We start from the raw sequence: 262,252 nt of genomic DNA, 5'->3' as shown, positions 1-262,252 counted from the left end.
TGATAAAATTGCATTTTGGTGAAAGTACTGGCGAATGAATTATGTCACTGCAGTGTTTTCACTACAGCGCGAGAATCTCGCTTATTTTTTTCTTTTCTCGCATTCAAAAATTATCAACCCGAGAAGATCGTACATTCTATTAATCAATTTCAAAATGCTCGAATTTTTAAAAAAAAATTCGTCTTCTGCCATTTTGAATAAAATCCGTTTAACTTTTCTTCCTTGATCTTTCATTATTTTCTACATAGATCCCTGTTATCTAGCTTCCCTATTTACCAGTATTGTTCAGAGCGGGTGCCAACAGCAGAACACAATGCCCCCCCCCCCCCCGAATGACAGAACACATTTTTCTGCAACCACGTGTTCACGGAAGGTAAGATTTCTTCATGTAAGACGTTTAAATTTTTTTCAATGCTACAAATTTACTTAGAGATGCCGAATTGTTCAGCATCTGTTGTAAGGTCATTTAGCACTCAAAACCGAATTAGGACAAAATATCTTATACAAATGACTGATAAACATTCGAGCAAACTAATGAGAATAGCTGATGAAAAAGTAGATATAGAACGTTTTTCATATGATGATGCAGCAGAAATATTCAATGCTTTAAAAATTAGATGTTAAAAATGTATTATAATTAAAGAAATATTTTTTTCCAAGTCTATTCTAGTTATTTTAATTTTTAGAAATCTCACTTAACTTTTTGAGATCTCACCCTGTTTTTGAGAAAGGGTGAGAAATTCTCTCTCATTTTTTTTTCTGTAATGAAAACACTGCACTGGAAAGAAATTAAAACTATGTCAAAATTAATTTAGCAAATCAGTATTTTTTATTTGATTATATATCTACCATAATTTTCCATAGATGCGCTGCATAACCAATTAAAATTGGAACCAAATAATAAAAGCCCAAAACAAACTACCTTAAAATAGTTTATCTTTGGGGGGGGAAAATTCATTCTAAAAAATTGTTAAGATTGTTAATTTACAAATTAATTTGAAATAATATTTAATAATTTGAAATCTTTAGCACATATAATCCTTGACTGAATACGATTTTATTTTTTGTGTTAAGTTAGTTCAATTTGAACTTTCCTATTGTCTCTTTGTTCTTCAAACAGGACTAGTAGCCCAGCTTTGCATATCTTAATTTGTAAAAATTTCATGTATTTACTGATCGAATAATCATTCTAGCTTCCATTTTTTTCCAGAATGTTAAACAAATTTGTTCAACTAAGGATTCACTAAGCTAGAAATTTTATAAATCACAAAAATATTGCTTACTAAAACTTGGGTCTACTAGATTTCAACGCTATACCAAACAAGTATTTTCGATTTGTATAATTAAATCCAGGTTCTTGTTTAATCAGGATTCATTATGAGCAAGTTTAACGGTACTAAAACAGGGTTGTCACTCAAATCTGGAAAAAGAATTCCCTGTACATATATTACGCAATATATTAAGAGGAAACAATTACTGTGCTCCTGTGTGAGCTATATTGGACTAACTATATTTATGATACTGAAAAAACAACTGAACATACTTAAATAGTGCTAGAGGAAATGAATTACTTAGTATAGCTGAAATATCATGGTTAAATATCCTATAGATTATGCTTTGACTGGTTACCATTTTTTAAAAAACAAAAATAAGAACCAAAATTCTTTGTATTTTCCCAGTTTGTAAAGAAAAAATCAAAATTCACTGCATTTTCCCTGTTATTTTAGGGGATTTTTAAATTTCCTGTATTTTCCAGGTTTTCCCCGTGGAGTGGCAACCCTGTAAAATACCAGAGAACGACTCAATTAAAAAAAAAAGTAATAAATTTGAAATTTTATTTCGTTTGCAATAAATACAAATGGAAAGCAAAAAATATGAATAATTACAAACATTAAATGAAATATTGTATTTACATAGGCAGATCTACAATCAGCTCAAGTAAATTCTACATCTGACCATACTGGTTCAAGTTCACTCTCTTCAAAATCACCCTTAAGTTTAAAAAAAAAAAAAAATCAAAATTAAATTTACATTATATACCATTTCCAATTTTAATCAGCACAATTCACTTAATACCAGTTATAAAATCGAAATTAATCCAAATCTTTCAACAAAAAATAAGTACTTATTAAGAACTAAAATATTTTCAAGCATTTCAAAATATTTTCAAAATAATTTTCAAAGACGTAACAGGATCATGATAAAATAATTAGTTTTCGACAAAGAACTATTTTCTTAATCATATTAGCCACCAGAAAAACATCTGTAGATTTTTCAGTTTGATTTCTGAGAGCGGAAAATGAAGCCTGAAATTGAAAATGCAGCAGAGTTGCATTTTGCAAGAATCTCACCGAACTCGACTCAATATAAGCACACAAGTATTACATCAACCATGTATAAAGATTGATGTGCGCTGAAATGCATTGTGTTTGAATGAATGTGAAAACGTTGAATAGAACAATGTGAAAACCACGCTTTTATGTAATGCAGGGTGACAATCTAATTCTTGAAACGGGAAAATTAAGATGATAAAGTAAACACTTTTTAAAAACTCTATGCACCATGTAATAGATCAAATAACAATTATGAATTTTTTTTTCAAAAATTTTAGTAAATACAATTATTAAAGCAATTTTACGTCCTTTTCATTTAATCCATAACAAGTGAGTTATAGTTTATTTCTACACAAACACGCTCTAAATTTTGTAATCACACAAAGTTCACCTGATTTTAGCATTGAAGCTCAAGATAATTTAACTTTTTTTGGTGTAAGATTTTCCAAAATAACCATTATTATAGTGTGTATGATTCTTTACTGTCTATCAATCATGGTATAGACTTGAAACTGTAGACATGTTGTCTGGCTGTCATTTCGGAAACACGTTATTCCACTCAATAGTAAATGTGGTGGTAGATTTAAGCAGTCAGTGTTCTACTTTTCCCAAATTAACCACATCTTCAAATAAATTGAGCAATTTCTTTCACAGTAACCAACACAGAGAAGTAATTAAGAGTTTCTACTTGGCTTAAGAACACATGACAAAATGGCAATTTTATTTAACCTAGAAAATGGTAATGCTTTTCCCCATAAGCATAGAGCACAACTTTCGAACAGCAAATTTAACTGCCGGCTATTTAATGTGATGAAATTATTGTTTAACCATTAATTTATTTCTCACAAGCCGGCAGTGCTTGCTGCAATCTAGATTACTAATTTGAGTTTATCCTCTCATTCGAGGTAAATTGGAATTGTTGAAATGCTTTAAATTTAAAATTTGATTTATCAAAATAACCATTATTATAGTGTGTACACTGATTCTTTACTGTCTATCAATCTTAGGATAGACTTGAAATGTTGTCTGGCTGTCATTCCAGAAACACATGTTCTACTTTTGTGTTCTACATAGTGTTCTACTTTTCCCAAATTAACCACATCTCCAAATAAATTGAACAATTTCTTGCACAGTAACCACCAAAGACAAGTAATTAAAGAGTTTTTACTTAGTTTAAGAACACATGAAAAAATGTAAATGCTTTTTCCCCACAAGCATACAGCACAACTTTTGGGCAGCAAATTTAACTGCGTGTTATGGGATGAATTAATTGTTTAACCATTAGTAGGATTCATTAAAACATACTTAGTTTTTATAATTATAAAATTAGCTTAGGTATTTTTCTCTCCTTTTTGTTTAAAAAAGAACTCAACAAATTTTATCTATGATTGATTTCTGTATTAATATTTAAGAATTTTTACAACAGCTGTAATATGATGAAAGTTTAGAGATGTAAGTTTGGTTTATTTTAGTTTATAATCTGCTTTGAACAACTGACCCAAATTTGGGTTTACAACTATTAATGTTAAACGCAGTAGCCTTGTAATTTTAAGCCCAACCCATAAGATGAGGGAACTTTTGGTTTAAGCATCTGTACAAATTAGTGTTCATGGAGGATTTTTTTTGATTAAATTAATGTGATATTGTGTTACATTAAGAGGAAAACCTTCAATGTTTAGCTTGAAGGAGTGATCAATTAAAAAAATATTGCTAACTAAGAAAGAAAAAAAAAATAATAAGTTGACTGAGATATTTAAAATCAGGTATTGAATATATCAGTAGTATTTGAGTTGACTGAAACAAAATTCATGCTAGCAACAGATGGCTATTATTCAGAAATCAATGTGCAGAGGTTCCTTTTAACGTAAAATCCTATGAAAGATGTTTTGTTCCATTAAGATATGACGTTCTTCGGAGTTGCCATTGTTAAGAGGTCATTAAAGTTGATTTTACTGTAATGCACGTTTATATCTACCATTAATGTTTTTAATTAATTGAAGACTAAAATATAAGTTAATCTTATATCTTTTAATAAATATATAAATGGGTTTCAATAAATTATCAATCTTTCTGTGTTTATAGCAGATTATCATATATTATTAATGTCTGGTGAAAAATAACCTAAATTCTGACTCGTACATTCCCCCCCCCTGAATTTCTGACTAAGCTACAAAAAGTAGGTACAAAAAAAATGGAGAAATTTTAACCCCCTCCTCCTTTCGTACAATACTGTACATAAGGTCTTACCCCCCCCTAGAGTACGTAAATTTTATTAGTCTACCCCCCTTTTTCATTAAAATTAAATATTTTTTTAAGGAGTGTGTAGGAAAAAGTCAAATTTAAATTTAGTGTATGCTTATAATGTACGTCATTTGCATAATACTAAATACTAATACTTTTTGAACGGCCCCTAAACTAAAAAGAGATTTTTCACAAAATTTTAATTACTAAAATTACTTACTTTTCTATTTTAAAATATGCAATTAAATATTTCATCAGGGTCTGTAGCCAAATTATTCAACAAAAAATAAGAGAATGCGGAGCGAAAATCAATATAATGAAGGAAAAATCTCATTTTAAAGACACCCAATGAAAAAAGCACCTTTAAGCACTTTTTAAAAATTCTATGCACCCTGTTTCGTTTATTTGTGCTTTGTCAACTCAAAAAGTAATTTTGATACCAGTGCAAAAACATGCAATGTTATGTGAAATTGCCAAAAATTCAGATGTATACTTTATACATAAACATAAAATACGAAAAGCTTTTGTATAATGTGAATTATACAATGTCAAATTATACATGTATAATGTGAGTTTTTAAATTAGAGCTGCAGTTTTAATTTTTAGACTAGTGCCAATTTTGTAATAATAAAGCTTTATTACCTCATTATCAGACTCTGGCATATCTTCCACCTCAAAGCTTTCAGAAGATTCAGGATTTTGCTCTACTCGTTGGCTTCCTTCAGCAGCCTTATGATTGGATGGATCCATGCTGCAATTACATATTTTTTAAGATTATTTCCATTGTATGTAGACACATAAAACATCTGTTTATGATGGGCAGTCCAATACAGTTCAGAAACACAAAACTATCAATATTACATACAATAATTTTTAATCAATAACAATATTGGGCGTTATTCATTGTATATTGATGGTGTTCACGTTCAAGGTTAACATAAGACAAAAATAAATAAATGAAACCAACCAAGAAAAATTTTAAAATTTTTTTTTAAAGACAAGCATAAACTAAAAATTTAGTAAAGTAATTTACTTTAAGGCTATACTAAAATGGTGCAAAGCTTTTTCATGTTCATTTGTTCTTGCTAGAAAGTCACCCAACATTTGATGAAGTCTACAGGTTGTTGAATGTTCAGTATGCTTCCTCAGTCTGTAAACAATCATGAAGATTAAGTAACAACCCAGTATATTATAAAAGTTATCATAAAACAAATACACAATTAAAAATAAATGGAAGAATACGATGCATTTGTCATAAAAACACTTTTCAGTGTAACTAATCATAAGAAGTAACTGTTAGACATTTTAAAGGGAAATTTTAAGTTTTTTTTAATTTGTTAATAGAAAATTATCCATAACTTAGTTTAATTATTTTTAAAAGAAATTGTAGCTTTACTATCTGTCTTCCAAATGAACTCTAACTAACCTAACTAGTTGTTTAGAGCACTGTTGATGACCACAGTTAATAGATTAAATGATTTCTCAGAGGTGCCAATTTTTTTAACTAGTTATCGGTAATCAGAAATATAACAACACAGAATTTACGAAATTCAAATTAACCCAACTTACTTAATTATTAATTCTATATAGGTATTTATTAATGTAGTTACACATGAATTTACTATTTAATAAAAAAAAAAACTTAGATAAAGGAACTAAATTAAAAATTATATTACATTAAAATTAAATTACTAACTTGGAATAAATGTTCTAGATTTTTGACTCTCCCACAATGAAACAATTACTTTTAGATTTAAATAATATAATTTAGAAAATAACCTTTGAACTGCTTAAAAAATTATATAAATATTTCAAATTTTTCATCTAAAATTACTTTAAGATAGACATTACACAGACCTAAATTCAAAGTATATTAATTTTTAGTATTATACACTTCTAAGAAGGCCTTGTACATCAGTTGTACAAGAATGACAGGTGTAAGCATGCTAAGTGCTTCATACAAAATGTAAATTTAAAGTTCATTAATTCCTTTAAATAAAACAAAGCAATGACTAAAATTGTTTCAAATGTTTAAGAGAAAAAAAATTTGCAAAGGCTTACAATCTGGTAAGTTCATAATTTTTTTACAAATAGCAAGAAATGTTTGATCGATTTTTAATTTTATTAACTATTATAAAAATAAAGTTCTTAGACTTATGCATTTCAATGAAAAAAGAAAAATCGACATACAATTCTATTCCCTTTTCATAGAGTCTTTCTTGTTCATATATAGTTGCCAGCATATAAACAGCATTGAGATATGTAGGATCCTGTTTCAGAGCTTTTTCCAATATGGATTTTGCCTTAATACAGAAAGAAAATTGTTGCTAAATACATTAGATATTTTCACTAAAAATGAATTAAAGTTCATAAGCATGTGCAGTGTATGCTTTGGAAAAATATTGCATATTTCATATCTTATGCTTAAATAAGCAAATTTTAAAAATAAAATGTATAAACCTTACTTTGTCAGCAGACAAAGGATCTTTTAAGACCACAGATGCACACAGCTAGAATTAAAATGAGAAGCATTAAATGAAAATGTAAAATAAATGTATACAAAAATTTTAAAATAACACCACAAAAAGGGTAGCAAATGTTTATTTTACCACAATATCGACCATAAACATTATCAATGATAAATGAAGACCAGAACATTATTTATTGCTATATATAACAGAAAAAATAAGTGCACACAAGATGTAAGAACACACAATTTAAAGTAAAGAATAATTCAATTAATCACTCGAAGAAAAAAATTCTCTCCATGGAAAATTTACACTGTAAATTGAATTATACAGCATGGGTGCCACTCTTCAGTCCTGGGGACTGAAATCAGTCTTGAGAGAAAATCAGTAGATTAAGTTTCATAAATTAATATTTTTCCATTTGTTTTTAATATTAAAAGTTTGTTTTTCCTTAAAAAAGTAACAAATATTTTCTGTTAAATAAAAATTACATTTTAATGTTAACATTTTTAATTGCAAAATGATCAAGTAATGATGTAGCTCAGTAATGAAAATCAGATAGAAATTCAATACCTGCTTCCTTAAATAGTATTTGTATTATTGTTGTGTCTAAAATTCTCTTGTTTTCATTCCCCCCCCCCCAACGTTTTTAAATGCTGGCCAAAGTCAAATTGAGATTATTTAAAAAGAAATTTATGGAGATAGGACAAAAAATAAATGATGATGTGTGAGAAATAAGTAGAGATATGTAAAGAAAAAATTAGTGGTTTATTATTCAGTGATTGATATAAAAAATGTACATAGTTAGATGTTATTTCTATCTTGTTTGCTGTAAAAAATTAATCAATAAAATAAAGGAGGGAAAACTAGATAATGAAATATACGAGTCCTTATACACCATTGCCAGATTTTTCAGCCAAAAAAAAAAAAAAAAAAAAAAATAAGCACCTTTTAAGCACTCAAAAATATTTTTAAAATTTATTCCAAAAAATAAATCCTAATTAGGATCTGTACAGTAGTAAATTTTTTTTCTATCATTAAAATTTCTTAATTTAAAAATATAAAATTAAAAAAAGACTACATAATCATGATAAAATAACTAGTTTCTGATAAATATTGCAGAGAAAATTCTGAAAATCATGTGTTTTTTGTTATTTAGAACAAGAATAGACACAGCAAAGAAAAAAATCTGATTTTAAAAGATAAAAAAATTAAGCACTTTTCACAAACTATGAATAAAAAAAGCACCTTTAAGAGCTTTTAAAAACGTAAATCTAAAATAAGTACTTTTTAAAAACACTACGCACCCTGTTATAGACAGTACATTTTCGAGTCGATGAACAATAAATTCCGAATTAAAATTTATTTAGAGAGGCACTCATGTTATATGGTGATTATAAAAAAAAAACATCTGTCTAAACATATAAACTAAATAGTAAAAGTATAATTATTATCTTAAAAAAAAACCCATTTAAAAGTAGCTCAAAAAGAGAGCTCAACTAAACAAAATTCAAAGGAAATTTACATCTTTTTCTTTCTATCTTTATTGAACTTCCATGCAATACATTCTCCATATTTAAACAAACATTCTATACATTCGACGTATTTAAACAAACTATACTTACAGTTAAAGCTCTTGCAGTTTGGCCAAGATATTTACAAGCAGTATTTGCAACTGCAACAGCTTCTCTAGTTCTATGAAGTGCTAATAGGCAATCAACCATACCTGGAATTATGAGAGCAAAAATTTAATTGTAAAATACCTATTTTACAACTTGATTGATAAAAAATAAAAATAAAACACATGCTTATCAGAACATAAAATCTGTGTTAAGAATATAAAAGATAACTTCTGCATTATAAGAGTCTCTGTTAAAGCAGTAAATTTGGCAAGATGATAACATAGACTGTGTACTGCAAGGGTTAATCTAAATCTTTTGTTAAAAGGTCTAGTTTTTGTGAAAAAATCTGCTCATAATTTTCCAAATCAAAAGTAAACGAAGAATAGGGTTCTCTTTGGCAGGTTCTTGTTAACATGAAAATTTCAAACTAAAGCCATTTTGAAGATAAATAAATAAAATACAAAAAGTTTTTCAAAGAGTAAAATTATAAATAAAATATGTCATTTACACCAATTTTCATAGAACCATTCATTGCAAGCAATAGATTAGATAGAACAATTTTAAAAACCTTGAATGTGGGTCAACATAAAATATGAAATAATGATTTCAAACGTTCTCATTGTAGAAAAGTAAAGAATATGAAAATTAATAAATTAACAAGCGATTCAAAGTTTGGACCCCTTAATGTTAATTTCGTTTTTTGCGTTTTCAGTCATATTTTAAAAACTAATGAAGCAATTCAAAAAAAATTTCACCCACTCATAAAACTCATTTACCCAAAGATAATTTCATGAAAAAAAGAATTTTTAATAATTATTTATTATTATTTAATTAATGCGAGGATGAAAAAATTTTGAATTATAAGGTAGGTTTTTTTTTATATCATTTTAATCCACATATTTTTTAATTGAAAAATCTAAAGTTTCTATTGTTTTTATTTATTAGAAGATGAGAAAAATTAAAATTAATTATTTAAAAAAAATTATTTGGCGACAATGAAGAAATGATTTAATGGGGCGATTAATATTAAAATGTGATAAACTTATGAGGAACTTTACTTAGCGCGAGTGGCGTAAAATTCCATTCATATTTTTTTCGCTAATAATGGCTTCCTAATCTTTTTATTTTTTTTAAAACTATGAAATACGATATTTCTTTTTTAGTCGTCTAAAATTCTATTCGCAATTTTGTAAAGAAATTTGAATAAAACATTCAAATCAACGAGTGTCGAATTTTATAAAAGCATTCTTGTGATAGAATATGACTATACACCAGATTTTGCCTATTTAATGTGATTATTTTTTAGTTTTTTTCCTCAATAACTGATACATTTTCTATAATATACATAAGTATGAATAGATTTGGAATAAATAATTTCTATCAATTATTCATATTTATCAATTTCTTGAATACATTTTTTATAAATATTAATAAAAATACGTAGTCAACATTTTTAAGCATCTCTCACATCATTGCAAATTTCTCAACATCTTATATATCGTCTTAATCTTAAAAGTAATTTTTTAATCACCTGTCCGGAAGTGTTTCGCAGAACTATTTTACCAACTATTTAATTAAATTTTAACATTTTTAAAAATCTTATTCTTTACCCTACTACGTTTATTATTTCATCATTATTATTTCATCAAGAAACATCATTGTAGGGTATACTGGGCACATTTGCCCGGTATATCCTACACCAATGTTTTGTTAAGGTTCAGTGCCATTGCCCGATATATATTAGCCTGATACTCCAAACACTGATGTTTCTTCTAATCTACCATCAGTAAGTATTACAATATCGAATAAATGTAATTATATCCACGAATAAATTAATATCAAATCAGATGTAGCAAATATTTCGGACATTCACCAAAGCGACTATGTGATTGTCAACATTCACCGGTGAAAGTCAAGAACCACCGATTTTGGTCATTCACAGTAACATGCACATCATTAATATAACATAATGACCTCATCAGTATGTTTTTTTTTCATATTTTGCCTAAATAACATTTGTCATTCTATAGCATGCCTAGGGAAAGTATGTAATACCTCTCATATTTCATACTTTGCCTAAAAACATCCGGCATTGTATAGAATGCTTAGGCATTCTATTCAATACCGACGTTTCATACTTTGCCGTTAACATATATAAGAAAACAAAAATAATCATAGTAGCAGTATTTGGTGGTAAATGTAGCTGTAATCGTATTTGAAGAATTATGCTGCGCGACATTTTATGGTGAATTTGCGAACGTAAGTTTTAGAATGTAACAAAAGATGAGGATGGTATTTGCTAATCATCTTTATTCAAAGAAAGCCTTGTAACCTAAATATCTAGCAGAATGAAGCGATTTTTTAAACAATGAATCTTACAATATGCAACATATTATTTCAATATCTTATTCTTAAACATAACATATTTCAGTGTTTTTAAAATACCACTAAACATTCAGCAATTCCTTGAGTTATAGAAAAAAGAAATATCGTAAATTATAGAAAACCTTGTGAATGCGCATTAGAATTACTATACAATATACATTTTATTTTTCAGGCACTTTTTTTTTCTTTAAACTTTCTTGCCTAGAACACTCGATTAAAGCTGTAAAAATGATTATCCCTAAAATTTTGTATATAGCCATAATAAGTAATGTTAATTTGATTTTAGTATGAAATCATCGAATTTTTATAGCAAAAATAACATAATCTAAATAATATCAGATAGAAAGTTCATGTATTTAAATTCTAAAAACTTATAAAATCATAAATAATTTATAAATCGATTCAAATTTTCTTTCCAAAAGAGATTAAAATAAAAAAAAATTGCTTTTTGGACAGAAATTAGCTTAAAAATTGTCTATATGCTAGAAACTTTGAGATATTTTCTATTAACTTTGAGATATTTCAATTAAATTAAATTTTTTGTTACAGTCAGAAAATGGTTGCTTAGCAACCTAGAGAAATTAAGTCTTCTTCTTTTGAATTAGACAATGGGTTACCTTAAAATATTAATTTGCGCTGGCGACTTTTATTGGCGGTTTTCTGGACTATCGCCAAATATATAAACCTTTATTGTGACCCAATTTAAGACCCAATTTTTTCAAAATTTTGTCTACCCCCCCTAATTCAAGTGTCTGGATTCCAAATATGCAAAAAAAATTACATGTTTATTCAGAGAAAGTACGTTTTTGTGTCTGATTTCGTAACTTAATTAATAGTTAGCACTAATTAATTAGCATATTTGAGGTCATCCCCAGGAACCATTAAGATTGACACTTAGTTCGTGAAAATCCGATCATTAGGACAAAAGTTATTCAGGGTGATATCTTTTTTTTTTGTGGACTGTACATAAAGTTTAGTTTTAACACACTCGGTGGTAATATGCAATGCAAAAATAAATTTGTCATTAGTGACAGATTGCTGTTTTCTTTTCCTTTATAAGAGTGAATATATAGGACATTACATTATAAATATATATAGAACATATGGTTTGTCTAAAGTAAGAACTCCCCCAGCCATTTGTCTGGACCCATGGCAGTGACTATGGTAATGAGGTATAACTATTTCAAGTAAGGGTGTGGGGTCTAAGAGAAGTAACCCTCCCTGAAATGCGCTATTCTTGTTTCCATAGCAGACGGCCTAAGACTTTGTGGCGGGGGAGTTCTTACCGTAGACAAACTGCATATTATTAGCACCAACTCACCTTTATTAGCCTCATAACGATGTGGGGCTATTTTGAATGCATCGCAAAATTCATCCATTGCATCTTGATATTTTTTTAGTTCATACAACACCATTCCTTTTAATAGGAGACCTTCTACATAAAGAGGGTTGATTGTGCAAGCCTTAAAAAAATTATTTTCAAATATTACAAGAAGATATGAATGGTTATAAAACTATTTATAATCATGTAATATGTTTTTTGTCTTTTAAACTTCAAATAATTTTAAATTATAATGAAGTAGTTTTTTTACAAAAGAAAAAAAAAATCATCAATAATTTAAATAATTTCAATTCACCAAATATTTAAACAGGGTGCATAGCTAGATTTTTCAGCCAAAAATAAGCACCTTTTAAGTACTCAAAAAGTATTTTTAAGTACTTTCCAAAAAATAAATCTTAATTAGGATCTGTAAAGCAATAAAAAAAAAATTTATATTGTTAAAATTTCTTAATTTAAAAACATAAAATCAATAAAATTCAAAAACATTACATAATCATGATAAAATAACTAGTTTCTGAAAAATACTGCAGAGAAGATTGTGAAAAACATGCATTTTTTGTTATTCAGAATAGCAAATAACACACCAAAGAAAAAAATCTGTTTTTAAAAGATAGACTTGGATAACTCCGAATAAAAAAAAAACACCTTTAAGGGCTTTTAAAAAATGTAAATCAAAAATAAGCACCTTTAAGCACTTTTCAAACATGCTACGCACCCTGTTAAATAAATAAAACTGTCAGAAAACCTTGCACACATAAAATAATAGAAGAATCGTAACTAGGGCATTATTGTGTTAAGCCTTTATATAAAATATTTAATCAATATTTGATAATGGAGAAGAGGATTCAACAACGTGAGAAACATAATTAAATTATTGTTGGGCATGTTATTACAGAATCAAATATTTCAATGCTGATCCTTTACATAAGTAAATTGTAATTGGAGCTATGAGTTAGCTTCATGAAGGATTTTAATTCAAAATTTTTTAAAAATACATTGTTTTGATTGTTTTCCTCTTTCTTGTTAAGTTCAAAACTTATTTCTAGCAAGATTTTAAGATCACAGGGTTGCCACTCAAATCTGGAAAAAAAATTCCCTGTGTTTTCCCTGTACTATTATACACAATATATTAAAAGGAAACAACAATTACTGTGCTCTTTTGTGAGCTATATAGGGCTAACTATATTTATTAGTTTTAATTAGAGGGAAAACAGCTGAACATATTTAAATAATGTTATAGTAAGTGAAATAGTTTAGTATAGCTGAAATATCATGGCTAAATATCCCATAGATTACGCTTTGAGTGGGTACCATTTTTCAAAAGACAAAAATAAGAAACAAAATTCCCTGTATTTTCCCAGTTTGCAAGGAAAAAATCAAAATTCCCTGCATTTTCCCTGTTATTTTAGGTGATTTTTAAATTCCCAGTAGTTTCCAGGTTTTCCCTGTTCTCCATGTAGAGTGGCAACCCTGGATCAGTGAAATAAAAAAAGGTGAAAAAATGCTTTTTCTAAAAATAAATATTGCAGGTGAAAAATGTTATGTAGAGGAGGAAGATAGCGCAGAATATGTAAAAATTGTAGAAATTAGCAAAGAAAATATGCTACGTTTATCTGCAAAGTCACACAAAAGCTAAAAATTACTTGTACTCTGCAACTACCACACAAGACAAATATGTGTATGGATAATTAAATTTTTAAACATAAACTTTCAAAGGGACTATAATAAGAATTTCTAAAAAATGTACACGATAAAGAAAAAAAGAAAATGTGAAATTAACCTTTTGAGCAAAATTAACAGCTTTTGTACCCTTCTTTGAGACAAAACAAAAATATCCCATGGCAATCCAGGGTTCAGGAACAGTATCATTAATGGATATTAACCGAGCTGTCAGGCTAAAATATAAGTTAGAAATGCGAATCAGAAATAACTTTTTTAATGTTTTTTAGATGCTAAATATAAACTTGCTAACAAATACCTTTCTAATTCTTTGACTTTCTTTTCTTTTGCTAGCAGAGCAGCATAAATATCCATGCCTTTAATCAAAAGTTGATCAACTGAATGAGCCTAAGGAAAATGCAATAAAATAAACAAATAATGGTGATTATATGAAATATTAATTCTAAATTATACAGGCATTATTAGTAAATGACATTATCTCTGAATGAAATTACTTTTCCTCATAGGGAAATTATTGGATTTAAAAAGTAAAAAAAAAATCATTTTCAATGGATCGACAGCCCATGATGGGCCTTTGCCTTCTCAGAAGTTTTCCAGGCTAACCTTTTCCCTGCTAGTGTTTTTTAGTTTTTAAGAACGAAAGGTCTTTTTCTAGGCCATCTATCTATCTCAAATTCAGACTGCCTCCTTTTAGTGTGCCAACTGCTCTGGCATTGAAAACTCTTTCTGTGGTATGGTCTTCATCCATTCTGATAATGTGGCCTGCCCATTTTATTCTTTGTTATTTAACACAGTTAATGATGTCAGGTTTTTATATGAGTGATAAGCTCTAGATTTGATCTTAACCACACACCATTTTTTTTAAAATTCTTGAAAAAATACTTCTCAAGACCTTTCTCTCAAAGGTCGACCTCATCGTACAAGATATGGTACAGGTTCCACAAGCCAGTGTTTTCCCTACAGCGCGAGAATCTCGCATATTTTTTTCTTTTCTTACATTAAAAAATGATTACCGCGAGAAATTCGCGCATTCTATAAATTAATTTCAAAATTTGCGAATTTCTCGCATTTTGGAAAAAGCTTCGAATTTAGAATAAAATCCGTTTCAATTTTCTTCCTGGATCTTTCATTATTTTCAACATCTGCCCCATTATCTAGCTTCCCTATATACCAGTATTGTTCAGAACCTTTTCGAACAACAGAACACAACCACGGAATCCCTTTCAAAACACATTTCTCTGCAACCATAGGTAAGGTGAAGAAACCTTACCATAAGTAAGGTTTCTTCATGTAAGACGTTCAAATTTTTTATGCACTTATGTAAGATGGACAAATACCTTGCAAAGGCAAAATCTTCTATGATGATGCACCAAAAATATTCAATGCTTTAAAAAATTAAGACGTTAAAAATGTATTATAATTAAAGAAACGATTTTTTTTCAAGAGTTTTTGTGTTTTTTTAGTTTTTAGAAATTTCACTTAACTTTTTGAAATCTCAGCCAGTTTTTAAGAAAGGGTGAGAAATTCTCACCCATTTTTTTTCTATGATAAAAACACTGCAAGCATATGTTAAAAGTCAAAGGAAATAAGAATGTTAATTTATAACTCTGAATTCCATAATTGTTAAAAGTGCTTATTTAATGTCTGCATGTGAAACCATAAATTATCTACAAATATAAATTGAGACAGAAAAGAATTTCATTATTTTTAGTCACTGTTAAAAAAAAAAACTACGAAATAAACAGATATGTTGAAAAGAAATATGCAATTTTATTTAATGTTGTTGTTGTCTTATGCCATTGTCATATTGACAAGCCTATTTAAAGGCCAATTAAGGTGCCAGCTAACGACCTTTTTGACAAGATCCCAATGCCCTACCAACCAGGTTATCCTAGCAAATATTATTTAATAAAACTCATTCATTAAATTTTTCATGAGAGAAAAGATTTCTACATTATTTTTAAAATCTTAATGTTTTAATACGACTTTATAACGGGATTTGAATTTCTAATCATGCATTTGATATTCCCTATTGATTTGCTTGATTAGCGACTATTACACCATAAAGCCATGTGGTTTGTTAAACAATATTTCTGTAGTCATTGCTACAGATTTGCATATCGTGTTTAAAATTTCAATGTTCTAACACAGTGATTCTCAACCACTGTGCCGCGGCACTTTTGTGTGCCACCAAATTCTTAAAATGTGCCTCCAAATATTAGAAGAGATGCAATAAAAATTATATAATTTTTTATTACGAGCAAAGTTTAAATTAAAGAAAAGTGTACATATATATAATATTACATATATATAATATATATATATAATAAGAAGGAAGTGTTTGAATTGTCTTTGACGTGCAATTTTAAAAAATGTTAAAATATGTAGGAAATTTAATGACTATTAAAATAATTAACAAAGGGTAAAACAAGCTAAATATTAACTTTCCAACGGAAATAAAAGCTAATCATTAAAGTAAGCTATGCAGTTAATCGTTATAAAAGCAAATTAACAAAGGATAACTAACAAAAAAGTAAGCTAACAATTAATAATTAGCAAAAAAAACAAATGAACAAGAAATCACAAAAAATAATAATTAATGTAAAAAAAAACTAACAAATAACAATTATAGAAAACAAGCTAACACTTAACAACTAGCACGAAAAAAATAAATAACTGTTACTAACTAATAAAAAATTAATCGAAAGAAATAATTAATCCCTTAATAAACATGCTTTTGTAGTACATATTACTTAATTTCACATTCAAAATTATTATCACAGACTATTTAACACAGTGTATAGGTAAATAAACAACTTTTAAACTATTTTTTTTTTCATTGTGTGCCGCCAAATTTCGAAATCGTTAACACATCACTAAAACATACAGAAAAGCAAGGATCATAGATTTGAGTAATCACTTTTTGACCCACTCGATGAAGAATTCCACAGTGAATCTGCATTTTTTTTCGTTTTTTGGTCTTGCTTTTTTATTAGTTATTGCTTCGGATTTTTACATGGTTTATTAAACCTTGACTTTTCAAATGTTACATAGCGTTAAACAGGGAATTTGAACTGTGCATTTAAAGAAGCACATTTTGATGCAATTGCTTAGCAACAATTTTATTGCTAATGACGCTTTCTCATTCACATTTTCAACAGTTACTGTTATGGATTTCTAATTAATTTCTTTTGTAAGATAATACTATTATGATCCTTAAATTTGAATCACGCAGTTAAATAATCATTTTAGGACAAGCTATAGTAGTGACAATTTCAGCTGAAATATGAAGTCAAAATGTGAGAATTTTCAGTTTTTGAAACCAAATGCAAGAATTTTTGGCGATAGTAACCTTTTTACACGAGAAAAGAATAAAAACACATATTTTTTTGAGCATTGTAAATGCAAAACTTCAAATTTCGCTTACGTGATATGCATTTTCTATATCATATAATAGCTGAAATTAGATACGGAAACTGATAGTTTCCTATTCCTAGTATTAAGATCTATTACTTAAAATGCAATTTCTTTATTGTTGTACAATTTCTTAGAGGTTAAAAGAACAATGTTAAACTTCGAGAAATACAATAACTCTATCGTTAGGGTATTAGATAAGGTTTGAAATATTTTTATAAATTTAAAAGCAAAATATAATTTTGTACTTGATCAAATACTTGAAAATTCTATGATAAGCTATTTTTGAAAAAATTATTTATTCACAAAGAAAAAACATTCAAAAGAATTTATTATAGTCTTATTTAACAATGAAATATAAATCAATCTTCATATGCATTATCACTTTTCAATTGTATTAATTTAATATCATTTATTTTATACCTAATTGAAATTAGCTAATAGCCATGATAAATATTAACATAATTATAAAATAATGAGTACTCACTCGCTCAAGCACAATCATAGCATTAGCATAATCTCCATTAATGTAATAAGCTTCACCAACAGATACAAGAACATCGACATTATCTCTTAAAGGAGTCTAAAATTACATATACATTTTTCTCTTAAAAATTATAAACAGCTAATTCGTTAATTTTAAAAATGAAGGGTTTGGGGCAATATAATGATATGTCACATTTTTAAACAGTTCAGGAGAGTGTTTTTTCTTTTCTCTCCCTTTCAAACAGTTCAAGAGAACAACACAATTTCAATGTACACAATAAATGTTTCATTATTATGAGCTGTCATTTAGTGGAAGTGCTGTAAAACACCTAGTGAGAACAATACTAAGGAACATTTTGAAAATATGCTGCTAATCATTACATTGCCCTAAGTATTCAAAATAATAATTATCACAATTTAATTCACCATAATTAATCAACATTTGACTTTATACCAGTCTTCCATACATTGTCTTTATGCTTTTATTTTGCATATTAAAAGCTAAAGTCAAGATGATCCAAAAGTAGTAGGTTTCCAAATGATTGTTGTCAAATAACTATTGTATGAAATTTTCCAATAAAATATATGATGTAAAAAAGATTTAGGTTGGTTGAATACAAAGTTTAAAGGTTCAAAAAAAAATTGAAGTGACAAATGAAGAGGAAAAATTTATACTTTGGGACTTATATTAACAGGAAGAAGTTAAACATATTATGATGGGATGAAGAAACTGCTGAAACATCAAAACCCTTAGACAATTTTTTTAAAAATGGTTTTCAAAAGGATTGAATTATAAATTAAATAAAATATATAATTATATATTAAATGAAGATAAAATGATGTTTAGTACAATGTAACAAAATACTTTTTTCAGTAATAAGTCTCCTAATACTACCTCAGGGTTGTCACTCAACTCTGGAAAAAAAATTTCCTGTGTTTTCTCTATACATATTATACACAATGTATTAAGAGGAAACAACAATTACTGTGCTCTTGTGTGACCTATATTGGGATAACTATATTTATATAAGTTTTAATTGCTTGAAAAACAGCTGAACATACTTAAATAATGCTATAGTAAATGAAAGAGTTTAGTATAGCTGAAATATCATGGCTAAATATTCCAAACTTTACACTTTGAGTGGTCACCCTTTTTTAAAAAACAAAAATATGAAACAAAATTCCCTGTATTTTCAGTGTTTGTAAAGAAAAAATCAAAATTCCCTGCATTTTCCAGGTTTTCTCTGTGGAGTGCTAATCCTGTACCTGCTATTTTTGGAAGCTCCTGCTTAAAAAATTACAACATTCAATAATATGTTAAATAATTTCACTGTTTACATAAAAAAAAGCTTGATGTATTTGTACAGAAATATTATATATACAAATTATACATAGATAAATAAAGCTTTTATTTTTATAAAATAAATATGCCTACCTTAATTTCCAATTGTTTGAAAGCTGCGATTCCTTGAGAAAGCTCACGTGCATACAGATGAGAATGAACTTTGATCCATGTAGACAACCTTAAAAACGTATTGCAAGAAATTAATCTCAAATAAACAAGCTTTAACAATTGCACACAAAATTACTACAATTAATTGAATTGTAAATTAATTACTAAACCACAAATCTCATAATTCTATAAATAATAAGATTTTAATTCCTTAAAGGTTTTTTTTTAAAAAAAAAAATTTAATTAGACTTTTTCGTATTTTTGTAATAAAGGATAAGAACACAGTTAAAAAAATTCTTTAACAAATTATGTTTTTATAACTATAATCAGTGTTCCCTTCGAAAAAAAAAATAAAACTTCTAAAAACACAACATAAACATTCCAGTGGTTTGAGGGTATGGCAATCAGCAAGGAAAGGTAACACAGGCATTCCCTCAGAATTTGTTAGTTTCAAATCATTTATAGCCTTTTAACATATATATGCCTAAGTTAACAAAAAATTGACAGAAGTCAACATACAAATTCCACTTCATTCCAAATTGAAGCATAGGGCTTCGATCATAGCTTTACATCTCACTCAATTTGTGGTCAGATATTTTGCCTCTGTACATATTTTTCCTATTGTTTTCAATTTGTTTACAATCATTCCTCGCCAAGTATTTTTTAGGTCTTTTTCTTTTCTACTGCCCTGTAGGTTCCAATCAAAAACTAGGTTTTTACAGGTTTATGTAGAACATGACCAATCCATTTCCATTTACACTTTTTAATTTCCAGATAAATCGGATTCCGTTTTGCTTTTCTAAGGATTTCTGCATTACAAGGCTTATAGAACCACTTTATATGCAAGATTCTTCTTTAACAGTTGTTAATAAATACTTGAAGTTTTTTCATGTTATTTTTATTGCAGTGCCGTGTCTGAGATCCATATAGCAGGACAGATTTAACAATAGTCATGGAAAATACATATATTGTAATTTTTATATATATTTCTGATAATGTTTACAAAATATCCAGGAATTCCATAGTATTTCAACAGCTTCCAGAATATTTCTGTGTAAGCCTTTTTCAAATCTGTAACATTTTGAGCATAATGTTGATTGCCATTCAACAGATTGTTCAACTATAATCCTTAATGTTGCAGTGTGGTCAGCACATGACCTGCTTGCTCTGGCAAATGTCAAAGTAACATTTATGTTATTTATTTAGTGAATTCATTTGAGTAAGTAAAGTAGACACTTAAATAAATAATTTTTTATAAAGGGCGAAAAAAAAGGAAATTGAAAAGCCAAATAACTGCTGAACTAGTTAACTTTTTTTTTTCCTCAAAAAATACTTTTTTAACTACTTATATGCTTTTTCTAATTTAATTTTAAGGTCAAATACTTCAATTAGAAAAAGAAAAAACTTGGGATTCTTTTGGAATAAATGTCATCATCATAGTTGGCCAGACAGCCCAATGTGAGCCAATGCCTTCCTCTGAAGATTTCTCCACGACGACTTCCAATTTATCTTTGATCTCCAATTTTTTTCATTAATTGCGAGAAAATCAGACTCTGAGTCAGCCCATCTCAACCGCAGCCTTCCCCGCTTTCTTTTTCCAGTGGGTCTAAAAAGCAGTATCTTTTTAATTGTGTTGTCGTCACTCATTCGAATCACGTGGGCGATCCAATTCTTGTTACGAAATCCTTAGAAGAAAAATCCCGGATGACTTCATGGAAACAATTTGGAATAAATGTTTCCCCTTCAAAAATAATTTTTAAACAAATTTTTTTTACTTAATTCATAAAAATTAATATGTAATTGAACTAATCTAATAAATCAAAATAAAATTTCATATTTAAAATAAGTCAATGCTTGTTATAAAAATAAAAAAAAACTTAATTTGTGAAAAGATAAATTTTTTGAATAACATAATTTGTGAAAGGCCAATTAGTACAGTAAAATAATTTGTGAAGGTTTTATTCGTGGATCCAAATATTTCTTAAATAGACCCATGATAATTGACTTCAACATTTATAAAATTTTGAAGCATAAAAAAAAGAAGAAAAAAAAGCTAAATATGAGCTAAGAAGAACATGAAATGAAAAACGAAAATTTATCATTTGATCTGAAACCATTGTGAATTTGTTACAAAAACAAACATAAAAACTAATATATGTGACTAGGTTAATTTAAAATGTCTGAACAGTACCCACCAGTCTATATTAGCAGCACTCACAGAGCCGCTTAACATTAAAGAGACAACTTCTGCACCTTTACCACCTAAAGACAACAAACCCAGCGCAGCTTCGATTGCAAAAGGGCACTCTCTAAAAATGAAAGAAAAAAATTAATCAGTAAGCAAAACACTACATTAAAAATAGTTTTTTCTTTAATAAATAGAACAGTAAAGAACTAATTTCTCAGAATCCACAAAAACAGATATTATTCATAATATATACATAGTGTAATAAATAAATACAAAATGAAAATTAAGAAAAACAATAAGTTTTATTTACTGCGCATAAGCTGAAAGTAAATAGAACTCATAAAATAAGTTCAAAATGTAGAGAAAACATGGAGAAAGTTACAGAACAATGAAAACAGGGTGCATAGCCAAATCTTTGAATCAAATATAAGCACTTTTTAAAAACTTTTCAAGCACTTTACAAAAATTTTCAAGGACTCAAAAAATTCATATTCAATCAATAATATTATTGAAAAACAAAAACTTTTTATAAACAGTTTTAGCGTTAAAAAAAACCCAAAAAGAAACAGAGGTAAATCGAAACAATCAGTACTTCCCCACATCACCGAGTGAATTCAACTTGACTCTGAAATCAGAACAAAAGTACCCTTACCCCCTACGTCAAAAAAGTGTTAGAAGTAAAACAAAATAAACAAGAATAAAATTAAAATAAATAAAAAAGAAAATCATTTCATAAGGATCTGATATTCTCTATCTGAATTGGAGCACTCGGGTTTTAAGTGTGTGCGCATGCGCAAGTCATAACGTGGGTACAACATGAAGCCCGCGTGAATGATTACGTTGCATACTCCCCATTTTTCGTGAAATGCATGGGATCCACCAGATATCACTGAAGGGGAAAAAAAATTATTCGGAAAAAAAGCACTTTTTAAAAACGCCAGCTGAAAAAAGCACCTTTAAAAACGAAATCCCCCAAAAAGCACCTTTAAGTATTTTTTACAAACGCTACGCACCCTGATGGAGAAAGTTACAGAACAATGGAAAAAAAATCCCTAAAACAAAAGATATTAGCTCATACAATTATATTTTATTTGTTGTAAAATTTTTTTTAGTACTCCTCACACTATTGTATTGATATATTTTGCTTTGGCTATATTGATGCAATATTAGAAAGCGCTCCCTTTTGTGGATATAATCCTGTGATCTAACGAAAAGATTATATCTTTTTTTTTTCACGGATTCTCCTCCCCCCTATTTTTTTTCATTGTTCTGTAATTTTTTCCATGTTTTCTCTACATTTTGAACTTATATATATAAAAAATTTGATTTACCTATAGAATAGTATTACTGATCTTTTATTCCAGACAATATCTTTGAAAATAATCAGGAAAATAGTAATGAATTGAATTTTTTATGAATAAGCTGATGCATTACATTAAAATAACTTATTTCTAACGCTAAAACCCAACTTTAGATGGCTTGTCAGAGCTTAAATTATTGTACATACTCCTAATTATTTCAGGCTTGAAATAACGTTTATGATAAGCATTTAAGTACTCTAGAGAGTGATTTTATCAGTGCACGATATGTGTGTACATTAACTGTGCATGAAGTTTAATATCGCATAACAATGGGATGCAAGTAGAAAATTAAACTATTTGATAAATTTCATTATTTAGAAAGATTAGGCAAAATATGCTAGCATTGCACCTTTTGATCTTACAGCTTTTACAATAAAATTGAATGTGAAAATTTCCTAAACGTAATACACTCACGAAATCACGAATACCAAGAATTTTAGAGTAGGTTATTTATTGTTTCAACATTTTTTTGATTTCTAGATAAAAAAATTCCGTACTGTATTTAAAAGAGGAAGAAAAAAAACATTACTTTAAAACCTCTTTATAACTTGTGATTGCAGATCGCTCTGTACCATTTTGGTGATGTAGTTTAGCTAATGCCATATTAACACATGGAGTTCTCTGTTTGGCTGATATGCTTTCTAACTATATAAAAAACATTAAAGTTAACAAAATCAATTAGAATAATTCGTTACAAAATTAATGTATACCATATACCAAGTAAACAAAATATCATACTATTCCTATGGCTTGAGAAAACTGTTTCTGATTAACAAGACACAGGTGAGCTTTATATTTCACATCAACCTCTGATGTCACCTCCTAAAAGTTTTAACATAGATGATAATTTTTCAAAAATTATACAAAATTTAATTATTTATCAACTACGGAAGATTGCAAAATAATAAAATTTAATAGTAGCTAATCTTAATACAATAGACTAACACCAGAAATTAACAGTTATATTAGTCTATTAGGTGTTAATTTATAGCATTATAACAGCTTTCAACACATTTAATTTTGGAAGTTAAAGCATAGTAAATAACTTAATATGTACAATGATTTTCTAAAAAAGATAATAGAATCATTTAAATTACATTGTACTATCACTTACAATCAAATATCAGTTGATATTAATTTTTTTAAAGCTAATTTTTGAAAAACAGGTTTTGGACACTTTAATTTTGTAAATGAACTCAAATGTCTGGTCTGAAAACAGTTCAGAATATTCCAAACTTTAATAAAAATATACACAGGGTGCGTAACCAAATCTTTGAATCAAAAATAAGCACTTTTTAAAAACTTTTCAAGCACTTTACAAAAATTTTTAAGCACTCAAAAAATTCATATTGAATCAATGATATTATTGAAAAACAAAAACTTTTTATGAACAGTTTTAGCATTAAAAAAAAAACCCAAAAAGAAACGGACGTAAATCGAAACAATCAGTACTTTCCCGCATCACCGAGTGAATTCTCTGAACTCAGAACAAAAGTACCCTTACCCCCTACATCAAAAAAGTGTTAGAAGTAAAATAAAATAAACAAGAATAAAATTAAAATAAATTAAAAAGAAAAACATTTAATAAGGATCTGACTCAATCCGAAATGGAGTACTCGCGTTTCAGTTTCGAGTGTGCGCGTATGCGCAAGTCATAACGTGGGGACGACATGAAGTCCATGTGAATGATTACGTAGCAAACACCCCATTTTTCGTGAACACAATCCGCCAGATATCACTGAAGGAAAAAAAAGTTCATGAAAAAAAAGCACTTTTTAAAAACGCCAGCTGAAAAAAGTACCTTTAAAAGCTTTTAAAAACGAAATCCCCCAAAAAGCACCTTTAAGTACTTTTTACAAACGCTACGCACCCTGTATACAGTTCTTTAATTTCTTTTAGAATATTTTAGTATAATTTTAGAATTTTTTTTCATTAAATTGAAATATTTTTTTGTTATAAAGAGTAGTCTTTACAGTTCTTACAGCTACGCACCCTGTATACAGTTCTTTAATTTCTTTTAGAATATTTTAGTAAAATTTTAGAAATTTTTTTCTTTAAATTGAAATATTTTTTAATTATAAAGAGTAGTCTTAAAATAATTAAGTCTAAAAGGTTTAGTAATTAAACATATTACATTTATTAAAAAGCCTTTTTGCAACAGCCAGTTATGATTCAGGAGAAGCATGGAAGCTAAGGCTCCACAAGTTAATGACAAATGGCATTATTGTGGCAATTCGGTCAAACATACTTCCCACACCAGCTGGTATGTACCAATTTTATTTTATAACCTGAATTGAAGTACAAACTCAACTCCAAGTGTCTAACTATCAATATTCAACTCCGTAGCCTTATAATTTTGAACTCAAACCAAAAGACAAGACAGTTCCTAGATCAAGGACTGGGACAAACTAGCCTTCATGGAGGCTTTTTCGACAGAACTAACCCACATTTGTGTTACGTGGATAGAAAAAAAAAAAAACAAAACACGGTAAGCTCGACGATAAGAAGATTCTAACCTATGGGGTGGCAACCATGATTATGGTTGGTGAGATATGGGAGCAGAATTCGTATCAACCAGCTACCCCAAGGATTTGAAACTGAGTCACTGAACGAACGATTCGAAACAGAGCATTTTATCAACTGAGCCACTGCGGCTCAAGCTGGACCTCTTGATCTAAAGTTTGGTGCGCTTGAAGACGCCACTAGGGATAGAAGCTCAGTTCTCCACAAAGACTAAACCACTGAGCTATTACGACTACATTTCATTTTTTAGCATTTTACTATCTTACTAATACTGCATATTATATCATTATGAAAAATAATAAATTAAGAATAAGGAAACTCAAATTCAGAAAGGTTTAGAGATAAAAAGTAATAATTAAAATAGTTTCATTTACACTTACTCCTTGCGGAAAAACTTGGGTCTTCCCTTTAGTTTTAGCCAGTGATTTTTTTAGCTGAAGAGCTTTTTTAAACATGACCTAGCATCAAATAAAAACAAGCATACATGTTAGGTGATTGTAAAATATTTATAAATAATAAAAATTAGGTATAAGACAAGGCAATAAAAAGATTTAACTAGCACTTTTAAAACAATAATAAGTTAGAAATATGAACAATTTCTATTTAATTTGACAGAAAAAAGGGAATAATTAAAATTTCTAAACAGTTAGCTTATATATTTATGGTAAAACAGATAACCAGTAACAAAGAAAGCTGTGATTTTCATTAGTAAAGTTATCTTTTAAAAAACATTCTTTTCAAATAATAACTTTTGTTTTTTTTCCATTAACTTCGCTTTATATCAGCATTTTTGTTATGACACGGCATTTTTTGTTTGACACGGCATTTCTAATGAACATTATTCTCTTCCTGTCACTTTCTGCTAAATACGACAATGTGAAAAGAATACTGATTTTATTGTTAGATGAATTTTGCATTTTCAAATTAAGAGCGACTTTTGTTTTGGTTTCTCTCAAGCCTTTTATTTAAAAAAAAAAAAACATATGTTTTCATAGACATTTTTAATATGACCCAGCAATTAAAAGGGTTTCTATTTCTTCTATTTAGGTTATTTTTCTATTCATTCCATAAAAGGTTTCTACATATTCTTTTCTTTCTCTCAGTTTTTCTTTAAAATACAGTAATTGGAAAATTGAGATAAGTTTTAAAGATGTTTTTTTTCTTTCTAATTCTTTTTTCAGACTTGGCAATTTCAGGTTTTTTGTTTATTTATCTTTTTAGTTAGTTTTTTTTATTTATCTTGAATATTGCTAATGGATAACTATTATAGTTTTTTTTCCCTCATCTCATACCAATAATATGTAATAATGTTTTGTTTAATTTTCAATAATGACTATTATATATAAATATATATTATTTTTATATTTAAATAATTATTTATATGAAAAAAATAATATTTATTATTAATTTTTAAAAAAATTAAATGTTGCTATTCAGCTGAATATTCAGTATTCGGTTAAATCATTATTCGTTACATTTTTAGTATAAAGTATCTACTAATATTTACTTAATTAAGCAACACTATAAATTTTTTTACAGACCCTGTAAATGGTTACGTACTAAAACTTCCTGAAATTGAAAACAATGACACCAAATTATAGAAACAAATAACACCAAATTATAAAATTAAATATTACCTCTGCTTTTTTATATTCCTTCATGTTAAGAAGAGAATCCCCATAATAAACATAAGTTTGATACTTGGTTGAAAAAGTTAGCATGTCTGTACTACTTTCTGCAACAGTAAGCAGCATACTTGCCTGAAAAAATATTATAATTTAAAAAAAACACTGCTATTACTGTAAATTAAAGCCCTGAATCAAAATAAAGGGTATAGTAGAAAAACAATTGAAGCGAAATTTTTAAAGTTTTTTCTTATTTATTTGAAGTTAAACTGGGAAATTTGTAGTCTATATTTCTATACTTAAAAACAAGCTACAATCAAATCAGAGTTCATATTTGATATCTGAAGACAAATAAGATTTCTATTATTAAACCAAAAAATCTGCAATGAAATCTTATAAGTAAAACATTATAAGTTCATTCAGATTAATATCGATACAAAATCACGGTCATGCCTATATATAGTTGGTTGCATTTTAAAGTGTTATGATATACTCATACCCTGATGCATTTATAAGTCAAACTCTTGAGCTTAAATAATTCTCAGCATTTTAAACAGGAGTCTTTTTATATAATGAAGATTTCCATATTGGTACCTGCACCAAAATATCTGCAAAGTTTTGGAAAGCCAGCTAAACACTTAAAAAAATAAAAAATTACAAAAGATCAACTAAGGATATAACTCATAGTCAACTAAATTACCTCGTGGTACTTCACAAAGGAAAACTAACAAATTTTATGAAATCAAAATATTAGAGCACTTTTTCAACTTTTAAGCAAAAATTTACTATTTCCCCGGGGACATTTCGGCATCGTAATCTGTGGTCCCAATAAACTTGCACGTTTTTTTTTTTTTTAAAATAAAATAAAGACGTTTTTTTGGAGGTGGCTACAGAGTTTTCCGTAGTCTGATCTGTAGCAGAATAATCGCCAAATCTTGGCAGCTTCTGGGTAGTGACCTTTGATAAACTAAAGAACAATATAACAGAAAGGGACTAACTCGTAGTCAACCCTGGGCAAACATCTACATGTTTTTTTAAAAAAAATTTGCAAGTTTAAAATCTATTTGGCATCTTGGCAATTGTAGTTGGCAAGACAGAGTTATCCCCGGGGAAATATCCCCCGGAATACTCATGAAAATTATAAACACAAAAATATTTAAGATAGACTTGTATTTTAATTTCATATATTTACAAAATAATTATTTATAATGCTATTGTTTTAATCCTCCACATATATTCGGTTTTGAACAAACTAGCAAAATTTACCAAAGCTGTCACGTTACTGTACAGTCCTTGATCGTACAAGATTTTTAACTGTTCAAACATAGCCATTTTAAAACAAATGAAAAAATTATACTAATATATGAGCTTTATATTTTATTCTGAAGTAACAGTTGAAAGCTAATTTAAAATATGAAGAGAAGGTTCCTCAAATCGTTAACGTCAAAAATTCCCTTTCAACTATTTGTTTGTATTTTGAATAGATTTGACGGTTATGATTGATAAATAGTAATTTTATAAAATTACTGAACACTTTTTATTAACTCTTTTAAATAATTTTCAACACTAAACTAATATTTTATATCAAGTGAAAACCACACATATTTCAACAAATGTATTTATAGATTAAAAAAATAATTTCTTTATCAAGTGTAATTAAAGCGTATAAACAAGAGCTTTAGTAAGTTTTATTTAACATTACAGTCCCGCGATTGTTGAGCGTTTTGTCTATCGATGTACGCTACTTTTTCAACAAGTGAAATTACTTTTGATTTTATTATTGTGAAGATTTAATTGTATTTATAAAATAATAACATGTCTGACGTAGATTCATCAGATGATGTTAGTCGTAAACGGATCAAATTATCCACTGAAGAGGAGCTTCAATCACCTGACGCTGTTGCTGAAGATTTGAGCGCACACACTAGAATAAACTCTTTCAGTGACTTTAAAATGCGTGAAGTTTTATTCGACAACAAAGAATCTAAATCTATATTTGTAGAGGGCTCATTCGATCCTGTTAGTGATAAAGCTGTTTTGCTACTTGAGAAGTCTTCTTTTGAAAAAGAAAATGTTGAAAGATTTCTGAAGTCTGCCGATCTAGCTTTAAATTTAAAGCCAAGTGTTGCCTCTGAACCGAATGAAGTAAATTATGCCTGCTATCCTAATGTTGAAAGAGGAGGTAAGATATGCTGTGCTCATTTTTTCATGTTGCCATTTAGCGACCTATATTATACAACTTTAAACAGTTTATCCTAATTTCAAATATTACCTAAGCATACTTTATTTTATAATTTATATCCGTCGTTGAACAGCCGACCCAATTTCCGTAGCCCTGTAATTTTGAACCCAATCCAGAAGACAAGGGAACTCCTGGATCGAGTATTGGGAGAAATTTGCCCTTGTGGAGTACTTTTTGATGGAGCTAACCTGCATTTGCGTTACATGGAGTGGAAGACCACGAGAACCTTCCACGGTTAGCCTGACGGCAAGGGGACTCTAAACCATGATCCATCTACCACTGAGGATATTTCACGTCAGCACTGTGGTCGGTGCAAGCCAGATGCGGAATTCATATCGACTGAGATTGGAACCCGGTTCGCCCCATTGGACGGTGATTGCTCTATCCCTTGAGCCATCGAGCCTCACATAAGCAAACTTATGAAAATTTTAGACTCCTTTATTGTCAGCCAAGATGAAGAAAATCTGAAACTCCCGAGATATTTCCGTATCGTGATCTGTTGCGCCAACTACAATAGCCAAGGTGCCAAATCGATTTTAAACTTGCAAATTTTTTAAAATAAATATGTAGATGTTTGCCTGAGGGTGACTACAAGTTATACCTTTCGAGTTAGTCCCTTTCTGTGATGTTTTTGTTTTTAGTTTCTCGCGGGCCACTGCCTGGAAGTTTCTAAGACTTGGGGATTATTCTGCCGCAGCTCATGTTACGGAAATCTCCCCTAACTCCCTCCATGCTTAAAAATAATTACAATACCCCATTGAGTTTTACTTTAACAATTGTTAGAGTACTCTAATTTTAGAATTAAATTCAAATGAAAGATGTAAAATTGCACACAAAAAAATTGTAATTTCTTTCTTTTTTTCAAAATTTTAAGTCGAATATTTGGGAAGACTTCTGTATTGTGAGAAGATTTCTGTATTCTGTATTGCAGCAGAATGATCGGCAAGTCTTGCAACTTTCAGACAGCTGTCTGCGAGAAATTAAAAGAGAAAAAAAAAAGTCACAGAAGAGGACCAACTCAAGTTGTATAACTCATAGACACCCCCAATCAAATAACTATGTGTTTTTTTTTTTTTTTTTAATATAATTTGCAAGTTTAAACTCCATTTAGCACCTTTGCATTTATAATTGATACAGCAGATGACAATATAGAAATAACCCCGAATTTTCTTTAGAAATCTTTTGTGTTTTCCTTTTTTGGTCAAGATTCTGAAATTCATCATAGAAATTTTTTGCAGCTTTTTCTTTTCCTGAATGTAATTCCAGATTTGCAATTTTTCCAATTATAGTTTTTTGTTACAATTTATAAATATATATATATATATTTTTTTTTTACATTTTAAAAAGCTATTGAAAATTTGGGAATTTTAATCTGTTATGTAAGCATTGCTAATACTGCACCTTTCTCCTTGTCAGTAAAAATAAACATATTACAGTCGCTCTGTTAGGTGCTTTGATATGGCAATAGTGTAAGCTTTTGTTTAATTGTTTCACATCTACTGTAAAAATTATAATTGATTATAGGAAACTATATCAAATGTTGCCCCCTACAGATGGATTAATTATTGATCACTGGGGTAATTCTTGATCATTGTCATCTCTTTTTATAAATAGTATTAAAAATAACTAATAAATAGCTAACTGCCTTTTCTTAAATAGCAGTTCATATTTATTAAGTGGAACAACTATGAAATATTATTTTAACTGTAATCACAAAATTTGTTTTTAACTGTATACAAGACAAATGTGTTCTGGTTTGCATCATTTCTGGTTTGTCTTACCTTGCTTTTATCTTAATTTTATGTGTGTACATTGTTAGAATAATTTTTAAGTTTATAAATTAGCCTAATATAAATATGGTGAAAAATTATAAGCCTAAAAAGGATACTAAGCTTTTAGAAAGCAAAATTAGTGAATTTCTTTTAATTATTGAAAATGAAAATTTCAGTCTGAGAGCTGCTGCCAGAGCTGTTGACATACCTTACTTAACTTTACACTCTCACTTTATGAAGTTGCAAAATCCAGCAAAAGTAACCCATGCGGGAACTTATATTCTTATATTCCAGCAGAACATGAGAATGAGTTGGCTGCTTGACAAAATATCTTTTCATAGAAACGGACCTTTCACAAAATATTTTAACTTAAAAACGGACCCTTCACAAAATAATATATCTTTTAATCGGACCCTTCACAAATTTGTTTATCTTCATTATTGTTTTGTTAATCGAATAAATCCTTCCCGCGGGGAAAAAAAGGTAAGACGATTCGAAACGAAATAAGTTTTCCAAGTTTCCCTAAGTAATTTTTTCACAATTTTACAAAAACAGGACCTTTCACAAAATGTCTGGACAGACCCCTGATGTATTTCATCTAACAAGAGTCTTCGTAGATAAGAAATCATTCAATATATTCAGATACTTATTATTTTGAATGACCTTTTTCTGAATAAGATAATTATTTTGTTATATTTTTTTAGACATCATAGCTACAGTTATTTGTCCTGCGACTAACAAGCATATTGAAAAATATACTGAGCAACATATGTTTGTCGTCCATGAAACTCCAGATGCATACAAAACTGTTGTTCTGCCCTATATTGAATCTCAAAAATTTTCAATTCAAGTAAGTTTTAGGGTAATTGTTAAGTAAGTAAACTTTACTTTTCTTTGTTATTTGTCTTTACATCTCAGCAGATCTTATCATATCGTAAGTTTTAATAAATGTATAAAAACATTACTTATACCATATTTATTTAACAATATAATAAAATAATACTTTTATTCCTTTTCCGCTATAAGATTATGCTATTAGATGGCTTAAAAGTAATTAGTTTTGCTGAGCTTATGGTCCTTCAAATAAAACTTTTTTTTTTGTTTTTTGTTTTGTTAAATGAAAACCATGAAATTTAAAAATAACAGTGTGTGTGTATGTAAAAATTAGTTGCATTGTTAAAAAGAAAACTTAATTAAATATGTATATAGTAAATGTATAACATTTTATTAAAGTTTCAGGATTGCATAATGTATTGATGTAAATATTGGAATATTTACTGTCCACATTTAATGACTTCTGAATCATTATTAGTTATTCATATTTTAAAGGTAATCAATACTCATTTATGAAGTTTTGATGATTTTTCTCACTACGGGGATAGAAATTTAAGAATTAGAATGAATGGTAACCTGGCACAGTAAATAAAAAATATTTCTAGTCCATTCCAAACTCATTTTCACTGGTCCGTTTATTTGTTTTGATTAGATTTTATTTTTATGAAGTTAAATTAATTATTTAAAAAAATTACAATACAAAGAATGTATAATGCTCATAGTTATGAAGAAATATTATATTCTATAATCAAAACAGCTTAATGTTTTTTTACATCGATTGCTAGAATCGGACCACTGACAATTTGTTTTTTGGTAGCTCAATAAATTTTAGCAATTCCGACCAACAAATCAACATTAAATTTAATTGCATTCTTTATTTCTACATTCTTAAACAATTTTGCAAACGAAAATTTTTTGTTTCTCAAATGAAGCCTTTCTATAAGAGCTCTGTAACATTCAGCGACCATCACCATCGTTTTGCCCTTGAGCCATGGTATTTATATCATATTTTTATCATGGTATCATATATATATATTTTTTTTGTTGCAATTATTATTACGGATTTCGTGATATTTAAGAATTTTTTTATTGTGATGATTATTTACAAAATGCGAAAAAGTAAATAATATTTTTCGTTTACCCCCCAACAAAATGCGAGAATATCACCCCAGGGCTCTGCCCAGGCCAAATTTACTACCTTTTAGCGGTACCTTCACAAATTCAACTTAAGGAAAATTTCACAAAATACTTTTTCTTAAAATTTTATTTTTGTATCCCGTAAGAAACGATAAATCCATATTTTTACCACATTTTTGTGTTGATATAATTTTTAATTTTCACAAATTATGTTAAATTTTCACAAAATAGGTACCTTACAGAAGAACCTAGACAGACCCCTGCACCCATAATATTAAAATAAAAACTTTTACATGTTCAATTAAGAAAATAATTTATTTTTTTTGTTAACACAGCATATTTGTTATTTTAAATTAGTAACATATACGTTTGTTAGTATTAAAAGTATCTTGCTGAAAGATATAAGTGCTAGAGAGTGTAGTCGCAGGTAGCTCAAAAAAATACATGCCACAGGGTATGTAACATGATTGTCTAATTTTTCATCAAAGAATTTTAGCTGTATTTATTTAGTCGTTAATACTTTGATTGTTAATGTTTATTTTTTCTTTTCAGTGGGTTTATAATATTTTAGAGCATAAAAGTGAATCTGAGAGGATAACGTTTGAAGATTCTGACAAAGATCTGGGATTTATATTGATTCCAGACTTAAAATGGAACGATGTCAAGAAGGGTTCTATTTATCTCCTTGCTATGTGTCATACAAAAAACATTAAGTCTCTAAGAGATCTCACTGTATCTCATCTTCCATTGTTGAACAACATTAAGACTAAAGGATTAGTAAGTGTAATTTCGTGTCATAATAAATTTTGTTTTGTGAAATCAACTACATAGTGCGTAGCGTTTTTAAAAAGTGCTTAAATGTGCTTATTTTCGTTTTTTTAAAGCCCTTAAAAGTGCTTTTTTCATTGGATGTTTTTAAAAAGTGCTTAATTTTCCCTTTTCAAAAATAAGATTTTCGAATAGTTAATGTCGATTTTCGCCATGTATTATTAAAAACCGTGTTTCTCACATTGTTCTATTCAAATTTTTCACAATTCATTCAACTACAATCTATTTCGGTGTGCCGGTGGTCATTCGCTTGTGAAAGCGCCAATCATTTTACATGCTTTATGAAATACTTGTGAGTCCGCATGTGTGTCTACTGAGCTGGGTTCGGTGAGATTATTGAAGCCAAGCTCGCCAGCCATAGGCGTTTTGCGAATTAAGTCAAGTAGGTGCTTCTTCTGTTTGACTAGAGAGCACCGCAAGAGTGAAGTATGTTTTAACTCGGGACCTCACTAATAGATGGCACCACTATTTATTCATAAGGCCAATTTCTCAATTTAGTCTTCGTTATAAGGATCTGATCCCTATATCCATGGTACTGCTCAGCGACCGAACACAAGACTTTTGATTCTACAGATTTTACGAAAATGTTTATCACATCTTCTTGATGTTAGCAGTGTCAAGAATTGAACCCTGGTCCCTCCAGAGAGGATAATTATATTGAATATCAAATGTTATGTTAATTTCATTATATTTGATCACTTAGGTAAAACATATACATTTATTTTTTAGAACAGTTGCTGAAATGACTTTTAAAAGAAAACCTTTTTATTATTATTATAAAAAATGTCAGTGTTAATATATATATATATATATATATATATATATATATATATATATATATATATATATATATATATATATATATATATATATATATATATATATATATATATATATATATATATATATATATATAAGTTCAAAATGAAGAATAAAACAAAGAAAAATTATAGACATATGAAAAAAAGGGGGTGGGAAATAATAAGTAAAAAAAAAATAACAAACAACATTTTATTTAAAAAAAAAAAAAGTGAAATGTTAATTAAAAAACCGGAAAAAAAAGATATAATCTTTTCTTCAGCCCACACGATTATATCCACAAAACAGAGTGCTTTCTGATATTGTATCAATAAAGCCAAATTTATTTTATTTTTTCTTTTTATTTTATTTTATTATCTGTTTTTACATGTTATATTTACTTTTTATGATCTATTTTTATGTAGTTATTTTATAAAAAAAAATTTTTGAGTGCTCCTCACACTATTGTATTAATATATTTTGCTTTGGCTTTATTGATACAATATCAGAAAGCACTCTGTTTTGCGGATATAATCGTGTGGGCTGAAGAAAAGATTATATCTTTTTTTTCTGGCTTTTTTTCCGGTTTTTTAATTAACATTTCACTTTTTTTTCTTCTTTTTTTTTTTTTTAAATAAAATGTTGTTTGTTATTTTATTTATTTTTTTTACTTATTATTTCCCACCCCCTTTTTTTCATATGTCTATAATTTTTCTTTGTTTTATTCTTCATTTTGAACTTATTTAATGAGTGCTGTTTACCTGCAGCTTAAGCGCAATAAATGATACTTATTGTTTTTCTTAACTTTCTTAGTGTTTTCTTGTATTTATTTATATATATATATATATATATATATATATATATATATATATATATATATATATATATATATATATATATATATATATATATATTGAAAGTTAACATTCAGTTTCTATAAGTGGATCTATTATTTTCTAAAATTCTAAGTAGATAATCTAAGTGTAAATAATGTCAAATATTTTGCATGATGTTACAAGTCTTTTTTTTATTACAGGCGGCAATTTCAAAGAAATACAGCATTGTTCCTGAAAAACTTAGAATATACCTACATTATCAGCCATCCTATTATCATCTGCATGTTCATTTCACAAGTGCTGACACAGATGTGCCTGGAAATCAGTTCAATAGGGCTCATTTGTTAGACACTGTCATTAACAATATAGAACTAAGTGCCTCCTATTATCAAGATGTGACATTAACTTATTTGCTGAGAGAAAATGATCCTTTGCTTCAGAAAATGAAAGAAGCTGGTTTTGTTGATAAATAAAATGTCATATTTTGTCAAATTAAAATGTCGTATCGTATATCTTTATAGAACTGGGTGATATATCGATATTTTTTGTCTATAATTTTTGTTTATATTCTCACGATCTATGAACGACTATAGACGTTCAAGGCCATAATGTTGTGAGTATTAACAATAATTATAAATTCACTGATGTAAAGATCATTATCGACAATGAAAAATATGAAATTTCATAATGTCACAATCATTATTGATAAATAGAAAATTAGATAATATCTCACAAATTATTGATAATGATAATTATCAAATTGATACATTTCATTTGGGTACAAATGTAAAAATATTGTAAATTATATGAATAGTAAAAATAGAACACTGGATTATAAATTTTCGAGAATATATTGCAACATTATAATTCCAGTATCACCCAGCATTAATCTCTTATTTTGTTTTTGATGCATATAACTATACAAGTGAACATGAGCTTCTGTATCTGTGCAAGGAAACAACATTGCGAAGAATAATTTCTTTTAGTAAATCGGTTTGATCGAGAAAAATTTATATGAGATTCTATTAATTAGTTTTACTCAATTGAGCTGATTAATTTGAGATCTACTATTTTCTTGGTTAATCTGAACATTAAAGCTTTTGTTTGTAGAAAGCTTGACTATTGATGTATATTTTTTACGTTCCATTTTCTCTTAGAATGAATATCATAAAAACCACTTTAGAAATTTTTTTTATATTTAGTTCTTAATCATGTAGTACAATTACTTATGAATCACAAAGTTTAAAGGAGCTTTTATTTATTAGAGATCTGATTTGTTGATTTCAAATGTGTGTTCATTTTAATTTTCTGAGTATTTGAATACCAACTTTTCTCCATTTAATTTTGGTAAAAAAAATCATAGAAAAGAAAATAATTTTAAAAAGTTTTTTGTTTTAGTTATTTTTTCAGGTCCTTTGCTTAGTTAAAAATTGCTGCATCCCCATCGCATAATTTTAAAAATATTTCCACATAGTATAGGGCTCTATTTATCCAAAATAAATAGTGTACAAATAATATATGATAGTAGAAATCTTCCCAATTTGTTGATTTAGTGTTTAATGCATCCTTTTAGCCTATCAATCAACTTACAATCTCCGTGGCGACATTGTCGCAGAACGTTCACGAGTTCTTGCAGAAAGATTTTTCATTGGGAAGTAAAAAACTTTTGTGCAGAAATTTTTGAAAGATATTATCTTTTCTTCAGAATTATATTCAAAAGATGCTTTTCTCGCATAGCGGAGTGAAGAAAAAAAATGCCTGTGATTTTTATGTTTTCATTTGAGAATAATCTAAAACAAAGAGTAATGAAGTAAAAAAAAATTTTGTTTTCTTTTCTGCAAAAATTTTCGTTCTAATTTTTTTATGCAATTATTACTATTGATTTCCACATATTTTTTAAAATTCAATATTTTTAATACGATATTATTTATTGCAACTAAATCTCGAAATGAAAGCACCCATTTCGTACCCTTTTTTGAAGAGTCCGATTCGCGTGCTTTCTTCATTGATAAATTTTTTTTTTTTTTTGGTAGTTACTGCTACTGCTTTCAGGATTTTTTAATTATTTTTTTTAATGTGATGATGATTTACAAAACGCGTAAAAGGAAATAATTAGTGTGTTTTCCTCCTACAAAATGCGAGAATATCGTCCATAATATTAGAATAAAAAAATATCACATATTTAATTAAAAAATAATTTTTTTTGATCGAAAAGTTTTTTTTTTTTTTTTTAATTTTTTTTTTCTTTCTTTTTTTTTTGAAGTTGATGCTTCTGTTACTTTAATTTAGTAACATGTATATTTACTGTTTTTAAAAGTATCTTGTATAAAGATATTAGTATTAGAGAGGTGTGTCGTAGAAAGCTCGAAAAAATTCTGCCACAGTACTTACAATACGTTTTACTTATGCATAATATTACACTGTATCATTTTGTAATTCATGAAATCTGTTCTAATTATAATTATTTTTAAACTCATACTAGTAATCAGGAAAAATATTAGAAATGATATGTTTTTCTTTCTAAATTGATGAAAAAACATTGTTGTCTGGCTATATTTATGATCTTTCTGGAATATATCATGTTGTATTTTTAAAAAAAAAATTTTATGTATAAATTGAAATGTCATCAATGTTTATTTTAAATGTTATGTTTGTTTTGGAAACTCTTACCAGTATGCATTTGTATATATATTCTCATTTCAATAAATTTTCTCTGTATTTTGCTTGTGATTTCATGAATGTCAACGTTATATAATTTGTTATTTATGTGGCTCAAACTATGCTGATTATCTGAATCTATCTCTGATAATTATGTTGTTATCATGACTCACAGTTAATAGAAATAATTGTGTTGAAAACGTTAAGCATTCTGGCGCATATGCTACTACTAATCTAGGTATGAAATTTTAAATGGGTTTTTTTCATAAGGAATCAATTCTGTACTATATTATACATTTGTACTTTACATCTGTTAAAATATATGATTGTCTCGTGAACGTGAACTGTTTAGTTTAATATATTTAATCTTTAAAATTGTGGTATAATTTAATTTTCTTGGGAAATTGCTCATTGTAAACAACATTAAAGTTTTTGTAATTAGACATTGTTATTATTTTCTATTCTTTTTTATTATTTACAAATATTTAAAAAATGATTTATTTATAATAACTAAAATTTAATCCGAAGATTTATATGTTAAATGCCTCTTTTAGTACAACAATGTCCTATTTTCAATGCTTTTATTATAAACGGACTTGCAAAAAAATAACAGTAATAATAAGTAAAGGAATATTTCATTTATGTGACAATTTTGTAGAATAAATAAAAAAAGATTATTCTTAAACATTATTTTAAAAAATTGGTCGACGGCCGGTTTCGTACCTGCAATTTTCGGGACGCGCAATTTGTTGCTTCCTACCACTTTACCCTACTTTTTTTACCTGCTACTAGATTTATAACAAGCTTTAAAAGTAATTTCTAATAGTTTGTCAAGGGAACCACATTATGTCCCATTGTCCTTCCCCCTAATCTGTCTGTAATTTTCTGATTATTAATAAATTTGTTAATTTATTAACAATCAGAAAATTACATAATAATCAGATTATTCTGAAGCAGAGCAATCTGCTATTGATGAAGGTCTAGGAAATATTCTTGAGAATGATCTGGAGATAACATACATTTGTCACATCCCGTTTTACAGGGAGAAGACATTCACACACCATCCATCCACAGATCATAATTTTGACCTGAACCAGAACGCGATCAATCTGCGATACATTATCTTCAGAAGTATTAATTTGTTAAGGGAACTTGGAGGACTTTGTGACCCCGACAGATTTAGCATGCACCAGTCACCATTTTGAACACAGAGTCTCCGGTCGGCGTGGATTGTGCCGGTATATGCCTATCAATTATAAGCATGATTTCGTAGTGTTTCTCAGTACTAATTTATTGTTTATTTTCGTCTTTTATATCCTCCGTGTGTAAAATGGGTATTTAGCTAGTATAGAGTTAAAAATTGTTGCTTAAATAACAAAAGTTATATGTATTTTTGTTGTTTGGGGGATTTAGGGATATTAAGTGTGTGAAATTTAGAGATATCCGCATCAGCCTTGAGGGCACCTCGGATGAAGATGTCTTAAACTTAGCCTCTATTAAGTGGCATTTTTGTGGCCTTTGAAGTTTTAGAAATGCAAAATATTTAATACCAATATTAAATTTATACCAAGCTGAGGCTTGGTATTAAATGAGCACAATCACCAGTAAAATCCAAATATTTATAAATAAAAGTATCAGAAGAGTTTTGAACTTAAAATTATTTTATAAAGTATAAAAATAAGCACTGTATAGTAGATTCAGATAAAAGCCAGTTGCTTGAATAAAGATTGTTCGATTGGTCATGAATATAGGAGTTATTGCTTCCTACATACATGACCAATCTACTACTATTCATGTACTTTAGAGATAGATTGGCATGGAAAAGCCTAAATATTTAAAATGAGAAAGGTTTTGAATTATATTCCCTAAACCAAAGTGAGCAGGGTGAGGATAAGATAATTAAAATATAAATCAAAGGTATTGTTGAAATGGAATAAATAGCTTTGCCGAAATGTGGGTGAGGAGCAAAACTTTTATGGATAGAAAGGTATTAAGAAGAAATTTAAATTTGATCTCTTATATTTGTAATTTTAATGCAACAAGCTTTTCTGTTGGAGATTTCATTGTGTATACCATATTATAATAGATATTTTACTCTTTGGGTGTGGAGATGCGTATGTCCCACGCAGCTCCATCATCTCTTTTCCGATATCCGCTCTGCTTGGGACCATTTCTAGGTTTGTCTTATTTGCATGTCAATGTAAGCTAAAAGCAACTTATGATCTTTAGACATTAAAGGTAAATGAAGTATTATTTGTTTTGATTTCGAATGTTCCCTCGTTTTCCGTTTATCGCAATACAATTTATTTGCTTAATTATAGAAAAAAATGGTTGAAGTTCAAAAGAAATGTGTGGACTTTAAATTCAAGGTTGGTGATAGTGCTATTGAGAGAACATTATTCATCAAACAACATGATGGATCTGATAGTGTTAAGCCAAATGATAGAACTTTGTTCATCGTAAACATACCCCAATTTTTGACTAAAAAGTGCTTAAAATCTCTATTTAATAGTTATGGACCGATCGAAAATGTATATATTCAATCAAAGCCATCAAGTGGTGTTGTAGTTCTAGGCTCTAAATACTTTTCTCAACAAGAAAGAACAGTTGGGCCAAAAGTTGGATACATTGTTTTCAAGCGTGGTGTTAGTCTAAAAAAAGCCTTAAAAGTAAAAGGTGATGTTATAGTTATTCCAAAAGCATTTACAGCTGGGAAAAGTAAATGGATTAAAGAATACAATTCTCACTTTGTTGATGCTAAAGAATTGCAGGAGGAAGTCGAGAGTTTCATGGGCGAATTCGATGAAAAGATTGAGGAAGAAAAAGAGAAAGACAAAGAAATAGAAGGTGTTGCGGACGAAGAAGGATGGGTTACTGTCACGAAACAGAGTAAAAAACCTAAAATCAAGCGAAATGAAGTTACAAGTCAAAAATTATTAGAGAAGCAAAAACGAGCTCAAACCAAACAGACTCTAGTAAATTTCTATAAATGTCAAATCCGAAATGCGAAGATGGATGAAATCTTGGAATTAAGGAAAAAGTTTGATGCCGATAAGAAACGTTTAGCTTTAATGAAAGCTGGCAGAAAATTTAAACCTATGTAATATCCTATATATGAGATTACATGTAAAAAGAAATTTTTTTATGTTGTAATAAATTTCTTTGTTCAGGGATTTCAAAATATTTTATTATTTACTCTTTAATATTAATACCCAGGGCCGGATTAACCTATAGGCACACTAGGCCTACGAAAAACTTGGGAGAAAAAAATTTGTTGACAAAAATAATTTAGCTTTAAAAACAACAAGTGCATTTTGCACAAAATTATGAAGATACATATAAAAATATAATATTTTTTGGTAATAAATTATTTTGCAGAATCTTATGATCTAATATATTACTTTTTCGGGATTTTTGGATTCAACGAAATCGATATCAACTGCCAATATCGGCAGTATGTCGGTATTGCAGATAAAGTTCGATAAACAAATTTGTGAATTAAAATCCATATTAATAAAAATGTAAAAAAAAATATGCAAGAAAATTTTAGCATATATTTTGAAAAGAGGGGAGGAGTGAGGGAAGGGCCCAAAAACGGCTATGCCTAGGGCCCACGAAAGGTATAATCTGGCTCTGTGCCTAGGGCCTTAGAAAGGTATAATCAGGCTCTGTTAATACCCAATAATATCTTGACACATTTTCGAATTTTGTGTTAGCTATGTACAACCAATTTCAGCTTTTTTTTTTAAAGAAATGAATGTCCCACCCACCCTGAAAAAAAAGTTTTTATGCCAGGCTAATAGAAAATATCATTTTTGTTTTTTAATTCATATTAAAATTTAAGTAAATGCAGTGAATGTCGCAGTTTTCATTTCATTGATCTAAATCACGATGTAAAAATAAATATTTGTTTTTAGAAATTAATTTTTTTGTTAACTACATAGAATTATTTATGTGTTTTTCAACATCTATATGTTACCTTAACACTTTAATAACTTCAAAGATTGCAAATATTGAATTTTAGCTTCTATATTTTTATTAATACTTCAAAGACGGCTAAAAATAGAAATGTAAAATTTTTTCTATTATCTCCTAGAATTGTCTAAGATTTAAATTTTTTTCCCCATAAGCCATTTTTAGGGTTGTCCTAAATAGAGAAATCATAAAAATAATTTATTTCTTAGTCTAATGAGAATTTGCTGTATAACAGTTATGTTTACAATAATTTTTATTTTATATCTGTCGATGAACAGCTGACCCAATTTTGGGTTTATGACTAGGTACTAGGTTCAACTCCTGAATTAGTATCCCCCAGAGTTATTGATTTGTTATGGGAACATTAGGGGCTTTGCGACTCGACAGATTTTCAATGTGCATGAGTCACAATTTACTACATGGGGAATCTTCGGCCGGTGGGGATTGAACCCACGAACTCTTGGACATGGGCCCAGTGCCCTACAAACCAGGCTATCCCGGCCTTATGTTTACAATGTTGAAAATTATTGGTGGTCCAGCACCACGAAATCCTCTTTTAGACTAATATGAAATACCAATCACTTGTCCGTGGGATCATCAATGTGCCTGCTGTTAATTGATAATACAATGGCAGCAAGATCATTCTATTAATATAGTATGTTATGTTATATTATGTCTATAAGTTAGGTTGTAAACTTTATAGTCTTATGTTATTATGCAAGTTAAGTTGTAATGGAATAATTTGACGTAGCATTTCTGCAATATATCTTATTTGAATTTTTTTTTTTCATTTTTAAGATTTATGAGAATTTTTTTCCTTTCCTTCTAACTCAGTGATACATTGATTAAAGAAAAGGATATAGGTGAACTTCTATATATGAATTAGCGGCTGACGAAATATGAATAGCTAGAGTATTTGAGGAAGAAAATAACAAAATATGTTATATAGTAGGCAGTATTATTTAGAGTTTTCACTACAGCGCGAGAATCTCGCATATTTTTTTTCTTTTCTCGCATTAAAAAATTATTAACGCGAGAAGTTCGCGCACTGTATTAATCAATTTTAAAATGCACGAATCTCCCAAATTTTGGAAAAAATTTAGTCTTCCGCCATTTTGAAAAAGACATGGAAACAGCTACGGCAAGTGTTGAGAAAAAAAGTGAGTTCTTTATAATAAGTTGTTAAAAGTTATCTCTATTTTTCGCTGTTAATGAATTACCAAACTCCCTCATCGACAATTTAGATTAATTTGTAAAAGTTTAAGTCTGTGAAAACTAATCTGGAAGACCTAACAAAGAGTATGAACATGGAAATAACTTCAATGAACTTCACTATTCCATAACAGAAATAATTGAAGAGCCTATGCTGGCAGATGTAGAGGATAGGAAAGTGTGTGCACAATGCTACACATTTAATTAGTGATTCCAAATAGTTCAGCATCTGTTGCAAGGTCATTTAGCAGCCTCAAAACCGAATTAAAACAAAATATCATAACAGATTGACTGATAAGCATTTGAGCAAATTTAATGAGAATAGCTGATGAAAAAGTAGATACAGAACATTTTCCATATGATAATGCAGCAAAAATATTCAATGGTTTAGAAATTAAAAATTTATTATAATTAAAGAAATATTTTTTTCCAAGTTTATTCGTGTTTTTTTAATTTTTAGAAATCTAACTTAACTTTTTGAAATCTCACCCTGTTTTTGAGAAAGAGTGAGAAATTCTCCCCCTTTTTTTTTTTTCTGTAATGAATACACTGATTATTTAATATTTATGTTTATTTTTCTGAATTTTATTTAGATAATAGTTACAATATTAAACATTTATTTATTTAGTTCCCAAGTCCAGTTTAATATTTTATTCAGTTGTTAAATCTATCCTATGCTTAGTAGTTTTATTCAAAGTAAACTAATAAATGTTTAAAGCAAAAAAATGATTTTATGTGATGTTTCATTGTCATATTTAACATTTTTTTTTGAGTGGACCACTGATATTGTTAGTGGATGAGTACATAATGATACTTACTGGTCCAAGGAACAGCATCTTTTTTTTTAAAAATAATTTCTAACACTGGATTAGCTATCTTCTGTGGTTATAGAAAAAATATTGTTTTAAATCATATTGTTAAAAATGAAGATCAGTGCTTTTATAGTGAAATTTTAAGCATGAAACAAAAGAAATGAAATAAAACAGTCATAAATGTTTAAGGGCCCAGGATAGCACAGTTGGTAGGACGTTAAGTTTGTGCTCGTAAGATCAGGAGTTCGAATCCTGTCGGCCAAAGAATCCCTGTGCATTAAATGGTGACTGGTGCACGTTAAATCTGTCATGGACACAAAGTCCTCTAAGTGGGGATATTGAATTGGAGATTAATCATTCAGGTCAAAATTACGATCTGTGGATGTATGAATGGGTCCTCCCTGTAAAATAGGTTGTGATGTGTGCGTAGTTTAAGGTCATAGATTGCCGCAATTAAAAATAAGAAACGAACCCTCTGCCTAAAATCTTCTTGGTTCTCCACAGCAGTCTTGCTGGTATTGGCAAGTGGCATAAGTATATAACAATTTTATTAAAGACGCATGTACAAAAACATATTTTTTTAACATTTCAAAGATAAATTACTAAAATATGCTAACAAAACAAACATAATCTTTTTGGCTCAGCCCAGAGGTCGACCAAAGCTGAGATGGGCCGACTGCGTGGAAAGAGACTTTTCAGTCTTAAAAGTCTCAAACTGGAAGACAACTGCCAGGCCTGGAGGAAGTTGATTGAGAAGGCCAGGGCCCACCCGGGGCTGTCGTGCCATTGAGGAAGGAAGGAAAGACACCTTCTATCATCTATTAGAATGTGTTAAGAATTTTACTTTTAACAATATATAATGTAATTAACAGTATTTAATTGAATCAATATTGAAGGATTCAAGTATATATCTTATTCAAATTTTTCTACCTACATCAAGTCAATTAAATTAAATTTATGAATATACATTATGCTTCTTAAAAATTTTCTATTATTAAAGGATTAATAACTTAAAAAATCTTTTAATACTTAGCTATCATATAAAACAATTATAAAGATATTGTATTTTGATTACAATGTTAGAATTAATATGGCTATGTTTAATACTTATGAATAATAATTTAAAAACATCTAATATTCTATATTTCATATTTTTTAATGCTACCAACTACAAGAGGGAGGAGGAGAGTAAAACTTAAAATTCTCAGTAAAATTATTCGCCAAGAATAGATATACAAAAATAAAGATTGTACTAGAAATGAATTGGTGCAACTAAACTATCCAGAAATAGATTTTTTGTTTTAAAAAAATTAACATTTATTTAAATAAATATTGTATACATTTATGCCACAAATCAATATCTATATAAGACTGTTCTGAGTCTGATCTAGATTTCTACAAATCATTTCTATTTTATTAATTTAGTTGAGCTTTTTAATATTTTATACTTTCTAAATGTTTAGAAATCTATTTTCCAATTTCTTTGTTTTGGGTTTTTACCCTTTTTCTTATCCTCCAAGTTTTGTTCCATTATCTTGTTCCTTATCCCTATTGGTCAATACATTTTCCTTGTTTGTTATTTGTTTTGTATCTCTGTGTTTCAAAACTGGAGAAACTGTTTCATTATATTACCAGGGGTGATTGTGAGCCCAACTAAAAAATCCTGAAAATTTCTCCAATAAAATCATTAATTACATATTGCAAAAAATTAACGTCTTTATAAATTTAAATCATTGATAACTTCAAAACATGAAATTCTAAATAAATTATATGCAGCATAATTTAAATGAATAATTATGCATAAGTTTACTTTTATCTCTAATCACATTTATTATTCTACTAGAAAAAATATTTACAAATGAAAGAGATTCCAAGTATAAATTCGAGTTCTAAATAAAACATAAAATTTTTTTTAATACATAAATGTGATCAATAATTTCTTGAAATTTTTGGACCTCGGATTTCCGGAAACTTCCGGATCACGTTTACCGAAAAATCCGGACTTTTTCCAGAGCACAATCATCTCTGTATTACTGAAGTGATTGCAGATTTATTTGACATTATTTGTGCTCTTTTTGAACTATTTCACAAATGCTCAATTTGTATGTAAAACAAGATATAGTTAAAATTATCTATAATTTTTTCGGCATCTCAACAAAACTATTATAAATTAAGTGTATTTGTAACATTTAAATAATTTTTTATACATCTTGTTTTATGATGCAGAATGAAAATTTTGTAGAATACATTTTAATATTCTAGATCTTTTTTTAAAAACTAGAAGAAAAATAATTGCTAACTTTTATTTTAAAATTTCAGAATTATAGCCAACAAGTCTTTTAACACTCAGATGGCACATAATTTCAAGTCTCAAGAAAATAAAAAAATTACAATAGTTACTCAATAATCATGCAATCCCTGAAATTTAAGTGTTGCTGTCCTTGTATTTATCTATCCAGCAGGGACGTATTATCGAGATTCTTTTATAGTCAAGTTTCTTATCAATCATAAAATGCTACTTAAAAACACCATCAATCATCAATGTCTAGACACATAACCAAACTTTTTTATCCAATCGAACTAGGGAATATTTGCAAAATTTAGTGGTTTACTGAAAAATCCAGTAACATTAGCAGCTATGATATTTTATGTTGCAATTTTTTATTTATTTGTAGTGGATTTAAATTACTTAAGTTTACAAATCAATTCAACTTTTAATAGAAGAATGTTAGTTAAAAATGAAGGATAAAAATAGCATAACTACAAATATTATGAGTAAGGCCCGGATTTTGATGACATTTGCACTTTTTGGTCTTCTGGAGCATTTTTTTTAGATTTATAGGGCATTTTTCTTTAAATTCTGGGGCGTATTTTGCATTTTAATGCATTTTTTAAAGTTTTTTGTTAATTTTTTCCAATTTTTACTATTTTTTATCAATTTTCATTATTACACTGGCTTCAAAACAATGAAGAAAATCTATGGAATATTAACAGGTGAAGCAAAATCTTTTCAAATTGAAGAAGAATTGTAAGTAAGTGAGACCGTCTTTCTCAAGTACGCACCTATAACATCAGTGGATGTTGAACGGAGCTTCTGCAGGAATGAAAATTTACTTTCAGACAAGAGACGCTCGTTTGCATTTCAAATTATCAAAAAACATTTAATAATCCAATGTAATTCTGATATTTAGTAATATTATGAGATGGAGGTTGTTATATCCATTAAAGTTTCTATACAAAATAAAAATATTTTGGTGTCAATATATTTTCCTTTTTTTGTTATTTTAGGATATAAAACATATTTTTCAAACTTTAATGAACGTAGAACAAGTATTGCATTGCTTTATATTTTTTAAATGACTCATAATAATTTTAAAGACCAAAATATTTTTTTAATTCAATATTTTTGCTCTATTTAACGCATTTTTGAGCAATTTTTGCATTTTTAAGGGCATTTTTGGCCCTTTTTAAGGGCATTTTTTGCACTTTTTAAGAACATTAGTAGAGATTTTTTAGGTCATCAAAATCCGGGCTCTAATTATGAGTTTACAACTTTTATTTTTGCAGGTGTTCAAAATTTAGGATAATGTCTAACATAGATTATCAGGTATACCGAATTTTTTTTTGCAGATACAGGACATCCCAGCAAGAATAAAGTCAGAAATCAAAAATTTTAATAAATTTAAATTTTGAAAATATAAAATAAGAGAGCGAAAGTTATGCAGTAACTCAATTGACTAACAAAGGTACATGTTATACTAACAGTTCTTTCTTAACTATTTTGATCTTGATTTCCATATGTGCAATTTATAATTGTTTTCTAAAAAAATTAGGAGTTTTAGTTGTGACATTATTCTAATCGGATTGCCATATTATGCATTATTTACTTTCTTTATTTGTATCCATATTATAAAATTAATTTAATCCACATCATTACCTTAAATTAAACCTGGTTTTAATAAGTGCCATAATATATTCATTTATTCACATAAATCAAATCATTTTAATAATGCAACAAACATGTTTTGCTTTTAGCAATTTAGTAAAAATTTGTTTATTTATTTTTCACAAAGATTATTAACTTTACTATTATTGAAAATTAACTAAGAACTTGTCATGATCTTTATATATATATAAAAAAAACACATACATTATTTACAAAGCACATGAAAGCAAAAACATATAAAATAAATAACTTAATTCTGAATTAATAAAGTTGTTATCATTCTCTTAAATAATTGGACTTTGATTTCATAAAGTGAGTGAACTTTGTTTATGCTGTATTATAAAACTAGTTTTTTTAATTATTATTTTTGCTTTAAAATTCTTACTGGGAAACAATATTTTTTTAATTGATATTAATATTTTAAAGTATAGTACTTATTATCTGAACTCAAAATAACCTCAGTCCTTATGATTGGAATAAAATATTCACAGACGACAAAATAAAAATGCAATATAGTGTTTTTTTTAAAAACTATTGTTAAAATTTATGAATTTTAACTAACGTTGATAACATTATTATCATTAAGAAGCAACTGAGAACTTGACATGTATAAAAAACATAAAAATATTTACAACACATACAACAAACAAACAAAAACGTATACAGATGAATGATGATTGGTTCAGGTGATATTGCCTTTATGGGTATTCTAACTTGCTAATAATTTCACGGGCTCTGGCAAGCATAGGTTCATTTTCACCAGGATTTTCAAGCAAGCCATGTAAATGACCAATGTAAATGTCGAGTGTTTCAGGTGTCGGAAGTTCATTTGTATCTGGAATAAAATGAGAAAAAAAATGAAATTATAAATAAAATTTTATAAAGATTATTATTAGAATGTGAACTATAATATTGATAGGTCGAATAATGATCTAAACTTTTTTTTGTATAAAAATAAATTTTTGTAACTCTTTGTAAAAGTAAATATTTGATATAAAAAACTTTTTTGTACATATCAAATAAAAGCTTTTTAAATAAAAATTAAAGTACAGTCGAACTCGTTTATAATGAGCTCGGATTTAACAAGAACTCGGATTTACCGAGGGAAACAAGAATATTTGGTTGGATCAATGTTAAGTCTATGGAACAGAAGTCGCTTTTAACGAGAAAGACCCGGCTTTAGCGAGCAATATTTTTCTGTCTTGCAATCTTTTTTTTCATCTTTCTATTCTTTCTGTCTCATCCTTTTATCAAAATTATAAGAAATGCGCGCGAAATAAAAAAAAAACAACGAACTGAAACTTAATTGCCCTTATCGCTCTAATCTAAAGCATGGGAAAAGTCACGTGAGAGTAGGCGGTGACGAACCGATTTCGTGCCTTATCGTTCATGACGTATGGTCGTGACGTCATTAGTAAGTAAGAATTAATTTAGTAAGCAAGAAAAGTATTTAATTAAATTAATTAATGTAAATAAAGTAAGTAAGTATTAATTAAATTTTAAGTAAACTCAATCATTTGACCTCCAAAGCCCCCCCCCTCTTCTGGTTGTACGCCTGCCTTAAGGACCCGTTTATTACGAGCACTCGGATTTAACGAGTGCAATGTTACGGTCCCTTTGTGCTCGTTATAAACGAGTTCGACTGTATAGCTATTATAACAAAACATACTCATACCTGCTAAAAATTGGAGAAATGAAATAACGTAGATTTTACTAGCGACATTTTTTAGGCTATGAGTAAAGTTTTGATTCATCATGCCTAATCATAAGTTAGAAAGAAAAATTCAAAATTGGAAATAATATAAGCACTTACATTTAGTGTTTAGTGAAGTAAAAAATATGTATATAAATCTTAACCTAACAGAGATTTTTTAAAGCCATTATTTATAATTACTCAAACTATAAACACTCAACATATTGCAGTACTGGCAATAGCACAATCTGTTGCGGAATAAGAGAGTATCTTTGCCATCAGCAAATATTTCCTCACCAACATTTTTTTAAAAAATTTCTTGAACAAATACGGAGAAATTTGAGAATATACGAGTAAACAGGAGATAGTTGTAAAATACAGGGGTCTTTGTTAAAAAACAGGAGACTTGGCAGGTATGCATACTTACATCAAGAAAAGAGCTCAATAAACATATTTTATATTACTAATAAATGAAATAAAATAATGAAATTGGAATTTTATCTATAAATGGGAAAGTCAATCTGCAACAATTAAAAACTTTTTATTTAAAAAAAAAGCAGCTGTTAAAAACACAATATTTCAATACAAAATTAAATTTTAATCACCAACTTTCCTTTTCTTACCGAAATGATATATTTATTCAAGATTTTTCTTTCTATATTACATTTAATCAACACATATATAATTTTTTTTAAATCAGAAAAGCATGGTTTTTCGTATTGTTAATGTCAAACATTAGATTTTGAGAGCAACAAAATATCTCTAAATTAGAATATAATAAAAAAATTTTGCTGAATTTAGGAATTTTTGCAGGAAAAATTATAATGGATAAAACTTTTTAACTTTAATCTCAATAAATGAATGTTGTGACCGACAATATTCCTACCATTTAAAAAAAGTACTTTCTGTTTTTAAAATAGATAGTATCAGAATAGAAATAAGCAAACTTCAGTAATTTCACCAAACTTATTGGAAAAAGTCCTCTGACAAGTTCACTTTTTTATTATTACTATTTTTTTAAAGTTAAGATTTGTATAATTTTGTACACTAGAATACTTAAAAATCGAAAGAAGGAATTAGTCAAGGGGAACTAACAATTTTCATCCCTCCCAATCAGCAATCCTTATGAAAGAAATAGGGCTCTCACTAACAACTATATTTTAAACACTCTCTAGTTTATCATTGATGGTTGGTAGTAATAAATAATAATTAATTGAAAGGATAGGGATAATCTACTGATTAAGTCACATTTCACCCCTAATTGACGTTTATACACAAAATTTTTCCTTAGTATTGTTTACAGATAGGTAGTTTAATAATTTCCAGAATTTTCACTACAAAACAGCACTAAGTCTAACTCTACTAACTAAACTCTACTAAAAGCACTCTCCTGATTGATTTGAAAACATGGCTCCCTATCATATTGCTCCATGCCTTAAATTGTAGCCTTCAGAGATTTGTCAGTTTTAGAGAAAGACAATTTTGACTTTTTCATCTTTCAAGAGATAAAAAAAGAGATTTCTTACTTGGCAGAGGAAAGTCAGCAAAGCTGTTTAGTAGCATGTTGCGCAAACTATCCAAGTGCTGTTTCAGCCCTATATTATTACTGTGTTGTTGAGCATTTTCAACCTCAAGTTTATCGATTGCAGACTTCATATTCTCAATATGTTTGGTCAGAATAGCGTTTTGTTCTTCATATTCAGTGTTTGATTTACGCAGCTGTCGTAATTCAGCTTCTCTGGCTGTAAAGAATTTAAAAAAATATTAATATGAGCTATATAAAAATAGCAAAATAAATAAATTTGAAAACATTCACATGTTTTTGATAAATTAAAAATAAAAAAAAACTATAATCTTGAAATACTTTGAATAAGATTTAAATTAAAATTCTTGATACTGATTTCAAAATGGTATAGTTTGTACATTTCATAAAATACTTAAAAATATAGTTTATTTTTGCTTTAAATATTTATCGTAATTTTTTGTTAATGTTTTTAAAGTTTTATTCTACTATTAACATACGAAGTTTTAGTTTCAATTATAGTATAGTTATTTTTCATATAAGATCATTTTAAATAACATTGAAGTTATTTAAATTAACATCCAGACGTGCCAACCTAGCAAAATTAACATTCAGGAGTTTCCCTAACAAGAATTCAGGAGATTTCAGGAGGGGTAAAAAAAGGTGCATGGTATGCAACATTTGGCACTTCTAAGGAATTTTAAGTAAAAAATTTATTAAATATAAGAATGCAAGAAATTTTGCACACTAATAGAGCAATAATTGTTTAAAAATATTAAATGGAAATAAAATAATTAAACACAGATTTAGCAACACAAAACTATATTAGGTAGATACTCTTTAAATAAATACCATTTCCTTAATAAAACATTATTCAAAAACCCGACACTGTAATAAAAATACACAAAAACTTTTAAAAAATAAACAAATTGAATAAGTATTTTATTTTAAAAAACCAATTCAATACTAATGTCTGTACAATAAAGAACCAATTATCCGGGATGCTCGGGACCATCGCTATCCCGGATGTCTTAATTTCCCGGTTTCCTGGATCGACAAAAAAGTGTCGTTAATCGATGTTTTATCAAACCCAAATTACAAGGAAAAAATGTAAACACATTTTAAAGTAAGAGAAAAAAGAAAAGCACTCCTAAATCTAAAAAGGAAAAAAATTGTAGAAAAATAAAATTTAAAAGAATAAAAAAATTTGCAAGTTTAGATAAGAAAAACAAGTTTAAAAAATAATTACGATTCCTAAATCAACTAATAAACAAAACCAATGATTAAATAACGCAATATATTTCATGGGGGGGGGGGGGGCGAAAATAAAAGGAAAACCTATTAATCTAAATAAAAACAACACTTGAAAATTATCGAACCGAAACGATAGTTAAAAAACGGCACTAGCATAAATATTAAAACCTAGAACAAGGCAAGATCAACGGACTTTAAAAAAAAAAAACTAATGAAAAAATTTGGTAATACAAATTATTTTATTGAGTGCAAAATTTATCATGAAAAAGAAAAAAAAAACGTAGTGGAATCAGAAAAACAAAACTGCAATCTGCTTCATAAAATAATTGTATGCTTAAATTAATAAACAATTCTCCCTTTTTTTTTTTTTATAAAAACGCGATTTTTAATTAAAGCAGGTGTGATTCCACATCAAGAAAAACTTGTGAATGATACCGCACTTCCAAAGAATCAGAATTTATTCAAAAGAAAAACATTTTATTTTTATTAATCGATGTCAAATAGATAAATATATTTTTCTCTTTCATCTTCTGTTCACTGATAAGCATGTGCAATGCATTTTCCCAACCCCCTCGTAAATCAAACTAGCAAACGAAATCATCATGCCACTCCTTTGAGTTTAACGACCTAAAAGAGAATGAAGATCTAAAATCTTCAAGGTCGCGGAAGAAATGACGTTTCTCTGGGTAAACGGGGAAAAAAATTCTTCCCTTCCGCACATTTTCCTCTACTCAACTTCAAGGATTAGTCCAGTTTCCGCTTTTTTTTTCATATCGTTTTAGTTCAAAATGGCGGGAGAACCGAGCAAATTTTTTTTCCGGATTATCTGGATACCAGATAAATGGTTCTCTACTGTATGCATGAAAAAAAGAGTTGCAGACTTAGCTCTCCGCAATTAAGTCTTGCTAAAGTCATTGGTACATGATTTGTTGAAATTGATCCATACTTCCATTTCGACTTAAGACATCCTTGAATTTTTTTTTAAATATACGAAGACTAAACGAATAATTGATATCACGTTGCTAGTTTACGAGCTTGTTGCCAACCGTGGAAAAATACGCATTTAAAACTATAAAAACAGCAAGATACAATATCAATTCCAACTATCGAGACTACGAGTTTCCCCACTCCTGAACGGACGTCACTCGATAACGACATGTGACGTCATTGCATTCAACTCCACACGAAAGAAGAGGAAGATTTCACCCGCCCCCAGTGTAAGGGGGCGGGTGAAATAGGAGTGTTTTTAGAGGTAACGTTGAAGAGGGGGAAAAATAAAGCATGTTCAGCTACGCTTCAGGCAGATGGTAGTTTGATAAGAGGGGATGGAATTCAAGCTGAAAGAAAAACTTACCTTCGCACTCGCGGAAAAATTAGGTAATTTTGAGTTTGGCCGTCGATCGCAGTAAAATTCGGGAGTTTTTCAAATCAATTCCGGAGGGCGGGAGAATAACTCAAAATTCGGGAGACTCCCGCAAAATGCGGGAGAGTTGGCACGTCTGAACATCATAAAAGCAATAAAGCATGAACAACTAAAATTTCTAGTTTTAAACACATACAATCAAACCATAAAAAAAATTAAATAAATACATAAAAGGGCAAGAATTAAAAAAAACAAAACAAAAAATAAATATAAGTTTCAAGTTACCAATAAGTCTTACAAACCCTAATGAGATATAATTTCCTACAAGTTTAATAATTACACAGTGTCTACTAGCTCAAAAAGATAATGTATTGCAGTAAAACCAAAAATGAAAAAAAAAAAATTACATAACACACACATTGAGTTCTAATGTGTTATGCCGAGGATTATAAACAAACACATTTAATTTTATAAGCTACTCATTTTCAACAATTCAAATAACAAAATTCTCTTCTGTATTATTAAAATTAGCAATTTAATATAATAAGACAAATTTTTCATCACAATTCTCTGCATATATGAATCGTTTTTAGGTATTTTATTTCTAAAATTAGTATAGTAATATAAATTGTAAAATCAGTTGACATAAAATTATATAGTTTTAATATAAATAATATTTGTTTAAACTATCACATAATAATTTTCCATATAATAAAATTATTTATGTTATATTAACATCATAATTATCAAGTGATTTCAAGAATTCTTAATAATATACCCTCCACACATTAAAGAACACTTTAGTTAAATATTTATCAGTATTATTATTTTAAATCAGAAAGTTAAAAAATAAGTGAAACATACTTCAAAGGATACACAGTTAAATAATTGATATAGAACATGAAAAACAATATTTAGAAATTTAATTCTCATTGAAACAGCCTTTGTATTAATCAATGATCCTCCTATGGTTTCAAATTTTTAAAATTCATTGCATGAGGTAATCACACATCAAATTGAAATTGGTAATTTTTCAACTATTATAGAAACTCGTGCAAGTTTTTTATACTAGCTTTTAGTACATATGAACTAAGTCAAGCATACAAAAAGCACATGATTTTTATTTTACTGAGAGGAATTAACAGTCCACTCATTTAGTAGTTTCAAATTATGAAAAGTTCTTTTCCTAACTTATTTAATTTTCTTTACAGCGGGATGGTTTTCAGCACTTGAGATTACCGTCTCACAAACAAATGACCTCAATTTGAATGAAATTGGTAGACATCAAATTTTAAATGCAAAACTTTTTAAATCTGGATAACTTAGAAATCGATTCGATTTAAATTATACATTTTTTCATTTAAAATTACTTACTTTAAAACAATGCAAAAACTAGTTTATCTCACAATTCAAAAGTTTTTAATTATTATTAAATAAAATAAAATAACAAATAATTATTAAAAAATAATTTTCACATGAATTTATATTTAGATTTAACAAATTTCACAATTGTCTAGAATTTTTTTTAAATTCCATTTAAAGATTCTTAAGATATAAAGAAATAGGCAATTTCAACTCATACACTGAACAAATTATTGGGGCTCTAATTTTTCCACATTGTAGGCCAACTACTATTTTGAGAGTCAAAATCCATCATGAAACAGGCTGTTTTACTGAAAGAAAGTTCATTTTTGAGGCTGATTTCATAACTACAAAAATTGATCTACTCTTTTTAATTAGAAAATTACGCCTAGTTAATTAGGTTAGTTATTATTATTTAGTAAATTAGTTCTAGATAGGCTTTTAAGCTATTAAGATTGAGTCGTAGCATGTAAAAATCTGATCATAAGACCAAAAGATATTCAGGGTGTTCACTTTTTCTTGGGCACTGTGCACTTAAATATTATATTTAACCTTTAAATATATCATTTTTAAGAAGGGAAAAAAAATTACCAATTTCAATCTGATGTGTGATTATCTGTTAAAAATTTGAAACAATATCATAGGAGGATCATTGATTAATGCAAAGGCTGTTTTAATGAGAATTAAATTTCTAAATCCTGTTTTTCATGTTCTGTATCGATTATTTAACTGTGTATCCTTTTGATGTATGTTTCACTTATTTTTTAACTTTCTGATTTAAAATACTGCTGATAAATATTTAACTAAAGTGTTTTTTAATGTATTGAGGGTATAATATTAAGAATTGTTGAAATCATTTGATAATTATGATGTTAATGTAACATAAATAATTTTATTATATGGAAAATTGTTATGTATGAATATATGGGAAAGTGGATTAAATGTGATTTATGTCTATGTTAATTCACTCCAATAAAAAAAAAATTTTCTTCATAAAAATGATATATTTAAAGGTTATTATAATATTTAAATGTACAGAGCCCAAGAAAAAGTGAACACCCTGAATATCTCTTGATCTAATGATCAGATTTTTACATGCCCCGACTCAATCTTCATAGCTGAAAAGCCTATCTAGAACTAATTTATTAGATAATAATAACTAACCTATTACCTACTAGACCTATAACCTACTAGATAATAATAACTAAATTTTTGTAGTTGTGAAATCAGCCTCAAAAATCACATTTAATCCACTTTCCCTTATATTCATACATAACATACAATTTTACTTTAAAACTTATGACAATGAAAAAAATGCATTTGCAGAAAAAAGTTTGTATCTGTAGTAAAATTACCTTTGTTATGATCAAGGAATTCTTCAGTGAAAATTGGAATATCAAACCCTGGTGCTTCACTATCATGATGAGCTTCATTCATAGGCTACATGGAAACATTAAAAAAAATAAATAAATAAACAACCTGAATTCAAAAACATTGAAAAAAAGGAAAGAAAAACTTGGGTTGTAAAAGTTTTTGTTTTTTAAAAAGTTACTGGAAGAGCTTAATTTTTAAGACTGCAAATTGATAAAAAACACAAACATTACAGACAGATTTCTAGAGTCATTTTCAAATTAAAATAAATAAAAGAAAATTTTAAACATCTAACAATTTGTTTACTTATTTAATCTAAGCTCTTTCATCTAATTTTCAAAATTTTATTTTTGAATCAAGATAAATATGTTCTGAGACATAAATTATTGTACAGAAAACAGATTGTCAACTATGTAAAATTTTTACACCATATTTTAACATATGCAAGGTTCCCACTTAATTTTAGAAATAACTAACATGTCCAATTATAATCCATAAAGTTATTGTAACTATTTCATTATAAATAGATTAAAATTTCTTAAAGATATTGCTTTGAACCCAGTTGGATACTTATTGTTACAATGAATTTTAAGATTGGTTATTTTGTAGATTTCTTGAAAAATCAAATTAAATTGTGAAATCATATTTTTTCAAAATCAAATCGAATCAGCGCCAAAATCGAATCAAATCGAAGCGAATATTCTAGAAATTGTAAATGCAGCATTTGCCTGTACTTTATTTTTTTTGGAAACCTTTAAGATTAAAATAAAATAAAATATTTGAACATAAAACTTTTATGGGAAATAATGAAAATATACACAAAAACAAAAGACTGGATATAATTTTTCAAAATTTATGCCATTTATAAATTTTTGAAATATTAAAGAAGAATGACAACAAAACTAAAGGGTAAAAATTTTCTCAAAAAAAAAGTCGACAAAATATTAACATTAAAATCATAAACATATAAAAATGAAGTAACATTTGGTGGAGATAATGAGGAATATAAACAGGGCAACAAACACATTTGTTTATTATCAATCAACTTTTGTTTAATTCTTACAGATTGTTGTTCCATATAGGGTAATCCAGGCTTCAGAAATCTAGGATCTTCCATCTGTCAGCATGGAATAAGATTTTTTTACATTAGCACTAATGGCTTTTAAACCATATGTTTCATTTTAATATGACTAAACTTCAATAGAAAACAAATTACATATGAAACTGAAAATAAGAGTATAGTCCTCATAAATTTTAAAAACATTTAACAATGGGACATACAATGGTAAACGAACATAATAGTGAAGAGAAAAAAACTAATAAAATGTTTTATTCCAGCATGTGATTCCACACTGTTAATTTGTTAGCAATGTCAGAAAATTATGAAAAACTAGTTATCCATCCTTCATATTTTGTTTTCTAGCCAGTTTTTCTACCATTTGTTTTCTCATCAGATATAGTTTATAGTACTGTTTAATTTTCCTAATTTAAACGCATAAGATTTTTTTTAATCTGAAGTTTGGCCTAGTACAACCGAGTTGAATCCATGTGTCACTAAATGCAAATTAAAATACAATAATCAAATTTTCATGAAAGCTGTTGTTTAAATGAGTCTAAGAACCTAATTAAAGCAAGCTAAAAGCAGTTTAAGATTTATAAACATTTTATGTGTAAAAGTAACTGCACAAATACAGCTAAATCTTCATAATCGGATTAACAAATAATATTTTAAGCAATTAATATATGGATATAAAAAAAAACTATGATGAAAATATATAACTTTTTACAATATATACAATTTATTTTTATTATTTATTATTATTTTCAATAAATATATTTTTGCATTACTTTAGATAGTCTGATTAAAAAATGAATTAAAACAATTTTTAATGGAAGTAAAGGAAATATGGACATAAAAATACTTATGGACTTATAACTTAAACAGAAAGCTATATTTTGTAGTTACACAATGGTTCATTTGCCATAAATACTTTTTGAAAAATATTACAAGAAATTATTTTATTGTATGAGAAATGGAAATAGGCACTAAAATATAGAAACATTTTTAAAATATGGCAAATTTTTAGTTGGCCTATGCTTACTTTTTGTTGCAAAAAAAAAAAAAAAAAAAAATTGTGTTTTTACTCAAACAACAATATTTAACCACAGACTTTTTTAAAAATTAGTTTTAAAATATTCATCATAAAATATTATAATAGAGGAAAAAATTATAACAAACAAAAAGAGCTATATTATAAATGATTTAAAAGAAAGATAAATTATAAGTTTCCGAATTTCCACAAAATAATGTTTCAGTACACTTAAATGAAATTGTAAATTTTTTTTTCTTCAAAACATTTAATCTCTGGTATAAGAATTTTTTTTAAAAATTATTTTCTTACCTCAACATTTGACGATGTATAATAAGAACCATCTCCATCTTCATATTCTAAAGAAAAAAAAAGAGTATATTTATAAAATTTTTCAGAAATGTATGTTTCTTTGCCTGAATTTATAATTTAATATATTATTTGACAAATTAACATGTTTAAGGTTAATTTGCCTCAAAACATTTAGATTGAATGTACACGAAAATCGATCATTACATAAAAAATAATTAAGATATTCAATGTTGATTTCAAAATTTAATACAATGCTTTTTCTTTTCTTTTACACACTGAAATACACTTTCTTTTGCACAGCAAAAATAAATAAATAAATAAAATAAAAACAGAAAATATATAAAAGCCTAGTAAATAAAGAAATATCTTATGTTAAGTAAACAAAACAGACGTAAAAATTTTACGAATTCTGGTAAAAATAGAAAAATATTATACAAACCTTTTCGCTTTTTCTCTTGCTGTTTCTTGAAAATTTTATAAGCCTCTGTTTGTTGATACTGTTCTAATTCTTTCATATAACGTTCTTTATCTTTTTCTGCTTCTTCAAGATATTTCTAAAAAATAAATTGAAGTCTTCTTCAAGCTTAAATGCCTTAATCTAATTACAATAAGATGATTTACATATAAATATAAAATTATGTAAAAATATTAATCATATAAATTTTTTTTAGTTTATAACATTAGTAAGCTGATGTATACAGAACATTTGCAACTCATTATCTCATAGAGTCGACATTGGTACTTTCGCACGACAAATGTTGGTCTATTCTTGTTCAGTGCATGATTAGCAAGTTTTTTTTCTTTGGTTAATGGCGGGAACTTGGGTCTATTTCCCATTGGCCTCAGAAATACCAAAATTGCTACACTCTTATTGTTACCCAGTGAGCACCTATGGCTAAGCCATGGCGGTGGAGTAGCATTGCCCACATCATACAACCACAAACCCGTAATGATTAACAAGTGATATATGACTTCATCAACAAGTTTTTAAATTAAGTCAAGAAACCATCTAAAGGTTGAAGATAATTTAAAACACTTTTCTTAATACTATTCTTAAAAGAAAAAAACAATCTTAAACTGAACTTTCTCTGTAGAAAAATTTATTAACAAAACCACCAAATGATGGATTTCATGATATATATATTTACAATATTTCCATAACTAAGATACTAAAATGCTCATAATACAGTACAGAACCCGTTATCCGGAAATCAGAAAACCGGAAAACCAAAAAACCGGAACGAAATTCAATAAATTTTCCCGCCATTTTTTTTTAAAAAAAATGTTTCTTTCCTTATAAGATTTCAAGATTTTTCTTTCTTTTTTGAAAGATGTTTACCTTACCATCATTTTGGAAACAATCATTAGTGTATTACTTCATTGTTTTTTCTTCTTTTTAAGATTATTTCCAAATAAATTTTTTTCAGTTGAGTTTGACAATAAAAAAAACGGCTTTTTGTAGCGATTCAGAAAACCGGAAAAATCAGTTATCCGGAATAGTGATGGTCCCGATTGCTCCGGATAATCAGTTCCCTACTGTACTAGGTTTAACAACTTAAACAATATTAGAAATTTAGTTTTCTATTCCAGAGTTGCCACTCTAATCTGGAAAAAAAAAATTTCCCTATAGATATTATACAAAATATATTAAGAGGAAACACACTATCACTGCACTTTTGTGTGACCTATATTGTACTAAGTATGCTAAATTTAAGTGCTGGAGAAACTTAGAAAAAAAAGGTACATCTGAACATATTTAAAACAAATAATGCTAGAGTAAATTAAATAGTTTAGTGCAGCTGAAATATCATCTTTAAATATGCCATAGATTGGGCTTTGAGTGGTCACCATTTTTTAAAAGTTGAAAATAAGAAACAAAATTCCTTGTATTTTTCCAGTTTGTAAAGAAAAACTAAACAATTCCCTGTTATTTTAGGTGATTTTCAAATTCCCTGTGGAGTAGCAATAATTCATATAAGGAAATCGACCCTCAATTTAACTATCTTTGCAGCAGATTTATTTACAAAAGTACTGACGGATGAATTTTTCATGTTATATAAAATGTCTACAAATTTTTAAAAATGTTATTGCCCATAAGCTGCAAGTAAATAGAACTCCTAAAATAAGTTCAAAATGTAGAGATAACATGGAAAAAATAACAGAACAATGAAAAAAGGGAAAAATAATAATCATAAAAATAATAAAAATCTGGAAAATAAAAGATATGATCTTATTAAGAAATATTAAAATTATATCTTTTATTTTCTGGATTTTTATTAATTTCCCCCCCTAATTATTATATTATTTTCTTTTCCCCTTTTTTTCATTGTTCTGTAATTTTCCATGTTTTCTCTATATTTTGAGCACTACTATTGAAAAAAAACTCACAAGAGGTTCAAATAGTTGGGAGTTTTTAAGGAGCCTAAATAATGTTATGTCATGTATTTTTTTAAAGTATCGTGTTGATCATCAAACATACGTTGAGCTTATTGTGAGTGACAGTGAACTTTTTAATTTATATAAAGTTATCATTAGTCTACTATTTACTGTAGCTGTATTACAAACTTTATAACCTTAGGCAAAAAATAAATAAATAAAATACAACAAATTATTTAATTTTAACCTACCTGTTTTTCTGACACTCCTAACTTACTCCAATCACATGCAAGTATTTTAGTGACCTCAGAGAAACTGGCACCTGGATTTTCACCCCTGACCTTTTCTCGATTTTCATTTAAATATCGCACATATCCGGTAAGAGGCTGCTTAGGTGCATTCATATCCCTTGGGCCACGCCTTCGTTTTCTACCTTTTGGCCAGCCACCCCTTCGTTTCTATGAAAAAATAACATTTTTTTTTTAATTAAAAGCATCAAACATTTTTGTTATAACAATTTGATAGCAAGGCAAATCCAATAAAACCAATTTCAAGAGAGGCATTATACAGTAAATTCTAGACGAATAACAAATACTTAGCCAACACTTTGCCATAAGGGCATTCCATAATACAAAGGACAACATAACAAAAAATAAATATTCAATAGCATTAAAGCAAAAAACGTGAATAAAGCCCAAATGGACATGCTATAGTTTCAGTTCCATAAACAAGAACCTTCCTCATTGTTTAAATCCTAAATGAAGGTAGAAAAGTATAAACATGAAAAGTAAAGCAGAAAAGTGAAGAGATGTGTAAAGTGGTTTAACAACTAGGAACAGAATTTACTTTTCTATCTTCATTTCACATTTAGACACTTAGGAAGGTTCTTGTTAATGGAACTGAAACTATAGCATGTCCATTTATGTACTTTCATTTGTGCTTTATTTCCGTTGCATTTTGCTTTAGTCTACATAGAATAAAGTATAACCTATACTTTTTCTGGATATTTAACAGCCTCTCCCCATTTTCAAATTTCTTAGTTTTTTTCATTAACTATTTTATGTATATTTTTTTAAAATATAGTTTGTATTTGAAACATCAGTTTTAAAAAAATAACATCAGCCACAAGAGCTTTTTTTATATGTCATTTCATGTTTACTTTCAATGTTTCCTGTTAATTTGATGTTTTTTTTAAACTAAATTTCAAAACAAATAGATATCAAATAAAATAATTGCATATAGAAGGAGGATAATTTTTTACATAAAAATATGTTTTACTTCATGTCCTTCTTATGTAACAAAAGCCATATTTTATATTTTTATTCTAAATAAAATATTTAGAACTTTCGTCTCTAATATGCATAATAATATTAGGCTACTGAATGCGTAATATTAGGCCGGTGAAATTTTTTAATTAAATATTAATTTTTAAATATCTTGTAAAGAAAATAAAAATAATTAATTTATATTTTAATTTATTTAATATTGTTAATACGCAAAATAATATTAGGCTATTAAAAATCATCCCATATAATTTTAAAAATAAGATATAATATTAAATTTAAAGATAGTCGCATGGAATTGGCCATAAGTGAAGAATTATCTTTGTACAAAGCTAAATATTTCAGTACAAAATATTTCATTCTTGTAAAAGAAAAAAAAAGAAAAAATTTTTTGATTAAATAATTTTTAAAGAATTTGTAAAATAGATTTTAAGTAATTTTGTACCATTTTATATTTATAACATGTGCATTTATTTAAACCAGGATAAAACTTATTCAAATCAATCTTTGGTCTTCTACCAATTGCTCAACAAATAGACTTCATGCTTACTTTTATATTTTCTTAGTTTATGTCAAACAATTTAGTTTAACTTAAGAGGAATAATCTTAAGTTTTTATTAAAATATTGGCACGTGATAAAATTTAACATTTGTAATTTTTGAAGATGTTGATGATTGAAGTGTTAGTGCAATATCTGCACTTCACAAAACTGGCAAAAACTTATGACAAGCATTTTGACTTAAGAATCTAATTTTAATTGCATTAGTATACTAAGTAGTTAAAAATTATAAGGCAATGTTTAATTGCTGTGCAATGCTTTCTCAAGAACAAAAGTTAGCATACACGTCCTGTCCTGTATGAAAAACAATTTCATTATCTACAATTTTGTAAAAACATTATATTTTATAACTTTAAAGATATTTTGACAGGCTATGATTATTGTTCCACCTATATGTGTTATTTAAATGCAAAGTCTTTAAAGCATTGTCCTAAAATCATCACTATGGATGAATCCTCAAGCAGTTGCCAATCACACATAACCTCTTTACAATCAAATTTCATAAAACTGAAATTATCAATCACAGAAATATATTTACTTCAACTAGGTTAGAATCTTGATCAGTATTCATTGACATGTTGCTTTCAGTTGGATTAATATCTAAAAGGAGGGGAAAAAATAGGGAAATAACAATTAAAGGATTATCATATATAATAGTTTCAATACAAAATTAAATTTTTGTTAAAAAAATATGCACAGTGAAAATAAAAACCTGAAAAAGCTGTGAATTATTTTCACATTTCGCATAAAATAATTATTACTGCCAAGAATCACTCATTTAATTTAAGAGTGCGCAAAAATTTCGTATTTTGAAAAAATTACGGATTTGAGATGAAACTCTACCAGCTAAAGCATGTCATTAATTGATTATTCAAAAGTGCAACTTGGAATTTATGGATCATAATACTATTCTATTAAAAATGAGATCAACATTTTAAAATCTATGTGAAAATCCCAAACTGTTGAAATGGTGATCGACAAAACCGCATGAACTATAAAATTGCCACAAATCGAGCAATCAAATAGTAATTCTATAAATGCGCGATTCGAAATTTCCTGTGTATGATAATGAAGCATTAAAAAACTATGAAATCAGTAACCATTCTCGCTGAAAACGCGAGATTGCAGGTAAATCGTGAATAATTGAGTGCAAAATGCATGATTTGAAATTTGTCGATCGAAATAATATTGTATTAAAGCAATCAAATTTTAAAAACGGAGTGGAAATCTGCTTTAATAGCTACCGAAAAAAAAACAATCAGCAAAACCGTGCGGGTTTAGTGTAAAATCTTCGCTAATATAGTAGACTGGAAATGATTACTAATTGAAATGCGTGACTCGGAATTTGCATCGAGATTTTAAAAACCACATGGAAATCTATAACAAAATCTTTCAAATTAGTGCGATTACGTGAATTCATTCGCTGTTTATTGAAATTGGCGTTATTTATTGTCTATTTATCATTTTTTAATAGAATTAAGATGTTTTGATATTTGCTTACCTTAAAGACCAATTATCAGGAAAAATCTATTTTCCGGATTGGATTCAGGATATTGGACTTTCATTTGTATTTTAAATTAACTTAATGGTTCATTTAGTTTTGTTTATGCGGATTTCACTTCATCTTATAACTAAAAAATGCGAGGTAGAGAAAATTAAGATTTTAGAGAAAATTAACTAAAATATAAAAGATATAATGATGCGAGACTTAAAAAAGATATTCAATATTTACAAAATTTAAATAGATTATATCAATTAGCTAAATCTTATTTCAAATAGAAAATTTTAATTTTCTAGCTCTTAGTTTTATTTTCTCAGGACAATTAATTATACTTTAATGCCGGACAAAAAATATCTGAAGTGTCTCATGAGAATTCTTGTAAAAATCAAAATGTGCAGTTTTCTACATATTATTGCAACATGACCTGTCTTTATATAGTGCACTTCAATGATTATATAACTCAGTTCTCGATATAAACATGAATTAACAAAACAAAACAAAAATCTAGATTTCTTTGAGTCACTAAATATGACTAAACATTTCAGATGATATTGTCCTTTATTCAACAGCCAGTTACTGATTGGAAAAAAAGGGGATATTTCCGTATCGCGATCTGTCGCGCCAACTACAATCGCCAAAGTGCCAAATAGATCTTAAACTTGCAAATTTTTTAACAAAAATACTTGTAGATGCTTGCCCGGGGGTGGCTAAGAGTTATACCTTTCAAGTTGGTCTCTTTCTGTGATTTTTTTTTGAAGTTTCTCGCGGGCCACTGCCCGGAAGTTTCCAAGACTTGGTGATAATTCTGCCACAGATCACGATACGCCAATCCCCCGAAAAAATATAAGTAAATAGTTAATATTTCTAAATCTTCAATTTTATACCTTTAAAATACCTTGTTTTCTAAAAATTATTTATTTTGAATTTTTTGTTTAACCCTTTCATGGAATTGCCCACATACTAAACAAGAAATAAATAAATTCACAAGATCAATCCAATTGAATTAATTATAATTAATACAAACCTGATGGTAATGGTGCACTTAAACTGGTATGAGAACTGCCATTATTACTAGGAGGAGCAGTGAGATTTTCTCCCTGCATAATTAAGTGCTGAAAAAGTAAAATTAAAATGAGATATCATTATATTTTGTTTTCACATGCATATTTAATAACTCCAATAATAAAATAGCTGAGCTAAAGTAGATAAAAACTAACAATATTATGAAAACAAATAACACAATTGGAAAACATACACAAACTATATAAAATTTTCTATTTTTCTACACTAAACAGTAAGAAAAATTTTGATAGCAATAAATATACTTTATTTTTTTTAAAGAATTTTCCTAATATGGAAACATAAATGGAATTTAATCCTCAAATATATATATTAAAAAAATGTTAATTTGTATTCATGCAACCAAGCTATTATGAATATTTCCCCTTTAACTATTAAGAAAAAAATTTTGATCGATTGTTTACAAATAAATGACACAAAATTTCTTAAATTTTGCATACTTATAAGATAAGTGCTAATCTCTGAAAATGACATTAATTATAAATGAGTAAAACAATTAACTAAAGAAAAATAAAACAAAAAATCTGTGAACAATGAATAAGAGAAATGAAATTGAAAATCATATTTCTCTTTAGAGAAAACAAAACGAAGTATATAAAAAATATGTTAACAAATGGAAAATAAGTAAGAATAAATGCATTTATCATTGTTTTTTTTTCATTTACAATCTACGTTTGTTGGTTATTAACTAAAGATTTTAATAAATATTAAATAATTCAAAATGAAATCATTTGAACATTCCAACGTTTACCCGCATCTTTAATTTAAACTACTAATAAGCTATGAATTCAATGACAAAGAATTATACAAGCGTCTGCGGTGAGGTTGTTTACTTCAAAAAATCAATAACAATATGGCCGCAATATAATTTAGATTTATGCGCATGAGCAATGCTAATTTTATAAATAAAAGTATTTTGAATGTTAGTTACTTTAAATTAATAAAATGTTTAATCACTCCACCGAATTAATTTGTTTATATTGTTATAATTTTAAAATTTCAAGCGTAAAACAAGAAAACAACAAAACATCAGGTTGAAATTCTTAATTCAACTGATTGCACTGAGAAAAATTTATCACGTTCTTTGTTCGTGTAATAAGACGTTAATATATGTGCTATGTGCATAATAAAACTTTTTCAACTGAAAAAATTCAAACGGTTGACTAAGAACCTAATTAATAATATTACGAATCTATATCCAATGGCTTTGAAGGTGTTGCCATTTCAGTTTTTATTAAAGAAGCTTTCAACTGCATGGGACTCACGCGGTAATAATATCTGTTCACACTATTCACGCATCTCCGATTGCTTTCAAGGAAGAATGAGAATCTGATTGGTGAAAAATATTTGCCATCGAAAAATTCACCAATCAGGTTCCCCATATATCTTCCCAGTGATCGGAGGGGCACAGACCACATTCAACGAGAATAGCTCGCAAAGAATGAAAAATAATTCTTCTATTCTTACTTACTTTTCATTCGTTTTCTTTTTTGAATTTGTAAATGCATTTAAATTAACATAATTTTTTTTGCATACATTTTTCTTACATGTATTCTGTTTTTCTAACTCTCTCTTACACTGCAAATATTTTTTTAATAATAATTTTGTATAATCTATAAAATCTTAGTCAGAACAATTGCAACCATTACTTGTTTGAGATAAATATGTTACTTTGAACAACATTTTTGTAATGAAATGCAAGCAAAGTTTATAATTGTAATTGTTATTTCGAGTAAGACTTCTTTACAGAATTGAAGTATTTATTAACAATATAAACAAGAAGAAGTTCACGCAAGTACACATTTTAAACATGCGAAAAGAAGAAAAAATATTTTACTCTGCATATTAAAGAGAAGAAAAACCTTGAATTTGTTGAAAAAAGCTTGCCATCATTGACGCTCGAGATAAGAATCATTGATCATCATTGCTAGCATAATTATTAAAGCTTTTTTTTAAAAAAATATTGTTTTTCACGTTAAAAAGTAAACAAATGGTAAATCTTGTTTTTGTATTTTTTATTGTTTGCCAAGATAAGGTAAGCACTGTTTACATTTATATGAAATGATTATATGAAATGTGATTTTATTGACCTTGCGCACCACAAAGGTACCCAGAACGAAGACTTTTTCCAAGAAAAATAAAAAAGGCAAATACCAACCTTTTCCAAAATAATGCTAATGAATAAGGCCCGGATTTTGATGACATTTGCATTTTTTTTGCATTTTTTGTCTTTTAGAGCATTTTTTTAGATTTATAGGGCATTTTTCTTTAAATTTCGGGGCGTATTTTGCATTTTAATGCATTTTTTAAAGTTTTTTGTTAATTTTTTCCAATTTTTATTATTTTTTATCAATTTTCATTATTACACTGGCTTCCAAACAATGAAGAAAATCTATTCGCGATCGCAACGAACTATAGGGGGCGTTGTTGTATGAGACGCATACCTGCGATTTCTATATGAACCGTCATTCAGTTACTCTGGAGACGTCGTTAATGTAGCGTGTAGCATTGCAACGTTCCTTCTTTAATGTGGCTTATTAAATTTAAAAAAGAAAAATGCTTGATCCTCTTTCTTGTACAACCGAAAACAAAATGGTATCTCTTTTTATTAGAGAAGGAACATCCAAAACACATCGGAAAAATATTTGTACATTAACAGAAAAAAATATGTATATTCTTATAAGAGTTAAAACCTAATGCCCGAGAAATAGTATTACTAAATTTAATGATATAACATGAAAGGCCCATTTAAACTTTACATTCTATAGTTTTAAGAATCATATTACTTCAAAAATTAAAATGAACAAAAAGTATACATAAGCCTCATAATTTTATGAAATTTAATTTTGTAAACAACGTTTTTTGACAATTTTTATCAAAAAATTTCAAGTTTCAATAAAAATCATTATTTAGAAACTCAGAAACGTAAAATAAAGAATGCTGACGAAACAAAAACAAAAAAACAATTCTTTTTTGTCGCCATTTTTAGTGCTACGAATATTCGTCTTTGGGATTTGCCAAAAACAAAACAAGATGCAATTTTATTTTTTCAGGAGGGAAATATTTTACCGAAAAAACGAAAATGTACCAATTCCCACAACATAAAACTTTATCTTGGTAAACGTACGTTTTGGAAATGTTATTTCATTTGGAATCTTATTCATCAGAGTTCATATGGCGATATGATTGTTTTGAATCTATGCTAAACTCTATATCGGCTCATTTTCCACTGAAATCCGATTAACTATTTTGATTTTAAATAAAGTGTTTTATTTTATGAATTGTCGCAAAAATTTTAAGTGTAGATTAGCGGCTCTTAAAAACCGCCAAATCTGTAGCGGCGGTGGCGTTAATACGTTAGTATCGAATTTTTATTCCATACTTTTCTGAATCATATTACTTCAAACATTGGAATATACAAGAAGTATACATAAACACATAATGTTATACCATTTAATTTTTCAAAAGTATTTTGAGAACAATTTTTATCAAAAAATTTAAACTAAAAAACGGAAAATAAAGAATTCTTGGGATAAAAAAAACGATTTTAAGAATTCTTAACATTGAAATAAAAACTTTCATATTGTTTCTTTTTTTATTATTCTTATAGTTCTTAATCAGACGTAAAAAACCATTCTGTAGAGAACCATCATCAAATGAAAAAAAAAATATTTACAAGCAAATTTTTTATTGTAAAAATCATTGCACTTACCTGATTTATGATTCCCGGAGAATTCCAAAATGATAAGTTCCTTGTTTGAAAACTTTATTCTCAAATAATAGATACATAGTTTATACCTTCATTACTTTTAGATAACATACTACACAGCAAAATTTTATAATTGATATGAATTTGAATATGTAGCTAAAAACAGAATAGCTGAATTCTAGTTGAACTTATTCTTTCAAAATTAAAAAAAACTTACCAAGAAAACGATTTAAATTAATTAAGAATCAGCACAAATGGCACTATTTCAAGTAACTTGGATAATTTTTTATTGTTGTTTTCCGAATTATATGGATACAGAAATATATACTATTCTATAACGAAGAAGAATATGCTATAACTATTACAATTCTGTATGTTCTGAATTCATATTTATTCACTGGAATGACGAAAGCAATGTTGACTTCACTTTAATTCGTAATGAATTGAAGACAGAAGAAATGCATTTTACCTTAATACACACATCTGTAACAGTATCCGAAATCGGAAGTCATCAGTTGCAAGTTTGTTGATAATAGAAATTAAAAATTATTGAGGAATTTTTCTTCAAATGTTTGGCGTGTTCTGTTCCTGAAAGATTTACTAATATTCTGGAGATTTTTTTCAAGTTCTTCGGCCTTTTCCTTAGGGAAATTTTGTTTCTTATTTGCTGCTAAAAAATGGCGTCTGATTCAGTCAATGACTTTGATGGAACTAAATGAAAACGTGATAAATTAATGTCCGATATTTACAGGCTCCCGCTAGACGGCGTACTCGAGCGTTGCGATCGCGAATAGAATATTAACAGGTGAAGCAAAATCTTTTCAAATTGAAGAAGAATTATCAGTAAGTGAGACTGTCTTTTTCAAGTACGCACCTGTAACATCAGTAGACGTTGAAAGAAGCTTCTGCAGGAATGAAAATTTACTTTCAGGCAAGAGACGCTCGTTTACATTTCAAATTATTAAAAAACATTTAATAATCCAATGTAATTCTGTGTATATATTATGAGTAATATTATGAGATGGAAATTGTTATATCCATTAAAGTTTCTATACAAAATAAAAATATTTTGGTGTCAATATATTTCCCTTTTTTTGTTATTTTAGGATATAAAACAAATTTTTCAAACTTTAATGAACGCAGAACAAGTATTGCATTGCTTTATATTTTTTAAATGACTCATAATAATTTTAAAGAGCAAAGCATTTTTTTAATTCAATATTTTTACTTTATTTAAGATATTTTTTGCGCAATTTTTGGATTTTTAAGGGCATTTTTTGCCCTTTTTAAGGGCATTTTTTGCACTTTTTAAGGGCATTAGTTGAGATTTTTTAGGTCATCAAAATCCGGGCTCTGGATGGGTGATCTAATGTAAACAATAACAAGCGTCCTGAAACCGGAAGAAATTTAGAAAATTTCCGGTGTATCCCTCCGCTTATGTTATGACTACGAGGCGATGTGTGAACAAGCCTAATATTCCATGCAGTTTTGCTATTGTAATTTGGGTTCAAACCTAAACATAATTGTACCATTCATAAGAGCTTTCTGAAATGTATTGATTCTCAGAGGTCGTAAGGCCGAAAAAATTTTTGGAAAGTTAATATCTCATTGTGAATAATTCTTAAGGTTTGCCATGTTTTGTATTTTATCCCCTATTTGGCTACATTTGAATAAAATGTCGCCAAAAATATCTTTAAAAATATCTTTTTAAGTTAGCCTAATTAGAAAATATTCTAATGATTATAATATTAATATGATAATACTGAAGTTTAAAGGCTGAAAGAAAGAACTCGGTACATGTGAAAGACTGCAAAAGATATGATGCAATAATATGATGGCACGTTTTTTCAATCTGCGGCGTAAAAATATATCGGAAGCAGTAACCCGGAAGTCTGGAAAGAGCAATTTTACCACTAACGCCACCACCCTTAGCTTTACACGATCACCCATCCCTACTAATGAATAATAATTCATCAATAATGCAAACATGAAATTTGTTTTAGGATTGTTTTCTAAGGTCCTACGAAAGTACTACTAGAAAAGCTTCTCTTTAGGTTTTCACTAGTCATAGTCACCGATTAAATTTAAAAATTTCGGAAAATATTTCTGTTGCACCTGAATAATCTGGTCAGCTGCCTTATACCGTGATACTATATGGATTTTCGGGTTTTGCCTTTTTAAGAAAATGTGTTTACAACAAATACGATTATTCATTTTTTATTATAAGTTTTTTATTCCTACAATTTTATATAAAAAATTTGCGAAATTTGTTAAAAAATTCAAGTCGAATCTTCATAAATTTTAGAATTGTTTTACAAATTTTATTTTACGCATTACAGGTATTATATTTACTTTATGCAGTTCCTTCAAAATGCATGGCTATGGCTTTCACCTATTCTTACTCCTTTTACCTTATTACAGTATAGTTATATATAATATTCACAACAAGACATTTTTAATTAAATTACAAAAGGAATAGGGATTTATTTCACTTTTTATTTTCATGAAAATTTCTGAACCCATTATGAGCCAAGAGGGTAGGGGTCATGGAAATTAAAGCTCCACGATCTCGTGACCAACGACATGACGGTGACAATAGGATCTGCATTGGGCACCGATCACCTTTATTTCCCAGACAATCTGATACAAATTGATCTGAAGCTGGGTGGGCTCCAAAATGCAACTCCCATATAGCCTTTTCCTTCATCCCTCTGAAATTAATGGCTCAAACATTTTGTACACAATCATAAAACTAGCTCTACATACTTTCACTGACATTAATATGCATTTTTGGGATTAATTTTCTGTAAGTAATTTACTTTCATGTTATTCTATGGTCGTAAACACAAAAAGTACAGATAGCTAACCAGATTCGTGTATTTCTCATGGTCTGCCCGACCACTAGTAGTGAAGTGAAATGACCCATGCTGCTGATTTATCATGGTATCAGAGATCTCATTGACTTCGATTTAACAAAAGAGATTCCATGTAAGCAAATGTGGGCCATGTAAGCATATTATCGAAACAATCTTTCATGAAATCAAGATTGTTTTGATATTTGACCCATACATTTCATTGCTTTCTAGGTTGGTCTCAAAACTCTAAGGTTGCTGTCAAGCTATCATGTAGAAGTACTTTTTGGAGTATCACCTATTTTGGATATCGTTTATATAAAATATAGATTAAAAGTGTTTTAAAAGTTTTTAATTTTGTATTATCCAATTTTGATGGAGAATTGGAGGCAATTAGAATTGCAACAGAACAAATCGGGGTTAGATCAGTTCAGATTGACAACATAGTTATTTTTTCAGACTCTCTATCAGCCATCCAGGCTATTGCGGCATATAATGTTGCAGAGTCAAATATTATTGACTCCTGCAGAAGAAATATTAATCTCCTAGCTTCTGAGGGAAGTACTGTTGTTCTGCAGTGGATTCCATCTCATGCAGGAATAAATGGTAACGAATGGGCTGATACATTAGCAAAGAAGGGAGCAGAGATTTTGCAGGCAGGTAATGCCAAAGTACCATTTTCATCAATTATAAGAATTATAAAAAATACTGTGAAGAAAAGCTATGATGCTAATTTAGTAGAAGAAATCAAGAATAAGAAATGGAGGTATTCAATTAATAAAATTCCAAACTCCCCTAGATCCACTGCAGTGGCGGCGTTCCGCCTGGAGACTGGACATGACTGCCTTGCTAAACATTTATACAGAATTGGTATATTTGGCAGTCCTATGTGCACTTTGTGCAATAGGATTGCACAAAGTGCAAAGTGCAGCAGATAATGCTTTGAGATGGACAAAGATCATTTGCTCAGTTGTTCTTCATTAAATGAAGAAGATTTATTCAGTCGATATTGGCGAGCTAGGGAGTTGCTGCAATTGGTATCCAGCGACTGATTCTCGTTCATGTTTAAGTGGTTCACGTTTTGCAAGTATTTATTGTTCTAGTTATTATATTGTTCTTGTCTTGTTCAATGGTTCAGTTTTTGTTTTATATGCTCCAATCTCATGCATCTTCGATTCATGGGGGCCAATAATGTAAAGTCAAGTGCTTTTGCAATAAAAAAATGGTATTATTCAATTATAACTAGGTCTCCACACATGTTTGAATTATTTGTACGTCGAGGTTAAAAGATAATCTTAAAACACTCATTCAGTCACCAGTATGAAATTTGTCCTAATGCCTTTTCCGAAGTCTTGTATGCTCAGCTAAAATCCACCTCGTCTTGAAATTTTAATGGACAATGCAATTTGATCCGATCGCTATAGTGTGACGTCATCTAAAACGTCATCACGGACCTAAGCTTTGCTCGCTCATTGGATACGTTCTTAACGTCTAGATTTTGTATACTTTTTTGAACTCTGAAGTTCCGAGAACTTTTCACTGTAGAAAACTCTAAACCTGTGCATTTCAATATTAATTTGAAATTGAAAACAGTTCGCATATTTTTCTTAATCACACTATTCTAAATTTCAGTTATTGAGAAAAGTAACTGTTGTAAGTTTTGTTTTAAATTCTTTCCCACCAGAGGGCTAAAACCATGTGTTGTAAAACAATATGAAATAGTACTGAACGCCGGATGTAAAGCATCGGCTTCGATGAAGATAATTTTGTGAGAACTTTTTTGATAATTCGGTGAGAATTCACCTGATTAGACATATGATATGCACACTACATGCTCTTGCGCTCCGAAGCCTATCAATTAAAACGTATTAGCGTTTTATATAATATAGATTAGCCATATGATGCTCATTACGTGCTCTTGCGAGCCGAATCTTATCAATTAAAAATGAAAACTGTTGCCAACGCGAGAAAAGAAATATCATCGGTTTTATTGATACATACGTACGTATTAGCGTTTTATATAATATAGATTCAATTAGTAAAAAATTCAGCCAAATGCGTCCTTTGTTTCATAACTATTTGGTTATGGCACTTATGGCTTTCAAAACATTTGTAAAAAATTTCATTACTTTGCCATCATTCCTTATATGCCCCTCTCTTACATTCTCACCACTGTGACGTCACCATTGGCGTCATCTGGTGGCTTCCGGTAATCTTCATATTATTCTTGAAGATGTGCGTTCCAATTCTACAAGTAAAATTTTTACTTTAGAGTTCAATTTCCGCGCGATTCTGAACTATCCTCAATATATGGGTACGTAGGTACTTAATTTACGTCTACCTAGAGTTGCATGATGGGCTATTGACGACGACCTGGGAAACACCCTAGGATGATCCGGAGACATGCCATCACAATTTTGTCCTCTGTCTTAATTTATGAATATGAACGTAACTAGGAAAGTACTTCGAGTCACTTATTGTTAATTTTGCTTTTTGCATTCATCCCCATTTTTCTAGAATTATTTTAGCGAATCAGGAAATATTAGTGCAGAATTAAAAAATCATTTGTTTAAAAGTAATTTTCAATTATTATTTGATTTAATAATAATTGGAATATTTTTGACTTGTGAGTTGTTTCTTTAATTTGCAGTTTTTGAACGGTGTATTACATGGCAAGTTGTTTCTTTCTTTGTTTAAATCCTTCTTTAAAAATTCCAGAAAAGTATTTTACCAATTACAAAACGTCTGAAATTTTTACCACCTACAAATTAAGATCTATTCATAATTTATGGGGAAAATGTTATTATTTATGCACCAGCTCTGTTTAAAAGTGCTATTTCAGACACTAATATTGTAGCTAAGTTTTTAACACTTTCTTGTTGTTTATTGATAAAATTTCACACAACCTTTTACTGTTATTTGTAAATTGTTTCGTAATGTTCATTAAATTATACAAAATCAGCGGTCACAGTGTCGCATGAAAAATAAAATAATTGTGCAAGAATTATGATAATAAATTAAGACAAATGTGGAAGAATTATGATTGTGGTAGTTGTAGTTCATTTACGGCGCACTAGAGTTGCACAATGGGCTATTGGTGACTGTCTAGGAAACATCCTTGTGGATGATCCGAAGATATGCCACTACAATTTTGATCCTCTGCAGAGTTTATGGCACCCCCGCTTCGGTAGCCCAACGACCTGCACGCGAAGTCGAGCAATTTACGGTAGAACAGTTTAACGAGGACCAATACCGCACACGCTCTGTCCCTACGCAGACTGATCCAAGTGGTCACCCACCACCACACTGATCACAGCCAGTGATGCTTGACTTCGGTGATGTGCTGGGAACCGTGTCTTAACGATCAGTCCACTGCGGGACGCTCTATAACTCTGTCAGCTTCTCATATAGTTTTGGAAGGCGGCGTAATAGCATCTACTACGTTTAGAAAAAGCTTTCTTTGCAATAGATATTAAGTACACGAAAACAAGTACTGCTTACCTTTTTATAATCAAAGGAGAACGAATTTCAATGCTCTCTGGTATCACTACATAATGTGCAACCACGCTGCATAATATCACATTATTTACAAATCTACCTGATAAGTATCTTTATTGCTAAGTTTCGATGCGATCTCGCAATTACTTCGCAGTACCTAATTTTTATGGCAATGAGTGTATCTCATCGAAATTGTGCTCATAACGAGTTGTGCTTGCGAAGAATTGTGCCCACGCAAGTTGTCGTTGCAACGAGTTTTGCCTGTGACAAAGTACTTTTGCGTCAAATGATGCCCACTACCATTTGTTGTTGCGACGAGTTGTGCTCATGACAAATTCTCGCCTCGACGAATTATGCCTACCACTAATTGTCACTGTGATAAATTGTGCCCTCAACAAATTGTCACCGCAGTGAATTACGTCCACTACGAATTGTCTTTATGTCGAGTTAGTCCTACGATAAATTGTCGCTTTGACGAATCTTGCTCACGACAAATTATGTGCGTTGAATTGTTGCTACATTGAATGGTGAGTGACGAATTAACGCACAACCACGAAATAAAGTGGGGTTAGACCGGGTAGCTAAGATTTGAAAGTCTGTAGGAGTTAAACTGTTCGACCTAGAAATTGTCAGAATTAGTCGAGATAGTCATTGCTTAGTTGTGTACAATATATCATTCCTCAAAGTTCATTATTACTACCTTTTTAATAAATGATGCTTTTCTAGAAAAAGTTGGTGATTTCTAATAGCGACCGGGTGATATCTAATAGTGATAGAAAATATTCGTTATCACTACGAGGAATTTTTTTTTAAAAATAGCACTATAACTGTAACGTTTAGAGATGTGAGAACAAAAAATACTCATGTAGATGTATGGCCTTCAATGTAGTGTTGTCATGTAGTTTTCCTATTCAGTCGATAATTTAAAATGTTGAAGCTTTTTTATTTTTATTTTCGTCCCACATTTGTAAAACCATTGGATTTATTTCAGCAGTGAAAGTTTTAATAATATTCGAGGATCTGTGAAGCCATTTTTTGGTAGTGATCTTTCCGAGTTTAAAAAAAAAATGCTTGACAGTGATTTGCTCTTATCTTGAAACTCAATGAGATAATCAGAAAAATAACATTTGCAATATATCAGTTACTCAAATTTGACGCTCGGGGCTTCTTCCGTAATGAGTGAGTTCAGTGTTTAAAAGAGAGAGAGCAAAATTTCTACTGAAATAGATTAGACTGTTAAAATTTTCTGTTCATTCCTTAACTTCTTTAGCACGTATTTGGAGTTATACAGAAACTAAAAAGCTCACCAAGAATGATATCATTGGTAATGTTATTTCATGGTTGCTGTTGTTGTAGTAGACCATTAAGGCCAGAGGGAGTGATTGTTCTTGTTTTCCAGTGGCGCCATCTAAGATATTCGACTTCTACTACACTCAAACGTCCCACCCGCTTATAGGGCGGATCTATTCACACATCCATTCATTCACAGATCGTAATTTTGACCTGAACCAGAGAACGATCAATCTCGAATTCAGTTCCTCCAGAGGAATAATTTGCTATGGGAATATGGAGGACTTTGCGATAATATAAAACTGAGTGCTACCCCCCTTTCCTTTGATGTATATCTGTGCTGAGTTCATGAAAGTCCAAAAAAAGGAAAAGTCCAAATAACTACATCCGAGGTTTCCTCTTTAAAGCAAAAAAAAAAAAAACTTATTTACATATTTTATGGAATTTTTGAAGACCCATTATACAAAACTATTGTATTCATATAGATATAAAGAAACTCTCAGCAATTAAAAAAAAAAAAAAAAAAAACTAAGGCATTTCTGTCCGGCTTTTAGCAGCCCCTCTTTCCTTACCCTCGAGTGTCCTTGACTACATCACGTGTAAATAACATGCATAATTATTTTAAAAAATTGCCACATAAACCAGAAATTCCTGCTTTTTCATTGAAATTTTAGTATTTGTAAATTTCCCATAAAATTAACATGTGCACCCGGTCTCACTCAACACCTCCTAGATAAGAGCAGGCCTCAGCACGGGTTACCATAAATATCCTTTAGTTGTCCAAACGTAATGACATATTTCGTATTTTCAACCACTGCGCAGCTTAGTACCCTTAACGAAATGACATCTTTCTTATTTTTCATCTACTGCGCAGTTAACTTCGTTAGATCGGACTACTAAATTGATCCGTGCTGAGGCCTTCCTTCCTCTAGGAGGTGTTGTCTCACTCCACATCCACTAATGGATATTAATTTTCTGTCTTTTGACCTCTTTTAGTGAAAAATAATTAATTAAAAAATAGTTAATCTTTGTCTTTTCAGGAATTGTATACAACTAAACAATGAATATCTTGATTAAATCTTACAATTACTTGGTAGAACTGTTAAGCCCAAACAGGTCTTCGAATCTTAGCTACCCGGCCTTACCCGCCACTTTCCCCTATATTTATGGCGCACATTCATCACCAGGCATGAGTAATCGAAATTTTCTTCAACGCTGCCTGTCATTAGATTCACGAAATTTACTATTTAGAAGGTATTTAAAATAAAATAAATAGTCTATGAGCAGAATTGTTGCTAGCTAGATTCAGCGAGACCATTGGTAAACCGTGCTGCCGAGCCTTACACGAAGCCATTTTGCAGGGTCTTTTTAAATATTCTCTTTTTAAATATTTCGTTCTTGGAATAATGAACCTTCCGTGACACCGGAATTTCAACGTAATTGTGAAAATAAACGTAACTTCTTTTCTTTTTTCGAATTTCATTCCTAAAGAATCGAATTTCATTCCTAAGTGAATGAATTACTCAACGTTTTTTCAATTTTTTTTTCTTTTTAAGTTCTACATTCTATTTACACAAAGCTAGTTGTCCTTAGAAATGGCAAAATTATGACTATCAGGACCCCGTTTAAAGAATCATCTAAAATAATTTAAATAAATCCTATTTTCTAATTATAAAATTTTGATTTATTAAACACTTTTTCTGCGAAGGCCAAAAAAATTTTGAGACTAATGCTTCTTTTCTTTTTCATTTATATGCATCATCAAAACAAATCACAAAATTTTCGAATTTTCAATGAAAAAATTATTTTTAAAAATTGAAATTTTTTTAATTATCACTTTTGTTTCGAATATCAATGCGCGAGTTCAAGGATTTGGGCTCTTGGGCAACGGCTCAGCACAGTAAAAAATGTATACTCAAATTTCACGAAGTTTTCTTCGTTTTTGACGAAACCGTTTCCTGGAATATACTCCGAGCGAACATTTGTTCAGAGTGACGAAATAACTGTCGTCTCTTCTTGGGAGGAAACGAATTTCGTCAAAAATAACGGAATAATTCGCATTTCATCATTCTAGCTATGTAAAATTAAGAATTTTTTTTCCTAAATTTGAGATGGTGTGATGGCGCTGAGGTTCCGAGTAGAGAAAACTTTTTCGTCATACAATTGAGAGTTTGCGTTTTGTTCAAATCACGTGCTTTAGTAACAAAATAATTCTCAAAATTAATGAAATACAGCTTATGAAATGCTGAATCGTCAAAAGTGAGATTTTTTATTTCTGAGAGTGTGTCAATGGATTAATTTATAGATAGAAAGCTGAACAATGAAAAGAGACTCATATCTGCTAATTCATTTATTTACCGCTATGAGAGCAAAATTGGTTACTCTGAACATCAAAATACATGAATAAAACTTGGTCAATATCGCTGGAACAAATATATCTCAACATTATTATGAATATACAATATCAAAAAAATTCTATGATACCTGATATTCATACCACTGATATATAAATAATGTCACAAGAGAGAGAACTTATGTATCCGTCATCTTAATCGCAGTACCTTGTTATAAATTCACTCAAATTCATTTTTTTTAAATAGTAATAGTTTAAAGCATCTCTACAAAGGATTTAAGTTTTAGGCGGGGTATTTTTTTTAAAAAGTATTGAGAGATGAAGCTATACGTTTGCTGCTACGTAGTTGAAAATTGAGAAATTTGACAAATTTACAGCTGACTAATTTACATAAACAATTCACCATAATTTCTAAGCACCATGTTTTTCGCACTAGAGAAATTGTTGCTTTAATCAAAATAAAATTGCACGTACCAAGTGCACCCAAACATATTTAGGTTTATGTTTGGCTAATATGTTAATGGAAGCGAATTTACTTTCCTTCTTTTAAATGACTTTCTCCTTACTTAAAAAAGTTCTTTAAAATTAAGGATTAATAAGCAATAACTAAATCCAAGAAAATGAAAAAAAGTTTTTCAGACGATTTTTTATCATCTTTCACGAATTTCAAAAGTGTTACTTCTTCAGAAAACTCACTCGTTTATAAAAGTTCGTTAAAATTAAGGAATAATAATCGATTGCTGAATCCAACATTACGAAATTAAGTTTTTCAGACGATATTTTACATTTCACATATTTCGAAAGTATTATTTCTTTTTATTCATTCAAAAGTTTTTAATTTGAATTTTGAATTGAAAAATAGTATTAGTTGTAAAGGAAATAAATATTTAAACTTCGATTTTTGCCCTTTCCGGTTGACATTTGGCTTATAAAAACATTTCGCAAAATCATCGAACACAAAACAATTGGTTCTATCTAATTAATAATGGCCACTTCTTGATTCGTGACGTCATTATGGCAAATAGTTGATGACATGGTTTTATGTTCGCTAGCGAATTTGATGGTTTTCTGTCATCCTCGAGCACCAATTTATACGCTTTTCAAACATTTGTCATAATTAAATTAGAATAATAGACAGCCGTTTGCAAACGATTTTCGTTGTTTAAGAAAGTTAAGTATTGAAAATCTGTTTAAAAAGAGAACTGAAATTAAAAAAAAGAAAACAAACATGATATGGAAGATGAAAGTTTCCCAACTGGAATGAGCAGATCACTAGCCAAAATTTTTTAGGAGTGCTTTTATTTTTGACAATGTCTTTCCACATTTTTATAATTATCGTAAATACGTCAGCTGCAAATTTAGTCTTAATGAGAGAGAAAATACTAATGATTGATTGGATTTTTAGAAATATTTTATTAAAAAAATACCATCGAATATTCGTAAGGTAATATTTAAATAGTACTTTGAAAACGATATGTATTCTAAATTTGTATTAAGATAAATTTTGTTTGATAATAAGTAGAATTAAAAAAAATTATTAATCAAATCTCACAGTGAAATAGAGCTCCTTATGTGAAGTAGTTTGAAATCTATATTAAACTTGTTATATATGAATATTGTCGTATAAAATGTGTTCAAAGCATTTGGTCTAAAATCTTTTACACTTTCCTTAACACTTTTGCTTTATTTAACTAACGCATTGCTTTTTAATGGTCTTCTAATATGGCTCAAATCATTTCCAAATAAGCAAATTCATTCACTTACGTTTCTAGGGATGAGCGATTATAAGGAAATTATCAACCATATAGTTTATCACCAAACTGTTATGATTCAATTAACTTAAATAAATCTAATAATTGATTGATTATTTTTATTCTAAAAATGATTCACTGATTCATTTAAATTTTTAAAATTGATACAATAATTCATTCATATTTTTAAAGAAGACATTTTGTGATACAGATGAAAAAAAGATTTGTACAAGTAAAATTTTAAAATCATTTAAATTTTTTAGAATTGATTGATATTAAAAAATCTCTTTCTGAAGCAAATTGTTATTATAAGACAAACAATATTTAATTATTTTTTTTTTTTTGTGCAAAATAAAATGTACCGTACATTTATACTAACAATTATTTTGCAAACTTTTAATTGATTACTAAAGATGAATTATTGGATTATAAATTTTGAGACTTAAATGTTTTAAATAAAATATCTTAAAGCAAATATTAAAGTTGAATTCGTATCTAAAGATAATAAGCATTATTTATACTAAGTATTATTGTAAGACTTATTTTTTTATTAATATAACACGTAAAATTAAATATTAAAATTTTATTTGCATCTAAAATGCATTGTTTATACGTATTATAATTGATGCATATTTATGAAAATTAAGTAATACATCAAATAATCTCAAAATTTATATTAGCATAAAAATAATATGTCCTATTAAGCGATCAATTAATGGATTTAACAGATATTTTATCTCTCATCCCTACTACTTACTTCTCTAAGAATCTAACATAAAACACACTTGCTTGATAGATTTGAGTCGGGTTAATTACTATTGTTTCAAAGAATTAATCTATTTACTATAGGGAAAATTTAAATGGAAAGCTCATAATTTCGGTTTCGAATAAAGTTGCAATATCACTTTTCTTTTTTTTTTGGTTTTTACACATATTACAGCATATAAAAGGAATTCTTATTTTTTAGTTTGCATTATTTAAGAAATAGTCAGCTACAATAACTAAGCGAATTTTCTTGCGAAAAGGAAATAAGCTCAAATGGTCTAGCTTAACTCTCACGATGGTGTTACGGAAACGTTATTGGCAACAAGATTTCTTATTTAAGAGATGCGATTCAGAATCAAAAAAAGTTTTGTTTTACTAAGCATAACTTTATCTACACGACATACCTTTTAGTTAAAATGTTTTTAAAATGATGAAAATGTGCTGATTAAATACTAATTTTTATAAAGTCTAAAATTACTATGGCTGAAGCATGAATGAAAAATAAACCTAGATTTAACCAGATAAAGTAGAGATTATCAATTCTTGTATGTTAAAGCTCGTAGATACATGATTATTACTCGGTAACTATTAGGTTATTATTAGGTAACGCTCACAAAGCATCATTAATAGGTAATATAACTTTTTACCTATATAGTACCATTAAGGATTCACACAAACGTTTTATTTTATTTTTTTAACGTTAATTTGTTGAGCACCATGTGTATTTTTAAAGAAATTTCCGTCAGGCTATGTGTATTGCTTAGAAGCTCTCGTATTGTAATATAACAATACGAAGTGCACGACTAATGGTCTGAAATAAATAAAAATATGATTTGTATTAAAAAAATACTAAGCAAATTTTCAGCAATTACTTATAAAAAAGTAAATTTTTTATTTTTATATTATGTTTTACACTGTTTGCTACCGATGATTAACGAAGCCAAAACGAAAAGTTCAATGTCAGTCGCCGATGATTAACGAAGCCTAAACGAGAAGTTCAATGTCAGTCGCCGATGATTAGTGAGGCCTAAACTGAAAGTTCAGTGTCAGTCACCGAAGATTAACGAAGTCTAAACGGAAAATTCAGTGTCAGTAACCAATGACAGACGTAGCACTCAACGTGTAACGGTTATAAACCATAGAGTTGATATAAACGTGTCTGAAATTCCATACAGTGGTTTTTTAAGGTTAAGTGCTATTGTTTGGATAATAATAGCGTTGTATAGGCTTTGAGCGTTAATGATTGGTTAGACACAGATTTAGTTGGTTAAATGTTTGACGGGTAAAATGGTTAAATGGGTATTCTCGGAGCTTTAAGTTCAGTTTCAGTCACTGATGATTAACGAAAGGAATTCAATAGAATTCATTGCAGATTCTCCGAACTTTAACCTATTAAAATCAGCAATTTTAATCGGTTATACCTTAGGTTTATCTTTTATTATAGCTTTTTCCATAACATATTAATTTGACTTTTTGTTTCATCTAACAATTTAATGAATTAATTCTTACAACTCAACTCTCGTACTAAAGGATAAGTTTCATCTGAAGGAAATAAGCGAGAATGAACTTCAGACGATTGGATAGTCTTTTAAGTTCGTGACGTCATTCTTACTCAATTCCGACAAGTGAAATCTACCGATGGGTACGAGTATTGGGTCTTTAGCAAGCGTATAGCAACGGTTCGTAAAATGCATAATTTTTTTTGTAATGATTCATTTATATTAGCAATTCAAAGTTTTAAGCACTAAACATCAAATTTCATCATCATATTGAATTTCATCATCACATCTTTACACATTATTTTCACATAAATATATAACTGTTATTACAATAAAATAATCAATTTCCTAATACAATTTCAGTTTTAAACAATAAACACATACATAATAACATAAGTACATAGTAACATAAACAAACATTAAATATTAAAAGCAATAATTAAATATTTGTTTTGCCCCTAGTACAATTTTGGGAAATGAAAACGTTTTCAAGGATTGAAAATTTTTTCAAAAATAGAAGATACTTTTTGTAAAAATATTTGATTTTTACTTTTTTATTGAAAGGAGTAAACTATTCGCAACTACCACAGTTTATTTCGAAACATTTTCTGTATACTTTCACGGGAAACTGACCATATATGTTTCAGCAATTAATAAATAGTGGTATTTACAGACTATTTACTTTTCTTAAAAAAAAAGGTAAAATTGAAATGCTTTCAGTAGCTTATATTTCCTGAATCCTAAACAGTTCAAAAACGATTCTTGCTTAGTGAGCATTTAAATTTTCAAAACAATAATTTAAATAAATCAAAAACTTTTTCATTTAACCGAAATTAGTGTGAAATGAAGGAAAAATTTAAGAACTATATTTCTTTTTTAAAGAAAATGTTTAATTGTTGCTCAAAACAGCTTTCACATTTATAACAATTAATAAATTTTGTTAATATAATTCATTTTTTAATTTCACTTTAAAAACATATAATATTAAATATGTACATATTTTTAAAATATTATTCATTTTTCAACAATTTTAAAATTTTTATAAAAATTATCGGCAGCTACTCAAATGCGTTATAATTTTCTCTGCCATTCTTATAACTTTTGATCTTTAAAGATCAAATTTAACAAAAATTAAATTCACTATGTTAATTAAAAATTTAATTAGTTTAAATTATAAAAACTCTTATTATGTATTTTAGTTTTATGATTGAATATTTACATTCATTTTTGACAAATGTCAAATTACGGGCAAGAATTTCACGACTTCAAAAAGCTAGTATGCAAATTCCTGTGTAACGTTAATCATTTATAAATTTGTAATTTTAGCCAATTAAGTAAGTTTCATTCTATTGATACCATTTTCTGTGTGTTTGTTCTAATGTTATACAAATCAAACTAAATTGGATAACAGTGATAAATTATAACAATTTAATAATTCAGTATTTTCTCTATTAATACCATTTTCAATGAGTTTGCTTATATGTTATTCAAATAAAATTGAATTGGATATCATTGATAAATTATGTCAATTAACTAATGCAGAATTCGTCTATATTAGTACCATTTTCCGTGTGCTGTTATGTTATGCATATCAAATTAAATTAGATTATATTGATAAATTCTGTCAATTAATTAATGCAAAGTTTGTCCGTGTGTTCTTATGTTATGCAAATCAAATTGAATTGGATAACATTGATAAATTATGTCAATTAACTAATGCAGAATTCGTCTCTATTGATACCATTTTCACTGTGTTTGTTCTTTCGCTATACAAATAAAATTGAATTGGATAACAATGATAAATTATGTCAATTAACTACTGCAGAATTTGTCTCTATTGATACCATTTTCCGTATGTTCTTATGTTATGCAAATCAAATTAAATGACATAATATTGATGAATTATGTCAATTAGTTAATGTATAATTTGTCTCTATTGATACCATTTTTGGTGTGTTGGTTCAATATTGTACAAATCAATGAAAACCGCATATAGATAAGTAAAATCATAAGACATATTGCAAACCTTAATTATACAACTTTAAATGTGTTCATTTAGTTTTGGAAAATTGAATCACATCATTAAAGTTAGGCCATTAATAAATACAGATTTCGACGAAATTAATACAGTGTTCAATGCGTTTGTTCCATATTATACAAATCAAAGAAAATTAAAGAGCATTGATAAATATAGGGATTTCTACGGCAAATTTGTTTCTGCCAATTTTAACAAGTTCATTCTCTTTTATATTAATTTGAAAAAAGTAGGATTCTTTTGTTGAATTTAGCCACTCAACTACTACGGATTTAAACGCCAATTGTACTATTTTCAGTAGGCTTGTTTCAATGTTATACAAGTCAAATTGAATTGGATGACATAATTAAATTTAGTATACTAACTAATGTAGATTTTGACATTGATATTTTCCTTTCAGTGTATTCATTTCGTTGTATTCATTGTATAGCAGTTTATAATTTCTTTTTGTACAAATAATACTGTTAATAGTATAACGACAAATTATACAAGTTTTGTACACGTTTACTAAAAACTTAAATGGATTCTATTCATAAAATGGACTATACTACTAAAATAAGAAAAAATTATAAACACTACTACATATCTGAGCTCCATAATTTTTCTTTGTTGTTCATATCACAATTTGAGTTTGCAGGAGAGTCACGTGGCATTTGAGTAATGCAAGGTGTACTGTACTGACCACCCTTTATGCGTAATTTTAAAATCTTCGTCAAAAGAGAAATAAAAAAAGAGTATACCAATTAGGGATTGCGAATTAACATTGAGAAACAAAAGCACCAAACAATGGGTTGAATCGCTAGAGAAGGAGGTAAGGGGAAAATCATTAAAACCAGTTTGAATATTTAATGACTTTTGGAGACGTTTATATTAATCGTCTTCTAACTCCTCTATACTTCCTGCAGTAGTTAAACAGGCTTTCACACTTTCAGTCTCGCCTTTCTTAGTAATGATTCAACAGATTGCGATGGTGTTAAAAATATATATTAAGAGTGATCATTACAGAACACCGTGTATAATTTCTGTTATTCAGTAACAGTGTATAGTTTTGGCCCCAAATGTTTCTTCCAACAATAAAAAATTACATTAAAACTTTATAGTAACGATGCATCAGTTACCTATGTATATAATTAATAGAATAATTTTGTTACCTGATACACTTCAGAATCTTTGATGAATAAGAATTTATATGAAGTGATAAAATGCAATGACTACACTTTGTTCAAAAATTAAAATGCTAAATAAATATTGATATATTGTGATAGCAATAGCTCCAGCTCAATTTGGATTGGGATTTAAAAAAATATCGACAAAATATATTTTTTTTTGATGCAGATATTTTATAATTACTCTATTTTTAATTATAAGTCTAGAAATGTATTACAAAATAAACAATAAAAGGGAAAAACTTTAAAATAAAAATGTAAACCTATTTTTATCATTAAAAGTGTTACTTTTTACAAAGCTCTTAACTTCAATAATAATAATGATAATAATAATAAAAATAGTTTTCTATGCACTAAAATTTGCACCTGGATGAAGTTGAAACAAAATGGAAATTTAAATAGTATAATTTTGGCTCCATTATTTGTTAAGGATTCAAAAAATTATTGAACTCAGAGCTGTAGAGAGAAAGATTTAACAATAATAATTTCTTTTGAATATATTTGAGCCTCTGTATAAGTAGTATAGTACCAGTTTATTAAATTGATATTCAATATAAACTTGACCCCAAAAACGCGTAACAATATTATGTTAACTTGTCATAGAATCTACTTAATGTAACAATCTATTTGACACATTTTTTTCGTGTTACACAACAATATACTATATCTTCGATTTCAAGAGGCTTTTCATCATCCAGAAGTACCACTAGGTGGCGCAGTGTTGTTGACAACCACTGCGCCCTCTAACGTCGGAGGAGAAGTTGAAGCACCAGCTGTCATGGAACGATAAATTTCTTCGTTTCCTTTACGCACTGAAATAGAGAAAAAAAATATTTTAATTTTTTAATAAAACATTAGTATACATAAGTGGGGAATTTAAAATAAGTTTATAATCCGTAAGTGAGGAATTTTTACAACGGAATTTTGGGGAATTTTGAAACAACGACAAGTCACTAACAGAAAAATAAAAATGTGACGGTAAATATTTGAATAAGCTTAGTAGATAAACCCTCCTGAATGAAAAAAATAATAGGCTAATTTTAAACTAAATTATACATTTTAATACTTTCAAAATATTGTTGCGATTCTGACATAACCACCAAACAGTAAGTTCTAACTTCCAGGAGTGTTTAAAGTGGTAGCTAAGTATCAAATCAAGGTTAACTTATTTTATCTAGTTTTGTAAGCTTGCTAACCTTTTATATATAATTAATAGGTTTTATACACGTATGCTTAAGTTGTGTACAAGTTGTGGTGGACGCAATCATTATAAATTATATTTATTAAATCAGTAATAAAATGTTATAATATAGCCAAATAAATCAAGGTTAACTTATTTTGTCCACTTTCTAAACCTTTTATATATAATTAATAGGATTTACACACATATGCTTGAGTGTTGTACAAGTTGTGGTGGACACAATCATTCTAAATTATAATTATTAAGTCTAATAAAATGTTAAATCATAAAATTTATCACCTCTCTGAATATTTAAACAAGAATGTTCCTATAAATCAGAACAAATGGGCAAGTATCTTCTGATTTTACTATGCGTTTATAACTCTTTCAAGAAGAAATTTAAAGAGTTGCTGAAAATATGGCATGCCGATTTTATTAGTATAAAATTTTTTCGTTCGATATGATCTTTAATCAGATATGATATATAGTCTCATAATTATCAACAGGCACAGAAAAATAACTTCTCTGGTGGATAAATGTTAATTAATAGTTAGAAATATGCGTAATTTCGTAATAGGGTATTTTCATATCTAGTTATTTTCTTTTTTTATTATACGATATAAAAACATATAAAAACAAGTACTCGAATTTTCGAGGCTATATTGGGGTGTTTAAAAACTATATTTTTTACAAGTTAACATTTATTTCCCGCTATCAGTGGTAGCAGCGGGCTGTAAAAGTTAGAAATGGTAGATAATTTGCTTTAAATTTACAATCGCCAATCTTACTGATAAACATATCTGAGCAGCTGATGCCGGTTACTGCCCTCATGTGTCAAAATAAACGACCACACATAAAATATTAGGGTATAACAAACAATAATTATCCAAGCAGAATTTTTGTTAACTTTATTCATGTTCGTCCCACAATGGACTGATTGCAAAGACACGGTTACCAATAGAACACCAAAGTCAAGCATAAGCGGCAACGGTCAGTGAGTGGGTGGGTGACCACTGTGATCAACCTGCGAAGGGAACAAGGGTGTTCGGTATCGGTGCTCGTGAAACCATTCTACCGCAAAGTGCTCGACTTCGCTCGCAGGCAGTCAACTGCCAAATCACCCTTTTGCATCAAAATTGTTAGGGCATGTCTTCGGATCATCCTCAGAGATGTTTGTCAGACCGTCGCCAATAGCCCAATCAGCAGCTCCAGTGGACATAAATAATTATTACTATTGTTCCTTGTTGTTGTTGTAGTTGCAGTTCATTTACGTTGCACTAGAGTTGCACAATGGGCTATTGGCGACGGTCTGGGAAACATCCCTGAGGATGATCCGAAAACATGCCCTAACAATTTTGATCCTTTGCAGGTGAGATGTAACCCCCCGCTTCGGTAGCCCAAAGACCTGCATGCGAAGTCGAGCACTTACGGTAGAACAATTTAACGAGAACCAATACCGCACCCCCTCGGTCCCTACGCAGACTGATCCAAGTGGGTCACCCACCCGCACACTCACTGACCGCAGCCAGTGATGCTTGACTTCGGTGATCTGCTGGGAACCGTGTCTTAACGATCAGTCCACTGCGGGACTTTCGACTTATGAGAACAATTTGTTTGAGTAGTATTTTGTTGGTCATACTCAAACTGTACACTTGTATGTTACTTGTTTGTAAGTTCAGATGTTCTTCAGCTACTTTGAAAACAAGAAATTGTGCCCTTCATTGTAATTGTCCGGAATTATTGAGACTCGTAGACCTGGCCAACCATTTCTGACTAGGCGTTATTTTTTAATTTTTAATGTAACTACGGTGGGTTCTATGCTTCTTATACATTACATGAAAGATTGGATTAGACATAAAGGTTTTGAAAGTTGCTAAATAGGGTTATTGGTTTGTGTCCCCCAAACCACTAGTGAAGTTCAGAGCTTGCAATCAAATGAAATACAATCACTTAAAAATTTAATTAAAATAATGTAAAATAGACCATGAATTAAGGATTGGATGAAAGTTAAAAACGGCCACATGCATGTATAACTCAAAAGATCAAATATTCATGCATCGAAACCTCTAAAAATCACCAATACTTAACAATCGAATGGCATGCAAGTCTTAACACTTGGAGTAAGATTCTCGAAAATTCCGATTAGAAAAAGTTAGTCTAAAATTAAAGAGCATGGTTAATAATACCTGGGATAGGGTACATATTAAGTGCCAGAGATTTTTTTTCTTAATTTCTAACTGTTGAAAAATATTGACCGATATTATATACCTACGTTGGATGGAATTAAGGTTAATAATATTTTCTAGTAGAAAGTGTTGCATTAGAATTTTAGATTCTAAAATTTAGCGAATGCGTGTAAATATTAATATTAATAAGCATTAACCTAAGAATAAAAAATTATTTCTTAAACAGATATGCAGGTCTGCAAATGGAGCAAAAGTTTTATCCACAATGCTTAGAAATTTTTTTGCTGCAACATTTACGCCTATGAAAATTTAATATCTTAATACAGCGGTTCCCAATTTTTTCCGGCTACGGAACCCTAAATAATTTACCTATTTCTGGTTTCGTATCGATAATTTATTTAAAAATTTTAAGGTAATAGTGAACTCTCTATTCTATAAATGACCCTTTTTTAATTATTAAATTTATGGAATAAAATTTGTTTTATTTTATCGTTATTTTAAATTATCTAGTTATGAACTAGGTTTTTGGTGCAATAACATAATACATATAATACATAATAATATTTGGTGTAATAACATATGTACATAAGCTAAAAATATTTAAAATAAAATGAATTATGGTTTATTCGAGATGGAAACTTAAAAGAAATGCTATAAACTTTGGAAATGTTATTAAGGAAACTTATTTTTTATAGCATTTTATTTTGATTTGAAAAGCTTGATAGGAAATACTAGTGCAATATTTTATAAATGCTTGTTTTTAGAATTTATACAAAAATTTATTGTTCTTTGAAATACTATTTTTTCTTCTGAAAAATGAAATTTCTATTTCATTGGTATTTTACTTGAAATAATATAAGGAAGGCAACCGAAAGATTAAATACTACGAATTATGGGTTGTATCTAAATATAATCAGAGGTTTCAAAACTAGTTACTGGCTATAAAGAGTATTGACTAGCGGAATCTCTTTTACAACCAAACTGTAGCACGGAACCCTAGGGTTCCGCGGAAAACAGTTTGGGAACAGCTGTCTTAATACCTCACTAGATGTCTTTAATGATCATTCAGGTTTTATCTGAATGTTATAAGATATATCAACGTTTCGCTATTAACTGTTTATAGAATAAGTAGTGTCAGTATGTGTACCTTGTTCAGTGTAAATGAAAAATACATAAGTTACATAATTCATAAGTTGCATAATTCATAAGTTGCATATTGTTAATTTTATTTGAGTTGAGGCGAGTCTTTGAAATAGAGAATTAAAGAGAACGTTGCCAGACCATGGACACCCATTCGACCTTTGCATTTTGCTACTTGGCATTCGGAAAAGAACACGTTGCCGGATTATTGTCACCAATTTGGATTTCACATTATACTGGATGTTATTGAAAAAGAACCTAGTTCAGATATCGACAACCTTTGGATTCCACATTTCTCAGCGTGACTATTGGCAAAAAGAAAAGTTAATTAGACTACTGGCTTATATTGGGTATGTGTATCTTTTGATCAAATTTTAATTTGAAATGCTTTCAAAGAATGTATGCGTTTAAACGTTCAATTCTTGGTTTAATAGTTTACAGAATATCATGATATCATCAAAATTCTCAAAGGGTTGAAAATAAAGTCACTTTACATGATTACGGAGGAAAGCTCTAAGAATCTTCAGAACTTCTATAAATTTCTTTCAAATAGACATTTCTTCTTAATAAAATTATGCGGCTCGTAGTTTTAAAATGTTATTTAGTACTGACGCTTTACTTAGGGTAAAATTGTCAACTGATTTGGATGATAATGAATTGTCAACGTATATAACTCAAAACTGATTCTTTTTATAAAATTAAATTTAAAACTCTAAAATATCACTATATTTTCCAATTTTAATTGGGTAACGATCTTCTATTTCACAATATTATATAATATATATGAATAATACTACAGAGTAAAGTAAGTGTCAATCATTACTTGTGAGAATTAAAAACACTCCGTTATTAATCCTTTTTAGTTTGATATTGGAATGATCTCTTAAAGGATTCATGCTAAAATATTCGTCTTTATTAAAGATACTTCTATAAAAAGAATTTTTTTTTCTCCTTCTAGATTCGTTAATTTGCTTGGATCGGACACGATCACCTTAAGAAGGAATATTTGGACTTCGCTATTCTACACTTCAATCTTGACTAACCTACTTGAATTAGAAAAATTTCAACAGGTCGTAAAAGAATTTTTAAATTTGCTGCTTTTTTCATTTTTTGTTTAAACTTTCAAATATTTGCCTAAAGTGGTTTTTGAATAATGCTGACTGAAGTTCTCTAATGTTTTGGTCCAAGATGTAATACTGATTTATTCCTAATTGTTCCTAAAATTGGTATCATGCGCCTGTAAGGACCGGGAAATGTTTTCGTTTTTGAAGTGGAGAATTAAATTAAAAGTTTAACATCAAAGTGAGAATTTCGTAATAAAATACTTGAAATAAAAACTTAAGATTTCATCACACAATGTGAAATTAGTTAGAAATTTCAAAGGACAGACTTTAAACAAGATTTTAGTGCATTATGCTGACTGATACATTGCTTTAATTCTCTATTTCTAATGTCTTAAGACCTATTTGTAATTGAGATTTCTAATGTCAATTACAAATAGATCTTAAGACATTAGAAATCTCAACTACTAATAGATCTTATGTCGTAAGATCTATTTGTCTTAAGCACCTGTCTAAGAGTTTGCTTACAACTCACAGGTGCTCAAACTTTGTAAATCTTCTGGGGATAATCGATCAATCATAATTGTCGCGGGAGGCCTAATTTTGAAGACTAAAATAAAACTTTTAAATCAAAATTTAGTAACGGGGAAGAGGTGAGAGTTTTCAGTAGTCTTAATTTGTATTTAATTTTATAACTTACGAAACAGAACTGCAATGAAATCGAAACCTTGAAAATTGTTGGTGGGTAAGATTTTGTCTAGTTTAAGTCAATTTTAAAATTTATTAAATTAATAATTCGGGTATAAAAGTCTCTCTTTACAAAAACAGTCTGTATTCTCCGTTAGACATCAAATAAATTTTTACTGCTATATCTTTTTACTTAAATTTAACTTAACTTACAGAAGTTCCTATTATCAATAAAATTAAAATGTCAGAAATCTGCAAATTTTTAAATTTTAAAAAGTGCTATTTTGTTTAGGCATGTTTTTCAAAGCAGCTTAACTTAAACTTTCTTATTATGTTAGATTGTGAAACTGTATGAAAACCCCAAATTATCTAGATGAGCTCATTTCTGGCAATTTTTTTTTTGGCGGGCGAGAATTGATATAAATTATTGACATGAATTCCTAATGAATTTAATTTTTGGCTAATAGTCTTTTACATTTAAATGTTTTGGAGTTCTGAGTATTTAATAAATGTACCAGCTGATCATCAAAGAACACTAGTACCTTATGTGATAAACGAAATGGTAATAAACAATATATTTAGTTTGCATTTATAATGGTTTTCCGGAGGTTTGAAAAATCTATCGTTACTTCTAAAGGCCTGGTTTCTTAGGACAGGACGCCGTCAGCTGGAAATCAGCGCTAACCTTTGATTGGTCCATTTGTGAGTTTGATAGTATACGTCATCGAACGCTCATCTTGAACTACAATTGCCGTCCAACTCAACTGCAGTTGGATTACAACGTGACGTTAACCACAGAAGCAATGGCGGACAACATCCAACAGCACATTGAAATCAGCCAAGATTTTGATTTTGACATTAAACATAGCTTCTTCATTAAACATAGCACTCTTCATTTAGCTCAGCTACAATGTGTTTTTTCTGGGACAAAGTCATTATTTGCTCTCTAAAACACTGGTCGACAATAACAAAATCAATATAAATTCAAAATAAATATTTGTTTACGTTATTAACGCATGCGCAATGAGAGATAATGTCTGCGTTGGACCAACTGCTCACGCTGAGCTAACAAAAAAGTATTTTTTTGGCGTCAGCTCTACGTCAACTTTCCGCTGACGCCCAGCTAAGGCGCTTGTCCTAAGAAACCAGACCTTAATAAAGTAGTCTTAACAACTTTTTAATTTTTCTTGTATTTAGATTATAAAAATCGATTACATTTTAATTTAATTTTCTTCAGTAAGTCTTAATGAATAGGACCAAATTGACGTTCGTACATAGTTAAGATAAATATAAATTTCTAGCAGAAATGTTTCTAAAATTTGAATTGTGTTTTTAGTTTTTCTACTTGATTGCAATCGGAACTAGTAGGAGTGGAGATAACTAAGATTGCAGAACTAACTTTAATTTTTCTCCGAAAAATATTGGTCATTCTAAACATAAAATTATCTAAATTAAATATCGCATGCTTATTTCGCTCTCTTAAAAATATTTAGCGAATTGAACAGTTAATGAACCATCTCATAGATGCAATGTGATACAGTTAAATGCAAGTTTTAACTACTTCAGTGAAGTACACTTGTGTGTAATGAAATGTTTAAAAATGTGTATCTTGAATCACACGATTGAGCGAAACAATTTTTTTTATAAAACGTTTGTTTTAATTTAACTTTTTTTGTTCGATATAAATTAAATGATTTAAGAGATTTAAAATTTTGAGAAAATTTAATATAAAAGTTTAAACAATATTCAAAGTTTAAGTTTTGATTACTTTCACACTAGCTAGTGTGCTCAAAACTAGATGGCTATTGTTATTGTAGTTCATTTACGTCGCACTAGAGCTGCACAATGGGCTATTGGCAACGGTCTGGGAAACATCCCAAAACTAGATGGCAGTTCGTACCGAAGGATAAATATTTCAATAGTTTTCGGTTTAGAAACCTAAGTTATGCCTAAGTGAAAATTTTCAAACATAAACAAGAATGCAAAACTCAAATGAGAAACTTCTTTTATAACGACGGTATTAGGCTGAAAATTCTTTTAATTTTTAAATTTTTGCAATAAACTTCTGTTGTAGCCCAAATTTCTGTTCTTCAGCGTTAAATTTTATACAGTTTAAAAATGTTCCCTCTTTTAAATATTTAGCTCTGAACCTAGAATCACTGTGATTCTCCGCAATGCTTTTGAAAAATAAATTTTATAATAAACAAATTTTGTAAATTTCACATGTTTTAAAATACTTAGAATTTAATTTTATTGGAGATTACGAGTACAGCAGCGTCTTTTACGTAACCTTTGCTGAAACTTTATTAATTGCGGCTAAAACTTTCATTTTTATCAAACATAAAAATTTAAATCCATGATTAATTTCCATTTTACATAATATTAAAGTATATTTCTAACAAAATTCGTGCTTATTTTGATCAGAAATTCCTAAAGTCTGGCTTCAATATTGGAAAATTACTATTAGACTTTATTCAGTTTCAAAATATTCAAATATTTGTCAAATAGCAAATAGAAAAGAAATCTCAAAGTGTTCTAAGTGTAAAATATATGCAAAAATAAATTTACGCTGATGAGAAACACATCTATATTATATAAAACGCTAATACGTATGTATCAATAAAACCGATGATATTTCTTTTCTCGCGTTGGTAGCAGTTTTCATTTTTAATTGATAGGCTTCGGCGCGCAAGAGCACGTAGTGAGCATCATATGGCTAATCTATATTATATAAAACGCTAATACGTTTTAATTGATTGGCTTCGGCGCGCAAGAGCACGTAGAGAGCATCATATGTCTAATCGGGTGAATTCTCACCGAATTATCAAAAAAATTCTCACAAAATTATCTTCATCGAAGCCGATGCTTTACATCCGGCGTTCAGTACTATTTCATATTGTTTTACAACACATGGTTTTAGCCCTCTGGTGGGAAAGATTTTAAAACAAAACTTACAAAAGTTACTTTTCTCAACAACTGAAACAACTGAGTGTGATTAAGAAAAATATGTGAACTGCTTGCAATTTCAAATTAATATTGAAATGCACAGGTTTAGAATTTTCTACAGTTAAAGTTTTCGGAACTTCAGTGTTCAAAAAAGTATACAAAAGCTAGACGTCAAGAACGTATCCAATGCGCGAGCAAAGCGAGCATCAGATTGCGAAGCAAGCCGAAATGAACTGCGAAAGCAGTTCAGGGGGTTGGCGAGCGACAGCGAGCAGGGGGCGAAGCCTCCTAGTGCTTAATAAAACGATAGTTCTCCAAAGCGAAGATTATTTAATCTTAACTAGTTGAGAAACATATATTTATGAATTTAGATTGTTGCGTGGTATGCATTCACGCGCGCTTGTATTATCTGTATCACATTGCTGTCTTTTATGTCTAAGTTTAAAATTGCAATATGAAGCTATGCAACTTCGAAAATATCTGAGCTGTTATTAAATTGCGTAAAAAGTAATCCAATGGAAATTTAATAAAACTTTTAGCAGTGGAAAGTTGAATTTCATATAATTTTAGTTTTCAAAATTTGATTCCGTTTTGAATTTAAGGAATGTAATTATGAAATTTATCTTTAATAGAAAACCTTCGTTATAGAACAATTGCAGGTTTCCCTTTCAGAGCAGTTATAAAGCGTTTCTGCAGTTCGGAAACAAGTTCTGAAGGGATAGCATTTGAACAATTATATTGCATAAATTCCTATGAATTTAATGTTTGTATAATGGTTGGATGCGTTTTAAACGACATTGCTCCAAATCTGTTTTAAATATCTATTGTCTAATTTTAATTTAAACAGGTTTTTGGTTCTCTATACTGTGAAAATTCTTGACTATCTGAATGTCGTACAACTTTCGACTCGAGTGAATTTATCATACAACCGTTGATAAATTCGTGCGATTAAGAATACTCTTTAAGTCTTTAAACTGTAAATATTCACTTTAACTTTTGTTTTTATTAAAAGTGGCTCAGAAATATACAGAGCACACTGTTTAAGCATTGCCAGATGGAAAAGTTACTAATTTAATAGTTCCTTTGGATGGAGGAAATGCTTTTTGATTTGCTCTTATCAAAGGATTAAATTGTAAGTTAATCCTGTACGTCGACAAATAATTTTTTTTCATTGGTTGAAATTACATCGTTAAAAGCTTTTAAGTAACTTTATTAAAAAGTTTCGTGACTAAGCAACTTATTTTCCCCTTAAATTGGAGTTACCAGTAAGCTTAAGTTCAACGTTTCCAAATTATAACACAAAGTGAATACTTTTATCTTAAGGAATGTTCAGAAATCTTATGAAGATATGAGTTTATATTAAACTTTAAATAATTAATACTTTTACTGCTAAATGTTTGTTAAAATGAAGTTTCTAATTTTAAATTTATTAATAGAGTTTTTTAAATGAACTTTACGATACATTAAGGTGCCGTATTATTGCTACTTTTCTTACTGAACATTATAATGAAAGTATGAAGACTGGCTATGATTTTGATATTAATACAACATAGTCATTTCAAAGTCAAATTAAGCTACTTTTTTTAGAATAAGAACTGAAAAGATATGTTTTTAAATACTAGGAGTTTACTAACTTCATACATTTAGATATTTGCTTTGGGCGGACTTTTAATACCTTACACAGCGGACGAATGCTTCTTAACCTTTTAATAGGCCATTTATTTCCAGTAAATGCAAATTAAAGTATTTTTGGAATTGAAATTGATATAAATCTATGTAATCTATTCATATAAGAAAAAAAACTCATTTTGCTTACAAAAAATTTATCTAAATTTTAAAGTATATTTCCAACCTATTAGGAACTAACTGAATTTTATTTTTCGTTATTTACAAAATGTATTTTAGAAATGATACAAACTTCAAAAGGAATTATGTATTTTATAACTTTTATATGTTTTCTTGAACTAACAAACGGTTACCAATTTTATTCAAACGCACTTCAAGAGAGATGAAGCTATTAACAAATGGAAACCTCTATTAAAAGTGGTCAAAATGTTCACCATGGACTTTAAAAATTGGTGGTAAATATACTTACCACGGCCTTAGAAAGGGTTAAAGTTACAATGATAAATTTTTTGTCAGAATTTTCTAACAGCAATTAAAGTTTTTTTCCCCACTCTATTGTATACTAACACTCACATTGCAAGCTAACACTCACGTGGGTTAACCAGTAGTCTAAATTTGTTGGATAATTGTGAGAACATCTGTTAGGAATTTCCGCCGACAACATAATAGTGCAAGTGCGTCGGACAAATCTTTAACCGTTAAGCAAGTGTGAAGTCCGAATTGGTAGCTGTAGACGGCCGTTCTGCTTCCTCTTCAGGCTTCACGCTCGTCCAGCAGTTTCGGAACTTTTCGATTTACTTGCACACGGTTATAGTTGAAGTCTGCGATAATAGATCGCGTATTCGGGACATGAATTTTCTGAAGATCCTTTGTACTTTCAAGATTTTAAGTCTTTAACTGAAATACCTTTTGCGATATTTCAATCAAATAAATTTATTTCGAAAAAATTAACTTGTTGTGGTAGCTTGGTTAACTTGTTGAGGCTAGACTGAAGCAGAAGTAATCAAAAGTCCACGTTTCGAAGTCTCAGCGCTTGAGCTTTGTGGATTCGATTATGCTACTTTTTAATTGTAGATTGTTCTAAATCTTTCATACCTGAATTCTAAAATTAGACTTCAGTTGGGACTACTTTCCTGTTTGGGAACAGTTTAATACTGGTTGACCCATGTGTAAGAGCTAGTTGCTGTAATATTTTCCAGAAGTGATACGCTCTGAAATTTCGGTCACGCACTTACACACCATGCAGTCTGAGATTTACTGAATGAGCTTTTCAGCTCTTCAACTTTTTTACTCCAGTTAGTGCCATTCATATAACATTAAAGGATCCGCTTATGCTATAAGCTGGTTAAATGAATATGAAAGTTAAATTTTAAATTGCTGAAATTATACCATATTAGCTTTAAATTTATAAATCTTATATCCCCAAATTTCATTCACAAATTCGCTTCTAAGGGTTTGAGATTACGGTAAGATTTATATTAGTTTCTTTTCTATATCAACTGCCATTGGAAAAGCAATCAAATACGAAAATATAAGTATTAAAAATAAACAGGTTTTGTATAATCACAATATATTTAAACCATACTTTCATTAAAGCGTTATGTAGAGTAAGTAAGTTAATGATAAATAATTAAATTGTTTAAATGAGAAGTGCTTGCTTTAAAATACGATAAATTTTGTTTGACAAAGTATGTCTGATCTGAGTTCATGACTGGTTATGGCAGTGTTTCCCAAACTTATGTCTTTTGTGTACCACTTCTAAATTTTTCGTAACACTATGTACCACTGGTTAAAAAAATGAATGTATTTTTTACAATAAAAAAAAACTGCACAAAAGTTAAAAATCACAACTGGCTGTTAACACCACTAAATATTAACTGATAACTCTGCGAAAAATAGCCAATAGAGAAATACGTAATCGTAAATTTTCATGGCTAGCTTTGTTTTTAAATATAAATTTGTGAAATGTTCGTGTTTTGCAAGATATTTCGCATAAAAACGCGTACCCCCTCTAAACTGTTCCCGTACCCCTGGGGTACGCGTACCACACTTTGGGAAATAACGGGTTATGGCAATATTTGGTGCCCAAATAAGGTTATGCAATTACTTTTACAAATGAAAAAAAATCAAGGTGCATTTATTTAAAATTTCATTTCCATGAAAAAGTCAAATTTTTCTTAAACCTAGAGCTTTTAAGCTCTAATCATCATGGAAGAATGTAGTGTTAATTCTGCTACAATTAAAGAAATTTCGCCAGAATATTGATTTCTATATAGTTATATTTTATATCTTACTTGAGACGAAATCTCTAATTCGTAAATTTTAAAACTTTCAAACTAGTTAGAGCACTAATTCTGAAAAAAAAAAAAAACTTTGTGTCGAGATTTTTTTCATTTTCAAATTGCTACATGCAGAAAGTGTTACTATATTATCGTGATGCAAATACATTATCTGTTAAAAGTTTAAAATTTACAGACATAAATTATGACTTGAAACTAAATTAGTCTGATTTTTTTCGAGCGGTCAAAGATGTATCACGTTAAATGGAATTTTAAGTGGTAATAGAAATTTCTTGCTAACATAAAGCGCTACAGGAGTTTAGAAGTCTTTTTACTAAATATGTATCTGCTTACCATTCTTATATAAATATTATTTTTAAGATTAAATTATTACAAACTTTTAATGAAGCACACCATAAAACTTTTATGTCATTATTTAAAGTTTACCGACATCGATTTAAGTATTCCATGTGTCGAAAGAATTTTAGTAAAATTTCAAATTAAAATTTATGCTAAAAATAAGAGTTAATTTAAAATAGTTCAGGTATTCATAAAAGAATTTAAATAAATATAAGTTTACAAGTTGTAATCTAGATTTTATTTTAGTAACTAGCCGCCTTTTGTGGCCAGTTGGCATAATTTAACGGACTAAGTTAAAGTCGATTCTGCTTCCGTTGGCAGCGTTAATAGTTCTTGCTTTCTTAGTTTTGCGTTATTTACTACAAATTGGATACTTGCAAGTGACGTCAATGAATAAGGTTAGATTCGCACGTGCGTCGTTGTTTGTAGCCATCTATTTAAATCTGATCCGAAAATTCTAATCAAAGTGATGTTAAAGCAAAGCTTTATAGTTGTACCGTTAATGTGCAACGTATAACCACGTGGTTTGATACAACCACGCGATTATTCGCCTTCAAATGAAGTAAACCGGTTTCAATTCCCCGCGATGGCTCGTCGTTACCAATTCTACTCTGTCTCACACCGACCACCTTGCTGATCATGGGTTAGTCCCCTTACTGCCAATCTAACCGTGGGAGGTTTTCGTGGTTTTCTCTCCATGTAACGCAAATGCGACTTGGTTCCATCGAAAAATCCTCTACGAAGGCTAATTTCAGCAAATACTTAATCCTGGTGTTCCCTTGTCTTCTGGAATGGATTCAAAACTAAAAGGCTACGGAGTTTAACATTAGTGGTCGTATGCCCCAAAATGGGTCGGCTGTTCAACCACTGTTATAAAGTACACCCTCCCCCAATAACCCATGTTATGGAAAGGCTGTTTGCAGATCAAAATAGCTCAAAGATTAATTTATTTAGTCACAAACCGATTAAAACTGTATGAAAATATATAGCCGAAAACCTAAAGGGCTCCTTAATTTTAGGAGAAAGACTAGGTAATTTGGTGTTAGTTTGCAAAACCGAAAAATAGACAATCATCAGTTTAGAAGCATGAGAATAGATTAATGGTAATCATAAAGAGAAAGATATTAAATTTTCCTAAACTGATTAAACTCCTAATACCGCAACTATATAAACATCTTGCAAAAATTTAATTTGTTTAAATTCTTTAAAATTGCAACAATTCAATGCTTATCCCGATGCAAGGATGCACTAATTTCCAATTTGTAAATTTTTAAGTGCATTAAATTTTGAATATAGTTTAGCCATTTTAGCCATTTTTAAATTAAGTGAAGCATTAGAGAGATTTTTAACTAAACGTTTTAATTTCTGAGAATTAACATCGCTAATGGAAGGGAGATATTTTAGCTAAGTAAATTTGGAGAAATTGAAAGTAATTGAAGTTATTGAAGAAGTTGGCAAAATAAATTTGGATGAGTTCTCACTTTGATACATTGATTGTAAAGTTTGTAACGCAATGTTTCTATTTGAGATTGCAGCATTCTTTTAAAAATTGTTATAAAATTTATAATTAATGTTCATTAGAAAAGTTGTTACCTGTTTAACTTTCATTGTACTGTGCTCCTTTTGATTTTAAGTTATGGTTCATCCAATTTTCGTTAAATTATCTCAATTTGTAAAAATTTGTTATGATTTACTATGCAGTGAAGGTATTCAGATTGTACGAGTGACTCTATTGAAATAAATATGTTCTCAAAATTTAAAAAACAAGGAAGTTTTAATGTCTGAAATTTTCTAAATTCTTTAACATTTAATTCCCAAATATGTTCTGTTTCAACTTTCTTTTTAAAAATTCAAAGTAAGTTCTTCAAATCTAACAAATTCTTGAATGATTTGAATCCTATCATTGGCAACACGTCTTATTTGTAACTGTCTAATGTATTGAATTTTTATCGTTGAACTAGTAATTTTAATAGATTGTTGTGGAAGTTTTTTCGATCATATTTAGTTTAATATTTGGGAAATAATTTACTCAGGTAATTAACACTTATCATTACGAAACTAGATTCCTGTGAAATTTCCAGAACTCTCATGAAAACTTTTTTTAAATTTCTGAAATTGTAAAATTAAGTTTTAAAATTTATTTAAAAATGTAAATTATTTAAAATTTTCATAGCAGAATCATTTTTAGTAAACTAGTTTTGTAGGTTTAGTTCAAATTTTAAAAAGTAATTTTCAATAGTATTTATTTTAAACAGACAACCTTTTTAAATTTTTTTTAAAGCTTCTAAACTAATTTTCAGAATATTTTTTATACATAAATGTTTTATACATATTTTTATACATTTTATACATAAAGTTTTAAGTACAATCAGCGATTTAAAAAAAATTAATTGGATGGAAGTAAAACTTTCAGTTTTAAACGTTCTACCTTTTTGTTATTGGTAATTTTACTGCGTAAGTTAGTAACTTATTTGAATGAAAAAAATCCTTAGAATATTCTTATTTAAACGTTTAATATTCTATTTTAAAAATTTAATAATTAGCCAAATTAAAAGAATTTATAAGCGAATTTAAAGTCTAAGCAAATTTGACAATTTCAAAATTTTGAAAAATGTTTCTCTCTTTAAATCAAATTCGAGTATAAAAAAATTGAACGAAATTCACACTTTATATAAAATAATTTCATGAAGTTATAACCTCGCAATTTCTATATTACGAAGTTATCTTATAATATGAATTGTTAATTATAATAATTAACAATTCATATTATAAGATAAACTCATACTATAAGATAAGATAAGGTTAATTATATGAAATCTTAAAGTAAAATTCTTTAAACATTTTCAGGCTTTTATAAATTGAATCTGGACATTTTGAAAAAAGGTCTCTTAAATTTGGATCCATTTAAGAGAATCCTTTTTCAAATTGATAGATTAAACGAAAAAGGCACTTCATAAATTTAAAGTAATTTGGAAGTATTGAGCTTTTTAAATATTTTTTCATAATGATTTTGAAGATGTACTAGAAAAGTTCATAACTATTTAGATTAAATTAAAACCTCCGTATGTGGAAAAAATTGATCGTGATTAAAATTATGTAAAATTTGTAGATTATTAGAGCAGTAAATATTCAATAAATTATGAATATTAATGTCTAGAAAAAATTTTGCAGCAATAATCCTTTCAAAATATTAGATTTTGAAAATGATTCCACTATAAATAACGACAAAGTTTACCTAGATGTTAAAAGTATTTCGGTATATTTTCCTTTAACACTAGGTTTACGGGACACGTCATTTTGACGGATTTCAACTTTTGTAAGGAAAATTATAAAACCCGTTTGAATTTTCATTTTATCTGTTGTAACGGCTTTTAACCATTGATCGAAGTAAATATATATTAAATGCTATTTACCTCAAAAGCGTTGAAATATTGAAATTCTCTATGTGGTATACCTATTTCTACGGATATGCGTCAATTTGACGCGATCATAATTTAGACAAAAGTTTAAGTAAACAAGCAATTATCACATCAATAATAAATAGGAATGTACCGACAATATTTCGATCCGTTATCTCAAATGAAACAAGTGATAAACAACTGTTGCCGATAAGCAATAATGGAAAGAACAAATGCAGAATGTCAATTGATGTCAGATTTTGAAGGTTTCAGTTACTTAGTTCGAGTACTGAAACATAAAATACTAGAATATTTCATAAATATATATCTCATATCTTCACTTTTTTTCTTATAATATCATACATTGGTTTCTAAGTGAAGAGATGCCAACTGCGCCGGACACGCGAAAATAATTTAAAAAATGGTAAAAAACAAAGTAAATTTTGAAATATGAAGTGGTGAATTATATAGGCCTAGGAATTATTTAGAAATAGTGGTGGATAAAAATCTACTAAATTGAATTTATTAAATTAAGAATCACAATTCTTTCATACGTCAAATTGACGTGAGTCCGTAGGGATAGGTATTTAAACGTCCTTAAACCTAGTGTTAAATATTGTCGTATTTCTAAGTTTTATAAACTGGAATTCAATTGGAGAAAGTTACTCGAGAAAAATTAGTTCATAAGTTACGCAGTAAAATTTGTGTAATAAAATGTGTGTTTGTGTAATAAAATTTTTGTTTGTGTAATAAAGTGTGTGTTTGTGTAATAAAATGTCTTTGTGCAATAAAATGTGATAAACCGCTTTGTAATCGGAATTCTAATTCTAGTAATTTTTTAAAGTCAGTTCAATGACTACTTTATTACCTATAACTTTAAACACAAAGATGAAACATCCAAGAATAAATTATGGGAAGTAAAGCAGACTTCACCTAGAGTGATTTTAACTAAGCAGCAGTATGTCAAACTGCAGTATGTATATCAGCTCAAGAACTTGTTTTTTCACTTTTGGCAAATTTCGATTGAAAATGAACGTAGGATCGAATGCCATCTAAGAATTTCCTATCCGAATATAAGACACGGTATTTAATTTTTATGCAATAATGTAAATTTTATAGCTCGTCGATCCCTAGTATCCTTCAAATTCGCAACCTGAAACATGATACCATACCTTATAAACTTGCTACTTTAACATTTGAACCAAAACTTCGTATTAATTTAACAAACTCATTAAGATCGCTACAAAAGTTTAATTTGAGTATCTTTTTCCATTAATATGATTGAATAGTTAATAGAAAGTAAATAAATAGTTACAAGGTAGGTAACGATAGTAGTTTCATAGGGTTCCTTAAACAGGATGACTTCCTGGTTTCAGAAAAAGAACAGTCTTTTTAATAGTGTTTATGGAGCCGCGATGGCTCAGGGTATACAGCGTTCGCCTTCCAATGAGGTGAACCGGGGTTCGATCCCGGCGATGGCTGGTCGATACGAATCCACATCCGGCTTGCACCGACCACAATGCTGACTTGAAATATCCTCAGTGATGGACGGATCATGGGTTAGAGTCCCCTTGCCGTTAGGCTAACCGTGGGTGGTTCTCGTGGTCTTCCTCTCCATGTAACCTAAATACGGGTTAGCTCCATCAAAAAGTTCACCACGGAGGCAAATTTCTCCCAATACATGATCCACGAGTTCTGGATTGGGTTCAAAATTACAAGGCTACGGAGTTGAACATTAATAGTCCTAAATCCAAAAATTGGGTTGGCTGTTCAACGACTGTTATAAAATAGTGTTTATGTAGCATTTACTTTGAAAAAAAAACAAGATAAATAGCTTTATTTACCATAATAGATTAAAAAACTTACAAATAGATAAACCAAAGGAAGGTAGCTCTTTTAAGTGAAAGTGGTAAATAACAAAATAGCCATTTCGTACGCATATTATTACTGTTTGAAATTGGTATTTTTCATATAGACAGTTTTGATTTAAAATTTTTCTAAGAATGAGGTTTTCAACGCACGAGTAAATATAAACCTTCCTTAACCCTTTAACGGGCCCTTTATTTCTAGTAAGGGTAAATTAAAGTATTTTTGGAATTGAAATTGTTTTAAGAACAGTAATTGATATATAAAAAAGAAAAAACTCATTTAGTTTATAAAAATGCCATTTTTTTGGTGGTAAATATACCTATTAGGAACTTACTGACTTTTATTTTTCTTTATTTATAAAATAAATTCCTTAAATGCTACAAACTTCAAAAGGAATTATGTATTTTATAACTTTTATACGTTTTTTAAAAGTGACAAATGGTTGCCAATTTTAATCAAGCTCACTTCAAGAAAGCTGAAGTTATTGAAGAATGGAAACCTAAATTAAAAGTAGTAAAACGTGGTGGTAAGAATACTTACCACGGCCTTCAAAAGGGTTAATCTTTTCGGAGGATACATATTCGCTTTTCAATCAATTTGAAATTTTTTTTTTGGTGACGTTAAATTTGTCGGGACACGAAGTCCTCTATGTTCCCATAACAAATCATACCTCTGGGAGTACTGAAACACGAGTTTCCTTGTCTTCTGGATTGGTTCAAAACTACAAGGCTACGGAGTTGAACATTAGTAGTCGTAAACCTAAAGATGGGTCTGCTGTTCAACCATGGATATAAAATAAAATAAAAATATGGTACACTGAGTGCGAATGCGTTTATTTTCCTCAGATAATGGTAAAAAAAAAAGAAACTATTTTTAAATATGACTAGGAGGCTCCGCCCCGTACTCGCTAACGCTCGCCAACCCCCGGGAATTGCTACGCAATCCTATGTGGTTCACGCCGTGAACCACATAGATCGCTGCGCTCGCTCGCCAATGAACACAATGTTCTAGCACAAAGACATAATATATTATCATCAAAGACATAGTATTTTATCATCAAAGACATAGTATTGTACTTATGTAGAAGAATTCTACCAATGTTCTTATTGGCTTTTAAAAAAGTATATTAGCTATTTAGATTGTACATGGTGAAAAAATCAAAACATTAGCTAAATAAGAAACATATTAGCAAAATAAATTATCAAATATTGCTTCACTAATATTCTGCATTTTAAAGCGTGAAAATTCAATGCATAAATAAACGCGAAATATAAAAAAAATTCAATGCATTCATTACAAACACTTAGACGTTTTTTAGACGTTTAGGTAGCTCCCAGTAGAAAAATATCAATTCAACAGCGGCCTTTTAAAGCATTCTCACTTCAATTAATTAATTAATTCCTAATTGAGTTTAAATTAAATATTGTCATGTTTTTAGTGCATGAATCTGAATTGAAAAACCTGATAATGCTCACTCTGGTTATTGTTATCTGGATGCTCACTACTTGAGCGCCGAATCCAATCAATTAAAAATGAAAACTGTTGTCAGCGCGAGAAAAGAAATATCATCGGTTTTATTGATACATACATACGTACGTATTAGCGTTTTATATAATATAGATTTGAGCGCTAATTAGTTTAAAGCAGATCACATTTTATGAAGATAAAAAGCGATGATGCAAGCATTTTATTTCATTATTAGAAATTGTTCGGAAAAACGTGATTTGTATATTTAGGAATATATTAATGTCATAAAAAATCTATATTTGGATTTGAAACGACGTTGTCTGTAAAATTTAAAACTGAAGTTTGAACGAAAGTTATACATGCATGAAAATATATTTACTACTTATTTTTAATAAATTTGGTATCTCTAAGAGGCTACAGACGCACGATATTTTAAGAAAAGCTTAAAATTCCTTAAATTATTAATTTTGCTAAATTTTTATTTAAAACATGAAAAAAAATTATATAAAGATTGTAATTTTTAAAGAAACACTTGTTATTAGTAATGGAATATTTTTTTAAAAATATTTTATTTAGCAAATGTTATTTTATATAATAATATTTTTAATGATATTTCATAGTAAATAACATTTAAAACAAAAGAAAAACTATTTTACTTCTTAGTCAAAATTACTCTATTGTTTGGAAAATAAAACGGTTTTCAAGAGAGTATTTTAAACTAATATAAACTTATCAAAACTACATTAAATTTTCATCATTCTTTTATTATTTTGAAATTAAAAGTTGAGATTTCATATCGTATCGAACTTAAGCGGCAAACATGCATTTTGTGTTAAAGTGATATGATAATTTGCATTTCGAAACGTTTAAGTACTAAAAACTCTAAACCGATTACCCAGTGAATATGGATCATTACCCGCAAAATCTCAAAATCAGAATTTGATAAGTTTAATTTATTTTCTTTAAATAATTTGAATAACTGAGTTTTGAGAATAAATGAGTTTAGAAAAGTGTAAGAGACGCATAAATGTTAGTATTTTTCTTAAAATCAACTTTGAAGATAAATAAAACAGGCTGTTATTTTTAGTTTTAAATATCTCTAGGTTGTTCAATTACGCTACTTAGAATAGCTCTGGAATTAATGAAGAGAATCAAAATTTTCTGTTATAAAATTTGATTATTTAAAAATAATTATAAGTAAAGGCATTTTTTTTATAATTATTCGAAAGAGTTCGAATTTTAAGGAAATGTTTTCGAAATCAACATAATTGCAAATCAGATGTCATCTCATCTAATGATTACAGATAAAGAAAATATCTCCGAATAAATTTTAAAAAGAACATTATTCGAATAATAAAAATATCCTAAGCAAATTACATTTTGTAATGACATGAATATTATAAGACGACTGATGGGCAAACGAATTGAATGGCGAATTTAAAAGGTAAAACTGCTTTTGCGTAATTAATTCTCACTCGCTAAGTGCGATATCTCAAAAGTAACGAATGATCCCTCATAATCATAAATGATATTTATGAGATACAGCATGGCTTAAAATGTTTTTGACTAAAGTCTAGATCGATTTCGCATATAGTAAGCAGACAAGACCAATCACGAATTTTGTCAACAGCGCATGCTCTGAAATTTTAAGGGGATTTTAGATTTTGCCACCCACGACTTTCCCCGCGGAAAAGGTTAGGGTTCACTGACTTTCTTTACGAAGAATGTGGGCGGAAATATGTATTTCTTTTCCGGAAGATTCTTTTCTGTACATATTCAGATCGAACAAATCTTTTATCATTCCGAAAGACAAATCTAATCTTCCAAATAAGAATAAAATTCGATGAAGGGATTAGAGGAAATGTTTGGTCATGTGACAAATTTAGATAGTTTTTTGAAAAGTGGTTACAAAAGTAAATGACATATAATGTTTTGTTTTATTTCATAACCGGCGCTGAACGACCAACCCGACTCTGAGTTTACGACTATCAATGCTCAAATCCATAACCTTTTTATTTTGAACCACACCCAAAAGACAAGGGAACTCTCAGATCAAGCATTGGGACAAACTAGCTTCCGTGGAGGACTTTTTGATGGGACTAACCCACATTGGTGTTACACAGAAAGGAAAACTACGAATAACTTTCATGGTTAACCCGATGGCAAGGGGATTATAATCCATGATCCGCCTACCACTGAGGATATTTTACATCAGCACCGTTGTCGGTGCTAGCAAATTTCGTACCCCAGCTGGGATTCGAGCCTGGGTCATTGGAAGGAGAATTCTCGCTTCCTTGAGCCACCGTGACTGAATGTTGTCATACAATCAATCAGTTATGCACAGTTGAACTGTAGTATGGCTAATTTATTACTGTAAGTTACAGTATATAGCTGAACTGTATGTTGTTGTTGACGCATGTCTGTTTAGGCAGAGGGTGTGTGATTGTTTTTGTTTTCCAGTGGCGCCATCTATGGCCAAGAATTCGACTTCTGCCACACCATACGTCGCACCCGTTTATAGGGCGGACCCATTCATTCATCCACAGATCGTAATTTTGACCTGAATCAGAGAACGATCGATCTCCAATCCAGTACCCCCAGAGGTATTGATTTGGAACATGGAGGACTTTTGCGACTCGACAGATTTAACGTGCATCAGTCACCAATCACTACACAGGGAGTCTTCGGCCGGCGGGGTTCGAACCCACGAACTCTCGGACATGGGCCCAGCACCCTTCCGACCAGGCTATCCTGGCCTGAATTGTATATAACTAGTTTATTACTCGCCTATATCAGGATTAATTAGTACAGTTTTAAATATATAAAGCACTATTATTAAAAGTAGAACTCGAATTTAATGAGGAACATCAGAGTTTCTGTCAGACGTCAAAATTTTTGCGAATTTTTGAATTAATAATTTCTACGAGGAAATTTTTAAGACAAATTTTGAAGTGTTTTTGGATTTCCTTAATAGGAAAAGTGATACATTATAGAACATCGAAAATAATTTCACGTTTGCGGTGTACAACTTGAATATTTCACACACTTCTTAAAAATTATTTCCCTGATGGTGCAAGGAAAAAAAAAGTATTCGACGGTTTGTAGAAATTTCCTTTTAAAAGAATTTAAAAACTAATAGAATGTGTAAAAAGCGCAGACATACTGGTCGCACTTCGTCCTTCAAACTTCGACATGATTCGACCTCGCGTTAACTCATCCACCTGTCGTCTTCTGTGTTGTCTGATGGCCATATCACTCGGTGACAACAAATTCACTTCGTTTAAATTGATATATAACCGTGCAATACCATTAACCCCTTGGGGACGGGTGATTCATAAAAGCATTCGTACAAAATCAGAATCAGGATGTAAATAAATAAAAAACGGTAGCTTGCTTTGCTTTTACTTTAATTACTGTTACTATGGCTGGCAACAGCATTTTTATTTTTTAAGTTGCTTATTTTTATTTCTTTTAGAATTCGTTCTTTTTTTAGCGAAAGGTTTTTTTAACCTAACAGAATTCTTTGCCGACTGTTTTCTCTATAAATGAAGAAAATAAAGTAAATATTTAAGAGTTGTGAAAAGAATCTTGTTTAGTTGTACAAAGTACTTCAGAAAAGCGCTTTCGACAAAATACTAAAACAGAGATCTACTACTCACTTCTGCCTAGCTTAATTGGGTATAATATAACCTACGTCACAGGTTGTGTTGTTCCTAATAAATTTAACCCATGAACGGCATTTTCTGCGAGCCTAACTTCAAGCCACAAATAAACAAACGAAGTGTTCGATTGTTTAAATAGCTGCTCGCCAGATTTTATTGTATTATAAAGAAAAGCTATTGAAACTAAATACAACTAAATAAACAACAACAACTAAAGCAAATAACAACAACTACTAATAACAATAACTAAATAAACAACAACTAAATTCCATTCGTTTAGCATTGCGTCATATGTTGTTCCTACTAAATCGAAGTAGTTGTGTTTTTTTTCATATTATACCCAATAGTATGAGATTGCCACAGCTGAATTGAACAACCTGATAATGCTCACTCTGGTTATTGTTTCCGTTTTTAAAAGCGTTATATGTTGAGCCACCTCATCTACATTTGCCATGTGACATTTTTAGCAGCAATCATTGGTCGATTTTCTAACGTTGCCATTCGGGGAGTTGTAATGAGGCTTTTTTTTGGTGCCGTGTAAAAGAAATATATATATAGATTGCAGAAAACTATCATTAGAATTCAAGTTCAAATCTTTAAAAAAGATTGACAACAAGAAGCAGTAGCCAATAAAAAAAATATTAACGCTACTTAAATATTCTGATGCATTTCTCTCAGTTGATTAATATTTAAGAATGCTAAAAAGATTTTCGATCTGAACATAAGGCGGCAGTTATGAATTCATAATTAAAATGTGAAAAAGAATATTAATAAAATGAAATTCTGTCACTTTTATACTTTTCCGACATTACAGAATACGTTATCTTAAAAAACAAAATTCTTCAAAATGAAGAATTTTTAAACCGAAGCGCAAATTTAAAAGCGGAAATACTGGCAAAACCGAAAGAAGAAGAAAAAAAAAAATTCTTAGCGAAAGGAGGAATTTTGTTTTTCCTTAGTTAGACTTTTACAAGAATTCCTCTTCTTGCTGTCATGGTAACCGTTAAGCTAGGGAGCATCGCCATGGTAACCACTCTTTGCCGTAAATGCCGCATTTATCATTGTCTTGTTCAGGTTTTTTTCTCAGGCAAACACTTCTGAGAATTGATGGATGATATTTTAAACTGTAGTTGTGTTACAGCCATTTTTGTGTCAATTGTCGTTTTGGGCGATTTTAATTAATTACGACATTATAAGATATTTTTCAAAATATATAGACGATAGTGGGTGTATTGTGTGAGAAATTCTAATTAATTGTTTTTAATTTGCTGTTTCGGAAAAATTGTACGAGTCATCCTAAAATTAGTTAATTTCGACGTTAAATCAATTACAGAGTTCTTTTAATGAATGCTAACTTTTGTGTAAATATTAGCTTATATAAATATTCACATGTTAGAATTTGTTTATGAGAAATATTAAGTTGACAATGTAATTAATCCAATTAAATGCAAGAAGTTCTCTTCAAGAAATACTACTTTTCAGCGACTTAAAAAATGTGGTATAGATTGAATGAAAATATTACCAGATTTGCATTTATTTAATATATTAATTACAAAGAAAAGAGTGGTAACTTGTTTATTTTGTTAAATTTATTTTAAGTATAATTACTTTTTATAATCCATTATGTTCTAAAAATAATTTGCAAAGATTTAAAAATAATAAATGGTACAAAGTAGAAGTGATAAAATTTTTAATTTGTTTGAGAGCGTTGGACAGCCGTCCCATTTTTGGTTTTTAATTTATAGGCAATTATCAGGCCCAAATTACAGGCACACTATCAATGTGCAACTCCGTGTGCCTGTAATTTTGAACCCTACACCGAAGATAAATGAACTCCTGGAAATTACAAATTGGTACAAGCTAACCTTTGTGGAGGGACTTTTTGATGGAACTAACCTGCATTTGCGTTATTTGGTAAACCACAACAACTTCTCGTTGTTAGATTGATGGCAAGGGTGTTATATTGATGTGCAAGGATTTGACAACCACTAACATACCTGCCAACTTTCACTCTTTCCGAGAATGGACTTACCAAGTGGTAGTAAAAACATAAACGAAAAACAATCTGACTCAAAAATATAATTGTATTTTGACCACGTTGAAATTCGCTTTCGTATTGGTTATTATGCTTTTATATATTTATTGTAATTATTTATATGTATTGGTGGTCAAACTAATTTATAATTATCATTATAATTCGAAAAGTTAATTGGAATAACATGAGACTCGCTACCACTTTAAATGTGAAAATAAAATCTTCCGGGAAAATCGGAAGGGTTGGCAGCTATGGATATTTTGCGTCGGTTCTGTGATTGGTGCGAGCCGGAGTTTCAGCAGAGATGCCAACTGCTCCGGACAAGCCAAAATAATTAAAAAACGGTAAGTAACTATAAAGTAAATTTTGCAACTATTTGACTATTTTTGCTTGCTTTTTCAAGGGTATGGCTTATGGCATGCCATAATTACAATAAAGCGGTAAATTATATAAGTCTACGAATTATTTAGAAATAGTGGTGGATAAAAATCTACTAAATTGAATTTATTAAACCAAAAATCACAATTGATAAACTACCACTTCAAGATATATATTTGCTGTCCGGAGCAAGTTGGCATCTCTGCTTCAGGATCCGACTTAGCCTGATTGGGGCCCGGGGGAAAATTTTCTTTGGGGGCCCCCTCAGTTTCACTACTTCAGTAGAAGAACTGAATTTTATTGAGGTTTTTAAATTTTTATGTAACAAGAAAATTAACTAGAGCCTAAAATAGCTATAAAGGTCCCCTCCCCCTCCTATTGTCAGACGAAATATCGTTCTATCCATTTTATTGATTTTCTGACAATTCTATGCTCATCATGCCCGATGCAAATTTTCTGATTGTTAACTTTATCATCTAGCAGCGAAAAATCCATATCCTTGCTGACATTAGGACGAATTGCGCTAAATGTTCGCAATTTACGATGGTTCAATTAAGCCAATCAGAAGCCTGTATTTTTGAAAGCATATCGCATTTTGCGATATGTAAAAATACAGGATTTTGCTTAGCCAAATGTATCCATCTTAGTTGCGAAAATTTAGCGGAATTCCTCCCCGTAGAAAACCATGGATCTACGAAATATAGATTATGTTTTTACGATAGATTCATGAAGCAGTAAACATAAAACTGACGAATTTTACACTATACTGATAGTTGGTTTTAAAAAGTTTATAACAGAAGGAAACGTAAAATAAACTTTCTATTCGATTTGGGGGCCCCCTCTCATGTGGGGGCCCGGGGCAGCTGCCCCGTATGCCCCTGCCTTAGTCAGGCTCTGCGGAGCTTAATTTATAATTTTTATCAGAACCTTTCAAAAGTCAATATTTTAGTTTCAGAACATGACTATAAAAGATATCAATGAGCTCTTCAATTATTTTATTTGTCATCATTTATTTTGAAAAAGCAGGATATTTGCATACGTCAATGTGCTATTTAAACTTATGTTGGGTTCTGAAATCAAATGATCGTTTTTATGAAATATCTAATTCAAAAAGAAACATCCATTTATTTCGATCATATATATGCTTTCACTTTATTATTAAAGGCATCTTTTCAATTTTTACAAAATACGAATTAAAAAATTATTTTATAAATTTCTTAGTAGCATTCAAGTTAGATTCGGTATATAAATGAGTGCGTTGCTACTATTTCAGAAATTATTTAATGAAATAATTTAAACAAATCACGCAATAAAAGTAAACATAGATTGATCGCATCTACCAGTATTTCATTTTTATACCGTAGTATTTCATTTTTGCTTTTTAACCCTTTCGAAGGTGGTGGGAAGTATACTTACCACCTCTTTTTTTACCACTTTTAATTTAGATTTCCATTTGTTAATAACTTCAGCTTTTTTAAAGTGTGCTTGAATAAAATTGTTAACCATTTGCTAGTTTTAAAAAGCGTATAAAAATTATAAAATACATAATTCCTTTTGAAGTTTGTAGCATTTATAAAATTTATTTTTATAAATAAAGAAAAATAAAAGTCAATAAGTTCCTAATAGGCCGTGTTAAATATATTTACCACCCAAAAAAAAGGGCATTTTTATAAACTAAATGAGTTTTTTTTTCTTATATCAATTACTATTTTTAAAACAATTTCAATCCCAAAAGTATATTAACTTACCTTTACTAGAAATAAATGGCCCTTTAAAAGGTTATAGTGGTGAAAAATCTATAAGTATCTTATCTATAAACGCGATTTTGGAATTATAAAAACATCATAATACCTTTCGAGTAAATGTATAGTATTTATACTAATGTATTAATTATAAAATAAAAAGTGGTACAATATTTATTCCATTAAAATTTTTTTTATTTATAATTATTTTTCATAATCCTTTTATGTCTAAAATGTTGTATGGCGTTATTTCTTCACTATCATACCGAAAAAGCATTCCACTACATGAGCACAAAACTCTATTTCGACTTAAAACGCAAAGGAAAAAGACATTTTATTTATATTCTTTATAAGATCTTTATGTACATCTTTCTATATCTATTTTTTTTATAAAGAGTAAGCTAGTCATGACTTAGAACGAAATCTACTTCAGAACTTAGAACGAAATCGAATAAGCCACAAAAGAATATCCCAGATATCCGCAATAGACCCGCAGAATCCTTATAAATCACGTGAAAGATATATATATATATACAAAGTTAGTCTGGTTGTTATAGATGACGAGAGTGGTCTGCTTTAAATTTATAACTCTATAAATGGCAACTGGATATATTCACTACAAGAATAAAAAAAATAATCAATGCTCCTTTTTTAAAATCTTATTCAGTATAAGAAGGTATTTCATTTCTTATGGATAAAATAACCTTTTTGTGGAAAAGAAAATAAGGATAAAAATTTTGTGTGAGATTTATTTTGTGTTATAGAATCGTTTATGATAAGTTTATGAGAGAGTTATCATGAATTTATGAATACACAACACAAAATACATACACTATTAATCGTTCTTGTGGTTTAATGGCAAATTTGTTAATACACTAGATTGATATGATAAATTTGTTATTACTCTAGACACTATTGGTGCTTCACGTGGTTTAATAATAAATTTGTTAATACACTAGATAGTTATAATAAATTTGCTATAACACTAGAGCCAAATACGTACACTATTAATGTTTCAAGTGGTTTAATGATAAATTTGTTAATGAACTAGACAGTTATGATAAATTTGTTAATACACTAGATAGATGTAATAAATTTGTTAATACATTGGATAGTTATGATGAATTTATTACAACGCTAGAGCCATATGCGTACACTATTAATGTTTCATTTGGTTTAATGATAAATTTGTTAATATACTAGATAGTTATGATAAATTTGATATTAAACTAGAGCCAAATACGTACACTGTTAATGTTTCGTGTGGCTTATTGATAAATTTGTTAATGCACTAGATAGTTATCATAAATTTGCTATTAAACTAGAGCCAAATACATACACTATTAATGTTTCAAGTGGTTTAATGATAAATTTGTTAACGAACTAGACAGTTATGATAAATTTGTTAATACACTAGATAGATATAATCAATTTGTTAATACATTGGATAGTTATGATGAATTTATTATAACGCTAGAGCCATATACGTACATTATTAATGTTTTGCGTAGTTTAATGATAAATTTGTTAAACATACTAAATAGTTATGATAAATTTGATATTAAACTAGAGCCAAATACACTGTTAATGTTTTGTGTGGTTTATTGATAAATTTGTTAATGCACTAGATAGTTATCATAAATTTGATATTAAACTAGAGCCAAATACGTACACTATTAATGTTTCAAGTGGTTTAATGATAAATTTGTTAATGAACTAGACAGTTATGATAAATTTGTTAATACACTAGATAGATATAATAAATTTGTTAATACATTGGATAGTTATGATGAATTTATTATAACGCTAGAGCCATATACGTACATTATTAATGTTTTGCGTGGTTTAATGATAAATTTGTTAAACATACTAAATAGTTATGATAAATTTGATATTAAACTAGAGCCAAATACGTACACTGTTAATGTTTTGTGTGGTTTATTGATAAATTTGTTAATGCACTACATAGTTATCATAAATTTGCTATTACACTAGAGCCAAATACGTACACTATTAATGTTTCGTGTAGTTAATGATAAATTTGTTAATATACTAGAGAGTTATGATAAATTAGTGATTACACTAGACCCAAATACGTACACTATCATTTCGTGTGATTTTATAATAAATTTGTTTATACACTAGATAAGTTATGATAAATTTATTATTACACGAAAGCCAAATACGTACACTATTAATGCTTCGTGTGGTTTGCAATGCCGTAGCTCCACATAAGAATTCAAACTTCAGGGATGGGGCAAATTTATGACAGTTCCCTTATCAATAAAATTAATCTTAAATAATTTTTTTGTTCTTTTTTACTGCTTACGATGATTTCTATGATTAACTGAAATTTTCAAAATTTCAACAAAGGAAGGAAAAAAAGTTAAAATACAGGGGTTGGGCGAAAATATGGTAACACTTCTAAGCCAACTCTTTGCAAACAATTTTTGAAATGTTTTGGAAGGTTTTACACGGCAAAACTGTTGGCGCAGTTTGAAAGATCATGCTTGAAGCTTTTAGAAACATTGTATTTACCCGTGCAAAATTCGAATCGATCAAAAGGAGTGGAAGAAATAATTTATTTTTAGCTTTAATACGAGCAAGTTTGAAATCAAGTCTGATGCAATATTTATATCAGAATGCGTTTTTTTAACTATAGTATTATTGGACGAAACACATACATGGTCAACAGCATACGGTGGCACGCCTGTCACGGTAAGCCAACCATGTTTTAATTTTTCCGCATTTTTAGGAAAGATAAAAAAACAACCATGTTGTAGGTCAGGTCAAAAAATAAAAACAGAAAGTGATCTCTATATTAGGAGGACAGGAAAATAATATCATTTTTTATATTAAATTCAAACGATTACACTTTCCACAAGTTTTTTAATCATTGGTTAAAAAGTTTTTTATTAAAAATCAGTTAGTTATTGAGAAAAATATATGTGGAGAGGGAATTTCTGATCTAAGTTTTAAAAAAATTTTTGCTACCTAGTAAATGTTGCCGCTATCGAAGTTAATGAGAATCAGAAGGTAAGAAAAACCTCGCACCACAATTCATTATTTTTTTTCAGGTTTGGTCATTCTGAGTTATACAAGTCAGAATCGTAAAAGTTACTGGATTTAAACTGAAAGAATCTACCCTAGGTGTATATGAACGTCTATTGCAGTTGGATAAACATCGCAAATGTTTATAATAACAACTGTTCAGTAACTACATTTGTTAAACTCAAAAGCGCATACAACTCCGGATACCTTCCTTTAGGATTCTTTGCTTATATTGCAATTTTGGAAATCTTCCTTCCGGATTTTTTCGAAATTATTCAGTTTCCAGAATCTTATTTCCGGATTTCTTTTCGTACTGGTAAAATTTCTAGAACCTTAATTCTGGAATCCTTCGTACTGGTAAAATTTCCAGAACCTTATTTATGAATTTTTTTGTGATGGTAAAATTTTCAGAACCTTATTTCCGGATTCCTTCTCACTGGTTCAATTTCCAGAACTTTATTTCCGGACTATTTCTGCATTCCTTTGGTACAATTTCCAGAACCTTATTTCTGGATTCTTTCACGCTATTACAATATCCAGAACCATATTTCTGGATTCCTTTGTACTGGTGAAATGCCTAGAACCTTATTTCCGGATTCTTTCGTACTGGTAAAATTTCCAGAACTTTATATCCGGATTCCTTTATATTGGTACAATTTCCAGAACTATATTTCCGGATTCCTTCGTACTGGTACAATTTCCTGAACCTTATTTTCTTATTACTTCGTACTGGTACAATGACGAGTATCTTCCTACCAGGTATCTCTTTTACCATAAAATTCCGGGTACTTTCCTCCCGGATTCCTTTCTTGCATTTTGGGATACCTTTCTGAAGGATTCCACCCTCTACGATACTGAATAACTTCCTTCCGGATTCCTTCCATAACTTAAGAATTCCGGATATTTCATTCTAGTACCATTTTTGGTATTTAATAGATCATTTCACCATGAACTGCCAAAATTTACTTCTAATATTTTACCGTATAATTCCGGGTACTTTCCTCCCGGATTCCTTTCCTACATTTGGGATACCTTTCTGAAAGATTCCACCCTCTACGATACCGGATAACTTCCTTCCGGACTCTTTCCTTACGGTAAAAATTCCGGATACTCCATTTAGTACTTTTTTTTGGTATTAGGCAGGCCATTTCACCATGAACTGCTGAAAATTTATTTTAATATTGTACAAGTAAACAAGTCACTTTAATCTTAAAATAATTAGGTACGATTTTGGTGCATGCAGGTGATGAATGTCAAACGAATATCATAAATGAATAGAAGCGACATTACTTTTTGATCCCTCTGTTATATTGCATTAAAAAAGTAACACTTAATAAGGTTAAATAAAAAATATGAAATATATTTAATGATTCTAAATTGGCTTGGTTTAAGAAAAAACTCGTTAAATATTTATGTGAAGTGGTGTATTATAGTTAGCATAGTTACATCGCTAACAAATTTGAGGTTATCTTCCATTCTTTATTTACGTCTCTTTAATCGCTCTTCTAAGAGGAGAAAAAAATTCGAAACCCTCGTAAAAGTACTTTTTTTTAAATTCTTTGTGAAATACTTATTTTCGCAAAGCACTTCCAACCCTCATTAAAACGTTCCATTATGTTAGCTCGAAAACATGAGGTAATTACTAAAAGCCCATATAATGAGCCTAGTTGAATAATCTATTCAGAAAGAATGAATTATTTTTTTTATATTGAAAATGAAGGATCAGCTCTATAATTAGTCATAAAGATTTAATACTATATGTTTAAAAACAGTGATGAAAAATGATTCTTTAATATTTAAAAGAAACTAAGTGATAACATATATAGTTTCGATTTAAGAAATAAAATACGAAAAAAGCTACAATAATTGTTTGTTCTTTTAGATGACAGCTGTTAGGTTAATTAAAATTAATAAATCTATTAATTTTTGCGATTGTGTTGAAGTAAATACTGATGTATAAGGATAACACTGAGGAGCAAATTTTTTCTTCTTTTCTTTTCGTACTTTTTCTTTTATTTATTAATTTTTTCTGTTGCTATGGATTTTTGAACAGATCTTAGATATTTTGGCGTTTCTGATTTCAAATCTGCACTCGGTTTTTCGCTACTAACTACATTTTTTTTATGCAATTCAATAACATGTTCTGATCAAGCATTTTTTGAAATTTACTCCTCGAGTGAAAATTAAGCGTTTCCACATCTCTGCTACGTAGGGAGTGGTATTAACTACATTTCAGTTCATGATGCAATAAATTAAGGTCATATATTTTTCGTCTTAAATATTATTTTTAAAGGATCAGACAAGTGTATATCTATGCATGTAAACCTATACGTTCTTTCTAAACTTGTACAGTGCGCCAAAAAGGAGAAGAAAAAAAAACGGACCACCCTGAATAACTTTTGTTCCTAATGATCGGATTTTCACGTTTCATCTTAATGGCTCGAGGGGGTGACCGAAAATAGGCTGGTTAACAAGTGCAGACCATATTTTAAGTTACGAAATCAAACGCAAAAACGTACTTTCTCTTAATTAAAATACCTTTTTTCCGACGGATTTAGGTTTTTGACCCCCAGGATATAGGGGGTAGGTCTTGGAAACTTGGTCCCAATAGTTTGGTCAGGAGAGCGTTCCGAAATTTGGACCCCTTAATGTAAATTTTACATTTTGTGAATTTCGCTATATCTCGAGATCCAGAAGTTCCCTTGTCTTTAGGATTGGGTTTAAAAATTACAAGGCTACGGAGTTGAACATTAGCAGTCGCAAAAACCCTAAATTGGGTCAGTTGTTCAATGTCGGTCATAAAATTAAATAAAATACGAACATAGGGTTAACAGGAATTTTTTTTATATAAAGCTGCAGAAGTAAAATAATATGCGTTACCCATTTGTATCTAGTGTCTCTAAAAAATAATAGCACAAGTGTTTCTCGCTTAGGATTTATTTTTAAGAGATAATGTAGTTCTATTTACCACAATAAATAAATAATATAAATATTTGTATTTTAATCGGTAAGTCAATGAATGAAATATTCATTCTGTTAAAACAAAAAATTTCAATTACTACGGATGCATTGTAATTTTAGAAATTTTTTATCCTAGCGGTAGCAATGGAAATAATTAGAATTAAATTAGATAAATTAGAATTAAAAGAATTTTTTCCAACACACTAAACACAAGTAATTTAAACAAATATGTATAAGGTGGTTCTGCAAACAAATGTTTAAGTTCTAATAAAGTTTTAGAAAAAATCTATTTCAAAAACTTTTGAGCTACCACTTAAAAAATAATTTCCAACAGCCTCATTTATAAATATGTAGAGTCTGTTTAAAAAAAAATTACGTACTACCACTTTTTTCATATTTTGCTGACTAACCATTATTTATATATATATCATACCTACCAACTCTTCCGGATTTTCCGGAAGATTTTATTTTCATATTTAAAGTGGTAGCAATACTCAGGTTATTCCAATTAACTTTTTGAATTATAATGATAATTATAAATGAGTTTGACCACCACTACATATAAATAATTACAAGAAATATAAAAAAGCATAATAATCCCTGCACAAGCGAATTTCAACGGGATCAAAATATAAATATATTTTTGAGTCAGATTGTTTTTCGTTTATTGTTTTAAAACCACTCTGAAAATCCATTCTGGGAAAGAGTGAAAGTTGGCAGGCATTCATTGGACTAAAAGGTGTTAATCCTTTGCTTTTTGTTTTTATTCTCCGAGGAAACTTGAAAATTTTTAATTTAATATTTTCGAGCCACATTATTCTATAATTGTTACTTAGCATGTAGCTACCAACTTTTCCGGATTTTAGGAATAATTTCTTTTTGTATTTAAGTTGATTTTAATTTAACTATTAATCCCTTTACGATGTATAAATAATAAATCGCATATAAAGATGCATACTAATTATAATTATTGTTTTCAGTGATGATGTGCATGCCTAATTAAAAGCAGCAAACAATTTAAACTAGCAAATTTTTCTAGTTTATTTCGTTCCTTTTATTATTAAAAAGAAATGCATGGAAAAGAAAAGAATTTTTGATCGAAGTATAATCTCTTGATAATTTTAATGCGTGGTAGCAGTAATGAGTTGAATAGTTTAATTTTGTAATCAAACACTACAAAGCTGCTATTTAATTAGAAAAGATAAAAGAAAGTGGTAATAAGTACGATTCTATTTATTTTTTATTCGAAATAAAAGATTATCCTTGGCTACCACTTCTTTGGTTTGATTTTTGCGTAAATATTTGTTCATTTATACGCTCCATTGTTGCTACAATTTTAAACAAACATTGTTATTGTAACTTATAATTGGATATAGCTGTAAATAATTTTCAGTGCTCATTTCATTTTATTATTGTATTCTATTCCTTTGTATTATATTTGACAAGCAATGCTAGTTTAGTGCGCTCAATATCATAATTCTTAATTTAGGAGCTAGCTCCAACCCTTTTACTCTCATTATATCGTCGATTTGAAACTAAACCGTTGTAACTCGAAAAATGAGATTTTTGGGTCATTTCGTGTAAAAAAAGTCATCCTTTTAGAAAAACAACCTGTTATCTTTATAGTTCCATAAAGTTAATTCAAAGAGCAGATAAATCGTCATCGCATTGCCGCGATTAGCATTAGCGTGGAAAGTTTGAAATCGCTCTCCTGAAAAACTTGCTTTTTTGAGTTACCACGGTTTAGTTTCAAAGCGACGATATGTCTTAAGGCCTGGTTTCTTGGGACAGGACGTCGTCAGCTGCAAATCAGCGCTAACCTCTGATTGGTCCATTTGTGAGTTTGATAGTATACGTCATCGAACGCTCATCTTGAACTACAATTGCCATCCAACTCAACTGCAGTTGGATTACAACGTGACGTTAACCACAGAAGCAATGGCGGACAACATCCAACAGCACATTGAAATCACCCAAGATTTTGATTTTGACATTAAACATAGCTTCTTCATTAAACATAGCACTCTTCATTTAGCTCAGCTACAATGTGTTTTTTCTTGGACAAAGTCATTATTTGTTCTCTAAAACACTGGTCGACAATAACAAAATCAATACAAATTCAAAATAAATATTTGTTTACGTTATTAACGCATGCGCATTGAGAGATAATGTCTGCGGTGGACCGACTGCTCACGCTGAGCTAACAAAAAAGTATTTTTTTGGAGTCAGCTCTACGTCAACTTTACGCTGACACCCAAATAAGGTGCTAGTTCTAAGAAACCAGGCCTTGAGCTAAAAAACCAGTATTTTGTTGGCGTCAGCGGGACGTTGACGTCCCGCTGACGCTCAGATAAGGCGCTTGTCCTAAGAAACCAGACCTTTACTTTTATTTTTATGTCTACCTAGCATATGTCCTACACATCAAGATGAATCAGTTGGTGGCCCTTCGGGCCAAATACTGAGATTTAACGCATATCAAGCATCAAGCTCCATCGTTGCTTAGGAATTGGGCATCTGCGGCCAAAATTGGCTTTTTTCCCCATTCATCAAGAAAATTAACAAAGATCTTAATATTGAATACATATTATAACTCATACAAAATAGTGGTAGTTATATTTTATTCACTTTTTCAAATAAAGAGGTAGAAATAAAATGATACTAGCCGCCTTTGGCGACCAGCTTGACTACCCGTCAAAATTATCTTTTAAAACAGTGTTTCCCAAAGTGTGGTACGCGTACCTCCAGGGGTACGGGTACAGTTTAGAGGGGGTACGCATTCTTATTCTAAATATCTTGCAACAAACGAAAATTTTAAAAATTTTTATTCAAGAACAAAGCTAGCCATGAAAATTTACGATTGCGTATTTTTCTATTGGCTATTTTTTGCAGAGTTAACAGTTAATATTTAGTGGTGTCAACAGCCAGTTGTGATTTTTAGCTTTAGTGCAATTTTTTCATAGTAAAAAATACATTATTTTTTTAATCAGTGGTACACAGCGTTACAAAAAATTTAGAAAGGGTACACAAAAGTCATAAGTTTTGGAAGCACTGTTATAAAACATATAAACTTTAAAGGTAACCAAGCCGAATGCACAGCCCAAATATGTTTAAATATTCTAATTCTTCAACACAATCTCCAATTCTAACACATAGTTTTAAAGAATAATATTTAAAAAAAAATTTCCCACCGTCTCACTGTTGCCCTCGTGGCAGTACTTTGATTTCAACTTTATCTATTTTTAAGTTATGTCAATATTTTTCTCTCTTAATGTATTGAATTTTACAAAAGTAATAATTTAACGGCCGTCATTAAATTACAAAAACCACCGTAAGTATGAGTTCGGGACATTTTAGCATAGTCAGCTATTTTCATCTTTGTCGTTAGATAAGTTAGAAAAATCATCCCAGTGCTCTATTACGTGTTGTTATATCTAACTAACTATTCCACACTAGCTACATTATTACTTAAGAAGACCTAACAAAATGAATCTAAGTAAATACTTAGCAATTGGCTATACTATAGCCTACGTCACAGGTTGTGTTATTCCTACTAAATTTAACCCATGAACGGCATTTTCTGCGAGCCTAACTTCAAGCCACAAATAAACAAACGAAGTGTTTGATCGTTTAAATAGCTGCTCGCCAGATTTTATTGCATTATAAAGAAAAGTAATTGATATTAGATTTTTGATTAATAATTGATTTATGTGGATAGTGGCATTTATGTGGATAGTGGCATAGAATTTAGCATTGCGTCATGGTAAATGTTATTCCTACTAAGTGGAAGTAGTTGTGTTTTTTTTATATTATACCCAATTAAGTAATTGTTTTAATGCTTCTTGAAATAATACTTAAGACAACATAACAAAATGCTGAATAACTCTAGTGTTGCCAATGTATAAAGAAATACTCGAGAATATATATATATATATATATATATATATATATATATATATATATATATATATATATATATATATATATATATATATATATATATATATTCATTTTTTTTTTTTGCTTTCATTTGGATTTTTTTCATTTTTCAAATGCAAATGTGCAACTATAAGTCTTTCAAAATAGATTGTAGCACTTTTTTATTGTGAAGTTGACTTTAACAAGATCTATTTATGTGTATAATGTATCACAACTTTAAAGAAATGTGGAAATCATTAACATTTATTCTGATAACTTCCAAACCGTTGAGCGAAGTACATTTAAGGGACTCGGGAAACTACGCCTTCGCAACTGAAATAATTCTTTTAATGCACAAAGAGTCATTAAATTGTGCCGAAAGTGTTAAAGATTTAACGGGGCAGGTTGCTTTTAAGAACCCTTTCAAGCCCATTTTATTAGGATAGTTGAAACGAGAAAAGTTATTTTCTCGAAAAGTCATGAAACTAACACTTTAACCGCAAGGCAATTTAGACTTTAAGAGCCTTTTTACAACTATGATTAAAATAGTCAAAATAATGTCTTAACATATTAAATGCGCTTGTTACTTTGTGTTTAAACAACTGTTATGAAAATAGCTTGTACTCAACTTTATGATTTATTAATTACAAATAAGAGCGAGATATTTAACGTTTTAGATATTTATTACTTTGGGATAGACAGTTATTTATAAAGTTTAGATAAAGTCTGTAAATTTTCGAGACACATAAAGTACAGACAGAAAAAACATATGATAACTACATTCATTAAAAAAAAACTGTTAACCATTTACCATCACAAAGAAGGTTAACCATTTCTTCATTAAAAGTTAACCCTCTTCCAAAGAAGGATTGTTTTTAATCGTTTCACATTTTAAATTTTTGGAAAAGTGGCCACTGTTTCAACAAGTGACCACTGTTAAAAATGTTACAACTGGCAACTAGCAAACTCTTAGTTACCCTATTGCAAACTGTGTAACGTTTTCGTGGTTTTCCTCTCAATATGAAACAAACTATTTTCACTCAAAACTTTGAATGAAATTAACCCCAATTTTGACTTAATTTTTTAATTATTGTCTTATTGGAATTTAAAGTCCAATATGGAAAATTAGTCTAAATGCTTAATTTGTGAGTGCTCTTGTTTTTTGGGTTATGTTTAAATTTAGAAGGCTACGGATTTAAACATCTAGTTGGGCGAAAATCTGATATAGATAGGCAGTCAAATGCTGATGAGAAAATAAAGTATTTTGAAATTGAATATGCGCTAATTACTTTTATTTTGAAATACTCAGAAGTGAATATAATTATTGCAAGCACTGATATCTCACAAGTAAATAAGTTTGTGGTAAAATAAAAATTCTCACATTTTTTACTAATTTGATTAAAAATTAATCTAGTAAGAGGGGGAAAAGAAAATAAGGTCATGAACGAAGCTATCGTTGAGCAAAAAGTTCGTTGCTGGTCTAATTTTGATATTTTCTGTGGAAGAATTTTTACTATTGGAAACGAAACTAAGAGCTTTAGGTTTTAAAAGTCTGCCACAAAAGAAAACATTTTGCAAAAACCCTAGTAGTTGGCAGGCTGCTTTAGTATTAAATTATTGACTAAATATGATGTAAAATAATTTTAACCACCACGAGATGCAAAACATTCAAACATACTTACAAAATTACATTATTTGGAAAGCATCGGTTTTTAACATTATTCAAAATTACTGCAACCTTAATTAAGTAGTTAAGTAGCGCACTTGCCAATTTTAAAGATTTTTACAAACGGTCTTTTTTAGTTGCAGGGAATTTTTATACTTTAATACATTACCTTAGGTTTGAAAAATTAAATTTAAGATTATTTTAACCACAACAACATAAAGAATTTATAAAACGCATATAGAACTCTGAAAATTCTGCATAATTGAAAAAAAATCTAATATAACATAAATGATTTTACTCCTTCTTTTCAACTACCCAAATGAAAAGTCTTTACCAAAAATCGTAAAAGCTGGCAGTTCTGAGTTGAGACATATTATCGTGCTTCAAAAACTTGATTGCACGATATTAATACGTTGAATGCCGTGAGGGTGCACCGGTAAACGGCACTGAGTTTGTTCGTAGCGCCACGGGGGTCACCGGCATACCCTGCAACTGCTACGGAATTTCCGTAGTTTCAGAAATCTTCTTTTCAGACGGTAGCAAAATTAATGTCTTAATATTTAAAAAAAATTAATTTTAGCGTAACTTGTCCACTATTACTTATAAAAGTGCAGGCCATATGGCTAGATTCTTAAGTTCTGATAAACGTTTTATGAGAGATCCATTTGCTTTAAAAATTTCTACTTTGGTTCGCTACCACTAGAAAGAATTATTTTCAAAATCTTCATAAGTTGGAGGGTATGGTCACCGGTGAAGCCAAGATTATTAGAAACACATAATTCGAGTAAATTTTCAATATTATTATCGTCCCTAAAATTGTTTGAAGAAATTAATGCAATATAGAACACACAAAAATAACTTATTTTTATACACAGAGATGCCAACTTGCTCCGGACAGCGAATAAATATTTTCAAGTGGTAGTTAATTAATTGTGATTCTTGGTTTAATAAATTAAATTTAGTAGTTTTTATCCACCACTATTTCTGAAAAATTCGTAGGCTTAAATAATTCCCCACTTTTCTCACAATTTGTGTGCTAAACCCCTAAAAAAACAAGCAATACCTGTCTAATATTTGCAAATTTAGTTTGTATTCAACTTGTTAAGGTTCAAATTGCAAAGAAAAAAAAAGCGTTATTTAATTTAATACTTCATTTATATTGGTGCAAATTTGCACCACGTTAAAGGCAGTTACATGTTAAACCTATTTTTTTTAAAGTGTACACATTTAGTCATCAGAAAGTTATAATATTATGTCTTAAACTCAGTTTATGAAAGAGTACGCCATGAAAAAGGTTCCTTTATATAAAAAAAATGGCAAGGGATTTACTTTTAAATGTATGTACTTACCTTAAAACTACCAGTTAGGTTTGTCCGATACTTTCATTACGAGTTTGATATGCATGTATTTGCCCTTTAGAGCTATATGTGCTGCGTCTTTTTAATCTAGAACATTACCAATGAATATGGTACCAGCATTACCAATATTAAAACTTAAATAACCTACCATTTTTTTTTTTTATAAAATAACCTTTTGCATTCCTGTAAAATTTTGTGTAGTAAGTTTTGTAAAATTTTCAAACTTTCCGTTTCATTTCATTTCCAGGACAAATATTTTCCACAAAAAGCGTAAAAGTTTTATGGCATGGTATGGAATTAAAGATAGTAAACCAGTAGATAAAATGTTCGAAACAAGTTAAAGTGTTTTTAGTAATTATAATAGTATCCATCAAAATAACTTTCCTTTGCAGTAACAGATTCAGCATTCTGGACTAGGTCCTTCAGTCGAAAGGAATGCTAAGAATCTTCTGGAAAGAAAAATTCCGAGATACACCGGAAGAGTCAGCGATACAATTTAGTAGGAGTGGAGATACATTTAATTAAATCAGGAAAGTCTTGACTCCTAAGCTCAAGGATGGCGAACTTGCAGTTACAGTTACTGAATAAAGATTTCACCACAATTATGCTCCATCTCAGGGGAATAGAGTAATTACATCAAAGGCGAAAGATATTTGTGGTTAGAAGGAAATGATTCCGGAATAAGTCATAATTATGTCGGAATTGTGGAGAGTTGCAAATGTCGAGGGAATATTGCCTCAAACTGCAAGCGTTGCACCATTATATTTTTCTTCCAATACTCACCTGGGTTGACATTTCATCGATTCATGCGTATTAGGGCAAATTTGTTGGCCACTCTTTCAGGATCTGCATATTAGGTAGGCCAACGTTGCTCCCACAGTAAGGACAGATTGTACAGAGAATGAAAGAACACCCTTGCCTTGTCTGGGATTCGAACCCAGAACCTTTCTGATGCAAGGCCAGTTTTCAGACCCCTACCGGTCAGCTCCATTTTATTCTTAGTCCGAATTATGGGATAATGGAATAGGATGTGTTTTACTGAATCAAAATTTTGATAATGTTTACATTTCAAATGCTTAAATTCCGAATTTTCGATTGGAATTTATGTAATTTTTTTTAAAAGTTAGCTGAAATAGCAAGCTGAAAAATATTGAAACTTCATTTTTTAGTCTTTCTAGGAAATGATTTCAATAAGTCCTAAATATGTCAAAACTGGGAAGAATCTCAATTTTAAAAATGCGTCGTGAACGATTGTATCAAGGTGTTATATCATTATATACTGAGCGTCAGGTGTCAAATATGAATGTGGCTCACCCTATGAACGGGTATTTGTGGCAGTGTGGCGTGGGTAATGTTGCTCGCCTCCGTGACTTTGGTTCACAGGTGCCCACTAGGTAACGATAAATGAGCAACACTTCCGGCATCTTCTAAAGCGAAGAACGAAAGTTTAGTGCCTGCCGTTATTTAACTAAGCGTCAGGAAGCGGAATCTTAATGAAACAGGATACATTTCATTGCAATGAACTGATTCCAGTGTTAGAATTTTAAATGTTTAAATTGGTGAATTTTTGTTCCCTTTGTTTATACAATTTTCTTCGATATTCCCACTTGATACAATTAAATTCTTAATATAATAAGTCATAAGTTTGTAAAAATTGTGGAGAGTCTCAATTTTAAAGTATTAATGGCAAAAAAAATTGTGAGTTAATTAATAGCACAAATATGAATTTATTTAGTGTATTTCTTAGATCTACTTAGATATGATTTCAGAATCGGTCATAAACATGTCACAATTGCGGAAAGTTTTATTGTTATGTGATAATGTCGAAGAATATTTTATATCATGCTGCTAGAGTTATCTGTATATATACTTCTCTTATGTGGCAGCATTAACTCGAATGTTTCCCTTTCTTGTCAATAATATTATTATTTATTCATTTTGTTAGTTAGTCTTAAGAAATCATTCAAGCAGTGTTGAATAGTATTTTTTTTAGAATAATGTCGCATTTTTTTTCAGAAATAAAAACATCGTTAGGAAGTAATTATTTAAGACTTATTTTTGATCCTTTCTAAAATGGCTGAAGAAATTTTAAACGCAAACGTTGCTATGGTAACGCACACTCTCATCTATATATATATTTCTCTTACACGGCGATAAAAAAAAGCCTCATTACAACTCTCCGAATGGCAACGCTAGAAAATCAACCAATAATTGCCGCTAAAAATGTCACATGCCAAATCTAGATTGGGTGGCTCAACATATAGCGCTTCTAAAAACGGAAACTGAAATAACCAGAGTGTAAAATATTATGTGCTTATGCGCATCGTATTTTTTGTTAAATAATTTATTTATTATATATCAGTTTATAGATGGTAACGAGAAGAGTTTTGTGGTTGCTATGGTGACTAATTAGAAGGTAAATTGTTTTTTTGAGTGAGTGTGAGATTTGTTTTTTGGAACTGCGATGCTGTAATTTTATTGTTTAGTTAATAAATCTTCCTTTTATATTAAACGTGATAGTAGTTTCCTTAATTATTTGATTCGAAGTCCTTGAAGTTTTATTTGAGGTCAGTTTATTTTGTATTTTTTGACAAGAGAGAGCATTCTCACCAAACGAGATTTCTTCCGAAATTCAATGTTTTGTTTATGCAGGGTTTTTCCATTGCAATTTCTCTTATTTAAATTTTTAATAGACTTAATTATAGCCAAAATTTTAACCTTTTTAAAGAGATATCAGTTTTAGAAATTTTATCTTAAGATTTTATACTATAGCACATTTCTAATAGGTTTAACGAATTACATGTCATTTATTTGAATTCAAATTTATTTTAATGACTTAGTATTTATTAAAAAGATGTAATTTTTTTTTAAAAAAAAAGTTGTTATATGAATTTGAATGATTGTTTTCAATTCTTAGAATTTTGTGCATTTGCAATGTACCTAAGTTAGTAGCGAGCGAAGCGAGCTTGGTTTGCGAAGCAAATCATATAAGATTGCGTAGCAATTTTCGGGGGTTGGCGAGCGTTAGCGAGCAGGGGGCACAGCCCACTAGTATTAATTATTAGTGACGGGGCTTTCTTTTTTTTGAGCAATAGCCTATGTATTATGTGATACTCAAGTTAGGGCTCGAGAGATGCGTGAGTAAGTAGTACAGCACGTAGCACTGGGATGAGTTTTCTCTCTTATCTCAAGACAGAGATGGAAATAGTTTTAATACTTTTGCTGCCTGAATTCATACTTACGAAGGTTTGCGTGCTTTATTGCTGCCGGGCAGATTTTAAATTATTACTAAATTTCAATATCGCTTACATCTCTTAAAAATAGTTAAAATTGAAACCGGGATACTTCCGCGTGGGCGACAGCTAGATGGTTAAAAAAATTGGTTAATTTATACATTGTTTAAAACTAAGAGAGGTCTTAGGATTGGAGGATGGCTTGAAGAATTAGAATATTTAAATACAGTTGTGTTGCGTATTCGGTTTGGTTACTATTAAAGTTTATTTTAATTAGATAATTTTGAAAGGTGACTAATCTGGTCATCAAATGCGGCTAGTACCATTATATTAATAGTGTCAAGAAACTGACTAAAAATAAAATAGGATGCATTTTACGAAAACAGAATTTTTACAGTGTTTACATTTTAAACGTTTAAATCAGAGAATTGAAAAATTAGTTTAGCAATTAACAGGCTGTGAAAAAACATATTTATCAAACCCAAATTTATGAGGAAATATAATTTATGCATATTTACCAATTTATGCAACATCGAAACTATCGTTGAAAATTTAGGCTTGAATGCTACTAATATATACAAAAATAATATATATACTCAATATTTTAAATTGTCTGTTCGTTTTCTTATGATAAAAAATAAGATAACAAAACTCAACACATAGGTCATTTTAAAAGAGTTCGTGGGCTATTGCCTTACCCTTGGGTCATAGATTCATCACCACTGTCCCAAAGCAAAGCTGCCGAATCTTTTTAATTTCGAGAAAGATTATGGTTTTTTAATTATATATAGATACAAGTCCTTACAATATGCTTAAAAAATATTAAGTTAAAACAATTTCTGCTTACGATTGTAATATTGATTATTATTTCGCTACCACATCGAAAAATCTTTATTAAATAATATAAAAAACGGATTCCATTATATGACATAAACTTGAGCCATTAATTGTTGCATTTTATGCAATCTGTCTATTGTTTTTGCTTATGTTCTCATTACAGGATGTATGGGAAAAGGGCCATTATTGGCCTCAGGAGCCCAGCTAGACCACATGACATAGGAACGGCAAGAGAAAAATAAATGGAACTTACATCCATAGCATTTTACTTTTAGACGGAATAATAATAGTTTAATTCACCACAACTTTGTTTAAAATAAAAATTACTTCCAACTAATACTTGTTAAAAAGTAAAGTTAAAGTAATTATAAGCTTTTTAAAATAGCCACGCCCACATTTAAGTTACCACTTCTTTATTTTATTCTCATATAGTCGCCACTATGTAGGAAGAGTAAGTAAGAGTTTCGAAAATAAAAATTAAAAAACCGCTAACGTTAAGGTTTTTTTGCCTCCACTTTAAATATTGCTAATAAATTTTTCCACAGAATTGAATCATTTAGCAAAATTGCAATAAAACAAAAATGTAGAGAAGATACTGTAAATAGAACTTAGGTTAACAAATATCAACATGAGTTTGATAATCGGAGAGAGGGTATTGATAACACGAAATGTTATCAATCTTTAGGTTAAATTTTTATTAAATAGTGATAAAAACGTTTATTCGTTAAACTCCACAACATATTTTTTACATTTAATATTTGAATTAATATTTTTATAAGTTGACTGACTCGTGCTGACAACTCAAAATAAAAATGCTACAAGCTTTTCAAAACATATAAAGATGTAAATTTTAGAATTAATCGAATGTATTTAATTAACTCACCAAGCTCATCAATGATTGGAGCCATTCTTAGTGTCAATCCCACCAAAAAGAAGCTCAGCATAATTAGGGAGAGGGCAACCACCACAATAGCCAACCTGGCTCTTTTCGAATGTTCGAAGTCTCTACCAACTCCACTACTTCTTCGATTCGAACTATCTTCAGAGTGCAGTCTTTGTCTTTTGCAACCACTACCACGTCTACACTTGTGGACCTTACGGCTACCATTACCGGACATATCAATGGCAAATACTTTCTTTTTTCTTTTCTTCTTTTTCTTTTTGATCATAGAGTCCGAAGGATCTGGTTCTTTGGATGAAGACGGTGGCGTGGTGAGCAAGCGAGGGAATTCGTCATTTTTGGTGAACCACAGGGGACCTTTACCTCCCCCCTCAAAGTACTGATTTTCGTACTGACTACTGATGCAGCTTGAGCTGTGGCTTTTAACTGAGCACCTTGATTTGGAAGGACAAGGGAGATGCAGATGACAGGAGTCGGTCAAATACTCTTTCTGCTTTTCTGTCATTGTCAGACAGATTAATTTGTCAGATTTCTTAAGATTTTCACCATATGTCTTTGAACGCACAAAAAATGGCGATTGTCTTGATTGTTCAAATCAATGAAATCTGAACGTCATAGCATTTAGTTGTGGTGACATTTCTTACAAAGGTTGGAATGACATAGTTCAATGAGTTGTAATGGTGTGACTTATTGTAAAAGGTCACGTGAGGGATTAGTCAAATACGTCTTTGAACACACAAAAAATGGCGAAAGTCTTGATTGTAAAATTAATGAAATATGAATGTCATATCATCCAGTTGTGGCGATATTATTTTTTTACAAATGTTATAATGCCTTAGTTTAATGAGTTGTAATGTTCAGACTTATTATAAAAAAGTTTTCTTGCACTACACTCATTTTTATTTTATGAGGCTTCAGTTTATTTCACCGTGCTTAAGTTATTATAAACACAAACTGGACAGTTAGTGTTCGTTTCAGGTTTTAAAAAATATTTCTTTGAAGATTAGATTACTTTGAAGACCATCAAACTCCAACATTCATTTATACTTTAAAAAACATTGTCAGAATTTGAAGACCACAAATAAACATTGTTTAATTTTAAGATCACAATGCTTCAATTGAACATTGAACATTGTTTAATTTTAAAAACATTGTTTAATTTTAAGATCACAATGCTTCAATATTTATCAGTTTCTAAGTAATACTAAAACTCTTATTTCTTTGAAGATTAGATTACTTTGAAGACCACAAAACTCCAAAATTTATTGATACTTTCGAAAACAGTGTTTGAATTTAAAAAAACACAAAGCTCTATAAAGAATACTTTTAAAACGTTGATGGAATTTGAAGACCACCAAGTTCCAAAACTTCTCGATTTTTAGGAAAATGTTTGAATTTGAAGACCAAGCTCCACATTTATTGATACTTCAAGCAAATTTTTGAAATTTAATTTTTTTTTTCAGAAAATATATCATGTAAGAATTACTGAATTTCTTTGAGAAGTTCAAACGGTAAAAATGCGGAACAGAGTAAGAAAATTCTCCAGAAAAAGTTCCAACACCGAATAAAATCAAGGTTAGACTATAAGTTATGAAAGGACACCACATCAAGATGTTCTTAAAAAAACAATTTCCAAAAAATATGTACTTGGAAGCTTCAAGATACCCATAAATAGATACTATCTTTCCTGAATTAATATTGATTGTTACGAAACAAAGTTTTGATATGTTTAGTGAAATGCAATGTTATTTTGTCTCAGATATTGAGCAAACAATTCATTTAAATACATTTGTGTACTTCTAGTATCAATGAAATTGAATGATTGATCACAGTGATTCTATTGATGAATGAAGATTTAAGTATGAATAACACAGACATGGTTTGTAACACCGAATTAAGTACGCTCATTAGTAACACTGATAAAAATATGCATAGTAACACACAGATATTAAATGTTACACATACTTAAGTAAAACAAATTCAGGTATGCATATTCAGTTCAAAGCATATTAAGGGAAGTGTAAAATTTTTCAGGTTGGAGGCAATTAAATAATTATGCATATTGTTTACCGAGAACTGAATATAGGAGATTAAACTGAAATTAATATTTGAGCATATTAACATCAAAGTTCAGTTTTATAAAGCTTAAGTGCATTTAATTAAAGTTTTGTTTTGAAATAACGAATCATTAGAATTAGAACAAAGAAATGCCGTTTAAACAAATAGGAAGAAAATAAATTTTAAATTGATTTGTTTAATGTCTTATGTTAAATTATGCACAGAAATTTAGCGAAAGATGTTTGCAATATTTCTCAAATGCAAATAATTTCAGGATTGATTAAAAATAAAGGAAAGAAAATTTATTTTGCGTTAGATTATAAGTAATAGTGAAGTAGTTTACTGTAATAGTAGATTAAATAACAAATAGACAGTAAAAAGAAGATAATACATCTATGTTTACTAAAATTCTGAATAGTAAACAAGGTAAGAGATAAACAAGATTATCTTGATCTGATCAGATTTCGATAAAAACGAAGTGATTCTAAGCGTTTCGCAAGATAGAAAAAAACACACATTATAAAGCCAAACTTCGAAACAAGTGCTGAAAGATTTTGAAAGTAAGCATCATAAAATGTATATCTTTCCTTAATTACTGATTTAACAATTTTACATTTCAGTTGTGTCATATCTAATGTCTTCGGTAAAAAGCCTGAAAATTTCTAATAGCATGAAGTAACAAAAAATGAGTAAAAAATTAATCATGGCAGCTATTAGAAACCATCGAAGAAGGAAATTTCCAATCATTTTCTAAACTGATTTCACATATGTTTCGATTCATAAATTCTTCCGGAATTAAACTATGTACACAAGTAAATCAGTCCCTCAAACAAAGGAACCTAAAGTTTCTTCTTATTTTTAAATAGACATTTAAATAGTAATATGTTTAGATTAGTTTACGATTAATTATTAAATAACAGAGAACTAAGAAGAAGAAATTAGGTTAGATTTTCATAAGCATAACATATTGTCAACTAGAAATAAAGAAGCTAAAAGAATTGAATCAAGAGAAATCAACCACTTTAAAAAGACACGAAAGATGAAATGTTATGTCACCAATTAGTATCCTTTAAAATATGTAATCATCTGCCACATTCAACAAGTTCCACAGTCGCCAATACCTTCTCCTGATATCACGTTAAAAGTAGGATCCTTATAATGATTTAGTACCGGGGGATAACGTTGGCGGGATTATATCTCCCATTTTCGATTAAAAAAACATAATCTTTCGCCATCAACGAGGCGTAAGAAATGCCAACTTCATCAAAATATCAAATTTACACGAGCCAAAAATTTCCGGCAGTGGATGCCTAGGCAGAGATGATTTCTTATCGATCTGCGCATGCGTATCAGCGATGCTGTGACATCATGATTCGGGATCAAGCCTCCCATTGGATTCCTGAAGAAAGGTAATCTCCCAACAGGCTGTTGAGTGCTTTCCTCCCTCTAATATGTAATTCTTTTGCTTATTTGAGCGTTCCCAGAGAAACAAATGTAGCTACCACAATAAACCCACATTAGTCGCCAAATAGAATAAAATAAAACTAGTTGACCCCAGACACATTTTTCATCCTGTAAAAGGATGCATCTGTATTTGGAAATTACGTTGTTCCGATTGCATGATTTCATGAATCTTTCCACAGATTTAACCGTAGTAATTGAATTCTTGCACCTTCAATCCTTTCCCTCTTGAATTTATTTGAAAATTCCCTTCTGCTGAGATGCCACGTGTGACTAAAAATTTAAGAAGTAATGGGAATTCAATTCATTTAATTATACCATCGTAGCTAGTACCATGATTTACACTGCAAATTATTCTTATTTAAAGAGAAAACATTTTTTGCATTCGCTTTCAACAGAAAAGTGAAAGAAATAGGTTAGAAAAAGCAGCTGAATTTAATCTCTTTTGTCCCGCAGTGGACGTGAAGATCGTAAAGACACCGTTCCAATAGAACACATAAGTCAAGCATCAATACAGCTGCGGTCAGTAAACGGGGGGGGGGGGTGACCGCATTGATCAGCCTGTGTAGGTACCGAGGGTGAGCAATATCGGTCGTCGTTAAATTGTTCTACTGAAAAGTGCTCGACTTCGCGCTCCGGTCGTCGGGCTACCAAAGCAGGAGAGCCATCCCCTCTGCAGAGGATCGAAATTGCGGGCATGTCTTCGGATCATCCTCAGGGATGTTTCCCAAACCGTTGTCAATAGCCCATTGTGCAGCTCTAGTGTGCCGTAAATAAAGTACCTACCTATCTACTTTTAATAGATTTTTGCCTTTTATTCGCCGTTATTTTTGCAGTTTTAGTCGCTGGTGGCACAATGAATGGTTAAAAGTGGTAGCAACATAAGTGTAATGTCTACTTTTTAATATTGTTGATTTAAAAATACTGCATTTAGAACCGGAAAAAAAAGTAGTGTTAGCTTTAGAAAAAAAGCAAAGAGAGAGAAAGTAAATTGGAAAATCAGGATTATCCTAGTTTCGGGATAGTTGCTAAGCCTTATGTTTTAGCTCTGCATGATATTTGAAGTGATAGTAAATAAAATGGTCAGCCGAAGTACTAGGCCCGGTGTCATCATTTGAGGACTGGCCATTTTCTAGAAAAAGTAAATAGCGATAGCATCAAGATTTTGTTCGTAAAATTAATTTTGGTTTTACAAGAAAATTATGCCTACCGAAAAAATTTGTATAAGAAAGTAGATGCCCCAATTTGAAGCAATGGAAAAAGTACCCTTGTAGCAAAAGAGTAGTAGGGTATTTTCTCTTAACGCACTTCTTGACAAGGAGGCACAAAGGCAACTTTTTGAAATAACTAGAAAGTTGCTCTAAGAAATGCAATTTTTATTATTATCGACACATTTATTTTAAAAAAAATTATAATAATATTACTTTTTCATAAGAGCTTTAAACTCACTCTGGGATTAAATTTATTTATATTTTTGAAAATAAAGAATGGTAAATTATGTGTTTCTTTCTTTGCATTTATTCAGCAAAATTAAGACATGTGTTAACTACGATGTAACAATATGAATTGAATAATACTAAATACTTCGTAAAGTTTTTTTTCTTCTCCATCACTTCAAAATGGGGATGTACTCTCTTAGGCAAAAATTTCTGTCTTACTTCGTAATTGTCTCATTTAATAATAAAAAAAACATTAAAAACAAAATTTTGTGTGGAAAACGATCTGTCCTCAAATAATTACGTTGACTGCTAACAAGTCAAAACATTACGGTTAACCATACATACTATTTACTATCACATCAAATATCATGCAAAACTATATTTCTTGATGTTAAACATAACTTTTTTTATAGGTTTTTGAGACGCTGAATACGAATGAGTTATTTATTTTAAGGCAGCTTAAATGGTTCACCAGTAATTCGTACCCCCTCCCCCCACATAAAGCGCTTTATTCTATGTATAACAGAAAAAAAGAGTCAAGTTATCGTGATGTTCCACTGACGAAATGGGAATGGGATACTTGAAAGTGACGTAGTGTGGTTATCTCAATCCTGATTGGTTATTGAAACGTGACTTTTTTTTACCTTAGCAACTGTTCTTTTAATTCTATTTCGAGTAAGCCAAGACCCTTAAACTACTAATTCTCTTAAGTAACACAGCCTATATTCTTTTCTTTCACTAGGATTTCAATTCTTTCAGAATATATTTACACGAATACTTAACACAAAAACAGGCAAGAAGCCACGTAGAACATAAATAAACTGTTCCCAGGTACACAAAACAAAAACATATGACAGTTATAATAAAATAAATAAAAGTTAAGTAAAGGAAGGATACGAGAAAGAATTACATTTCAACAAATTCGATGAGCGTATTTAATTAGCTTAACGTTAATTAACAAAGTTATGTAGTTACTTTAATGCGTGATTTTGCTGATAAAGATTAGCTGGCGTTTACGTTATAGGTCACATGTGTGGGTATGGGTTGTCTTCTTCTAAGAGTGTAAGTACCCTTTAACGAAAGTAAAATTTTGTCCGACAAGGGTTTTTAACTTGACATCTCCTAAAGGAAATATACTTGTGTTTAAAAACTTAAAGTTTAAAATTTTCACAGATTTAAAAGCATTAAACTAAAATGAATATAATTGTGTTAATTCAAAAGAATTTTTGCTATAAATTAAAAGCATTAGTTTCCTTATTTACGAGATAAATTTAAGTAGTTTTTCTGGCAATTGCGTAATTATTCCGTCGACCATTTTCACCAACACTGCATTTAAGCGATTTCGTAATCTCCCAAATTTATTTTTGTCAAGGAAATAATCATAAGGAAATAGACAAATGTAACTTATTTCATATAAAAAAAAGTATTTAAATTTGAGTCACATCCAAATAAATTTTCTGATTTGGCGAAAATGGTTGACGGTTTAAAACGTAAATGTCGTTTTTCTTATTTAAATTGTTATGAGAGTTGAGGATTTAAAAGTTTCCTTTTCTGCGTAATAAACTAAAATAGTTTTTCCCGTAGAAAATATTATAAGAGTTAAAATTATTATAGTTTTATTTTCTCGAGTTACACAGTTAAGATGTTGATGCGGATATGAAGTTCGATTTTCAATACACGATCAGTACTGCAAAGTATAATTCCGATCAGTACTGCAAAGATCTACTTTTTAAATGTTTTTTTTTTTTAAAAATACGCAATGATAAACATTAAATACAATAGTAGTTTGAGAAAATAAATGACGATATTAAATGCCTTCGTTCCTATCGACAATTTACGTTATTTCAATGATATAAACAGATGCAAGTTCTTGCAGCAAAAACGTCTTGTTTAAATAGATTCATTTATTTTTACTTGATTATAACAAACATTCGAAATAAAATCTTTTTAAAAGAAATGAGATGCAATCAGTGAGTAATGGTCCGTAAAATAAGTGCATGCAAAAGATTTTCTTAGTAAAATTCAGAAAAACGATAAATTTGTTTAAGAATTCAATTAAACTGGAATAGTAGCGACGGAAAGCGATTTTTTTTCTTACTTTTGAAAAAACCCTTTTTCAGTGATTGCTGTTGCCATTACAGAAAGCAAATATCAATGGATTGTTTCCGAGGGCAATAAGGCTTAAACTAATGAAAGCACAACTTACAATTGTAAGAAGGTATTTTTCCGCTTCCCTTGTTTGCTTCTTTGATGTTTGGATTCTGAAGTACCATTCATTTTGAGATGAAACTCATAAATTGCTTACGCTTTTTGATTTCTAAGATTCATTAGTACTTTTATGAGTTCTTTGAATTAGAAAATACTAATCAGTATTTTTTAAATCTAAAATACTAATAATATTAATCTATAGTCTAATAATATTAATCTATAGTATCAACGGTTCTCATTTTGTTTTCGGCTACGGAACCGTAAACAATCATCTTTCTCTTGGTTTAACACTAACTTTATAAATAAAGTTTGTTAAGGTAATTCTGAACGTTGTAACCTATAAAAGGCTATTTTTAAAATATTTAATTAGAGGTATGAAGATGTTGCATTGTTTAACCATTAATAATCTAATTATCAGAGATGCATACCTGCCAACTCTTCCGGTTTTCAGGGAAGATTTTTTTTCATATTTAAAGTGTTATTCATTATATCAAATTCATGTTATTTCACTAAATTTTTTGATTTATGTTAATAATTATTAATGAGTTTGACCACCACTACATATAAATAATTACAACAAATATATAAAAGGCATATTAGTACTCACGATAGCGAATTTCAACCTGGTTTAAATATAAATATATTTTTGAGTAAAACTGTTTTTCGGTAATTGTTTTACTACCATTCGGAAAATCCATTCTCGTAAAGGATGAATGTTGGTAAGTATGGAGATGCCAACTGCTCCGGCCACGCCAAAATAAATTAAAAAACGGTAAATAACTACTAACTAAATTTTCAAATATTAGACAAATTTTGCTAGTTTCTTAAAAGTTTTTGCATGACATGTTTGAAAAAAAGTGGTGAGTTGTATATGCCTACGAATCATTTAGAAATAGTGGTGGATAAAAATCTACTAAATTGAGTTTATTAAACCAAGAATCACAATTGATAAACTACCACTTTAAAATATATATTTGCTGTCCGGAGCAAGTTGGCATCTCTGATATAATCTAACGATGATGTCGCAGTTTCCCAATGTTGTCGGTGCATTTTAATTGGCTTGAAAATCACATTTTCTCACATTAAATTTCATACTGGTTTGGCTGTCATAGCGTAAAATTGAATCATATATATTTCTTGTATTCCTAATTTAAAGGTATTTACCTGTATTGTCATTATTACGTTTTTAATTTTGCTTGTTTTCTAATTTAACGCGTTGAGCTCAGCGTCAGCAATCGGTGGCTGACACTGGACTTTCCATTTAGGCCGCATCAACCACCGGTGGCTGACACTGAAATTATATTTAGGCTGCGTCTGCCACCGCTTGCTGACACGGACCTTTCACATAGGCCGCGAAAAACAGCTGGCTGACAGCGTATAACATGATATAGAACTATAAAATTTACACTCTTTTATGGAATTGCAGAAAATGTATACAAAATGTACTTAATTATTGTGATTCTTGGTTTAATAAATTCAATTTAGTAGATTTTTATCCACCACTATTTTTAAACAATTCGTAGGCTTATATGATTCACCACTTTTTTCATACTTATTATTTTATAAGCAGGCCAACGGGGCGATAGGATCTTGGAACTATTCCCCCCCCCTTTTATTTTTTTTTTTATCATCTTTAAGATTTTTCTCCAAATTCTCCCAAGTTTTCTCAGAATTTTTTTAATTATATCATGTAAAATATCTAAGAAATCTAATCTTATCAGGTACAACAAGTTTTCTACTGGGGATAAACACAATTGTGTAGGTGCCCCAAAAACTAATGTAGTTCCAGTCCAATATTTTATAAGCACGACAACAAGTATAAACTTACGTCGACCGGTGCTTCTGCTATTTCTCTGGTTTTTATTGCTAAACACAGTACTCTAGTCGCCCACGGGCATCAATACAGACGAAGAAGTGGAGTGCCCGCTCTTCTGGCTGGTACTTCGTACTGCATCTCAGCCTAAGTCATACTTGTTATGCTAAACCTTTCAAAACTAGCAAAATCTGTCTAATATTTGCAATTTTAGTTTGTAGTTAATTGCAGTTTGGCCAGACGGGCAAGCCATGTAAAATCAGCGCGGCGTTCAACGTGTTAAGATTTTAAGAGGATTGTTTTTATTATTGTTAGAACAACGTAATTCTACCTTTGGTGCAAATTACATTATACTATTATGAATTTCGGTTAATGAGATTCGTTAATGATTCAGAACTTAAGCTTCAGTTTCACTCGCACAAAGTGATGAATGCAAAAATATTGTATTTAAAATGCATCCGTCCGTTTGGCAAGCAAAAATATTAGATTTCAGTTGTGAGCTCAACAAATTTGTTATAACAATATACACTCTATAACAAAAAAACCGACGCACCAAGAAGAAGTTGTCCGATTGAAACGAAAATTGGTGGATAGGACGACAATGTACAGAATAGTAAATGATTAAAATTTCAGAACAAATTGAATAATTTATTGCAGAGTTACAGTAACAAGTTCAATAAGGTGTTGACCCGCCTCTAGCCTGGATACAAGCTGCCACGCGGCGTGGGATAGACAGATAAAGCTCCCGGATGATCTCTTGCGGTATTTCCTGCCTAATTCGATCCAAATGTCGAAGGAGGTCATCAACATTCCGTGCCAGATGCGATCGCCTTCCCATCATATCCCCGACATGCTTGATGGGAAAGAGATCTGGTGATCTGGCAGGCCAAGGAAGAGTTTGACAAGCTTGCAGACAGTTCATAGCAACACGTGCCGTGTGTGGTCTGGCATTGTCCTGCTGATAAACCAGCCCAGGGTCTCGGATGGTCTTAGGATGTCGTCGACGTACCGCTGTGCAGTAAGTGTACCTCTAATGACGACCAAAGGGGTCCGGCTGTCAAAGGAAATGGCACCCCAGACCATAATGCCTTGTTGAGGGCCGGTGTGGCGTGCAATAGTGAAGGCAGGATGCCCCCTCTGCCCTGTGCGTCTCCAAACACGTCTTCGATGATCGTCAGGACAAAGTTGGAAGCGGGATTCGTCGCTATACGTCCCCAGTCGGCATCATTCTAGCCTGATCTGTTCAAAACATTCATGCATACGAAATTTCAAAGCAATCGGATGATTGCTTCTTGGTGCGTCGATTTTTTTGTTATAGAGTGTATTTTAATTTTAAATGTTATTTTAAAAAATAATTACTCAAAAAAATGATTTATGTCTACTAATAGATCTTAATGGTATCGTAAGGGAAATATTTTGAACTGGAAAATGGCGGCATAAGTGTTCTTTTTAGCACACATGTTTTTAGTTGAATAATTTCAACTGTTTTATGACAAAAAACAACAATTATTGCGAAGCAATCATCGGGGTTGGAGAGCATCAGCGAACAGGGGGCTTAGATCCCAATCTTAAAATAAGTTTCATGTCCGACAGTTAAATTTGCAGTCCTGGTGCTATATTTAGTCTAGTAATGATTTTGTTTTTGGTGCATATACATAAGCTGAAAATGATTAAAATAAGCCGAATCATAGTTTAATTCGAAAAGAAAACTGAAAAGAACTTCTGCAAACGTTGAAAATAGTTATTAGAGATACATATTTCTTTATTAAAGCATTTACTTATTTTATTTTGATTCGAAAATAGCAATAGAAAATACTAATGCAATATTTTATAAATGCTTGTTTTTTTTCTCCATAATTAGTTTAATACATTGCTATTAGAAAAACTATATTTTGTTTTAAAAAATGCCATTTGTATTTCATTGGTATTTTACTTGAAATAATTTCATGAAAGCAATAGAAAAGATTAAATGAATTATGAATTATAGGTTGGATCTAATTATAATCAGAGGTTTCAATACTCATCGGATCCCGTACGGAACTCTAAATAATCAACCCCCCTTCGCGGAACTCGTACTGTGTAAATAAAGTTTATTAAGGTAATTATGAACGTTATAACCTATTAAAGGCTATTTTATTACCACGTTTATATAAACTTGCCTTCGTGTATGTCTGTCCGGGTGGATTTTTGTAATCGATTTTAAACTAACTTCCCGACTAGCTACAAACTTCAAATTTGGCACATAGTTCAGAATCGGATGACAATGCATGAAAATGAAGAGAAAAAAGACATACAAAGTAAAATAAAAATTAAAAAAAAAAAATTATTTTCGAGATTGTCTTTTGTTGTCGATTCCATTATTTCAAATTAGTATTACATGTCAGGTGAAAAGATTTTTATTGTCGGAGTATTTTTATTGGCTGAAAAACCACGTGGTAGGATCCAGTTTTTCCTCATTCATTTCCAGATTGTTTTGGTTGTCATCAGCATAAAACTAATGAAAGTCGTAAAGGTATTGTTTATCTATAAAGATTTTTGTATCCCTAGTTTAAAATGAAAGTTGTATTACTTTAGTAGTGGTCTTGTAGTAGTCTTGACTACTCTTGACTAAGAAAAATAATCTAAATAAAAATATATATTTTTAAAAACCACGTTTTTTGTAGTGAAGAATAATAATTGAAAAGTAATAACTTTTAAAAAATATAAAATAAAAATTAAAAAAATTATAATTTAAAATAAAAAAATTCAAAGTAAAAAATAATATTTTTAAAAACCACGTTTTCGTAGTGGAGAATAATAATTAAAAAAAAATTGAAAAACGAAAAACGTGGGGCGCATGAAATACATAACAGTATATCTACACATTTTTTTACTCATACACATGCACAGCCACATATACATCCACATACATATGCATATACACAAACATATTCCACATCCACATTCAGATACAATTACAATTACAGATATACATACACATATTTTCAAGAACACACATACACACACTAATATAACATTACTGTTATGTATTTCATGCGCCCTATGTTTTTCGTTTTTCGATTTTTTTTAATTATTATTCTCCACTACAAAAACGTGGTTTTTAAAAATATTATTTTTTACTTTGAATTTTTTTAAAAATATTTAATTAGAGGGATTAAGATTTTTCATTGTTTAATTATTAATCTAACCATATACAAAAAATCTAATGATGCTGTCGGAGTTTTCCTTGTTGTCGGTGCATTTTTATTGGACGGAAAATCACATGGTTGGATCCAGTTTTCCCACATTAATTTTCATACTGGTTTGGTTGTCATCAGCATGAAATTGATAAAAGTCGTAAAGGTATTGTTTTCCTATAAATATTTTTGTGTTCCTAATAAGTATTAATAATAAGTACTAACTCCCCTAAGTAATAATAAGTACTAACTCACGGAACCATTTTAACGCTACCGCGGAACCCTAGGGTTCCGCTTAATACCATTTCGGAACAGCTGGTGTATAGTATAGGTTAATATATTCTTCTTATAGGGGTTTACAAAAATATAAAAACATTTCTCTTCTTATTCTATGTAACAGTCTTTCTCTAAGCGGTAAATGTTTAGGGAAATATTGCATAGCAAAAGTGTTGGTACAATTTGAAAGATCATGCTTGATGCTTTTAGAAATGGTGTCTTTTTTACCAATGCAAAATCTGCATCGATTAAAATAAGTGTAGAAAGTTAAAAGATTTTTAATTCCCTTATAATTAAAAAGCATTCTAATATAAATATTGCATTTCTGTTGAATGAATTTTAAAATTGCTGATATTAAGAGTAAAAAAAATTCTCAACTTCTCGTTTTACGTTTTGCTGCATTAGATAAAATGACATACAGTGTTAGACAATAAAAAACTAAAGCCAGAAATTTTTTGATAATTTTGACTGCATTTTAAAAGCCTCATCACGAGATAGCTAGAAAAAAGTGGCGTTCCATTTGAATTTTTTTGATCAGTTATATCTGACTGCAACGAAAATAACTTTTAATCAAATTTATAAAACAAGTAATCATGCATTATTGCATGAATCTAGTTATCACTAGAAGAATTAAATATTAACAAGTTTTAGAGACATAAACTGTGAGTTACAACCACAATTAATATTTACAGTTGTAACAGATATAAATGTTCGTAATTAATTTACAAATTATATGTATATTTAAACTTCTAGTGGTAGTGGTAGTGGTAGTAATAGTGGTAGTTAAATTATTATTTACTTCTCTAAGAAAGCGGTAGTATTCAAATATCCCTATTACCAACCTTTATCTTAATCAGATAAATAGTAGTTCTGTTCTAGGTACGTCATATCTTACTTTTTCTTTTTAATTTTTTTTATCTTTAATCTTTTCTTATTTTACCATCATTTTGGAAATCACTATTTTTAATATAGCATGCATTCATTTTGACTCTAAAATGGTAATTGCGAAACAAAACAATTTATTTGCAGTTTATCAATTTCGGTAGCAATATCGAAAGATTTTTCCTAGCTGCAATATAGGTCTTGCATTAATATTTTATTTTAAATCTACTAAATTTGAAACTAAAAAAAATTTCGACATGCACATAAATGCAAATAATTAGTTCTCAAGAAGCGTTCCTGAAATTAGTTTTTTTAAATGAAATTTTAAATCATTTAATCATTTTAAATCACTTCAAATCATTTCCAACAAGAAAAATTCATCGTTATGAGTGTAAATGTTAGAAATAATTAAATATTTTTGTTATATTAATTTTAAATATTTTCATAACAATTATTTTAAATATTTTCATAACAATTATTCTAAATATTTTCATCATAGAATTGGAAATTCCATAATATCCTCCTGAATTTGCGAAGTGAATCTGCAGCATAAATCCAAATTTGCCAAGTCAGACAGAGATCATTATTTGTACATAAATGCTGCATAATCCAATATATAAATTGCAAATAAAAAGTCCCTACGAGTTATACATTTACATTAAAATTTTATGTTGTTCATATTTGAGTTGAATTTTATACAATGAGACTAAAAAAGAAAAGAAAAAAAATGGAATGTATCGCTACATGTATCGCTATCTATTATCAAGTAACAAAAAAAATAATTCTTTACTTTTTGATCTTTGCTATGTTCTCTCAAATCAGCTTTCTAATTTTAATTAGAAACAAGTTTAGAGACATTTTAAAATCTCCCCCATTTGTTTTTTTAAAATTTTTTTTAAAAGAAAACTTTGTGAAAAATAATCTGCAGATACTGTACTGATCAGCAGCGCCCTCTGCCGTGCTGGAGGGTTTCTGACAGGGATGTCAACTTCTCCATTATCGGCAAAAGTTTAAGTAAATTGTTTGCGGGTCACGGTGGCTCAGGGGATAGAGCGTTTGCTTTCCAATGTGGTGATTCAAGTTGGAATGCCAGCGGTAGCTGGTCTATACAAATACTGCTCTTGGCTCTCACCGATCACAGTGCTGAGGTATAATACCTCAATGTTAGACGGATCAGTGGCTAGAAACTTCTTGCTGTCGTCTAGCCGTGGGAGATATTTGTGGTTTTCCTCACCTCGTAACCTAAATGCAGGTTAGTTCCATCAAAAAGTACTTCACGAAGTCTAGTTTGTCCCAATGCATAATATAGGAGTTCCCTTGTATTCTGGATTGAGTTCTAAGTTACAAGACATTGTAACTAGACTAAGTTACTTGAACATTGATAGTCGTAAGCTCAGAATTGGGTCGGATTTTCAACACCAAATTGCTCCTATATAAAATAAAATATTTGAACACCAAATGGCCGGTTATAAAATAAAAATATTTGAGAAGTTATATTCTTATTCAAACCTTACGTTATTTAGGCTCATGAAATTACGTTATTTAGGCTCATCAGTTATTGATTTGCACCTAGGAAAAAAAATCTTGCCAAATTGGCGATTTTAAATAAGTTGAGTTAATTTTTAATGGTTCGTAAAGAAATGGGTGCGTCACAGTAACGTATAAATAGTTAAAATATAATATTTTTTTTAAATATTTTCAACTTGGTTTATTTTAACTCAGGTAAAATACTAAAAATAGAGTTTAATTATGATTTTTAACCAAAACTAAAATAAAAAAAAACTCGCTAATGCATCTTAGCTATTTCTTTAATCAAAGAAAACGCGGGGAGTTTAATTTTTCTTGTTGATGGGACCCGTTGCTTGAAATTAAATTTACCTTTCATTTTGCTCTTTTCAGGTTTTTCCCTAAACTTAATCAAAACTTTTAACCTATTAACTTTCTCCGCGATTTTTCACGAGAACGGTAAAATGTTTCTGATCGATGTGGCGAACAAAAATATTCGAAGCTTAAGAGTAAGGCTCTTTTAAAATATAAATCTTTTTAAAACAACGGAGCGGTTAATGAGATTTCACGCCCGAAAATAGCTTTTTTTTTATTCGACCCCTGAATAAATATGGACTGTTAATTTAAATTATTCAGATATTTTCACCTTTATTCGTAAACAATGAGAAACTATTTAATGGAAAAATCAATATTTCGCGTCCATAAAACTTTCGCCCGATTGTATGTAATTTGAAGAGAAACAGAACTAAAACTGCCCACAAAAAAGTTTTATTTATTTTCTATTAATTTATAAAATGAAATTCCGTGAATTATTATGAAGTTCACAATTTATTTTATTTTTGTGAAATTTCTTTTTCGAACTAAGTAAAGGTCCCGCAGTGGACTGATCGTTAAGACACGGTTCCCAGCAGATCACCGAAGTCAAGCATCACTGGCTGCGGTCAGTGTGCCGGTGGGTGACCACTTGGATCAGTCTGCGTAGGGACCGAGGGTGTGCGGTATTGGTCCACGTTAAACTGTTCTACCGTAAAGTGCTCGACTTCGCGTGCAGATCGTCGGGCTACCGAAGCGGGGGGGCATCCCCTCCGTAGAGGATCAAAATTGAGATGGCAAGTCTTCGAATCATCCTCAGGGATGCTTTCCAGATCGTCGCCAATAGCCCATTGTGCAGCTCTAGTGCGACGTAAATGAACTACAACTACAACGAACTAAGTAAAGATGCAAATATTAGTAATAAAAAATATAATCTCTTGATGTAACTTATGGCAAATAATGTTGTTAAAACGTGTTACTACATTTACTTTGAATTAGCTAAATTTACATTTTGAAATAAGTAACGTCACAATTTAGTTATATATTTTTGACATAATCACACAATTCTCCTTTCATCCCTCAAATCGTGACATCATTTTTTATTGTTACACATTCATATGCTATCTTGTATGCTTATGACAAAGATGGCTTATCAGCCCCTGCGAAGTTGAACGACGGATAGTCAGTTAGTGAAAGACATCAAAAAGTTACGTGTAGGGTTTCGAACCCGCTACCTTCATTTGGCGGATCGGCGAGATGGCTCGGCAAGGGAGGCCTCCGTGTGACATAACTGGTGTGCGCTTTTTATCCAGAAAAGTGCCTTAAAAAGTGGCAACACATATGTTAATAGCCATGGTGGCTCGGGAGATAGAGCGCTAACCTCCCAATGACCCTTGTTTGAGTCCCTGCTACGGCTGTTTGATATGAATCTTGCACCTGGCTCGCACCAGTCACAGTGCCGAAGTAAAATATCCTCAGTGGTAGACAGATTATGGGTTAGAATCCCCTTGCCACCAGGCTAACCGTGGGTGGTTTTCGTGGTTTTTCTTACTATGTAACGCAAAAGCGGGTTAGTTCCATCAAAAAGTCCCCCATGAAGGCTAGTTTGTCCCAATACTTCATCGAGGAGTTCCCTTGTTTTCTGCGTTAACTTCAAAATTACTAGGTTACAAGGTTGAACATTAGTTGTAAACTCAGATTGGGTTGACTGCTCTAAGGCGATTACAAAATAAAATAAAACTTGCGTGATTATATTAAGAGAATATTTTACAACATATTACACATTATATTAAAGGAATGCATTACAACATTATATATTAAGAGAATATTAGAAACAAGTAATAACTTGCAAAGTATATTTTTACTTTAAGGCAATTTGGATGCAAAAATGTTTACCTATTATTTGAGATAAGAAGATATGACGTAAGAAGTTAAAAAAAATTATAATGGGGTGCATTTCTTTTTTTGTTGCACGATTCTTTTTTAAATTTTTTTAAAATCAGATTTTAGATACTAGATACTTTCACTCCGTTGATCTGTAATCTGTTTTCTCTGTCCACACAATATATTTTTTTTAACAATTGCATTTTCCCAAAATGAACAAGTTTAAAAAGTTATACAAACAATGCAAGGTAGTATAAATGCGTAACTAACTTCTACGGGAGTCAGGGATCTTCATGATTAACCCTTTGGGGACGGGTGATTCAGAAAAGCATTCGTACAAAATCAGAATCAAGTTGTAATTAAATAAAAAATGGCAACTTAAATGTAGTCGTTGCTAATTTGACAGACTTACTTTGCTTTTACTTTAATTATTGTTAGTTTAATCGTATATATAATCAATGATAATTCAAAGTATAACTAAATAGTTTTATTTTGAACAAAGTAATGGTGAATTAAATAAATCAAACAATTATAACTCCGCCCACAAATAAACTGCTAAAGAAATACTTTGATTACCAGTTTTATCTTTTTACCCTGATTGATACGGTTTTATGCTGACACGTATTTGTGACAGTCGGCGCGAAAGGGTTAAACTTGCATAGGAACCTATGAACGGAAATATCACCGTACGCAACTTGGGGAAATACCTATTATGAAATATTCCTTTAGTCCTTATGATCAGGTCATAATAGGGAAGACGCTTCCCGGAAGCGTCCCTAGCCGCGTGTGATATATTCCTATATATTCTTTGCCCTAACTCTCCTAGAAATTTGTCTCAATATTTATGCGACCCTTTATTGTATAAAGTTTTTAATCTTGTACATTTCGACAAAAAAATAGACTAAAAAATGTCCTTCTTAAAAAAATCTGTAACTTCAAAACTAATTTCAGTCTTGAAATTTCCACACCCGAATTAGGCAAGATCAAGTATTTGTACTAATTATAGATCAATTATCTGTATTATGCAACAAAAAAATTTGTTCTCTAAGGAATAAGTTTGAATTTGATAACGTTTATATTTAGAGACAATAGTGACAAGTAAATTGAAGGACAGCATTTAACATGAATTATGAAAAAGTGTGAAGGAAAATATAGTATAATTTTCTAATAATCTTTGGTATTTAGCAATAAAAATATGCACTTTGTATAAGTAACCTGCTTTGTAACCATATTAAAAATTCACTTTAAAATGGACAGAAGTGGCATTTTACTCATTCATATTCAGCTGTGAGTCGTAATATTTTGCATATAATAAAGCTAATGTTTTAATTATGTGTAACTAGGTGAATATCCGTTCTTCGCATGAGTTGAATAAAAAATAAGTAAGGAATCAATAAATTAGTACTGTGAAACACTACGAAATAATGCTCAAGCATATTTCCGACACAATTAAAGAGCTTGATGGAAGAACCAGGTAAGAGACATTTTTAGGCGAAATAATGAATCAGAGAAAATGACAAAAAAGTGGTTGCATTAATATGGGTATGTTTAATGTAACAGAACCGTTTTTGCCTTCACTTAAAAATTAACATTACTAATCACATCAGTTTTTAATACTCTTGCATGATTTTTACTTCAAATTAGGCAGCAGCAATAAAGCAAAGCAAAGAGTTATAAGTCCCACCATCTAATAAATTAGTAATAAAATAGTTCGGTTGCAACTTTTTGAAAATGCCACTTACCTGGTTCGTCCAATAAGTTTTCCAATTAATATAGCTAAAATAATTAAAATTTTTTTTATTGAATATTATTTGTTGCCCTTTTCGGTGGCTTTACGTTACTGAAGTAAGCAAAATTCGTTTTTTGTAGCTCATCCGATTGGAATAAAGTAAAATCTATTTAGCATCACTTGACATGATGCTATTGCACTATCAAGTAATTTTCTCCAGTTCATATCCTTTTGGAATGCCGTAAAACACTTATTTCCAAAGTATCAGCATTAAAACTGCAAAGCATTGATGCTGTTTAAATAATCAACAAATATATCTATATTATATTTAATACCTATATCAGTATATATGGTACTTATTACATAACCCTTCAGCACTTTGGTTTTGTGAAAAATACATTTGTCTGAGACAGCCAACTAAAAACGATTTTTTTTTTAAATAGAATTCTTATTAGAACTTAATATAAAGGTTTTAGAGCATGACTATTTCTAGATCTGACTTTCAATTTACTGCTAAAATATTTATAAGTAGTAGAGGAACGAACCAGGGACCTGTAGGACGACAGCGCGAAGCGCTACCGCTCAGCCACCGGGCGTGGTTACCATAATACCAGTAGTATATACTACCGTAAGTAGCACACAATAATTAAGCGTCATCTGCGAATGGAAATTTTCTTCGGTTTTCATAAACAAATTTTCTATTAACCTTTCTTCCTTTAAGTTAGCTTTTTAGCGCATATCTTATTTTCTTTTATTTCAATTATTACTTTAATTATTCAACTATTATTTTAATCGGATTTATTATTGTATTAAAATATAAAAAAGTAGCTTGAAATTTTTCTTTCATTCATACGCAAAAAATTTATGATTTTGTAAATTAAAGTTATTTCAATTATAATTAACTGTTTCTCTATGATCTAAATAACTTCAAATTTTAAAAATTATGGTTTGGAACATTTTATCTTTAAGGCAGAAAAAGACACGGTGTTTCATAACCATAAATTATTAAAATACTCATTTTGTTTTAAATTAATATACAATAAAGAAAAAAAATAAGAAAAATATGTTTAATAAAAACTCTCTGCCAAAGGGTTAATATATTTAAATTTCCATATGTTACATATATATTATATTATATAACATATGGGAAACATAATCTATAATTTGTTTCCCTAATGTTATATTATTAACGTTAGAGAATATGCTTCCAAACATGTGTAATAATATACTTTAAACATATATGTTCCCATTTATATTTAAACTAGCTGATATTCTCCTTTTAAGCATCGAAAAGACGCTGGTTTTGCCTTCGAATTAAGCAGGCCTTGTCTTTGGATTCAAATACAAACTCATACTATTTATATAAATCGGTCGACTAAACTATCTTATTTCATCAAAATAAATGCTAAAAGACATTGTTTATACAATAACAAAAAAAAAACCGACGCACCAAGAAGCAATCATCCGATTGCTTTGAAATTTCGTATGCATGAATGTTTTGAACAGATCAGGCTGGAATGATGCCGACTGGGGACGTATAGTCTTTATCGACGAATACCGCTTCCAACTGTGTCCTGACGATCATCGAAGACGTGTTTGGAGACGCACAGGGCAGAGGGGGGATCCTGCCTTCACTATTGCACGCCACACCGACCCTCAACAAGGCATTATGGTCTGGGTTGCCATTTCCTTTGACAGCCGGACCCCTTTGTTCGTCATTAGAGGTACACTTACTGCACAGCTGTACGTCGACGACATCCTAAGACCAGTTTTGCTACTGTTCCTTTTGCAGCGTCCTGGGCTGGTTTTTCAGCAGGACAATACCAGACCACATACGGCATGTGTTGCTATAAACTCTTCCTTGGTCTGCCAGATCACCAGAACTCTCTCTCATCGAGCATGTCTGGGATATGATGGGAAGGCGATTGCATCTGTAACGGAATGTTGATGACCTCGTTCGACAATTGGATCGAATTTGGCAGGAAATACCGCAAGAGACCATCCGGGAACTTTATCTGTCTATCCCACGCCGCGTGGCAGCTTGTATCCAGGCTAGAGGCGGTTCAACACCTTATTGAACTTGTTACTGTAACTCTGCAATAAATTATTCAATTGTTCTGAAATTTTAATCATTTACTATTCTGTACATTGTCTTCCTATCCAGTAATTTTCGTTTTAATCGGACAACTCCTTCCTGTTGCGTCGATTTCTTTGTTATAGAGTGTATATTACCACATTTTTTTTAAAAATAAGAATGTTTCTGTTATACTGACGCTAGATTTTATCGATGTAGTAAGAGGCTACTTTAATAAGAATTATAAATGCATGCCAATGAGCTCAGCACAGCACTATTTTCAAGTTTAATTTAAAACGTGAAAAGCCAAGTTATGTCTACGTGGAATTGATTTTATTTAAAACTTTAGTTTTACGATAAAAAGTGGTACGATTGACATTTGACGTATTGATGAATATTTATTTTTGTAATTACAAAAGAATCATTAAAAGTTTGGAAAAATTAAAATGTGGTAAACAGATGTAGAGAAATGAAAAAGTTTGACGATTTTGCAAATACCAAAACATATTTTGCAAATGTAAATAGCTATATCTAGATGTAACAAATGGCGAACTGATTTCCAGCCTATTTACATATTTCCCCAACATTATAATTTATCGTAATAAAGCTCTCTCAAGTATTTTTTAAAACTTTTACATGAATTACTGTTTGATAAGAAACAAACCTAAAATTTATTAAACTTAAAACAACTTAATGCATAACCTAAGCTACTGCCAAGAAAAGTAGATGAAACGATTAATCCATCGCAGTTAAAAACTACCAATGCTTACGCTTAAAATCAGATCTATCCGGAAAGCATATAATAAGAAATGAATAAATAACTATAATAATATTATAAGCATATTATAATTGCATGGGAATAATAATAAGTTAAGTTGATTTGTTTTAATTTCAGAATATGAATATTTAATTTCAGAATATTTAATTTCAGAAAATATGTTGTACTAGTGGGCTGCGCCCCCTGCTAGCTAACGCTCGCCAACCCCCGAAAATTGCTACGCAATCTTATATGGTTTGCTTCGCAAACCAAGCTCGCGTCGCTCGCAACTAACTTAGGTACATTGCAAATGCACAAAATTTTAAGAATTCAAAACAATCATCCAAATCCATGTAAAAAAAATTTTTTTTAGAAAAAATTACATCTTTTTAGTAAATACTAAGTCATTAAAATAAATTTGAATTCAAATAAATGACATGTAATTCGTTATACCTATTAGAAATGTGCTATAGTATAAAATCTTAAGATAAAATTTCTAAAACTGATATCTCTTTAAAAAGGTTAAAATTTTGGCTATAATTAAGTCTATTAAAAATTGAATTAAGTGAATTGCAATGGATATAAACAATATATTTAAAAAAAATATTAACCAAGAACGATTCACAACTTTGTTAAAAACATAAGTATAAATCTTAGAATAAATTAGTGATAAAACAAATAAATTCGTGATATAAATCAAAAATCGTCCAATAAATTCGTAATATATAAATTCGTGAAAAAAAGCGCTTTCGACAAAGTACTAAAATAGAGATCTATCGATAAAGACTACTCACTTCTGCCAAGCTTAATAGTATGAGATTGGTTATTTCAGTTCTCTCTGGTTATTTCAGTTTCCGTTTTTAAAAGCGCTATATGTTGAGCAACCTCAGACAGATTTGGCAAGTGACATTTTTAGCTGCAATCATTGGTTGATTTTCTAGCGTTGCCATTCGCGGAGTTGTAATGAGGCTTTTTTTGTCGCCGTGTAAGAGAAACATATATATAGATGAGCGGAAGAAAAGAGCAAGGACTACAATATTTAATGTATCATGGTAACTCAGACAGCATTATAAGACAGATAGCAGCTATCTTTTTAAGTAAGAGTAGGGTAAACCAACCAGTGAAGGAACACTACCCAGTGAAGGAACATTTCATATATATTGATTAAAAATAAGAATTTGAAAGTTTTTCTTCAGATTGATGGGTAACAATATCTTACTGCCAAACAATAGGAAGTCATCTAGCAATGTTTTGGATTACCTGGTCAAATAGACTTCTCTGGAAAAATTTTTGAATTTGTTATTATCTCTGCAATACCTTGTTTCCTTGAAAAAATTATAGGGTGAGTGTTTGTATTTATATGTTTGAAGCGGAATTAATTGCATGTAATAGTTTTATTTTTCTCACTGTAAAAAAAGAGAATTCAAAATATAGTTATTGAAGTTACGTTTTATTTTCTTAAAGCATGATAGCATAACAAAGTACTGAGATAAGGGGGTGTTTGTTCACTGGATCACCAAACGATGAAAAACCAATGAAGGAACAAGTGTTCCTTTACTGTTTTTTTTGTATGTTAATGAAAATAAAAGATAAACTTTAATTTTCTCGTACCTTTAGTGATGTTCCGCATCGAAAGTATGTTAAAAATACGAAAAACAACTTCTAACCAGTGAGGGAACAGGCATGCTCCTTTACTGGGCATAGATTTCCCAGTGAATGAGCAGTATGTGTTAATATGTTGACACTTTACCTTTCAATTCATGATTAGAAAAAAAAGTTAACATTTTCCAAGCATTTATATGCTACAATTTCAAGAATAGGCTTGTTTTTAAATATTTGTATGACTTATAAATTCATAAAGAGCATTAAAAAATAACCAAAATTAAGTGTTCCTTTGCTGGGTGTTCATTCACTGGTAAGAGCTGTTGCTTCTCTTGGTCTTCTTACTACTTGTTATTTGAACCTCCAAAACTTTAAAACAATGTCATGTAAGTTCTCTAAATTTTTTTTTACATAATTTGCAATTAGTAAGAAATATGTTGACACTGTCATTTAACTAAAATTACGAATTTTGAAATTAATATGATTTTTTAAAAGGCAAGCGAAGCTTAAGTGTTCCTTCACTGGTTAGTTTACCCTACATGAATTTTACAACATCCGAACTTGCAAGTTCACCATGGGAAGATGTCAAATGGATTGTTTCCTCCTGGATTAGTATGCCATTTGATAAGCAAAAGGCTGTTAATTGGCCGTGTTTAATATTTTCCTTTTAAAATTCTTCGCTGAAGATATCATTAAATCACAATTGTCAAACTTTTTCTACTTTAATAAAAAAATTTGGTATTCATTAAGGCAATATAGTGAAAGATTTTTTAAAAATTTAAGTCATCTTATAAAGTTAGGTTCCAAACGTAATGTTTAATTGTCAAATTACTTCAGCAAGTGATTTAGTACTTTACATCACGCTGACAATAATTAGAAGTAATTGAACAGAACTGTATTAAACATCCTGACACGATCTGGCTTGATCTTTGAGGTGCTTCGATGAAGTTATTAGAAATATATATATATATATAATTTGCAAAGTAAATCATAGTGGTAGTTACGATTAAATGAAATAAGTAAATAAAATGAAATTTGCATAATTTCTCACATTTTTAGGCGCGTGTTGTATCACTGTACGTAATTCCTCATATTTTTTTTTCGATTTTCATTTTTCCCATTTAAAAGAGTTGCAGCGGCAGTTAGGCGCATTTGTTACAAGGACGTTTTAATCATTACAATAGCGTTTGAAGCGTTGCAAAAGCGTTTTAAGGGCCTTAAATTGAGAAGTTTGCCACTGCACAATTTAACGCATCTGCGCTGGTCACAGCGACTAAAATAAAATTCAGCCCAAAGACGTTTACATCATCAGAAAAACGTGAGTGGCATAGTATGATTCATATTTCTATGCCACCCAAAGTATGCCATATGAGTTAGCGATGAGAAAACTCTTATGAACTTTATCTGCAAAAAAGGTCACAGCGACTAGAGTAATACTTAGCACAATGATGACAACGTCACACGAGCAAAACCAGTGTCATAAAAACATGACTCAAGTAGTCATATTTTTACTTCATATGAGTTGTTAGTGATGAAAAAAACATAAATGGTTACACTTACGAATTTCGTCTACAGCTGGCGACAAAAACAGAGTCACAGCGACTAGAATAATGCTCAGTACAAGGATGGTGATGGACACGGCCATCACCGTACACACAACTCTCCTCCGCCTCGCTTCTTTGGGTGTAAGTCCAGGTATATCTTTGAGTCCGAACTCAACTGCGACTATATCTGGTATAGAAACATTGCTGGACAATGTTTTGGTTGAGCTACATCTTGATGAATGCTTATCACTTACACTCTGTGGTCTGGATCTTGGTGGTAACAGGTGCTTACCAGCCATGATAAGTCCAGATCTGTCGCTAATGCTTCTTCTCACACGTGGTCTGTATCTGGATTGTTTTGTTTCGATTGCTGATATAGACCTTCGAACTTTTTTCGTTCGAGGTCTGACTCGTCGTGGAACCGATAATTCACCATTTTCTTTCCTCGATTCTGAGTCACTGAGGTGACGGCAAATTCGTTGCCTGGATGGTGGTCTTCTGGAAGACCTAAGACTACTTTGACTGTTATTTCCATCGCCACGGTGAAGTCTGGCTTCTAACAAGTCGTGGTCCATGGATTCTATATCTGTTGGAAGTATCACATTTGGAACTTGGAGGACGGAAGTAAGTTCTTGGCTTCTGGACTTTTTAGCTTTATCCATTTTTTTTACTAATTATATTGTTTTAATACTGCTGATGGCGTGTAAGCCACTTCTTTTATCGATATATATTTAAAAAAATTTGTTTAAAAACTTCTAGTATTGTAAGTTTGAAAAAATGGTTTCAAAAAGGCATATGCTTATTGAAATAGATTCTTAGGCTATCATGGAAGAACTATAAAGAAGGCACACATGAATAAATGCAAAAGTGTTTTTCTCCGTTTTTCTAGTGGGCACAACAAACCTACACGTTTAAAATGTTCATGTTTGTAAAGTGTTTCTAAATATGAACTTAAAAATGATTTTCATGGAATCATCGAAATAGACAAGTTTAGACTATAAACGCTATAAATTCTAATATACAGTTAAGGGTGAATTATTAATTTTCTTTCTGTACAACAAATGATTATGACAATTTAAAAAAGTCGGAATATATCGTGATAATGGTATTGATGTGATTACATAAACTGAGTATAGCAAAAATTTATATATATATATTTCTGACTTTTAATTATTTTTAATTCGAAACTTTTGCAATAAAACTAATAATAACTTGGCAAAATATGTGCAAAAATAATTGATTTATATAAACTGAATCGTTAAACAAGTAATAACAAAAATCCAAAACGAAGAAGAAAACAAGCTAATTAAAAGACTACCTATATTAATTTTTTTAATCGCAATGAAAGAATATTTTATTCTCACATCATTTGCTTTTAATTTCGTAATACTTACTCCAATTGGCAAATGCTTAATAGTTCATCATTAATTTTTTGTCTTATTTCCTTAATTCTACAAGTTTTAAAATTAGGGCAAAGTTTAAATAAAAAGTGAAGTGCAATTTAGAAAAATCTGAACCTCATTTTAAAACATAAACACATAAAACTGTAAAAAGATAAACATAAAAAAAAATTACTAAAAAGTAATCTTATGTAAGATCTTTTCGATGCTAAAGCTAAGAAGTATTAAAACGTTTTTTTATTCAGAAATAATCTCTATCTAAACACTTTTTAATGCTAAAATGTATTAAAATGTTAGAGTCAGATATTAGAATACTCAGCACAATTTTACTCCCTGAACTAATATGAAGGTAAATTTACAAAACTGGAAGTTTCCCTAAGAAGAAATATAAAACTGAACTTTGATTCAATAGTTGCTTAATAGTTCAGTAAAAAAAAGCAATTTGTTTATGGACATGTTTGTTTACGTTTTATTTATAGAAAAGAAACCACTAAGTACTTTATAAAGCCAAAATTATTTACTCGGATTTGAAAGCCAGTCTATCCAATATAACTATAGTCCGTGAACACTTTTGGAGGTATGTAAACAACGTTAAACCTTTCCCTATGAAGAGAATAAAAGTGAACTTAGATTCACTAATAATTCAGTGTTGATCTACTAATTCACTGTTACTCTACTACACTGTTGATCTACTATAAAAATCAATGTAAATTGGTGACGTCTTGTTTATTGAAAACTAATCAACATACACTTTTCGATGCTTATATATATTTAAATGTTTTACCAGAATTTGAAAACTAGACAATCCAGTATAGCTTTATGCATGAACACATTTGGAGGTAAGTTAACAACGCAGCACACACAACGCAGAACAGATATAAATGGCACTCAACCTTGATTCACTGTTCTTTCAATTTTCATCTGATATAAATGTTCATTAAAAAAACCCAACTTCTATTACGATCTTTCACAGAAATATTTAGTCATCAACTTCTTAATTAATTATGAAAGTAAAATTGAAAATGCATTTCTTTTATAAAACAACTATCAAAATCTTCGAACTTCAATATCTATCAGCAAAATGTTCCACTTACATATTATAAAATCGTTAAATTATTTTATCAAGCATTCACAACGCTACACAATATTTAGTTTATCATTGTCAGGGGTCATATTTTCCAGAGAAACTAGGAATAAACACTCCAACTTTAATTATAAAATATATTCAGCTTCACGGAAAATCAATAATGTTATTACTATTCAAAACAGCACTTTATCGAGAAAAGTTTCAACTATTTCATTATATCGCCTCATAATAATTTCAAAAGTTGTTAAGCGAAGCAGCATACCTGTCTTTACAAGGATGTTGTTATAAACATGATGATATATTGCAATCAATAATTCCTTAGCGTGCGTGTTACCATGGTAACGAAAAAGCAGATGCAGTTGAGATTGGATGCTTGTAATCCGTAGTTTCAACAGGCAAGATCGCAATGATTATTAACAGTTTTCATCTCCGACGCTTCAATTAAAAAAAATCATTTAACTGAATGTATTTGTGGAGGAATCCCGGTGGACGTTTCTCTAAGAAACCACTGAATGTTAATGACCAAAAAGACAGTCAAACATTTGCGAGCTGTCTTATAGATCGCATCTATTCCCATCTATTCTTGGAGCTCCCAAATTATCTCGCTCAGAAGGGAAAGAACTTTTCCTACGATGAGGCAAAAAGGAAAAAAAAATGAAAAAAAGATTTGTTTTACTACGAAAATAGTGACAAATTGAGTAAAGAAGAAGAGAAAGTAAGAAAAAACATGACGTTAGTCTTTGGGCTAGACACCACTGACCTGAGAGTGAAAGTAAAGAAAAAGGTCTGGGACAAGAGCCAATAAAACGCCAGCTTCTGTCAGCTTCGAAGAGATCTTACCAATTGCTGAAAGGATTAAGTGCGATAGATAGCTCTTGTTTTTTTTCTTCTCTTTCTTTTATCACATTGACTACAATTTTTAGAGAAATATTATAGAATTGGGGTGAATGGTTGATTCAAATCATTAATAAATCAAATAATTTAAAGCAGCTTTAAAAACCAGTTGATGCATTAGTTAGAATTTAGTTAATTAAAATTATAATCATTTGATAAATAATTAGATTGAATTAAAGAAATAAATTGACTGATGGTTTGAATTGACTGGTGGCTGTGTGATATGAATCAGTTCATTATGCTAGGTTGATAAAATATTACGTTGGTTTAAAGAAATACGCAGATTTCTTGTTGCACTGGTTTGAATCAGTCTATTCGAATAAATTGATTACTGATTTTCACAAAGCTGTGGAACATAAATCTGTTCATTATAACCCTTTGATAAAAAAAAATATTGATTTTCAGAAATATGTTGGTTTTATGTTGCACTGGTTTCAATCAGTTGATATGGTTAATTGATCTCTGATTTTTTAAGTTATAATTAACTGATTTGATTTCTGATATCAATCGGAGAATTATAACCCATTAAGTGACCCATTACATACGTATACGTTGATTCAAATAAAAAAAAAACAATTATTGACAATTATTAGAATTGTTTAATTTACACTGTTACTTCAGATGTTGAGAAAGTTAAAAAGATAAATAAATTGTTCTTAATCATCAGACATGACTACTATCATGACGCGAACGACGTTGTGTGTAACTTTACGCCTTTTTAATAGATCGTTTTATGTATCTTATAAAGTGGTACTTTGGTTAAGGCACTAAACAGTAATTGTGAATAACCGGGGTTCGATTCCCAGTGGCGGCTTGAGGCCCACCCAGCTTCAGATCAATGGGCACCAGCTTGTCTAGAAAGTAAAGACGTGCGCATTACTGACCACATTGCTACAATCATGCTGTTGGTCTAGATATTGTGGAGCTTTTACCTTCAAACCTGTCTGGTCCACAACGGGCTGTTGCGAGAATTAAAAAAAATCATTTTAGGAAAAAGAATGCGAAGAAAGTTAAATATCTTTTAGAAAAAAAAAATGTGTTTAGTTGAATCAAAGAGTATAACGTTGTTTAAGAGAAACAATGTCATGTAATAATATGTTTATATGAATTTCATATGAATGTCACTGGACCCTTTCATGTAAATACTATAGAATTCTTGAGTAGATTCTGCAGAATGTAGTTTACCTGAGTTCGAAATCTAATTGCTTATGCAAAATTTTACAGAAAAAAAAATCGGCCTTAACTGCAACGCATTAAAATTTAGTGCAATTTGAATAGGTGAAAGAGCGTTATTAAAGTTAAAAGAAAAAAATATCACGGATTTTAAATTTTTTTTACTAGTTTCAAATTAATATTAAGTGGTCACTGTCTAATTTATATGAAGACTTTATAGATACTGTGCAAATACGCATACGCTTATAATTACATTTATTAAAATTAACAAATCATAGTACAAATCATTTGCTTAATAATAAAATTGATCATGGCGATATATCCACAAATAACATTTTCTGAGAAATGCACTAAAATTTGACGTCCATAAAACATGAAGGTACAGGCAGTGGGGTCTGGTATTTAATACTTTATCGATCATAAATCAGTCGTAATTTCTTTAAAAGACATCTAAGAAACCACTTTATATAATGCGTGTCTCAAATGCTTTTTCTAATGATATAGATAACGATGTTAGGATGAGCAAGAGTCATCGGTACATTATAATTATCGATTATATATGGGCAGATCTCTAAAACCTTTAACTTTTGATAATAATAAAAATAATAAATAATAATAGGCACACTATTTTTACACCTCCAGAATTGTTTGAAAATGTATAAAATATCAGAAAATAATCGTGAACATCGAAAACTTTGATGCCCTTATAAGTGTAAACAAAAAATTAAAATTTTTGAACTAATTTTTCTAGGTTTATAATCACAAGCTGTCATTCGGTGAGGTTACAGTTATGATGTCAAGACCGTAATCAGACGCAGATCTAAAAAGTAAATGTTAAAATCAATCAAAATTTTGATCACACGTTTGTCATTGCCTAATTTATTTTCTGTGTTGTGTGCATCGCATTCCGTTGCATCAGAGTAAAGTTTTTGATCTATTCTCTAGGTTGTCCAGACCGTAACCCTGTCAAACTGTAACCTCAGGATTAATTAATTGAATTTAACAAATCAGAACTTAGTTTTTTCCCTAAGTTTTACTAATTGAAGATATTTCTTGACTGAAAATAATTAAAGTAAACCTTTTTATACATTTTATAACAATTTAACTTAATATTAAAATTTTTCAATTCATTTATGATACTAATAATTTTTGATGAAAAATAAAGGGTTAATATGGATGAAATTATTAAAAAAAAATTGCTCAATAAAAGAAAAATAGGTTCAATAAGTTTATATGTTTATTAAATAAATGATACTTTTGTCGTTTTTATGATTTTTAATGAAATGTATAATAAACCTGGAAAAATTAGTTCAAAGATTTTAATTTTTTGTTTATACTTATAAGGGCATTAAAATTTTCGATATTCACGATTATTTTCTGATATTTTATACATTTTGAAACAATTCTGGGGGTGTAAAATAGTGTGCCTAGTTTTTTTTACTGTTATTTTTTTATTATCAAAAGTTAAAGATTTTAGAGATCTGCCCTTATATAAATAACGATTACTATACTTCACTTTCAAGAATACTTAAATAATTATTTGTTGCGAATTTTTAGGTATCTTTAAAATAACTTTTAAGAAAGTTATTTTAAAAATCCATGACTATAGAAACATTATGCTCATGATGAATGCAATGTAAAAATATCAAAATAATTAGTTAAAAATTCATTAAAAAATAATGAATCTCGAGAGATAAAAATCAACAAAAACCATCGAGAAAAAAAATCATCGAACTTTTCAGTATTATAATTCTTCTTCTTTTAATATAACTGGGTAAAACACTTATCTTTTTCTTATTAAATTCAGAGATGCTGCTTTGCTCCACTTTACAAAAAATATTTTCTAATGATAAAGAAATTTAAGTTATATTAAGTTTAGTATTTTTCATTTTGAGTAATTTTTTCACCACATCGTTGCAGTTATGTGACAATTGTGCTGACAATTAAATTGTTATCAATTAAATATTGCATTAATAAAATTTAATGCTATAAAGAGTATAATACGTATTAATTTTTCAAAAAAAAATAAATAAATAAACGAAATTATTAATGTTGAAGTGCATTTGATGTTTAAAATTAATTATCTTCAGCAAGCATAATAATAATTCTCTTCTGAAAGATGTGCAAATTCACCCACGTTGGGAACCTAGGTCAGACAAAGACAAAAATTGAAACAATTGTACTACCACAATGCTTGTTTTTGATAAAAGAAGCTTTTCTTTAAATATGTCAATTTTTTAAATCATTAAAATGTTCAGACTAGCAGAAAGTTCCGGCCGTGAAAATATACTCCCTCTTTTACAGTATTTCAAAGGATTCTTTCATTAAAAAGTGGTAGGGTATTTACCATAGGGTTTACCCTTGAGTTAAAGCTTTAACTCAATGCTTAAAGAGACTTGGCATATTTGGAGCATAAGAGCATGCATGTTCTAATTTGTCACGAAAGTACCCGAAGGAAAAAGAGGTATAGTTCGTTCACCAGGAGTTGGGACTTGGCTCCACCTCCTCAGACGCAGAGTTCATTTCAGCGCGGGGGAGTAAGAGGAAAAACATTTCCTCGCTTGAAATCGAGATAACCTCTAATGCGCGCAAAGCCTCCACATGGTTTTTTTTATAGGTAGTCCAATCATACCACTATGAAGGCAAGCCAGTTTACAAAAGAGCCCTTTAATAGAAAATCTAGTAAGAATAAAAAAGTGGTACAAATATATGTCTAAAAATTTGTTTAATTTTTGAATATGTTTAGTTTGTCTTATTTACTTGTCTACCACTACAGATTCAATTCTCAAATATATATGACAAATTCCTCTCAGTCACTTTTAAAAAAGAATTTGGTTTCATGCGCTCAAACTGTTCACTTTTTAAATAGTCTGCGCAGACTACTTATAAGATACCGTGTGGAGGCTTTCTGATGTAGAAGGAGATGGCCAAACACAAACAGTGAATTCTTTTTCAGTCTCTTACTTCGCTTTGTCGTCAGCTATTACACCTTTCCTTATTCTAGCTAATTTATATTTAAAAAACTTTCTCCCAGCGAAATATCTCAAAAAGAACAAACTATTCAATAAAAAGAGAGAAATATCAACAAGTTTATGAAATAAAATGCACATGCTCAAAATATGCACATGAAGATTGCGAAATAAATATTTCTGTCATACGATCGCCAAATAGCAGCCTTGTTCACATCCTTCTCCCCAAAATAGCGAAATAGTATCATCCGATACCACGTGATGAAGGCGGAGCCAAGTGCCAACTCCTGGTGAACGAACTATACATCTAATATGTACATTTAAGAATAAATGCCTTATCACTTTTTAATAAAGTAATTTTTTGCATCCTCGTATAATGAGGAGTGTTTTTCTTTGCGGACCACTTAAGAAATATATTTTTTGAAGCAATTGAAAATCATTAGTTGTTGGAGGATATGTTATTATTTACCCCTTTTTATTAAATCACGATGTGTGTAGCTCTAAACCAAATGTATATATTTATAAAATTGATGTGTTTTTGTAACCTGAACTACATTGTACCTGAAAAATAATTGTAAAAATGAAAAAATTGTGAAACCACTTTTTCTTTTTTGAAAAAGAGGAAATGTTCTTTTAAAAGAACGCTAGGATATGCATAGATGCCAACTGCTTCGGATTCCACAAAAAATTTAAAAAAATGTAGAAGATTATAAACTAAAATTTGCTAATTTTTGGATAATTTCGCCAAATTTTTGAAAGGTTCAATGCTGCATAACTTTAACAAAGTGGTGTCTTATATAAGCCGTTAAATTATTTAAAAGTAGTAGTGGGTAAAAACCCTGTAAATCGAATTTACTAAACCAAGAATCACATATTCAGAGATTACCACTAGAAAATATTTATCAGCATCCCGGAGCAAGTAAGCATCAACTTTGTAGCACGGAGCAAATACTTTTATAAAGTTAACTGAAATTTTAAATTAATGATAGACTACTTAAATAAAACGTTAGAAGCCAAAAAAAAAAAAGCGAAACGAAATTTTAAAGATATGTAAGTTAGCAAAAACAGCACTTCATCAGGGGACACACTGCACTGGAGCCTTTCTGCAGTCAATGGTTAAACCAAAAACCGAAGTTCTAAGCCCAGGCCCATAATGAAAAACCTAAATAAGAAAATCCAATACCTCAAAAATTCAAATATTGAAATAAGTATGTAAATCTGATGATACACAAAAAACGCAAGTCAGAAGTACACTGAGAAAACCCTAGTAAGGTTTAAATTTTTAATCATTGCATGTTTTACTCTCTTTCAAGTTTTTCGAAATGGGTCAGCCTTATATATTTTTAAAAATTTGTAAAGATCTGGCAATTTATATTTTATTTGGCTATTTTAACTGTAACTTTATATTTCATATAAGTAGACGTGTTCTTATTAGTGATTTCTCAGCGTGCTTCTGACTTGTGTTTTTTCTGTATCATCAGATTTACATCTTTATTTCAATATTTGAATTTTCGAGGTATTGCATTTTCTTATTTAGTTTTTTCCATTATGGAGACTCGGGGCACAGTCAGCTTTTGGTTTAATCACTGACTGCAGAAAATCTCCAGTGTGTTAGCAGACAGTGCATCTCTTGATGAAGTGCTGTTTTTGCTAACATACAAATCTTTAAAATTTTGTTTTGCTTATTTTTGGTTTCTAACTTCTTTTAAAAATTGTTTGCATAAGACAAATTTGGCTTTAGCTGCTTTTAGCGCTCTTCGATTTTGACTTTTTATTTTAAAGTTTTATCCTAAAATGCTTATCTTAAAATTTGTTTAAATCAATTTCATACTTTGATTGAATAAATGATTGACTATTAATTGGATATAAATTTAATTACGGGTTTCGAAAATCATGAGTGGTTAAAAAAAATTCCTATTCTCGGAACGCGTGTGACTCTTCCATGGAACCCTAGGGCTCCGCGGAACCTTTCCTCTTTTTTTGTTCCACTCTTTTACAACTTCTCGCATGTATATATGAATCGCACAAAATATGAATTCCTTCAATAGCAATTATTTGAACTTATTTTAGCATCTATAAAATTTTTTATCAAAGTGACTTAAAAATTTGTTTTCACACATTGCTGACCGGTCACGAGTTAACTCGTGTTTTCGTGGCTAAGCGTTGGTGACCAGTCACGAGTCATAGCAATCATATCGGCAGTGATCTCGTGGTGACTATTTTAAAAAGTGGGGGTAATTTTTCTAACTTTTCAAGTTTTACTATTTAATTCTGTACCAATTATAACTTTACGAAACCAGATATATTTTCAAAACTCTTGGTGTACCATTACACGTAGGTGATTATTATACTTTTTAAAATACTAAAAAGAAATATTAACCCTTTTGAAGGCCGTGGTAAGTATACTTACCACCACGCTTTACCACTTTTAATTTAGGTTTCCCTTTTTCAATAACTTCAGCTTTCTTGAAGTGCGTTTGAATAAAATTGGTAGCCATTTGTCATTTTACAAAAACGTATAAAAGTTATAAAATACATAATTCCTTTTGAAGTTTGTAGCATTTAAGGAATTTATTTTATAAATAAATAAAAATCAATAAGTTCCTAATAGGTCATGTTAAATATATTTACCACCAAAAAAATGGCATTTTTATAAACTAAAAGAGTTCGTGTTTTTATATCAATTACTGTTCTTAAAACAATTTCAATTCCAAAAATACTTTAATTTACCTTTACTAGAAATAAAGGGCCCGTTAAAGGGTTAAGAGTTAAATAATAAATAAAATTTTTTTAAGTTTATTTATATTGTTTTACTTCCACAGAAAAGTTGCCGGTCAACAATGTGTTAAGTATATTAGGCTGGTTATTCTATTTAAAATAAAATGAATGCGGTCCAGAAATCTATACAAAATAATGAAGTCTCTCAATTTTATTTAAGATTTTTTTTAAAGTAAGAAAACAAAAGAAACAAAACAAAATGGGAAAAAAAGTGCTTTCCTCAGCATTTTTCTTTTTTTTTCTGTTTTGTTCCACTTCAACTTTTTTACACCTTTCTGCAATCTTTCAAAATCTGAATCCAATCAATTGTAACCGGCCACTCTATCGCCATGGTCCTGCCACTCACAGTCATAAAAAAGAAAAAAAAAAAAAAAAAAAAAAAAGAAAGGAAAAAAAAAAAAAAAAAAAAAGCGTTTTCGGAAAAGACCAAAAGAATTTTAGACTGAATAGGGGGCGAAGTAAATTGGAAGTATCTCCTGTGATGCGTCGTTGGAAAGAGGGGGAGGGGGGTCAGCCACGATGCGGTGATGCTGTTTCAAGAACGTAAAGAGGATGAAATTCTATTTTTAGAAACTGCTCCAAACGGGAGATCCTACTCCTTAGGACTGGTTTATTTTTGGAGGACTCAGGTGTAGTGGCGGGGGTGTAATGGTGTGGGGGAGTCGTCGAGTTGTGGGTGGAGCTTATTCAAGGTAAAGGATGCTGGAGTAGCATAGGCGGGGGAAGAATTGGTTATTGATAGGAATTCGATAAAATGTAAGATAATGTATTGAGGGCAGAGGAAACTTTTGGTGTCATTCGCAGCTTTGAGATTCAAAATTTTATCGAGTGTGTGTTGAAGGACGTTGTGGAAATTGTGTTATCTCGGAAAGTTTTAGGTGAAGGGTTTGAAAGAATTTTTGATTGAGTTTAAGAGAGTGATTTTTATGTAATTATCTCACTCTTTAGCGGTGTTAAAAGCATAGTATTTGGATATAATAATGGCTTTCATAGCCGTAAAATTTTTATCTTGTATGGGGCAGATTATAACTTCTTTTTTTACTTCCCTTTTAAGTACTTTATTCCGCTATTGTTTAGTACCCTTTTTTTTTTTAAAGTTGAGATACACTTTAGTTTTGTGTACTTACTTACACGTTGAAGTTTCAGCATAATTTATTATATTGAATTATCACAGTTTTTTACAGTGTTACTGCTTCGTTTGGTTTTCATAGCAGGGAAAGTTTTTATCTCGTATTGGATAGATGATAATTTTCCTTTTATCTTCCTTTGGGTACTCTTTTTCTGCTGTTGTGCTCGATATTTAAGCACCTGTTATAAAAGCTGGGATGGACTTTTATGCATTTACTTACTTGTTGAAGTTTTATCATAATTCATAATATTTAGCCATAACACTTTCACATACAATAAAGTGTATCAGTGCTTTATTTGGATAAAATAATGGCAAATTATAGTAGTAACTGTTTTATCTTGTGGGACTGATTGTTTTTATTCACATCCTTTAAGTACTTTATTATGATATTGTGCTCCACATCCAAGTACCCTTTTTTAAGTACAAAAAGGTACGTTTGTGGACTTACTACCTGTTAGAAAATATATTACAATATTGAAATATCGCTTTATTTCACATAGTTAAGCGCTTCTTTGAATAACATAATGGTTCTACATAAAGTTTTATATCGTATGGGAGAGATTATAGTTTTTTTAGAAAATCTCCCTTCCAGTGCCCCTTCTCCCTTCCCTCACGTGCTAGCATAAAGCCGTATCAATCTGGGTAAAAAGATAAAACTGGTAATCAAAGTAATTCTTTAGCAGTTTTTTTGTGGGCGGAGTTATAATTGTTTGATTTATTTAATTCACCATTGCTTTGTTCAAAATAAAACTATTTAGTTATACTTTGATCTAACATTGATTATATATATGATTAAACTAACAATAATTAAAGTAAAAGCAAAGTAAGTCTGTCAAATCAGCAACGACTACATTTAAGTTACCGTTTTTTATTTAATTACATCCTGATTCTGATTTTGTACGAATGCTTTTCTGAATCACCCGTCCCCTAGGGGTTAAAGTTGAGATATACTTTAATTTTAAGTATATATTTACTATTTCAAGTTTTAAGATATTTCCTAACATTGAATTTATTACAGTCTTTGACAGAGTTAAATATATTGCTGACTTTTTTTAAAATTTATTGTAGTGGCTTTTACAGCAAGAAAAGTTTTATCTCTTTCGGGACAGATACATATTTTTAAAATTCCCTTTAAGTACTTTATTCCGCTAGTGTGTTTCGTATTGAAGTACTGTTTCTGAAAGTTTTTATACTATTGACTTTACTTACTCTCTGAAGTCATATCATTATTCTACATTGAATAAATTGTAACACTTATTAACAAAATTCAAGTTTGGTTGTACTGTAATATAGAAATAAAATTGGTACACATCGCTGATTTATTCATCAACAACTAACAATGCTAATCACTAACTGCTTATTTGTCGATAGTTATAAATTAAAAATGAATAATAATCTTATTATATAAAACGCTAATACGTACGTACGTATGTATGTATGTATCAATAAAACCGATGATATTTCTTTTCTCGCGCTGGCAACAGTTTTCATTTTTAATTGATTGGATTCGGCGCGCAAGTAGTGAGCAACCAGATAACAATAACCAGAGTGAGCATTATCAGGTTGTTCAATTCAGATTCATGCACTAAAAACAAGACAATATTTAATTTAAACTCAATTAGGAATTAATTAATTAATTGAAGTGAGAATGCTTTAAAAGGCCGCTGTTGAATTGATATTTTTCTACTGGGAGCTACCTAAACGTCTAAAAAACGTTTAAGTGTTTGTATTGAATGCATTGAATTTTTTTTATATTTCGCGTTTATTTATGCATTGAATTTTCACGCTTTAAAATGCAGAATATTAGTGAAGCAATATTTGATAATTTATTTTGCTAATATGTTTCTTATTTAGCTAATGTTTTGATTTTTTCACCATGTACAATCTAAATAGCTAATATACTTTTTTAAAAGCCAATAAGAACATTGGTAGAATTCTTCTACATAAGTACAATACTATGTCTTTGATGATAAAATATTATGTCTTTGATGATAATATATTATTTCTTTGTGCTAGAACATTGTGTTCATTGGCGAGCGAGCGCAGCGAGCCATGGTTCACGGCGTGAACCACATAGGATTGTGTAGCAATTCTCGGGGAATGACGAGCGTTAGCGAGCAGGGGGCGGAGCCTCCTAGTTATCAATAATTAATTTAAAGAACTTATGACTTTATCTGTTTGTTTACGTTTTTACCTGTCCGTTTTATCCCCGTTCTATCTTTTTTACCGCAATATTATTTAGCTACCTAACATTAAGTTTACCAATCTAATAATTTTAATATCAATGGCCTTTGATACAGTTTGTAATCATATTATTTACGGAGGTGGCCTTTTTGGCCAGGTACTCCGGTGCAACAAGTATTAGTTTCCGCAGATATGTCATGATAAACCTTCTAAAAAAATAGCAAAATCCGTCTAATATTTGCAAATTTAGTCTGTAGTTATTTACCGTGGCCAGATGGACAAGCCATGTAAAATTAGCGTGGCTTTCAACGTGTTAACAATATTCGTCATTTGTTTTGAGACAAGATCAATTTCGGATGAGCATCAAATTGACCTCAAATGTCGGTTTTTGAGGTAAGTCCAAAATCCGGTTGCTTTAATAATCTTCTCTCTACTCCCATATCATTTTATATACTTTTTTTTTCATAATTGTAGCAGTGGTAAAACTTCTACTTCATGCAATATATGCAACATCGTCTGAGAAAGAGAGCAATTACAACTGTTAATGAAATATATATTATTACTTTTTTTTTAATTTAAAAAGTGGTAACACTAATAAAATGGAATAATACATTTTTAATTAAATGGTTTCAATGGCATTCCCATACCTGCAAACTTTCACTTTTTCTGAGAATGAACAATTACCGAAAAACAACCTTACTCAAAAATATATTTATATTTTGACTTGGTTAAAATTCGCTATTCGTAGAATGGTAGAAATCTTATAAATCTCGGTGCGCTGCCGCGAAGCGGCATTAACCGATTCCATACCTGCCAACTTTTAATCCCTTCCATTATGATTTTTCCCAGTGGTAGTAACATGGAATTAAAATTTCGATTGTTAGCAGATAAATACGTTGTATTTGAAGAAACATGAGCTGACAATCATGATATCAACGCATATTAATATATATGCTTAATTTTTTTAAGAATAGTGGTGATCAAAATCATTTAAAAATAAAGTTCATAAATGAAAATAGAGTATATATTTACAACCACTTTAAGTATACAAATAAAATTTTACGCCAAATGCGTAAAAGTTGGCAGGTATGCGATTCATCTGTAGTAGTAATTCGATGATGAGGAGTAGTGAGGTGGAGTGGAGATGGGGGGAAGAGGTTGTGCTTTGCACCAAAAATCGAGAGTGTATTTCGTGTGCTAGGGCAACGTCATATCCCTAAGGAAAAAGGCAGTGATTGGGCTAAATTTAGTGTTGTCGTCAATTAATTCAATATCTAGGAGTGAGTTAAAATTGCTGGTGGTACAGGTTTTTGCTTCATCGTAGAAATTTTGGTTTAAATTTTTTATATAGACGTTGATGTCATGAATTTTAAGATCCCTTTTTATACTATCATACCTGCCAACTCTTCCGGATTTTCCGGAAGATTTTATTTTCATATTTAAAGTGGTAGCAATACTCAGGTCATTCCAATTAACTTTTTGAATTATAATGATAATTATAAATGAGTTTGACCACCACTACATATAAATAATTACAATAAATATATGAAAGCATAATAATCCTTGCGCAAGCGAATTTCAACGGGATCAAAATATAAATATATTTTTGAGTCAGATTGTTTTTCGTTTATCGTTTTACTACCACTCTGAAAATCCATTATCGGAAAGAGTGAAAGTTGGCAGGTATGTACTATTATTGTTAATCGATATCCGTATAATTAATATGCCTTTATATATTCGTTGTAATTTTTCAAACGTAGTGGTGGTCAAACTTATTTATATAAACTAGTAGTGTCAACTTACTTATTTATAAAACAAACTTATTTATAAAACGTAGTGGTGGTCAAACTTATTTATTATAATTCAAAAATTTTAATGACATGACATGAGTTTCGGTACCACTTTAAATACATAATTAAAATCTTCCGGAAAAATCGGAAGAGTTGGCAGATATGCATTCCGTTTTTAACATCATATAAATGATATAAAAGTTATAGAAGAAGATTAACAAACCTCAATTAAATATTTTATCAGAATAAATATTTTAATAGGAATCGTGAGCACTGGTAAAAACTTGAAAAAGTGGTCTCGATTTGATGTAAAAAAGAAGTCACAGATATTTTGAAAAAAGCGGGCCAAAAAAAAATAAATTTTTTTATTTAACAAAACACCCCTTAGAACATTGTCTTCTCTTTTGGTGGACAATTTTGATATACTGCGCTTTTGTTCCATGGAAAAAGGCTATATTCAGAGATGCCAACTGCTCTGGACACGCCAAAATCATAAAAAACGGTAAATAACTGTAAATTAAATTTTTGCAAATATTTAACTATTTTTAAAAGGTATAGCACAACATAAGTACTGTAAAGTGGTGAATTATACAAGCCAACGAATGATTTAGAAATAGCGGTTGATAAAAATCTACTCAATTGAATTTATTAAACCAAGAATCACAATTGATAAACAACCACTTTAAAATATATATTAAAATATCCGGAGCAAGTTGGTATCTCTGTATATTTTATTCTTGAATAATTAAGTTTTATAGCTTACAATCCTATGTAAATGATAAATATCAATAAAACGATTTTTTTTCTTAGCTTTCACATTCTTATTTTCAATTCTCGATTATATTCGAGTGTGAAAAATTATAGCAGCATAAAATACAACGCCGCTCGAATTATCTCGAGTGTGCACAATTTGGCCTGTTTAACGCGCTCGAATTTGGTCGAGCGCGCAAGTCAAGGGGTTGAGTAAGTCCATAATCCGGCTGTTTTAGTGTTATACTTTTTTTTCATACACACAGCAGTAGTGAAACTGCTACTTGATTCAATTGAAAGAAAAAACTCAATCCTTTCATAACACAGAAAGAAATATTAATCATTAATTTTTTTTTTATTTTTTACAAGTGGTAAAAATAATAAAATGGAATAGACTATTTCCAATTAAATAGACTCAACAGTATTCCGTTTTTAACATCATCTAAAGTGTTTCCCAACGTGGAGCCCACGCCCCACTGGGGGGCATTTGGATTGTTAAGGGGGGCAATTCGAAAATTGACTCGACACGAGTTTAGCCCTTTTGCTCCGGGCCATTTAAATTCAATGCTGGATTTCGGTGCCAAAATTGAAAGAAAAAAGCAAATTCTTAAATAATTGAGGCCAATAAATATTACGTGTTTTAACGATTTTTTAGGCGTCGAACCTGAAATGAAGTATCTGTTAACAGTCGATAGTAAAGCATTTGTGAGTTATTTAGCCGTTATCTTTGAGAAACTAAATATATTAAATAAGCAACTTCAAGGAACAACTGAAACTCTGTTTGATGCAAAAAGCGAAGATATTTGGTTTCATTACCCTTATTGAGTTATGTCAGAAATATATTAACAACAAAAACTTTGAACAGTTTCATTGGCTCCAAAAATGTGAAGTAAATGATACAGCCTTACTTGTTATTGTTGATCATCTGAAAATTCTTTCGGCTGATTTAAAAGAAACATTTTCTGATTTAAAACAAATTGATTTCCAACACGGGTGATGCAGTCAATGTTAGTGGATTTGTCTGATATATCAAATATGCAGTATCAAGAGGAACTCGCAGATATGCAAAATGATGAGTCACTTAAAATTTTATTTAATGCTAGGAGGCTTCGCCCCCTGCTCGCTGGCGCTCGCCAACTCCCGGAACTGCTTTCGCAGTTCATTTCGGATTGCTTCGCAATCCAATGCTGGCTTTGCTCGCGCATTGGATACGTTCTGAACGTCTAGCTTTTGTATACTTTTTTGAATACTTCAGTTCCGAAAACTTTTCACTGTAGAAAATTCTAAACCTATACATTTCAATATTATTTGGGCGTTTGGCGATACAACACTTATAGAATTGAAGGATTTGTTACGGCAAGCACTCAGGTATCATAATTTTGATCTAGTTGCGCTTCTATGTCATTTTGATTCATGTTGCTAAGTTAACTTTCAAAAAACTCTATGGCTGGCAACAGCATTTTTATTTTTTAAGTTGTTTATTTTTATTTCTTTTAGAATTCGTTATTTTTAAAGCGAAATGTTTTTTAACCTAACAGAATTCTTTGCCGACTGTTCTCTGTATATATGAAGAAAATAAAGTAAATATTTAAGTGTTGTGAAAAGAATCTTATTTAGTTGTACAAAGTACTTCTTTAAAAATGAAAACTGTTGCCACGGGCGGAAAAGAAATGCAGCCAAAATTTGGGAGCCACATAAGAGAATTATATATATTAGATAAAAGGGGTGATGGCATGGCTTTGTGAGGAAACTGAAATCAAATACCCAATTGTGCAAGAAAACTATTGTTACAGTTTCTATTTTCATATTTAGCTGAAAGTGGATTTAGTTTTGTAAATGATTTACTGGTAAAAAAAAAAAAAGAAATCGCCTGGATGTAATACAACGGGGAGACTTGAGACTGAAGCTAGCTAAATTGGAACATAAAATCTCTGTGCTTCAAGCATTCAGCGCAAGGATCTCAATGAATTAAAATATTAAACTATTGTAGAAAAATCTTAAAATTATTTCGAATTTGATTATATTAAAATTATTTCGATTTTAAATTTATTTCTTCATTATATGTTTTGAAAATTTACTTACTGTGTTTCGTTAACAATTTCCTAGTGATTCTTTCCCAAAACCTATATTTTAAGCTACTTAAGTGAACAATTCAATTTTTTAATATTAAAATTTATGGATATGTTACATAGGGGGGCGTAGGAATTTTAGAAAGGATTAGGTGGGGCATGGCACAAAAAAGGTAGAGAAACACCAATCTAAATGATATAAAAGTCATAGAAGACCTTAATTAAATATTTTATCACCATAAATATTTTAATAGGAATCGTAAGCAATAGTAAAAGCATGAAAAAGTGGTCCCAATCAAAGGTGAAAGCGAGACAGAAAAGAGGAAAGGCTGGTAGTAAAACGATTTCAGTTATTCCTTTTTTAAACAATTCAACAATATCTACATATTTTATCATGGTTGCTGGATGCTGGATATTGGGGTTATCTCGTCGTTTGGCGCTAAGCGCCACTTACCGATTCATCGAATCTGTTTTATCGTATTCTAGGAGGTCCTAAATATCATTGAAGTTTTAGTATACTGTAACAACAAATCAAGTCTTTAAAGAAGTAAATCTTGAGTTTAGAATTGAAAATCATTATCATTGGAATGGGGAGATCCCCTTGAGTAGAGTTGTATGATAAAGTTAATAGTATTTTGATAGTATGCAGTATGAGCATAAAAAGGCGGTAATAGGGCTGAAATTCGAATTATCTCGGAATATATCAATATCGAACAACTTATTGAAATATGATGTGGTGCATGTTTTTGCGTCGCTATAAAATTTTGTGGTCAATTTAGCTATAAAGAAATTGATGTCATCAATGTTTAAGTCTTTTCTGAGTAATCTATTGCTAATCGCCCTTGGGGCGCCAGTCATTGGGCGTAAAAATTTACCTTCTGTTGTAGATAGCTTCTTTTTTAGGTTGTTGCTTATAGTAGTGAGGGCTGGGCAAGCATACGTAAGAATTGGTCGAATCGCTTGTATATAGATTGTTCTTTTATTTCCTAGATCAAGTTTCAATTCTTATGCAGTAGGACTTTGAGCGCAAAAAACGCTCCTCTGGCTCTTTTGATTACGTCGCTTAAGTGAGTACTCCAGCTCAAATTATATGAGATCGTGACGCCGAGGTATTTAACGTGCTTCACTGGTTTGATCTCAGTATTAAAAAGATAGATGTGGGGAATATTTTGTTGTTTTTTCTTACTATTTATGATTAAGATTTTATCATGGAAAAGAAGCAGATTTATATATATATGTTAAAATCCTAAAGAGATCTTGGTAGTTACAGTAATTTTATTTTTTTCCGAAAAAATGCTATAATAAAATGTCTTTCGTACCAGTTTTTCATCTCTTCCGTCTTGCCATATAAAGGCTTTCAGCCATGGTCTCAATTTGAAATGAAAAAGGAGCTAAATTTTTTTTCTCTTCTGTATATACACAGAATTAATAGCAGGTGACTTTGGACCCCGTTACATTTACTTAGAGATTTTAAAATATTCTGGTAGTTCCATATATAAGAAAATACGTTTTTTTAAAAATCTTAATATTACACCCACGTCTTAAGTTTTTCCAGGTGCATCAGAATCTGATTTAATTCAAATCGAGTTCAACAATATTTTCCGCATTTCCTTCCTGCCAAACATACAAAATGATATGTGTCATTAACTCTCGATTCACGTTTAGGATTTTGTCCGAAAAAAGCATATTTCTCTGAGGACACTGGAAAAACCGGAAGAAATTTCTCAAATGGAAGAAACTGGATGAATCAGACAGTGGTTTTCAACTGGCGGCCCGCGAAGCCATTTTTTGTGGCCCGCGAACTTAAATATATTAGTTGTCATTTTTTTGCGGACAATTTTCGTAAAAAATCTATATGGGTTTAAAATACATTTCTCGTTAATAAAAACCTAATTTCTTCGTTTCTGTGAAATTTATCATACCAACGGTGCAAAAAAAATATTTCTCGGGTTTTGGATCCAAGAAAATATTTATTCAAATACAAAAATAATCGTGTATGTTGCTCTTTTTTATTTCATTTTTTTGTATTTTGTGAATGTAATTTAGCATATGTGTATCAGAAATTTTCTCGAAGATATTCTCGGATTTAACTTCTTGAAACCATTCATTTTGGACGAAAATATTTGCACACACATTTGTAAATTTTAAATTTAAAATGTAAATATCTATTCTCTAGTGATTGCAGCAGACAAACCTCAATTTCGTTATTGGACATTTTGTGTGCTACTATGTAAGTTTTATTACCAACCTTTTTAAAGTTTTATATCTTAACAATTAGATATCTGTTGCACATTAATTGTTTAATACATAGGTGCACATTAAAGTTATTGTAGCCCGAATTTTTTAATATGCAATTAAATATTTTGAAAACTCTACTTCTTATTTTAATTTGTAATTCAATATTTTTGTTTTGTACAACTTGTTAGAAATCTGGCAGTAATATTTAATGTTCCTCCAAACATATAAGAGTCCTACATAAAATTTTGATAAAGTTGCGGCCCGCCATTTGATTTGTGTTTTTAATTGTGGCCCCCGGCCTCGTGCAAGTTGGAAACACTTGAATTAGAAGAAACTAAAATTTACTTTACAATAGTGAAGCAATCATAACACAGTCTAAATTTAAACAAATCAAAACTTTTTTTTCTTCTCATCTGTTTGATCGTGGATTGAATGAGTTTTGAATCGTGGATTTTTCGATGAGAAACGCTTTGGAAATGTTACTTATCATTATATTCCTCCAAGTCCTTCAAACTTACTCATTAACAATTAAAATTGCAGACTTTAGCTTCTACAATTGTATTAGATGGCTGTTATAATTCTACTGGCTAACTATTACAAAAGCTGCAGTCAATACGTCAATGCAGATTATTGTATCAGCTTGTCGATGCCAAGTATTAAATCAACTTGTCAATGCCAAATAATGAAGCTTATCAATGCCTAGTACTTGATCAACTTGACAAACATTAAATCAATTTATCAATGCCAAATATTAAACCAAATTGTCAGTACACAAATATTGAATCATTTTGCCATTGCTAAATATTAAATCAATTTCTCTATAACGAAAATAAATTCCTTTGTCGAAGCTAAATATTAAATCAACCCGCCAATGCCACATATTAAACCAATACTTCAATGCCAAATATTAAATCAACACGTCAATGCCACATATTAAATTGACTTGTTAATGTCAAACATTAAATCACTTGACAAAGCCAAATATTAAATCAACACGTCAATGCCAAATATTAAATTGATCTGTTAATGTCAAACATTAAATCATATTGTCAATGCCAAATATTAAATCAGCACGTCAATGCCAAATATTAAATTGATCTGTTAATGTCAAACATTAAATCATATTGTCAATGCCAAATATTAAATCAACACGTCAATGCCACATATTAAATTGATCTGTTAATGTCAAACATTAAATCATATTGTCAATGTCAAATATTATATCAACACGTCAATGCCAAATATTAAATTGATCTGCTAATGTCAAACATTAAATCATATTGTCAATGCCAAATATTAAATCAACACGTCAATGCCAAATATTAAATTGATCTGTTAATGTCAAACATTAAATCATATTGTCAATGCAAATATTAAATCAACACGTCAATGCCACATATTAAATTGATCTGTTAATGTCAAACATTAAATCATATTGTCAATGCAAATATTAAATCAACACGTCAATGCCACATATTAAATTGATCTGTTAATGTCAAACATTAAATCATATTGTCAATGCCAAATATTAAATCAACACGTCAATGCCACATATTAAATTGATCTGTTAATGTCAAACATTAAATCATATTGTCAATGCCAAATATTAAATCAACACGTCAATGCCAAATATTAAACTGATCTGTTAATGTCAAACATTAAATCATATTGTCAATGCCAAATATTATATCAACACGTCAATGCCAAATATTAAATTGATCTGCTAATGTCAAACATTAAATCATTTTGTCAATGCCAAATATTATATCAACACGTCAATGCCAAATATTAAATTGATCTGCTAATGTCAAACATTAAATCATTTTGTCAATGCCAAATATTATATCAACACGTCAATGCCAAATATTAAATTGATCTGCTAATGTCAAACATTAAATCATATTGTCAATACCAAATATTTAATCAACACGTAAATGCCAAATATTAAATTGACCTGTTAATGTCAAACATTAAACCCCCTTGACAAAGCCAAATATTAAATCAACACGTCAATGCCAAATATTAAATTGATCTGTTAATGTCAAACATTAAATCATATTGTCAATGCCAAATATTAAATCAACACGTCAATGCCAAATATTAAATTGACTTGTTAAGGTCAAACATTAAGTCATATTGTCAATGCCAAATATAAAATCAACACGTCAATGATACATATTAAATCAAATTGTGAGACCAAAACATGAAATTAACTTGTCAGTGCTGAATTTTCAATCACATTGTCAATGCGAAGTATTGAAACTAATCAACATCAAATACTAAATATTATAATTCAAAAATTTCATTCATTTTTTCTCTCTATTATTTTATTTCTGCTTAGAAAAAAAAATGTATTGAAATTCTTAAGTTGCCTAACTTAATTTTATTACATAGATTTAAGTTGAGCTTGACTTCCAGAGAAGAGAGAGATCTGACTGTCAGGAATTTTTATTACTTTCGACATTAAAGATATGAATTTGGGATAAAAATTTAGTCTCGTCGTGTATTTGCTGTCCTCTGTTCCATGTAGAAACGTTCCTATTTTTAGATTTTATCTACAACTTTTGAGACAGGAAAAAAAATGCTCTTATGCGTCGTAAAAAGGTTACGACGAGATTTTTAGAAGACTTTTGTATTAGATTGAGTTACCGTTTTTATTGACTTTTAAAGAATCGGATTGTAAAAGTGCATCGCGTATATTTGAATAAAATTTATTCTCTTTCATTTTACGAGAGAAGTGAGGAAAAATCTAAATGAAAGCTGGTAATATAAGGACTTTCAATACTAAAGAAGATACGAACTCACGATTCGAGGTGTTCAATTTATAGGTATTCAATATAATAAAACTCGTCTAGGAAGAAATTTAATACGTTTTTATGTCAAGAGAACAGCTTTACATTTTGTTTCTTTATTATGTTTTCGTATAATTTTATGAATTATATATATACGAGGGTTGTAAATTAAATAGCGGCAACTTAACCTTGAAACTCACAGAAGGGCGGGCATGCGCAAATTGGATATGGGAGCGGTGAGGTGGCACTGTTGTCGATGCGTAGAGTGCAAAAAAAACAGTCGATTTGCTTAGAAGGGTAGTTGTTGCGTGGCGTTAAAGTGAGGAGTTTCGTTTCCATCGCCCTAAACCATGTTGTGAAAAGGCTTAATGATGAAAAAAGACGAGATGCTTGAACCCATCGTGCTACTGTCCTATACGGTAAAACATTTGCTCCACAGGCTTCCACTAATCCTCGATAGCATTCTGTTGCATTTTTGCCTCGGGCTACCTCAATTTTAAGCCACGACAGCTGATCACCTTTTGAAAACATGCTTTAGAGCGATGGAAACGAAACTCCTAACTTTAACGCCACACAACAACTACCCTTCTAAGCAAATCGACTGTTTTTTTCACTCTACACATCGACAACAGTGCCACCTCACCGCTCCCATATCCAATTTGCGCATGCCCGCCCTTCTGTGAGTTTCAAGGTTAAGTTGCCGCTATTTAATTTACAACCCGCGTATATATATATGTATATATATATATATATATATATATATATGTACCGGATGAAACCGGTTTGCATTTGTTTACGCTCCTGTATCTATTGGTAAACATTGTAATGCAATACGTTTATAATAAATGCAAATAGGAAGTATTTAAGTATATAAAAAATCTCCTGAATAAAAACCCATTACATGCATGTTTAAATATAAAAGTATTGCGTATAAACTCGCGCAAATCATGTAATTATTAAAATACTACAGTGTGTCTAATAATTTGATCTAATTATTATAATATACTAATATAATGCTTGATAAAATAAATATTCTATATTTATATAATATATCGTCGAATTTATCCTATTGTCAAATTTATATTTTATATCGTCTAGTGTAAACCGGTTTCAGTCATATTAAAACAATAAAGTATATATATATATATATATATATATATATTGTAATTGTGTAATGATTGTGTAATCACGCTTTTCAAAAAAAAAAAAAAAAAAAAAAAAGGAGAAAAAAAAACATTTGTTAATAAAGAAATATGCTTCCCTGGGTACCCTTTTCAACGTTCATAACAGTTCTTATAGCTTTCATTTCAACAAAAGCAATAACGTGGCTTATTTGTTTCATTCTCACTTCTGTATATCCCCCAAAACAAATTTAAAACTAAATTAGATAAAGTTCCTGGACAGTGAATTCAAATATTGGATAGATATCAAGAGCAATTTAAGTTTATTATTGAAAAAACGATAAAAAAGTTTCTTTCTTTTTATTGTTTTTTCTTTCCTTTTTTTAAAAAAAAGTCTTTTTTTTTTGAAAGATGATCCCCAAAAAACAGAAGTAGAAAGACATTGCCTGATTAAAAACTTCATTCGCTTTAAAAGAATCAATAGATCAAGATTACGAGAAATCATCAATTGCTGCACATGGTTAGAAACTTGGGCATAAATTTAATTGTGACAATGTCAAAATTATTTTCTCTTCTCTGTCACACAGCTCATCTTGATGCAATGGATATTGTTTTATTCATATGAGTGCTGATTCCTTTTTTAACTAAATAATTTTAACTTACCACTTCTTCATCGAGCGTGAAAATGCATTTTACCCTGATTTTTCCCTTCACAGCTATAGGAGTTTTTCGTGTTTTATTTATTTTTCTTCTCTCTGGCTACTGTTTTTTTTTTGTTTTTCATGTTTACTTTCTATTTTCTTTTATAACCGTCGTTGTACAGCCCAATTTTTGGGATGACGACTACAAAAGTTTAACTCCGCAGCCTAGTAATTATGAACCCTATCCAGAAGACAAGGGAACTCCTGGATCAAGTATTGGGGGAGAAATTTGCCTTCATGGAGGACTTTATTATGAAACTAGCACGCATTTGCGTTAAATGGAGAGGAAGACCACGAGAACCTCACATGGTTAGCCTGACGGCAAAGGGACTTTAACCCATGATCCGATACCACTGAGGCTATTTAACGTCAGCACTGTGGTTGGTGCAAACCGGAAGCGGGTTCGTATCAACCTGCCATCACTGCGAATCGTACCCGGTTCACCTCATTGGAAGGCGAAATCTCTTCACCCTGAGCCATCGCGGCTCTCATCTTTACTTTATTTTCTTCTCTCTTCTTTATTTTCTTACTTTATTTTATATTATTTTCATGCATTCTATTATTTATAGATCCGGTGTTCCGCAAAAAATGTTCAATAATTTAGCGTTCCATACCTGAAATCAATTTAGTACCGTTGAACTAGACCCTTATTTCCAACGACGAAAGCTAAACTTACACTACGAGTACCCTCTACATTGTACTTCCATAGAGTACATAGCAGCCTGTTTTACTTACATTTTAAGTTACTATACATATTTACAAATAATGGAATATTGTTTCATAAATAATAAAATATTGTTTGTGGATATATACGTGATTCTCACGAAATATGGCAATTCACAGTCCCTTGTCCAAGATCTAATACTATACTTCAAAAATAACTTTAAAAAAAATATCATTGCTGTTAGCATTCTAAAATGACTTTGCACTAGCATTGACTGTTTTGTATAGTTAAAAAATTTTGATTCTTTCTACAGTGGATAAAAAGAATTAATTTAAACAATTTATTGTCCATCTAATATAAAGACTTAAGTTGAGTTACTTACAATTGTTTTAAAATGATTGTTTTTTACACTTCTACGCTAATATATAATTTTCCTGGTATTCAAAATTTGGTGAATTTCTATTTTATTTTTGTTCTCGAGCAAATGTCAATAAGCTACACCGCTGACTGTAAGATATTAATAAATGTAAGTAAAGAAGTACACACAAAAAAAATTTAGATTATTTTGAAGACTTTAAATTTGAAGAAATTTTTTGGACCGAATACTCATGTTTCCAAAGAATCACCCATATATGTATTTATAAATTTCGTCAATTTGATAGGAATTCTTTTACCTTTGGCATTATTTTTAAACAGGACAACATAATTACATAATTATCGATGTTTGATCAATTTATAGATCTTGAAGTTTTAAATCTTTTCCATTCACATTCATAATTAATAGTAACAGTTGGCAATGTTCTAGAAAGCTTCACTATTACATAAGCATTTAATCCAAGACATTAAAATAAACGGCTTATTACGAATTAACAAGAATTTTTTAGTGATAAATACAATTGTGATCCACCTTTTAACCTTAATTCGAAACAGAACCCTCCAGAATATAAAAAGCTGTAACACTTTTTTAATGAATCTGTTACTAGATTACTTATGAAGACTGTTTAGAGTATATTCTAAAGTAAAAACGCATTATTTAAAGAAAAGGAATAAACAAATTGAATATAGATGACTACCTACCAGTTTTTATTTTTGAGAATTAAATCAAATGTGGGCGTTTCTTAACTCCTGAGCTACAGATTCATTCATTTCAGAAGATATATATTTAGAAATATTTAGAAAATGGAGTACTATTTCATCAACCTTCAATTATTTTGTTTAAATTAAATTTTAAGCACTTTTTTTTATATTAATCAAATTAAGTGAAAAATTAGATTTTGGTTTAAAAAAATTTAAAATTCTGAACATATAAGAATTTTTTGCATCGAACAGTTCAAGAGATTATTTCATAAATAAATAAATAATAGTAATAACTATATATTTTATCTACATTTTTCCCTATATTAAATGTTTGTCTTTTGGCTAAAGTCACATAATTTTTTGTGCAAGAATTGTTTTATTGCTATGAATCTTTCGAAAGATGTGAAGAGAAATGTGACACATTGAAATTACATAAGAGTATATATATATATATATATATATATATATATATATATATATATATATATATATATATATATATATATATATATATATATATATATATATATATATATATATATATATATATATATATATATATATATATATATATATATATATATATATATATATATATATATATATATTATAATTTTAGTAAATAACTTTATTATAATTTTAGTTAAAATACTTTGTTTTCTCGATTTTTTAAACTTTTTGCTGCCACACTGGTACTACATTCTAGAGCAATGGTTACCAACATACTACCCACGAAGCCTTTTTCTTTGGCCCGCGAACTAAAATATATTAGTTGTCATTTTTTGGGAACAATTTTCGAAAAATATCTATATGGGTTTAAAATACTTTTCTTTCGTAAATAAAACAACCTAATTTTTTCTTTTCTGTGAAATTTAACATACCAACGGCGCAAAAAAAAATTATTTCTCAGGTTTTGCATCCAAGAAAATATTTATTCAAATACAAAAATAATCGTGTATGTTGCTTAATAATCTACTTCTAATTTTAATTTGTAATTCAATATGTTTGTTTTGTACAACTTGATAGAAATCTGACAGTAATATATTTAATGTTCCTTCAAACATAAAATATTCCTATATAAAATTTTGATAATGTTGCGGTCCTCCATATGACTGGTGTTTTTATTTGCGGCCTCCGGCCTCATGTAAGTTGGAAACCCCTGTTCTGGAGTGTGCCTAAAACCCATAGGGTGGCAACTTGTTAATAATAATTAAATTGTAAAACTAAGGATATTACATCCACTATTCTAAAGTATCACCACGTGAAAGACTGAAAAAAATTACTTAAATTACTTGAGAAGGAAAATTACTTAAATTACTTATTAAGAAAAATTACTTAAAATGAAAACTACTAATTACCTAAATTTCGTTACCACTAGAAAATATGTTTTTACAAAGTGGAGTAAGTTGGCATCTCTGCCATAACTGCCAACAACTACGGATCCGTAGTTGTTATCCGTAGTATTTCATTTTTAGCTTTAAATCTTAATAGAATTATTATCTTTATAGAATCTTATAAGTTTACTTATAATTCTTGGATTTATGAACTTAATTTAATATGATTTTGACAACCACTAAATACAAATAAATCAAATCAGCTATATGAGCATATGCATACTTATTATCCAACAGAACTTAGAAATACATCTGATAAATGCATTTGAAGATTAAACCTTACCACTCTTCTCCTCTAAAAACACCTTTCGCATGTTATGTAATAATATATGTTTATAGTATCTAAAATCTTCTAATAGCCGTTATATGAAGATAGTATATCTAATGATGAAAATCCCTTTATTTAATAAGAGGTAGTTCATGCATGTATGGAGTGTATTTCAAATCCAAATATAAATATTTTAAAATGCTCTATATAGAATTCAACTAAATAAAATACTATATAGTATACTAAATATAATATTAAAAAAATAGTACTAAATACAGTAATGTATAGAATAGCATAATACTAAATAGAATAGTATAATACTAAATAGAATAGTATATAGCACTTAATAGAATTTTCTCATTCCTACGAAATAAATGTTAAATATAGCAGAGTCTCATTAAGTATCTGCAATTTAGAGCTCTATAGCTGACAAAAAATTGGGATCCGTTAATCATTTTAGAGATAAAAATGTCGATAATAAATGGCAAACATAAAATATCCTAACGTTTCAGACAAAAATAATTTTTTCGGAAATTCGATGATATATTAGATTTGGCGTCACCTTAAAAACAAACAAATACTAAAAGCAAAATGGAACTATTGTTTCAAAAAAACAAAGATTATATTCTTCGATCTCTTTTTGTTGATACTTGAATTCTCGTGGAAAAAACGAAACCAAATAAATCCCTTCCGTGGGAGCTCGTTATGGGCTGCGAAACGAGGTGTAAAGGTTTGCTCTTCGAAGTTGTTTAGTTCAACAAGCAAGGCGTTGTGCCAACACACAGGACATGAATCAAGCAGATTGCTCGGAGGCTAACTGAATAACGGAAATGGGAAACAAACAAGAGAACATCTTTTTCTTTTTGAAGACTATTCTGTTATTCGGTTGGAGAAGACATTATTTACCATTTTGGTAAACAAAAAAAAGCAAGACAGAATTAAGGTTAGTGGTTAGACTGAACAAGAATGTATCGTGAGAGATGATCTGGTGGAGGCTTATTTATGGATAATGCATCGGTGTTGTGGATACTGGATTGGTGATTTGTTAAGTGCTTGTTAAGACTCTGATGTTTTTTGTTATAGATAAATTTCTTGTTTGGTCTCTTTAATCCTCTACTGTAAAAGTAATTTTTATTTTTTAATGCTATTGAAAGTTAGTATAAGACTGAAAAAAAAAAAGATAAGTATTACTTTTTTTAATCTCATATTTCACATACTTTCGCGTTTAACACGTTCACGCCGGGTGTTACGCCTGAAAGCGGGACGGAAAAGAGAAAATACTGGGAGAAGAACTTATTCGGGAGGAGTTAATCTATTCTCAACAATAACAATTCACTGTAAGGAAATTTATCACGGCGAAGAAGCAAATTCAATATAAAATTGCATCCGTTAAAAACAAATGGTAGTTATGGATTTTTATTATTCCCGGAAAAAAAACTAAAAAATCAAATTTATTTGTTACTAGTTTTTACTCCGGTGTGCCGCCCGATGAGACAATCTAGCGTGACCCACCGGTGGGTCACCCCGGCGTGAACGTGTTAATATTCCCATAGCTTTTAAGTTATCAAACATCAGTTATTTATATCCTCAGTGGTAGATGGATCATGGGTTGGAATCTTCTTGCCGTCGGGTTAACCGTGGAAGATTTACATGGTTTCCTTTCCATGTAACGCAAATGAGGGTTAGTTCCATCAAAAAGTCCTCCATGAAGGTTAGTTTGATCCAGGAGTTCCCTTGTCTTCTGGATTAGGTTCAAAATTGCAAGGTTACTGAGTTAAAGATTGGTAGTTGTAACATCAGAATTGGGCCGGTAGTAAAATAAAACGTAGGTTATTTTTTAAATGCATATGAATATTGTCATGGGATATGTTCCACAATATTAAGGAATTTGTAGTAAGTATTTTTTTTAATTACCAGCGAGAAAAGCATACGCTACCTAGTTTTTGGATTTACGACAACCAATCTTAAACTCCGTAACTTTGAACCAAACCTAGAAGAGAAAAGGACTACTTGATCAATCACTGGAGACTTCGTAGAGATTTTTTTGTTTGAACTAATCCATATTTGAGGAGCGTTACATGTAGAAGAAAATCCTAACCTGCCACAGTCAAACCAATGGCAAGAGAATCCTAATCCGTCAACAACTGAGAATATTTGTACGTTTTGCATTGTGGTCGGTGAAAGCCGGGAGCAAGACTCATATCTACCAGCTATTTCTGGGACTGAAACTTCAGCTTACCATCCAATTGCTACGTAATTTTCATTCTGTATGAAACTATTTTTCCTAGTGTTAGCAAAGCAAATGGGTTAATAGTTTTATACAATACAATATAAATAATTTTGCCCGCCACTACAGATAAATACTTAAAACAGATATAAAAAGGTCAAATAAGCATATGTCCACGCTCTTAAACACTGGGGAAAAAATTTATTACAATTTTATTTGTTTCAAAAATTTCTGATTTAGTTTTCATTCGTTGAAAAAGAATATGTCGCTGAAATATGAAATGTTGCAAGAAATCAAGTTCAAGGCAAATTTCTTATCGTCTGGGACCTATAAGTGTTTAAAGAAAAGATAGCGTCTCCAACTGCTCATCAAATGCTTTGTAGCGTGGATGTATCAAGATCGAATCTCACCGTAACCCTGGATGCATTCATGTGACTGTCCTTTCTTAAATTGTATAATTTGTTCTTCAACTTTGTTAAGAGCTTATAAGCTGTACTACGCTTTGAACACACAAGCCTGAATATGTATGTGTAATAATTAAAAAAAAAAAGAAAAGACTATGAGAAATAATTGTCATTTGTCTGTTTACACATTATTTTTAAATAATTAACAATTTATTTTGAGTAAAAACTCAGATGGGTAGGGAAAACGGTGTTTCAAAACAACAGAAATAACTAAAACAAAGACAACAACAAGAAAAACAACAGGAATAATATTCTCTCTTAGTGAATTCCATAAAATGCTTGAATACACGTGAAAAACGAAATCAAATAAATCTTTTTCGAGGAAGCCATGGACAGTTAAGTAAGGGTGTATAGAAAATACAATGAGTATTTTTTTTAAATGAGCTTGAAACTTTCATGGTTTATTGTAAGCCCATGATTAAGAATGTAGAATACTTCAAAAGTAAGAAAAAAACAACCAATTTTATGTTATATTTCACTTAATTTGCAGTTATTGAACGAAGATATTAAAAAGAAGATGAATATCAATAATCGATAGAGAGTTTGAATAAAAAGAAGCGTTTTAAGTGTTTTATGATGTATTCTCGCGTTTGTGAGAACGTGAAGTTCGAAACCTGCTGGTTAAATGGAGACTGGTGCACGTTGAATCTGTCGGGGTCTCAAAGTCCTTCATTATTCCCATAACAAATCAATATTTCTGGGGGTACTGAATTAGAGATTGATCGTTCTCTGGTTCATGTCAAAATTACGATCTGTGGATGGATGAATGGATGTATGAATGGGTCCAACCTATAAAATGGACTGTGATTTGTCTGTGGTTTAAATCATATTCTCAGACATAGATGGCGCCACTGAAAAACAAGAAATGCACCCTCTGTCTTAAATTCGCTAGGATTCCCAAGGAGGCTTACTGAAATTGGCAATCGAAACAACACAAACAACTTTATTAATAAATTAATAATAGATTTAAAAAAATATATACTTATACTTTGTTTTATGTTTGATCCTACTTAATTTTTAATTCTTCACAAGATCATATTGCAGTAATTTTAAATACATCGTTACGCTTGCCAATGACCGATAAATTGATAGTTTTTTTTCGACGATCTCTAAAGAGGATATTAGGGTAAAAAAAAATTTTTTATTTTAGTTCTCAAGTACCAAAAAAAAAAAAAAAAAAATTGCATTCGAACTTTAAGTACAATTATTTTTGTCTTATTTTCAACTAAAACTTTTCATACAATGAAACCGGACCTTCATTAAAAAGTATTATCAGAAAAAATATGGTAGTAGGCATTTATTTCCACCAGATGATAATTTTAATTTCACTTAACATTACAACTTTCCTACCACTTTAGCTTTAAAAAAATTATGTTCTTTATTTCAGATCCATCTTGTAATTACTGTTATTAATACCCCCTTGACATATCATTTCCTACTATAGAAATGATCTTCGATTGCACAGTAAACAATAACGGATTGTTGACAGTAATGCCAACTGCTCCGTACACGCCAAAATAATTAAAAACACGGTAAATAACTACAACTAAATTTTGCAAATGTTTGACTATTTTTGCCTGTATTTTAAAAGGTATAGTAGAGTATTAAAAATAATTCTAGCAATAAATTAATCAATTAACTAATTGTGCTACCACATTTTTCGATTTTGAAGTAATTGTTCTTTTAAAAATGGCGCTTGGTACAAATGGGTTAAGTTGCATATCCAATACCCCACAATTAATTTATAAGTACGCATATCGGATCTATAACGACTCAACTATGTATCTGCTAACTCTTCTGCATTTTTCAGAAAAAATTATATTTAATGTGGTAACAAAATATTTGCATTTATGTTAGATTCCTGTTTTAACACATTTATCTTAATGTACTTTAAACCACCCCTACATTCGAATAGTTAAAACATACATAAAAAGCTTGCTTATTTAATCTGTTTTAAGTAATGACTAAATTCTATCAAGCATTTACCGACAAAATCTCTTTAAGAATTATTTCATTACCACAGGAAATAAAAAACTTTTTTGAAGACTCAAAGAGTTTTGTAATAATAATATCTAATCGATCCAATATACATGCATTTAAATTATTTGTGACGAAGAGAAATATTTTTTGACATTTTCAATCAAGATTTATATTTTAAAACATAAATATTGCTGCATCCAAAATTAATTTTTCACAATGTCAGAGCAAGTTGGCACATATATTGTATATGCAACTTACTTTTTCAAAGATGGGAGCAGACAAACATAACGTTCTGCTATGAGGATCAGCAATTTCAGAGCTCTGTCCTTAACCGCAGAAGCATAATCTCATTTTATATTTAAATTATATGGACTAGCAAGCATGTCTGTTTAAATAACACCGCATATCTCATTGCATCAATATCACTCTCAGAATATCATTACAATCCTTATGTTTTTCAGGAAAATTTTACTTTTTAAAAAAATTTGAGACATTTTGAAAAATCGTGATCAAGTTTCACAAGATTACGAGAAGCGGGGCTGAAAGCCTACTATCTATGTTAAGACGGAAAAGAGCAGAAACTGGCAAGAAAGACATTTCATTCTAGTAGTTTTTTCAAGAAAAATAAACTATCTGTAACTTTCAAGATTTTTTTCTACAATTATAGAAAATATATAAAACTGCTTCGTTTTTGAGGAAAAGTAGATGTTGTTGAATAGTTTGAAGAAAAGAATAGATTTACTCTGCCCGAAAACAAGTTAAAATGAAATGGTTCTACTATCAGGCTTTACTTTTTTCAGTCAGGGGTGACCCTGACAAGAAGTTGTAACCACAAATTGAACTATTTATTTCATTGCAAAATACAAACTGCAATTTGCATCAGTAATTAAAATATTCCGTCCCTTTTTGGGCAACAATAATTTTAATTAAAAAAATTCTTTTAAGAATAAGTAAAATTATTTATTTTATATTAAATGAAAGCGATTTTAAAATTAAAATTTCTTGGCGATTTTGATCCATTCAATTTTCAGTAAAATTGTATAGATTAAAAAGGCTATTCTCATTCCCATAGTATTGCAGTTCTAATAAGTTTACTATGCTTTTCCTATAGAAACACAACTATATTCTTATTGCAATCTATTCTTATAAAAGCAGTCTTTTTAATCCATATAATTTTATATGAATATAATTTTACATTTTATATAAATATATATTTTACATAAATTTACATATTGTATATATTTTACATAATTACAATCTATACTATATAAAATTATATTCCATATAATTTTATATAGTATAGATTGAAAATACTGTTCTCTAAGTGATATAGTGTTGTTTTCGTAGCAATGTCCTGCTATTCTCATAAAGAAATAATGAGGTTTTCATAGAAATATAGTGGTTGTGTTTCATGGGAATGCAATGCTTGCACACTAAAATACAGTACTGTTCTAAAAGAAATGTTCTGCTGTACTAATGGGTCATATTATACGAGTAACAGAAATATGACATTTAAAAGGAATCGATTCGCTTTGCTTACTAAGAAGTAACTTTAAAATTGACTGAATAAATGGGTAAACGGATAACAATAACAAACGGACTGAATAAATGGATAATTTGCTATGATTAAATAAATGGATAAAAAAAATGTAGGCTTACCCATTTCGTCTATCACAGGTCCTAACCTCAAAGTAACACCAACTAACAAAATACAGAGAAGAAAAAGAAACACGGCCACAAACACGATGATCTTTCTGCCTAGTGGCGAGAGTTGGTCATCGTCTTTACCTTTTTCCACGTTTAACAAGTTCTTTTTCTGCTTTTTGCCAGTTCTCTTTTTCCTTCTGGAACTTTTGAGTCGTTGTTTGTCGGAAGACATTCTCTGTGAAGGCCATTGCCCAAAGTTGCTGTTCGATTGGGAAGATACTTCATCACGTGATGGCCTATAATCCAGAGGTGTTTTGGTGCTCCAGTCATTCGTTGCAGCTAAAGGGGAGGTGAGACTGAGACCAGGCAGCCATGGGGTTATGGTCGGGTCCATCAAGCAGTTTGAGCTTCTGCTTTTGATGGACGTGACGACAGTAAGGCAAGGTGGTCGCAAAAGTGGTTCTTCTTTGTCTTTGGCACTATCTTCCATGTTAGATTGTCACAGGTTTGGTTTAAAGCTCGAAGTGTGATTTGCTGATAGTAAATCCTCACATATTATAAGCACCATGCATTTAACACATGTAGGAATACGAATTCATGTTCGTAGGTATACTCTCTATAGAAGTATATTTTTATACATATATATTAAGCACCCTAATAAATGCAAGCAGAAATGTGATTGTAATCCAGAGTTGGTTCTGTCTTTCATGAAGTAAATAGTCGTGTTTGTAAACAAGATAGTCTATGTAAAACGTAGTTGGTACTTTTGAAAATGTATCAAATTAGGTCACAAATGTGTTAAATTAGGTCACAAATGTATCATGAAGATACAACACACTAGAAGATTAGGAGGTATTTTGTAAACGATATGTTTTTCTAGATGTGCGTTTAGGAATGAATGTTTTAAGAGATAGTCTTAGCGCAACGTCGTTTTCACACTTCATAATTCTACTATGAGACACACCTATCAAAAATAAATAATATAACCCTTGTATAGTCCTTTTTAATAGATGAATTTATTTGGCTGTATTTCAAAATGCTTAAATTAGAAAGCAGGACGAAAAATCAAGGAAACTTTGTTAAAACTTATTTCAGATTTAGGCAAAGGTTCAAGAGCAGTAAAAATATCTTGTAAGATAATTAGAAGTAACAAATTTTTTTACGGTAATTTTCTTCTTAAAAATCATTGGAAAACGTTAAAAAATCATTCATTTATGAAAAAATAACGATTATTTTTTTTTGTTTAACACGAATAGAGAATTCAATTATAAAATTTTTTCCTTTTTGTTCCGATAAACCTCAAAGCAACATTTTATTTATTTATAAATGTTTCATTTATCTCTCTTTGGCTCTTTATAAAATTTAATTTTTACGTTGTCGATTTTTTTTTGGCACTTTTAAGATATATTTTTTGATTATATGAAATTAAAAATTTGGCAAAATTTGTGGATTTATATTTCTAATAAAAAAAAACAAAAAATTCTTCTAACAGTTCTAAAGTAATTATTTATTTCTTAAAGCTTAAAATGCACTCCATTTTACTTTATAAGTGCATGTCTCTGTTCCAAATTTCAAACATTTAATAATGCAAACAAATATTAAACTTTAGCAGGTGCAGAATATTTAGTGCAAAACATTCAAAGTATGAGTGGATATTTTCTAGTTGTGATTCATAAATAGCATCTGTAACTCACCCAATGCAAGACATTTTTTTATATCAACATATTTTTTTTTGTACCTGATACGAAATCACCGAAATAGAACAAGCCACGGCGAAAAAAGAACCTCCATTCTGACATTTGCATTATAAAATCGTTTTCATCTCACTCATCTACGTATAAAGAACGCAACTACACGCTATTTTACACTCTTGATTGGCTATCATCTGTGGTCTAAAAGCCAATAAGAGCAAATGAAAGATGATGCAGGGTTTTATAAATGATTAGCGAAAGGTGTTAATAACAGAACGGCTCTCGTCGCTGCTTGGATGAAATTGCAATATCTCGACAGCAGAGCCAAACGACGAATGGTTTCGTTCAGGAGGAAAACTGCCGCTATGCGTGCGTTCTGGTCACGAAGGGGTGATTTGGAAACTGAAAATTGATCTGGTGGCTTTGCTATGGCATGTAATTAGGCTATAATTGCTGAATCTGAGAATTTCCGTTAGTTTATAAAATTGAAATATTTATACAGCACAGATATTTAGATTTCTATTTCACAGTCTTAGAGTATTTAAAAATATATAAAACAGTTGAAAATTTATATTGAAAACTATAATAATTTGGTAACTTCAACTATTATTACTTTAGGCAACCGTAAACGATGCGTGAATGTAGCGAACAAGTGTCACTTTCAGCAGGGGTATTTACTAATCAGGGGTATTTATTTATCAGGGATATTTATTAATCAGGGGAAATAGCACAAAGTGGTAGCATCAACGTGGGCATGTTTAATGCAATAGAATTGCTTTTGCTTTTACTTTCATTTTAACATAACTGATTCACATTTGTTTTGAGCATGATTCTCATTTTAAATTGGTTAAAAAATTATCAGCCCGATTTCCAACAAATATGTTATACAATAGTTTGGTTACCGCACTGTGTTTTCTTATCCTTATTGTAGCCACTCTGAAGATGTCACACTCATCATCCACTCTGATTTTTAAATGATAATTTGCTTAGATAACACACACACAAAAGGGAAGAATTCTACAGCGATAATAATTATTTCAACCCCAAATGTGAGCTAACCAGACCGCAATATTATGCGACATGGGTTTTTTTTCTCCAAAATTACAATAATTTTTTTTCAATGGAACAAGAAACAAAATTCAAATAGTCTTAAAGAGACAAATGGAATTTTTTATTTAAAAATTTAAAGTTTGATGATTTAGTAAGTATTGGTATTAAAAAGGTACCTTAACAATAGAAATAGTAATTAGTCAATCGAAATGCAAAATTGCTAAACATGCACTTTCCTACTGCTCAATCTTTTGCGATGTTCAACAAAATTCTAAAAATAATTCTATATATTTTCTACGAAGCACTAATAGTAAACAAGAAACATTTCATTAAAATAAACATTGGTAAATCAATTTATCAATCTTGTTATAGTCCCCTCAATATACTGAGCCATTAAATCCTAAATTTTTTCCAATATAATGAATTTTTTTAAAAATTTACTTATTGTTTTATAACTCGATCTTGCAGTTTGATAATTCATTTTTTTTTGTTAAAAATAAACAGTTTCATAATCCAGGGTTGCATACACCCTCCAGAAAAATTTAATAACTGGTAGAGAAACATTGAGGAAACAAAATGTTTTTACTAATAACTGGCGACTAAAAATAAATGTCAATTAAATATCTATGTTGCAATTGATCTATGAATTCTAAAATTGTCTTTAAATTAAAGCCCATAAAATTTAGGATAGCACTAATTTTTTAAACTAATTTTCTAATTAGTTTTAGTATTTTTTGAACTAATTCTCTAATTAGTTTTCTAATTAGTTATAATTAGTTTTCTATTAGTTACTAATAGCACTAATTTTCTAATTATATATATATATATATATTTATTAATTTATTATTTAATTTCTTACCAATACATTAAAGCTTTTTCGGAAAGCGGAGCAGTTAACATCCCTAGCTAATCGTGCGATAGTGTTTATAATGTTTTAAAATATATGAAGATTTTTGTTTGAAATTGATTTTTCAATATAATGTTTGCTACCACTAGAAAAAATAATTATTGGAAGGAGCAAAAGTTGGTAGGTATGTGTATGCTTGCCTGCTAACTAATATCGACTTATCTGATCATGCATATTTTAATATTTAGAGTGTTACTATATATTATATGGTCTTGCTATACTTATCCGGAAAACATAAAATGGTGGTAAAAAATCATTTCGAGCTTCAATTTTTAAAAATAAATACACACAGTACACTTTGAAACTTTAGTAAAACATGCAAACTTGCTTCACTTCAAAAAAAAAAAAATTCTAGTGGTAACGAAATTTAAATTATTTTTAATTTTAGTATCTTTCCATTTTAAGTAATTTTTTCACCATTACATATCAAATATTCAAAGTATCATATGAAATGGTGGGGTGGGAACACTGTTAAAGTGCAGGAGTAAATATCCTTATTCTACCAATTTATTGAAACTTGGTATCCCTGTATCGTTATAACACATTTACATGCATAAATTTAACAACAATATATATGTATATATATATAGTAAAACATGTAATACATATATATATATATATATATATATATATATATATATATATATATATATATATATATATATATATATATATATATATATATATATATATATATATATATATATATATTTCTCTAGCACGGCGACAAAAAAAGGCCTCATTACGGCTCCCCGAATGGCTACGCAGGAAAATCGACCAATGATTGCCGCTAAAAATTTCACATGCCAAATCTAGCAGAGGTGTCTCAACATATAGCGCTTTTAAAAACGGAAACTGAAATAACCAGAGAGAGCATTCTCACTAAATGTGATCGCTTCCGATATTCACCCTATTAGCTGCTGCAATCTCATACTATTAAGCTAGGCAGAAGTGAGTAGTCTTTGTCGATAGATCTCTATTACGAATTTATTTGACGGTTTTTGATTTATATCACGAATTTATTTGTTTTATTATTGTAATTAGTTATTCAAGGTTTAGCGAATTACATGTGATTTATTTGAATTCAAATTTATAAAAAAAAAGTGTTTATATGGACTTGAATGATTGTTTTGAATTCTTAGAATTTTGTGCATTTGCAATGCACCTAAGTTAGAAGCGAGCAAAACGAGCTTGGTTTGCTTGCTGAGCAATTTTCGGGGGTTGGCGAGCGTTAGCGATCAGGGGGCGCAGCCCACTAGTATAAGTATAATTTGTGAAAAAGAAGTAATAGACAAGTATAATTAATTTTATTGAAAAAAAGGAGTAAATGGAAGGTTATTATTTTCAGTATTTTTCTTTTTTCGGAGAAATAGAAGCCCTCATTTTATGAATTGTCGTTTTATTCTTGATTTAATAAATAATATTTAGAAAGATTTTTTCCACCACCATATGTAAAGAAATTAAACATATAGATATAAAACCAATTTTTTATTGCAGAATAAAATTCAATTATACTAAAATCAATCTCTCATCGCCATAGACTCTCCAGCATCGATGAAGAGGCAGGTCCCATAAAATTAAGTAAATCGAAACTGAGAAGTTTTTAAATAACCACAAAATTAAACAAAATAAATTTAGCTTTAATTGATATTGACCTACGTTATTTATCCAAAATAAAACTTTTTTAAAATTTGATTTCTCAAGAACTAGTCAACAAATTTTGTATTTTGCAATGTAAAAATGATGTACATTCTTTAAAATAATGTAGAATGTGTGTAAATTGTATAATTCAAAGTTCTCAAGTTATGGCGAAATACGTAAAAAGTTAAATTAACATGAAGGGGTCCAAACTTCTGATCGCCCTCCTGATCAAATTATTAGGAACGAATTTCTAAGATTGCAGCTACCTTCTGTATATTAGGAGTCAGAAATACGAATCCTTTTGAAAAAAGGCAAGTGTATTCAGAGAGAGAGAGAGAGAGAGAGAGAGAGAGTATGTTCTTGTGTCAAATTTAGTAATATAAAATATCGTCTGCACTATATATAGTTAGTATAGAGGTCATACCTCAAATTCGGTTTATTTATAATAGACTTAAGTCATACTTAACCGGTCTTTCTGATTTTTTATAGCACTTTGTAGATTTTTCCCATAACTTTTAACGTGTGAAAAAATGCATGAGTTAAAATTAGGTCATTGCCTACCAAGACCTAACAACCCTATAATTATTCGATTAAAAACTTTATTCGCCTCAAAACTAAAAAAAAATTGGAAATGGCAATTGACATGTTTCAAGAGCTCAAAAACAGGCAGCCATTTTCAAAACTCGCCACATGAGAATGAGAAGAAACAAAAATGATTTGAAGTATAATAAGTGAAGTTGCCAACATAAAAAAATAAATATGTTAAACGAAACTAGAAAAACCACAGAAGCCGAGAGAGAGAAAAGATGAAAAACAGAACAAGATAAATCACAGTGGCCGAGACGGGCAAATCAGGATAACATGTATTGACGGGTGTTGCGGGGAGTTGGTGAGGACTAATGTCGTTAACAAGGGAATCGGTATTCATAGGAATAAAGCTGTATCAATATAAGCTGATGCGAGTTTGGTGGAAATAATTTTGACATAGTCGAAATTGAACTTTTGCCTTAGATTTCAAATATATGCTGCAATGATTTTTCGAATTCTTGATAACGGACATATTAAACATGTTCAATAAGTTTAAATTTTAAAACCCTGTTATCAGTTTTCGAAGAACGTAAAGATTTTCTGATTTAATATGTATTTACTTGAAACATTTGGTAGCTAAAATGGTCGTACTCGTATTGGCTACTTGGAAATACAAATTGTTGGGTTATGCCAACATTTTCAGGAAACGCAAGATTTGACAAAAAAGATACAATTAGTAAAAAAAAAACTAAAATACTTAATAATTACAGTTTAAGAGTTTAAGTGGTAGATATATTTCAAACTACAAATATATTTTTAGAAATTTTAAGAGAAATTTAAAAAAAAAATAAATAAATGATATTTAGCCACGTTGCTGTGTAAATTTGTATCAATTATTGGATTTTCTATTTGAATTTAAGTTTATGTTTATATACTGTCAAAAATTATAACCCATACAATGAAAATCAAAAGTGGTTGAATTTATGATTGCAATTGATGATTCTCGTCAAAGTTAAACTCACTAAATTTTAAAAAGTGTTAATAAAATAATTACACATATTATTATAGTCTACCTACAGTAACCAATGTGGCTAACTTTTTTTTTACCTTATCATATTTGTTTGGAATTAAAGAATCCTTAAAATTGATATTTTAATATATTTTGCTTTCTTAAAATTAATGGTAAACGTTAGTTTATAATGTTATGTATTGCAAATTTAAGCTATTAGAATATAAAGATTTATCCAAAAGTTAAATGTACCTAAAATAAGATAAGATTTTATGTAACAATAGGTATAAGTTAAATGTATTATGTAATAATAAGTTTAGTGTATTAAAATAAGTAATAATGCGAATCAGCTTTATCCCAGACTTAAATATATTTATAAACTTACAATAAAAAACGGAGTTATGATTAAATGTGATAATAGGCCTTTCAATATATATAAGCCTTTTTCTAGACTTATATATATATATTTATAATAAAAATTGGATATATAACTTATAATAAAAAAGGGGGATATGTTAAATTGTAATAATAATTCTCTTCTCGACTTGCATTGATTTAAGTAATTTATAAACTTCTACAAAAATAATAAGAAAATGATGAACCAAACAAAGATTGAGTATCATTAAAGCTAAGCATCGTGAATAAGGCAGAAATAATGTCACAAAAACATACATGCTATAGCTTTGGCTCTATAAATAAGAATCCGCAGCATTGAAACAGAAACACATATTGTAATGTTTCCTGTGACTAACATGACCAACGGTATCTCACCCATTGTGGTGGTCCTGAAAGAGTGGATACCACCCCTGGAGAACGCACTAGGTCTGCTCATCGGCAAGACCAACTGTGCAGCTCATTGGAAATTTAAAAAAAAATGTTTCCTGTGACATACATGAAATTAATTATGCATTTTGAGAATATTTTGCTATTTGTGCTATTCATGTTGTTCAGCTTATGAGTTGTTATCCGTTCTTTGTTTAGTTACTTTATGTTTTTTTAATTTTTTTAAAAATTTTATAGTTTGTTTTTGTGTTAGTATCCGTTCTTGTTTCGTAGGTTTTGTTACTTTTTACGTTATATAGTTTGTTTTTGTGTCATTATCCGTTCTTTATTTAACTTGTTAAGCGGTTTATGCTGTTCTTCATGTTGCATAATCTGTTTTTGTGCCATTATCCGTTCTTTGTTTAGTTCGTTTAGCGGTTTATGTTGGTTTTCATGTTATATATAGTCTATTTTTGTGTCATTATCCGTTCTTTGTTTAACTTGTTTAGTGGTTTATGTTTAGTGGTCATTTCGCCTGTTTTTACGTCATTATCTCTTTTTTGCTTAATTTCTTTAGCGGCTTACGCTGTTCTTTATGTGGCATAGTTTTCGTACCAATTATTTGTGCTTTATTCCCGTTGTTTAGCTTTATTTGTAACAATAAATCTCTCTCTCTCTAGAATTTTTATATGTATTTATGAACCAATAAAAAAAATTACAAATTTTAATAAAACTGTTCTAAAAAGTTCTATATATATCATTATACAGCTATTATAGATGTAACTGTTATAAAGAAAGAAACTCCATAATCAATTCCTTTTTCAGAAAAAAAATATACAGATTTTTAAATCGAATTCAGATTTAAATACTTAATTATTGTAAAACAGGAATCAAAATATCTAAATTTCAACCTATAAACACAAATACCAAAGTACGTAAGAAAAAAATTGAATTATTTAGTAAATTACAAGAAAAATGAGCCAGGTAAAGTAAACAAACATTTAAGTGGAAGACTTCTTCAAATACGAGCTCAAAGACGAAAAAAAAGAGAGAAAGAGAGAAGTCTTAGAAGAGAAAAAAAATACGTTGCCGAGAATCTTGAGTAGATAAAGTTTGGCAGTCGAAGTTTATTTACTTTTGCAAGGAAGACGTGAGCCGGCGTTTCGTAGATTTACTTTATGTGTATATACGTATATGTATTTAGAATATCGGCTTTTCTTGTGTGTCTTTTCTAGCTCTGAAGTTTAACTTTGAAAGGAAGTGTCTTATCTTACCAATAGGAAATGAAGATGCATTAAGGAGAATGGATGCTTTAAAATGAGACTTGAAAATTATTGTGTTTTTATAAAGCAGAATGTTTGAAATAAGTTAATACTGATTGCGGTGGCTGTTATGAGGAGTTAAGAATATTTCAAAAATAAAATTTATTTTAATAGAAACATAGTTTAAGAGGTTGATATGTTTTTCTCCCTCAAAAATGAAAGATTCGACTTTTTTTACATTTTAAGATACAGAGACATATTTTACCGATTAATTTTTAAATTAAACAGTTATGTCATGGCATACTGTCTTTATTTATCCAATTATAAAGGTAAAGCATTTTCATGTAGCATATCGCATTGATTGAACTCTCCGGAATTAGCACTTTTACTTAGCATACTGCATTGATTTAATAAACATTAATTAGACAAAGCACTTCCATGAATCATACAACATAGATTGAGCATTAAAGAATTACCACTTTTACTTAGCATAGTACATTGATTTATTAACTATTAATTAGATAACGCACTTCTACGAATCATGCAACATTGATTGACAATTAAAGAATTAACACTTTTAGTTAGTATACTGCATACATTTATTAAACATTAGTTAGACAAACTACTTTCACGAATCATACCGCATTGTTTGAACTCTAAAAAATTAGCCCTTTTACTTAGCATACTGCATTGATTTCTTAAACATTGATTAGAAAAAGCACTTTCACGCACACTATATCGATTGAACATAAAAATATCACTTTTACAGAGCATATTACACTGATTTCTTAAACATTAAAGATAAAGCACCTTCATGCAGCATACTCCATTGATTGAAAACTGAAGAGTTAGCACTTTTACTTAGCATACCGCATTGATTGAAAATTAAAGAATCAGTATTTTTACTTAGAATACCGCATTGATTTATTAAAAAATAATCAGAAAACATCATATAATATAAATATGAAGTATATTCTACAAAACAACCATGGTTCTCTACAGAATATGCGCAGAACATGTACATACACGAACGTGCGTGAAAGTGCTACATCTTTCCTGCTGTTGCTTACTTAGATGTAGCACTGCACCCCTGCAGTACTCATACATAACGCCTCTACTGTTTAACGGGAATATAAAATAATTGCAGAGATTTGATGCATTTCCAGTTTTTTTCTCTATCTGATAAATTTGATTTTAAGAAGTTTGAACAAAAATATAAGATTTGATTCAGTAAAAATTTAAAGTAATAGCAAAATTAAACAAACTCGGTATATTTTAATCATTCTAGTACAGTGAGTTACTGGAACTACCGGGTCGGCATTCATGTATGAGCATGAAGGCTTGTGCCAAGACTTGCATGGAATATATTTATGTATAAAAAATTTGCAAGTGTGAAACAAATTTAACATTACACCTACATGAAAAAAGTAGTAATGCTTATTTGTAGATATTAATTTGTTATGTCGCCGGCCAGGTGGCCGAGCGGTTAGCGTGCCTGACTGCGAAGCCATAGGCTGCGGGTTCGAATCCCGCTCTGGGCATGGATGTTTCTCTCTCTCTCTCTGTGCTGTCCTCTGTTGTGTGTGTGTATGATGTGTAAATGTGGCCCACCCTATAAACGGGTTGTGGCAGTGTGGCGTGGGCAATGTTGCTCGCCTCCGTGACTTTGGTTCACAGGTGCCCACTGGGTAACGCGAAATGAGCAACAATTCTGGCATAGTATAGGCAAAGAATAATGTTCAGTGCCTGCCATTGAAAAAAAAAATTGTTATGTCATTCGGTAACCTACCTTTTTTGGTTCGGCACCACTCATTTTCCATAAAAGTATTCAATTTCCATTTTTACCCCTTAATTTTCAATATATATATATATCTATATATATATAATATGATAGTAGAAACTATGACAACTTCAAGGAACTATTTTTTTTTTCGATATATATCACGCATGTTTTAATAATAAAATAATATAGATTTTATCATTATCATTATATATATATATATATATATATGAGACAGTTAAGATGAAGGTATAACAATAAGAGAAATTTCAAAGAAAAATTAAGATTATTAAGTCTTATTACTGAGTATACGATACGAGTACGTAGAATCAATAAAATAAGAAGAAACGAGGAAATAAATGAAAAATAAAAGAAGTGGAAAAAGTCATGAAAGAGAAGAAAGAAAGGAATTATTAAAGATATTATGAAATTATATAGAGAAGAAGGGAAAAAATACTAATATGATTAAAAATTTGAAATTAAAATTTGAAAAAATAATAACAAAAAATTATATAATCGTCATCAACTTATGCGTTAAGAACATAAAAAAATAATAGCTTTACAAGATTGTTAATATAGCCAAAGCAAAATATAGCACTATTGTACCGGTTGATTTTGTTTTGGGCTTATTTAATACAATGTTAGGAACAATAAAATACAATTATTTTAGCGGATATAATGTTATAAAGCACGTCAATAAATATGCCAAGTTGGTTTTTATTTTCACTCGAGTGAGCTGTTGGCAAATTTAAATCTTTTTAAAGTTATACTTTTTTTAGTTTAAATTAAAAAAATTTTATTCTTTCATTTTGTTTTGCTTCTTTTTTTAAATTTTAGAAATGTTTTTGTCTTTTATATCTTTATTTCCTTCCTTGTCTCTTTCATATGCCCAGAGATGCCAACTGCCCCGGACACGCCAAAATAATTAAAAAAACGGTAAATAACTACAAATTAAATTTTGCAAATAGTGACTATTTTTGCTTGCCTTTTAAAAGGTATAGCATGACGTAAGTATAATAATGTGGTAAATTTTATAAGTCCACGAATTATTTAGAAATAGTGGTGGATAAATATCTACTAAATTGAATTTATTAAACCAAGAATCACAATTGATAAACTACCAATTTGAAATATATATTTGTTGTCCGGAGCAAGTTGGCATCTCTGGGATAGTATGACTAAAGTACTATAATAAAATTTTCAATCTAAAACTTTTAATCCAGAAAAATTACACACGACGGGACTGCAATTTCTACGAACTCTCTTTACTTCCAGAAAATATTTTTCCGAGTGGCAACAAGGCTAATGTATTTATATTTTATTAAATTAGAATAAAATAGTTTAGTCCACCTCTATTAATATAGTTGGAGTCTTTAAACATAAATTTTGAACTATGTTATTCTTCTCAGATTCGCTTTTAGAGTTGTGACCATTTTCTTAAAAACGTAGTTAAAGCTCTGTCCATTTTCTTAAACGATAAGTTTTTGTACATCGAATAAAATGTCACCGACGTTTATTGTCAAAATGTCACATGCTTTAGCTCTACTCACAACAATTTGAAACCCTGGGAAAAATTTCCGCCGAAATCTGAAGTTGTTGTTAATTATATATTTTCTAAGTGCTCATCTAAGATTAATTTAATTGTTAAGATTTAATCAGATAATATTGTTTTCGAGTAATCGATATCATCTTCCAATTGGTTCAAACACGAATCGCAGAAAATACTTTGAATTTAGGGTCAGAAGAATTAAAAGTTAAAAATTTATTTCCCATCATAAACGTAAGCATTTTTCGAGTTTCTCTCTATTTATAGACAAAGAGTAAACCCTGTGTATCACATCAATAATGTAATTCAATCAGAATTTAATCAACAAGGGAAAAATATTGAAAATCATCGAAATTGAATCTGAGAAATCCTTGAAATTCAAAAAAAAAGAAGAAAAAAAAAATACACAGGTGTTAGATAAAAATATGGAAACTCTCATATAAACCTATTTTATGTAAACAATCTTTTTTCAGCAGCAAATTCAGCGTTTTGGAAGATTTTATGCGGCAAAAATTGTTGGCACAATCTGAAAAAGATGCTGAAGGTCTTAGAAATGGTGACTTTTTTTACCAGTGCAAAATTTATAAAAATGAGAGTGAAAAATTTTACAGCTGTTTTCCTTTTTCAATGCCACTATAATTCTGTAAGATAATGTTTCAAGCTTTTAGAAATCGTAACTTTTAACGAAATTCAAATCGAGATGAATGAAACGAAAAAAAGTTAATTCCTTTTTCGCATATATCCTTAATAATCTTAAGATATAATGGTAATTTGGAATGAAAAGTCGTTAAGTTGAATGAAGTTAAATTATTCGACTTTATTATTTTAATGGTGTATGTTCCATCATTGGTTCAGCAATATCGGATGAAATTTAAAAATACCTGCCAACTCTTCCGGTTTTGCCGGAAGATTTTTTTTTAATATTTAAAGTGCTAGCAAAATTCATGTTATTGCACTAAACTTTTTGAATTATATTAATAATTACAAATGAGTTTGACCACCACTACATATAAATAATTACAACAAATATATAAAAAGCATATTACAGAATTGCCAATTTTCTCACCTAAAAATCAGAAGTTATTAGTATGATATAACAAGCAACGTTAGAGCATCAATCTACTGGTTACTCTATTAAAAAGTAATCGTAACTGTCCTTCACTAACTAATATTACAATATAATTTATTACGACTTTATTAAAACTATTCCAGAAAGCGGATCATTTGGTATTCCTAGACTAATAATGTTTTAAAAAAATTATTTTACATACAATTTTTTTTTAAAAGATTGGTAGTTTAAATGTCGGTATTTTCCGTTAATCATATTTAGTGTTCTAAATTTGCCACAGCCCAAATTTCCGAGATAAATCTAATGAAATTAATGCTTTTGTGTTCTAAAATCCGTTTTAACTTAAAGTTTAGCAAAGTTTATTACTCTTCTGATGCTTCAAAATTGATAACGTATAGCTGATAAAACATTTAAGAGAATAGAGTAATAGCAAAATGACAAGAAGCTAGTTTGTAGAGGATCATAATCCAGTCAAGGGCTTCTAAAAGTAAAGGTGGTCTTTTTATCTTTTGGATACCATGCCACCCGAAAGTGCAACAAAATAAAAGAAACACAAAAGTTACTGAAATGATTGAGATCATAGGCTCCTTGTACCGAAATTTATAAACCCATTTCCGTGAAAATGTTGCCAAACGAATATTTGTTGAGCTACGAAACATAAATGAGATCATTTAATAATGTTCAATATTTCATACCAAAATTCTGTTAATTTGAATAATTTATATTCAGTTTGCATAAAAATTAACGGAAATAATTTTTAAGAGTTTTCATTCGCCCTTTTTTTATTTATTTGTATCAAATTCAAGTATTTCATGCATAACTTTTGTGTTTTTATAAATTTTATGTGCGAAATTTTTAACATTTTTAGCAATTTGCTTAACAACAACCATAGTAACTCTAATAATATATGTAAAAAGTTTTAATATTTTTCGAACGGTAATAAATATTGAGTAAAAATATTTATTAACAAGCAAAGCCTTATAGTACATCAAGTTGGTTTAACCCCTTGGGGACGGGTGATTCAGAAAAGCATTCGTACAAAATCAGAATCAAGTTGTAATTAAATAAAAAACGGTAACTTAAATGTAGTCGTTGCTGATTTGACAGACTTACTTTGCTTTAACTTCAATTATTGTTAGTTTAATCATATATGTAATCAATGTTAGTTCAAAGTATAACTAAATAGTTTTATTTTGAACAAAGTAATGGTGAATTAAATAAATCAAACAATTATAACTCCGCCCACAAATATACTGCTAAGGAAATACTTTGATTACCAGTTTTATATTTTTACCCTGATTGATACAGTTTTATGCTGTCACGTATTTGTGACAGTCGGCGCAAAAGGGTTAAGGAAGTAGGGTAAAAATAGCACTCTTAAGTTGTAGAAGTACTTTTAAAGTAGTAAGGTAGAGTGACTCTTTAATTTTGATCACAGCTAGCAAATTGTATTTTATTTCATTCCCAAGTAAGAAATGAAACACACTTTGTTTAGATTTTTTTCTTTTTATAACAGAAAAAATTAAAAAAAAAATTTTAAAAAATGAAGTAAAACAGAATATATTAACTTCCTGCATGCCATTACTCTTGCCAAAAGTCACTACTCTAAAACTTAAAATTTTAATATCTTAGATACCACATTATTATATGAATTTTAAAAATTATATAAATATTTTACCGTGAGATTTACTAAACGTGTGTGATATAAAAAAATCCTTTTTATTTGGATATCTGCAGCGGCAGTAAAGTTTATGATTTAATAAATTAAATTTAGAATTATTTTCCACCCCATCATAATTTACAAATAACTTTAATGTAAATATGAAACATATTAGTTGTGTTGAGAGGTTAATAATAGTGGGCCAAAAACTAAACGAATTAAGTTAAAACTTAAGTTGTTATTTGCCTACCGAAGCAATGACTTCCGGGTTAGCAGCTATAGTGTAGTTTAAATGACTTAGTGTTTACATTAGTTCAAACCATATACTGAAATATTCTGAGGGCAAAGATTAAACATGATCTCATGAGCCTTTCAACTTTAAAAAAAGTCGAAATTTTAAGGCATTGTGACCACTATTACAAATTATTTTTTAAACTATTAAATCTTTAGCGGGTTCTAAGATTTCAAATCAAAATACCAACTCTATCACAGCATATATGCAAGCTAAACGCAGATTTTTTCGATAAAGCCGAAGAATGTAAAACAGCAAATTTTAATGAAATCTTTAAATTTGAAAATTATATCAAAGATTAAAACTACAGACACTGCACATTTCACCTCCGACTTCTCATATCATAACTATCAAAACAAATAATTTCATCAACTCTTCCGAAAATAACGTTTCCTTATGCTGATACAATTCTGAACAACTCCAAAATCAAACAAACACGGTTTAGAGCAAGTAGCTCATTTTATTTTTTTATTCCTTTTTAGTTATTCAAGCAAAGTGCTTGAAACATCCATAAAAGCAACTCCACTGTCTGCTTACCTCAATGCTCAACCAAAACAGTGTTAAAATTCCAGATGAATGGGATAGGTGTCGCTTCACTGCCCAGATGCCCAATAATACCAAAACACTAAGACTAGGAGGATTTCAAATCAGTGCGTGAAGCCTCTCTCCCTTCCGGCCAAATGCATCAATTGTCAAGGCGATCGCCCGGCCTGTTTTACGGGCTGTGGTGCTCGGCCGAGCCGAAACTATGGTACTTTCACGCGAAGACCACAAGATGCCCCAGCAGTGCAGTGAAGTTCCTAAGGATCCTCAAAGAAATTCAGGAACTTTTGAAAGACGAAAAAGTCATCTCATGACTTATCTCCGTGCTCCCAACCCAAAAGACGTAGATGAGGAGTCTCACCATCAAGCCTGCTACATCTTACCCATGATGCCTTTCATTATTTTATCTCATTTCAGGTTTTTTTCCGAACCACCAATACAATTTTCCTATGTATGTCCCTTTGGGATATTTAATGATGAATGGGATAAGGGCCATTTGGGCCTCGCATGTCCAGTTCTACAACATCGAACGAACAAAAGATTTCAAATCTTTAATTGTTACTGTGATATCTTACAAAAAGTTATAACATTATCGAATCGAAGTTATAATATATACAATACAGTGAAACCTCTCAGCGACCAGGTACATGAGTTTTAGCAAAATATTTTAATTTTAGTCAGTGTTATTTTCTTAGTGCAGAAATTCCACTTGTTTTGATGTCAGGAAAATCGAATCGAAGAATAAAATTTATCGTCAATAAAAATTATTTTTACTGATATTATTATGTGTAAAAACAAATGTACCAATTATGAATTAATAAACAACAAACTGTTAATAAACTAATAAATAAACAATTAAGTTTTTTTTTGTTTAAGTTTGCATTTAATTTTATATCATAAAAATTAGTTAGCTTTAAAAAACGAGAAAAGGTTTGTTTGTTTGAGATGCTTAGTTTTTTTTCTGAAAAAGCTTTTTTTTTCTAACTTAATTTTCAACTCTAAAAATAAATCATTAATAACATCGGTCCTTAGTGAACTCTGAATGCAACATGAGGTTGTAGATCTCTTTCAGAGATAGTCAGAAAGAACTTTCTAAATAAGAACCTTGCCAAATATTTAGAAAACATTTTAATCTACTCATTTGTTTTGTTAATATTTTTTGTTTTGATATTTTTTCGTGCTTCCTTATTTGATCTTTTCCGCATTTGGTGCAGAGGCTTTGGTTGTCGCTGGGAGAGGTTTTAATTGTCTCTTCTAAGTCTATAGAAAATTGTAAAAGAGAAGGTCGCAAATAGCGAAGGTTACTACATAGGGGGTGGGGGTGGGTCTTTTCTGGTGGTTTTACTGTAATATGTATATATATACTGTAATATGTACACTGTAATATGTACTGTATATATATATATATATATATATATATATATATATATATATATATATATATATATATATATATATATATATATATATATATATATATATATATATATATATATATATATACATATAGGTACCAAATCATGCATGTTAATCATTTTTGTCCTGGTTTAATAAAGCTAAGCTATAATGATTTTGATCCCACTGCACAAATGTGATGGAAATTAATATATCGAATTCCTAACAGTATTCTTGAAGAGTATTATCGATTCGCATAAAGTAATTTCTGCCTACTATGTTTAAACAATAGTTATATCACTATCATTAGAAATCAGAAAAGGCAATATCCGCCAGTCATGCTATCTACTGTTTCTCTGTTATGAAAAAAAACCCTCACCCACCACACATGTTACAACTATTTAAACAATCTTGGTAGTCATGGGTTTTTTAGTTTTCATGAAAATAAGCTTTAACTTCTTCAGACCCAAGTTACCCATTAGAATACCTCACCAAATGCAGTGAACCCACTACCTAGAAAAGTTAAAGAGTTATGACGAATGTTTCACAAGACTGATTAAGATTTCATAACTCTAACTTAAAGTTATATTTATAAATCCAGTTTTGAAATTTTACACCACGATAAGCGAAAAGAAAACATTTTTAGCAAATATGAAGACTTCATTGTAAATATATTTTTCCAAAATTTGCTTATCACTTTAAAAAAAATTCTTGGCCGTGCTTGGAGCGTAACATATTTAGTCTGAAGAGAATAATGAAAGATTTCCTTATAAAATTTATTCTTTTCTATCTCTATATGTACACGTTTTTAGCCATTCTAACATTCCATCTAACATTCGCAAATGTATTTATGAAAGCTATTACTGAAATTGAAAACGTGATTTAAATAATTGATAACCAATTGCTCCGCTCTTGTCTTAAAGCTTTAGTCTTTGCTTGTAAGTTTCCTTAACTAGTGGATAATTGGGTATAATATGAAAAAAACACAACTACTTCGATTTTGTAGGAACAACATATGACGCAATGCTAAACGAATGGAATTTAGTTGTTGTTTATTTAGTTATTGTTATTAGTAGTTGTTGTTATTTGTTTTAGTTGTTGTTGTTTATTTAGTTGTACTTAGTTTCAATAACTTTTCTTTATAATGCAATAAAATCTGGCGAGCAGCTATTTAAACGATCGAACACTTCGTTTGTTTATTTGTGGCTTGAAGTTAGGCTCGCAGAAAATGCCGTTCATGAGTTAAATTTAGTAGGAACAACACAACCTGAGACGTAGTCTATATTATACCCAATTAAAACTACAACTTTACAGAGTTTTAGATAAATTAATTTTTCTAAATATTTTTAACTTATGACAGTAATTTTATCTAAACATACGTATTCTTCGCGCGCATGCCGTCATGCCACCAAAGCAGGGGAATTTCATCCCATCTGAAGAAGATCAAAATTGTGATGGCATGTCATCGGATCATCTTCGGTGATGTATGTAACGCTCCAAGCCAGTGGTTACCAATTGGCAACCTTTTTTTGCGGCCAGTGAACCAAAATATATTAGTTGTAATTTTTTTGCGGACAATATTCTTAAAAAATCTACATGGGTTTTAAATACTTTTAAGTTTTATATCTTAACAATTTGATATCTGTTACACATTAATTGTTTAATATTTAAAATTCACATTAAAGTTATTGTAGCCAGAACTTTTTAATATGCAATCAAATATTTTTAAAAATCTACTTCTTATTTTAATTTGCAATTCAATATTTTTGTTTTGTACAACTTGATAAAAATCTGACAGTAATATTTAATGTTTACTCAAACATAAAAGAGTCCTATATAAAATTTTGATAAACTCCTGCTCTATGTCAACGCCTCTTAAAACTGAAAGCCTTTACACGGTTTCTTATAATTAGTCAGATCAAATTACTTGCTTTGCTTTATATAGAAAAACTGGGCACCTGGGCCGTTCAGCGGCCCCTATCCCATACATCATGAAATTAAATACATTGCGGTAAAAACATTAAATTTAGCAACATTGGGGTAGCTATAAAATAAAAGCTCAAACACTTTGCTTGATAAATTAATATCTAGAAATTTCAATTAAGCAGTCGTTGACGTAGCTATATCTAATTACTAAACGATAGATCTATTTATTAATAAAATCTAGTAAACATAAGGTGGTATCAAATATACGTCTAAAAACTTGTTTAATTTATAAATATAATTGGTTTGTCTTTTCTACTTGTCAACTACTGCAGATTCAATTCTCAAATATATATGATAAATTTCTAAAATTTTTCATATATAAATTCATATATGAAGAATTGGAAGTATCTTTATAATAAAAAATGGGCTCATGCGCACATCTGGTTCACTCTTTAAATAGTTTGCGAAAGGGCCGGATTAACCTATAGGCACACTAGGCACGTGCCTAGGGCCTACAAAATTCAGGGGCCTACGAAAAAATTGGGAGAAAAATTTTTTTTGACAAAAGTAATTTAGCTTTAAAAACAACAAGTGTATTTTGCACAAAATTATGAAGATACAAATAAAAATATAATATTTTTCGGTAATAAATTATTTTGCAGAATCTTATGATCTAATATATTACTTTTTTTGCGATTTTTGGATTCAACGAAATCTTGTATTATGCTGTCGAATTCCAAACTACGCAAAATGTCGTATTCAAATTAAAATCCATATTAATAAAAATGTAAAAAAAAAATATGCAAGAAAATTTTAGCATACATTTTGAAAAGAGGGGAGGAGTGGGGGAAGGGTCCAAAAACGGCTGTGCCTAGGGCCTACGAAAGGTATAATCCGGCTCTGGTTTGCGCAGTCTACTTATAAAAAACCCTGTGGAGTTTTCTGATGTAGGAGGCGATAACTAAACCAGACTACTAGAGATGTAACGTAACAGGCTTACACGTGGTCCACCCTGAATAACACTAAATCTGCTACACATTTCATTGAGCTCTCTTGATTTTCCTATATGTTCTCTTTGTATGTGGGCTAGGATATTGCTGCTTTGCATTTGGACTAGTGCCCTGCGTTTCCTTAATTTTCTAGTCACGTGGAAAAGTATTGGAGAGCCTGAAGTCTTAATGGTTTACCTGCCAGACGACTGGCATTTGATAATAGAAAAATGCTCCTCAGAACATCGATAATAGCCCGATTGTGCAGGCTATACCACGACGTACCTATATCAATCCATTTTACTGTGTTTTTGCAATAATATTTTGGAATGGGTTAACTAACGAACATGACGTAAACTAATTTCTAAATATATCACATTTAATTATTTAAAATTCAGGATTTGTTCTTGCTATAACCTTTCAGAGTAGATATCACAAAAGCAAGGTTAAATTATCTGAACACAAAAAGACTTAATATTAATTATTTTTATTAATATTAATTATTTTTATTAATAAAATGAATTATTTTATTTATTATCTTTCAAATAGTGAAGAAATTAGATTTCGCTTCGTACCATATTGAATTTGAACTTAGGTTACCGAAAAAGTAAAGGCTGTTTTCTAAAAAAACATATTTTTTTTTTTTTCAAATTCAATACGATAGATTTGATTTTATTTTTAAAAAAATATACATATTTTTCTAAAATACTAATCGCAAACGAAATGTTGAAGATTGATGATACTTGCTATTGAAACATAATATTCTGATCGTAGAATTTTCTTAAAACAATTAGCTAGGAATAAACATTGATATTTAAACTTCATTAAAAATAATTTGACGTATTTAATAAAATGGAAATTTGTTTCCTACCTTCAAGTTAATCATCTTAGTAGAACAAAACATTACTCACCTACAAAAAGAGAGAATAAAAGAATTAACATGAGAGTTCTTATCTAAGATTATAAAACATTAATACCATTATAAAATAAATTTTATTAAAAAGTGGTAGTTTTTTAAAGTATTTTATTACTGAATTTGTAGATAAATAACACTGGGGGAAATGTTTTTTGCTGCATTTATACAAAAACCTTTGCTTTTATATTCCATATTATATTCCATTATTCCATTACCTTTGCTTTTATATTCCATAAATTTAATTTAAAATTATTTTGACCATAAAAAAGGGTGTCGGAAAAATACTGAGATTAGGGTGATTCATTAAATAAGTTACTCAAATTATCAATACGATATTATATTACAATTACGATATATTATATTATAATTACGATAAAAGTAATTTTATTTTTTATTTTTATTCCATTTTTAAATCTCTCCCCCCTTTCCTCTCACCAAGCGTTGAGAGGAGGCAAATGAAATTTTGAATTCACATATTTTTGAGACTAAGCTGATATCTTTTATAAATAATCTTTTTAGTTTTAGTCATACCCTCAAAATACAATGAAATTTCCGTAGTTTAAGAGGTATTTTTCCTAACTGTATTAAAGACAATGCATGAATATTTTCTCATATATTAAAATTATATCAAATTATTATGGAAAAAATATGTAGATCTTTTATTTTGTAATTTATTCATCATAATATCTTTTGCTAATTAGACACACGCTTATACATATGTTTAAATTGTTAACAAGGTCTTGGTAGTCATGGATTTTTTTTGTCCCCCAAATAAGCTAAAAATGTTCTACTACCAGTTATTTTCCTTACCAGGAACCTAACATTCTTAAAAACGCTAAAGTCTAATTTTCACTCAAACTAAACATAATCTTCATGATTTCTCTTTTAGTCAGAGACAAACAATATATTCAGACCTAAAGAATGCATTTTATAAACAGGTAGAAGTTCCCTTTCCAGCTCCGGCGCTTCCGATTTCGAGGAAAGGGGTTCTCTACAGTCTATCGCATTCATCTCTTGAAAGAGTCTCACTAGCGATGAAATGGAACAATTTATTGACTCCGGGGCGCAATCTCTGCTTTCAGAAAGAACTTTACACTTTTGGCAACACAATTCTTCTTCTTTTTTCTGAGGTTTTAATAATTTTAGCGTACTTAATGCACTGTTTTGGTATTTTTAAAATAGGGATACCACAGACATGTAAAAAGTGGTAAAAACTCAATTCCTATTTGTTTATTTATTATCTCCTTAATTATTCAATTGTAATTACCACTATGACTTGCATTTCAAATTATTCATATTTAAAAAAAAACATTTTTATCATAATGAATTCATAAATAAATTAAGCTCTTTGTTTTTTTTTCAACAACGCCAAGAAAAGTAGCTCAGCAGATTTCCACCTAAATTTAAACATGGAATGAATTCATGATGACATAATCAGAAAACAAATTTACTTTTCTCATATGGGATACTTTCCCCATTCTTATACATGGATACTCCTCAGGAGAAGAAATGAACTCGGATGATTCTAGCCTCAGGAGTATACCATCCCTAGATTTTTACCTAATTGTTCCTAAAAGTTAGACTCCTTATTTATTTTATTTTATAACCGTCGTTGAACAGCCTATCGAATTTTCAGTTTATGACTACTAATGTTCTACTCTGTATCCTTGTAATTTTGTACCCAATCCAGAAGACAAGGGAACTTTTTGATGGAACTACACCAAATTTGCGCTACATGGAGAGAAAACCCCCGAAAACCTCCCACGATTAGCCTGACGGCAAAGGAGACTCTAACCCATGATCTATCAACCACTGAGGATATTTTACGTCAGCACTGTGGTCAGCGCGAGCCGAGTGCAGAATTCGAATGAACCAGTCATTGCCGGGATTCGAACCTGGTTCACCCTTACTTATATTTAATTTATAACCGTTGTTGAACAGCCGACCCAATTTTTTTTAGGTTGACGACTACTAATGTTCAATTCCGAAGCCTTGTAATTTTGAATTAATCCAGAAGACAAGGAAACTCCTGGATCTGTACTCCCAGAGGTATGATTTGATATGGGAACATGGAGGACTTTGTGATTCGACAGATTTAACGTGCATCAGTCGGTATTTACTACAGGGGGAGTCTTCGGCCAGCAGGATTTCGGCCTACGAGCTCTTGAACATGGGCCTAGTGCCCAGCCAACCAGGCTATCCCGGTCTACCCTTACTTATAAGCAATAGATTATTAACTTAAATTTTATTACTATCTAGCATTAATTTCATGATCTGATCAGATTTCACTGACGGCTACTCTATCCGCCAATTGCTTACACTGTTTATATGCCATTTTAGTCTTAGTCGCCCTAGGGATTAATCCAGATGAAAGCGTGGAGTGCCCGGACAGTAACTCTGAATCATGTCAATTTTTTGCATTCACTTTCAATAGTAAACTGGAAAAAAAATGCTATAAAAAAGTTGCTAATTTTGACCTCTTTTAATAAAATTATATATTTTTAGTCACCCGTGGCAATCTTGTTAAAAGAAACTTTCATTGCAAGCGAAGATGATAAATTCTAATCAATTAATATGTCATATTTTATTTTAGAACTGGTTTAGAAACATGGACCCCTTTTCGAGTTTACGACTAGCTATGTTCAACTCCACGGAGATTTTCTGAATCTATCTTTGGTACAAACTAGCCTTCAAGGTGGTCTATTTTTATGAAAGTAGTTCCAGGAGACATAATATGGAATATACAATGTGACACATGGAAAGAGAAAGCCATGAAAACCTCCCCAGGTTAGTCTGATGGCAAGGAGATTCAAACACATGATGCATCTACAACAGAGGTTATTTTACGACGGCACTGTGGTCAATTCGAGATTCGATTATAAAAGGTTGATGCATGGAAAATAAAATAATACTTATAACTAGGGCCCGGATTTTGATGGCATTTGCATTTTTGGACATTTTTTGTCCATTAGAGCATTTTTTTTAGATTTATAGGGTATTTTTCATTAAATTTTTCGGCTTATTTTGCATTTTAAAACACCTTTTAAATTTTTTGTTAATTTTTTACTACTTTTTTATCATTTTTTATTATTACACTTCCAAACAGTGAAGAAAATCTCTAGGATATTAACAAGTGAAGCAACATCTTTTCAAAAAGAAGAATTGCCAGTAAGTGAGACCGTCTTTTTCAAGTACGTGCCAATAACATCAGTAGACGTTGAAAGAAGCTTCTCCAGGTATAAAAATTTACTTTCAGACAAGAGACGCTCGTTTACATTTCAAAATATCAACAAAAAAAATTAATAATCCAATGTAATTCTGATATTTAGTAATATTATGAGATGGAAGTAGTTATATTCATTAAAGTTTCTATACAAAATGAAAATGTTTTGGTGTCAACATATTTTCTTTTTTTTTTGTAGTTATTTTAGGATATAAAACATATTTTTCAAATTTTAATAAACGTAGAACAAGTATTGCATTACTTTATATTTTTTGAAATGACTCATAATAATTTTAAAGAGTAAAACATTGTCTTAGTTCAATATTTTTACTTTATTTAAGTCATGTCATAGGGCATTTTTAGAGCAATTTTCGCATTTTTAAGGGCATTTTTCGCACTTTTTAAGGGCATTAATTGGGATTTTTTAGGTCATCAAAATCCGGGCTCTACTTATAACTGTTATTCATTGGTATGAGTTCTACAAAGAGTTATTGAGGGCATGCGAACTTGATACGTAGTTTATTTATTGTTACACCAGGTTGAGTTTTTGACGTAAAAGTTTTTTTTTTGCTTAGCAGAGGTAAAAACCGTCAAAAAACTATTTTTTATTCTTATTTTGTAGTACGCAATAGTATTTTCTAAAATAATATTGATTTCTACATAATCGATTTAATATGCTATCAAATATAATAATTTATAATATATAACTATTAGATATAAATAATTATATATTATACAACTATTATGCAATATATAATAACATACATAATTGATTTAATATACGATCAAATATAAATTATTAAAACTTGTTATACATATCTTTGAGTTTCGATTTGCTATGAAAACTAAAAAATAAAAATTTTGCACTTAGTAAAATATTAAAAAATATTTTTTAAAAAATTGAGGGCATACAGATTTTATTATTTTTATTTATATTTATTTGTTTGTTTATCATCTATATGATTTGTAAAAAATCTAAATACCTGTATATAATCTTTAGATTTTTATTCCAAACTCGTAACTGAATAAAACCAATTAAAGAACTACTGTTACTTTATCTAATTTTGTAACTTTTATTTAAGTGTAAATTTATATTACATTAATGGAGAAACCACAATTGTATTCAAAATAGTATAAGTTTTAGTAATCAGGGTTATTATGTCAAAGCATGCTGTAGTAAGTAACTAGTTTTGCGCAATTTACGTGACTTAGCCATTGTATGACAATATCATACCTGCCAGCTCTTCCGGATTTTCAGGAAGATTTTATTTTCATATTTAAAGTGGTAGCAATACTCAGGTTATTTCAATTAACTTTTTGAATTATAATAATAATTCTAAATGAGTTTGACCACCACTATATATAAATAATTACAATAAATATATCAAAGCGTAATAACCTCGCGCAAGTGAATTTAAACGGGATCAAAATATAAATATGTTTTTGAGTCAGATTGTTTTTCGTTTATTCTTTTACAACCACTCTGAAAATCCATTCTCGGAACGAATGAAAGTTGGCAGGTATGCAATATTTTTTATCAATAATCTTAAGTCCTTTTTTGTCAAATATTTTTTATAGTTCTCGTTTAAAATTTAATATTTTAAGATTCAAGATTTATTTATATTTTGATTAGTTGAAACAAAAAAATAGGTCACCAATGATGTAAGTTTTTGACAAAAAGGTTTTTGACATGACTGTAAGAACCACCGTATGTAAAAATTTACCAATCCTGATCATTACATAGACATATGTAGTCTTTTGATCATAATTCAAAGAACAGCTTTTTAACCCTTGTGAGTTTGAATAACAGATAACAAAATTTAGAGGCCAAAAAGGCATGAATCCGCGTGACTGCTGCTGGACTAGGGTTAGCGGCAGAGCGTTTGGCCGAGCAACGATACAGCTAGGCGAAGATGAAAGAATAGTTTTTGAGAAATCGAATTTCGGAAAAAGTCGTATCTTTGAAAATCAATTTCTCGGGAACTATTTGACCGATTTTGCATTTCATCATGTAAAAATACATTCTTTAAAATGATGTAAAAAATTGTATAGCTTACAATTCAAAATTTTTTCGACTATTTTAAAATGAACTAATACAAAATAGCAAATCCTCACTTGAAGTTGTTTAAGCATAGAATTATCTTTGGCTAAATTAATTTTCGAATTGTATGCAAAAATGTTTTAATTCGCTTATAAATTTTTCATGATAAAGAGAAATATCAGAAAGTTAAATTAACGCTTAAAGGATCAAATTTTGAACCAGTCTCCCGACCAAAGGATGGGGACCATATTTCCCAGATTGCGGCAACCCCCAACACCTTGGAAATTAGAAATCTGAATGCGTCGAAAAAAAGTATGCTTATTCTGAGAATTTACGTTATCGTGTCTGATTTCATAACTTAAAATATCATCTGCGATAATTTATTAATATATTTGAGGTACTTTACCCATTGAACCTTTAAGATTGGGTCCTAGATCGTAAAGATCCGATCATTATATCAAAAGTTATTCATTGTGGTCCTAGAACCGAAGATCCGATCATTATATCGAAAGTTATTCATTGCGGTCCTTTTTTTGTGCACTGTACAATAAAAAAATAGGACAATAGTATGTGAAACACAGTAAAAAATAACAAATAAAAATTTTTTTTTTGTTAATAATAAATAAGGATAACAAATAAGGATTCATAATAAATAAGGATAGCAAATAAGGATTCATAATAAATAAGGATAGCAAATAAGGATTCATAATAAATATGGATAGCAAATAAGGATTCATAATAAATAAGGATATTGTATAGCAGTTCAAACAGGAAATTGTTTTTATCTGTCTTGCGTAGTTTATATTTTTAAAAATTTCGATATAAGTGTTAATATTCCTACTTGGCAACATCTAACGTCCTATCATTTTCGTTTTGATTTTGACATCATGTCATGCGTGAGCTTATAAAATGAAGATCTCGAGAGAGATGAATGTGTTTTATTACAACAATGGATAAATACCCGTTATTTAAAACAGAGTAGATATGTTCTGCCTTCACGATAATTTTTATTAAAAGTTTAACAATTCGAATATGAGTAATGATATTCGAACTACAAAATTAAATTAGTATTTTTAATTCTATCATACTTCTTGTACATTTTTCTATACCTCATCATAATTTCAAGTTTCTGAGTCTTATAGTGTCGAAACGTGTTTTTAAGCAAAAAATGGTAGAAAAATATTCGCAAAAATGGCAATTATGACATTAACAAAAATGTCGCTGAGTTAACGTAAAATTACGAGTCTGTAGTTACATTCCGTTGCCTTAATTCTCGGATAAAAAAAATTTTTTTTTTTTCATTCCATTTTACTTCAGGTACATTTTTCCACACACCTACCAAACTGTAATTTTTCAATTTTAGCGCATCGAAATAAAACTGAATGGTTTTTGAACATTCGAATAAGAAACGGTGCTTAGGACTTTTTAACCCTTTCCGGTGCAGCGTAGCTAGTTTATCATCATCCTGAAATTCCTTTTTACAAACACGATAGATATCTCCGCCTTATCGTAGTTTTCAGGGAAATGACGTTTAAAAAGTTTCGTAAGAAATGTCTCTTAATTTTTATTGTTTACTTTTAAAACATTTTATTTAATTACTGTTAGAAGAGGTGCAAATGATTTTAAGCCCCTTCCATTTTTATTTTAAAACTCTAAAATTTCGATTTCAATAAAGTAAAAAACAAGAGAATGTATGTTTTAGATAAAGAAGTTAAAGCAGAACGAAACGAAATAGGTCATTTAATTAAAAAAAAAAATCATAAACAGGAGTAACCTTTACCCGATTACTCTTTAAGAATAAAATCCTTTCATTTCAAAGAATGAAAAAAAGAAAAAGGCATTTCATAAAAAGATCATTTCATAAACATTTTAATTCAGCATAGTGAATGATTCTTTCAGAGGAGCTTAATCACTAGCAAAATATTCTTATAAAATTAAAATATTACTAAGTACTGTAAAATAGACTTTGTAACAAAGCCCCTTCCATTTTTTATTTTAAAGCTCTAAAATTTTTATTTCCATGAAGTTTTTAACTTCATGGAAATTCATTTTTACAAAAGAAGGTATGTTTAAGATAAAGAAGTCAAAGCAGAATGAAACAAAATAGGTCATTTAATCGAAAAAGTAATAAACAGGAGTAACCTTTACTTACACGATTACTCTTTAAGAATAAAATCCTTTCATTTCAAACAATTAAAAAAAAGAAAAGAAAAAGACATTTCATAAAAAGATCATTTCATAAACATTTTAATTCAACATAATGAATGATTCCTTCAGAGAAGCTTAATCACAAGCAAAATATTCTTATAAAATTAAAATATTACTAAGTACTGTAAAATAGACTTTGTAACAAAATCAAGTTCTTTGTAACAAGTTTCAGATAGTTCACGATAGTTTTTACTTTCTTTTCGGTCATCACGTTTGATGACTTTGCACCATTTTTCGTCTTTTGGTTCATAAATTTTTTTTAGATATTGTGTTAAATGTAAAGCTATTACAACGTCATATAAAACAATACTTTTTTAAGTGCTTGGGGTTATTTTTTGAGAATTTTTATCAATGTTCCACGAGCGACGGCATGCCTTTTTACTGTATCAGAAGGTGAAGGGAGTCGTATTGGCGCCATATTCTGACGTCTTCAGCTGAGATGGGAAAACTAACCGCGTTTTAGGGGGCTTGACTAATCGATCAATTTTAAATATTAATTAAAAAATAAGAAGTTAACCCACTCAACTGAAATCGGTGTATGTCGTCATAAAATGGTTTGAAGTTTCATTAAAAAAAAAAAATCCACTAAATTTCCTCATTAATGCAAATCGTTAAAATCTTGGTCATATATACAATTTCCACCCCAGTCACAAAAGCTCATCTTGATGCCCTGGAATCTTGTTTTATTCATATGAATGCTGATTCTCTGGTTGATGACATTAGTTCCTCATCACTCCTACATAACGCGTGGAAATGCATTTTACCCTGATTTGTCCCTCTCGACTACTGTGGTTTTTCCTGTTCTGTTTTCTATATTTTTTTTTTCTTTCTTGGCTACAGTGCCTTTTCTAGTTATGTTTCTCACCTTTATTGTTTTCATTTTTTGTTGACAACTTTACTACGTTTTATATTTCAAATCACTTTTGATTCTTCTAATTTCCGTCTGACAAGTCTTGAAAATGGGCTCCTGTTTTTGAGCTCTTCAAACCTGGCGACTGTTATTTCCAGTTAGTATACTTTTGAAGTGAATAAGGTTTTCAATCTCTCTTTTAATCGGCAACTGTTTCGAAAAATTTTACATGGCAAAACTGATGGCGCAATCTGAAATAGATGCCTGAATGTTTTAGAAATGGTGAATTTTTTACCCATGCAAAATTTATAAAAATGAGCGTAAGTAATTTAAAACTTTTATTTTTCAATGACACTATAATTCTAAAAAGATTCTTAAATCAATATCACAATCCTATAGTGTAGTTTTAAAATTGCTTTCATATGGATAAAAAAAAAAAAAATCCTTATTTTGGTCGATATTGATCGGGTTTTTGATTTATAAATATTGAAATTTTAAAATTTTATGCTTTTCAAACAGGGCTTTGCCATAAGATAAGAACGAAAAAAAAATTTCAGAAAAAGTTAAAAATTTACCTTTACTGCAAAAATTTCGTTTTGATAGTATAACATGTGACAACGAAACTTTTTTTTATTTATTGAAAATAATTCATATCAGCAATCTGAATCTAGTGTAAATTTAATATTTAACAATAATTTTAATATTTTACTATTTTAGTTATTTATTTTAATTTAATTTCTTTATATTCTATAAATTGTGCATTAATAATATTTTAAAATTTTTTAACTAAGATCTTTTTTTTTCCTATTTCATGAGGCCAACAAAATATTGTTATATAATATATAAAATGTCTAAATGAAAATGAGTAGTCAACCGGAAAAAAATTATGATTAATGGATCTTTTAGGTTTTAAGGTAAATTTTTCAGTCATATCTATTATTACTATCAATTATTTTACTTGAGCCATCAAATAATTTAAAATTGTATTAGAAAATTTATTAAGTGTAAAGGAAAAAAACTAATAATAGCAACAAATAAATCTTTTTTAATTGAATGTTTAAAATTATTATTTTTTTTTTTTAAATTCACACATGAATTAAATCAAGATAAAAGTAAGAAATACTTATATCCAGAATTTAAAAATTAATTCGTATAAAAAAAAAAAGAATGAAGGAAAAAAAAAAAATAAATAAAGAGGGGTAAAAAGCAATACTTTAGTACGCAAATCGTACTCTAGATGGCAGCACGAAACATAAATTTTCTTTAAGCTAAAAAATTTGATGCAAAAGTTTTTGAAATTCGCAATGGAATGAAAACTAAATGAAAAGTTTAATTAAACAAAATATTATTTAAGTCTAAACGGTAAGAAAATTATACTCAAAAAATTTAACGAGTGAGACTTGGAAGAGAATACAGGAAAGGATTTTTTTTAAGGTTAGTCAACGTGTTTTAAGGATGTATTTACTATTTAACTTAAAAACCTATTATTATTTCAATTAACGAATAATATAATTATCTTAAATTAAAAATAATAATTTTCAATATTCAAAATTGTAAATATTGAAAATTGTAATCTTTAAAAGCTTTAAAAGAAGCTTAAACATTACGTAGGAAAATAAAAATAAAAATCCTTCAGAAAAATAGTAAAATTAAAGTTATTGTCACTAATTGTTTTCTTCGCATCTAAATTAATAAAGCAAATTCTACTTTTATCATTTTTGTAAAATATCATACTTTTTATTTCTTTTTTTTTTTCTGAATTGGAGAAACATTAATTATTGAAAGTATTTTTCGAAATGAATTATCATACATTTCCTCTGCAACAAAGGTGGTTTTACCCATAAACAGAAAATAGATTCATTAATTTACGTAATATTTATTCATTTTATTTTTATTTATTTATCATTTCATTTTTATTTATTTATCTATTTATTTCTTTTTATTTACTTATCATTTTTATTTATTTATCATTTTATTTTTAGTTATTTGTCATTTTATTTATTTATTTATCATTTTATTTTTATTTATTTATTATTTTTATTTACTTATCATTTTTATTTATTTATCATTTTATTTTTAGTTATTTGTCATTTTATTTATTTATTTATCATTTTATTTTTATTTATTTATTATTTTTATTTACTTATCATTTTATTTTTTATTTATTAATCATTTTATTTATATTTATTTATCATTTTATTTTTATTTATTTATTATTTTATTTTTGTTTACTTATTTAGTTATTTTTGTATATCTATTTACTTTATCTTCGGTTTAACACGTTTCTCGAATAGATAAACATAAAAGCGTTGATAAATCTAAAGATAAAAAAAGTTTGAATTATTTATAAGAATTGTTTGATAACACTTGGAAAAAATTTTTGTTGTTCTATTTTGATTTGTTAAATTTCCTATTGCCTTATTCGGCTATGGAAATTTCAAATCTGAAATTAGATTTGACAATATAGGTATGTTTTTTTTTTAAAATGACATTTTAAATCTATTTAAGGCACAACATCAGGATTCAAACTGCATAGGAAACCATGTCCGAAAATGTTCTCATACGCTGCTAAGGCTGCTCACTTTTTATGACTTGCTCAGAAGCACACAAGAATACGGCCCTAGTGGCGTATGACGATATTTCAGAGCATGATTTTCTCTGCAGTTTTAATCCTGATGATGTGCCCTAACTCCTCTAGAAGTTAAGTCGTAACATTTATGCAACCAGCTGTTATATTTAACGTTTTTAAACTTCTACAATTTGACAAAAGTAGACTAAGAATGTCAGGAAAAAAAAAAAAAAAAACCTGTTAGCTTGGAAAGAGAAACAGATTTCCGATTTGAAACCTTCATATCTAAGATTTGTTCAAGAAAAAAAACTCATGCAAAAAAAAAAAAAAAAAAAAAGAGTCTCCTTAGAGTAATTTGTTTATGAAAATAAGCAGATTTCGAAAGGTATCAATATAAAAAACCGAAGACATACGAAACCAACAAAAAAAAAAAAAAAAAAAAAAAAACAAAAAAAAAAAAAAAACAAATTTAAAACTTTCAAAAAAGTTTACTTTTTCCTCATAGAACACCTCTTTGAAAAAACTGCTTATCATTGTTTCGAAAAGAGCCGCTCTCTCAATTTCTGAGGTCTTAAAAAAATTAATAGTAATATCAAAATTACTTTGCTTTACAATCGTTTTTAAAAGGCAATCAATCCTCTGTAATCGTAAAGAATTTTTTTTTCAATATCAAATAATCCATTATAACAATCCGAAATATTTTTTTAAAAAAAGTTTTCATACTACCCGTTATAACACTCTTAAATAATTTTTTATTTTTAAAATTTCCTGCAATCCGCTATAACAATCCTAAGCATTCTTGTTCTTAAATTTCAGATAATTTTTTAATAACAATCATAAAACTTTACAAATATCTAAAAAAATACAATATTAGGTAAAACTTTTGCTACCAATTTTCAAACTTCGAAACACAAAAATTATTCACATCCACAACATCAACGTATTGCAAGCAAATTTCCTGTTTACGTTTGAAATATTAGACAAATAACTTAGTTGCATGAATAATTATAACATTATAAGAAGCCTATACAATTTTTTTTCAATTTCAGACAGTCTGTTATAACAATCCTAAACAACTTTTTATAAATTTCAAACAATTCGTCATTACAATCTTAATTTTTTTTTTACCAATTTCAGACAATCCATTATAATGATTCTAAATATTTTTTTTAAAATTTCATACAATCCGTTATGACAATCCTAAACAGTTTTTTTTTTAATATCAGGCAATGAGTTATAATAATCCTAAATATTTCTTTTATTAATTTCAGATAATTTTTTAATAACAATCATAAAATTTTACAAATAATTAATGAAATACAATATTAAGTAAAACTTTTGCTACCAATTTTCAAACTTCCAAACACAAAAATTATTCACATGCACAACATCAACGTATTGCAAACAAATTTCCTGTTTACGCTTGAAATATTAAACAAATAATTTAGTTGCATGAATAATTAATTATAACATTATAAGAAGCCTATACAATTTTTTCTTAATTTCAGACAATCCATTGTAATGATCCTAAATATTTTTTTTAAAATTTCATACAATCCGTTATAACAATCCTAAACAGTTTTTTTAAATATCAGGCAATGAGTTATAATAATCCTAAATATTTCTTTTATTAATTTCAGATAATTTTTTAATAACAATCATAAAATTTTACAAATAATTAAAAAAATACAATATTAAGTAAAACTTTTGCTACCAATTTTCAAACTTCCTAACACAAAAATTATTTGCATGCTCAACATCAACGTATTGCAAACAAATTTCCTGTTTACGCTTGAAATATTAAACAAATAATTTAGTTGCATGAATAATTATAACATTATAAGAAGCCTATACAATTTTTTCTTAATTTCAGACAATCCATTATAATGATCCTAAATATTTTTTTAAAAATTTCATACAATCCATTATAACAATCCTAAACAGTTTTTTTTTGAGTATCAGGCAATGAGTTATAATAATCCTAAATATTTTTTAATTTCCTTTTATTAATTTCAGATAATTTTTTAATAACAATCATAAAATTTTACAAATAATTAAAAAAATACAATATTAAGTAAAACTTTTGCTACCAATTTTCAAACTTCCAAACACAAAAATTATTCGCATGCACAACATCAACGTATTGCAAACAAATTTCCTGTTTACGCTTGAAATATTAAACAAATAATTTAGTTGCATGAATAATTAATTATAACATTATAAGAAGCCTATACAATTTTTTCTTAATTTCAGACAATCCATTGTAATGATCCTAAATATTTTTTTTAAAATTTCATACAATCCGTTATAACAATCCTAAACAGTTTTTTTAAATATCAGGCAATGAGTTATAATAATCCTAAATATTTCTTTTATTAATTTCAGATAATTTTTTAATAACAATCATAAAATTTTACAAATAATTAAAAAAATACAATATTAAGTAAAACTTTTGCTACCAATTTTCAAACTTCCTAACACAAAAATTATTTGCATGCTCAACATCAACGTATTGCAAACAAATTTCCTGTTTACGCTTGAAATATTAAACAAATAATTTAGTTGCATGAATAATTATAACATTATAAGAAGCCTATACAATTTTTTCTTAATTTCAGACAATCCATTATAATGATCCTAAATATTTTTTTAAAAATTTCATACAATCCATTATAACAATCCTAAACAGTTTTTTTTTGAGTATCAGGCAATGAGTTATAATAATCCTAAATATTTCTTTTATTAATTTCAGATAATTTTTTAATAACAATCATAAAATTTTACAAATAATTAAAAAAATACAATATTAAGTAAAACTTTTGCTACCAATTTTCAAACTTCCTAATACAAAAATTATTTGCATGCACAACATCAACGTATTGCAAACAAATTTCCTGTTTACGCTTGAAATATTAAACAAATAATTTAGTTGCATGAATAATTATAACATTATAAGAAGCCTATACAATTTTTTCTTAATTTCAGACAATCCATTATAATGATCCTAAATATTTTTTTAAAAATTTCATACAATCCATTATAACAATCCTAAACAGTTTTTTTTTGAGTATCAGGCAATGAGTTATAATAATCCTAAATATTTCTTTTATTAATTTCAGATAATTTTTTAATAACAATCATAAAATTTTACAAATAATTAAAAAAATACAATATTAAGTAAAACTTTTGCTACCAATTTTCAAACTTCCTAATACAAAAATTATTTGCATGCACAACATCAACGTATTGCAAACAAATTTCCTGTTTACGCTTGAAATATTAAACAAATAATTTAGTTGCATGAATAATTATAACATTATAAGAAGCCTATACAATTTTTTCTTAATTTCAGACAATCCATTATAATGATCCTAAATATTTTTTTAAAAATTTCATACAATCCATTATAACAATCCTAAACAGTTTTTTTTTGAGTATCAGGCAATGAGTTATAATAATCCTAAATATTTCTTTTATTAATTTCAGATAATTTTTTAATAACAATCATAAAATTTTACAAATAATTAAAAAAATACAATATTAAGTAAAACTTTTGCTACCAATTTTCAAACTTCCTAATACAAAAATTATTTGCATGCACAACATCAACGTATTGCAAACAAATTTCCTGTTTACGCTTGAAATATTAAACAAATAATTTAGTTGCATGAATAATTATAACATTATAAGAAGCCTATACAATTTTTTCTTAATTTCAGACAATCCATTATAATGATCCTAAATATTTTTTTAAAAATTTCATACAATCCATTATAACAATCCTAAACAGTTTTTTTTTGAGTATCAGGCAATGAGTTATAATAATCCTAAATATTTCTTTTATTAATTTCAGATAATTTTTTAATAACAATCATAAAATTTTACAAATAATTAAAAAAATACAATATTAAGTAAAACTTTTGCTACCAATTTTCAAACTTCCTAATACAAAAATTATTTGCATGCACAACATCAACGTATTGCAAACAAATTTCCTGTTTACGCTTGAAATATTAAACAAATAATTTAGTTGCATGAATAATTATAACATTATAAGAAGCCTATACAATTTTTTCTTAATTTCAGACAATCCATTATAATGATCCTAAATATTTTTTTAAAAATTTCATACAATCCATTATAACAATCCTAAACAGTTTTTTTTTGAGTATCAGGCAATGAGTTATAATAATCCTAAATATTTCTTTTATTAATTTCAGATAATTTTTTAATAACAATCATAAAATTTTACAAATAATTAAAAAAATACAATATTAAGTAAAACTTTTGCTACCAATTTTCAAACTTCCTAATACAAAAATTATTTGCATGCACAACATCAACGTATTGCAAACAAATTTCCTGTTTACGCTTGAAATATTAAACAAATAATTTAGTTGCATGAATAATTATAACATTATAAGAAGCCTATACAATTTTTTCTTAATTTCAGACAATCCATTATAATGATCCTAAATATTTTTTTAAAAATTTCATACAATCCATTATAACAATCCTAAACAGTTTTTTTTTGAGTATCAGGCAATGAGTTATAATAATCCTAAATATTTCTTTTATTAATTTCAGATAATTTTTTAATAACAATCATAAAATTTTACAAATAATTAAAAAAATACAATATTAAGTAAAACTTTTGCTACCAATTTTCAAACTTCCTAATACAAAAATTATTTGCATGCACAACATCAACGTATTGCAAACAAATTTCCTGTTTACGCTTGAAATATTAAACAAATAATTTAGTTGCATGAATAATTATAACATTATAAGAAGCCTATACAATTTTTTCTTAATTTCAGACAATCCATTATAATGATCCTAAATATTTTTTTAAAAATTTCATACAATCCATTATAACAATCCTAAACAGTTTTTTTTTGAATATCAGGCAATGAGTTATAATAATCCTAAATATTTTTTTAATTTCCTTTTATTAATTTCAGATAATTTTTTAATAACAATCATAAAATTTTACAAATAATTAAAAAAATACAATATTAAGTAAAACTTTTGCTACCAATTTTCAAACACAAAAATTATTCACACGCTCAACATCAACGTATTGCTAACAAATTTCTTGTTTACGCTTGAAATATTAGACAAATAACTTAGTTGCATGAATTATTAAGTATACCGAAGTAAAATAATGTGTTAGTGTAAGTATCCCCTTGCATTTTATCTTCCAAGGAAATTAGAATGCTGGATGTGTTATGTCAATGATATCCTGCTACCGATTTGAGTCTGCCAGATCTAGTCCAGCTTTTTTAACTTAAAAAAAATTTCACTACGACATTACTAACTAAATCACAAATTAAAAATAAATATAATTTCTTTTTTATAAGATAATGTGGTAGATTAAGTTTTTTCAGTTGTGGTATTTTTGCACAGTTGAGTGGATGAGTCATGTAAATTAGATTTTCAGAGTGGCCGTATTCAGGATAAGAAGAAGAAAAAATGGTATCCGAATTTTTTTTATCATGGATACATTAGGAGACGGGGCTAATTTTTTTTGTTGCATAATTTTATTTACAGCTACCTAATTTGAAATAAAAACCGTGCAAGCCCACTCAAAACTAGTATGGATTAGCTAGGTTAAAATTAAAGTGAAAGCAATTCTGTTGCATTCAACATGCCCATATTGATGCCACCACTTAATTTTTCCTGATTAACCCTTATCACTAGAAATGTTTTCTACAATTAATCCTTTTGGGACGGGCGAGCCATAAATGTATATGCAGAGAAGCAGAATGGAAAAAATAAAAATCAGCAGCATAAAGGCCTGATTTAACAGCTTAATTTTTGCTTTCACTTTAATTTTAACATATCTAATCTACACGATATTAGGTCAAAATCTAGCAAATGCAGAGATGCCAACTTGCTCCGGACAGAGAATAAATATTTTCTAGTGGTAGCTTATTAATTGTGATTCATGGTTTAATAAATTAAATTTATTAGATTTTTATCCACCACTATTTCTGAACAATTCGTAAGCTTATATATTCACTACTTTTTTAATTTAAATCATTGTCAAATTATGTTTATATTTATATATATCAACTTAGATTCGATGAATCAGATATTCAAATGTTATATTTACTCAAGCAAAGTGCTTGTTTTTCTATTAGCTACCACATCGACTGCTAAATTCAAAATGTTATTACTATAAATTTTCTGTAAATTTCTAGATGTATGGGATAGGGGCCGCTAAGTGGCCCAGGTGCCCAATTTTTGTAAATAAAGAAAGTAAGTAAATTTAAATCATGACCCACCATCATGCCTGCTACACCTCACACGATTCCTTTCTTCATTTTTACCTCATTTCAGGTTCTATTCCGAGCCTACATCACATCTTTCCTATGTATGTGTTCCCGTCATGGGATATTTCAAGATGAATGGGAAAAGGGCCATTTAGGCCTCAGATGCCCAGTTCTACAACAACGAACGAACGAACGAAATTTAAATCATGTTGAACCTTTTTAAAAAGTTACCAAAATTAGTCAAATATTTGCTAGATTTAGTTTGTAGTTACTTACCGTTTTTAAAATTATTTTGGCTTGTCCGGAGCAGTTGGCATCTCTGCAAATGTAATGTTTACTTTGAACTAAGTAGTGACAAATTAAATAAATGTTAAAGAAACAGTTTGGCAACCGGTTTTAAAATTTTTAACCCAAATTATTACCTTAAACATATGTGATTCACCCGTCTCGAAGATGTAAAAAAATAAATAAAAGGCGTGATTACTTAGAAGACAATCGACAGTTTACTCAATTATTATAACTCATAAGAACTAATATGAAAAGCGGTTACTAACCATTATAATATTTTAAAAAAATTAACAATTAGAGTGGTTGGTAATTTATGGTATTGCAGAGACACCCTCGAGTACCAAGGGCCCCGAAAATGTCACTTACTTACTTCATTAACTAATCTTTCCTTTTATGTTTCTTAAAAATGAAACTTTTAGCTATAAGGCTGCAAAATTCGCTATTGAACTTTCAAAATTTGCTGCGTAATATGCAGCAGAAGTACTATTTTTTTAATGCATTTTAAGGATTTCAGCAAAAAATGTAATTTAATACAAGTTTCGAGGTTAAAATTGTCGAAAACAATTTGAAACACCACAGTGGGAAAATATTTTTTTGCTACTCAGAAAAACAATTTTTAATTATATAATTGGTAATAGAATTTAAAATAAAATAATGGTAAAATTATTGTGAATTAAATAAATTAAAACTAAAATAGTATAGAAAAACATATTAACACCCTTTTTGAAAATTCGGGTAAAGAATCTCACGATTAAATAAGAGATGCTGGTAAGTATGCATACCCTCCAACTGCTACGGAATTTCCGTAGTTTCAGAAATCTTCTTTTCAGACGGTAGCAAAATTAATGTCTTAATATTTAAAAAAAAATAATTTTAGCGTAACTTGTCCACTATTACTTATAAAAGTGCAGGCCATATGGCTAGATTCTTAAGTTCTGATAAAAGTTTTATGAGATCTCCATTTGCTTTAAAAATTTCTACTTTGGTTCGCTACCACTAGAAAGAATTATTTTCAAAATCCTCATAAGTTGGAGGGTATGAGTATGAACAATATGCATCTAGATTAAGTCAAACGACAGCACTTTTTTATCCCCTTGGGGACGGTTGATTCAGAAAAGCACTCGTACAAAGTCAGAATCAAGTTGTAATTAAATAAAAAACGGTAACTTAAATGTAGTCGTTGCTAATTTGACAGACTTACTTTGCTTTTACTTTAATTATTGTTAGTTTAATCATATATATAATCAATATTAATTCAAAGTATAACTAAATAGTTTTATTTTGAACAAAGTAATGGTGAATTAAATAAATCAAATAATTATAACTCCGCCCACAAATAAACTGCTAAAGAATTACTTTGATTACCAGTTTTATCTTTTTACCCTGATTGACACGGTTTCATGCTGGCACGTATTTGTGACAGTCGGCCCGAAAGGGTTAAAACTGAGATCTATTATTAACAATAGATTTTATATTTAAGTAGACATCTACTTTCAACTTAGTATAAACAAATTAATACTAAAACTTTATTTTAATGTATAAATTTTATTTATGCAATGAAAATGAATGTATTTTTTTTCTAAATTACTGACTGATAATTCAAATCGTACATTCTTAGCAATTACGATGGAAAAAACTGAATATTCCTATCAATAAAATTTTATTAAATATATACAATTACATACAGTGTGATATACATTTTGTTCTGAAATCAAACAGTTGCCGCATTTTTTAACAAAATTAGTAGCTAACTAAAAGGGATTTCCATTTACTTTATATGAAAAACCTGCTACCACGTGTTTCATAACGACATTTTTCCATTAGAACAAAATAAAAGTTGATGAAGGTTACTTTTAGAAGGTTCTGTTGTCGCATGAAATAGCACTTTTTGCAATTAATATACAGTTTTTGTAACTGTTGTGAGTTTGACTGTTAGGTCAAGTTCAGCCTACCCTTATTATTTTAATTCTGAATACTGTGATAATTCTGATAGCTATAATCATGACAATTCTGAAAATGGCGCAAAATTTCAAAGTGGAGAAAAGAAACAGTTCCAAGAAATAAAAAGCATTTGTGGAGTAAATTTTTATTGCTCAAAAACTTACTCTAATGTTGTATTATCTGGGCTCATAGAACTTTGGGAAAATAGGAAGATTTCGACAATTTCTTTCTCGGTGGAAAAATTGGCGATTTTCGAAAAAAGGTTAATTAGTTATTTGTCTAGAACAAATAATTTTTGTTATTTGTCTGTTCTAATGCCCAGATAGTTCTTTTCGGCAAGATGACATACTTAATTTAATATTATAGTTTTGCTTCAAGTATAAGGCACTTGAACTGTGTTTTTTATTTTTTTTTTTCATTTTCCCTGGGTGAAAGTGCTTCGAAAAAGCATGTTTATGTATTATAAAAATATGTCATCAAACTCTGTTCCACAACCTCGTTCATGAGGCATAGTTTGGGCGATCACTGGGTTAGAATTTTCTCTTATAGTCAGAGCAGCTACTTAAATGGAACAAAAGAAGCTGGTACGATAGTTAATTAATTTTTGTCTCATATCTGATAAATTTTGCTCTTTAAAGGAATGATTTCTACAAAGTGCAAGTAAAATAAAAATTGAAGAATCAAACTGCAGAGATGCCAACTTGCGAGTGGTAGTTTATTAATTGTAATTTTTGGATAATTGAATTTATTTGGTTTTTATCCACCACTATTTCTAAATGATTCGAAGGGTTATATAATTCTCCACTTTCATACTTGCCAACAGTTAAGCGTGGAGGTAGCGGGTTCGAATCCCGCCGTAACCCTGGATGTATTCTTTGTGATGTCTTTCTCTGAATTGTTCTATCTGTATTTTCTACTTGACAATGACTTATAAGCCTATATTGAGCACACAAGTCAGCAAATGTATGTAATTTCAATAAATAAAATAAAAAACCTGCCAACTTTTACGCATTTGACGTAGAATTTTATATTTAAAGTGGTAGTAAACATATACTATATTCTCATTTATAAACTTTATTTTTAAATGATTTTGATCACCACTATTCTTAAAAAAATTAAGCATATATATTAATATGCGTTGATATCATGGTTGTCGGCTGATGTTTCTTCAAATACAACGAATTTTTCTTCTTGCAATCGAAATTTTAATTCCATGTTACTACCACTGGGAAAAATCATAATGGAAGGGATTAAAAGTTGGCAGGTATGCACTTTACCCAAAATAAGTCATGCTCAACTTTTTAAAAACCAAGCAAAATTAGTCAAATATTTGCAAAATTTAGATTGAAGTTAATTACCGTTTTTTTCCAATTATTTTGGCGTGTCCGGAGCAGTTGGCGTCTCTGAAACTGCGGGAAAAAGTATTTTTATAATTTTTGTTAGAGATTATACGCTTCATGTTATGATTATCATGCACTTATTTATAGGTTAATCTATATATAGTGGTTCATATAATAATTCTAAATTCAGGACTGTCAACTGCTACGCTTTATGCAAGTGTAGTATAAATTTAAAAACGAAAGCTTTCAGAATTGTTCGTAATTTTGCCGATATTTCGAAAACTTATCACAAGATAGCTGTTACAAAGCTGTGTTATATATTAACTTTTGAGTCATTTACCTGTAGTGGCGTGGAAAATAACTTCAAATCAAATTTGCAAAACAGATAATCATTCATTAAAACATAATTACCACTAGAAGAAACGCATAAAGTTAGCAGCCTTTAAAAAACGCATAAAGTTAACAGCCTTTAAAAAAATTTGCCATAGACGAACCTATGGTAATCTATAGTAACCTACGGCAACCACGGAAGTTAACAAGGCAAGGTATTTTAAGCCGATCGTAACCATAGAAATTTGTATGGCATTTATATGACAAGGCACCATACCCGTATGGCTACGATAGAAATTTGTATGGCATTTATATGGCAAGAAACCATAAGCCTATATGGTATCGATAGAAAACTTGTGTGGTATTAAATGGCGGGACACGATATTCTTATGGTATGATTACAGGGAAGTACCATAGGCATGTAACAAATTAATAGAAATACACAATACGCATGCGTCATTCATATGGGAGAGAAATTTGTCATACACTTAGGGTGAAAATGTGTGGTAAAATTTTACCATAAGTAAAACTCATAGGAATATCCCATGGTATTTTTCTTATGGCAAACCTATGGCAAATATTTCTAAGGGAGCCTTCTATATTAAATTTAGAGATCCAAGAATAAAATAGAAGAGCAAAAATCTCACTTAACACATAAAATCTCCCGAAACTCCGGGAAAATTAATTCTATATTCTGTCTATTATTTGGGAAAAGTTCATATATATATATATATATATATATATATATATATATATATATATATATATATATATATATATATATATATATATATATATATATATATATATATATATATATATATATATATATATATATATATATATATATAAATGCGTTGGTGCAGTTATAATATAGTAAAATTAATAAATTGATAGGTAATTTGTAAATGTTATTATGATTCATGTGATTATTTCTTCGAATTTTAAAATTGTTGTTGTTTCATAATGTCTGCCAAACTAGTCCAGCATTTTTTATGCGAATTGAAATACCCTAAGACCCCTATTTCAATTCACTTATCGACTGCAGATATGGAACTGAGCCTGACATGTCCTTTGCCTATTCATTACGTTCATAGTGACGAAGATAATGTCATAAAAAAGGTGTTATTTTCATATATGTGAGGAGGGAATATTGTTTTTCACTTGTCTTTTAAGCTTCATGTAATAATGGATGAATTTAATATTTTTATTTGCAGTCTTGATTATGTTTAATCGCTGAAAAAGTGCACTGAACTGAGTCTTCTTCTGGGTTCTGCTATTAAAAAATATCATTAATGTTTGCTGTATTGCATTTTAGAGCTCTGTCAAAAAACTTTTGGTTTATAGGACTCCACTCAAACTAATTTTTTTAATGCTAAGTTCAGATTTCACCTAATTTTTACATATTTTTTTTTATCCAAGTCTAATTATAAGTATTATAAATTAAGATGCATCATAACTTTAAATTAGTATAAATGTATGAATATATTATGGCCAAAGCCCGAATTCGGCCACTTCGCGAAACGGCTAAGAACGCTGTAAATTAGCTGACCAATGTCCGATCCTTTCCAGATTTCAGGAATTGGCCGGTCAGATCGCGAAGTGGCATAGGATGGCCGGCCAATGTCCGATCTATAACTAGCGTAAAAATATATTTACTTTGTCTTATTAGCAGTTTTAGTTACAATTACTTATTTTTTATTATTATCGTGTTTCTTTGAAATCCTAAGGTCCGAGAGTCCAAATTAAACTTTTGAACCCGAACCTGGATAAATCCCTTGATATGACAAGGGATGTATTTATCTTTCAGTATTGTATTATAAAGTTTAGCAATTGTATCTAAAAAAGAAAATGTTGCAGATTTAAATTCATATTAAGTACAAGTATATATGAAATGTTGAGAAGAGGAAAGACTATTTTAGAAGAAGAATTATTTTTAAAATATTTTTTCTCCGTTTATCTTATTTCCTTTTCTTTCCTTTCCAACCAAACAATGAAATGGTGTTAATTGAAAATTTGAAGTATCGCTCTTTTCGTCAAGAATGATAAATTGATCTCGTAATAAAAAAAAAGGAACAGAATTAGAAAGAAAAGAGAAAAATGCCATTTTTCTTGCTTTGTTACGAGACACAGCTTAATTTAAATAAAAAGCTAAGAACAATAAATTACCAGTTCTGAAGAAATTTCCAGAATGGCGGTGGCATTTCTACTCCCTTTAATTATTACGTTTTGCTTATTGTGAGGTTACTAATATTCAATTAGGATAACTAAAGAATTTGCTTAGTTTTCAACGATATATTACACTCTTTAATTGCGCATTTTTATTCAGTGAAACTTGGTGCCATCAACTGATTAAAGGAGAGAGCGAGTTAGTGAACGATACATAAATTAACCAAAATATGTTTATCCATTGAAGAACTAAACCCCACTCCAATTAAACTTGCTTTGAAAATGATTCCGTTTGCCCATTCAAAGAAAAATAATCCTAAAAATCTAACTAAAATCAAATAAATCATTTGTGTAATGGAAATTACAATTTTTTCATCACTTACAGATATTTCAGAAAATTTAAATTTACTGAGTATTAATTTATAAACCATGTCTCCTTATGATTGTAAACATTCTAACAACTTAGAAAGGAGATTTCAATATGAATTTATAGCGTGAGAGTTTTGAACGGTTCTTAGATATTACGTGTCGCTGATTCCAAATCTTCAATTGGTTTCTCTTTACAAGCTGCAGTTTATATGCATTTTAATTATATATTCACTGACAGGATCTTTTAAAAATTCACTCGAGTGAATACTAATTGTCACCATTTCTTTTCTACGTAGGGAGTGGTAGGAAGGCGATAATGCGCTTCAGTTTCTGATGTGATTCGTTAATACCGTACGTTTTTTTGTTGTCTTTATTGTTATTTTCAAAGAAGCAAACAAGCGCATATATGGATGCATAGAAACTAATACGTTCTCCGTGAACTTAAACCCTTGACGCAAGATTTTTATTTAAGATATTTTTCATACTTATTATATTAATTTAGGTCAAACTAAGTGAAAGACATTACATCTAGTATTTTAATAACTTATGCTAATGAAATATCTCGCGAAACACAGGTGTCTTTTTCTCCGTTAAAAGTAAAATCTAACGAACACAGTTTACTTCCAAGCAATAATTTTTCAAATTTGCTCTTATTTAGATATAAGAGAAACAGTTATTCATCATTTAATTTTTTCAAATTTTTCAAAATTAATAAATATATGAACATTAATGAAAAAAAAATTCAAACTACTTTTTTTGGATTTTACATTCTAGTACAAATTTAATTCCGATAATCTAACATATTTTTAAAATAACTACTATTAGATTGTTTTTTTTTAAATTTAAAAAAAAAATCCAACAAATGTTTTTGCTTATAATTTAAGCGTCAGAAAAAGAAGAAATAAAGGGTCACCGGTTTCCTATCAGTGTTAAAGAGTTATGACAAAAAAATAAACAACACTAAAAAAAAAAAACCTGTAAAAAAATAATCTGCAGCTTTCGGAGCAAAATTAATTCCAGATATGAAATTGACGCACTTAAAATAGGTAAGATTAAGTACTTGTATCAATACAACAAAAATATTATTTCCCAGTGTTATTAATCCATTCTTGATAAAGGTTTCCCAGTGTTATTAATTCAGTCTTGATAAAGGTTTCCCAGTGTCATTAATCCAGTCTTGATAAAGGTTTCCCAGTGTTATTAATCCAGTCTTGATAAAGGTGTCCCAGTGTCATTAATCCAGTCTTGATAAAGGTATAACTTACTAGTTAGAGTTTGTAATTGCTGTAGTATAAACTGAACGTAAAACAATTTTCTAAATGCAAAAAACACACATATCTAATTAGATTTCTCCAGTCCTGCATCCTAATTGGTGATTGGACGACCATTTCATACAAACAAAGATTTCAGCCACAATTAAATCCGATTAAATGACTTCGTTGCACATTAAAAGTAATCAGGAAATTCCCAACCAGCAATCTAACTGAAAACAAATAAATCCTATGAGCAAAAGAAATTATGAAAATTTTTGTAACTTGCTCACAATTTTGAGATTTTAAAATTTCCAACTCTAGATTTACAAATTCCATACCCTTATAATATAATATTTCCTACAACTTATTCGGAAGGACAACTTATTCCTACAACTTATTCGTACGCTTTACAAATTCAGTGTTTACATAGGCACAACTTTTATTCAAAGGTTAAAATTTATAACTTCTGTTTGTTTGTAAACTGGACTCCAAACAATTTCATCAACTGATTCGAGAAACACAAACACTTAATTGGATTTTCCCCTTCTTTAATTGTTGATTGTCCAACCATTCAATTCAAAGATTTAAGCCACAATTAAACCGGATTTGGGAACTATTCCGTTACCCATTCGAAGCAATTATAGGAAATCACCTCCAACAATCTAACTCGAATAAAATTCCAATTCGAATCCTTCCAGCTCACCAAGTTTATAATTTAGTTGTGTGTCCCTTTGTCCGAGAAATATTGAATTAAAGGATTCACTATCGATTCACCAACGGAATCAATTTTTCACAGGCTGATAGCCCTACTAGGGATTAACAATGTAACAGACAAATGAGGTCATCCGGTCCTTTTCCGAGAGCCAATGGTCGTTGGAGGAAATGTTTCAATGATGGTCTGATTGTTGGAACGACCTTTCACTGATTGGCGAGTATAATTTCATTTATCATCTGATCTAAACTGATTTGCAGTCTAAAAGAACTTTTACCGTTTAAAATATCTAGGGTAATTGATGATATAATTTTTGTATTTCACTATAGTGTGGTTTGTTTAAATATTATATTGATTTTGGATTTTGTTATAAATGTAAATTACATTATTATGTCATTGTTTTTTATCATAATATATATATATATATATATATATATATATATATATATATATATATATATATATATATATATATATATATATATATATATATAAGCACATTCCCGCTTTAAATATATAAAACTGAAAATTGCTTATTGGTTTCTGCTGTAAATGTATATAACTGAAAATTTATCATTAGTTTCTGCTGTAAATATCCAAATGAGTGAACTACTGATCTAGATATACACTGAAGAGCCATTACATTATGACCACCTTCCATTTATAGGCTCGCTCAGGTTTTCGGTTTCTCGCCAAGGAACAATGTTTTCATGGGGCACATTAGGACCCATAATCCTCATAGAACAATCCCTGACGTCTGTAAGCTACTTGAACATAGTTGCAGAACAGGTTCACCCATTCATGGCAACAGTTTTTCCTGCGAGGGATGGTGTTTACCAACAGGATAATGCACCATGTCATAAGGGTCGAATCGTCATGGATTGGTTCGAGGAACATTCCAGTGACTTTCAAGTCATGTCTTGGCCCCGAAATTCACCTGATCATAATCCAATAGAGCATTTGTGGTCCTACTTGGAAAGCCAAATTCGTGCTGTCAAGCTACCCTCTTGCAATGGGAGGGGATTGCAGGACCAGTTGGTGAGAGCTTGGTACCAGATACCTCAGACTACCTATCAGCACCTTGTTTAATCAATGCCCCGGCGGGTGCTAGCAGTTTTGAGGGTTGTTATTAGCAGGGTGGTCATAATGTAATGGCTCTTCGGTGTATATGAGGAATGTAGGACAGTAAAGAATCAGTAGGACGAATGGTAGAAACTTTGTGGTGTAAATGTCGATGTTATGAGATTGACACGTTAGTTCTTTCGGCTATAGTATATCAGGAGCTACGTGGCTCAGCATCAAGGAGCTAAGTGGCCTTAGTTCGAGTAGCTGAGTCTCCCAGCTTCAAGTACCTAAGTGGCTTCATAAAGGCGTTTACCACAGTACTCATCCTGGTATGGAGGGGCGGTGTTCAGTAGGCGGTGTTTTTGATGTAGCCAATGCACCCCTTTGAAGTTCATTGACTTCATTTGTTAAGTTGTGTCTTGTCATGGAATGTGATTTAATTAGTTCATTTAGTGATGCTGTCTAGTATGTGACATGTGGAAAACTAGAAATTTTTTTTGTAGTGCGCAGAACTGTGGTGCAGCCATCTATGAGTTTACGAGAAAGTTACATGTTTCACTATTTCGGAGTGACCAATTATGGAAAGCAGAATATTGGAAACTCCTCCTGTGTTGAAAAATAGAAATGAAATGCTGTGGTGGCCACGCAGGTATTATATATAAATATGCATAATTTTTAAGTGTAAAGTGGTACGAAAAGTAAAACGCTTATAAGTAATTTTTGGCCCCATAAATATGACAGAAATATATTTTTACGACTATGGCATATAAAATAACTTTGCTAAGCATTAAATTCCAGAGATGCCAACTGCTTCAGATACTCCAAAATAATTAATAAAACGGTAAATAACTATAAACTAAATTTTGCAAATATTCGACTATTTTTACTTGTTTTTTAAAAAGTTATTCACAACAAAGTTCTTAATAATATAAGCCTACGAATTATTTAGAAATAGTGGTGGATAAAAATCAACTAAATTGAATCTCAATTGATAAGCTACCACTTTAAAATATTTATTTACAGTTCGGAGCAAGTTGGCATCTCTGAAATTCTCATAATCATTTCAGGTAATTTTTAAATGGTGGTGAAATTTTATTTTTTTCTCGGTGTGCAATTTTATATCAGTTCTCATTTTACTACTATTAGGTACATTTATCTTTAAACGAAGCAATATTTTCCAATCATGAATTAATTATTTTATGACCCATTTTAAAAATAAAGAATAGCTAAAGTTGGCAACAATGTAAGTATATCTTAGTTCTACCTGAATCAAAAAGTTCACTTTTACCAGTTCGTAAATGTTAAACTTTAAACGTGTGCAATTTTTAATAAACGAAATAATGTAATAGATCATAACCATGAATCCAATAATCTTGTCTAGACTTGCATCCCATGAGAAAGATTTGTAACGCAGACAGTTTGTCGATAAATTCGAATAAAGGAGATGAAATATTGAGCAATTTCTTCCTATCATTTAGAGCACGCCCTGGGGTGTGAATATGAGACTGTTTCACTTGACCAATAAAATGCGTTTACCACCGAAATCCTAGACAGATTGAAACATAAAATTAACCAGAAAATTGTCATACTGGTTACTCATTATTTTTAAAAGCATCATTTGTGTTAAACAAAAATCACAAGTCTTCCGATTTAGTCTGAGAGAATTGTCAATACCATATGAAACACGTAACAGCTATACCTATGCTGTACAAAATTGACACAAAACATGAAACAAAATCAACAGAAAGATGAAATAAGTGAATAAAATCAGAATAGAAGCTCAAAGTGGACACATAATAGTTAAGGTTCTTTTAACATGAACCTTCTTCATTGTCAAAACACGAAACGACAGAAGAAAGTAAGGAGACAAGCGCGTTGTCTTAAGGAAAAAAGTGGTTTAACCAGAATTCTATTAGACAGGTTACTCATTATTTTAAAAAGTATCATTAGTGCTAAACAAAAAGCACAAGTCTTCTTATTTAGTCTAAGACAGTTGTGAAAGTCATATGAAATGCGTGACAGCTAAAACAATGCTGAACAAAATTGACACAAAACATGAAACAATATCAACTGCAAAATGAAATAAGTGAATAAAATGAGAATAGAGGTTCAAAGTGGGCACATTATAGTTAAGGTTATGAAACTTCTGCAGTGTCAAAACACAAAATGACAGAAGAAAAGTAAGGAGACAAGCACGTTGTCTTAAGCAAGAAAATGGTTTAAACGGTAAAAGGGAAAGAGGAATAATAAAATCAGAGAGATAGAAATAGGTGTAAGGTGATTAAGTGGAAACTCTAAAACTTTCAAACATTAAGAAAGATTTTTTACCTTTATTTGTGCTCTATTCACGTTGTTTTGCTTTATCCAAACGTGTCACAAAATATACCTTATTCTCATTTGGTAAATAAAATACGTTTCAATAGTAATGATAAATACTACCCTTGCACTGTTACATTGTAAGGCCATTTTCACCCTTTAAAAACTTTATCGATATTAACTGAGTAGGACTTCGCACAAGATGAGTGATTGAGTAGAGATCGACATTAGACATTAAAGGTCAATCGTAGGAAAACCATAGCATTTGAGCTAAATAAGCTTATTGAAGTGGCCTTAGTAGGCTGCAGTGCATTTGAAAAAGAAGAGTGATGTAAGAAAGCATCAGTGAGTTTCAAGAAAAATAGCTTGAAAGCTGGGTTGGTTTAAATATTCTGTTCTATTTGTCTTAATTTTATTTAACTTTTCCTGTGATAGTTTATATTCATTTGTGAGTTTTTCATATTGGATATTTCTGCTTTTTGTAGCACATTAGTTGTAGGGATAACAAATGATGCCCCTTCCCCAAAATAATTTATTAAGTGGTGAAACGTTTAAAAAAAAATGCAAAATTTCAGATAATTTTGATAACATTTAAAAGGCTGAAAACGAGATAATTGGAAGAAAGTTGTGCTTCATGCAAGCTATCGAGTTGTTTCTACGTAGTGACGGACAAGATAATTTTATATTAAATTTACTTAATTAGAATCAAGCATTAAAGCATATGTTTTGCCTCCCTAGAAGAATTTTTTTCTCACAGAGTTGGCATCGATGTAAATGGATTGCTTAAACAGCTCAACTAATTCTGTAGACTTTGCAGCCTTGTAATTTTGTACCCAGATAAGAAGACAAGGCAACTCTTGAATAAAGCACTAGGACAAGCTAGCCTTCGTGTAGGACTTTTTAATGGAACTAACCCGCATTTGTGCTACGCTGAGGAGAAAACTACGAAAATCTCTTACAGTTAAGACGACGAAAAAGTTTTATTCTAACCCACGATCCGTCTTCAAAACTCAGGATGTTTTGCGTCAGCACTCTAGTTGGTGCGAGCGGAAAGCAGAGTTGGTATCAACCAACCACAGCAGGGATTTGAACGTGGTTCACGTCCTTGGGAGGGCGAGCGCTCTATCTCCTGAGCAACCACGGCTCGGCTTGAAGCATTTAAAGTTATCTTGTAATAATCCAGGATAATATTTTTTATTGATGTATCGAAGAAGGAAAGAAGAAACAATACTTTAATAATGATACCGCGATGGCTAAGGGGATAGAGCGTTTGCCTTCCAATGAGGTGAACCGGGGCTCGATCCCGGTGATGGCTGGTCTATACGAATTCCGCATCCGGCTTGCACCGACCACAGTGACGTGAAATATCCTCAGTGGTAGGCGGATCATGGGTTAGAGTCCCCTGGCAGTCAGGCTAACCTTGGGAGGTTCTCGTGATCTTCCTCTCCCTGTAACGCAAATGCGGGTTAGCTCTATGAAAAAGTTCTCCACGATTTCTCTTAATACTCGATCCAGGAGTTCCCTTGTATTATGGATTGGGTTCAAAGTTACAAGGCTACGGAGTTGAACATTAGTAGTCGTAAACCCATAAAATTGGGTCGACTGTTCAACGACGGATATAAAATAAAATATAAAATAATGATGTATTAATAATTTAAAAATGATGTATTAATAATTAAAAAAATGAGGTATTAATAATTATGTAATAATGATGTATTAATAATTAAAAAGTGATGTTTTAATGTATGCATTAATAATAACTAATTCTATGTAATGATTACTTTATAACTACACTGTGTTCTTATATATTTATATTTAGTTGTAAGTTAGTTTTAAAAGTATAACTTTGTATTTTAGAATGAATAAAATAGAATAATCAGTATTCACATTAGACTTTAAGGAAAAGAAGAACATTTTTTACAAGTTCATTTCTATAAAAAGTAAAACTATTGTTTTACCAAGGTGTGATTAACTGATCACGACCTACGAAATATATAAAATCCTCTTTCAACAAATTGTTCTGTAATACAAAATGCAGAACAGTAAATGATTATAGTTTAAGATTTTTAATTTTAAAATTCCCACATCGATTTTCTTCAATTAAAATTAGTAAAGAGAAACGTTAGGTAGAAAAGTGCTGTTTCAATTCGCTTTCCAGTCACGTGGTTTCATTCTGAGGACAAAAATTAGCTTGATGAATCCCTTCTGTACTTACATTTCACCTTTAAGTTATAATTATAGATTTAATTGATAAAAAAATTTTTAATACATTTTCTCAACCTTTCGCCCATTGAGGCGAAAGGAAAAAGATATTAATTCAAAAATATAAGATTTCGTATGCTTCTATAGTAATTGATAATTTTTTGTCGCTAGCACTAAAGGTTTTAAGACATTTTATTGTATTTTTAAAATTAATTTAAAAAATATTACTCCCACTTTAAATTTGAAACTCTAATTTATAGATAAAAAACTTAGCCATTGATCTGCATATTAAATCCATCATTAATTAGACTAAAAAACATGCTAGGACAAAAGGGTTGACTGGCATGAGTATTTAATATAGGAGCAATTTTGAAAACGAGTTGATTCTGGTTCTTAGCTTAAATAGGAGATTACAGTGGAAGGTTTGCTTCATCATTACAGTTTTTTTATTATTATAGTGCCATTATTTATTAGAAACAGAGATCTTATTTACATATTTTTTTAAAATTATTGATTCATTGTGGTAGTTTAAAGAATTTTATTGAAATTTTAAACATCAAGATTTAAAACGCCAATGTTGCTATAACTAAAAAAATATTTCTCAACGACCATTGAAGTTGGCAGGAGTCTAAAAATGTATTAAGTGGTGTTTGTTAAAAAGCAAAAATCTATTAAAAAGAGATTACACTATGCAACTTATTTACTAGTATATTTTTTGATCAGGTAAAATGCAACGTCGTCGTGAGTTAACGCGGCATGCTGGTGGGTGCCCGACGCATGGGACATTCCATTTCGGAAGTGGTTCAGAAATTCGGCTTCCCAAGATCAACCGTGTCCAGAGTTTACCGAGAATGGGGGAATGAGGGTGTCACAGTTCACAACAGACACCATACCGGGCGTCCACGGGCCCTAAATGACCGAGACAGGCGAAACCTGAGACGAGTGGTAACTCGAGATAGGAGAGCAAATGTGCAACAAATCACGGCTGAATTCAACACTGGCCGTGATAGAGACGTGTCCCAGTGGACAATCCGTCGGAACATGCGTGTTCACGGGTATGCAAGCCGTCGCCCCACACGTGTACCACTGCTCACCCAGCGTCATCGGACAATTCGGTGTGCATTTGCCGCCAATAACCACGGATGGACACTGTAACAGTGGCGCAACATGATCTGGTCTGACGAATCACGTTATCAACTGTTCCATTCTGATGGGAGGCTCAGTGTGCGGCGCACACCGCACGAAGCGATGGATCCAGCATGCCAAGTGGGCACAGTCCAGGCCGGTGGCCTATCAGTCATGGTGCGGGGTGCATTTTCGTGGCATGGAATGGACCCCCTGGTCGTTCTGGATGCCACATTGACTGGGCAGCGGTATCTTCAGCTGCTTGGAGACCATCTCCACCCTTTTATCATGTTTCAACACCCCGATGACATTGCTGTGTATCCAGATGACAACGCAGCCCCACATCGCACCAATATCGTCCGTGCCTGGTTCGACGAGCATGCAGGTGAGATCCAACGACTGAATTGGCCACCTCGAAGCCCTGATATGAAACCCATTGAACATATCTGGGAAGCCCTCGGCGTCAGGCTCAGGGCATTGAATCCTCAACCCACGAACAGCCAACTACCTCCGGACGTGTTCCAGAGCCTTGCAGACTCACTTCCACGCCGTATCGCTGCACTCCGCTCCCATGAGTTTTGCTCAGTCAGAGTATATGCCTTTAATTTTGGAACAGTTTAGGAAGGGAGAATTAAGTTAAAACAGTTTATTCAGTCAATTTTTTTTACCACCTCTTAAATTTTTCCTGAGTGCATCTCTAGAAAATATGCACTTATGCTACAACCCTGCATTCTCATTCCTTGCACTCATAGCCATTCTCGGAACTTTTTTCATAACAGGGATGCCAACTTGCTCCGATTCGTTGATATAGCTTTTCCAGTAAGTAGAAAAAATTTATGTTGATTTTTTGGTTAGCAAATTTTATTTAAAGTTTTGTTGCCTACAAATACATTTAAATATTCATATTACATTTCACTTTATTTGAATTATTTCTCAGAGAGCCTTTTAAAATATTGATGAAATTAAACGCAGTTAAGTAATTTTTTGTCTTTTATTCGCTACCACTTTATAAAATCTTTTTCCGAAAACAAAGCAGTTGACATCCCTGTGTATAATTTTGCGTTTATATTTATGTTTCTATAAGTGACTGAGTGCTTTCTAAGCACTTTAAGATCCAGACAAAATCCAGACAAACTGTACAGTCTGCACCTGTGGAACCCGGTTCGGCTGCTGAGTTTACAGGGAGGTACATCCTTAAATTGTAAATACTGTATATAGTTCTTTTCTTTTTTGTACAGATTTCATATCTTTTATTGCTTATTATCACTTGCTATCTCATTTATATCCTAGACTTCGTTTTTTATGAAATAAACTTTTACCCAATTTAGATTTAACTTTGCTATCCATCCCTTTTAACCCTTATTATTATTATTTAAACTTAGACGAATTAGAAGATAAACCTCTGGGTTACGTACTCTGTTACCACTGTATCAGTCAGTCAGTTTGTCAAAAAGTTACCCGATGTGATTTAGCACTTAATCAGGTTTGGAACTTTGAGTAGTTTCAAAACTGGAATTCAAATGAATTGTAAAATCTAAAAAAGATACTGGGTTTAAATAAAATATAAAGCTCGTGGTTGTTAATTTAACTATAATTAAATTTCAAGATAATTTAATTTCGCTCTTTGAATCCGTTATTTGAATTTAAATAATTAAATGCAAAAAAATAAATAAATAGAAACATTTTGTTAAAAAGAAAAATCGCAAGTGTTATTAAAAAATATCTTGTGTAAACAGAAAGTATGTCATATTCCAGAGTATTAGAGTATACAATTTAACTGTTTCATATTCAGAATACAAAAATAAATATCAAGCTTAAAAAGGCAATTGCAAAATAACGATCTCTCGTGAGTTAAACCTTATTTTTATTTTTTCGATAAATAATTTGCTAATGAAAAAAGTCTTTTATTGCATAAAGAAAATATATTATATTATCTTTCAAGTTTATTACTTCGCAATTTATTAACATATTAAAGTACGTTAATATATTTTATACAGTTTATATTACGTATTTCATTAAGTATCAATTTTTATTCGTTTTCAATAGTTAAAAAAAATTGTTACTTTATTCTGAATAATGAGGTTGATTTTTTTTATCATTTTTATAATTAAATAAATATATTTATTTTAATAGTCTTAAGTTTCTGTTGGGCGTAATAAACTTATTTTGATTAAAGTTAGCGAGAAAATTCAAATTTATTAATTAGATTAAAGCTACTGAATAGTTATATGAGTCATAGTTTTGTTGTTTTTAATTAATTTTGTTTAATTATATCGCACCTTATTATAAATTATACAAAAAACACTTCAACTGCTTTTATTTAATTTATTATAGTAGATTTTCCCTTCTTTATTCTTTTCTCTTAATGTTGTTAATAATGAAGACCACGAAGAAAGAGATAGCGAGAAAATGGTGTATTTTAACAAAAGTGGATTCGGAGAAAAAAAAAAGAAAAATGGAAGGTTTGTTTTCCACAGTACAGCCCATCTTCATTGTATTGGTGATCGAAATGGACTACAGGTGGCGCAGCTAGAACTTTCTACCTATGGCTAAAGCCCCGGATAGATTAAGTAGAGACACGCCGCCATCTTGGTGACTGCCAGTCCCTTGTGACCGCAACTCTCAGTGCAGAAATACAGAGTTTTTATTCTTAACTGTTACTTTTTATTGATCAATATTTTCATATTCTTGATAACTTAAATATTTGCTATTTATTTTTTAAAATCTTTTTCTCTTTCTGAAACTATGTTTTATTTTTGTTCTATTCAGTGAAAAAAATACCTTATCTATTAATTAAATGTTCCTCATTTTGTCTTTCAAAATCTGCTATAACTTTTCTTTCAAAACCCTTTGAAATTTTTTGCAATCGCTTTTTTTTATGAGGTTCAAAGGGTGGTATGATTTGAGATTTAAATCAATATGGACAATGCTAACAGTGTTCGAAGAAAAAGTTTCCCCCCCTCAAAAGTTCAAATCTTTTTAATATTAATCAGTATTAATTGTTATTTGGTCTATTATAATAAGTAACTGCTAAAACTTTAAGTACAATTAATTAAATTTAAGATGAAATCTCATTAAAAAATTTAGATGGAAATAATAACGACAAAATCAAAAAATATTTTAAAATTGCTGTTTAATTTCTGAAATAACGAAATTAAATAAAAATGTGTTTATCAATTAAAATATAAAACATATTATAAATATTAAACTAATAAATTAACTTAAACAACTTTAAAATTTTCGGAAAAATTTTATTTTTTAAAAATGCAACGATCTTGTCTTTAATTGTATTATCTTATCATCATCTTATCAATATTACAAAAATAAGAGTTAAAGCTAATTAATTTATACAGATTCACTATAATTGAGATAGATTATTTGAGTATTTATAATATGGTAAATATTTTATTTCAATACAAAATTCTCGATATTTGAATTTTTTTTTTAATTTTATCAATTGGATAAACTGAAAAAATCAAACAGTGAAGCATATAAAATGAAAAAATAAATATATATTTTACTGAATTAGTACAAAGATATTTCAATTATATTAAATTTGATTCTTTAATAATTTTATATTTTATTAATAAGTATTAATGTTAATAACACATCTTTTAAGAGGAAAATATTTGCCATAATTGTTCGTTGATTGAAATAGACACATTATTCTCTTATAAAATAAAACAAAACAATTCAAATTTTCGATATAGACATTTCTTTAAAATTAAAAGGCAAAATTCGACATAAACAAACAAAATAATTAAAAATTCAAAATATAATGGGACAATTATATTTTTAGCATTTTTCTTAATATAGAATTTTATCGTCCTTTGTATCGTTTGGAGTCCATTTATTTCTGCCAATTCTATCTAGTCATACTTTCCGTCGTTCTTTATTGCGATCTTCAACAGGTAAGCGATATCACTTAAAACCTAATTTTGACTTATTAGAACACCGAAATGCGCAACAATCTGTTTTATTAACCATAATTTAAAAGCATGAGATAAATAAATTAAAAAGAAAAGCGGCAATAGAAATAATAGATCGAGTGCTATGATACTTCACCGTTCAAACTAGTCAACAAAATGACGACTGTTTACCCATGTGATTAGCGACAGCCAATCAAAATCGAAAGCCGCACAAAGATCGCAAGGAAAAGAGTGAGTCTGAAACTAGGTAATCTAGGGTTCTGACTACGGCAACGCTTCGCATTGTTTCACCTTTAGCGTGTGAAGAGACATAGGAGAAGAAAGTACGTTAGTTTTTGTCTTGATTTTTTGGACAGATTAAAAACTTCTAAGTTAGGAAACCATATGGAACTGAAAACTACATTGTACTTAGTTATAAAAGAAAGCGACGTAAAATTTTCAAAAAATACTTTTGACAATTAAATACGAAAAATATTAAAAAAGGAGGAAATATCGTAGTATATTACTATATGACTAAGAAGGGGAGGAGAGGGGAAGGGGGAGAGTCAAGACATGGAACCGTCTTCTCCCCAGATGGTGCATTCGATGGTGCATTATGGTGAGTGCCTCTGCGCTACTAAGTGTTTAAGCGAATCAGCCGGACCATTCGAGCAGGGAGGCACTAAGTTATGTTATTTTTATCATCGCTATCATTTACATGGATGCCACAGGCGTCTAAAAATGTAAGAAAGGGAAAAAATTCAATAGATTTTTATTTATTTAATTATTCAGTTGTAACTACCACGATGGCATGCATTGTAAATTATTTACATTTAAATTGAAAAAAAAAATTCTTGCTAAAAGCCTTAATAGTAATATGAAAAAATATGCTAGAAAAAGTGACTAATTTTAATTTCTTTTTATAGATTTTTGCTCTTAATTAATCACCGCTTTTTATAATTTCAGACGCCTGTGGCACCCTTGCTCTTATTTACTTATATCTAGTCGAAGAGAAAATCCTCAGCGGCCATGTCGTATGATTATGCGGCATGTAAAAGATCCCTGGAGTGCCTTATTGGCTCTTGGCATTTCCGGCAAAATTAAATTCCTAGTGCACTTTAGCATCCAAATAGAGTCTCGGTGCTGCCATCTAGTGTGGCAGAAACTAGACGTCCAAATTAACATGACCAACGGTATCTCACCCATTGTGGTGGTCCTGAAAGAGTGGATACCACTTCTGGAGAACGCACTAGGTCTGCTCATCGGGAAGACTGACTGTGCAGCTCATAGGAAATAAAAAAAAATATCTAGTCGAAAGACTAGTCGTTGTATATGTGCCAAAAAACAAATAAAAATGAACATGGAATTGAATCTAAACAGGATGAACCTCCACGTGAGTGACAAATAATATGAAATTTTGTTTTTGCATACGCATATTAGTATTTTAGTTACTCCTTTTCTAATATACTGGTGTAATAAACTTATTTTATTTAATATTTTCTTTTAAATACTTCTGTTGATATCTATTAAATGTTATACAAAAAGAACAAATCAGACATGTGATTCACAAACATTTGGTGAAAAAAATACAATCAACGAAATGAGAAACAAAGCGTAGAATCCATTCATTTGCTTGTATGTAGCCCCAATATTGCAATACGTAGCAAAAATTTTAAAATTATTCGCTGTTGCGAAGTGCTCGACAGCAGCAATAATTGATGCAAGACTTCTAGGGTAATACACTTTTGTTTATCTATATGAAAGTTTTGAACTAAAAGTTTGTTTTTTTATCTTTCGACTGTAGTAAAATTTTTAAGAACAGACCAGACTCTGAGTGTATTTATCCTTAATTCAGTCCGTATTCATCATTTGTTACGACATATCTTCGTAATTTATGCAAGGCAGACTAGGTGTTGTTACTCATAACTGCTAATCTGCTTTCAAACTGTGAACTAAAAGTTTTTTTTTTGTGATTCATTTTTTTTATTCGTTTGAAATAAAAAAAAATTCATCGAACAGATCAAACTTCTGACCACATTCTTTCATAAATTCAGCCCAGATTTATCCTTTGCCGCACAATAGCCCCGTTATTTATGCAACGCAGATGAAGAACCATACACTGTTGATCTTTGTTGTTAAACTGATAACAAGTTTTGAGCAATTTGAACAAACGATGTTTCTAAAACTCTTTCAAAGGAAGTTATATTTTTCAAACAGATTAGATCTCTGATTTTATCCATTATCACCGTTTTTTTAAACCATATCCATATGTTATTCAGCCCATATTCACCCGGTGCCACGCGGTGTGAGTTCCGCAGCCCATATTCACCCGGTAAGAGTTCCGTAATTTATGCAGGACAGGTGAGGTACCATACGTTGTTAATTTTCATTGCTTATCTATCTGTAAGTTTTGAAAAAGGCAAGCAGAAGGATTTTTTAAAAAGTCTTTCGGTGATAGTGATATATTTCAAACGGATTAGATCTCTGACTAATTCATCCACTCTGACCAGTTTTTTTCTAACCATATTCATCTCTTATTCAACCCATATTCACCGGTGACACGTTAGAGCTCCATAAATTATGTAAGGCAGGTGATAAGTCATACGTTGTGAATCTTAATTGCTTATCTACATGTAAGTTCTGAGCAATTTTAACACATTGCTGACCGGCAACTTTTCTAAAAATTACCCCATGTGCCCGGATATTGTTTTGAAAGCGGATGTGGAAGTAAAACAATTCAAATAAACTTTAAAAAATTTTAATTTCTTATGCCGTATGATAAATAGAACACCTATGTGTAACGGTATACTACAAGTTTTGCCAATATATCAGGTTTCGTAAAGTTATAATAAATTGGTATAAAATTAAATAGTAAAACTTGAAAAGTAAGGAAAATTACGCCCACTTTTTAAAATAGTCACCACGAGATAACTTCCAACGAAAACACGAGTTAACTCGTGACCGGTCACCAACGTTTGGCCACGAAAACACGAGTTAACTCGTGACCGGTCAGCAATGTGTTAAACAAAAGAATCGATAGAAGGATAGACCCTTTAAAAGATAGTGAATAATTTGAACAAAAGGTTTTTATTTTCAATGAATGTAAGTAAATTTTTACAAACAGATGCAATATGTGATGAGTTTTTATTTTCTCAGAATTATTAAATAAAAAATTGTGTCGAAAAAATTATAAGAAATTTAATGGTACATATTATTGTTTAAAATTAGTGAGGTAGCTTTTTTCCGAGAAACTATTTAAATAAAAACAAATAAAACAGCGTTCCTTAAAATTCGAATAGAATACTAAATATTTTTTGAAATAAACCGAAAATAAGATTAGATCCAAAAAGGCCCGGTGGACCAATCAATATTGTTTAGTTATTTTCAATTCTTTTTCCCCGCAGATTTAAGAGTATCGGACTGTGTACCAAAACTCTTCCCAAAGAATTTCCGTGAATAGTCTCCACTGCATCAAATATGCGGCAAAAGATTCGAATAATTCTCGAATATTCTACGTGAAAACGCGATCTCCATAGGGAATTTTTATGTTTAAGTTCAATCTGAACAGAAAGAGTTTTCCCTCGCAATGTTTGTTTGTAGATTAAATTAGAACTTTTAGGGATTTTGGTGAAAGCAATATTTACAATTATGCAAGTGGATGGATTAAATCTGGATGCAGTTAAGAAAGAAAAAAATAGAAGAAAGTTCAAATCTAGTATAACTCTGGTATTACGAAAATGTAATTAACATAAATTAACGAATTTGTTGGACGTTTTCAAAATCTCTGTAATGAATGCTTTTTAAATATTTAGAGATATTTTCTTTCCATAACTGATAGTTTAAGAATTATTTTCTACATTCGAAACGCTCATAACTATCTTTAAACTATTCTTACAATGCAAGTTTAATGGTGACGCGTTTAGTTTACATAATGTTGCGTCATATACAACTGTACTAAGAGCTTTGAATAAATTGTTATACATTTCAATCTGTTATCATAAAATACTATCCTTAATTTAAAAGGTACATTGTACAATATGCTACTCGTTATACATCGTACAATAATAGAAAAATTATAATTATAATAATTTTTACACTAATATTTGATAGATACTAATTATAAATTTTCTTAAAAAACTCGATCACAATTGGGTAATCGAGTAAATATATGGCATGAATATATGGCATGATCACTAACCAATTTAAACATAGGACACCTAACCCGAAGGGCTATTAGCTCCTTTATTAAAATTGACAAAACTAATTGAGAGAAATAGGGTGTGAGAAGCTTGCTTTTGTAAATTAAGAATAACCTGTCAAAACCATGATAATATTATGAGATAAACTAATTTGATGAGTATCCAGGGTCGCCACACTGTGAGATTAAAAAATACTACAACTTTGTCTGAAAAAATACTACACATTTTTAAGCGCCCTTCTACAGCAGTAATTTGGAAATTTAAATAATATTTGAAGGTTAAAATACGATTAAGTGAATGATATTACTATTAAAAGGATTAAATAAAAATATATATTACTAAGAATAAAATAATTTTAAAACAGAAATGCAGTTATCTTTTCCTTTTGTGCACTTATACTTCAGGTAAACGAGTAGTAATAAAGATTTAAATCAGAAGCTTCGTCTTATAAGAACAGTGTGTATCATAACTGTCTTTTGTGTATCATAAATGATTTATTAACTTAAACTTAAATGAAAAAAAAAATCTCATATTTTATTTTACATCCAACATATAAAAAAAAAACATAAAATCTATTTTTACAATGTGTAGGTTGAACAAAAAGCAGGAAATATTATAATCTACATATAAGGAATTAATAAGCTTTTGTTTCTTACTATCATCACTAGTTAGAGAAACTAGTTTAAAACGAACGGTTATCGGAGCTGTGTAAGTTTTTTCTTTCATGTTCTGAAAAATAAACTAAAATCAAAAATTTTACTTTATATTCATCTTGATTTCCATGGCTATTGTTATTTAAAACGACGCCAAGAATAACGCCAAGCTGAAATAATTCGCATTTAGTTCAAGATGTATCTGATTGGCTTAATTCAAAAATCGCTTTAAGAAACTGGAGTGGCACATCTCTTTGATTTTAAAATCGATAAAAGAAGAAACAAAAACATACTAATACCACTTTTTAAAAAAACATTACGAAAAATACCACAGCCCTAATGTTTGGTTAAAAAATACTACGTATGGCAATTACATGTATATTTGCAATTAATCAGTCCTAGTCCTAGTGTTTTGATTTTATCGGGCACCTGGGCCGCGAAGCGACCCCTATCCCATTCATCTGGAATTTGAACACTGTTCTGGTTGAGCATTGAGGTAAGCAGGCAGTGGAGTTGCTTTGATGAATGTTTCAAGCACTTAGCTTGAATAAGTAAAAGGAATCAAAAAATAAAATGAGCAGCTTGCTCTAAACTGTGTTTGTTTGATTTTGGAGTTGTTTAGAATTGTATCTGCATGAGGAAACGTTATTCTCAGAAAGGTTGATGAAATTATTTGTTGTTGTTGTTGTTTATTTACGTCGCACTAGAGCTGCACAATGGGCTATTGGCGACGGTCTGGGAAACATCCCTGAGGATGATCCGAAGACATGCCATCACAATTTTGATCCTCTGCAGAGGGGATGGCACCCCCGCTTCGGTAGCCCGACGACCCGCGCGCGAAGTCGAGCACTTTACGGTAGCACAGTTTAACGAGGACCCATACCGCACACCCTCGGTCCCTACGCAGACTGATCCAAGTGGTCACCCACCCGCACACTGACCGCAGCCAATGATGCTTGACTTCGGTGATCTGCTGGGAACCGTGTCTTAATGATCAGTCCACTGCGGGACTGAAATTATTTGTTTCGATAGTTATGATATGAGCCGTCGGAGGTGAAATGTGCAGTTATTGGTCTGAAGTTTTTATCTTTGATATAATTTTCAAATTTAAAGATTTCATTAAAATTTGCTGTTTACATTCTATGGCTTTATCGAAAAAAATCTGCGTTTATCTTGTATATATGCTGTGAGCAATTAATCAGGGTTAAACGTCTATATATATATAAAGACGAAAAAAAGTAAAAAAACTGGCAACAAAGAAATTTTATTTTTAGTTTGTCTTTGAGAAGAAAAAATATTGATTACTAAAAATTCTTTAACTTGTAAAATACATGAATAGGGCTGTTTCTTCTCCGAGAAAAAGTTCATAGCAACGAATAATTTATTTATTAAGAACAGATTTACTCTTCTCGAAAAAAATCTGTGATTGAAATTCGGTACTACTACCAGTTTTTTCTCTTTTTCGTTTCACTTTCAGGCCTGACATTGACAAAAATCTGAAACTAAATATTTTTTTAGTGGTTTAGCAAAGTGTTCCCCAACCTTTTTATCACCGCGGACCTGTCAACGTTTGATAGTTTTACCGCACCCCGGGGGGGGCGTTGATTGCTTATATTTTAGATTATTTTTACTTATTAATTTAAATTTAATTGTATTTAAACATGCCTTCAAAATAAAATGCAGTTACACCAAAAAATAAATATTAAGGGATTTAACATTTTAACTTACTAGAACGTTAAATCAATGAGAACCCTGAGCTTGTTTCTTTGCGATGAGATGGTTCCATCTGGGGGTAATCGGAGACAATGATACATTACAAACATTAAAAAATTGATGCCACTACCTTCGGGGCCCCTTTTATTTAAATCAATAAAATTTTAATGGAACACAGATATTTTTAATTTGGGGTCTAAACCTAGGAATTTAAATATAGTTACAATGAAATGGGCGGCCCCGGTACCATTTGATGACAACTACCCCAGCTGCTACATGGTGGTCCAGTTTTAAAAAATATGCACTAGATGAGTTTCACAAATCTTGCTTGTTCCTTGATGGCAATGTCTGCCAGTTCTGCTAGACTTGAGAGAATCTTCTCAAATTTCTCGTTCGTGCATAGGCACATTGAGAAATTGTTTAGGTTTGGAAACTGCATTAAAACTTGTCTTTTGTTATAGATTACTGCAGAATGCAAACAATGAAATATTTGATCCTGAATGATGATAATTTTGTAAATAAATTGTACTTTGTTTAACATTTAAATGTTTTTTTCTATGAATTACCCCATCGTATGTCAATCTCAGTACTTACTTTTATGTCATTTTCTGAATTTCTGCCACAAATGTGGCAGAAAAGGGTTTCTGCCATGCCGGTTTTAACCGGTTTCCATCAGTGGTTTTAACCACTTCAGCAGAAACTTGCCAACCTTGGTTTAAACTTTGGCAAACTATTAAAACATTTATTTCTCTACAGCTGATATCTTTAATTTTCATTTCCCTACTAATAGGAGAAATAATATTTGGAAAGAGCAAAAGTTGTCATGTATAGCACGACATGTATAGCACATATCTTTGTGAAATACTTTTTTCAGTGTCAACAACCAAAAGCAGCAAATTGTTAAAACAGATTTCGTTTTAATATTGCTTTAATTTAGAAAAAAAATAACTCTGGCATTGTCAATACGATATTAACATCTATTTAAATTATTAATATGCCAGTGGTGCAGAAAATTCTTTTTTTACAATTATACAAGACAAAACCTACTGTTTCGATAATTACCATACGACACATAGAGACTTATATTAAATAGAAAGTACTAAACATTATGTGTAAATTTTTTAATATTTTATGTGGTAAGGAGTTGATGGTTTTGGAGAAGTACTATTTGTTATTATAAAACTATTTTCTCATACCATGGAAATTTTATAGTTTGAGGAAAGTAATCAGAAGCTATGTACAGCAGCATTACATTATCGTAATCGTTTTTCGTAACGCCGTGTATCACTAATAAAAAATGAATGTATTTTTTTAAAAATATGTTTATTTTTCTTTTTTGGTGCAAGTTTTGTTAATAAGTTTATTTGCACCAGTGAGAAGGATGATATTGTTTTTGCTGTGATAAAAAAATTGCGCAAAAGTTAAAAATCACAACTGGCTGTTGACACCGCTAATTATTAGCTGTTAACTCTGCAAAAAATAGTCAATAGAAAAATAGGCAATCGTAACTTTTCATGGTTTGATTTGCTTTTAAATAAAAATTCTTGAAATTTTCGTTCGTTGCAGGATATTTCGCATCAGAAAGCGTACCCCCGCTAAACTGTTCTCATACCCCAGGGGGTACGCGAACCACACGTTCGGAAACACTATGTTCGATGATTAGTTACCAAATCTACCGTAATAATTACACTTAATTATTCCTCATTTTTAAAATTTAGTGGTTATCCATACATTATCTCTTTCTGAAATAAATTGATGGCAAAATATTTTGTCGCCACATCTAATTTAATCGCAATAAACTTGTGACGAGTTTCACTCGTCAAATCATGCCATTGGCAGGGTAGCCACGGGCGACTAAAATTGTAAAATGCGGTGACGAATAAACTTCAGAAGTTTATTAAAAGAGAATAAAATTAGCAACTGTTGACTAATATATTTTTATTCAATTCAAGCAATTATATTGAGTTATGTTTTAAATATGAATAACTTGAAATCTAAGTCATAGTGGTAGTTACGATTGAACAATTAAAGTGATTTAAAAAAAAAGAAAATGAATTTAGTTTCTACCATTTTTAGTCTTTCGTGGTATACCTGCACTGAGTTTACACTTTGCACTTTGTATACTTCAAGCACTAGATCATTTAAAGTTCGAAATACAAAACTTTTCTATAATTTTTAAAATTCTTAAAATAATGTGGTTATTCATTATTAATGTATAATAAAAATTTAATTTAATAGTGATGATTGTTGATGACGACATCGTAGTGCAAAAGGTTGATAAGAGTATAGCTGGAATGATAACTGCAACGCCAAGTTTTGATAAATTGGTAGAGAATAAAATAGTAAAACATGTAGAATAATGATAATTACGCCTTCTCTTCAAAAGTGACACCACGCGATAACTGGAATAAAATCGCATTTTATATGGCACTTTGAATTTTTGATACGTAGAAAAATCACTCAAAATGAAAAATAATAAACTAAAAAATAACTTAAATTTCATTTCCACTGGAAAATATTTTTTTTACGAAGTTGAATAAGTTGGTGGTATCTCTGCTTTATATTAAGTTATGATCTTTCAATACAATTTGTAAAGAAAAGATGGAAAAAAAATTCGTTTATAGATCCATCAAAGTATTCATGCCATTCATTTAATGCCATACTGGGAAATTCATTTCCTTAATATGTCAGGAAATCTCTGGAGGAAATGAAACGGCTATGATGTCGATAAATATGTCACTTATTTTATTAAATCACTGTCTGAATGAATGGTTTGCAGCAAATTAAAGTCACTTTTGCGAAATTGGGTGAAGAATAATGACGTCATTGAATATAGATGCGATTAATTATAACAATGAAATTATCAGAAGCATTCTGATCGGTAAATGTCACGTGATTAGATTATTTTTTGCGTGTAAAAATTTTCCACAACTATTCATAGAGTATTTTTCGATTGCGTACGTTTATTAACCCTTTGACGCAGATCAGACACCGGTGTTCTTTCTTTCAAATTTTTTTTCTGACGCTCTAAATACAAACTAAAATAAATTTTGGTATTTTTTAATTAAGGAAAAGCAGTTTAATAGTTACTAAGTTGTTAGGTAATCGGAATTATTTGCGTACTAAAATATAAAATCCAAAAACAAAGTAGTTTAATTTTTTTTTCCATTCTTGTTCAAACATCTATATATATATTTCTCTTACACGGCACCAAAAAACAGCCTCATTACAACTCCCCGAATGGCAACGTTAGAAAATCGACCAATGATTGCTGCTAAAAATGTCACATGGCAAATCTATATAAGGTGGCTCAACATATAGCGCTTTTAAAAACGGAAACAATAACCAGAGTGAGCATTATTAGGTTGTTCAATTCAGGTTCATGCCCTAAAAACATGATAATATTTAATTTAAACTGGCTCAACATATAGCGCTTTTAAAAACGGAAACATAACCAGAGTGAGCATTATCAGGTTGTTCAATTCAGATTCATGCCCTAAAAACATGATAATATTTAATTTAAACTCAATTGGGTATACTATAGCCTACGTCACAGGTTGTGTTATTCCTACTAAATTTAACCCATGAACGGCATTTTCTGCGAGCCTAACTTCAAGCCACAAATAAACAAACGAAGTGTTTGATCGTTTAAATAGCTGCTCGCCAGATTTTATTGCATTATAAAGAAAAGTAATTGATATTCGATTTTTGATTAATAATTGATTTATGTGGATAGTGGCATTTATGTGGATAGTGGCATTTATGTGGATAGTGGCATAGAATTTAGCATTGCGTCATGGTAAATGTTATTCCTACTAAGTGGAAGTAGTTGTGTTTTTTTATATTATACCCAATTAAGAATTAATTAATTAATTGAAGTGAAAATGCTTTAAAAGGCCGCTGTTGAATAGATATTTTTCTACTGGGAGCTACCTAAACGTCTAAAAAACGTCTAAGTGTTTGTATTGAATGCATTGAATTTTTTGATTTATGAATGAATTTATTATACACATTTTGTTGAATTTAGGTGAGTAACTGCAATATTTGATAATTTATTTTGCTAATATGTTTCTCATTTAGCTAATGTTTTGATTTTTTCACCATGTACAATCTAAATAGCTAATCTACTTTTTTAATAGCCAATAAGAACATTGATAGAATTCTTCTACATAAGTACAATACTATGTCTTTGATGATAAAATACTATGTCTTTGATGATGATATACTATGTCTTTGTGCTAGAACATTGTGTTTATTAGCGAGCGAGTGCAGCGAGCCATGGTTCACGGCGTGAACCACATAGGATTGCGTAGCAATTCTCGGGAGTTGGCGAGCGTTAGAGGGCAGGGGGCGGAGCCTCCTAGTCTATTAATAATTGATTAAAGAAATTTCAACGATGAATAACTGTTTTCTTAGATTTAAATAACTGCAATTAAGAGGAAATTTGAAAAATTATTGTTTGGAAGTGTGCCGTGTAAGGAAGATTTTACCTTTAACGCAGAAAAGACGCCTGTGTTTCATGCTGTATTTCTTTACCATAGGTTATAAAAATGCGAAATATAGTATTTTTCACTTATTTTGACCTAAACTAGTATGAAATACTAAAATAATATGAAAAATATGTGTAATAAAAATTCGGAGTCATAGGGTTAAACACAGAGATGAATTTTTATAGGTTTGAGAGAAAATTATTATTTCAGTAGAAGCAAAACTTTTAAACTATTTTGCCCACCACTTAATATGAATAATTCAAAAGATCAAGCGAGTAGACAATTTGTTCCTGTCATATGGTAGTGAGATTTTTCAAGAGCTGGTAGAATAAACCGAAGCTGTTGGCTTCCATGTCAGCTGCATTTTGGAAAACAATATTGCAACGTTTTCAATTGCCTTATTCCCATGCGTATGCAGGGTAGTGTGTGCTCAATGCATGAAATAGCTTATAAGCACTTGTTACAAAAAATGATGGAATATACTAATGGAAGCCAGCACAATAAAGGAGCCGAGGATACTTTGGGATTCGAACCCGCTACCTCTTCGCTTCAAACTTGTAGGGGGAACTGTGTAACCACTCTGTCAGAGAGGCCCGAATACTACAACTTTATTTCTTTTTACACTAATATAGGCAGGTGTGTGTGCTCATGACAGAGGCGGTTTATAAACACTTATCAAATTAAAGAAAAGTTTGCATAAACTAGTGAAGAATCATTACGAAAATACATCCAGGGTTACTGTGGAATTCGGGGGTTTAATGTGGAAAAAATTTCGAACTTTGATGATTATTTTGTTATCACTTTGTAATACTTTACTCAGTAACCCTACCTTAGCATAAATGACAGCCTAAAAATCTTAGCTCTTTACACTATGTAAGGAGGTATTGAAGTAAAATTTAGGTTATGGTTAATTTTTGTTTAAAAGTTCGCTTGTATATACGAGTTTCACAGCACAATATTATATATTTGTTTACTTCTAGTGGTGGATAAAATTCCTGTGAATCAAATGTATTAAATCACTAATAAAACTGTAAAGCTCATAGCTTACTTTCAGTTAGAGTACAGAGATGCCAACTGCTCCGGACAAGTCAAAATAATTAAAAAAAACGGTAAATAATTACTAAGTAAATTTTGCAAATATTTGACTATTATTGCTTGCTTTTTAAAAGGTATAGCACGACTTAAGTACTATACAGTGGTGAATTATATAAACCTACGAATTATTCAGAAATAGTGGTGGATAAAAATCTATTAAATTGAATTTATTAAATCAAGAATCACAATTGATAAACTACCACTTTAAAATATATATTTGCTGTCCGGAGCAAGTTGGCATCTCTGAGAGTATCTTGCCAAGTGAAAATCCAGCCAAGTTTTGGCGGTTATTTAGCATTAACTCTATTGATCATAGATGTAAAATCTTAATAATAATAATTTAAATTATAATTCTGGACACTATACAATAAATTAACTAAATGAGTATTAATTTTAAAAATTTTAAAATTGTTTCATAATAAAAGTGTGGTAGTTAATTCTTTATCATTTCGTTAAATTTTCATATAATGTAAATGGTTGAGTTTTAAAAACTTTCGGCATGTAGAAGTTCTGCAAGAAAACAATGATAAACAAACATTTTAATAAATTATTATGTTGTGCAGTTATTACATGAACTGCACCATTTAACTTAATTTTAAATCCCAAGTGATTATAAATCTTATACTTGACAACATTATT

General features: G+C 29.7%; 7 protein-coding genes across 15 annotated transcripts; 4 read left to right on the top strand and 3 right to left on the bottom strand.

Moving 5' to 3' along the window:
* Positions 1 to 1,821: 1,821 nt before the first annotated feature.
* APC7 (anaphase-promoting complex subunit 7) lies at positions 1,822 to 28,618 on the bottom strand. Its single transcript, XM_043047129.3, has 17 exons — positions 28,388 to 28,618; positions 27,134 to 27,256; positions 25,877 to 25,954; positions 23,712 to 23,795; positions 23,503 to 23,618; positions 21,620 to 21,733; positions 19,407 to 19,494; positions 17,973 to 18,068; positions 14,370 to 14,458; positions 14,172 to 14,286; positions 12,371 to 12,512; positions 8,668 to 8,768; positions 7,040 to 7,084; positions 6,765 to 6,877; positions 5,608 to 5,724; positions 5,217 to 5,325; positions 1,822 to 1,991 (listed from the first exon to the last, which is right to left on the bottom strand). Exons 1-17 carry the CDS (start codon positions 28,451 to 28,453, stop codon positions 1,935 to 1,937), a joined length of 1,653 nt encoding a protein of 550 aa, XP_042903063.1. The 5' UTR covers positions 28,454 to 28,618; the 3' UTR covers positions 1,822 to 1,934.
* Positions 28,619 to 28,806: 188 nt separating this feature from the next.
* Positions 28,807 to 38,669, top strand: LOC107455807 (m7GpppX diphosphatase). Its single transcript, XM_016073521.4, has 4 exons — positions 28,807 to 29,303; positions 31,840 to 31,985; positions 33,659 to 33,883; positions 35,769 to 38,669. The coding sequence occupies exons 1-4, from the start codon at positions 28,937 to 28,939 to the stop codon at positions 36,039 to 36,041; spliced, it is 1,011 nt and encodes a 336-aa protein (XP_015929007.2). The 5' UTR covers positions 28,807 to 28,936; the 3' UTR covers positions 36,042 to 38,669.
* A 1,784-nt stretch (positions 38,670 to 40,453) lies between these two features.
* Positions 40,454 to 41,399, top strand: LOC107455811 (ribosomal RNA-processing protein 7 homolog A). The gene has a single exon (XM_016073524.5). It carries the CDS (start codon positions 40,554 to 40,556, stop codon positions 41,328 to 41,330), a length of 777 nt encoding a protein of 258 aa, XP_015929010.3. The 5' UTR covers positions 40,454 to 40,553; the 3' UTR covers positions 41,331 to 41,399.
* A 6,849-nt stretch (positions 41,400 to 48,248) lies between these two features.
* On the bottom strand, positions 48,249 to 67,150 carry LOC107455801 (high mobility group protein 20A). 7 transcript variants are annotated; one of them, XM_043047131.3, is made up of 10 exons: positions 66,869 to 67,146; positions 65,882 to 65,969; positions 63,895 to 63,956; positions 61,766 to 61,972; positions 59,578 to 59,692; positions 59,139 to 59,185; positions 57,800 to 57,853; positions 56,721 to 56,805; positions 51,391 to 51,606; positions 48,249 to 49,006 (listed from the first exon to the last, which is right to left on the bottom strand). In XM_043047131.3, the coding sequence occupies exons 2-10, from the start codon at positions 65,958 to 65,960 to the stop codon at positions 48,870 to 48,872; spliced, it is 1,002 nt and encodes a 333-aa protein (XP_042903065.1). In that variant the 5' UTR covers positions 65,961 to 65,969; positions 66,869 to 67,146; the 3' UTR covers positions 48,249 to 48,869. The 7 variants fall into 7 exon arrangements, with proteins under 7 accessions (XP_042903065.1, XP_042903064.1, XP_071041169.1 ...); XM_043047130.3 differs by lacking the exon at positions 66,869 to 67,146 and adding an exon at positions 66,689 to 66,826; XM_071185068.2 differs by lacking the exon at positions 66,869 to 67,146 and adding an exon at positions 66,746 to 66,795.
* Positions 67,151 to 72,229: 5,079 nt separating this feature from the next.
* Positions 72,230 to 73,436, top strand: LOC147809885 (uncharacterized). Its single transcript, XM_087162921.1, has 2 exons — positions 72,230 to 72,311; positions 72,958 to 73,436. Exons 1-2 carry the CDS (start codon positions 72,230 to 72,232, stop codon positions 73,434 to 73,436), a joined length of 561 nt encoding a protein of 186 aa, XP_087019047.1.
* A 12,515-nt stretch (positions 73,437 to 85,951) lies between these two features.
* On the bottom strand, positions 85,952 to 194,338 carry LOC122270739 (uncharacterized). Of its 3 annotated transcripts, none has more exons than XM_087164557.1 (2): positions 192,323 to 194,338; positions 85,952 to 87,667 (listed from the first exon to the last, which is right to left on the bottom strand). In XM_087164557.1, exons 1-2 carry the CDS (start codon positions 192,798 to 192,800, stop codon positions 87,546 to 87,548), a joined length of 600 nt encoding a protein of 199 aa, XP_087020683.1. In that variant the 5' UTR covers positions 192,801 to 194,338; the 3' UTR covers positions 85,952 to 87,545. The 3 variants fall into 3 exon arrangements, with proteins under 3 accessions (XP_087020683.1, XP_087020682.1, XP_087020681.1); XM_087164556.1 differs by lacking the exon at positions 192,323 to 194,338 and adding an exon at positions 132,776 to 136,472; XM_087164555.1 differs by lacking the exon at positions 192,323 to 194,338 and adding an exon at positions 157,531 to 158,287 and having other exon boundaries at positions 85,958 to 87,667.
* Positions 194,339 to 245,186: 50,848 nt separating this feature from the next.
* Positions 245,187 to 245,585, top strand: LOC147809884 (uncharacterized). Its single transcript, XM_087162920.1, has one exon. The coding sequence runs from the start codon at positions 245,187 to 245,189 to the stop codon at positions 245,583 to 245,585; it is 399 nt and encodes a 132-aa protein (XP_087019046.1).
* Positions 245,586 to 262,252: the final 16,667 nt, after the last annotated feature.

This window comes from Parasteatoda tepidariorum, chromosome 5 (genome assembly GCF_982258835.1).
Source record: "Parasteatoda tepidariorum strain Cologne lab strain chromosome 5, Ptep-v5.0, whole genome shotgun sequence".
Lineage (NCBI taxonomy): Eukaryota > Metazoa > Arthropoda > Arachnida > Araneae > Theridiidae > Parasteatoda > Parasteatoda tepidariorum.
Note: the sequence above shows the minus strand (reverse complement) of the source record. Positions and strands in the feature narration are given on the sequence as shown.

Coding starts and splice junctions, on each gene's coding strand:
- APC7 (XM_043047129.3), bottom strand. CDS start 28,453: ATGGCTATGTTTGAACAGTTAAAAATCTTGTACGATCAAGGACTGTAC. Junction 19,495..21,619: donor AGTGCTGCTAATATAGACTG/GTGGGTACTGTT, acceptor TACGTTTTTAAG/GTTGTCTACATGGATCAAAG. Junction 14,287..14,369: donor AAAGTCAAAGAATTAGAAAG/GTATTTGTTAGC, acceptor CTTATATTTTAG/CCTGACAGCTCGGTTAATAT.
- LOC107455807 (XM_016073521.4), top strand. CDS start 28,937: ATGTCTGACGTAGATTCATCAGATGATGTTAGTCGTAAACGGATCAAA. Junction 31,986..33,658: donor CTCAAAAATTTTCAATTCAA/GTAAGTTTTAGG, acceptor TTTTCTTTTCAG/TGGGTTTATAATATTTTAGA. Junction 33,884..35,768: donor ACATTAAGACTAAAGGATTA/GTAAGTGTAATT, acceptor TTTTTATTACAG/GCGGCAATTTCAAAGAAATA.
- LOC107455811 (XM_016073524.5), top strand. CDS start 40,554: ATGGTTGAAGTTCAAAAGAAATGTGTGGACTTTAAATTCAAGGTTGGT.
- LOC107455801 (XM_043047130.3), bottom strand. Junction 59,186..59,577: donor GCAAGAGAAAAAGCGAAAAG/GTTTGTATAATA, acceptor TTTTTTCTTTAG/AATATGAAGATGGAGATGGT. Junction 57,854..59,138: donor ATACATCGTCAAATGTTGAG/GTAAGAAAATAA, acceptor CCATGCTGACAG/ATGGAAGATCCTAGATTTCT.
- LOC147809885 (XM_087162921.1), top strand. CDS start 72,230: ATGACGGTGACAATAGGATCTGCATTGGGCACCGATCACCTTTATTTC. Junction 72,312..72,957: donor ACAAATTGATCTGAAGCTGG/GTGGGCTCCAAA, acceptor TTATTTTTTCAG/ACTCTCTATCAGCCATCCAG.
- LOC122270739 (XM_087164555.1), bottom strand. CDS start 158,176: ATGGATAAAGCTAAAAAGTCCAGAAGCCAAGAACTTACTTCCGTCCTC. Junction 87,668..157,530: donor GCCAGCTGTAGACGAAATTC/GTAAGTGTAACC, acceptor TCTCTATTTCAG/TGCGTAAAGGAAACGAAGAA.
- LOC147809884 (XM_087162920.1), top strand. CDS start 245,187: ATGCTGGTGGGTGCCCGACGCATGGGACATTCCATTTCGGAAGTGGTT.